Here is a 288358-nt window from a genome sequence, read left to right on the forward strand (position 1 = left end):
ACTCTAACCGCAATATGATAACTAGGTCATTAAAAAACAAACAGCACAAAACTTTTCACAATCACAGTACGTCATGAACTGTCACTGAAGGGAAACTGAACTAATACCATCTTTATTCTTCCAAACTCACTCTATTCATTTTCCTGAATAACTATTCCAAATCAGCTACCAGACCGTATTCTGCAGACCACACCCTAGGTAATGGACCCAATTGTCAAATTCTTTTCACAAAAATCATCAAATAATGATTAAATGGTAAAAGCTAATAAAAGTGACAGAAGACTGGATGTTAAAATTTTGCATATAGATAGTTACTATATTATTTTATGAATTAAGCAATACTATATACTTTAATATTTATTTATAGTTACATATATTATTTCTATATATGTGCATATGCTGAATTCCACAGCATTCTCATTCCTGTTACGTTCAGTGCTGAAATAAACTCTTCACAACCAAACTATTTCTCAATACCCCCTGTTACATTTGGCCAGAAGCACCTTTGATAAGACCTAGAAAATTTGCTACGATATATAATGGGTGTGAAGGTGAATTATACACCTAACTTTAAACTAAATTTACTAATTCAGTCACATAAAGACTGAAGACTGAGCAAGACGTAACCAATGAATTTGGATGTTGTTCTCAAATTTAACAATATGCTTTCAAATCATCAACTTTAAAAATAAACATTAAATATACATTACATATAAACTTTTTTTTTTTTTTTTATAAAGCTTCCTAACACATTCCTACTGCAGAAATTTCCCTAACCCTCAATTTACATGACTTCCAATCTTAAAAAAACAAAACAAAACAAAAACAAAACAAAAAAAAACACACCACAAACCAAGGAAATCTGTGGAAAGTTTTATAACAAATAAGTTGTTCCAGCTTGTTATTTTTCTTCAAGTCTTAATTGTGAAATTTCTTCTTCTTCCGATTCTTCTTCCCTGCTGCAAAAGCTGCTTTTTCACTCATGATCTCCTGATACTTCCTTTTATTATATCTGAACAAAATAGATAATTTACTTTTAAGCAAGGCAAATCAAGTTTCAGGAAAAGATAATATGGATACTTATGCATACATAAAGGGATATCAACACTTGGATTTCAGATAAATGCAGGTCACCTTATTTTAGAAATAAATTTGATTCGAGAATCAAGAATTCTGGTATAATCATTGTTTTTTTTCATTGTGTATATAATCACATTTTGGACAGTTTGCTAAAATGCTGCTACTGCTCCTGTTGGGTTGACTTGCCAATTTCAACAATGCTATGGATACATTTTACCCGTTTTTATGCTACTCTCTCAGCAAACTTAGCTAATCAACCTTACTCTACTCAAGATGGGAGAGTGAGATGACATTAAGATCACACAATACATACTGAATATGAGCTGCTAGCTCCTCTACAAGACTTTTATGTACCTATCACAATGGATCATTGCACACTTAGTGGTACTTTTAATTGCAAGACTAAAAACATTTATCTGCACTAATGCTAAAAGAGTTGGTTAAAGTCCTAATTAGTCATAAGTTAGCTGATCAAATTTCAAAGAAATTCATTTTTTAAAGTTGCTTCTAATAAATACCTTATGAATCAGGTCAAGCCAGAAAGCTAGTTAAGAGACAGCTATACTAACTTGCCTTCCCGACATTAACAATGAATTTACAAGCCTGACAATACTAACCTTATTAGCCTAAATCATGTACTATTTCCAAGAAAACATGTCATTATGAGGGAAAAAAAGTAATACATATTAACATCATGTAACGACTAATATAAAAATGGATCAATTAAGGGATCTCCTCCAAAAATCTGGAGGTTAGGCCAAAATTAAATCATCCATATTGTGCAGTTTTGATTCCTATGACAGGTGGCAGACTGACATACTTATCAAATAAAATCCCACCAACTTCCACATTATTATGGTCAACATTTTTCTATCACATGCCAAGAAAAACTAGTAAGTCTTCACACAAACAAACAACAACAAAAAAATGTTGATGCATAGGCATAAAGCACTCAGTTTTTGGTACAAGCCTGTGTGGACACCTATTTTAGAAGTGAACCAGAACAAGCCTGAATGTTTTCTTTTCAACACTAACAGTACTTTAAGAGTAACTGCCAATAGCAATGACCCCTGAGCTGGGTAAAGCACTTTTACAAAGATAAAAAAAAATATGCTATCACATTACAATTATCTCCTGTCCCTTAGATCTTCTCAATGACAATTGATGAATTGCTAAAACAGACTAAAAAGGTTTCTTTGAAATTAACAAACAACAACATATAAACTGAATGGAAACAACAGCAGAGCTATATAGTTAAAAATACACTTCTCTACACGTGGTATTAGAAATACAGAACTATTTTAAAATACCTTCTAAACTCAGAATCTGCAAGCAGCTCTTCAACAATTGTTTTCTTCCTTTGTTTCTTAGGAATTCGACTATGATAGAAGTCTATGGGAGAATCAACCACAGTTCCAACCTAAAAAATAAAAATTATAAATATTCTTACTGTAATGGCAAGATATTATTTTTTAATCCTTAACGACAATTCTAAAGGCAGCTACAGAGAAGATCGGAATGGTATTTATTATATAGAAGTGCAAAATGTCAAAAAAGTAAGCAATATTTTGTACGCAAAGTCATTTTTTGCTTCATGCTTAGCGGACACAGGAGGGTCTCAGCTTTAGGACAGTATGATTTTCAACATCAGACTGCTGTATCAATATTTAAGAAATCCAGTTAACTTTCAAACATCTTCCTGAGGAGGGAAAGGAAATTCTTATGAGTGCTAGTTTGTTAGATGGGTTCCACAGCAGCTCTAATAAAAGCTTCATCCTGTAAGGCATCACATTTCTTCCAATTGGCGTGTTGGCCAGTTCTAAAATATTTGTATGTCCATAAACTTCAAAACACACAATGAAATCCAGTAAAATCCACCCTTTAGAATGAAATGGAAATGTAAAAAATTTCCTCAAGCATGCTAACTATTCAGAGACATAAGTAGATGGAACTGAGACCATTTCCACAGTTTCTCCAATAATTATTTTCTTTAAGCAAAATGTTTTACAGGCGAGAGCTTTGAAAGCAGCAGGAATTCTAGCTGTTCACAAAGCTAGTTGTATCCATTCAAACTATATTAGCTAGTAAGGAAATAAATGCTATTTATTATCTACACGCTAATCATAAAGGCTAGTACTTTAAAAGCAGTGGAAACCTAGTCACTGAGGGTTCAGAATAACAATTAAGTCAGGTGTTCATTCAGTCCTATGAAATCAGCTGTAATAAAAAAAAACAGCTGTAATAAAAAAACAGCATATACAATTGCTTATTAAAAATAAAATAAAAATATACCACTGCTTAACTATTTAATATAGTTAAGAATTAACTATTTAATATAGTTAAGCAATTGTGAACTGCATCAAATTACTCAAAATACTTTGTAATTTAGCTATGAAGTTAAATCAACAAAAACAGAGGGCACCTATAAAATAGGTAGAGAGTAACTGTTCAGAACACCTGAGAGTAGCACAATGCCTTCTTTTGTTTCTTCCTTACCTGGAAGTACTTGGGTAGACCATCTCTATCATTCTTTTTATAAAAATGCTTAGGGTCCAATGAAGCTCTCATCTTCAAAACTTTAAGATCGTTTTTAAGTTCACTTGTAATTTCTGGGGCTTTCATACCAAACCAGCCATCACCTGTTGTCTTCTCTCGCTCTGCCTAGGACGCAGTACAAGAATAATAAAGTTCATTCAGCTACCAGGACAGGATACAGCTATGAACTTCCCCCTCCTCCCTCCAAAAGATGGATAAAGCATTTAGAACGTAACTTTGTACCTTTAAAAAGTGTATTTTATGACTCTTTCGGTAAGATCATCAGCACTGTATTAATCCCAGATTTGTATCCCATGAGTACACATTAGATTTCCCTCCACTGTACTGGTTACTTACTAAAAGGATTGCTTGTCACAAGATGGCTCAAAGATAATAAACTGTAGTTTAACACTCCACTTTCTGTGAGCCATGTAAGTGCACACGGTCCCAGTGTGGGGTTTTCTGCTAAAGATGCTGTGTTGTCATTTGAAGCATTAATAGCTCTTCACTTACTCTTCGCTGTTTCTTTAGCTGGTGAAGTGATTCCCTGAAGGGCGGGACACATTCCTTTTTTTCAAAATCTGGAGTTATTATACTCTTCTGCAAGAGCTGCAAGATATTATTTTTAAATATCAGTCAGTCATATCAGCAATACAAACATACTGTTTACCTGTATTTACAGAACTTACCAAAGGAATGATACAGAATCTAAGCAAGCATTATAACAAAGCATTTGAGTTGCAAACACTTTATTTGATGTGCAACAAAAACAGCAGTAGCCTTTGAAACAGAGGAAGCAGAACCCTGGCCAGCAAGTTGGCTAACTCTGGAAGACAGAAGATAGTGAGTGCTCCATAATGAAGTGGGCTATCATGGATGAGCCTAAGAAAACAGTCCCAACAAAAATAATGGATTTCCTTTATTTCTAAGGGTGTTTTGATATAAAACTACTTATCTCATACTAGGAATGGTACAGTCCTGTACTTACTGAAATTCATTCTTGCTATATACTACGTATCTTTTTAGCAGACTTTAAGCTCATGTGCTGTTAGGCAAACCTGCATGCACTATCAACCTTTTTATTTTACATGACAATGCTGGTACTCATGCTGCTTTTCTATGTCAGAAGTGTCACATGTGCTTGAATTCTTATGATTAAAACCAAGTGTAAACATACACTTTGGCCAAAATGAGCGGAGGTTCTCAGCAAACCAGAAAACAGGATACTTCTTTAAAAACAAGTAAACCAACCTTATCGAAGTTAACAACTTTGTGTTACTGTAGTCATGGGTAACTGCATAATTGTAAACACATTACCTGGTCCTTCTTTTTCTCCATCGGTTGTTTAATTATGCTTGAACTAGGCTTTTGTTTTTTTCCATCAAAGCTTATATATAAACCTCCGAGCTTTTTAATGTTCAAGCCAGGGTCTATGCTGCTGGAAAGATGCAAACTGAAAGAGAAATAGTTAATGTTCAATATATTGTAATAAGTCACCTTCTGTCCTCTGAATAGGAAAGGCAGAAAACAATTTTTTTCTTCTTCCAACTTACGTTCAGTACTGCAGTTAAGTCTCAGTATCTAGAAGAAATACCTAATTAAGAGGTGACAGAAGATAAAGGGGAAAAATCAGGCCACTACACACAGTGAGGGTTTTTAAAGAGCAATACCTACAGATTCACTTCCACGTATCTTTCACATTAACTCTAATGTTGTATTCCTATCTTAGATATTTCTATACTCTGTAGAAATGAATTATCAATTTGATTAACCTTGTAAAAGAACTTATAATCAGTTTCCTTCTTCTATACATTGAGAAGCTCGCTAGCTAAAGAGGAAAAAAAAAAAAGGCCAAACACATAGGTGGTAAAAATATTTTCAACTTTTAGTGAAAAGTATGAAGATGTTAGAATTCATCAGAGGAATGTTGGAATGGTAAGTCACTGTCTGTATAATAATGCTAGGAATAATGTTATTTAACAATTCAAAGCTAGGATGTTTCACCTTTTCTTTCTTCATTATTACATTCAGGCAGCCAAAGAAATGCATCCATAAACCAAGTATGATGGCTGACTCAAGAGGAGCTCTTAAATAACAAGAACGCATAACACCTATTATTTTTATTTAATCAATCGATTATGTATTGATTATATCAATACATAACATTATATTTTATATACTATATATTATATATAGTATAATATTTTATAAAATATTTATAATATTTTACATATTATGGAAAATATGCCAACATCTAAACTGGTATCTGGTATTTATTGTAGCTTGAATGTTTATATATGTTATGAACTAATAATCTGTAACACCTTTGCACAGAATACCTGTCTTTTGTAAGACTTCTGGCCCACCTGAAGGTTTCTTAGAAGAGTAAGCCTTAAATTTATCAGACCTAAACAGAGTATTATGCTTTAAACACACGAAGCATGTAAAGGGGCTTTAGCAGGGAGTTGGACTAAATGAGTTTAAGAGGTTCCATCCAGCCTAAATTATTCTGTAATTTTAGGCTGGGCTGGTTTTGCTTGAGGTGTTACAATGTCACAATCTATATCTTCCCTGAGCCATCCTGTGAAAACAAGAACTGAAAACATAAAAGCTTATGCACATGTTTAGGATTAAAAAGCTTGACCTAATTAAATAACATGCAAGTGATTTATTAGACTTCCATTATTTATACCCCCCTCAATTTAAATAAATAAAAACCTTTGCTCTGAAACAGCAATTAAGTCAGTCTGACCAGTTTAAGCCAGTTTCACATTTTTATTTTTTTTTATGCTAAACACATACAAGGCTTCAAGATACCTAAATATTTCTGACACTTCTGTTCTGCTCCATGCAAACCTGAAAAAATAACCGAATTATAACTCTGATCATCTGAGCAATCCATTTCCACATCTATGACAACACTACTCCCTCATTTATTCTATGTCACTGAGCACATAATGCATGTTATGTGAATATGCTTAAATATAATGCAGATTTTCTTAGTTACTCCCAGAAAGATACTTACACATCAATTTTATTTTTCAATAAATCATCATCTTCATCTTTCTCATCTTCATCTATCAGTTCTTCTTCAGCCTCTTCTAGATCTGAGGATTCTTCAACTTTTTCATTTCCTTCATGTTTACTTTCAACATCACTAGCTTGGTCTACCTGATCTAGATAATACTTTTGGTTGGAACCCATGCCAGGCTCAGTATCAATCACAAAAAGCCCTTCAACATGCAGTGAATTCTTTTTTAAAGGTTTGGTCATGGAAGGAGTCCTTTCATCTGCCTCCATGTAACTCTTATTCTCTTCCACTGTATCTGTGTCTTCCACATCACTATTTTCAGATTCATTGCTTTCATCTTTGCTCAGAAACAATGTAAGGGAATTATTTCCACTGCTTGATCTTTCACTGCTGTGGGATACAGAATCAGCATATTCTCCTGTTTGGTCTTCACCACTGTCCACACAGATTTCAACCATTCTACTTCTACCAGCAACACTGTCAGTTATTGGTGCAACAGGTGCATCCTCTCGTGGGCTGCTCACTGCACTAGATTGTTCATCCTTTCTTAATTCACTTGCGTGGGCAAAAGACCTCTCTACCACTGCCTCAGCATCTATTCTTTTGTATTCTGGAACTTTTTTACTTTCATTTGATGTTATTTGCCCTTTGGATTCTAACAATTGTTTGGGACTCATGCAATCAGTTGAACAAAGATCCATATTCTTTAATTTCACTCCCCTCATGAGTATTTTACTGTGCTCTTCCTGAATTTTGTCACATTCTTCTTCTGAATCATCTACCCCAAGAATTTGTGTATCTTTTATTGCTTTTTTTCTGGGCGATTCAGTATTACTACTTTGTTTCATTTTTTTAAGACTACTGGGTGTTTTATCATTCAAAAAGTCTTGTTTCACATCTTCATTTACGGTTGCATTAGCAGATTTGGAAGAACATTTGCTTGTAGATAAACTGGATTCTTTATTATGTGCGGTGACAGAGGAAGCATCTTTGTTGTCAGAGACTAATTGTGGAGCAGGTCTAGAATCAGAAATTATTAATGGATCAGATTTAACTGTGTCCTCAATTAAATTATCATCTTCTGAAACAATTATGTTTACTTCCTCATTATTTTCTGCTTGTGCTTTCATTTGCATGCTCCTAGTAAGTCGTTTGGTAGTAATGGGCTGTTCCATATGAAAACAGCAAGACTCTGCATCAGAAATATCTTCACTCTGGGCTTCACAGACTGGATCTGGTTGTAACTTCTTTCTGCTTTGCCTTTTTCTTGTAGTCCTGGTAACGTTAGGCATCTGGACACCAGAAACAACACCGGAACAAGATTCAGCTTCAGAGACATCATCTTCATCCAGAGTCCTGCTTAACTCATTTAGAAAAGCAGCCTTGTCCTGTCTTTTTTTTGCAGGAGAATCTGGTTGATAAGGAACTACAATTTGTCGTCTTCTTGTTACTCTTATAATCAAAGGTGTCTGAAGACCAGACACAGCAGAGCAGTTTGATTCTGCTTCTGACACTTCCCCATCAACCTGGGGTTCGGCACCTGATTGTGCTGAATGAACAGTTTTGTTCTCATTTCTAGTATTTTTTATCTCTAAGCTATCACTGGCATCTGATTTTGCTTCTGGGTGTTCCACCTGTTCAAGCTGAGATTCTTTAATTACCTCAGGCTTACAAATTGCTCTACTCCTTCTGGGCATCTTTGTAGATACAGAAGTACCAATTTCAGCAGATGTCATCTAGAAAGAAAATGAAAAATCTTTTATTAATGGATAAGATAATCTCATAAAAAAGTATGCTATGCAAACCACTAACAATCTTTTTTTTACACAAATCTAGTCATGATGATAATGTGTTAAAACTCTCCAAGTAACTATCTATGTCAAAGGAGCATTAATAAACCATTCCTTTCTTATCCATTTGTTTACTGTCTTTTGGTCAAGACAAAGCAAAGCAAACCACTGCATTAAGAAATATAAAGATACCTTCTGTCTCATTCCACATAATTCCGGCAAGCTGTCATAGGAAATAAATCCAGAAGTGACATTCTGAAACACATGCAGATTTGCTCAACTACAAATTAGACCTAAAAGGTTTTTGAATCTATTTTTAACAGCTTTAGGAACAGACTGGTCTCACGGCAACTGCAACACCAGGCACAATCTGCTTCTTCAATTATGGTTGTAAGTTACCCTTGAAAACAAGTCAAAATCGTAGAAAAAACTCGTTCTGTAGTGGAAAAAGCATTGTGCAGCAGCAGGATCTTCCCGAAGCATAGCATAACGTCGGACCACCATAAAACATGCTATCTGAGCGGTCAATATTGACAGCACCGTGCCCGCGTCTCGTGAAAAAGCTACAGACAGGCGCTCAGCTCACAGCAAGGGAAGGGGGGCAGAGGGAAGATGGCTGCCGCAGCACCGCGCCTCACGCCGCAGCCCGCCCGCCGCAGCCCGGGGCCGCCGCTCGCCCTCCCTCCCTCCCTCCCGGCCCAGCCCCCACCCTCACCTCCGCCGCCCCGGCGGGCCGGGGCCCGGGGGTGCTGCCGGTGCCTCCAGCCGCCGCCGCCGGCGCCTGCCCCCGCCGCCTCGCCGCCTGCCTGGTGGCCACCATCTTGGCCGCGCCGTGCCCAGCCCCTTCCGGAGCGGCCGGCAGCGGCAGGGAGCTCGGCCCCCTGCGGGACAGCGCCGCTGAAGCAGCCAAACGCCAGAAAGTGGCGGAGCAGCCGCAGGGCCGGGTCCGCTTGGCACGAAAAGGCACCGGAAAGGAACCCGGGGGCTCCTGTGTTCACCTTCAGCTCTGGTTAAGGAGTGGTGCAAGAATAGGGTCTAGGCAAGCGTAAAGAAGGAGAGGAAACCACAACGTTAGTTAACGGATCTTCACTAATGACAACGGTGGTGGTGGTTTTTTGTTCCCCCCCCCGTATCCAGTATATTAAATTTGTGAACGTGGCATCTTCAGATGATCAAAGCACGCAGCAGGGAGTGCCCCTTCTGTTACATAAAGGCTGAGGTGTGCCATTTTACAGGGAAATCCTCAAGCATAAAAACACAGTTAAGACCATTTCATGACAAAGTCTCTGTAAAATACTATTATCAACATAAAGAGAAGCTATACATAACATAAAAGCCTACAATTTTTAATTCAATTTTGCCAATTTCCCACCTTGATACACAAATAATGAAAACCTGATAAATTGTTATAGCGCCTCTACAAAAATAATATTGCGTCTTCAAAGGTACTTTTCTACAGCAAAATACCTGTTAACAGCTTATAGTCAGGAAAAAAATAATTTTTCCATTAGGGCAACCTGTACATTATTTTAGCACAATTCTAATTTTATGGAATTTCAATGTACAAAACTGAACACACATGCAAGTCTAATACCATACAGAATGTCAACAGTCAAATTACAGTGGTTAATCAGCAGCAGCACTCGTCTCAGAGCTAGTACAGAAATTTAAAATGCAACTCCTTTTCAAAATCTGATACACAGTAACCCGACATAAAAAAAAATACATTTTGATTAGGAGAAAAAAATAATCATTTTATTGGTACATTACTAGTTCTAGTTCTCTCCCTCTTATTTATCAAAACAATTGAAGTAATTCATGAGAATTTCCTAGAGTTTGCCACATACAGATAAGATGATTAAGGACTCAAAGGTATCTTTATTAAAATTTGTATTTTAACTTAGTGGAATGGTTTATAGTAAGCTAATATTTCTAGACAGTGCCTAAAAGCATTCAAATTCTACTAGCTGCCTGCACAACAGAATTTAAAAGACGTTGGTGAAGATTTATTTCCTTACAGTCTGAAGCTCAAAATATGTACAAATAAGTTACCAACTAACAGTATAAAGCCCTACTCCTACCTGAAATCAAAAGGAAAAGGAGTATTTGATTTTAGACACTTAGAGCCCATGCTGAAATACAGTTTGAGCTTCTGCAATATAGTCTGATTAAAATGCTAAGCAAATTAAAAGGCGTTTTCAATAGAAAGACTATTTTTAAACCAGAAGCCTTGCCTTAGCTGCAGCAATCTCCCCAAGATACCAAAGCCAGTGCATTAAGCTACCGCCAAACAGAAATATACCTAAGTTTAACTAACCCTTGCTAGCATCATTTCTGAATGGCACTCAAGCAAGGAAGTTTCCTAGGCAACCCCAAAATAATAATCCATTTTACATGATCATGCAGCAAACATGTTCTCACTTGACTGATTCCAATTGCGTAGTTTCCAAGTATCAAAAAAACAAACAGATAACACCAAACAGCTGAGGGCACGCCAGGTACAATTTGAATTCTGATTAACAGATTTCTCATCATTTGTTTCCAGTTCTTATTTTAAACACTCACACAATAAAACATTTTCTATTTCAAACTGTAAAGATGTCATCACTTGTGCAAACACTAAAACAATATTGAGGCACAAAGAAGCCAGAAGGAATTCAAGTAATAGAAAGTAATTTGGAAGATGCGTCTTTTCTAAATCAGAGGTCTCTTACACAGTATTAAAAATAAACCAATTTTCCCATCCACACAAATTAAATAGCTGATTTACCTGTACATACACATGAAGTAACAAGATAGTTTATTTTTTTCAGAATATTTTTTAATGAAATATGACAATTTTCTATAAAAACTAGTCCTTGAATGCTTTAAATCTAGGTACCTACCATATCAATAACTATTATTTAATAGAAATTAAATTTTAAAAATATATCTGTTTCTCTATACTACCTAATGGTAGCTAAAATATGATAACTTTTACAGTGAACTGGTCATACAAAGAAATATTTTGAACTGTTTCTTATAGATCATTTCAATTAAAAACAATAAACCCAAAATATTTCATATTTTTAATGAACTGGTTAATAGGTTAAGAAAGAAAAATAGTGTTAGAACACTGCAGACACTCCTGCTAACATCACACTGAATAATTACAACTTTTGGTCTTTGTTATAAATGCTGTAAAAATCTCTCTAGGAAAAAACAATGTTCCCCCATCCCCAAGAAATTAAAACAGTAGGCCATTTCAAAGAAGAAAAAAAAGGATGAGAGTGTTTTAAGAGGCAATTCTTTTAGCTTGCATGATATAGCCTTTGGACTTGATAATTCCTCTGCTTTTAACAATGACTGAATATCGGAGAATCCATAAAGGAATCCATTCGTGTGCTTTGACGTTCTGGATGCTTTCCTGAAGAACTTCTCGGAAGCTTGCTTCACAAAGTAATTCTGAAGTTAAAAAGGGATATTCATGCTTTAAACAATGTCATGTAAACAGCTGCAAAAAGCAACACTTAGTAAGAGAAGCTTTTGCCTACAGTCAAAAATCTTAAGCATTGCTAGATACTCCACAGATCCACTCTTCCAGAATGCATGCAAGGTAAAAGCTGTTGAACATTACAGAAGAAATCTTCATGACAAGTTTTTTTGTTGTTGTTGTTTTTTCAACACTGAGTATTTCCCACAGAACTAATAAACTGAGATTTCTACAATATCAAATGGAGTTGATCAGCAGAGCTATTAGCAGGAAAAAGGCAAAAATTAAAACTGAGAAGCTAGCCAGACAAATGAGAAGAGAACAAAGCGTAAGTCTGAAATGAGCAAAGTACTGAGTTACTTCCGCAGTCACAGGAAGCTCAACATTTATAGCATCTCCCATAACTGGGCTCATAATAAGCAAAAGCCAAGAAAGCATTAAGAAAAATAGGCTTAAATGCCACAAAGCAGAAAAGGAAGGCAAATACAATTTCTCCTAGTTTCCTCTGGAAAGTCAGTCAAGGCAACAATCTTTGTAGAGGAGTGCTCCCAAAAGATAGTCTCAATGCTCTTCAGCTGACCAAGACAGAAAAATAACGCTTAGCAAACAATGCATATGGGAATGACTCCTTGCTTTGTTTTCAATTTAACTCCTCTTCTTCATTTCATGACTCTTGATAGGCAATATTTATGAAATTGCAGGCTTTGTTTTGGACATAGAATCTACCAAATATAATAGCAATTCATCTTATAGGCTGCTACATATTCAAGCACTGATGCAATTAATTAGCTATGACAATGATAATGTAAAACATGGTACTTAATAAACAGCATTTCATACAGTTTTTTCTTTGTTGGGGGGGGGATGTTAAAAAAGGAGAAGGAAAGAAAAGTATGGTCATCATGAATAGCCGGTCATAAGGAAGAGTACAGAGAAGAAATAAACTAAGTATTGTTTAAGACCTCTGGCTTACAGCTCCAGCAAGATATTTAAGGCATCATTACAGTGAGGATGATAAGTTTTGAGAGAAACAAATGCAATATCCCAGAATATTCTAGTGAGCTGATAACTCGGAGTTCAAGAGTCTATAGGAAGTCTAACAGCCCTTCAATCATTTCATAGATGAATCACTGCACTAAACAACTAAAGAATTTACACCAACTCTCTTTGTAATAACAAGTCATCACTACTTTGAGAGACTCCTGCTTGAAGTTTATAATTTAATGTCTACCATTACCCCCCCAAAAAAATCAACTGACCATTGACATTTTTATACAAGTTTTTTGACAGAAGAATTCCAGGCAAGTGAACTTTCACTTGTCATTTACTGTTCTTCATCAATACAACTGTCATTTTGTTCTTTGACTTATAGAAATAATCTATTTTTGAAAAATACATAGCAAAAATTCCTCAGTTCTTTGTTCTTCTATTTACTTCATTTTCTCTGATTAAAACTATCTCAAAATACTATACCAGGCTGGGAGACTGCCTCCGAACCCCTTCCCTTCCTGGAAGGGAAAGCAAGAACTTAACAGAAATATTTTATGAAGGTGAAACTTCTAAAAGTTCAGAACTCAAATGTAATGAAATTTAGAGTTCAGAGAAAGATTGTTCCTGATTCTGTACTGAATAAACGCATTTAGAAGTCTTCTGTTATCATGAAGTGTCTGAGCACTTCAGAAGTTTTCTGTTAACTTGTTCAGACAAGCCTTACCTTTTGGGTCATTGTGAGTTAGCAGCTGTATGTCAAACTGCTTTGCAAATGCTGTGAGATCAGGTGGCATCACACAACAGGAAGCTAGGTTCACCTGATTACTACTTGGTTTCACCTGAAAGTAACAGAATACTTTTATAAGGAAAAACATTATTTTAGTTGTTTGCCCCATGCCCTCTGTTACAACAGAAATACCGCTTTTAACAATTGCCTTTGACCATTGTTCTGAGGTCTGGACAAGGATAACTAATTCTGCATGTTGCTGAACAGGCAACTCCTACACATGCGATTTGCTGCAGCATAGGATCCAAAACAAGAATAAGATCTAACTTCAGGTACTGTCACCATGAGGCATGTACTAACCCATTTCGGCTTCATGCCTGCTGTGCTCCCTAAACAGCTGTGGGTTTCCACCCTCTCTTTGTAGTAAAAACATTATAGGGGTATTAGTTTGAAAAAGATCCCAAATAAAAATCCAGTTCTGTTAAGGATATGGAATTTGCCATCTTCCATGTACTCAAGTCAGTGCCTAGAACTGCTCAAGTTAAAAGGGACTCTCTTCCGTTGAGCATCTGTTCGTCACGAACTACCTTCATGATCACCATGCAGGTGCCCATGAATTCATTCAATTGTCCTCCTCTCAACACATGCAATGCAGTGAAGAGTACAAGACAAGATTCTCAGCAGGACCTCTTATACAGATGCAGTACTTATCACAAAAGAAATGTCATAAAATGAGCATCCAAAGAACTGATAAGGAAACAGTAAATCTACAAGCTTACATGAGCATGGCCAGGTACTAGGACAGACCTCCACTGCTCAAATGTGACAAGGCAATTAGTCACCCTGAACAACAAAATATTGTGCCGCTTGATTCAGAGTCTCTCTTCTTTCCATTTAAGCAGCATTTTTCTCAGGGGGAAATCCTTACTTTCATAACACAGCTTGAAGTGAAAACTACTATGTTCTCACTGGAATAAATCCAAAGGTTTAAGGGTACTTTTTATATTCCTTTTTAAGTATAAGAGCATTCAAAACTAAAACCTTCACTTCTTCAAAGAACCAGTACTGAACAGCCCCATGGTTTCCAGTCTTTGCAGGCCTGTTTGCAGGAACACTGACCAACATCTTGACGGTACTGAAAGTATCTGGGACCATTTTTTATTATTTTTTAATAAAACCATTTACAATTGTGACAGCCAACTAAACAGTAGTTAATCTGTCTTAGAAATGCTACAAATAGGAAGCTTGTTCTCACCTGTGCCCACACATACAGCTGCTCTAATAATGTTTTATCAAGGTCAGAGGTACCTATGGCAACAATCTTTTTGTTTTGAACTAGAGTTTCAAGTTCTTGCCAATAAGGTTGCAAATACTCCAAGGAGAGGCTAGTTCCATCTTCAATAGGAGGCGGGGCAATAATGACTGAATCTAACTGAGCAACTCCAAGGGCTGAACATGCTGAATAAACAGAAAAAAAGATGCATTTTTTTTGTGAAATAAGAACATAAGCGGCATGACATCTTAAATACAGAAAACAAACAAACAAAAAAACCGACCCATCTGCTTTGCTCTGCTAGTTTCCAATTCACCATTTGAGAATTCCAAATGTATCACTAACCAAGGATAGTAATACAAATTTTTTAGCCAAGAATCAAACAGAGATGAAGGACATCTGAAATATCACAGTTAGCGGTGAAATTCATACTGTTTTTAGATGCCCCTTTTAAAAATTTATTATATCACTATTATAAGAAAACCACATGCTACTTGCTGTTTAACAAGTTCTGTGCAAAAGAGTAAGAACTTGCTCCTTCTTGGAGCAAGGAATCAGATGAATGTTTGGATCCAGGACTACAGAGGTCCATGTCTAATAAGCTTACTAACTGAAATAGTGTGCAAGTTTTACTTTACCACTTATGTCTCTCTTTATAGAGAAACAATGTATACTTGTGACACACACTGAGTACACCTCTTAGATTGAAAATATCCTAATTTTATTTCTAAATACCAACGGGAGTTCAAGTTTCACACTTACCCATGTCAACTGCATCTCTGACTGATGATGAGTTTGATCCAACGATGAAAAGTTTTGCTATTTTCAAAGAAACTGAAATCAGTATCTAAAGAAACCAGCTATTATTAAATATATGGTGTATCTAGCAAAAGCAAAGAGCTATTTGTGAATTCTTGGGCAACGGGTTTTAAGAATATACACCACTTCAAAACTGAAAAAAAACTTCTGAAAGGTGACTGCCCAATAATGACACTGTTCTCTTAAATTTGGTAGTTGTTGCACAGTCTCAGAATAAGAAACCATATGGTCTAATAAGCTGTAAAGTTAGGACTTAAACATCAAGACACTAAACACTAACCATAACCTGGACAAAAAAAAAACAAACATAGTAGTATAAACAGACTTCTTCACAACTTAGTGAGACTCAAAATGTACTAGCGTAAGTTTGGATTGCCTCCTTCATCATATTCAACCTGGAAAAATTATGCAAATAAATCTGCTTCCAATGCTACTTCTTAATTACTTAATTCTAAGTAATTTGCTTCAGAAAAGTCAAAGATTTACAAAATACATTTAAAATATCTTGAGGGGATGGAAGTTAAACTAGGAAAATTTAAGCTGCTTGATAATTGAGATGCTTTAAAACCTGAAACACGTTCAGGTCTTTCGCAGCCAACTGATTCAAATATGACAGTGTGTACTGATGCCATGTGACTTTGCAGTAACAAAACAGGAGGGAAAAAATATATATATGAACATCCTGTTGTAAACAGCACATGAAACCTCTTTGTGCAACCAGATTTTTTAATTGCCTTCTTACCTGATACTTTCAACTCATCCCTTTCATCAGGATTCATTTTTTCTACAGCTTGAGCTACAGTACATTCCAGAACTTCCAGTATTTCCTTTAGTAAGCAGATGAGACAACTCATCAATAGGTGACAATAAGTTTCTGAGGAATATTTTTAATTAAAGCTAACAAACAAACAAAAAAACACCTTACAGCACAATTAGAAACAAAAGTAGTATAAAAATGCAATTACACAGAAAGAAAGCAACCCATTGCTTTTTCACCTCTGTGAGAACAACAGAGGAAAATAAAGCTATATGACAATTATGGACATATTATGCTCCTAACAGAAAAAATATGACTGTCTGTTGAGAATTATTGGAATAACCTTTTGCAGTATTCTGCTTTTCTGATGCAGTATTCTGCTTTTCTGATGCAAAATTCAAAATTCACCATGCCAATTCAAACTACCTCACTTAAAAAAAAAAAAAAAAAAAAAAAAAAAAGCCTCAGGACTGGCTGAAAAAAGCATTATCCAAATTAGTATTTTGTGGTGTTGGGTGGGAACAACTTTGTGTAACAGTATTTCGTACTTTCAGGGAAATCTAGCATGAAAGTGCTGTTTAAAAATTTTATACAATAATTTTGAAATTAAGAAATATTCAAAGATTTCACCCTTTGTGGTCACTTCAGACCAGACCGTGTATCAGCTGGTACAAGGTAACTTTAAGGCTTTATCTCCATGAGATTCTGTATGATAACAACACAAGCATGCACACCCCACCCCTATAACCAAGAACTCTGGTAGTATTTCCTGCCCTACAAAAAAAGTCCTCAAGTGAATCGTGAAGTAATTCCATACAGTCAACATTCTAAACAGAAGTTAACACTTTTTGAATTATTGGAAGCTGATACAATTCATAAAAGAATTCATATATATGCAGTTAACATGTTTTGAGAGAAAACCCAGCTTACACTAAACAATTAACTTTAAATGGATCACTATATCCCATTGATACAAACATTTATATTTATGTTCACTTCTTGAGCAATCATTAGATCTTCCACAAGTCATTCAGCAATAACTGCCTCACCACACTCCAGTGTGGAATGTAGCAAAGTGCATTTTCATGTGTCATCATTACACAAGAACTGGTAACAAAACAAGCAAACAAAAAAACGGTCTGGAAAGTTTTGTGCTGTTTTTAAAAGAAAAATGCTAATATTTTACAGAGCAAATACATCTACTGGGAACTTCTTACTGCTTTGCTGAATTTCAGAAGCAATAGTGAAAACGGAACAGACAAATGCACCAGAAACTTCATTTTCATGTCAGCTAGCAATGACAGTGGTTTTAAGCATTACGTTAAAGTCTCCAGTTCTTAAAGGGAAGATTGCCACTTCTGCATCTTTGGGAATATTTCTATATTTCTGAAACATCCAAGATGACACTTCAGAGTTCCCTGCCAAACTGGACAATCTTTATCTATCTAGTTTATCATCTCCATGGTTTAGATGCATGCTTGTAAACACTCAGGGGAGAACTATCATACTTCTAAGGTATATGTTTTTTTTTGGTGTGTTATAGATCATCTCAACAATTAACTTGAAATCTTACCAACCAGGACTTTTTTTTTTTCAAATAAGAATCTTTTCTCATCAACAGAATTCTTTACTTTGGTATTTCTTAACTTCTTGAGAATTATTAAATGATAAAATAAAAATAAAAAAAAAACAAAACAACAAAAACACACAGATTTGAGAAATACTATTTTAAGGTATCTGAATCTGCAGATAATTTTATAGAAATTTAATAGATTTGTTTATATTTTAAAAGGTGTAACCATAAACATATTTCTGTTTTCACATGTAACACGCATAATACCTCTCCTACCTGATTCAGATCTTGTCCTATCTTTGAGCTCCATTCAGTCAGCGTTTTCTGAATGCAGTCCCGCACCTAAGAAAATATATTTTTTCTTATTGAAGTGTAGTTTTGTTTTAGCTGCAGAGAAATACAATGACTCATAGGCATATAGGACAGACAGACAGCCCGTGAACTCATGACACCATTCCTCTAACCACAGAAGATTCTTCCTTCATAGCTTCCATCTGAAACTTGTTCAAACTAGTTTACTTCAGAAAATTCCTCTCTTCTTTCACAGCATGTTACCAGTAATACAAGTACTGTACTTCATTTATTTTCCAATGCTGTCCTAAAAAAAATGAACAACTGTTAAGAACTAGAGGGTTTTTTTTGTTTTCTTTTGATTGTTTTTGAAACATAAAGATTCGTAAGTTGCAAAGTAGTCAGATAACAGCATACATGCTGTAACATCCTTGGAAAAAGAGACTTTAGAGTCAATCACTAATTACTCATTATATTTATTGTTTCTCTTCCCGAGATGCATCTGACCCTTCTCCTTTACCACCTACCTATTCCATTGCACCGAATCTTTAGGGGGATCCTTCAGTTCCTACCCTGCACTTGCATTTTTCCTGATTTCACAGATGCAAAATAGACCTGACAAGGATTCTATCCGTGGATCTTCTTGAACATAGCAAGGCATAACTATTAGGTCTCCATATTAACTGACTGCATATTGCACCAGTGCTTCAGCTGCTCCAGTGCTCCAACTGCCTTCTGATACCTCTCAGGACAGGCCATACTGCAGGCTCAGGAAACCTAATAGAGAGCCTGGGATCTGCCATGGAGAGAAGCACTTCTTAAGTTCCCAAGTCACATTGTAACATTGTACTTTATATTTACGTGGATAGCTCCTTTTTGTGCCATTAAATAGCAATTTCTTGTGACGCTGAACATTAATTCAGAGAGCCAATAATAACGTGCACAAACTGACTGAAGGCAATGCCCCACCACCAAACAAAAAACTGGGTATCATGAAGTTTAAGACATAATACTGTGACAACACTTTGTGAACACAAATGCGGTACGCCCTGTCCTTGTCACTTAAAACGCTAGGAAAAAAAAAAAACTGACTCGAAAGGCAAGAAAGAACTGGCTTGCCCCCCCCCCCCAACAGATACCCATGAAACCCAAAATAAGCTATCTTTTCCATTCTGAGGAAAAGTTAAAAGGTGCTGAAGAGGTATCATTTACTACTGCTTTGCAACACTCACACCTTGTATTTGTACTGCAGTTAGTACGAACAAACCTCTGTCTCCAAGGCACACCACCACCACCTCTCGACACATGTGGAAAGCACAGCATACGACTCCAAATACAGTTACATCCCCAAACTCCTAGCCCTAGGGTTTGTATTTTGAAAAATGTTGGCTTACATTCTTACACTAAGAACTATAGACACTACACTGAATAGAAGCGATAAAAGCTGATTTATTTCTAATAAATAATGCTAACTATTTGCTTTTGGAGTACCAGCAACTCTGGGAAGTTGGCAGCCTTATGTTTGAATGCAGATTTCTCTGTAAACAAATGGAGAGAAATACCTTAACCGATTAGTTATGCACATTGGCCACTCTTTATTTAATAGCCTTCCAAAAGTTACTGGAAAGGCACTTTGTAGCAGGCAGCCTTATTTTGCTATAAAATCTAATCCTGTTTCACATAGATCACAGAACACTGTAGTAACTAGGACAAATTAAAAAGCTATTACCACATGACAATTAAAAGTATGATGAATTCTCCTATCTTATTACATCATCCTCTCCGACAGTCACCTTTCTTACTGCTTGCTCTCAATTAACATGCCCTCAACCAGCTCCTGAGGCACAGCCAGCGTCGCTACCAGGCTTTACCCAGCTGCAAGGAAAGCTCTGGTGTCTGCGCAGCGACCGCTCCCTCAGCACCGTGCTACGACCAGACAACAAGCAGCGGTTTCGAGGCCTGTGGCCGCAGGGCCTCCATCCATTGACACAGAATTATTGCAAAGGTTGACGCGTACTGTTTAAGATAACGGTTTTAAAGCAGTAGTTAAAGCGATCTTTCCGGGCTTTTTTTTGAAACAGAGGACCACTGTAGTCTTTAGAGAAGACAGCAATGACCGAATCTCCCCAAGATGCGTCACCACCAGCAAATTATTAAGACTAACTCCAAGTTGCAAAGGAGCATTCCGGTTTCATCTTTGCAGCGGCGGTTTCCAGCTGCTGACACATCCACCGCCCCGCTGCCATCGCAGGCGGCCCTTCCTCCCGGCAGCTCCCGGTCCTTCCCGCCCCGAGGCCACCAGGCGGCCCCGCACGGCCGCGCCTGTCCGAGGGGCGGCGGGGGCAGCCCGAGCCGGGCCCAGCACCGCTCGGCTCCGCTCCCGCGGGGCGCCAGCGGGCAGCGGGCAGCCGGCAGCCCCAGCCCCGGCATCGGCACCGCCTGAGGGCTCCGGGCGCTCCCCCAGGCCCCGCCGCAGCCCCCCCCCCCGCGGGGAAGCCCCGGGGCCGGCAGCGCCGCGCTCACCTCCTCGCTGGGGGTGGCCGGGCACTTCTTGCGGCCGCAGCCCCAGCTGAGCAGGTTGCCGGTCTGCAGGTTGAGGGTGGCCGCCCGCTCCAGCAGGGCGCGGGCGCTGTCCGTCCCCATGGCGAAGCCCCGCGGCACCTGCCGGGGCGGGCAGCGCAGCGCAGCGCCGTGACTCAGCACCCGGGGACGCTCGGCGGCCGGCCCCGGTCACACGGCGGGGCGGACAATGGGCGGCGGGGCGGGCACAGCCCGGGGAGCGGCGGGCGGACCGGGCACGGCTCGCCCCGCCGCCGCCACCCCCTGCGCCTGCGCGCCGCCAGGCCCCGGCCCCGGCCCTCAGCGGGCAGCGCCCCCTGGGCGCCGGGCGGGACGCGGCCTCCCGCGGGCCCACGGGGGAGCGGAGGCCCCGGGAGGCCCCGGCCCGGCCCGGGCAGGCCCCAGTGCTGCGGGAGGGCGGCCGCGGGCGGTCCCCGAGCGCGGCCCCTTCCCGGCAGCCGCGTGGGCTGCGCCGTGGAGTCACTGGGTGTCTTCTGGGCTGACGGACCCAGCGCTAAGGTCCTGCGCTGCAGGTTCAGAAGGGGGCTCTGTCAGTGGGGCTCCAGGGAGCACGAGGCCGCGGGTTGCGCTGTTGCCAGCACTGGAGCTGAACGGCCCGTTACAGTGTGCCTGCTGCAGGCGGTGTGCCGCACCCAGCCGGGGGACCGTTTGCAGGACCTGTTGGTCTGAAGAACTGTCTGAGAGCTTTCTGACGGAAGGTTGGCTTAAATGGCTTTTGTGTTTGTGTTCTGGTTGCTTTTCTGTATTTACCTTGATTACTTTCACATATCGGAGACAGTTTTCCTCAGTATATGAACGCAGGCCATTTGGAAGACAAATATACTGAAGGAACGCCTGCTTCTTTGGACAGGCAGTAATTCTGTTTTCCTAACATAAAAATCCAGAAGGTCTAACCAGATCCCAGCACTAACCATCCAAACACATAACTGCCTTGAAAAGGAGCATGCACCTCCAGCCTGTCTTCACACCGGTAGTGAATTCTGCCTCACTGGGTGTTCCTGCGTGCCAGTGGGGGCCTCATGCTTTGTGCATCTGAAATTTATTCTCCAATATTTTGTTTAAGAAGCTTTGATGGTTATAGTCCTATGGAAGCAGATAAAATTTGGGGTTAGCAAAGGGCTTCCAAAGAGCGTATGGTATAAACCTTTCTGTATAATGGAAACTTAGAGCCATGAAAAAGCAATGTTTCTGTATAGCAGGTAGAATCCGCTAATGTTTAATTCCTTTAGCTCTCACAAATGGGTAACGGAATAAATAGTAGCTGGAGGAAAAAATAATACCAGCCTCTGTACTGCTTTATGCTATGCGCTTAATTCTGCCAGTGATGGGAGCACATCACAGAAGGGACCCAGCCCGGGTCTGCCGTCTGTCAAACCACACAGAAACGCGAGGTACGCTGGCAGAAAAAAACACAGGAGGGTGTTTTCTGGCTCTCGATCAGTTGTGGGTTTTGGTGGTCATCTCATTTCTCTACCTCTGACCAGCACGCACCGTGAAACACGACTGATCTCCTGCAGCTCCTCGGTGCCTCTCAAGGAAAATAACCCCCCTTTCGAGTCAAACGCCGCCGAGCCGTGGCTCTGAACCTGCCTTTCCCCGTCTGTGCATGCTGCAGGGCGCCCTGCTGCCGGCGCCCCGCGCTGCTGCTGCCGCCCGCGGCTCGCCCGGACCGGGCCGGGGCGGGGCGGGGCGGGGCGGGGCGGGGCGGGGGGAACCGGGGGGGGCCGGGCGGTGCCGGAGCCCCGCCGCGGGGGCCGGGCGCCGGCTGAGCGGGGCGGTGCGGGGCCGGGAGGGGGTCGCGGCGGCGGGAGGCGGCGGCCGCAGGATGGGCGGCAGGGCCGGCTTCTTCGAGGTGGGTGCGGGCGGCCGGGGGGCAGCGGGGCGAGGGGCGGCCCGGGCGGGGCGGGGCGGGGGTCCCCGAGCGGTGCCCCGGGGCTGCGGGCTCCTTGCGGTCTGCGGGGCGGCGCGGCTCGGCTCGGCTCGGCTCGGCCGGGCGAGGAATGTTCTGGGCACCTGGTGGCCCGGCTTGGGGCACGACCGAGCCTGGCCCGGCCCCGTGGGGCTCAGAGGAGCGCAGCCTCGAGGGGCTGGGGCCCCCGGCTCCCCGTGCACGCTGCCAGTGCGGAGTGACATGCACCTGGGCGGGCGGGGATCCGCTTACATAAACAGCCGCACCAACTCCGCTGGCATCGTGTTGGCTAATGCAACGCTTCTTGAAGAGTTACCCAGAGAGGTTGGTGCCAGCCTACCGGTGGCAATCTGAAACGTTCCCGCAGGTTTACGGTTCATTGTCTCCAGCACAAGACTCACCTAACGTTGAATGCGTTCCCCCCCCCCCCCCCCCCGTGCAAAATACAAAAGAGCTGTTACTACAACATTAACAGAGTCTAAAAAAAATCAAACTGCTTTTGTAGTTACTTACCTTGACCTAAAAGTTCAGATGTTGCTTTTCAAAGCTATGAAAGCTTTTTGGATGTCACTAATGCTTCCGCAAATTAAGCTGCCTCTAGCCCTAGTGGGTGTGTGGTAGGCACCTGCAGTGCCTTTTCCCCTGCAATACTCACTTCCCTGGTTATCTATTTATTTTTTAGGAAAAATAACCATGCTTTTCACTGCCTCCTGCATTTCTATTGCTGTCCCTAGGTCCTGTGATATCCAAATGCAGGATCAGGCACACGTGTAATACCCCTCTAAACACCTCCAGTCATTGTCAGGTTGGCAGGTTTGCTCTTCTGCTCCAGTTGTACTGAACTTCTTTATAGCACTCACTACTAGGAGACCTATGGACATAATTACTACCTAATTGTACAGATGGAGAAGCATGAAACAGTGAAATGATGTGTGCTCTACCTCACGAGGCAGAACAATAGCAGCAGATCCAGATCTTTTGTGTCTTTAATTGATATCCTGTGTCTAAGCAACACTAATCCAAATTCAGAATGTCTCATGAATTTATTTACAAGTCAGCCTCATATGTCTTAGTCCTTTTCTCTGTACAGCAGATAATGTGTGGAAACAGATTTGCCCAGGCACAGCCAGTGTGTGTCTGAGCAGACTCAGGGTGTGGGATGTGGACAAAGACAGCTTAGGTAGTACTAAGCAGTGCTGCTGCATATTGCTTTCAGCACTGTTCTCCCCACTGACTTGCTTTCTGTTATAAATTCAAGACAGCTCAGTTAGGAAAGTTAGGAAAGGAGAGAGAGTAAATGTCCCACCATTCCCAAGACTTCCTAAAGGGAAAAAAATCTCTATTGATATTAAAAACATTAATGTTCCCTGCTTTGGGTTAGTCTGCAGTTCTGTGCTTTTGCCTGTACATGTCAGAGCCATTTACCCTTTATTGCTTTTCTGTGGTACCTCTTTGTAAGAATCACAAAGCACTTTGCAAACACCAAACTGTTGCTGTCTAATTTTTTTTCTAATATGACTATTACAAGTTTAGTGGAAGTGTATTGGTGGAATGCTTCTTTCTCTGTTGTATATTTTATTTTATTTTATTTTATTTTATTTTATTTTATTTTATTTTATTTTATTTTATTTTATTTTATTTTTTGCGCATTTTATCATGCCTAGTACCTAACTGCACCTTGAATATTGTGTTCAGTTTTGGGCCCCTCACTACAACAAGGATATCATGCTGGAGCATGTCCAGAGAAATGTGTAGATACAGAACTTAGTAGCATTGTTTAGTGGTGGACTTGTCAGTACAAGGTTAAAGGTTGGACTAGGTAATCTTATAAGTCTTTTCCAACCTGACTGATTCTGTGATTCTGCAATCAATTTCATACTGAGTATGTAGGAAGGTCCTCTTCCCTAACCATGAATAAAATGTGAATGGACCAACAAAAAGATGGGTGAGAACACCAGTCTGACTGTGAGTGCTCAGACACCGGCTGTTAATTCTTTTCCTTGAATGAGAGTCTTCCTCATTTCTGCTAAGGACAGAAATACTTCAAAAACAGGCAACATTGTATTAGAGTGACTTCTAAGTAGCCAGTAAAGGCAGGTGCAGGTTTGGAATCACCTTTAACTACTTATTTTGAATAGGTTGTGTTCAAACTTAAGTACCAACAATTATGAGCCTAACTGATGAAGCCAAAGTGTGCTGGACCTAATGGATCAATACCCAAAAATCCAGAGCGGCTGAGTGATTTTCCCCTACCTAACATATGTAGTCAGGTCCCTGAACTCCTAGACCCATGTCTAGGTGACTGTCTGTACATTTCTTGTTCTGCAATAAGGCTAGAATGGGTTTTATTTACTTTGGGCACCGGCATGTTTCTAATTTCACCTTGCAGCTGTTTTATCACTAATAGCTCAGGAGAAGCCTGGCAAGAACAGCTACTGTTTAAAGACATGTGCATACCTGAAAGTACTGCACCTGATAATTTGAGATTCACCTCCCAGAATTTAGAGGTCTGTGGTAGAGACTGGTATCGAGATAACTGATAGTCTCTAGGAGTGCTCATTTCTCTAAATGTATTAGAAAACAACTCTTCTGACCTAGTTTAGATGTGTTTCAAAGCTGATGACGAAGCTTATCCTAAAAGTGCCAGCTTTTCTCCTTTCTCTACAAAGGGTGTTTATATGACATGCTCAGAGGTAAATGTCTGTAGTGCAGAGCTCTGAAGTTAGGCTAATGAATTCTACCCTTTTTTCTACTTGATAGGTTTAAGTCTTCAAAAGCATTTCATATAAAGAAAACAGCATGTCCCTGTGTCTTCCTAGAGGAAATATGCTTGAGCAAATACACTCACATTGTACAAAATTAGCACCATAAGAGCTTCAGTTGTAATTTTGCTTCCTTAACTGGTTTGGCTGAGGAGTGCCTTTTGTAAGCTTTGCTAACCCAAAATATTTTGGACTCTGTTCCCTGAGGATAGATTGAGCTGACATATGCAGTACAGTCTAAAAGCTATAATGTAGTGCCCCCCTGCTTGCTGGCATTTAAAGTTTCTCCCCCTTCTGACTGTGATGAAAACCTTCTGAATGCAAGGGGGGATGGCTGCTGCCTCACTGGCATTGCTGAGATGTCACAGCTCCTGTTACAAAGGTTTCTCCCACTCAGAGCTATGCTGTCTAAAGCCTCATCAAGTAGAAACACTGAGAACAAGTGCCAAAAGCAGGACTGCAGAGGATTTTAAGATTCTGTATCCTCCAAGAGCAGCCTGAGCAAGACAAGGCCATACATGAGATGTTTGAACGGTCATTTAAAGGGAGACTGCCAAAAACTGCCCAGCGATTTGAAAATGTCTGTTCTGTTTTCACAAGTAACACATAAAATTATCACAGAACTGAGAAGATGGGGAAAAACATTCTCCCTTTCTCTTCCCACATCGCCTCTCCATACACTTAACAACACTTTGTACAGTCATTTGTGCCGCTTCACTTAAAAGACAGGCAATTTGTCCTTTTTCTCTGTGGAGCTCAAGAGAGAAACTCTCTTTTTTGTACAGGGAAATGTGACAATAAAACATTACTTGGCAGGGAGTACCTGGAGCCACTTAGGATTTGAAGGCTACATTTGAAATCAAAAGACTTGTTTTAGAGAAAATAATGGACTTCTTAGGAGCATATTTTAAAAAGTAAACACAGCTATTGTGAGTTGATCCATCAGTATAAGGGCTACAGGCTTCCCGCAGCTTCTGGTCTTCTTGCCTTGTTAAAAGACAGCAGACCCAACCTTAATACCCCTAGGCAAAAATAAATAAATAATTGAAAGGAAAAAATCTCTCTTCAGTCTCTTCAATTCCATGTTGAAAGCACACCCTGGATGTACATTTTGACATCCATACACCAAATTATCCATGAAGAGTAGTAATGGACCTGTAGATACTGAAGTCCAACACTGCAAATCACAGTGCTGATTTGCACAGAGCATTTATAAACCTCTCCTACCTGAATATTCTCATTGCAGAAAATAATCACTATAAACTAGAGCCCTGAGCTCTAGTCTCCTTTGTACATTGAAAAGGCTGTGAGGTGCCACTGAAAAACATGGATGTCTTCTTAGGATTGCGTCAAAGCTGGCTTAGGTTCACAGATGGAAGCACTCCAATCTGCTTAATAGTGACAGTGATACTTGGTGAATGATGGGAGTCTTCAGCATGACTGGGAAATTGGCAGCTGTGCTAGCCAATGTAAGTAAATACCCACTGAGTCAGAATTAACTGGTGCTACTTTCCCATCCTGTGTATCCTCATGGAAGATGTCATGCTAGCAAAAGCTGGAAAGCTTTCATAGGCTTTCAGGAGCCAGAATTCACTGTGATAACCTCTAACGCACAAACCTCTAACAGGTGGAAGAAATAAAAATATACTGAGTTTCAGTATAGTCCAGATGATGGTTCTCAGGCATACACAGGAGCAGAACTTAAGAGGCTGATGAGTAAACACCTGGTGTATGTCTTGTGAACCTCTAAATGTTAGACATCAGAATTTTACAAAAGTGAAATTTAATTGTATGAAACTTTGTGAGTATGGGTATCACTATCTCCTTTTTTAATACTTGGTGAAATCATGTAATAAGATTCTAGTCTCATGAAATGTGAGCTATTCACTTCGGAGAGGTAAGGTTTCACGTAGCTGAACTAATTACAGAAAAAAAAGTATAGCCCTCCACAGGTAAGATGATGAAATTTGGTTTTGTGGTTAAACATTTGCCTTGATTCTCCTCAGAAACCTTCTCACACAGCATGTAGTTGTGGGACTCCTCACCTCAAGACACTGTGCATGCTAAAAATTTACACAGGTTTAAAAGGCATGTGGAAGAAGTAATTGAAGAAAAATCCACAAAAAAAAAGCTAATAAACACAAAGGCACCACTTCTGCTGCAGGAAAATCTCAATCTGTATGTCTTCTCTCCTCCCCCCATTCACTGCATTCTTGCCCTGTTTTGTTCCTGTGAGTCACCTGCTGTTGGCTCTATCAGTAAGAAAGGTACCATTCTGGATGGATCCTTAGACTCAGCCTCTGCAATGGTTTGTACACTCCAATGCAAGGCAAGTTTCAGACTGAAAGTCAGTTGTAGCAGCAGCACAAACACAGTTTTTCAGTGTAACTACAGTTACAGCAATTTCCCTTTGGCTTAACTTTATTGATACTAGAACATTATTCCTGATATGCCCTAGTGGGAGACCACACTAAGACATGCTTGCTTCTTTCAGGAACAACACAGTATTCAAGAAAAGTTTAAGGGAATAGAGAAAATTACTAATTCAGTTGGAAAACTTAAATGTTTAGAAAGATGTAATTAGAACTATAGCAACTACTGATTTTTCTAATGGTTAAATTACAGGAACCTGACTTACATAAGCAGTCCAGTAGCTCAGGGAGAATTAATTCATTCTGCATTGCTCTTTCTTGGGCTGGTTGGTTCCAAGACTATAAAATAAGCTTTTTTTTTTTTTTTTTTTTTTTTTTTTTCCTGAGTAATTTAAAAAGAAATCGATACAATATATGCTTATGTCAGTGTTCAAAAAATCTCACTAAGCTAGAGTTTACTGAATCTGCTGAGTACAAATGGCTGCAAATAAAACTTCCAAGATGCACAGACACGATGTTTCTGTATTTCCATTACAGTTATCACATCATTTTTTGAACATTTCTCGATGCTTGAGCATCTGAAACAGCCTTAAACTGGGTGGATTTGATCTACTGTATTTTTGTAATCCTATTAAAGGCACCCTATCTAAAAAAATTAAACACTGCTCAACCATTTTTCCCCTGTGAATAAATTTTCCACCCTTCTGAATAGATGTTTAACTGTTGCAATTAATTTTTCTGCATTTATCATAAATTGATTATTCTTTGCTCCTGACCTGTTCTAAACAATAATTAAGAATTTTTCTGTCTTTAAAGACGTTATCAGTCTTTGCTCGTTATGCATGAGAACAAGTTTGTCTCCTAAACATTGAGGGTATGTATTTGTAGTTACTTCTAGAAGAGTTTTAACTTTGAGCTATCATGCACAAATCTGCCTATTGCTTACATTCTATTCAAAGATGTTTTTGAGAAGCTGTAATTTAAAATGCCTATCAAAAAATCACCAAATAAGTGGACTGCAAGTCATACTGCACTAGTGCAAACTGACTGTCAGTGTCCTGTTGTGCTAAATGCTTTGGAAACACTCAGAAATTAAAATGCTCTGAGCCAAACAATTTATGTTTAAAAGGGATGATACCCATCAGTAAGTGTTCCAAGAACAGATTGCTGGGTATCTAAAGACTGTTGCCAACCAATACATTAACTGACTTGGTGCTGTGCCTGAGGACTGGAAACACTGTGTTCAGTGCTATGTGGGTTCATGCGATTGGCCATTATGTTCAGAAAAGATAACATTTCTTAGCTTGGATCAGTCTTTCCTGGTTCTTATGCAGGGAACTGCTAACCACACTGGGGACGTTCTGTCACAGATCAGAGGCATGATAATTAGAGGAAACAATCACCTTGCTTTCACTCTGTCATTGCACAAATTTCTATGAACTGGAGTGGAATCTACAGCAGTGTTCTTGTGTGCCTCTTTCTGAAAAGGGAAAGCATGTGTTATGTTTGCTTAGATCTTGAATGTAACTGATAGTAACTAAAATGTTTGAAGTTCAGGAATGAGTGTTCAAAAATATAGAATCATTGAATAATTTAGGTTGCAAGGGACTTCTGAAAGTCTTGTAGCTACTGCTCAAAGCAGATGCACCTACATCAGACAGCACATGAGCTTGTCCAGTCCAGGTTCAAATACCTCCAAGGATGGAGATTCCACATCCCCTCTAAGCAGTCTCTTCCAATGTTTGTCATTTCCTCGTATTTGATGGGAATTTCCCATATTGCAGCTGGTGACCTTGCCACTCACCGCTGTTGTGCACCTTCAAAAGTCTGAATCCATCATCTCTGTAGGTTTTTGAAGAAAAGGGCTAGTACAGGAAGGTATGCCAGTTTGGCACTTGAAAGCGACATGCTGGAACAGAACCAAACAGCAATACAGAAGATGGTGGATGATTTGATTATTTTCCACACTGATTCCAGTGGTTCACATAAATACCTATGTTTTAATACAGCTACTCCCAAGAAAACCACAGAGCAAAAGCAAATGTTCTGTAATTTACTGTCTGGCCTTGTGCATAACAAGACTAACCCAATTAGAAGAGGATAGGTGGCAGAACAGATATCCAAATTACTCTGTAATTGACATGGAGAGGATTTTTTAATGCAGACACTAAAGACCATAAGATTAAAACTTCCAGGGCGGGGTGGAGTGGGTGGATTCTGATCCAATATATATATGCTGGGAGTGGGTATGGAATGGGAAGGAGGCTTCTAAACTGGTTGCTGCTGCAGTCTATAGGGCTGCCCAGCGTTGTTCTTGGATACAAGAGCTTTGAAATACACCAAAGGTTTCAATAACCCCTGTAACAACTCAGCATCAGAAATGACAAAAAAATATTTACCGTCCCCACAGTACATGTTCTGTGGGCTGCAAGAGTCAGAATGCTGTAGTTCAGCATCCCAGAGAAAAGGAATCCACTTCATTTGCTTTCCCACAGTGATCTCTCAGACAGACAGTAAAACTTGTACTTTATATTATTTCAAAAGGAGATAGGTAGAAATATGTAATAACAATAATCTGGCACACATGCATTATGCATTGCAAAGGAGGAAAAGTGCTTACCTCCCTTGATGCCCCTTGGCAGCTTACAGTGCACAGGTAGAAAATACTACTGCATTAGTGTCCCTTGTAGGGATCTGATAGGATACTTCTGGCTGGAGCTGAAGTGCTTCATTGCTACGCCAACAGATAAAGAATAGTTTGGGACAAGTAAAAGAAGGAAATAAGATACTCTAACTAAGTCATCTCTTCAAAAATATCCTATTAGAAAGATACTGGACTGTGACTCCTATTTTTAGTAGGGAATCATATTTAAAGTCTACTGTTAATCTATCCCCTTGGTCAGTTAATACCAATCATAATTAACATTAGACATTTATTATTATAAAAAAAAAAAAAAAGAGTAATGATAGTCCCAGTCATTTGTGACTGTGACAGATAAGCTTTGAACTTTCAGTCTTAGCTGTACCTTAATGTTCCATTACAAAGTGTTTGATGAGAACAATTTAAAACACAAGAACTATATGGTAAGTTTTGCTAGTCTGCTGCGACTGGGCTTTGAAACATCTGGGGACTTTGCTGCTTGGCTGTTAATTAAAATCAAAACCTTTTGCCAAAATGTCATTTGATCGTGAAAATAACCCACTTTGTCCTATTCAGAGCTGCAATTAAACCACCACTTGGAAAATAAAATGCTAATACATAGTTTCTAATATGGGTGATCAGAGAGGCAAGAGTAACATTGAATATTTCTATAACAACCTCTCAAGGATTTATGAAGTCCACATCTTTAGCTGTATTTGTTCATTATGTTTTCTGATGTTTTTTACTCTCTTTATAATTAACACACATTCTGGGAACATTGTATAGTAATCTTTATGCGGTATGTACTCAAAATACTTGCTTACATGCATGTATATACACATTTACTTTTTTTTTTTTTTCTCAAATTGCCTTTCTAGGTTTATAAATCAGAACAGTTCTGAAGATAAACTTTTCCTTAGTGATTACCATGAAACTTGTCTGTCCCTTATTTGTTCCTTTTATTCTAGCAAAACAAAACACCCCAGAATGCCTATTTTGATCAGTCAATTAGCTGCTTCTACTTCTGAATTTATCAAGGAAGACAATTTATTTGGCAAAAGTGCTATTTTTTCACCAGTTGAGTGCTTTGAGAACCCATCAATGATTAAAGCTCTCTCTTGAACACATCAGAGCTGTTTTTAACACAGTCCATAGGTCAGAGGAAAAAGGTGTCTCATTCTGAATAATGACTGCAAAATTGAGAATCAACCAAGAGTTTAGAGATTATGTAGGCAATAATAATCATAATTTTGTATCCTTTCAGGTGGAAATCCTTGACTGGAAGACAAAGGAACAACTATGCTTCCTGGATAAGGTAAAACACAAAAATCTGTTCAAAATGCTAGGTGACTATTTTAAAATTACTAATGTTTTTTAAAGTAAATGTAGTGTTTGTGGAAAGTATTTTAATAGCCCTTTTTTGGCCACTGGAGAGGCAACAGCTATGTGTACTTCATACTCACTACAGAGCACTTCAGCCCTTTTCACAAAGGAGCTCTTGGGCAAATAGCACAACTTCACTCACTTCTCTATATGGTGTCAGTTGTACCTTACTCACTCATAAGCCATCAAACTGTCAATGCTGCTGTAGTAACTCTTAATCATTGCCACTGTAACTGCCTCTGAAACAGATGCCACAAATTAGGTCCTCCCATTTTCCTGTAAGAAATACTTGCAATCATCCATACCAATCCTAGCTATATATAAGAAAGTTATGTTGTTTGTTGTTTGAGTCACATTTCTACATGAATAGCCTTACACCTAATAGCTGTCTTTCAAAATGTGCATATCTTACATATATATCTATATATATTAATTATTTTTTGTCTAGGTGGAACCAAATGCTACAATTAGGGAGATAAGATTGATGTTCCATAAATTATGTGAGTATAACTTTTGCAAGAGTTTGTATCACATCAGAATATACAGAATATAAATAAGAGAAAATTATGAACTTGAAGCATATGATGCACACACACATAATGCTAAGTAACTTGCACATGAATGTGATCACCGTGAGATTTCAATACCATTTTTATACTATCCTGATACATCTTTGTATTTTTCCTGCTGCATAATTTCTCACAGGTATTCATGTTAAATGAATATTCCTAAAAATATTCAAAAAATCATACTCTGTTATGTTGCATTTATTTTAACAGTGGGTAATCTAAAACAAATACTGCATATCACAAAATTCTGTACGGTCTTACAGATCCTCGGTGGTATCCAGCAAGACAGTCAATAAAACTTGATCCAAGTAAGTACCTATGAGAACTGGAGTAATAAAGCTCTGAGCAGGGGCCTTGCATAACAGGTGTACTTTGCATGGGTATTAGCTCTTAAAAATTTGTTTCCAGCTATGCTACTTAGCACCATGAAGACTGAATTGAATCGAGAACAAATTAAATTATTTGAAAGTATTGAAAAGAGTTCCATCCATCTGTTTGGCGCTTGGTAATTAATTCAGGAGTCTGCACATTGTTCCGATGCACTTTCTAACTACTGAGCACCTTTGCTTTAAAGACAGGCAGCACAGAATCTAGACTCTTAACTTCCCTTAGCTGCAGTGAAATGATTCCCATAGTGATGCTCAGCTGGGAGTACTAAAAAGAACTGAGTTACAGCTATCAATTCACATAATCCTCTGCTCTCAGGCAGGAATTATGGTTCCTTTGAGGTAAGCTAATGTAAAACACATTGCTGCGGATGTAGGATTTGCTGACAAAGCTGATGCCAGCTGATTGATTTGATTAGCATAGTTGCAGGCATCACTGTTAGAAGCCTCTTAGTACGTGGCCTGGATGCACAAAAGAAAGTCCAATTGCCAAACTGTGCTAATTCATCTTAGCATTCAGTATAAAATGTAGCGCTTTGTTCTTTTGCTTCTAGTAAGGAAAATTTGATTTATATATTCCCTTAGAATTATGCTGGTGAAGATTAATTCATTGTGTAGAATCTGTCCATGAAGAACAGGCGTATGAGTACTTTGTTTCCTTCTTCAAAGATCTACATTGTTAGATTCCTCCATGAGTTTCTGTTGTGAGACTTACCGTGAGAAAATGCTGACCTTATGGGGATACCCTGAAATCCAGGCATTAAAAACTGGATCACCAGCTCAGTTCCTGTGGAATCACCTCCTAGCTTTGGAAAAAAAGGAGGCAATGAAGACCTCTGTAGGAGGGCCTTGCAGTCCTAGCTTATTACAGCTTCCTTGTGTCTGGTGATGAGCAGTGAGAAGCGGGGAAGAGAAAGATGGAGGTGCAGCTGACTTTGAGGTCAGGGAATTGTATTAACAGACAGTGACCCATCAGCAAATTCTTCTGTAGCAGTGATAAACCAAGTCTACTGGACTAGGCAGATAGGATCAGAAATTCTCCTGACTAGAGAGATCCTGAATAGAGGATCTAGGCTTACATGTGATTGTAGGGATAAATCAAAATTAAGGATAAGCATTCTTTTTTGTTTTGTTTTGTTTTTATTTAGATTCCAGTAAGCCCATGTCAGGTCAAAGAATCTCACAGATGAATAAAAGCACAATATAAAGCTAGTATGCTGGCAAAATTGACTTGAATTTCATTGAGATGTAATTACCTCTTTCCTTCTCAGAAGGAAAGTCCCTGAGGGATGAGGAAATCCTGCAGCACCTCCCTGTTGGCACAACTGCTACCTTATACTTTAAAGATTTAGGGCCACAGATAGGATGGACTACGGTGAGCTATGTGTCAAATCTGAGCCATTTTAATGGCTATTTCTCCATAATTAATCCTTACATCACTTTTTGTCTCTCTACAATATTTCTGCATGATGTCTGCTCTGATAGTGGATGCAGGCAATGAATCCTCATCGCTTCAGTTCATTTAACCAGGGAAAGCAGCAACAAAATATTCTGAATGTCTAGTTCCCTGGGAGAGCAGCAGTGGGAAACTTGCTAGAGGGTAGTTTGGTTGTACTGAACTAAGGTGCAAGTTCTCAAATGGATTTAGATGTCTACTGCAAAATCACTAGGAACTAGGTATCTAAATGCTTTTGGGGATCTGCTTTAGAGGGCCTGTGTAACTCTCTTGACAAAATCAGGATTATACTCAGAGTTTGTCTGCAAAGAGGCATGTGAGCAACTTACCTGTCAGTAACTGAACTGACTTCAGCAGGAAAATGCATGAAAGTAAAATGAGTTAGCTGTCTGCATGTGGCTGTGTCCCAGGATGCTAACACCAGGCTAATGACAGATGATCATTTCTGCAGTGTTAGGAGCCATCCACAAAGACTTCACATTTACTCTCTTAGCTCAAAGGCAAGCCCCATCACAACTCACTCAGCAAGTGAGTGCTGTTTATACAGTGAGGTGACCAATAACCCTAGAAAGTTCTTCAGAAACCCCAAGATGCACATATTTTCCACTAGTTACACTGAACCAGCACAGCACAAAGGAAAAGGTACCCAGTAATTTACCACACATTTACCATCTCCTTGCTATGAAACATTACTAAAAATCTTGTGTTAATGACATAGCAAGGATTCACAGGAAGCAAAAAAAATAATAAAATCTGCAAGACTGAATCTTCAGATCATCACTTTAAATGCTATGCTGATAAGTCAGCTATTACACAAGCCATAAACCAGTAAGACAAGCAAAACTTCTAATGGCAATGTAGACTCCAAGACCTACATGCATTATTATATACTAAAATATCACAGTAAAATAACACCAGACTTCTTCAATTCCATAATCTGTCCTTTACCTTCTGCTTTCCCTGCCCTTCAGACCAGTTCATTCAAATGTAAGCCAAGAAGTGCTTCAGTTTTATCAAATAAAAATGACAGTCAAGTCCTACCTTTGCCACAGAAAATACTGATTGTGTTACAGAAGTTGAAATGAAAACGTCTTTTCTCATAGTTAAAATAACTTTAGACACATTTAAAAAGTGACGTGTTCTGTTTTCTTTGACAGAATTACAATCAATTTCCCTTCTTTCTCCATAAATGAAGTATTGATCTGCCTTCCTCACTTTAAAAATGCAACCGTTAATGCTTGGTCCAAAGCTAACCTCAATGTAAAGTGATCCTCATGAGAAATACACTCCTGCCTGAAATGAAGTTAGGTTAGAAAATAGCTTCTTCAGTTTCCTCTTCTCCTCTGTCCCCAGTGAAAGATTATTTGAGTATAGAATTAATTGATTGTTTTCCAGAATATCTGCTGCACTAACTGTTCATATAGATAGGGTCACCTGTGAACACTTGCAAACTGTATTTCCAGTTTAAATAAAATTCATTCATTAGAAAGAAAGCTCATTTATTTCGAGATAAATTCTTCAACAACTTTAATTTTAACCCAAAATAAACAAATAGTTTTTAAGGGCAAGAGGAGGGTGAGAGCTGCATAAATGTAACATGCATGCACAGTTATCATGATCTCTGGGCTGCTGTGATTAGCTTTTCATACCCAAACTGTGTCAGCTGCACTGGCAATGGCTGTTTGTATGCAACTGAGGCAAATACATTGCAGAACATTTATGTGCATGTCTACTGATTTCATAGCCTAAGCCCAAACCTGCTATTCCCTCCCTGCATCTCTAAATGCCATTCTGGGTCAGTGGAGGTGTTTATCCCACTGCATTACTTATCACAAAGAAACCAAAGCAGAACCATCATCTGATTCAGCTGTCTAATTATTTTCTCTCTTTTTGCAGGTATTTTTGATAGAATATACAGGTCCATTGTTCATCTATTTTCTGTTTTATTTCCGCATGCCTTTTGTGTATGGACTGGATGAGAGGTTTACATCAAGCCCACATCCAGTAGTTAAGTAAGTCCGTTTGCAGGCTTGAGCTGTATTACTTGTTAGCATTGTAGTCTTACTCCAAATGTCTTGCCACATTTGTTTTTTTAAGCACTCTTAAATGCTTTTGTCTTGCTGTTTCTAGCTTGGCATGTATCTGCCATTCTTTCCACTACATCAAAAGGTTGATTGAAACAATATTTGTTCATCGGTTCTCCCATGGGACTATGCCACTGAGGAATATTGTGAAGGTAAATTGTGACAGAATCTATCCATAGCCCCCCTACAAATCCAACCTAGCCAACCTATTCTCTGCCTCTGCAGCACAGATCTTTTGGCGTGGCGTTTGTAGTAATGTGCAGCAAATCTTACCCATGAATCTGTAGTTCTTTCAAAAGATTTCTTAATGTCACTATTGTATTACCCATTTGTTGCCATACAGTTATTCACATTACAGTTTTCTCATTGCTCTCTTAAAATTTTAGGCTTTCAGCCCTCCCTTCCTTTCCACTCAGCTACCTCCCTGGGTGTGAAGGTTTACTAAAATTAACTTTTAAGGTAGCACAGATAGGTGCAGTGTTGGGAGGTGTTTTTTTGTTTTGTTTTGTTTTGTTTTTTTTTTTAAAAAAAGAAACTTTTTGTAACAATCACTTTACTTCTCCCCACCTCATATTGTCTTTGCTGATAAGCAACTGTTAATTTACCTTTTATTGTTCCAATGCAAAGTAAACTTGTTTATTCTATATTTTCTTCTCATCCAGGAGCACCCCCTATCCTTATCGGTGCTGCTGTGGCATAGGGCAGCCATTAAAATGCAGATCCCTTATTTCCTAGTTGTCTGCAAAGCTGCACGGTTTTGTATGGGCTGTGGTTATTTAAAAATGTTAGCAACAGAGTACACAGTGATATTCAAAAATGCTCTTTGTACTCAGGAAAACAAGAGATCATCATCTACAGCTAGAAAAACATATCATATAGTATGACCATTTGGGTAGTTAACATTTTGCATTTAGACAGTCCCTTGGAATTTGCATTATGGCAGTGAATATTGCAGGCAGTTGAAGCTTTACCTTGTGGCTAACTCCTTACAGCTTTGCAGTGGCTCTGGTAGTTCTGGTGATGGCTTCATGCTTTCTAAATGGAATGAGGGTCTGTAGTTGAGCAGTGGCCCTTGGAAAGAACCTTCCCTGTCACTGTTTTCTGAAGCAGAAGAATGCAGGGATTGTTAAAAGGCTAGCAGATCTCTTAAAGACTTGTTCTTCACACAATAGTAGCTAATGCATGCTAAACAACAGTTATATGGGCAACTTTACTTTGAAAAAGAATCTGTACAGTATGATAAATCTTCATTTTTCACTGTGGTCCTTGCCAACTTTTAGTTCCTTTCAGACCAAACAAAATGTAATTGCTAAAACTGTCACTTGTACCAGTCATTCTGATCACTTTTCTACCTTTGCAGGTTGGTGGTACTTGCTTTCATCTGTAAAGTTGCTCTCAGTTTTCCCTGCTTAGCAGTGCTTGGGTTTGACTTGCTTTTATAATTTCATTGACTTTGATGGTGTTACTCCAGAACTGTGCCAATCAGAAAAGTATCACGTCCTCTTCCCTTTTTTCTCTCACACACAGATGGTAGACAAAGCTTCTTAATTTAAGTGTTGATCACATACAAAGCAAATATAGATGCTTATTTCCCAAGCACAACGGCATGTTTCAGTTAGCAAGAGATACTTAAGTTTTACTATGCAGAGGCCTGAAACAGGAACTGATGAGATTTGTGATTTTCATCCTTTGTTCACCAAATGGAAATGGGAATAAATGATGCAGTAAAATGCAGTAAGGGTTCACCAAAAGCAGTTCATGCTAGATTAACATAATATACTTATTTCTCAGATACATGGCTCAGTATGAGTAAACCAGGGATTAATAAAAAAAAAAAAAAACAACAACTGTGTGGTGGTAAAGGAACTAACTAAGGGAAAGATTGATGTTGTATCAGAAAAGGATCTCTCATACCTTTATTAATAGGGAGATTACCAGTGGAATTCCTCAAAGATTGGTCATATGACAGGTCTTACACAGCATTTTCATGGGTAAAAAAACCAGGATATTATTGCTTTCTATGATCACATCTGGAGAAAATAAAACAAACAACTAGAGCTAAAGAAATATCATTTAAACTAGAAGATAATATAATGAAACAGAAAGGAACATGCTGGATATGAGTAAACGTAGGCAGAACTTTAAGAAATAGTTTTGTTTACCATAGGAATGATGATAACTTGGAGTAGAGAAAACAAAAATGCTAACCAGAAATATTTAAACTTAGAGATCTCATAAATAAACTATTCCTGCAATATCTCAACTTGATCATCCACAAAACCTCTTTATAATATTGTAAAGCTTTGTTATTTATCTGGAATATGAAGATTCACAGAAACAATTCCCTTCATTCAAGTGAGTTCATTAAGCCTGCATACATTCTGTTGCTTCTATCTGAACCTCACGAGGCTTTTGCATGAGCAGTAAGGGCTTCTAGTGACAGCGTGCCATTTGTAGTATTACTGCTAAGTATCTTAGCAGTGGCAGACTCCACTCATCTTAAAGCTCCTTTTCTTATAACTGAGGTATAACTTATAACTGTTGTGGTCAATCATGTTCTTTGGATGAATAATCAGTTTAATTACACCAAGTATTATTGGGAGCTGAGCCATAATTATTTGTTTATTTAACTTTACTAAAATCCATTCCCATATGACCCATCCTGTACCAACTTGCATAGTTATAGCATGGTTGTTCATAAGGTGCCATTCCAAGACTACAGCAAACCATTTCTACCTAGGTTTGCACAGCAGTTAGTACATTGTGGGTGATGGCAGAAGAAATCAACGTTAGGGAGGAAGCAGTAGTTTATCAGTGACTAGGTTCATTTATCTATCTAGTCATTTATCACTGACTAGATTGTTCCTCACTGGAGTTGTTCCTCCAGCTCTGCTGCTTTTCCTGGATAAAAGGGAGGTTGTCACAGGGAAGATACTTAATCTCTTTGCCCTTCTTGTCCTACCTGATCTATAATGATTAGTTAATAATTTGCTCTGTCTCATCAGTTACCTTGCAATACCTAATCTCAGAGCAAGGAACTATTACGTGCTTGTACTACAGCATACCCAAAAGGGTCTTCCTTCATTTTGTCTTAGATCTCTGGGCAGTTCAATGATTGCACTATCTTTGATAAAGGAGGAAATCTGAACTGATGGGAGACAGGTGTATGAGTGGTCAAGAATGCTTAAGGTCTGTCTGTAAGAGAATGGCACATAGAGTTGAGACCATAGAGGAAAAAGAGGAATAGGCCAAGAAAGGGCTTCCCAGCAGACATGTAAGGAAGGAGAAGATAACCTGTCACCAAGATACTGAAGGATAAAAACACAATAGGCAGAAATGGAAAAAACAATCTCTTTTTTTTTTTTTTTTTTTTAATGAAACTCTTGAAATTAGTCAGGAATGAATCAGTACAGTGCAAGCTTCATTATCAGAGTTTAGAGAATGGAAACTAGATCACAGAAACCCAAGAACAGCACCAAAATGGACAAAATAAAGATATTATGGTGAAAGGGACACAGGGAAAGGTCAGGTGTGATGTTTTAAAGGAGGAAGAGTTAAGGCATACGAAGTAAAGAAAACCAATGGATGAAGAAAAAGAATGTCGATAAATTGTACAAATAAAAATTGTACAAATAAATACAAAGAAATAAGCAAGAAAGAGAGCACAGTGCCTAAATCAGGTTTTATGAAGTCTCAGGGGTTAGCAAAACAAGTCTGTCTTTAACATACAGACTGTGTGGCGCATCATCTTTGGCCGAATGGCTTGTCAGACAAGAGAAACCTGTTTCCAACAGTAGGACTGTAGTTTCTAAAACTGTTTATAAATTTAACAGCTCTGAGATATTTGAAAGGAAATCTTACTCTATGAGCACTACTTCCTTTCTGTTATTTTCTGTTGTCTGCTCCTGCCTTACCATACCCAGTGTTGTCACTTTTTGTTGTATTATCAGCAACTTGGAGGATCAGCCCAATTAATTGTTATCAGTGGTCCTTGCAGTGAATACTGACCCAGAGGATTGTACTGAAACAAAGTAAAAATAACTGTTTTTCAGAACTGCTTGTATTACTGGGGATTTGCAGCTTGGCTTGCTTATTACATCAATCATCCTCTTTACACTCCTCCTTGTAAGTAGCATAAAAGCCCTCAACATGATTTAAGTCCTTTATTGGCTGTGTATTAGTGCTAACCATATGTAAACATTTTGTTTTGTAGCTTATGGGAAAAAACAGATTAATTTTGCTGTGATCATGTTTCTGGTAGGTCTGTTGCTCCTTTTATAAAATGCTAAAATGTCCTGGTTTATTTTTTATGTTGTGTAAGTGGGAGAATGAGTAGGATAAGCAGATACTTAAAACTAGAATACTTGGGACATACTACTAAAGCTGCATGCAGAACAGATACATGTCAGTTTTTAATGTGATCTTGTACAGAAGGGAAGATTTTGATTAAGTATCTATTCTAAGACTAGGATATTGATCTGCTAAAATGATCTCTCACAGTCTAAAAGAATCCTGGAACTATTGGTTTGTGACACTGTGTAAAAGCCAATGAGTTTGTTTTTGGGAACTGTTCATTGAGTGTAAGAATCACAACAGGTCATAAAATTTAGTGAACTGGCCAACTAAGACAGCACACTGCTTATTTCCAAGGGAAGGCGTTCATTTTGATACAACTGTTAGCAGCAAATGGAAGTGAGGGGAGGAGGTGTTGCTCCTTACAAGCATTTTCAGGAACATTTTTTACAGCTTTCCTTATGAAGCAAAATTCTTAAGACAGTGTCTGTTCATTCTCACTGTTCCTAGGAACATTTCCATACGTGCAGACATAACATTAGTGTAGCCAACAAAGATGTACCCATTTTTCCTATGTATGTTTAACTCACTTAAAACACCAGCTGTTCACTTGCTTTAAGAAACTGAAGGTCAGTTACTGGAGGTTCTCAAAGCAGCTTCCTGGTACGAAATTTCTGTGAGTTAGTAACCTATTCCCATTTTACAGAGAGACTACATAACTGTACAAGAGCTGACAATAAAACTCAGGAGGTCTGACGACCAGTCATTTGCTTTAATGGTTATGCTTTGCAGACACTGAAGACTGTCCGTAATCATATAAATGGCTTGTTTCAATACACTTTCTGCATAATTGATTGGGGAAGCATTATTTAAAGCCAGTGGAGGAAGCTGGGTCAATTACATTTCATTATTTGTATCAACTATACTCTAGAAAAGAAAACTTACAGCTCAACTCATATCCTCCTTGGGATTTTGATAACTTTTGAGAAATCAAAACTGTCCAAATCAAGTTTTCTGGTATTTTTATCAGAAAATAGCTAAAAGATAAAGTGTCTCCTGGATTTACTTTTATCCACTTTAGTTATTGCGTTTAGATCTTATGGGGACTGTATAAGAAGTAAATTTGATCTTTTGAACAGAGTCCACATTTATTGGCAAATCTCATAAATACTGTAACAGAGCATAATATGGTCTCATGTTTGAACAAGAAGATTCCATCCACCCGTCAGAAAGCAATCTTGGTTATTTACAATTGACTCCCTTTTTTAAAATCTTGTTTACAATAACTTCTTTAACTTTTTTTTTAAATACCCTGAGAAATAACAAAGGTAAGAAGAGTAAGTGGAAGAGAAGCACATTTTAACTGTCATACCTTTTCTTGCAGCTGTGTGAAGCTGGAAATTTTTCCATTCATGTTGCACTTAGTGACCTCCGGAGAGATGGTAAAAATTACAATATTATTTTTCACTTTAGTCCAGCCATTGAGTACTTCCACAGTTATGCTGCCTCGTGAAATGACTGGTTCTGGAGGGTATCAATTACACGGGTAGTGCAGAAGGAAACACGGGTAGTGCAGAAGTGCTGGTATAAGCAACATGTTGGTGAGCAAGCGGAAGTAATTTCACTGACTTTATATGAAGAGGAGCACAAGATCTCTGTGCAGACCAAAGCTCCTTGTGCATGAGCCAAACATCTTAACAGCTATCAACTGTGACTATTAAAATCCAGCTCTGTGACAGAGAACACCTTTAACTTCTAACATCTAAAACGTACCTAAGTCACAACAGGTGCGACTGCGATCGAAGGGTTATGTAGATGTCTTGCTAATGTCCAGAAAATTTCCTCACAGTTATCCTGTTCCTTCTTGTGGGTCCAGAGGACATCCTGTTTTTCCATATCTTGCTTGTCCCTATGACAGCGATGAGACACAGGAGTTGGCAGATCTGGGTTGTCTTTATAGGAAATGTTATATCTAGGAGTATGAATATTTTGTGATTTGTTTTCTAATCTATAGGATCCAAAACCCGTAAGATCCCATATCCAACAAAGAATCCTTTCACATGGCTGTTTTTCTTTGTGTCTTGCCCTAACTATACCTACGAGGTATGTATTTTCAAATGAGCTGTTAAGATTTTAGTTTTGCTGGATAAGTTCTCATTTCTTTTGGCATGTTAAAACATGGAAGAAAACTCTGAAACAGTTCAGCCCAATACATTTTCCCTCCTCTTGTAAAACCCAAGAAACCACACAGCAGACAGGAACTTATCTGTTCTTCCTGTCCACCCTTGAGGCAGTACTTACATGCCAAATGGACCTGGGCCTGTGCTTCAGCGTAGCTGCTAGACAAGATATAAATGCATTTTGAAGCACTGGAAACTTTGCAGACAGGAACAGGAAGATCGACACTGAGGGTGTGTGGCAGTGAGGGGATGGGGCATCTAATGGATTTAAAATGTAAGAGAGCCCAGGAACAAATATCACAATGTACAGGAAGATAGTGCACAGATAAATAGAGGATACTGTAGTAGATAAAATGGAGAAGTAGTGTGTATGAAGCAATGCTTGCCAGGTCTTCATCCCCATTTTCCTAAGTTATACGGTCGTTTGTGTTGGTGCTGTCTGGTTTAGAAGCTTCAACCAGTTTATTGCTTCATATTCCTTAATCAGGAGCCAAACTCCCAACTCAATTCAAAACTTGTTAGAAACAGTAAAACTGAGTGTAAAATTCACTTTTGTGCAGAAAGACTGTGTCAGGTTTTGACTTACATGAAGATGAAGTGTGATTGTGTCATTAGCAGATGTTAATGAGAACAGCATTAAGTCTCAGGCTGTAGAAAATTACTGTGCCTACCATTGATGGACAAGTGACAAACACAAATTAGGCAGAGAAAAAGGAAGCTAGCTGTAATGCTTAAAATTGTCATATTAAGTATGGAAGCAAACATAAAGGTTTTGTTTGTAATAACAGGGCACCGTTCACCTTTTTGGCTAAAGGTTATTCACATTAGAAAATGATCTGGCTGACCTTGGCTTTTTTATTTACCTATACTAGGACAAGGTTGGTTTTGATCAATAGAGACATAAGTGCAAATGCTGTCATCAGAAATGTTTTAAATTTCCTTGGCCAAAACAGGTGGGGACATGGATCAGTTTCACTGTCATGACTCAGTGTGTTCCAGGTGAGTAAAGTTTTGGAACTTCCCTCTGATACATCGTCAGTGACAAGAACGTGTTCTTTCCCTAGTTATGAAGCATAACTTTTTCTTTTTCTTCCTTCCAGTGGGTCTGTTCACCTTGCTTTGCTTCATTCAGATGACAATCTGGGCAAAAGATAAACACTACACCTACCTACGAGAATTCAAGGATTATCCAAGTCTTAGAATGCCAATTATTCCTTTTTTGTTGTAAAAAAAAAAAAAAAAAAGGGAAAAAAAAAGGTTGACTTCAGTATTGCATGGAACTTCAAGAAGAAAAAGGTGATGGATCTTTTTATTCATAAACCTCCTGCCAAAAAATAATTAATTTAAATAATTCTGTCATATGTTAAATCTCCACTGCTGAGGGAAATTGTGTACATTTGAAAACGATACTTCCTTACATTCAAGAATTCCTCAATTCAGAAGCACCTTCAAAAAGTAAGGCTTCATTGCACATTTGGTAGCCAAAAGCTCCTATAGTTCACTACAACCCAACTGACTTAGATTTTCCTGTACTAGTCTATTTAGACTGATGCCTCTGAGATACTGTGAAGCCTGTGCTGAAAAGTAGCTCCAAATTTAGCAGTGGCACTCTACAAGACTGTGACATGAGTACATTGGAACGAGGACATACCAGCCAACTACTAGAGAGCTCAGCTCAGACAGCATGGCCAGCTGGCCTGAAGACAGTTGCATGTTCTGCCTTCTTTGACTTGAAAAAGAGAGTGTGCTGCCTGGGGGCACGTGCTTTGTGACAAGCAACATTACCAAAGAATATGAATGGTTCCTGGAATAAAGAAATAGGCAATATCTCAAATACCTGTTTGGGTCTAACATATAATTTGCCAAATGATTCTACAGTAAGATGAATTTGTAGATGTAACATCTCGTGTTGATTTCTGGGGGGGAAGCTTGTTTTCTGTTTGTTTTGGTTTTAGTATTCTTCATTAGTAAATTGCATACTAGTAAATAAGATTCATAAGATCTGATCTATGCTGTATCTGTGATATTTGGCCTGTTTTCATATAACAAGTCCTTACATTACTAAAGGACCTTTTACCTTGTATTATTTGTCAGTATTCTCTGAATAATTTTTAATGTACTTTGTAAATACAAAAAGTGGCTGCTAGTCCTCAGAATACTAGCTCCCTTCCTATTTTCAGAGCCAGGGATAAAAAAAAACAGCTACATTTTGAACTTCCTGTGTTTTCTTTTTCACAAGATGTTCAGTGGGACTTAGTTGGGTTTTGTGCAAATCTAGTAAAAAAAAAAAAAAGGACTATTGCAGTCTAGCTGAATGACATTTTGAAGAAGCTGTTTCAGAATATGAAGAGAATGCATAGATACTGTTTTGTTTTATGATTAATTTATTTATAATGGATGTATAGAAAGATTTTGCAGCTATTTGTAAGGGCAAAATATGCAATAAATTCTAGCCTTTACATTAAATTCAGTTGAAATAATTATGGCAAAAGAGAAAGACTAGTTTCATAATATTTTGTAAAGCACAAAGCAAGAGTGTACTTTCATTAAATAAGATAAATTGAAGAAAAAAAAACTAAAAAAGCAAAAATACATGACCCAGATTTTATTTCTGTATAACACATCTTGGAGATTTCTTGGAAATGAAATGATTTCTTAGATAACTGAAGCAATATGAATTTGTTTTCAGTACTGTTATTTTCCATTAGTTTAAATGTGAACCAGAGAAAAGAGCTAAATGTCAAATGATTTCCCACTGAGTGCAGTGTGGAGTACAAGCTGGCTGAAATTCTCCTGAGCACGGACAAAACACATACCCTACTCACACTACACACCCACTTGAGGTCCAGGTCACAAGAAAGAAAAATTTGACCTTGTTTGGTAACAAAGATATTTTTCCAAGACTCCATGATAAAACTAAACTTTGGGCCAATTTGCACATACTCTGTTTTCTTTAAACCCCAATTTGATATTCTGCTTCTATTTCTGAAGTTGAAGATGAGTGAGTATGAAATAATTTTCATTAAGATGTTTTCTTTTAAGCAAATTTCTTGCCTGGGTCTGAGATCTTAATGAATTCTTCTCAGTTTTGCTGAGACAACTGTCTATTTCCATTGCCAAGAATGAAAAATGAGTTAAATGAGAAAACCTACCAGCCTGAGAAACTGTTTTTAATGCTCTTTACATGTCAACAAGGAGGAATGCGAATTCTCTTCTTGTATCTTAAATGAACTTTACATTAGAAGAAGATTTTGTTGTAGAATCAAGTACAAGCCTTTACTTCAATGCTTTCAGCACTGCTGTGTGCAGTGTTCCTGGTAGAGCAGCAGAAGTTTGCTTTTGCTAGGGAGTTGTGAGCACAGTTCTCGGAAAGGTACGAAAAATCAGTGTAATACTGAGCCTAGGAGTCTTGTTTTACTTTTTACTGCTCTGGTATGGCACACTAAGTGCTAGTGACTGTAGGAATAGTCTATGCAGCTGCTTGCTGATGCAAAGCAGGGGACACCTTTGCTTCTCGACTGGCTCCAGCTGCACGGGGATGCAAAGGAATTTCCTCATCCTCCATCTGCTGCTTAGCAAAGTTCACAAAAACCTGTGTGAGGAAAGCAGAAAATGTCACCACCTCATCAACTGAGGTGAGTTAGTGGAATGTCTCTGTACATTGGCATCTCTGCAGGGAAGATACAGAACAGGGAATCCAGAGATGTATTGAACTGAGACACTGGATTCCGGTATATTGCTCTAGTATAATAACCATGATGAGACATGAAAACATTTAACTAGATACCACATCTCTCTATCAGCATCTCTGACACAACATAGTCCAAATCTCTTACTTAAAATGAAATGGAAAGAAGTATTAGATCATTCCTAGCTCAGCAAGCCTCATTCTGACTGGCTGACCTTGGAGGATTCCTTCCTTGAAGGAATGGGTTGTGGGAACTCTAGTGTCTGGGAAATGCTCTCTCATCAGCATTCAACTGGCACCTATTTACACAGCGAATTAGTTTCAGATTTCATACCTGATCCACCTTCCTTGATGAGGAGTCTGGGAATTTTGCCTGAGAAGGAGATGTGAGAGAATTCTCTACTCTAAGAAGTTTGGTCCTTCTGTTGTTTGGAAACATCCTCATTGCATTGCATAATAGTTACTCACCTGATCTAAAGTTGTTTGAGAGACAGAATATTCTTCAATATGCAAGTTTTCCTTATTGGAGATTATTAATCGAAAAATCTTAGCTAGAGAGGATGAGCAAATCTGATACTGCAGCATGTTGTAGTGTTTCTCTCTCTGTAAACTCCCTGGGAAGTTTATGCGTATGAACTGCTCAGCACGACTAGGATCTGGAGGCAGCCCTGCCTTTGAAGCTTTGATTTTCAGAGTGACAATGTAGCCGTCTCCAAACCTGGGAAGCACATATGGGTTTGGGAATTAGATGAGGAGATCATTTCATTATTCAAGGGAAAAAATCCTTTTCAGCAGCTATGAAAGCAGTAACAATATCTGAAAGATTATGCCTAAAATCTAGCTTTATAGGAAGCTCTGTGTTTGGCATGCAGAAGTGGCCTGTAGCATAATGGAGTTGAAAACGAGGTCTACCTAAATTGTCTAGAATACCACAGAGTTGCACCCAGAAATTGGTCTGTTCAAACAGCTCTTCAGATTGGTTTGATGTATTAACAACAGTTCATATCACATGTACTAAGTTTTCCCATGAAAAAGCACCATAATGTATTCAACTTACTTGTATTTTAGCTGCTGAATTGTGCCCAGGCACTTGAAGGTACCATTTACCATGATGGCTAGACGAGTACAGAGAGCTTCGCATTCTTCCATACTTTCAGAACAGAAAAAAGATATTTGAGCTAAAAGCCAGCAGATGAACGTCAGCTTCTCAGGCATTCTGAATCCCAGCTCTGTACCTGTGTGAAGTTAGAACCACAGCTCGTCCATCTCTGAGCACGCTGACAATAGAGTCCCACAGGAGGCGCCGGGACTGAGGGTCCATTCCAGTAGTTGGTTCATCCTGGAAGCGAAATGTTAAGACAGCCAGTTTAAGAAAAGCAGATTAAAAAAAAAAAAAAGTCATTTAGAAGTAAACCATTGGAATCAATCTGTTGCACGTTTGGGATTTAGCATATAGCTGATATAGCTGCTTCCCTACTGAAATATGTGCCTTGAGAAAGAAAAAATGCCTTGAGAAATATGTAAGTGAACAAATACTAAGGTACTTCTTAGCACAAAGCAGTAAGGAAACAAATACAATAAATCATGCATAAGAGTACAGTGCTGTCTGTGTAGCGCACAGCTACATGGAAAGGAACACAGTGAATGTTCTGACAAAGGCATTCCATAGTCTAGAGTCTTAGCTATAAAAAATGTAAGCCTAATGATACCGCATTACCAAAACATTTAGGCCCTAAAATAAATGGAAAGAGAGTGATGTAGTAGCAGCTGCACCAAACTGTGTCAAGCTTTAAAAGTACAGACTGGCTGTAAAAGTACTTTTTTGCAGAAAAAGGACATTTTGCAACCCAAGAAGCTAGTGAAGCCACCCTGATTTACACCAGCTGAAAATAAATACATGAATAAAATATATTGTGAGAAAACATTTTATCTGGCTGCTTACTATGTTCAGGCAGAATACATGTAAAGGCATATTAAATAGGTGAAGGAACTATTTTTAAGCTATTAACTTCTCAGAAGTTATTAATGTTTCTTTATAGCCTATGGATTTAGGTGGTACAGTATAATCTAAATAACGAATTTTTGTAGCAATTGCATTTAAAATTACCCTTGAGATATGCAATTATCTGATAATTTATGTTAGTTGATGAGGACTCCATTTCAGCATTTGTATAGTTTATTCAAAAAATTTATAAGTTCATTCCAAAAATACTAAATGTTGCAAAAGGGCAACTACCTTCCTCTGTTCTGCTGGAAAGCAGCAATGTATGTGCCATCAGATCCTTTTTTACATGACTGGTTATACCCTGACAAGAAAAGGCAGACTGAAACCAAACATGGATTTAAATTCAGATTTGTCTAGGTTATAGATTTTATTTCAAGCCATTCTTTACTAAAGACCTTTCTTTCATAACTTAGGTTCCATCTGAAACAGTATCTTGCAATGCATCCCAGTCTACCCCCGAAATGAGAGAACTCAAGTTTACATGGAAGTAGATGTAAGTTGAGGCAGAAAGGAGCTTGCAAGAACAATCATTAACATCCTTATAGCTCTTTAGCATGTAGTTTTATGAAATGTCATATTGAGCTATCACAGAGCTATGCTACCATGACACTTACTAGTAAGATGAGTGGTGGGCAGCCTATGAGTGCAATGGCAGTGGAGAGCTTGCGCTTGTTGCCACCACTGTAGGTACCAGCCAGCTGGTCTGCGTACATGGGAAGCCCCAGCTTCTGGATGCCCCATTCAGCAACCTATGAGAAAGAACATCTTTTTTCACACAGCAGTTAATACACAATGGACTGGATTGCTGACACATCCCTCTTCTGGCAAACCCCTGGGTTTTGGCACATTTGTTTTAGTACTGGAGCAGTGGAGTCAAAAAAATAAAAATAAATTATTACGATGAGGGGAATTCTAATTCCTTGAAGCAAAGCCATAACCCAGCCTTAGCTGCAGTCTTCCTATTTGTGCAAGAATGTACATTATTTTCTTCTGCAATCTTCATGTTCTTTTTTATTCTCATACATAAACAAATTCAAATAAAATAACAAAACAGTAACCATACCAGTTCTGAGTCACAGCAGTTGCATCCTTAGCCTTCCAGAGTTAGCTCCACAGTTTTGCAAGTATCATTAATGCCTATGAACCTGGATTTGACTGTGCATTCTTGTACTGAACTCCAAATGACAAGAACCACTCCCAGGACTTCAACACAGAGAAAAGCAAGCCCACCTTGGAAACTTTGGACCTTGGCGTGAGGTGAATCATTACACTCACTCACTGTAAGTATATACAAGTAAAAAGTGAGATGCTTTACCCTCTTGATTTCCTCTGCTGGAACCCCTCGCAGGCGTGCATATAAATACAAATGTTCTCGTCCTGTGAGCAGGTCATCAAGGGCATCAAACTGAGGACAGTATCCCATGTTTTGATGGACACTAGAAATGTCAGTCAATATACTGGAGAAACAAAGAAAAAAGTCTTATACCTGTAACAGTAGATTTAAGACAGAGATGGACAGTTTGAATAAAATCTTTCTTTCCTAGGGCAACTTTTCTAAGAGGAAAATGAATTTACCCCAGTACAAGAATCTATTAAAATGTTTGTACAGTGTAGCAAAGAATATATTCTCATCTAAACCAGCTAAACTCTGGTTAATAGCCAAATCCACTTCCTGGATTTCCAAATTCAGGAAATTTCATCTCAGCTTGTGGTCACTGGGAACAGACATGCAAGATATGAAGCTAACAATGTTTGCTGGTAGTAGCAATGGGAAAAGATGAGAGAAGTACAGAATCACAGAATGACTGAGGTTGGAACGAACCTCTGGACATCGTCTTTGTCCACCCATCCTGCTCAAGCAAGGTCAAATGCAGCAGGTTGCCCAGAATCATGTCCTGGCAACAAAACAGCTATTTGTTCAAATCACATCAAAGAGTCGAACCCCAACGACACCTAAGGAACCAAGACGCACAACCTGGAACTAAGCTGACGTAATATTGAATCATGATGTAGTGACGACTTGTTATGGCATTATGCCAGCCCTGTTTAAACAAAGCAGCTAAAAACAGACAGAGGAAAGTTCCAAAGCTCATATCAAAATGTTCTCTTGGATATATTATGTTTGGAAGCTCTCGCCATTAGATCTGATTGCCTAGTTGCATTGCTAGCATTAGTATAACTTACCCCCAAATTTTACAACGCAGTGTTAAAGGTGCTAGTATGGTCTCTCTCAGTCCCATAAAACTGGAAGGGAGCTACTGGGTCATTGAGACTAGGAGTCTATCATGGTAAATGAACTGTCACAGTTTTGTTTGTTCTTTTAAGGGACTTACCTATTGCCAGCCACTACAGCATCTCCAGATGTCACGTCAGTATCTCCAGTCAGCATTTTGAATGTTGTTGTTTTTCCAGCACCATTGACTCCCAAAAGACCAAAGCACTGAATTATAAAATGTATCACATTTTTTAGTATTTCCAACTTGTAAATCAACAAGGGCATGCAATTTGAACTGATCTGAGTTCAAATGAATGAGTAATCTAGTGCTGTTGAACAACTTACCTCTCCAGGACGGATGCCAACACAGAGCCTGTCCACTGCTGGCTTGTGCCTACCTGCATAAATCTAAATTGACAAGAAAAAAATTTCAGGACTTCTGCAGCAAAGAAAATTTCCTGTTTTGTTTGTTTGTTTGTTTGTTTTTGTTTGTTTGTTTGTTTTTTAGTTTAATGCTGTTGGAATGAGGCAACTTTAGAACCAAGACAAAAGTAAAAGATAAATAAAATTTTGGAAAGAAAGAGTAAGCATTCTACCAACTCAGACATTTATTTACATTAAATACAGTTGTAATAACCCCTAAAAATTCCAAGTTTCCTTCATGCACCCTTTTACCTCATATCTTTAGTGCTAAGCAGCAGACCTGATGCTTTGCCGGGACAAAGTATCTCTGACATCAAATGAAGTGGAACAATACAGCAAGATCTGGAGAATGATACTCCAGTTCTCTATTCTTGAGATCCTAATAATGTGTGCAGCCTTTTTATTTTTGTAGCTCAGGCTTGCTTGTATTCTGATAGCACCAATTATATGCCTTCACTGTCTTGAAAGAAGATAAATTAGCAATAACTATAGCCCTAAATGTGAAAGGAACTAAATGGTGAACTTGAGACTGAAATTCACCTATGGAAAAACAGCAATGCAGAAGAAAAGACTCGTAGTAGGAATGGACAGTCAATATATAAATCAAGTTGGATGATGTGAGGCAAAATATGTCAAGAAAAGGAGTGTGTATGAAAGTGTGTGTGTTGGGGGAGAGAGGGAGTTCAATGTCCTTGCTGGATTTTCTGGTTTGTTTTCTAATAAAATAGCCAAATAACATATAAATCCCTGACTTCTAAAATGTTCATTATTTTCTAAGGCACAAGCTTGATTTTGAAAACAATACCATCTGAATCCACTGCTGAAATACTGGGTTCATATATTTCATTCTTCTCAAATTATACCTTGGTCAGTTCTTGTAATTCTAAGATATCTGGTTTTTTTCTTCCATTCATAATTCTTTTTCTTTCTTCTGCAACATCCTCATCTTCGTCAATAACAGGTGATTTGGTAGTCTCAGCAAACCTGGAAAAAAACAGATGATTGAATACAGAAACAAGGAGTTGCCCTGAGTGCGGTTACAATAGCAGTGTGAAACAACAGTTACTCAGTTGCCAAAACTGTGACTGGTGGAAGCAGTAAACTTGTGACATTGGTTGGAGCATTCCTGTGGTTGGGAGAATCCCTGACCTTTGAAAGTTAAGCTCTAAATACTGAAAAGGGATTAAATTGCTTGCTCAAACGAGCATGATGCTGCCAGTCACTGATATGACAACCTGCCTATAAGCGACAGCTTTCACTATTTGGCAGCTCTTCATTATCTACTGAGAGTCCTTCTACCTATCTTTTGACTGACTTCCCTGTAAGACAGTATTTTTCAGAATTACCAACTAGTAGTCTTGTTGGCATTCTCCAACAGCAATGCACAACCCACTCACACCTGGAAGGCAGCTGCTTTCATTGAAACAGAGAAGGGAAGCTTGAATAGTGCACCCAGGCTGTGACTGTCCTATGCAATGGACTAGAATTCCAGTCTTGGGATGTCAGGCTAGTACTTCGTGCCATTACTTAGGAAACTACAAGCTTTCCAAGTCATTTTATCATCTCACCATTAGTGTCTTAATCTACAAAATTTACACTGAAGTCCTAGTTCAAGAAAACTAATTTCTTCAATAAGCTACATAAATATATTCTTAAATCCCATGAAAACAATGCAGATGAAGGGACTATCAACAAGTTAAGATGAAATCAGAAAAGTAAACAGAATAAAGCTATAAAAGCTACTATAAATTCAGAGGAAAAAAAAAAGAAAAAGAGAACATACAGAACAATAAAGACACTTGCCCTGTTAATGAAGGAATATTAATACAACCTTTCAGACATACCATCTTGAGGAGAATAAACGGTGCTGCATAAGGAGATTCAGAATGAAGAATGCAACTCCTTCAACAGCCATGGCAACCAGGTTCTTTCCAACAAAGTCCCACTGAAAAGGATTGGAAACATGCTCCTCACCTATGGAGGGAGAGAGCACCAGAGAGCAAGATTAAATACGGCTGAAGAAAAGAGTGCACGTCAGAACAAAAGGCGTAAGCATAATGGTTTAGAATGAAAATCTTTATTTGATCATTACCAGGCAATGTCTGCCCTTTTCCAGTGTATTATAAATACAGATTCTTAAGAAACTACACTCCAGCTCAGCTGCTGCATGGGAGCAAAAATGAATATAAGCTCTCTGAATATGCTCTTATTTGGATTTCATAGCATGAAATTTGCATGGATTATATGAAAGACATTTCCTGTGGGGGGGGAAAAAAAAAAAAGTTTTGCTTTATCACTATGCTTTTAACAAGAAGTTTGATAACAAAAACTGCCACATCCCAAGAATATGCCTTTGAAGAATAGCCACTTTAACCATTAACATGAGGGACACCAACATATTCAAATGAAATTAAATTTCGAATTTCAAATTTTCAAATGAAATTACATATCCTAGTGGTGATAATCTAGGGACTTCAGGACAAGTGATAAAAAGACACCACAGTCTGGCACTTAAATAGTTTAATTTCCAATACAGACCACTGGTCAGGCCCTAAAGTTCTGGCAGCTGTGATTCCTTCAGGGAGGCTGAGCTTTCATACTCATCTACCTGATCATGTGAAAGGGGAGGATTTTAGAAACAGACTCTAGTTTTCCAAAACAACCCTTTGAAACATCTCACCCAAGGTCAGACCAGGTAAAACTGATACACCTTGTTGGTAATTGGCTCTCACTTACCAAACCTGGCATAAACTTCACTCACAGCTTGGTTTACGGCCAAGTCAATGAGTCCACGGCCCAGGCAAAAGTGTGGGAAGACAATCAGCACATTTTTCAATGTTTTATTAAATTTTAGCAAAGTCTATAAGGAACAGAAAGAACATCATAAGCAGTTGAAACAAGACTTAAAACATAGCAAAATGAATGAAAAGTTATTTTTCATTTCGGAGAAACTGGACGTTCTCTGTTTATCTGCAGCATGGCAGATAAACTGCACCATCAAGGTGCTTGTGAAAAATTGTCACTGAGAAGATAAATTAATCTTTGTAATGAAATATTTGTCTATGTAGCAGAGGCAACACGTTGTTCTGGTGTCAGCTATTGCAAACAAGAACTGTGAGCAAGAAGTAAGAGTGGTACTTTTTCTATCATAATAGCTTTATTTATACCTGGAATATTTCCATAATCAGGGCTATTGTAATTTTGAAAAATACGAGTGTCTGGGCATAACTACACAGCAGACTTTGGTGAAAGGTGGAGATACCCACCGCAGTGTAAATACCTGCATCGATCTAGCTGCACCACCACTGAATCCAGAGAAGGACAATTATCTCTCTGGAGACACAATGTCTGCAATGGAGACATATTGTCAAAAGTAACAATACTGGCCTGCTGTCCCACAGATATTAAGTATTGTAAAGTTGGCCATTTAAACCATGATTCCAATTGAATCAAGATCTGTTTTTTCCTTCCCACCAAACAACAATGCTTTTATCAGCACAGGGTGTCTTAAAAAGTACTATTGGTAATGATAGGTTATTGGATTGCAGTCAGCTCAACGTCATTCCTCATGTATGTGGATAGTTGGTAGCCCAAGATACCAACAGCCCTGAGGTTTGCTTCTGTTTATTCTGCTCACCTGTCCCTGCAGTAACACAGCAAGTTCTCCAGTCACTTATTTACTGCCAGAATAATGGCAAGATAGAGAAAGACAGTTAGAGATGGCTATGCTTGGACATCCTTTTAACAGCTTTTTAAAACCAGGTCACAACAAAAACATTACTTACTGGGTTATTTTCAAATAGCTCCAGGATGAATGTAATGGCACTGCTGTTGATCCCCACAAAGAGATTAATACAAGACAATGCAACATAAGCAGTGCTAGGCACACTGAAGAAAGAAGAAGCAGGGTACATCATGGGAATTACTGCCCATCTGCATGCAAAAGATAGAAATATTACAATATAAATTAAAGGTAGTCTGTCCAGAAAACATCTGTGGCCTCTTAGATTTAATTTGTGATATACACAGGACGATACAAAAAAATTTATTTCTTTTTTTTAACTCCAGAGAGATTTTTTTAGACTGTTTTCTCTAAATTAACTCCCACTACAAAGCTAGTAGGAATATTATTTTATATATAAAGACATATGATAACTAATTAAATGAGAGGAAGTAAATTCCAGTCACTCATATAAAAGGCTATTTTGCCAACACAAATGTTCATTTGAAGAAAAAAAATATTTGTTGGACTCAATTCTCTTTGTCCTTGGGTAAAACGCTAAATAATATTTTAGTATTGGCTGTCAATGAGGCAAATAAATGACCATTAAAATCCTACACAATGTGCATATCGTAAGGGAATGAGACGATGTATTAGATTGACATGTCAAGGTAAATTAGACGATGTATTAGATTTATGTGTAGTGGGAGGGCTGCAGGGGTGGTCTCTGTGAGGAGTCCAGCAGCTGCCCCACGTTAGAGAAGAGCCAGTTCCAGCCAGCTCCAAAAAGGGACCCAGCACTGGCCAAAGCCAAGTCAAGGAGTGACACTGGTTGTGCCTCTGTGAGAGTGTATTTAAGAAAAATCTTCTGTGCACTAGCAGGTGGGAGTGAGGAGTGATAAAATTTCAACATTAAATGGTGAAAATTTCTGTGAAGTAGTGACAAAAAACTTTATAGCATGTGGCTGGGCAAAGAGTGTAAGTAACCTGAATTAGGAACAGAATACAGTTCTAACCTGCATTGTACCAACTTAGTTTTATTCTTTGAAGCTAGATTTCACTAAGCACCAAGCTCAACAATGTGCAATCACGCTTCACATGCAGGAATAATCTTGAACACTCACCCATACAGAAGCAGCAAAGCAACAAGCACAGGGAGGTTAGTTGGAGAAGTGTATGCTTTCTTCTTGAATCCAGCAAATATTACCACAACCAGTCCAGCACTCACTGCATAATTCACCTGCCACATCACAGGGTAAAGATCAGTGTGTAAGACCAGAAAAGGGCTGCAAACCTATCTAGATCTTAAACATTATTCCCAAAGGATTTTGTACTGAGGAACACTGGAATTGTTGGACTGGAATTGATCTGGAATAGTTACTCAAGTTTTTGACTCAATGGACTTCTGGCAGCATTTGACATTTTTCTGAGGTGTCTTTTATCAGACTGTTCATTAAAATTATACCATATTGTTGTTTCTTATGTTATGGTTTGGAACTGATTGTTTCATGGTCCTGCTGGCAGGTTGCCCACAGAAAGAGGCAGTGAGTATACAAGGAAATGCAGTTTTTGGTGATATAAAGGTTATATATAGGAGGGAAAAAGCTAGTTATTTGAGCCACATTACTGGAAGGAGGCCAGAGTGAACAATGCTTGGCCACTGCTCTGCTCAGTTTCTCTGTTCAGCATTAATACTGCAGGTCCACTGCAATGCACAGTGCTCCCCATGCAGAGTGAAAGGTGGCATTTCACAGAACTGCTAACCCCAGTTAATACCTTTGCACCATGCTGTCAAAGGCCATGGCCAAGCAGAATTCCTGGCAGTGAAGCTGATGGGAGGCTGCTGTGACCAGCAGGGTGCAGGAACTCAGAGATCTGATTCTTTTCCCTCATTTAATATATTAATGTTTTGCTTTACTTTCTCATGAAAAAGCACCTTCTGAAACACCCAACGTTTGGGGGTTTTAATTTTATTTTTAATTTTATTTTTTGATTTTTTTTTTCTCATCCGTATTCATGCTTTTCTTATCAAACAAGCCCTTGAGCCAGCATAACCACAAAAGAAGATCCTTGCTGTGCTTCAGCAAGGCAAATAATTTATTTCTTCACGACAGAGTGGTCTGAAGAGTAATGAGAGGATAGTTGAGCCTTGTCTAAGCAAGCCTGGACCTGTGCTCTAAATACTTTTGGCATAACACAGTGAACATGATTCAGTGGCCTAAACAAATATATTCACATCATTTTAGACACCCTGGAGATTTTTTTCTGGCCTCCAGCTATTGTTCCAGCAGCCCATGAATCTCCCATTTAGCTATTTTGAATATCTTGACATTCATTAAGTTTCTTGTTAAGGGCAGGGTCACAGATGGTTGTAACTAGCTTCAGGCAACAGTGCTCTCCCCTGCTATGGCACGTTTTACTTGATAAAACATTCAGTTTTAAGGACTGGAAATCCTCAGATTACAACCCTTCCATTAGTTCAGTACCGTGCACCTGACAATTTCTACATCTGACATTAGTTAGGAGAGGTCAGATCCTTAGCACATACTCTGAGAAAGAACTTCATGAAATGAGTACTTTGCAGTGCTCAGAATCACCTTCACTCAATTCACTGATCAGTCTCCAGTTAATGCAAACCCAGAAATAATTGCTGGCTATGAAATCAGACCAGAAGTTACTCACTATGTCCCACATGAAGTTAGTTAGCCAGTAGATAGCAGGGCTCACCCCACTGACAAACTGGAGGTGTTTGGCTTTCGTCACACGTTCTTGAATCAGGTATAAAACAAAACTGGCTGGGATAAAGGACATGGCAAAAATCACACAGATGGCAACAAGAGCATCCACTGAAGTGGTCAGCCTGCAACAAAGCACAAGAAAAGACTGAGCAAGGGAATGGATGCAACATAGCACTATGTTAGCATTTGGGAAAGCTGGTAGAAATGTTAAGATCTAAAAGTATCAAGGTTATTTTGTAAGTAGAAGACTTTTCCAATTTCAAAATGTGCTAGTGTATCTTGCTATATCACACTGGACAGCAGCTAACAAATGTGGCTGTTGATGGCACCATTCTTTTTTTTTAATATATATTATTTCCTTCATTCTCTGGAACATTTCAGCTCCTATCTCAGTTTGACATCCTTTTCTGGATGGTGTTGCAAAGTAGACATTAAGGCACACCAGCAGAAATGGTCTGGGAGCTGGGAGAAAAGGTACTCAAAAAGGCGAGTTGCAAAGTGAGATGAAGCACAGATCTCTGTGCTAAGGCAAAAGCTTCCAGTTTCACTGACTTCTAAACTTAGTAGAAGACATGAGTGGGAAGCCATGTCTCCTTATGAGTGTCTTTTTCAAGAAGTTATGGCTTTGAAGTTCAGGAATACATCAACCCTACTACATGCCATTGAAAATCTACCTGTATGTTGTCCTTGACACCAAGACAGAGGTTTTCAACTATTGCCTACTTGTAGTTACTTAAGAACATTTTCTGATGCCTTTTTTGATTATGATCTCTGTGTCACTTCACAAGTAGATCTATTGGCTTTGGAGCATGAACACAGACTTCACAATTTGACCTTTATCCTTTGGAATCAACAGAAACATGTAACCATGTATAACCAATGGTCATGGCTACTATATAGGAACAGGAATGAATACTTACAGGATTATGAGACAGAAAAAAATGGATTGTGCATCTAAGTCTTGATTAGACTAAGACTTCAAGGAAAGGCCTCCATGTTCTATCATCTGAACTATTTCATATATTTATTTTATATATATATATTTATATATTATATTATATATATATAAAAATTTATATATATATATATATATTTTTTATATATATATATATATATTTATATTTTCATATCCCACTGGACTTGGTAAACTGCCAGAAGAGTGTAGGTAAAAATCAGTGGCAAAACACAGGAAGACTTACACAGTGACTTCAGAGAGTTGCTCCTTAGTGAGGTTCAGAGGATGGTTTACAACAGTGATCCCATACTCCTCGGGAGCTTGCCCAGTCCGCAGGTTAGCTCTAAGGATTGCATTATTGGCTACATTTAGGAAACTAACCATAGCATGCCAGCCTTTATTGTTAAACCACACCTAAAAGAGTCAGAAAACACAGATTCGTTTAAGAAGTGTTCACTAATAACCCTGAGCTGCAGTAGTAAACTTGTCTGCCTTTTATCCACTTTGGTGGGCATTGTCAACAGGAAAGAATCCAGCATCAAGAATTTGTAAGCACAGTCCAGCAGGAGGAGCTCACATACTGTGCTTTTAAAGGGTTGGGTAACCATTGTAAAGGGATTTTGAAGACATTTTAAAATTTAGCAGAATATGTCTTACTCAAAAGTATTTAGGGCAGCAAGAAGTACTAAGAACACGAGTAAAAAAAAAAAGTCTCACATTAAAAAAAACTTTGCATTAACAATGTACCAGTGTTATTTATAATATAGTATTTCATCTCTTTTTGCATCTGAGAATGTCACTAGTAATATTCTCACTATTTGAACTCTATCTCAAAACACACTCAAGGTAAATTTTCAGACAATTTCCAGCAAATACCTTAATATTATCTTCAGTTTCCATGTACTTAAGGAAATTAGAAAATTCTTTAGCAGCAGCCAGTGAAGTTTGTCCCTTAAATAAAAAAGAAAAGTATAAAGATCAGCTGCCTGGGAGAATTCCAGTGCTGCAGGTTTTCAGCTTTGTAACAGTTCTTCAGTAAAGAGATGAAAAAATCTTGCTTACTCCTGTCACATTCATCATTCGGCACAAATCACTGAAAAAATCGACAACTTCATCTCCAGAAACATGAAGGACAGGGAGCTTTCCTCCTATAGAAATTCCTCCATATCTAACAAAGAGAATAGTATTATCAGCCACTTGTATCACAGACCCTCTCTACAGCAATGTAAATACTAAAAACTCCCTTAATATAAGTTAAAATTACATACACGGTATAATTTATCTATAACAATCTCCACTCTAACAAGTTGTATCAGGTCTTTATATTAATTTATGAGGGGTTCATGCCAGGATCCTGAGAAAATTATTATTTATATAGAATACTTGGAGAAAACAGCCATTTCTACAGTTCAAAATCTTTAGATCATGGTAATTGACATAGAACTGTTTGGACAACATGGAGGACAGAGGACATCATGGACCTCAGTTAAAATTTCAGCCACCCTGAGTGGAGCTGGTGGAGCAGGTATTCAGCAGTGTTGGTGCCAGCCAATAGGCCATAATAATAAATAGTATTGAATGACATGAACCAAAGTCTAATCCCATAGAAAGTAATGTTTGCACACGACCAAGGAGATATTCCCTGAAGGAAGCCAGTCATCTAGCTGCTACTCTTGAAATTAATTCCTCTGTTGGTGAAAAACCCAAGTATTTTCTTCAAGCTACTATGTCATCTTCCTAAACTTAGTATCTCTGAGTGTAGACATCACATTTGGGTTAGATGTCCCCATGCAAGCATGAAGCAAATAGTGGAATCTGCTTTATAATTACCTGCATGTGTTCAGAGTGGGGAGGAGGAGTTGCAGTTGCTATCCCCATGTATATGGTAGATCGATGTCTAGTTTACATCTTCCCCAGGTGTTCTTTTTGGAGGGATCATATTTTTTTCTGCTGCTCTTTGAAAGAGCTGCATCAGAGCACTAAACAGAGCACAGTGTAGCGCTGCATTTAACTTTCCATCACTCAGATCCTGTTAGTCAAACTCATGTAGGTAATAAAATTGTTATAGTTCCATTGTATGTCTCTTGCCTTCACCCTTGTGGAGGTAGTCCAAACAAATATAATCCCTTTGTCTTTATAAAACTCTTGCTGACCCACAACCTATTTCACACTGCAGTCATCTCTTTGTTCTATGCTATCTGCCACAATTCCTCTTGTCCATTCAGAGAAACGTGAGGCCCTGTGGTTAAACAGAAATTCATTGTTCCTTTATTTACCAGCACAATCTGTGAATTGGTTTCTTACCTTTGCTCATTGACCCAGTATTTGCTCTTCAAGCTGAAAAAGACAAAGAGAATCCTGTCTCTTAATGCACTGAACCAAAGTCAACAGTACTGTCAGACTTAGATGGAAATGAAAGGTGAATTCCTTTGCTTTGCAGATTTTAGTTTTCACAGGTAGCTTTTTATTTTTTTATTTTTTATTTTCTGATATGATTCATCTCCAGCTTGTACAGAGATAAGGAAGCTCACGCATACTGGCTCTATCCTAAATCCATAACAAACTGATTTTAAAATAGGCATCTGAAGCAATTCTGATGTCCTAAGAGGAATCAGTTAAATGTAAAATGTAGCCAGAAAATAGCTGATATAATGGGAATATCAAAAACTGTGCTGGGAATGGAAAAGGTAGCAAGGCCCAAATCAGAAATAATAGGCTATGGACACTGCACAGCTAATGAACATGCATGACACTCAGACAAGCCCAGGAGCTAACAGTAGGATAGATGCATCTATGCAACATTGTCCTTTGGCCCTTTAGTGTTTCTGGGAAGCAAGTTATAATTAACTCAGGCGGGTGGTCATGTTGGTGTGGCTACAGTTTCTCAGTGACACACACTAGTATCTTTGCAGTTCACTAGTGTTTTCACCATTGACACTGTTACTGCTAACACAGCATGCCATTGACATTGAAACTTAGCTCTACCAATAAAGGAGAACCCGACTATACAAATAGGTAGAATGAAAACAATTTAACTCCCTCAAAATGAATATCTCCTATGCTTAAATCAGGAATATGGACATGATGCTCAAGTCTACCCAATACTGTGACAAATCAGGTGTTATGCTGTTAAATGAGAATTTCATGGACAGGTATGAAATGTCATGTGAAAAATAGAGTGGTTCGTGCCTACCTTCCTTTTATCAAAACGGGATATGTTTTCACCAGAAAATCTGAGATATTTCTGTGGGTCAGATCTTGAAGAATTTCTGTGCTGTGCTGCACTCTCTGTGAAGAAAGGAAAACCCAATCAGTCACAGTAAACTTTAGAGTCTCTACACCTATTGTTTGTCAGTAAAACAACAGTAAAAGTGGCTTCAGTTCAGGGCGATTGCTCAGGTTAATAGTATCACTGAAACCAGAGTGGGTTGTTCATTTTCTAGCCCAAACATCTTTACTGAGATTTCAGAAGAAATAATGAAATCACAGAAATTTGCAATGTCTGCACGAAACAGTTGCGGTTCGCTCTGAAACTTGGCCTGAGTTATTTGCAAAGGCCAAGGTTGCTCAAGGCTTTTTCTTCACTAAAAACATAAAAGAAGGAGACCTTTCAAATAAATTGAAGGCCTAGTGAAGATAAGGTGTTCACTTTGTTCCATGATGTAGCAAGTTGAAATAAAAATTATGTGTACAAATATGCTCACCTTTACTAGCACATTAGATACACTGAACAAAAATTATTCGTTTTTTTTTTGGTAATGAAAATGAAATCATCAAAAATCTCAAACATGTTGAATTCATCCTAGGGTGGAATATGCTTATAAAGGTTTCAGAGTGCAAAGCTTGCAACCTGAAAATGAGCTACTGTATAGAAAACAAGACTAATGAACTTTCCAGAAGTTCCTACATTTGTCCACAGAGAGGTAATACTGGATGACACAGAGTGTCTGTCTTTATTCTAGATAATTAACAGGAAGATCACATCCTCCTAGTGCCTTCATTAAATGAGGTATTCATCTTTAAACATACTTCTCAGTTATTTATATACTGTTGCTTCCCTGAAGACTGAAATATAAACTGTATCTTTATGACAAGTTAAACAAAATAATCATATCTTGCAAAATAATTTGGATAATATGATATTATAACAAATAAATCTCCCTTAGAGGACTAGAATCACCACAAACAACAAAAACTAATTTTGCATCCTACTTGGATTGGAAGTTTTAGATCAAATTTTCCTCACAAATATACTAGTATGCAATTAGGAAAATTCAACTTTGGGTGTCCTTTGGACAGGGCTTACATGTAAATCAGAAATAACTTTGGATGCTGTGAATAAGATTATTTTATAACCTTATAATATAACTCTACCTTGTTGTTTTGTGAATAGTGATAGCAAAACAAAAGCAAACAATTAGTATTTTTAAGAGTCCATATCATGGATTTGGATTCAGAAATCAATTAACTTTGTACCCTTAGCGTAAAAACTGTATTTTACTAAGTCATTTTTGCTAATGTGTGCAAGCCTGGCAAACAGGAACACTGAAGCTGAGCAGTGTGCATGACGAGGCAGTAAATCAGTGAGCTACTACTCTGAGAGTTGCTGCAGTTCTGTTTTCTGTAGATTGTTAGAAAAGCATGTAAAAATGCAAATAATATCAGGCTACAATTTTCTCTTCCTCTTCAAGTGAGTAAACACATTTTATAAAGTACACAACTAAGATTATTCATTAATCAGAACAGGTGTGAACGTAGATCTCATCTTCTCTCTTCATAGCACCAATTGTTATTAAATTACTCATCTTCATGCACATGCAGACAAACATCCATTTTTTCTAGCTTAGTACTTTCTTTCTAGAAAGATCAGCCAAAAGCAATGTATACACTAATCCCTTTTCCAGCTCTCATCATGAAACTTTTTCTACAAAGATCCACAGCACAGGGACACTACCTGTGGTGGTGGGAGGCCTCCTGCTCCTGGGGGGCATTCTGGCAGCATGGTGAGTTTCTTGTGAGTACTGCACTTGCAGGAAGGTGAAGGATTCTCAGAGCTCCACTTTTGGCTTAGCAGTAGGCTACTTAGATTAGGATGCACAGCAGGGGTATTCCAGGCCGTTGCCATATTATTGCATGAGTAGTTCCTGTGTAGAGGAAGAGTGTTTTAGCTGTGCAGAGATACAGTTTATAAGAGCTCACAAATCCAGAAAATCACAGGGCTTTCACCAGACACCCTCCTCTCACCTCTTATCCTGTGACTTCTGAATAACAACAACACTTTGGGGTACTTGAAAAACGTAAGAAAGTAATCCAAAATAGTTACGCGAGTATAATCTACCCCCAAACCTCTCCCATATTTACTGTCTTCAGATTACAGATAGGGAACTGAAGGAACAAATGAACTGTGTTTGACTCATTAGCACAGGTAAAAAACATAGTGAGGATACACCTTTGCAAGAAGACTATCCTTCTCCTTGCTTCTTACTTATAGTATCTTCTCATTTATTTATTTATTTGAAGTTTTCTCCTGGTTTCTGCTGCACCAGGTAGAGTGGAGAAAGGAGAAGAGCAAGGGAAAAACAGCCAGAAGATTCAAGCTGCTGGTTCTCTCATGGCCGAGAGAAAGGTGAGAGAAAAGGAATGGCAAAGCACAGCATGACAGGGATAAATGACTCCAAAGCAGGACTCATAGGCAGAGGAAGTGGACAACAGATGTTAAATTAAGAGCTCTAACAATGTTATCCTTACTTCAGAGTGAGAATAATTTTCAATCATAGAGACTGCCCTGTTGCTACTTCCCATCCAAGCAACTGATGAAGTTATTGCTTCCAAACACACCAGTGGGAACAGGAGGAACCTGAGGGGACTCACATGAGGAAAGTGCCAGGGAAGCTGTGAAGATTTGGGTCTGATTACACTGCCTTACTCACACATTTCCTGGTAGCTTAATTCCTAATACAAGGCTACATGAGCTGTCTACCAGCCATTCACATCTATCACTGTGACTGATTCTTAATCCAGGAGATTTTTTAGCTGTATGTTATTTTTGACCCAATATGAGATATTCTTGCCAACAACCAATCTGAAGCATTGGCTCTAGTAACAAGTGAAACCAATTCATTCTTTTTCCACTACTCAGGTTCTAGCAGTAATATTCTAGTAGAATCTGGTTCAACAGACATTAGCAGGCAACTTACAGAAGGGGCTGATTCTTCAAACAGCGATTTCCAAATCCGGGTTTATTCAAGAAAGCATCAGTAAGGGAGACCATCTGCTCGCTGCCTGGACGCTCATTGCTAAGGGAATAGGATAAGATTTTCTCTATTAAAAAAATCAAATTATTGTACTAGAATACACATAAGCAACTGCTGAAGGACACCCATATGGCAGAACTAGCCGCCACCTCTCTATGCTGATAATTAAATTATTTTGTTAAGGAAAGGCATGAAAAAAAATCAAACAAATTAAAACCAATAGAACCTTCCAAGATGGTTAACAGGTTAAAGCAATGGCCCTTTTCTCCTAATATTAAATTATGACTTCTCACATGCTCTTATGGCAATATTCTTCAAACAGGCTTGAATATGTATTTCTACCCTCTCAGCCTTGTCACACACAGTAATTAGAAGATGAAAAATGTTCATCTATTCAAATGCTCTACGTTTTACATTTGCTGAGGCTAAAGAAACAATGTAGTTAATAGTAATGAAGTGTCTACAATTAATAGCCTAATAACACTAGACTACTGAATATTGCTATTGCTGTTTTAGAAGTATGAATATTAGATGTTGCTTTACACATTACTATGTGTAAAATACATTAAAATGTTGTGCAAATTTTCAATATAAAACTCAGAGGAAAGACTTTAAAATTATTACTGCCATCAGTTTTGTTGCTTTGTGCTAGCTGAAGTCTCATCTAAGAGTTACATATTGGAGGAAATTTCTAAATTTCCTCTGTATTGCACATATTTGGACTTGGTGCGAAAGTTCAGCTGTGTAATGGATGCAAGTGAGGGTGAAGCAAGTGCCCTGAAGAGCACAGAGGAATTGTGCAGTGATCTGAAGAGAACAGAACTGAAGCTTCTATGAAGAATGAAAGGAGACAAAGTGCTAGTAGACTGAAAAAAAATAGATCCAGCCAAAGGATGAAGCATGGGGAGATACTAAGCAGCAGCATTAACAAAACCTAAGTGTCTCTGCTTTTGTTTTGTTTCCATAACTTTACAATTACTGTACCATCTATAAATAAACCTTCCACAGGTCAACAGATAGGTTGAATCTTGTTCTGTAAGATTATGAATAAAGGCATGCAATGGCATACCAGATACTTACTTACTGTACTGTAACTCCTGTTAGGATATGTAACTTTTTAGGTGCTGAGGTCATGAATTCAGGCAGGAAAAAGAAGAGTACCAAAGACAACAATGTATTTGAAGACTACTGGTTAGACATACTACTAGCTGTATTCCCCCACATGCACCAATTTCATGCTATTTGATGTATGCTGATTCTAGTGGAATTACTACTTTTTTATACTACACAGACTGAGGATAGCCCAGTAAGTCCCAGTATCCCAATAAGCCCCATGATCCTAAATGCTAGGGAGAAAAGTGTGTCTATATGACAGATTTATTTATTCCTCTTACCTGAAGAAAGTAAACTGTTGTCCATAGATCCAAGGGTGTAAGGTTAAGGCAGGATATTCTCCAAATGGAGGAATAATGACTGTAAGCATTAAAGACAGCAACACAAAACTAGCAGGGAGAACAATCTGCAGGGGACATGAAAACACCACACTAAGACATATGCTGCAGAGTGACACTGTACGCAGCTTATACGTAAATGAAGGAGGGACAGCAGGAGCAGAGATCTGGTTTAGCTCCCAACCACCAACTATTCCTGCTTACTTCTAATGCTTTCAGTTAAGACTGGTTGTCACAGAACTGTACTGTGTTAAAAAGAAAATGCTGGGCTAGTAGTGATGGAATCCTGAATTTGGTGAGAATGACAGATTACAGGCAGAAAGATAGAGACAGAACAGCTGGAACCATAGATTAGAAAAGCAAGGGACCTGTTACCTATTTGCAGCACCTCTGTTGCTTTGCATGGAGACATTACCAGGAAAGACAGTGTTGAGAACATTATGGGAAAGAGTCAAGGACACCAACAGTGAGTCAATACCTGGGCTAGGAAGTCCTTGTGGCTGCGGGAGGCATGGTGGAACCGTTTGATGAACAGTGCTTTCATCTGCTGATGTACAAGCTGAAAACCTTTATACTGCCGGGACCCTTTGCCTTCATTTTGATCTCCTGCTATGCCTACTGGCATTTGAGAAGCGTCATTGGTTTCCAGAGGGGTTTTTTCAGCTGTTTTATTCTCAGTAGAAATTTTGCCACAAGTAGAACCATTTTCTTGATTGTCTCCTAGGTTAAAAATTGCAATTAATACTAGGAATTACCCTGATGAAAAGGGGCAGAGAAGACACTTTATTCTCCATACATGAAGACAGCACAAATGTTTTACTGAGCTCAAGATTTGATCAAAAGTATATATCACATCACCAGATTACTTTAATTATAATTGTTACAGTGTGGCTGTATCCAGTAGCATCACATAGATTATACACTTACTCAGCAGGATGAACTAGATATTAATGTGGATAGTTTATGGACTTCTAGGCAACACAATGCTACCTATAAAAACCACTGACATCTAGGGGATGGACACTACATCTTTATTTACACAGTTATGGACCTGATCCAAGCAAAATAAAAGTATTTCTGCTGACTTCATCTGGTTTCTCAGATATCATGTCAGGCCCTAAAATCAGGTATTTACTGACTAAACGTATTTTGATGAGAATTCCATACATAGACTGAAAGTTCTGAGGCTCTTCTTTACTTGGCATTCGGAATATAAAACAGTTCCAAGAAAAGTTTATCAAATACTGATTCATGGATTTATACCTGCTTTTTGCGTTTCAGGGCTAGCTTCTGCTGTGACCTTTAGGAAAACCTGTCAGAGACAAGCACATCTGGTAAAGAATAGAACATTAACCTGACCTCAGAAACACTATATACTATCCTTTAATGCAACAGGAAAATAACTTCAATACCTTTTCAGTACTCTTGCTTACTTCACAGTCTGAGGTCTCTTATGAAATATCTCAGAAAATAAAGAAATGATCCAACTTAGACACAGAGAGAGATTTCTGGCTAATGAGTCATGCTCCACAAGGCTAACACACAGTCAGATTTGGGGCCTTTCTCTATGCCCATTCCAATGATTTTCTGAGTGTGCCACACCAAACATGACTGGGTTTCGAGGGAGATGTAGGAATTAGTAAGGTTACATGCTTAAGAGCAGGAACAGTCTCAGAAAACATTTTGGGGACTGATGGTAGGACCAGCAAATATTTTGTCTGTTACCTCTTCAAGTGGAGTGTCTGAAACTCCAAAACTGCTAAGTCCCAGGTCATCCAATGTTTCCTCCAGTTCTCTGAAGAGACTGGCATAAGATCGCTGTTTAAAGTGCTTACTGGGCAACAGGTAAACAAGTTCTTGACCAATGCTTTCAATTAATTTTGCTTCTGGGACATGATGATGAATTACTTCTGCTAGCTCATTCAGATCTCCTGTGAAAAGTCAAAACAGTGTTCCAAGAATGAATATTTCACCACGCTAAGCATGATTTCAAAAGCTGTTGTTTGTACTATATGAAAGGGGACTGTTCTATTATGCAACTTAAAGATATCTCAGTTAACCTGTAATAGACTGGGCCATGTTACTAATTATGGTTCTGGAATAAGGTAGCAGGAAACTATTCAGGACTGTTAATAAAGCACAACAAAATCTTCTGGAATATCTACTTAATTTCTTCTTTGACATAGAAAGCCAAAATAACTTTTTCTGAGAAATCCAGTTTCCTTTGCTCTAGATGTGCTTCAGTTTTCATTACCAAATTGCACATTTTGGTGCAGAGTTGTTGAAAATTCACAGTAGACTTCCAAAGCACACTGAGACCACACATATATCAAACAGGGGCAATGGTATACAGAAGTGTGAAGAAACTTTATTCATTTTAAAATCCAATGCAGTTAGACAACTGCTGGAAAAGCAGACCTCAGCAGCAGTGAGCTGTAAGGTGAGACTGCAGTACAACAGGAGACATAGGCTTGTGCTGGAATGCTGAACCATTCCACTTCTTACCATCCAGTTCCTGCACTTGAGTTCCTTCTTTGTCCCTGTGTGCACAGCTGGAACAGGAGCAGGAGCACTGAGATCCACAGCTACAAAATGACTGGCATGGAGAAGCAACAGATAAAAGATGAAAGTGCTTCAGATACATGCAAAACAGTGTATAAAGGCTATCAGCCTTTGAACACTTTGAGTCAGTGAAAAATACATCATATCTGAAGGGCATCTGGAACATGTTGCACTGAAGGTCATCTGAGGACTGGATTAAGTAAAATAGACAACACAAATTCTCCTGCACAAACCATATTTGTCAGTTCTATATTACATGCAAATGCCTGGGGAAATGTGATCAGCAGTGGCCGTAAGTATACGGATCACGTTGGTACTAAGGCTGAAAGTGCTTCCTACAGTAGAAACAATCCAGAACCGTACTTGTCAAGCTGTGGAATGCTGCTTTAGCTGTGGATTAGACTCAACTGACATTTGAGCTAGGTACTAGAGAGCACCATGTTTACAACTATACTGCAAAGGAGGCATCAGAAAGATTGGTATACGCACAAAGGCAACTTGACAGGTAAAGGTTTTGATAGACATAACTGAGGAAAGTGAATTACAGACCACTGAAGACTTCATGTCAAGTTACTATTTTCACTTGTCCTGCTGAATATATATTTATAAAATCAGAGATTTTTACAGAGATCCTCATGTAGCCATGTAATTTCATGAAATGTTATCAAATTCATTGTTTTCTCCATTTTGAAGTCAGTTTTGTACAAAGCCTCAAGCAATGCTTGATTGCTTTCTACCTTGGTGCAGTGCACGCATATGTATTTTTCATATTTCACGAGGAGGGAAGCATACACTTACTGCATTCCTTGCAATTCTGGTGTTTTTCATCTTGCGAACAAGAGTGAGATAGAAGCCAGATCCAAAGCAGTTCTTAAGGAATACAGGGGAGCCTGAGCAGAAGAGTTTTCCTTGGGATATGATAGCTATCCTGTCTCCAAGAATGTCTGCCTCATCCATGTGATGGGTTGAGAGGATGATGGTTCTGCCTAGAAGGAACAAGTAAGAACATTTAAGGGATGACCTCTCTTAGGAACTCAAAACAGTGCATAGTTTTTGGCAATTAATGCAGGATTTTCTCTGCACCAGGGCCAGCACTCAGTTTGCTGCATCCATAATTGTCTGCTCAGAGAATCTTGTTTGCATATATTCCCAGCATGCAAACTTTCCAGTGCCTAAAGGGGGCCTACAGGAAAGCTGGGGAGGGACTCTTTATCAGGGAGTGTAGTGATAGGACAAGGGGGAATGGCTTGAAACCAAAAAAAGGGTAGATTTAGATTAGATCTCAGAAAGAAATTTTTTACTACGAGGGTGGTGAAGCACTGGAACAGGTTTCCCAGAGAAGCTGTGGATGCCCCATCCCTGGAAGTGTTTTAGGCCAGGTTGGATGGGGCTTTGAGCAAGCTGGTCTGGTGGGAGGCATCTCTGCCCATGGCAGGGGGGTTGGAATCAGAAGGTCTTTAAGGTCCCTTCCAAACCAAACCATTCTCTGATAAAACAGTTTACACAGCAGGCACATGCTGTATCTATTGCAGGCTTAAAAACAAACAACAACAGTTTACTCCTTCAAACCTTTTACCTGAGCGATACTTCAGCAGAAGATCCCAGATAGAGCGCCTGGAATATGGATCAACTCCAGAAGTGGGCTCATCCAAAACTACCACTTTTGCTTCACCAACAAAAGCAATGGCAACAGAGAGTTTTCTTTGCATTCCACCTACCAGAGGATGGAGACACCCAGGAGTCTGAGATGAATCATGCATGTGGTAGGGATGTAATTAACACAGTTTTTCAGGGTGGAGAGAGACAAACTGATACAAGTAAAACAAAACCCATCCTCAAACAAAGGAAGTTCTGCAAAGTTAGATCCATAGTCACATTTTTCTTGTGAAGTTCAAACCAACTCATTAATTATTATATATATACATATATATAATTTATTTATTTATTTTAGAATTTTTCAGTTCTGTGTTACATTTTCTGGTTCTGGCCGAAAGAAAAAGCATGAAGATCTGAGATTTTTCATATTCTTGTGTGAAACTGGCCAACTTCTACAGCTGCACTCAAGACAAAAGTGTAAGAACTCCTGACTCTGTATTCAATTCAGCTTTTGAACCTGAAACTGAAATATATCAAAATACACTGCATGCATTTTTTAACCTTTAGAATTAAAGAAGTTGCCCCTACCAAATAATGCAGTATTCTAGAGTACTGATAAACAAGGGACCAGCATGGTGGTATAATATGTCATTTGTCTTAAAATTATATAGACATTTTTGTTGTTGTTATGTTGATGGATATAATTGTATATATTCATTTAAAAACAGCAACTTTTAAGCATATTTGAATTTGTCACATTTATAAGAAGCACAAGCTTCAGGGACAGATTTTGCCAGCTTTTTGTGCAGTCCCATTAAGCAATCTCTTTAAGAGTAAAGACCTCCCTAGTGCACAGTGATTTGGCAAAATACAGCCTCAAACAATGGAACTAAAACAATACTTGAGTTCTTCACCCACAGATGAAGAAAAGGCAGCAGAAAAAATAAACACTCAGAACGATCTTGTGGGCACCTGACAATTTCTGAGCCTCTTCATTCCTTTTATGGGTGAGGCCCATGTCTTCTAGCATCATTTCCAGCTCTTGTTCAGCTTCATCCCTGGATCTCCCTTTCAGTTGGGAATAAAACAATATGTGTTCTGCTACAGTAAGGCTGTGAAATCAGACAGAAAGGCATCAAGGCAATTTAAATGAATTAGCACAATTTTTCCAAACAACAATAAATTTGCATCTTGCTGAAGGAAGAGGGGCTACTTTACCCTAAACTTGGATCACAGATATTGTTTGGTATCAACACACTTCACTCAGCTGTCACAGGATCTTCCTTTGCCTTTTCAAATCAGAAACTGCTACCAAAGGAACAGGCATAGCAGACCTGTTTACGGGAATAAAACAGGTACTGATGTGGGCAACAGCATCGAGGAAGAAAGACTACTGTTGGTATGACTACCAACTGATGGCAGTAAATCTGGATATCATCTGAGAAGGTAGTCAACTGTCAAGTGGTAGGGCGCAACGGGCATAAAGATATCCTGCTACTGCAGTGTCAGATCAGATTTTTCTGCTTCAGGGGAAAAAAAAAAAAAAAAAAAAAAGTGCCTACATTATAGTGCATGAAATCCCAGGCTGAACTCCTGCCAACCCATACTGCAACATAAAATGCCAATACAAAGAACACCGCCATCTTCCTTGGAGACTTGTTTGTTCCCAGACAAATGATGCCAGAGAAATCTACTGAGGACATACAACAACTATATCATAGGAGTATTAAGAGTTGGAGAAGTACCTCTGTGATACAGAGGTACACCGAGAACAGAGCAAGAGAAACAACACAGGCTTTGGGGATGTGACAAGAATGCACACTTGTTCTTAAAGCTAGTATGGACCAATACTTACTGATTGAATAGGATGTTGTACTGAGGGCACATGCCTAATTGTTGCCGAATGGAGTCCATGTGAGTTTGAATATCCAGGCCACCAATTAGCACAGTTCCAGAGGTGGGTGGGAAGAGGCCTGTCAGTATTGACCTATGAAGATAAAATGAGGGAATGCCCACTCACTCATCTTTCTGTGCCAGATTAGGAACGTATTTTACATGATTCCACTAGATGGAGCATGATGACTTCTTACTATGGCCTTGATGAAACAATCTTAATGAAAAGCATATGTACACATATTCTTATCCACTGCAGTGAGAATCTTGTGGCTCAGCTAATGTTTAAAACTTCTGATAAACCTGCCTGTATGGTTTTGGCCTGCAAACAGAAAACTGTTTCTGTCAGCTACACTGTTTCAGAGTAGTTTGTTAAGTGTACACTACTCCTGTGTCTAAAATTAAGCTCAGTGGGACAAATAGTGCTTTAATGTCTCTAGCCATGCTGACTGGCTCATATCTTAACCTTTATTTTCTGGAAAATGGAAGGGGGACAGAATATTGGGTTGCAAATGGATAGGGTAATGGATTTCTCAGTTCTGAAAATTTCAAAGCAGTAGAAATTTTCGTTTTTATCAGCGGAATTGTAGAATCATCAAGTTTGGAAAAGACCTCTAAGATCATCTTGTCCAACTGTCAAGCATTTAATAAATACATTTACACAACATTTCAGCAGATTAGAATCATTTTGTTTGGGGTCAAACATTTTTCATGGAACAATTAAAATTTTCAAAGGCAATTTAAAGTGCTTTTGAAATAGAAGTCTTTTTGAATTAAAAACCTCAACTGTTCTGCTGGGGAACATTGTAATGAAACACTTCAGTTCTTTCAACATTTGGTGAACTCTTCACAGACTCATCGTTTTGTTCACCAATTAATTTTATTATGATAAATAAAGTCCTGTATAAAGAAGATTAAACATACTTAAGTCCACCTTCCTGTGACTTTAGGGTTCTATAACTAAAGGAACATTTTAATCTGGGTATAGATCTTTAATATACATAACCATTTTGTCTAAAGAGCGTCTGAATTTGCATCCTTTGCACACAGGCCAAAAGCATGTCTGACAAAGCCACTTAGACAGAGAAACCAGGAATATGCAGACTGTAGTTGTTTTCAAATCTTATCTCTTTCAGCCAGATGTTTCTTACTCCTCAGCTTTTGGGAGCTGGCCATAGGAAATTAATGTTGGGGTGTTGGAGGAGAGAACTGCTTCTTCCTTTCTATACTTCCACTAGTGTGTGTCACCATTGCCTCACTCTCAAAGCTTTAGCCAGACCAGCGTATCTTCTCTTTGCCTAGGGGTAGCATTTCCCTGTCTGGAACAGGCTTGATGTTGTGTCAATCTAGCCACAAGGGTGGCAGAGAAACAAGGGAACAGTGAAATGAGAAGGCTGCTCCTCAGGACTCAATAGAACACTGCTCTGGATTTGCTTCTTTAAAATACAGACTTACATGGTGGTTGTCTTTCCTGCTCCATTGTGGCCCAGAAATGCCGTGATCTGGCCCTCATAAAAAGTAATATTCATCCCATCTACTGCTGGCTTGGGCCTGTTCGCAAAAATCTTCACCAGGTTCTGAACACATACTCCTGGAATCAGTCCTGTTGGCTCAGGTTCACAGAAGGTATTTACTTGAAAGGCAAGAAATTAAGAATGAGAAAAGAATATAGGAATATGTGTTGATCCCAACTTTGATGATGATGACAAATCAGAAAGTGCATATACCCAGTAAAACATGCCAGGGCCAGATTCTCCATTCACACCAGTAGTTAACTGAAGCAAGGTTCTTAACTGCAGTGCAATTTGTCTAGATTCACCCAGCTATGAATGGCAGAAGAAAGAGAGCCCAGAGTTGTAATGGTCTGTGGAGATGTATCTCACTAGATTAGGTGGAGCTGAACAGGCTTTCTGTTTTCACTGTGTAGCTTGAAGATTATTTGGCACTGTTGTCTGTAGATACTTAGATAGGCTGAGATTACATTAAACAAGCAGCATGTTGCCTTTCCAGCCAGGCTGAAATCTGCCATTCAAATCATCTGCCCAGCTGTGCATTCTTTTACCATGATGCTTTAAAAAAAACAACATTTGCCTTTAATCCTGGTAGGTGAAATTTACCCCCTTGCTGAGGCCAGCTCAAAATTTAGGCATTACCTAACAGGAACACTACATGGGCTGGCTTTCTCTCAGGATTAAAAATGCATTATTGTAAATAGCACCATCAGGAATTTTTATTGCATCAGCTTCTAGACAAAACAAACTTCCTTTGAAGTAAATTAAGCCCTTGGGCAATGTGAATTATGGGAGTTGAGAAATTTAAACTAAAGACCCTGTCCACTTTTGTTTACACAGAATACTTAAGGCTTTGTAGGGAGGCCTGTTTTGCAATTGCAGTTCACTTAAATCGTTCAGTACCCATCAGGCCTGTGTGGAGAGCAGCCAATGCCATCTGGGTGAAACCAGCCCCACCTCCATCAGTGACTTTTAAGACTGTCATTACACACAATGCTTGGGAAAAAGTCCCAAATATGTTGTACATGAGAGAGCTGCGTATACTATGGAGCAGCTGAAATAACTCATCTAGATGGGGGAGCTTTATTTGAAATAAAATGATGCTCATAACAAATCTTTTTTTTTTTTTTTTTTAAAGGAATCTAGACTTTTGCCTTATTGGGGCAAATACAAACTTCCCCGTATTCTCAGAAGTTGAGATGAAGGCTAGATAGTTCTGCATATACAGGCAATTGAGGTACCATCCCATTTTTTATACGTATCATTAGCTCAGTTCGTATTTGCCTGCAAGGCTCATTGACAATTTCTGAGGTAAATGCTCTGATGATCTCCCCCAGTATCTGCCTAGCATCACCTGACATGCACTGGTGGGGGGGTGAGCTCCCTTTATTGGGGTGGGCCATTTCTCTATTCCGATATTATTCCCACAATGAAATTTTGGACCATTGGGGTTTTCCTCAGAGGTGGCAGCATTTATAGTGGATGTGAATGAGGCCTTTGGTGAAAGCTCTGCTTAAAGCATACCAAGCAGTTAGGCTTTATGCTGTGTCTGCCCTGCTCTGTGAACCGGTACTAATGTTGGACTGCACTGAAGTTAAGCCATTAGAACCATTTCCTATCCCACCACTCTTACAAGAAGCACCACCGCTAACACGAAGCCATTTTAGAAAGTATCGTTCGAGTATACCAGCTCTACTCTTGACTTCTCTGCCCACTTCCCAGTTTCTGCATGGCTGGCTGAAAAGGAAGGAAGGCTTCTTTGTGCAGTGACAGGCAAAGCCCTTCTTCTCTGGGCACATAACAGCTGGAACTGAGTACAGCACCACAAAGATAAGGTAGTACTAAAAGAAGATTGGCTGAAGTAACCTTTGCCCTCTGCCTGTCTTGTTTCTTTTGAAGTCCTGCCCTGTTTCTATTCACCCTGAATGCATGCTTTCAGTGCCTATGTGAGGCACTCTGATGACCCCACTTTTATCTCCAGCTTCTCAAGAGAGATGTCTATAGCAGTTACTTTTGCTACAGAATCCACATCATTCCTCTGAGCATCACATGCAGAAAAGTCCTCTGGCTTCCCACAAAAGAGAACACTGGCACTTGAAAACAAGACAGGTCATTCAGGAATTCTTAGGTGGTGGCTAATGTCAGCATCAGAAGCGGCTACAGACAGACACATAGCACATCAGATAAATCCCTTTGAAACAAACCTATCCCCACAGATGCAAAACACAATGAAGACAGGCAAAGAAAGGGGGGCAGAAGGGAACAGCATTCTTCTTAGCATAAGTATTTATATTAAAGTCATGGCTCTGTTTAATCCTAGGAAGTCAATGTATGTCTCTCAGAGGTTTCCCCTCAGCAAGTACACTAACTTGTTACAGAGACAGCCTGCATTTCCACCATAAAGAACAAAACAAAACAAAACAAAAACAAACAACCCCCACACACACCAAATTACAGAGCTCTCCTGAAAGGCATGTCTTTTATGGGTATTGTCTAAAATATTCTGAGTGATCTTGAATGTAGACAAATCAGTAGGAGGGTAGCTGGGAGAATCAGTGTCTCTCCTAAACTTAGCTCTGGCAGTCGCACGCCAACCTCTTTAATAACTGCAATCATTCCTATGTTTACTTTGTTATGAAGTACTGTAAGTACGGTATCTGAGAAATACTCAGATTGCTCTCTCTCCTTACTATTCATTTCATCTTTGTCCTGGACATCTGTCTTAGGCATCCCCTGCTCGTCGGGTTCTTTTTCTCGTTTGTGTTTACATTGTTTGTTTTTACCATCCTTCTCCCCCTGGTTGTCACTCTTTCCTTCTGGCTTTTCAGGTTCTTCAGATTTCTTTGTTCTGCTTTCATTTTTTTCCCCTTCCATGGCCTTCTGATCCACACAGCATTCTGACTGTGGACTGTTTTCTATATAAAACAAAAGTAACCAACATTTAGTCAAACAAAATTTATTTTCCTCTTATCTTCAGAGGTGAATTGAGGAAAAGGATGTAGTCCTAAGCCTCGAGCTCTGCAAGAGCATTAATCAAAGTGCTTTACTCAGGTTAAGAACACAGCACTTGAGGTCATCTATATTAAAATCTGCTTCACCATATCAGAAACAGATATTTACAGAAGAAGACTGACAATTTTGCAATTATAGACTCAAGAGTAGAAGGTCCTTACTAACACAATGTATATGTTCTATATATTTATATTTTGTCCATGAAGCTCCAGACTAAATTCTTCACCACACTAAGAGAAAAGTTATACAAGTGTTTCACAGACTTACAGGGACTGAGAAGAAGAAAACCCAATGAGAAGATTAAATGAAAAGCAAGCTGCTACTTAGGTTAAGAGGCTAGTTCCAGTCCAGAGTGAATGAGTTGGTGTTAACACAAGAATTTCTGGCTTTCCAACTTGTTCTCAGACTTTATTGACACAGAAGAAGAGTCATACAAAATCACTAGGAGTAGCAAGAACCATGGTGTAAAGAAGAGGGATCCTGAAGAAACTATATACATAACAGATTCATGCTGGTAGCCTAGAATGTCACTACCATTATCAAATTGCCTGGGACTTAATTTTGTTGTGGAATTTCACCATAATTTTCTGCTATGAGAAATTCTAGAACACAGAGCTGCATAAAGTTACCAGGGGCACAAATAGCTACATAAGCAACAAATTTATCTAGTCACCTAAAATGGCAAAATGAGGGATAAAAAAGTACACCAATAAAACTAAATTTTAAAAGTACCTGCATGATTTACCAGTTTAGTTTTATTTTTCAGTCTTGCATTTTCATTATCTGACATTTTCTTATCCCATTTCCTTCCGAACACATTAGTGAGCTATGACTAATGAAGAAAATGCTTAGTATTGCCCTTGAAGGAAAAGATAGGAGTTGAGAGAAGTTCTACAGCTGTTTATGTAAGCTGAGGCACACTAAAGAGTCTTAGTTCTTTAAAGAGGTAAGAATCACACGCCTCAGGAATTCATCACACAGAGTTGACCTTTCTAAGTGTCCCTGCTTGAGAAAACCCAAGGTGATGTTTTGTGAAAGAGAAGATGAAATAGTACAGAACAAATTCTTAGTAATGCTCTGAGGCTAGCTGAGATAATCATGGAATAATTTAGATCAGAAGAGACTTCCAAATGTCTACAGTTCAACCATAAAAGTAAGGCCGAATTATAGCAGGTTGACTTTTTCAAAGAATAGAGATTTCACAACCTCTCTGGGCAACCTGTTCCAGTATCTTTACCTTCATAGTAAAGATTTTTTTTTTTCTTATGTTGAATCAGAATTCCAGTTTTCCAGCTTATATCTATTGCCTCTCATCCTCCCACTGGGTACTTCTGAGAAGTTTGACACTCTCTTAGCCTTCTCTCTTAAGGCTGAGCAGATCCAGCTCTCTCAGCATCTCATTTGTCATATGCTCCAGTTCTTCATCAACTTGGTGACTCTTTGCTGAGCTCCCTCCATTAACTCAATGTCTCATTTTCATTGGGAATGCCCAAACTGGACAACATCGTACTCCAGATACAGTCTCACAAGAGCTGACTAGAATGGAAGGATCACTACACCTGAATGTCTGGCTACACTCTTGCTAATATAGTTCGGGATGCAGTTGGTCTTCTTGGCTACATGAGCACACTTGATCATGATCATGACAGCTCATGATCAACATGCTGTCCACCAGGCCTTTCCTACAAAGCTGCCTACCAGGCAGGTGGTGGACTGTCTGTACTGTCACATGGGGTTACTCCATCCCAGATACAGTATTATGCATATATAAAAGTATTATTTACTTTTTTTGAACTCTGTACGATTTCTGTAAAGTCATTTCTATAGCCTGTCATGGCCCACCTGAACAGTTGTCTTGCACCCCACTGTTCCCTCCAATCTGTTATCTTCCACAAACTTGCTCGGGGTGCACTCTATTCCATCACTCAAATTCTCAAAGAAATTATACAGTATTGACCCCAATGTTAGTACCAAGGATGTCACTAATAACTGGTTCCTATTAAGGCTTTGTGCTATTGATCACATTCCAAACAGTCTAGTCAGTTTTCAACCCCTTTGTTGTTCACTCAGGCAACCTGTATCTCACTAATTTGGCTATCAGAATACTACAGAATGCTGTAAGGCCTTGCTAAAGACAAGTTAGATGGCATCCAACACTCTCCTCTTGTCCAGTGATCCAGTCATCTCATTACAGAAGAAAATCAAATTGGTTAGGCATGATTTGCTCTCAGTACATTCATGCTTGTTATTTCTTATCACCTTGTCCTTCATGTACTTGGCTTCCAAGAAGGATCTACCTTATAACCCAACCAGGTACCCAGGCTAGCCTCAACAGACCTCAGCTACAGAAAGGACTGAAAATTTGTGCCTTTTTTTCTCAACAGTGAACTATTAGATCAGCTCAGATATCTGATATAAATTCACTCACAAAATAAACTCTTGGTTTCACTTAAGCAAAATGTTTTATCTAAGCAACACGAAAAATACTATTAAAAGCTAGCAATAAGCTAGCAAAAAGCAGAAGCCATTGGCTTTTCTGTTGATGACCTACCTGAGCAACTGAATGTTTTGGCATTTTCACACCTAAAAAATCATGTGTCCCCCTTGTACTGGAAATACATTAAAGAACACAGAACTTAGGAGCCATTAAGATAACCAGAAAATTGATTTTGTTTTTACTAAATTTAGGTTAAACTAAGTAACTAGAATATGTCAAAATTCTATAAGCAAGTGTGCTCCAAATCTGAGATACTCAAAGGAGCTCTGGTGCCCAAATTCCAAAGAAAGTCACTGAGATGTAGTGACTGACATCTTATCTGTGCCTTCAGGAATTCCTCATTCATCTATAAACATATTCCAAGTCCTCCTTTGGCTCTTTCCTCCTCCTTCCTACACACATTTCAATTGGCTGGGTAGCAATTGCAAAGCAAAAGCAGATTAACAGGCTCCATAATATTTAGACATGCCTCTAACATTCTGAATACTCTCACAGCTAGCCTAAAGGAAAACCTGCTCATTCTTTCAGAATGCACCATAAGACAAAGCCTCTTCAAAGAAAACAATGTTATAGCTTCCTCTTTCCTGATCAAAAGATGTGAGCAGTGGATGTATTATTCAGCATGTTCACAGAAAGGATTAACTCCCTTCTGGTCTAAAAGCATCATCCTGAAATGAGACTGCCTTGTCAGCAGTCTGAGCTGATGAAGGGTAAGGGTGGTAATAAACAGACTGAAGAAATGATTTCTTTATCTGTCATTTTGATTGGTTTTGCTGTTACTTGTAAAACTAAGTCAGGTTTCAAAACACTACCTTCAGCAAGCCTCTACTCCAGACATTAATCATCATTATGCATTAATTCCAATTTAAATACAATCACCCACATGATGTGCCTAACTACACTACTATCAATACACAGACAAAATTATGCAAAAGCAAGATTTCTGCACTTACTCAAGTCAGTCCAAAGGTGTCATCAATTTTGATCTTGCTTACAAACCCAAAGGAAACAGTTAAATTAGTCTGAATTAGAAAAGAATTAGGTTCAGAAAGGGGAAAGGCCTTTAGAAAAGGGGATCCTCAGTGTAAATAAGAACAACACTGTATCTCATTTTGACTCATTTTATGAATGCCGTGTTGTGCAATAAGAACTCCTTGAATGTCTCAAAAGGTGTTAGAGAGTGGGAGTTTGATGGTGCTTGTTAACCCATGATTTAAAGGCTCTAAGATGGAACAGTGACTCACTTCTAGCAACTCTAATAATAGCAGGCCACTCCAAGTTCAAAGGCACCTGCTGAGATTCCCAGTATATGTCTGTCCCTAATCTTTGCAGCAGCTCATGTAATGAAAATGTTACGCAGTCACCTCTAAGCAGATCAGTGGTTTTGAAGTTATTTCTAAATATCAAAGTTTTGAAAGAACTCACCATCAATAGTTGCTGTTTTTTCAGCTTTTGGGTTTCTAGAGCCAAACCAGTAAGATTCCTGCAAAGGGAAATACCAAGGCTGTGGTAGCCCATAGTCCCCTAGAAGAAAAATAAGAAGGTGTACATGTACTTTATAACCACATTCCTCAGTGGGCACAAATTAATCTAGACACAGTCTGAACTGTAATTACAAACACTTGCAGTTGCCTTAGTAGTCATATTGTTACATATCAGAGGTCAAACTGCCCACCAACCACCTATCAGAACAAATTTTGTTTGCAATTATTATTATTATTAGCCCAGAAGTAAAATATTCAGAAAATATAATCTGATTTACCTTAAATTTTCTTAAGTAGAATGTGGTTTAATTACAGAGTGAAGCTACTCTCTACCTGGGGACAATGAAACCAACCAACAAACCAGCAGCTGCCAAGGAACATCCTGATTGCTTAAGATGGGATCCCAGCCTCACTCAATAATTTTCTTTAAATGACTACTTGACAGTTGAGGCATTGGGCCTGAACTCTCAACTTGCAATGAGAAAAGAGACTCTAGCTGTTCTTTTAGCACATAGCCTTCCACGAAAAATGAGACCAGGAAAAAAGCAGATCTTTTCTTAAACAGAAATGGGCCTTTTTTGGTCACAGGCTAACTCTGTTTTGAAAAAAGAAAGTATGATAACATTATCCATTCTTGTTGGACCAGACTTGAGTCAGTGACAGTCCATACTGTTTTCTTGGTTTATACTGATTTGCAAGTGGATAGTGCATAGTGATAAGCAATGGAAATTTGTGATGCTCACTGATAGATGGTCAGTTTTTCTGCATTGAAAAACACTTTGTGAAAGTGTCTGCTTATTTTTGACTTAACAAAAATATCCTTTATGTCAGGCAACCACTTGTACTCCCATTATGCACAAAAACGCCCTGTCTGAATTCATAAACAGTTTGCCTTGCACTTGTTACAGACTGGATTATATCCCTTTGAAGCTGGTAGCTAAAACAACTGCTTCTCATTCAGGATGAATGCAAAAAGCCAAGTGAACTCCATTATGGAGCAGAATGCTTAAATAGCCAAAAGAGCAGTGTGCCAATGGGTGGTTTCTTGCAGAGAAAACTTGAGCAGGAGCTGAACCATATGATTCAAGGGATTATCCAAGGAACTCAAATAGTAAGTTCAAATACTACAGCATTGATTTGCTAGGCCTACATATGTTTAAGAGAGAAATGCTATGAGAAATTTCAGCGAAACAGAGAAGTAGAAAGCCAAGGAGACACTCAGAACAAACGGTGAGTGGAATTGAACATGCTGAATAGAATCTCTGAGAAATATTACTTTTGTGTAAAGTGCTGGCTAAAAAAAAAATAGACTTGGAAACATGAGCAAAGAAACTCTCTCCTGTTGTTTAATTCTTGCATTGTTTGTGGAAATAATACATTGTCTACCCTTGTTTAAATAAACAGGGATGCAGCACAGGCATGTCCAAAAAGTGACTTTTATGAAAGTTACTGCATATCAGCTTTGAAAGTAAATAAGATAATTTCTGTTAAACTTCTTTGGGAGGACACATTTCTTAAAAACCAAAATGGTATTAATTTGGTGTAGCATAGCTCACTTTGAAAGGGACACAAACAAAGCAGAATTAAGGTCATTTAACAATTATGGAAGCAAAATATCCTCAAATACATATGAAACAATTAAAAAAAATACATATATTGTTTTGGACTATCAGTAAGTGCTGTGTACAGACAAGTACAGGACCAGAAAGTATACCACCTTTCTTTTTCTTTCCTTCATTGCCATTATTGTCAGAACTAAAATTGGAGAAAGGAAAAAAAAGGAAAAAAGTGGAAGTCCTTAATAAACCCATGGTGCCATAATGGGTAAGACTCACAGTCATGTCACATACTCTGGTTTTGACAGAGAAATAATCAGAGACTGACTAGACTAATGTAACTTACAACAATTACCACTACTTCATATGAATAAGAAATTGACATACCTGGAAAAACATTATCAAGGTACCAAGAAAGTATTCCATACAGAAAAGCATCAAAAAGCATCATTTTAATGGAAAACAGAAAACTATATTCATCTCCTTCCAAAGGACTGGTTCTGATGTTACCCCACTGTAGGCCAAGGCCTTGTTCTTCATAGCGCGACAAGTATTCTGTACCAAAACCAAAAGCTACTTGAGAAAGCAAACTCTGGAATAAAGAAAAAATATCATGAACTCAGACAGAGAGACATTTTCTAAAGCAAGCAAAAAACAAAAACAAACAAACAAAAAAACCCACACAAATACCTTTGGGGACTGGACTTCAAAACTCAATAATGCCTAAAAAATAATCAGGAAAAGTGCTTTCACTTTTATATCAGACTGGAATGTCTAATGCTCTGAATGGTGACAATTCCAAGCAATTACATTCCAAGCCAAAACAGACTGAATTCAACCTTGGCCCCACTTTATTTAGCAACAAAAAATCCTTCAAATACTTTATTTTTTTCTATAAATGTCTCTGTTCAGAAAATACTATATATTCATCTAGAGGTTTGCAGTGTACACTTTGCCTGTATTGGAGAAACAAAATATCTGAGTGTATGGGGCAGGGACAGTGTGTGAGTAACAAGACAAAGTATACCAGATGCTCGGGATAAGGAAATCTGCAACCATCCCCTTCCCTGCCATGTCTGCTACTGTTTTTTCACACAACAAACTAATAAACCAACACAGCACCCAAAAGCTGTCTTCAACGTTGCTCTGCAAAGACACATAAAGAAAGGGCATGGTGCTGTTTAACAGGACACATAGTTCAGCCAGGAATGACAGACAAGAAGGATCCTGACAGCAACTTCCAGTGAGGCATTATCACAGTGTGCTAAGTAAAAAATGTTTGGTTTTCAGCAATCGTTCATTGTTCAATTACTCATCCTAAAAATGTTAATTTTAATTCAGACCCCTCTCCACATGCACAACTCCCCTGTAACTCTTGTAATTAGCTGTTTGTCAGGCCAACCTTTGAACAACAAATGTAAGACCAAACATACTAGGAGCAGAGAAACGCATTCATGGCTTCTGGCTAGCAAAGTCTGACATTGGTCCCCTCTCCTTCACTTCAGGGTGAGAAGAGAGTTATCTTTATGCTAAACTGTGTACAATTTCCAAAAAGCAATCTTTTTTCCTTCTCAAATCATAACCTGTCATGGGCCAACTCTACTCATTTCCTTATAAAGGCTTATCCACTTGCAATCTCTAAGTGTTTCAGAGGTGTGTCTCTCTGAATCAAAAAAGCGAAGGCAAGGAGGTGTGCAGTTCTTTGTTACTCACACATGGATAGCAAGAAGGGCTTCTTCAATATGAACCCCAAAATACCATATAATGAGTGAAAGGCTTACTGCTAAGGTCTTCAGATTAACAGTCATGCGGTCTTGCCAGACAAAGCAGACAATGTGAGGCAGGTACAAGGTGAAGTACAGGACTCCACTGCAGGCAGCTGCCAGATTTGCTTTGGAGAAGAAGGTGCTGAACAAGAAGCACTGCATTATAGTAGCTGTAGTGAAGGTCAGTAGGAATAGGAAGAAGAGAAGTGGACTGCTATAATGTAGGACTTGGCCGCACTGTAGGCAAAAGAAAAACAGATGAATTAGAAGTACTGTCACATTTTGAACTAGCAGAAAAGGTCAGAATTGCCATTGACACGTAACCTCTGATAAGCAATAAGCCAGTCTTTCTTACCCAATACATCTATCTTGCCCAAGAGTAATGTTTCACTACTTGAAGTCATTACAAAAACAAATCCTTTATTTAACTTTATCCCTGCTTTTGAATTATGACTACAGGTCAGTACCACAGGCTGCAACGTTCATATTTGTATTTGATAGCTGAGCTAAGTTCATAACTGATTGAAAACACATTATGTCCTTGTCTTTATATGCAAATGTGTCTAAGCAAGATGTGCCTGCATGGAAATTCACACATTTTAAATAAAACTATCTGAACTGTCATAAGAATTTTTCATTGTATCTTCTCCTCAGTCCACTTGCTCATATGTAAGAAAGATGATGTAAGGAAGCCTGACAAAATGCATCTTAAAAAAATGTAACAGGAAAATTACAAAGTACTTCTTTCCACCCCTAAATGATATTCAAATTCCAGAAGGCTATCATAGCTGAGGAATCCAACTGCAGTTTCTCTGAACTAATTGTGTACTAAAGAACCCTCTGGACGAACTTCTGACTTTTCTTCCTTTAGAGCTTTTGTAGATTGAACATGCCCTCTCAAAAAGAGCATGGACTGCTGCTGATTTTTTATTCTAAAAAAAAGCTGAGACCTATTTATTAGTCTCAACATTGTTTCAAGCCTTACAAAAGGTTCAGAATAACTCTACAAGGCTATAAATTAGTCTCAACATTGTTGTACTATACCAGTGGGCCTGTGAGACTGATTTCTTTATCAACAGGGATACAGTCTCTTACAAGAATGTATTTATAAATTTGCATCCCACTGACATAGTGAAATTCAGGAAGGGAAGTGAATTATAGGTATAAACACATTCCTCTCTGGTATTAACTACATCCTGATTTTTAATTAAACCAGCATAGCAAATGAAGGAAGGTTTCTCTATCTACCCAAGCTATAATGAAACTGCAAAGAACTAAAACATCAGGGCTGGCTGATTAGATAGAGTGGATTCAATTATAACTACACATTTATACCAACAACAGCTTCCCACATTAGAAAAGATGGAAGGGCATTCTTGCCCATCAAAATGTTACAGATTTATGCAACTGAATAGAGCAGCCAGGAGACACTTTCTCAGGGGAAAGAGGTAGGAGGTGGGCCTCAAAGACAAGAACCAAATTGCTCTAAAATATGACAAAAATAACAGCAATTCTGAGCCACAGAAGCAAAAGATACTTTTGTGTTTTCAGTCAGGGAGGGAAATGTTGAGGCTGTTCTGTCTCTTTTTGCATTGCAATAGTGTCATAAATTCTAAGTAGGCAAGCACTGAGTATTATAAATGAATCCCACATGGTGAATTTAAGATTAAGACTCCTCATATTATGACCCCTTCTATTTAAAGCAATGATTAATATTTATTGGGACCTTTGTCTGTAGGAAATACAATACATGGAATAATTGGCTTGACGGATTGTTCTGTGGGAGCTCTCACAATAAATCTTACTGGTGAATTTATCTTTCGGTCTCTGCTAAGTGCTCATGCTGTCATGAGGTCTGCTTACAAGAATGTGTCTGCTATGTGTTGTGATCAGAACAAGCCACCAGCTGTTCCCTACGAATAGCTCCTATACCTACCCAAACTGGTGTCACCAACGCCAACACAACAGGGAGTTTGGGAGTTTCTACTGTCTTTCCTGCAGTCATTCTTACCATAATTAGTGCTGTGAGGAGGAATGTGCTCACAGCCATCATGATGAAGCTGTCTAGGAACCAAGTGCACCAAATTACCCCATTGGTGATGCCCCTGTTCTTCATTGCCTCCTTCAGACGCATTTCCTTTTCCAGCACTATACTTTTCACAGTCATGGAAACGGAATATATCCAAGCTAGCACCATGAAGATGGGAAAGGAGCGGTTTAGGGTGATCATAAAGCTACCAAAGCAAGAAGAGATGATGAATGATATTTAGGTAAAGCCGAGAAATATTAAGATAAAAAGCAAAAATGAAAAGGAACAGGAGTGGGGAAGAATGCATACATTAAACATGGGACTGGAAATTCTCAGTCTAAATTTTAATAATATGTTACTAGTGAACTTCACAAGCAACCTAAGTACTAATGAATAAATTGTTGCTTCACTTCCATGAGATAGATAAATGTCATTTCATGTTTTACAAAGAGGTCCTAAGAGATGCTAAAAGGTACACAACATGCAGTGGGGCACAAAAATACGTCTCTCTTCACAGTGAATTGCCACAATGTTTTTACTATGGTGTACAAAAACAAAAACAAAACAAACAAACAAAAAAAACCTTTAAGACATATGCTTATACTAATGATTTAGGGGTGTTGCTGTCTTTTTATGCTCCCAGGTGTCACAATTTCAATGAAATTACCTTGAAGCCCAAGTGGACTTGATTGGCCTTAAAGGTCAAGAGCTTAGAGTTACTAAAAACTAAAAGGAGCAAAAATCATTCAGGTTTCCAAAACTGAGCTCTACAGAACTACATTTTTGCCATATATTATCATAGCTACTTCATGGTCTGAACAAATTGGAAAATTGTCATTTTTTTCCACCAACAATTCCCACAGAGCAACTTGACCTCCTGAAATAAAGCCATGTTTTTGTGGAATGGCCTTGGGCACAATAGGTTTTCCCTGTTGGTGGACCCATGCAACCCAGCACTAGACCATGCACACTGCAGCATACATGCTCAACATGAGGATGTATTTGCTTCACTTAAGTAGGCTCTCTGCAGAGAGTGTCACTGGATATCAGCCCCAAAATATGTATGGCTGCTGCAAGCTTCAGAGAACTTTTACATATGTGAGGTTTCTGCCCTACACAGTGGGGAGGACATAAACAGAAGGATTGCTAGGGCAACTTTTTGTCAGGCTAACAAGTAATGACAGGTTAAATCATGCGTCTGCAGTCTGCATTTATCTGAAGTACTAGCATTTCCCTGCACAGAACATACAGACAGAACTGTTTAATGATTTCTATAACCTGTTTTTTTTTTGTTTTTTTTTTAAGTGAAATTTATACCAAGACAGTTGCAACAGCACAGATTGCAGCATTGGAACAGGCACACTGTGAATGCAGAAGTGGCAGCACTTCATAAAATGTGGAGCACATGTGCTTGTTGAGGCAGTGCTAATGAAGGTCATAGCAACCACAGATGCTCCAAGGCCCACGTAGTCATGAAATCTCCACGGCCAGGAGGTGCTCTTTCTCTCTTCTCCCTTCCCATGCCTCCCCTGCCTTCCCTCTTTCTTTCATTACAGAGCAAAAAAATTCTTTCTCCTTTAGCTTTTTTATTCTGTTCTTCACCAAGGAAAGAAATTATTGGAATCCTTCACTGGAGTTATATGAGATTTAAGACAAAACCAGTCAGTCTCAACAAAAATCCATGGATGGGAATTAGGGAAAAAGAAGGTTAGGTAAGATCAGATAATTGCTGAAAACTGTAGCACTTTCAAGGAAAGGAGAAGGACTGATGTTAACAGAAACCAATGCCATACAACCAGCTTTACTGTAGGTACCTGTGATTTAGTTATAAACAGGTAAATACTTACGGATGTGGTTAGGATTCTGGAAAGAAAGTTTCAAGAGCCTAAAGTGTCTTGAGATTCTGCAAGGCCTGTAGAAAGCTGAATATCTTCAAGGAACAAAAACTACTGCTGTGGGTATTGTTATATCTAGATATGAATAAGTCTAGGGTTAGGGTTTGGTAATATACTTGAAGAGATTGGGTTGTTGGATTCTTCAGAACATACAATGACAGAAAGAGAGGCACCAATTCCACCGGGACAAGCAGTGTTTGTTCAATTTTTCTTGAAGAAACAGTACTTTTGATATAAATAAAGGTAGGTTTTAGAGATATAATTAGGGGAAATAGCCTTACAATACTTTTGTGGGTTCCACATGGCTAACTGAAGGAGGCAGTCTCGGTTATAACACAGGTTAGTGCTCTATGTTCAGTTTTCCTACCGGTACTGGTCATATATTAGAGCATGAAGCTCAGTGCTAGAGTTAGATAAAAACAAGTATTAATCAGAATTTAAAAAATTAACTACTCTTACTCACACATCATCCACAAAACATGGATATGGCATTTGCTGCAGATAAATTCCTATTGGCACTTCAGTGTTGGTCTGGGTCTTTATAATCCCATGCTCAATCATGTCTTGGAGATATGCAAAGCCTCCCCATATGTAACGTAAATCATCCACGGGATCGGCTCTTGGACCAGGATCCCAGTACCTAAAAAGAAAATTCACGTGGAAATCATTTGGGTAAACAGTGACTTTAAGAAAAAAAAAAAAAAAATTAACTACTGAAATTGTATGGGCACTGTCTGGAGTTGCCCCTTCCTGATAGATTTTGGTCTATCAGACCAATAGTCTGCTTGACTTGCTTGAGAAAGTTCATGACCTGGAAGGTTCTTCTGTTTCCTTTATTTTTTTTCTACATTTATGCAGAATAGCAGTTTTGGCCAAAAACATGTATAAAGTAATTGTGTATCAGAGTTACTGTTCTAGAATAGAAATATCTGTATTTGTAATACAGTATCCTTGGAGACTGAACTGGAACAGTGGGGTTGCAACCATCAGACACTATTATATTCACTATTATATTCCTTTATATATACAACCCTGAGAAATCATTTCTGTTAACCCTTTAAGAAGTGAGTCCACGTGAAGGGGAAGTTGAGGAGAAACAGCAGAGAAATTCTGCTGGCCAGGTAGAGGAGAGCTGGGTCACAACCTATGTGGGACCTCCTTGTTCACCTCTCCCAGTAATAGAGCCAACTGAAAACTTGGGGCAGGTTACTGAACAGAGCCTGAGCAGAGCCATTTCCTCTGCCACGTATCCATGCATCTACCCACTGCCTGGCCTAATTGTCACAGGAGCCAGACCCAGTACAGAGCGATACCACTGGTGCTTGCTATCTGGAGATGGATTCTGCTCTGCATTACATCTCAAATACTGCTAAATGCAATTGGGTTTCATGCATGTATCCAGGGCAGGTTCTAGTGTCCCTTTATGTCTCCTATTCAAAACATGGCAGGCAAGAACTGAGAAGGAACCATCACCTACCTGTCTTTGATTTTGTTTGTTTTCTCCACTGCATCTATGTCCATCCGGATCTTGTATTTCACATGTGGTGGAAGACTGCTTGCTATAGGCTCTATATCTGGAAAAACCACACCAGCCCAGAATTTGTTTTCCTCTAGCAGGTGAAGGGCTTGATGAGTCAGCTGGGTTTCATCATGATAACCTTCAAATTTATCCAACATCAAGCACTACAGATAATCACAAAGAGAACAATTGCACTAGAGTAAGTTAGCAAAAGATATGCATTAAAGAAAACATCGGTGGCTGACAACAAAAGAGGAAGATAGGCTCATCTGAAGTAGTTGCCATTTCACTGCAAGGGTGTACAAAAAAATCAGAAAAATAATTAGATTTAGCATCAAAATGGAATCTCTTAATCTCAAACTGGCAATAAACCTGTGTGAAGAAAGATTGTAAACTACAAATTCTATCATTGTTTATCTGTAAAATTGCAAGCTTAGGTTTGTATCTTCATCTTCTTCCCTTCGGAATCAGCAAGACATTACCAGAGAGTAGTACTTAACTCCCTAATGGACTGAGAAGATATATATTCAATTGTCTTCCTTCATAAAATGCCATGACGCTAGCTTATTTGATCTTAAATATTTGATCTAATCTTCTTGATCACCTCTTGCAGGTCAATAACCAAAAATTATTGTACACCAAAGGACTCATAAAGGCAACTTGTTATTTTACAGACGTCCTAAAGACTCCTTTGTTTAACTCTTCCCTGTGATAAAACACATTTTGTTGTTTAGAAGTTGAAGTATCACTGTTTAATGGTATCTATAGTGGAAATACATATTTCAACTGGCAAAAGAACAAAACAATGCTTAAGCTGACAAAATTGTTTTGTAGCTTTGTGACACAGCATCCCATTTTGTAAATGTTGGTTCTTCTAGTTTGCTTTATAGGATTGAACTGCATAGAATTTCCTATCAGAAAGCAAAATAAGGCAGAAAAAAAACTTTCTGGTTTGTATTGCAGAGCAAAATTCAAATTAGACTGGTGTCTATAGTTTTTGTTGGTGGTGGTGTTTTGTTTTTATATGTTTATGCCACATATTAAACTGAATTCTGGTACTCAGTTTTGTTAGTCCTGCCATGTGACTTCGTCTTCGTACTGTCATTACTGTGTCTTTGCAGTGTCTGATGGACTATTAGCTATTTCTTTGTGATGAAGTGGCCTGGAATTTTGTTCAAGAAACTTTTACCACCTGCAAGTGATCTTGTCTAGATTTTCACTGCAGAATACAGTGTCTCAACGATGCTGAGGAACAGTATAGGCTTTACCCAGGTGTTCAATAAAGGAAGTAGCATGGATTCAAAAGAGGAAACACAAGTGCTTATGGTTTTCCTTGAGAGCAGAAGGAAATTAAAGCCTGTATAAGAACACAGGCTAACACACCAATGGTGCAATAATTGAGCCTGTTTGGAAGTGGAAAGAGATTTTATATTGTAGTCTACTAGCCAAACATTAGAATTCTTTAGCTTAACATTAATTGAATTCAAAACAAATGCTGTATACTCTACCTAGGCTTTTTTTTCTCAGTGAATTGCAACACAACTTGTGCCTTCAGAAATATTACTATGTCAAAATTAAGTCATCTTCCACTTACTGAAATTTATTTCACATCTTATCCCAGTAATTATTTAGTAATTAAAAATGGCCCCAAGAAGATCAGAAAACCAAAACTAAAATACCAAGAAGAGGGTTGGAATATGAAAATAGAAGTAAAAGAGGTGTTTAGGTTTAGCTGCTCCGTGGCCTAAGGTAACCAAAGGGAGTAACAGGAATTCTTGGTGTGGTGAGGATAAGCAGCTACTTCATAACTTGTGGGATTCTCAGCTGCACCACAGAAATCTGGAGTTTCCAAAGACAGCTGCTGGCAGCACACCTCCTTCATTGTATACTATGGTGAGGAGTAGGGTATCCTTGAAAAGGAGCTGTTTGTTCCCATTGTGCTTGGCACAGTGTGAGAACATTCTCAAATGGTAGCAACTCAGTGTAAACAACAGACTTAAAATAATTAACTTATTACGAAGAACTTTAGGACCCTAAGATCTATTACCAGGTATAACAACTGCCCTGATACTGGCCACGTTCTACCACTGATCTGCAGCAAAGCAATGTCACCCAGCTTGAGTAAGAAATAATTCTGCTAACATCATCAGAAATAGCAGAGCTTTGTGCATAAGTCTTATTGCTCCCTGTTGTAATAGCTATAAGAAGGCAGATAAACCTTTAGTTTCTGCCTTCTTGCAGAGGACAGATAGTTTTTTAATCTGAACTGGACCAAAATCAGGAGAGCTAGGCTTGCTCCTGTTACCTACAATTAGTACCAATTTTCTCTGTAAACTTTAGGCTCAGCATATTCAACCATTAAATAACTACTCTTCTTCCAGAGATGCTGTGCAATATAATTAATCTCTGTAAAGACTCTGAACCTCAGGTGGGAAGTACTAAATACAGAGTCCACAGGTAGTAATATTACTTATAAATGCAACAGGTTTTTAAACTCTCAGAGTTAATCTGCAGCACTGCAGAACCCGCTAGTTTTGTCCGGGCTTGTAAATTTACAAAGAGGAGGCAGCATTTCATTTATCTAACTCAGCAGGAATGCAGACCATATCAGGTCCAGTTCCCAACACATCTTTACCTGCAGTCAAAAAGATGTAAGATGAAAAATAATTCCTTGTGTCACTTACCTGGCTCTGGGAATAAATGGATGTAGTGGTTTGTCTGGCCCTCTAAAAATATAATCTTTTTTTTGCACTGGATTTATTAATCTGTGTCTGATGAACTTATCAGTAAGTTAGATCATTCATCCCAGAATAATCTCATAAAAAGTATCTTCCAAAGTACTTTTTGAATGCCTTTATATTTTCATCTACGTTTTTAGCATTTCCTATTTACATACTTAAACTTCATGTCACTTTCTGCATCATGACTTTCAAAAATCTTCAGAGAGCCCCAGTAAAAACATAGCACTCCTAGAAAATGAGCGCACAGATTCCAGGAAAGAGAGAGACATCTTGTCAGAAGAGGCTACAGAACAAGTAGAAGTTTTCTATTGGTTTTGATGTATTTTTGATCAGGTGTTCAAAATCCTGACATTGAAATTTCCAAAAAAATATTAGCTTCTCTGATGATGGTCATTTTGAAATTAGTGGTCTGTCAGTTATCAAATACAAAAAATATATATATTTTTTTCTTCAAGGAAAAATTCACTTCCTGCTTCTTAGTATCAAAATGTGTTCAGACATTCAATCAACATTTTGAATGTGAGAGGTAGCAGGAAGAGGGTAGTGAAGCACTGGAGCAGGTTGCCCAGAGAGGCTGTGGATGCCCCATCCCTGGAGGTGTGCGAGACCAGGTTGGATGAGGCCCTGGGCAACCTGATCTAGTGGGAGATGTCCCTGCCCATGGTAGGGGGGTTGGAACGAGATGATATTTAAGGCCCCTTCTGACCTGAGCCATTCTATGATATGATATGATTTAGGAATTGTCAAATGTAAGCTTTTTCAGAATAAAAAATATATGTGTTCTTGTTCTACCGTATTATTTTAAAACATTTTGTTAGCATTGAAATGAAATTTGAAACAAATGAAGAAGCCTTATACTTTCAACTTTCTCGTCTATTGCCACAGACCCCACATACTGCCTACTGTGCTTCAGGATATTCTCAGCAGTGGAAGGGCTGACCTTACCTCCAGATACTGACTGAGCAAACGCAGAGCTTGGTCTACAACACTGAAGATGTTCCGCCAGTCAAAGTCCACCATTCCCTTCTCCCTGGTCCCTGGAGACCCATTGTGGAGAAAGTTGATAATGTGTTCAGCAGTTAAGCCTTCAGCACCCATCTGTCTGTTCAAGAAGTCCCTCACTGTAGGGTGCTTCAGAGAGTCCTGTGGAAATACATCAGAACAGCTTCACTACAATTATTCTCTTCACATGCTGTGTTTCACCAGAAAGTTTTCCATTTCCACAGCTCTTTCTGAGCTACAAAGTAGTACAAAAGGGTATGTTAAGGAAGGAATTTTATAGATGGGTAATTGCACAGCTGAACAGGTGAGAATTGAAGACTAAATGAAAAGAAATTTATCCTTGACTATTGCATATTTTTTCCACATGAGCAAGAGGATAAATGTAATAAATGTCAAATTTAAAAGAAATAAGTATGGCAAAATAAATGTTTTCTCCAGTATGAACTTCTATAAAAACTCCAACCACAAACAATACTTGCATCCAGAGTCAGATCTAAGGGAAGAGGAACTAAGTAATTTCCTAAGTCGATAAATTGCTGGCTTCAGAAAAAACATGGTTCTACTGCCTTCTTTGTCTATGTAGAACCCTAGAAAATCAAGTTGGTTCTTCTGCTGTTCTTCCAGGACATTTTGCAGAGGCCAAGTGGTGATTGCTGTCTTTATTAAGAAATCATTAGCAGACTGAAGAGAGTGTCCAGATCTGAGGTTCTGTCACAAACTCTTTGAAATGCATATAAGACTATCCTTCAAAACAAGCTCAATAACCAGTCCAACAACTTTAAAAGCTACAAATTCCTTGCCGCAAAGGCTGTGCTTCCAGCCAGACCTTCAAAAATAATTAGCTTCTTAATTAAAGTATAGGATGGTGAAAGGCCACTCTTACTGAGGCTCTCTGCTAGGTTATAACATACACGGATCATATTCATTTGCAGGCTGTTTTGAAAGAAGTACCACAACTGTGGTCCTACTTCTTCCCAAGCTTTGGTCAACAGTCTGAGGCGTTCAAGTTCCTCAAAAGTGGAGTTTGCCTGAGGAACAAAACAACAGGAAAGAATGTTTAGAATGCTAGGGAGACAAACACACAGAATTTATAATCCAAGCATTCAGTGACAGTGAAACTTATAACTTATGAATGTTGTAATTTTTACCTTCAGTACTTAATAAACTTGCTTAAATGCCAGAAATATTAATATTCCTCAAAAAAGAAACTTTTAAAATCCAACTGGAATCAAAGTCATTTTGGATACAATTCTTTTGTTTGTGTAACGAGAAAAACGAGAGCCCAAATTAGCCCCTGTTAACTACAATTCGTTTAACTACTCAGGTTTTAGGTAGAATGATTTCCTCCTCTCTTCTTTCCCTTGATTATCTCCCTCCACTGACTGTAGATGAAGCCTGCCCTAAAGAATGCCTGAAGTTGGGTGAAATGAATCTAAGAAGTTAAATCAAGTTCACATATGACCTGGGTTTTACCTACCTCATCACTGTCCATTCACTTACTCTCAACATCTAGTCTCAAGACAGTTCAACAGAGTTCACTTCCAGAAAGGAAGATGAAACTGCAATTCAACACTGAGAAAGTGTTTTCAGGCCAAGAAGTTTTCACAGAACCCGAAGCAACTTTTTGCCATTTTGTCTCTTTTCTGGCTTTCTTTTCTTTGCACCACATATGCAACAGTTTTGAGATAGCAGAAGTATGACATCTTATACACTAATATCAATCCAGCATCCTAATTCATGAAGTCAAAAATATTTATTCTTTCAATGTATATATTACTAAACCACTATGTTGCTATTGCTTGTAATCTCTCAGTGTCAGGTCTCCATGAGTCTATCCTAACCTCATAGCAGCACCATTAAAATCCTTCCTGGCACAGAGCTGCTAATGTTCCTACATCTGTAAAATACATATGAACATTACTATTTTTGCTAGTGTAAACATGGGAACATGCCAACAAAAATGCTACTTCAGCTAGAAAAAGCTTGCAGTGTGGACCAAGGCAGGATGAATTAGTGAAGATCTGTCTTCTGTTTCTGTAAATGAAGACTAACTATCCCTCCTCTGATGATCACCAGAGCAGGACTTCCAATGAGAAAATCTGATTAGTTTGACATAGGTGGGTTGCTGGTCTTCAAAGGATGTTTCTTAGAATGCATTTGTTTACTTTTTTTTTTTTCAGAAATACACATATTTATATTTCAGAATTTCTTACGTTTTTTAGGATTTGCCGTACAGACGGTGAATCAGGAGCAAAGAGAATTTTTCCCATCAGCAGGGGCTTCACAGCACTCCAGGCTATTTTGGTTAAAGGGTTTGATTCCAAGTTTTGGATCAATGCATTACAAAAGGGTGCTAAAGACAGAAAGACAGACAAATCCTTAAGCAACCCTCCTTAAATCTTACCACACATAACATCCTGCAGGACTTTTTACTAATGACATGGACCGTTTAAAGCATTTTCAATCTGAATGGGTTAAGCACATTTTGCAACGTAGAAGTATGTCTGAAAAGATGGAAAAGACTGTAGTAGATTTTATAGTTCAAAACTCTCTGGAGGAGTTGAGAACTTGATCCTACAATAACTTAGAACTAAGCATTTTCATGTAAGCATTTCTATCTTACCATGGATTAGTTACTTGTAAAGTATTCTACTATTTTGTTCCCCAGATAGAGGAAGGGGAGTACTGGGTCTTCTCCAGGTCTCATGGAGGTTCAGACATATGTAGAGCCAAGTACAACACAAAAAGTGAAATCTACAATCCCCTTCACAGGCAAAGCACTCATCTGTACTTTGCAAGCACACAATTATATCCATCATGGCAGAAGGGACACACAAATCTAATATCAGCTACGATACGAACGTTAGCATAACGAAATTGCTGGTGGCCTCAATACAGAGATAAACTAAACAGCGAATAAAAAGGACATAATATGGATATAAAATAATGAATGGTAGAAAAGAAGAACATTTCTATTACAATAGCAAGGAGGTAAGTGAAGAAATCAAAGCAAAAATATTTTAAAGTTATAAATGGCATTACTTTGTACGTAAGATTTAATTAACGTGTAGAACATTATTGAAACAAAATATATGTACTTTTACGCAGGAAAAGAAAACCAGCCACCATCCATCACATTAAGTGTTATTTAAAAGGAGAGTTTTAAATATTGCTACACTCCAGGCCAACAATCAAGAGACTTCCAAATAAATTTGCCTTGGAGAAAAGTAAATCAAGAATGATGCACCATAGAGTTTCCTGAACTTTTTTCCAGAAGTATTTAGTTCTTCCTGATATCAGTAGCATATATTAGAAAATAATGATGATGATGTTTATGCCTTCATAGTGAAAGTTAATGTGTGTTTCTGTCAGTTCTCAATTCCTGGTCTTCTTTGCTTTCAGTTAAAAAGTACATTTGAGCAAAACTATTTCGCCTGTCCCTAATTTCCCAAATTAACTACTTTAAAGTGTTATTTTATAAAAGCCATAGTGGTATTCTAACATAAGCTTCACTTGTCTACACTCTCTGTCATAGTTTGATGGAAAAACTTACTGGTTGTATTATCATAGAGATAACTGGATTTCTTTGTAGAGTCAATCCCCAGGAAAGCTTTGTAGTTGTTATCTTCATACCAGTTGAAGGAAAGCACTCTGGATCCACCTCCTTCTGGGTAGCCACAGAAAAGATCAGACATGGAGCTCACCCAGTGGCCTAAGGATTCAGTTCTTCCATCTTGTACAAATGGTCGTAAAGCCTTGAAAAGGTCCTGAACACTTGACTTCTTGGCTAGCTGCAGTAAAACAAGACTTTGTTAATTGCAGCCCTCAAAAGAAGAAAGTCTATGGAGAGGTCACCAGTAGTGCACAGACTAGTACAGTCTAGATGCAGTTAGAACCTCATCCTTTCATCTCCTCTATGCTGGTCACAGGCACGATTTTCAGTTCTTGTTCTCCCACGTTTGTTCTGAAGAAATCAAATGCTTCATAATTGCCAGTGCTTATGCCCACACTTATTTTGTAATGAGAGAATAATGAATTTCTAAGGAAAGAGTTCTTCCCAAACAATTCTATTTCCTTTCTGATAAAGCAGATAATAGGAAATAAAAAGAACAAAATGGACAAAGAACTACAAACTATTCAGAAAAGTGATGCCATCTGTTAGAAGACCACTTACCTTTTGTGCTGCTTGGGAGACATTAGACAGCACCCTCCCCCAAGACCTCAGATCAACACCTGGTGAGTTTCTGTCCAACACAGTGGGAAGCTGTGAATACATCAGAAAACACAGATGAGTTTTGGACAGTTTCTACATGACAACAGCTTATATAGTGAGAAGAAAATCCAACCAGCATCTCTTCAGTTCAAATGCTTTGAATTATTTGTAACACTGTCTTGTGAGATTTCTGGGACCATAAACCCATAGTGTAGACTCTCGTAACTGCCTGAGTAAGTTGTCTGACTAATATGAGGCTGAAACTGTCACAGGCCATTGAAAGTATAGCCTGGGATGTTTTGCTTATCTAAGCCTACAATACCGAAAGGTACAAAAATAAAGGAGCAATGCAGGAACTGGGATTTATGAGAAGTTGTTTCTCAGAGGTTGTTGTTTCCAGTGAGATGCAGAGACTCTTATTAACTTCTCAATTGAACAAGTGTTGTGATTCAGAAGCCTCTGCTTGCCATGGAGGTAAAATACCTGGTAGTACTTGTGAGATCTCCTGATTTTGGAGACTGGTCCTTAAGGTCTGTTAGATCTGCCAGAAACCAGATCTGCTTCTCCAGGCTCCTGCAGACTGACCAAATGGCCTTTCTGCCAGAAGTTAATACTTTATTTATTGCTAGCTTTTTAAGAAACAGGTGACACCATGGCATGCTGCTACTTACTACTTGCATCATTGCATCCCTCTTTGTGAACTCTCTGAAGAATCATGCGTGCACTTGGTGTTGGCACTCTGAGGTTTTTACAGGCATTTATTTCTCAAGTATTAAAAAAAAAAAAAAGCAAAAAAAAAAAAAAGCAGGATTTGTGAATAGACCATAATATTTATTAGATAAACTTCTGAAAAGATTTCCCCAAGACTGTGCAGCTATACACCCTGCTTATTCCCTGCCATTTCTTTCAGTCAGTTGGTGGTTAAAAAAGTAAAAGGCAGAGCTGCACTATGTAGGCACCTGGCAGGGAATCACAGCAGCAAGAGTTTTTATGGAACGCTTATGTTTGCATGTTCTGATCTGTCACTTGCAGTAGAGGCAGGAAGTATACACAAGTACTGCTTCAAAATATACTTTTCCCTTTTCACTTGAAGGGAACCAGTTTCTGCACAGATTATACAGCATTCTTGGAGCACTTGTCCTAACCTGGCCTTTTTGAAACTATGAGCAACAATATTGTAAACAACATGAAACAAAACAGAGAAAAGCCTGAGCTAAATATGGAATAAGAACCTCTTTCCTGTAGCTAGAGGAAAAGAAGGAAAAATAGGGGCAAACTTGCATGTGTTTTTTCTTAGGTATTATTTCTTGCAGGAGGCACTCTGTATGAACCAGGTCTTGAAATGTTCTAAAAGGACTGTGTTTGTACTCAAGTTAGTTCGCGTTCTCTAGGAGCACACAAAAGACAGGATCAACAGGGATTATATACAAACTATGCACACATTTGACCTAAATATCAGAGAATATAATTAGGAATGTGTATTGACCCTTAGCACAGAGGGGAACAAAAGCTTTCTCCAAAACGTTTATCCAACTATTTTCACATTCACTAGAATTAAAGATAGTGTTGTAAAACAAACAAACAAACAAAAACAAAAGAAAAAACAACAAATGAACACTGAAGAGTTTCCTTCAGAAAACAGAAAGCCCAGTTCTGGAATCCCCAGTCAGCTGCCAATCCTAAAATGAGGCCTACTCACAAAAGGAGCTCTGAAAAAATAAATTCTGGTATGTAGTTGGTTACAACTGTAGCCTGAGGACCATGAAGTACAGAGGGATTGACAGTGTAAGAGGGTAGAAAATAACCTGGGATCTTGAAGACATGAGGTATCATTTTGCAAGGAATCATGAAAACCCTCCCTCTTCAGCTAGGTACATATTAAAACCCCTGGGAATCAGGCTGTGGATCCAACTGTGTGTTTCCAACACACAGACCTCCAATACTGAGGGGAAGTCTTGGCAGACGGACCTTGTAGGAAAAGACCAGATCATAAACCTACATCTTTGACAATTCTGGTGTTTAGTTTCAGGTTTATGTTCCTATTTCTCACAAGTCTATTTTTGTTTAAACACAGACAACTGCTTCATCAAATCTCTTCTTTCTATTTTATTTGATATGGGAGCAAAATCATGATATTAGCAGCTTAATCCTGAAGCTGGACAGTGTAGCATGCATATTCACAGGATGTCCTTCAGTGCTGAAAACTTACCTGAGAAGTACTGTAGGACTCTCTTCTACTTCCAGCAAGCACCAGTTATAAGAAAATATCTGTGTATATTTTTAGAAATGGAAAACAATCAGAAGCTTTCAGAAACTCACCACAGATTCTTATCAGGACTGGCAAAATCACACAGGCTCAATAAATGTCTGCCAATGCTAAAATAATCAAACAGTAATTTGGCTGGTGTGTCAATTAAAGCTTCTGGCATCCTGTGTTCCCAGTTCTAAGTAACTCAAAGCTGAATTAAAACCATGTTAAATGAGCTGTGATGTTTTGTGCTGTGGCAGGAAAGTCTGATCAATGCTTTCTAACTTCATCAACTCCCCATATATGCTGCCTGTTGTATACAGTAAACTGTCAATGTGATGACCTCACGACATTTATTTACAAGGTGACAAACAGCAAATTAAATTCAGTGTTGCAAAACGCAAAGTCACAAACGTGGGGAAAAAACATCATCATCATACACAGTGATGGGCTATTATATGGAAAGAGACTTTGGAGTCTTTACAGTTAGTTCTCTGAAAGCAACAGCTCTGTGTTCAGAAGACAAATGGAATATTAGAAAACACCAGGAAAATAACAGAGAGCAAAAACAAAAAATACCATTATGCCATTATATATATATATAATATATATATATTATTATATATAATTTTTTACATATATATATATATTATATATATACATGACACATGGAAATACTGAACTCTGGTTGCAGTAGCAGTTAATTTATGGCAAGGACACAGTAGAAATATGAGCAGCACAAAGAAGAACAATGAAAATGAACAGAAGGAAGAGCTTCTGTAGAAAGAGTAATGAAAACCAGTACAACTTGTTTCAACAAACAAACACAAAGGCACATATGGGTATCCCAATTCAAGTTGCATCATGGCTTTGACTTCAGAGTAAAATGCCGTCATGCTGGATGGAGCAAATACAAGTTGGGTTGTATGGGAGGATTTCAGATCTCTCAGCAAGGTCCAGATAGGTCTTCCTGAGCTCTGTTCTGTTACACAGACTAGGAAGGCCAGATTCCACAAACTTTTTAAAATTTTATTTGAATCTTTTAGTTCTCTTGTAAGTGAATTTCATCTGTTACCTCCCAAAGCATGCTCCAAACTGTCCAGTGGTCCTGCTGATGTTACGTTAATAATTATATATCCATAACTTCACATTTTTGGGGGCAAATAAACAAAGACCTCTCAAAACACTGGTGATGCATTAGAAAGAAAATTCCTGAAGTACAATGAAATAACAGCCAAAAGTGACCACATAAGGCAAGATGATTGTGTTAATACTTACCAGCTGAAATAGCTTAAAGAAATCAACATTTGCATACAAGGCATCTTCCACTCTCTGTAGGCTTTCCTGGGAGAGGGCACACATGGCCTTGTGGACCGAAGGGAGACCTCTTCTGCTGCTGAAGATAATAAAGCGGTCCAGGAGCATCTGACTGCAAGCAATGTCCTTCAGAGTCAAGTTGGGTACACCATAGGCAAACTGCAACCAAAAATAATGTATTATTATTATTATTATTATTGAACCTTCAGACTATGCAGGAACAACTCAGATTTATCAACAACAGACATCTTGATATCAACATCTGCTAATATTTCCTGAATGGCAGGAAGATGTGGTCAGCTGAAACACGAACTCTTCAGTCACCTTCACTTGATGTTATGCTAGATCACCTCACCTTCAGACAGGTTTTTCTTCACACTAGTGATTCTTCTTTCCATTGCAGAAGTTCTTATGAGTCTTCTTTGCTTTCTCTCTGTCATCTAAGCATGCCTGAGGCCGTGCCATGCAACCCATCCTTATGGTTAAGCTTTAACTTGTTTGAAAGTATTTCCCCAAGACCAATCAAATGTGCCACATCACTATAACTTTTGTTTATCCTGGTTATAGTTTTGCTGTCAGCTGTTCTAACTGGAAAAAGATGACTCCAATTGCCTTTGCTCAAGCTTGATTTCCCTCACTATTTTATTTCAGTCATGATTCTTTCACTTCAGTGCTTCCCCAGAGCCATTATTCATAGTCGCTGTGCACAGGCATACAGCCAGGCTCAGTAAAGCCATTTTACATTAAACCACACCCAACCTACTTATTTCAGCTTCTAATCTAAATATGGAACAGAAAATAAAGAAGTTATCTTTAGTGTTTAACCAGAGAGAGCAAATTAGTTTATAGTTGAAACCAGTGTAAATACAGAATAACTCCACAGAAATTGATGTATTTACCTAGGACTTGTATTGTCGTAATGGAATACTTTTGGAAGTCTACAATTCAGTTCTACTTGCCTTACAATGGACAGAATACATGACAATAAAATAAAAAGTAGCACTGAAAATTGCTCAGAGGCTGTTCCCATCCTCTGTACATCTGTTTGCTGGTACAAACTGCATAGAAAAAAGTTCACAATACCATAATGACTCTAAACGTATGCCATGTTTGAGACAAACACAGACATTCAGACAAATGAGGACTGTGCATTGACACTATATTGTTAGGCTAGATGCTTTTTAAAAACTGCAAAGAAAAAGAAACTGACAAAATATGCATAAAATATAACTTTCTTTAGAAAAATTATTTGCTGAGTATTCCAGTCCTCAAGACATTTGGTTCAAAACAAACATACCAAGCCTACACCAGGTACACATTTATTTCCTAAGTCAATTAACAAGGCCATCTAAGTGATTCCGAACATTATCAAAATTTTGTATCTGCCAGTCTCCTATAATTAGCAGCTGAGACTTGCTTCATGGTGCCTGTAAAGAGAAGTATTTAAAAACATAGATGAATGAGATTAAAATAAAATTAATTTAGTTGCTGTGGAGAGTGGATTCAGGCTTGAGAAGTTAGTCATTAAGTGCTTCAGATGTCAGAACCTACCAGCAAAACTGCAAGTGTGACTGTGGAAAATCAGGTGAAGAGAGGTCTAGAACAAGAGTGTATTTTGTTTATCATGACTGTTCTGAATTTCAGCTTGTGGAGCTGATTTTTACAAAAAACACAGCTGAATTACACCCAAATTGTGTATAGGAACAACGATGCAAAAAAAGGGATACGAATTTCTAGTAAAAGTATCTGACAGGTACAGTCCCTATCATCACTACAGGTATACCCACATATTGACACAATCTATATTGTATTTGCACTAGGGAGTCTGAGAACAAGTAGAGTAACAAATCCTGAAAGAGTTCTAACATATAACACAACTTAAAAAAAAACAGGACATACCTGAAAATTAAGCACACAGCAGTAATTAAACTAATCAACCCCTCAGTTTTCTCATCCTTTACATCATTGCTTGATCTTTTAGATGTAGTCTAAACCATCAGTCCAGGCAGCATGGAAAGCACAGGCTTTCTCTTTGCAAGGGGCTGTTCTGCCATAAGTGGCACAATAAGCACTTAAATCTATTCAGTAACAGTGACAGTTTACTTACTAGATTATGAATTTTCAAAAATTAGATGACAAATTAACAGTGTGGCCTTAGCTAGTGCCTTTTCACCGTACAATTTCACCTATGGGTGAAATATCTGCCAGTACAGATATTACTGAGAACATGAGATTTGCTTTACAGCAAAGTTAAAACACACTGAGAGTGACACAAAGACAGGACATGTATGTTACATTGCTAACACAAGTTAGACAGTGTAAAGACAGAATGCAAGAGAGGACATGCAACCGATGGACAGAGTCTTGCAAACTAAGATTTGAATTTGACTGATCTGCTGTCAGTGAAAGAACTTGCTTATTTGCTCAGTCACTACAAAAAGAGCATTTTTCAGCTGCACATGCCTGACCTCACCATCCAGTGTGGGCTGTAATGCAACTGAGCTGCACAGGGAGGCAGCCTGGGAGCCTTGCTTTAACTTGTGAAATGAGAAAATTGTGACATTAACATCTTTGAGGAGGATTAAACAGAAAAAAAGGACAGGTTATTTACAAACTGTAACTGCATTTCAGGAATTTCCATGAACAGATGGGATTAGCAGAACAACAAACCTCCGCCCTTCCAATTTTTCCGGTAGGGTGGGCTGTTGCCAATCTTTCTTGAACTTCTTATTGTGTTTTAACATCAGTCTCTTATCCTTATCTTAGAATGACTCAGAAGAAGCAGGTCCTCAGAGGAAAACTTCAATACTTTTTTTTTTTTTTTTTTTTTTTTTAAATCGACGTGTCACTGTTTGGCTAAAGAAATGAAGTCCAAATTATTTTTTCAGCCAGTTGCCTGTTTGATCAAGTTTAGCTTTTAGGTCTGTGTGTCATTTCCTGCACTCCCAGGCAGCTCAGACCTAGATCTGCAGCCAGCTGTTGGCAACAGTCAGGTTCTTGTAAACAAGCTGCTTCTTTCAGGTCAATCAGCTCTATTCCATTACAGTCCAGGAGAGAGGACACGCAGCAATATACAGGCAAACAGAGGGTAGAGCAGCAAGAACTGGAGGTAAGCTGTCATGTTTGAGGCTACAGACAAACACAGATCTGTGTTCCAGTCATAGCTCTGCAATTTCTTGCTCAACTAACTAAAAGCAATTACTTGGGCTGGTCATATCAATAAGGTCTATAGGAATTTTGTGACTTAGCCCGCACAGCAGAGCAAGAGTTCAATTCCCATTGAAAATAATTCTCTTATGTTTTTGAGAACTATGAAATCAGTTTTTCTACTTCAGTTGCTCTTGGAGGAAGCATTCATAGCACTTTCTTTCCTCATATCTGTAAACCAGCTCCTGTGAGAAGACCTCGTACCCCTGCAATTACTGCTAACAAGAAAACTTCACAGAGGACAGCAAAAGTGGTATTTAATGCCAGGCCTCCTTCAGCTTCCTCTCAAGATGATTTTCAAATCTTTTAACTCCCAGTATCAAAAGAACTACATCTCTTTCTACACCTGCACAGAGAATACATTAGAAAGACACCATGTACCAGCAGGTCTCAATCAGAGTTTCAGTGATGGTGTTGAAAACACCACCAGTCCTGTATACACTAGCAGCCAAAAAGTTTTCAACAGTCGCTGAATGAAGGCCACTGGGGAGCTAATGCAGCCTAACACAGCAGCACACAGTTCTCTGTATGCAGCAGACTTCTGACAAAGAAGAGGAAAGGGAGAAAAAGGGAAAAAGCAAGCCCAAAAGGATCTCTATAGAATTCTTCTTGTCATGAGCAGCAAGAAAACAATTTTTTTTTGGCATTTCAACTGATACTGAGGTATGAAGACAAGTAGGATGTATCAATTGCTGTCATCTTGTCGTATTGCTTCATAACAAAGTGAGGAGAGGGAAGAGCTTCCCCTGGTACTTATCAAGAATAGAACAGATATGTAACCTGGCAATTTAGTCACTCCAGCTGGAACCTGTGGTGCACAAAAGGAATTGAATGCAAATTTATTAATCTCTTCCCTCTTTCTGGCCATGCACAGTTCTAGCATTTGTGTTTTATGTGGTGGTGAAAAAGAGGAATTGCAACTTTTAGTGTCAATTACTCATTTGCTTCTACCCACACACTAACCCAACGTAAAAATTGTTCCAGAGTTCTGATTCAGCAACATTCATTCATTAATACAGCATTCCTCTCAGCTCGCAGACACCAGTACATGCAGATGCACAGATTGCCTGGACTTGGCCAAACGCAGTCTCCCGCTTAGCTGCTTCAGGAGTGATTTGACCTGCAGCTTTCACTGTGAATTTTCAGAGCAGGTCTGCTGTTCAGTTGGAATCTGAAAATGTGGGGCTGCTTACCCACTCCCACCTATTCATGTGAGACAGTGCTATAAGGCCAACGTTACTTTGCTGACGTTGGGGCAAAGAATTAAAATGTTAAATCAAGAACTGAAAATAGTTCTCTGCTGCTATTCAACAGGGTTGCTGTTCCAAAAAAGATGCACAGCTGCATTATGATTTTGAGCCAAGTCTTTAATCATGAGGACAGATGCATTGCCTGGCAGTATAATTTCTTGATGTTTGTTTTGTAGTTCAGTTGCAACAACAGCGTCAAAAAAACATCTCTATTTAATACATATTCAAAACATTATTATTAATTATTATTATTATTTTAAGACAAAACAAACACCTCTTCTTCCAGATTCAAAAACATAAAGGTGGATATAATGCACGTAACCTGTAAGGCAACAGAAATTCTGGGCACAAGGTCCCCACTGAAGCTACTTTGCATATACAACTCAAGGGATTGTGTTCCACACAGGTAAACGCTTGGCAGTTTTTTCACTCTACCCACCTGTTCAGGGCGTACTTGAGCATTAATAAGCTGGAAAACAACAACATCTGGGAGACCAGCATCTTCCAGCAAGAATGAAGTGAGAGTCTCCCCATCTTTCAAAATATCTAGAATTCGTATTCCTCTTCCTGGATGAAGAAAGGAGTATGGGAATCAGTGAAATTCTAGACCAAGGAAGGTAAGGAACATCTCAAACACTGGCTTAAACCAGCAAAAACTATGTGCTTTGACTCATGTGCTTAGTAGTGACTAATGGGGTCCAAAACTATTTTTGAAATTCAACGTGATTTTAATCTTTTGCTGGGGAATGATTATGAGAAAATGACGGCTGTTCTGACTCTGTATATCTGATCTCTCAAAGATCCTTCTGAGTAGGACTTGAGCAATGAGAATATTCAAAACATCCCTGATGGCATTTGAAAGTGTCTGCATTTTTTTTTTTTCCTGAGGTAATGATTTATTTTAAATGTTTGGATTGAAGTATGCTACTGTTGTTAGAACGAGGGTCCCTTCTGCTGTATCTTGTGTGAATAACTTTGGCCAACCCTTTACACTTACACTAATTTATTGCTTGCTGTTGATAACCTTTAGCTATTTAACCTGATTCTATAGTTTTTGCATTTAGTGTATCAGTATGAATTTTGCCTCAGCATGGTCCACGTGAAAGCTTGGAAAGTGAAATGACTCCTGTCTGTTAAATACTACGGCCTTAATTAAAGGTAGTTCACCAAGCACTCCCAGACTTATGCAAAGAATGTTTGAAAAGCAGTAGCTCTTGCAGCCTTTAGAACAGGAATTTGAAACTGATAGGAGCAACATATATCACATTGACACGGGGAATGCAGCTTTGGACATCTCCACATAAACATGCACTAATTTGCAGCTGACTGTTTCTGTTCATGCAAGTTATGCAGAATCTCATTAGAGTCCAACAACTAACTTTTACAATCTCACTCTGCATTAAGCTAACTCTGCCCTGGGCTGCAGGTGCTGAGCAGAACTTCTGCAATTGCTCCTCCATGTATTTATTTCAGCAGCAGACACTGAAACAATTATAGGTGCCTGTTGTATTTTCACTGTGCTTGTATTTTCACTGATGCCCTTCCTGGAACCCAGGCACAGTGGAGGAGGAAGCACGTTACAAGAACACATATTGTCAAATGCAAGGGGGGAGTGGGACAAGGAAGGAGGACTCAAGAGGTGAATCTGGTTTAAGAAATCGGGAGGAGGAGCAGCTTTAATTCTAGCATTTGGTAGTTTTTCATTGCTCAGCTTTGCAGCCCTAGTATTCTGTTAAGGTTGTTTCTTACAGGCAATAGTAGTAAGTTACACAAACACAGACCTTATATACATGTAGTTAATTCAACAGTACCCTTTTCTGTATAGATAAAAGTGGTAATTCACATTTCATTACTTTAGCTGACTTTAGCAGGACTGATTTTGTAACTTTGCTTTATGCAAACAGGAGATTCCAAAACTCTTTTATTTTTTAATAAAACATATTACAAAATAACAGATTCTGAAATAGCATTAGCATTATATTTCACAGGAGTTGGGAGCAATGTGTTCTATTTCCCAGCTGGTAAGTAAAGTTGATACAGGATGCAAACCATGGGGTGTTGTCCCTGAGCAATATACTACAAACCCACTGCACTTTATGCTTTTCCTCTCCCCTATACAGGAGTGTTTGTTTTCTACAGCTGTGTAAAAAACACATCTCAGATTATACTCAGATTTTTGTTGTTTGCATTTTGATCTTCCCACTGTTATTTATAGTGAAACACCCTTTCTTACTTCTACTTAGAAACCTCTGATGGGATAGTGGAGCATGTGTATCTGATGGTTTACACACATCTTATTAAAATATATGCTAGGTGGCAATATTTTATTTTAATAAGAATATTATTCCTGTGGCAAAGGATTTGAGAATGGGACAGATCAATTCTGAAAGCCATTGCATTTTTGTGCCATTAGTTTTAGGAGTATCTTTTCAAATTATCTATTTAAAGCCCAAATATTAAATTAAGAAAATGATTATTGGTCCATTTCCTATATTTTCCAAGGATAGCATTTTGAGTTTGGCACATGACTTTGCATAAAAATTAATGGAGTTTATAAGCAAACAGAATTGCAAATTATATAAGTTTGCAATACCTAATCTCTCTAAACACGTAATCAAAACAAGAACAAAGTGTTTCTTTCCTCACTGTTCCAAACCTATTTCAGCTAATACTTGAAATAAAAATCTCTCTAAGCTCTTCGCTGGGTTATGCCCTTCATATTTATTCAGGCATGTTCCCAGCTTTTCATTCCTCTGCATCTTTCAGTGATGCTTTCTTAGTGCAATTGCCTCTACTGTAGTAACAATTAATGAAATCTCTTCATCCACATGTTTCACTTTGGGTGGTGATGTCTCTTTGTTTCTGTGGCTTGAGTTTTGTCTACTGTTATTTAAGGAACCTGTTTGCAGAATGAAACTGAATGCCTCTCTCATCTCTCAAATGAAAGGTGTCTGTTGCACCTTCTGTTAATTAATTTTAGTTTACCCTCTCTAACAATAAGCAGAGTAACAGCCAGGTGTGAAATACGTTATGTTGTTAATCTCTGCATCGTTAACTAATAGTCAGTTTTCAGAAGGAAAAATTCAATAGTCTAAAGGATATAGAGAAAACAATTACCTGCGATTCTTTCAGGATTAGTTCTCATTGTTTCCATAAACTGAGTCATAATGATCAGTTCTTCCCAGACTCTGCCAAGGTCACGGATTTCAGGGGCTTCCAGTAAGAGCTCTTGAGCATCTTTATATACTCTTGCAAGGCTGAAAGAAGTAGTGAATCAATAATAACTTAAGACTGATGACTCTTAAGAACCTTTCACATAAAGAAAAAAAAGAAAAAGAAAAAAGCAAGATTGACTTTCTCTGTGCTATGGATGAGGAAAAAAGTTATTTTGTCCTTAGCCTTGAAACTCAAAGTCCAGTTTTGTGGTGGTAACAAAGTAGTTTCAGGTGGTGTGGGATTCAGATTTTGGAGTCCACAGAAGGTTTCAGAGGGCTACTGGTGTGGCAGAAGGTTGGTCTCTAATAAGCCATGATGATCTTGCTGTGGGGAAAGGACCTTCCCCAAACAACACCTATGTCACAGTTGTACTGAAAACCTGCTCCAGTTATGGCCCAGGATCTGCTTTGGCATTTGGTTGGGGCATTCAGAGCACAAGCAGCCCTGATCAGCTGGATAAATGACATGGAAACGTACAGAATCCTCCCCCCTCTCCCATCTCAGTCCCCTCCAATGTAACAGTGATTTTTAAGTACTTTCAGAAAATATTTCTATTAGGGGTTGAAAACAACAGTGCCTGACTTCACCACAGGCAGCTGTTCACCCACAGTTCTTGGGTTTGGACACACATTTCAAATAAGTATTCAGTCAGGTCCTGTGTTTATAAACAAATATGAAGAACAGATCTTATTAGCAGCATGGGAGGCCAAGCACATCTAGGAATTGAAATATCATAGGCTTTTCCTTCTGCAGTAAAACTGAGATAGAATTTGAATAAATACCTGTTAAGAAGCACAGTATTTCTTTAATGGTTATGTTTTTCCATACATGGAAAGGTAAATCTCTGCCCACATGACTTATTTTAGTTTACAGGAAACAGCAAACAGGAAGGACAAAATTCTTTCAGAAAACACAATGTATTTGCTTCCTCTGTAGTGCACTGAATTTACTCTGACTCACAAAGGGACAGTTCGTTCTGTAATCAGCAACCTAGAAAAGCCAGAGTGTACACAAAATGGAACCCTTCAGCTTCACTGCATGACTGTACCCACAAAGAAGCCCAGGTGACTATTCTAAACCCTGTTCACTAGGAACAAAGTTGAAATGCTAAATTAACTCCAAGCTATGGATTTAAATCTTCTTAAATCTTCTTTTAAATCTTCTTAAATCCTCACCTTTCCCTTTTTGCTTACATCACAGATCTATTCTATAAACTCTCTCCAGTATACTGAGGGACCAATCTGAGCAGGCTGAAGATGCTTCACCCTTTCTCCTTATAACACTCAGCAGGTGACAACACGTTCAACAGGTGCCCAGGGCAAGCTAACAGCAGTTGCCTAGCGGGTCTGTACTACTGCAACCCTGTCTTGCACACAGAGCTCTGCTTACATGGAGTTGTTGTAGTTGGACACAACACCTGGACTCTCTCCAGGGGTTGGGCTGCGGAAACAAGGGTTGTTCATGTTACAGAAGATGCCATGTAACCACGGCAGTGTTCCTGCAGATGGCATGGCCTTGTTTGGGAAGTGACCTGGAGTTGGGAAACAAAAGAATATGAATGATTAGGTGCCTTTTCTAATGCAGCTTGTGTGAAACTGAATAGCATTCTGAGCTTTTTTACTAAACAATGAGTAGTTTGTATAGGATTTTTGAAAGTAATTAGCACTGGACTAATTCTGTTTCCAATGAGACAAGTGGCAGAGCAGATTTTTTTTTTTTTTTCCTCAACAGAAATGGAATACTAGAATTCTGAATACTTTCAAAAATTCTACTTTCTGATTTTTTTTTTCTTTTTCAGGCAACATTCATAAACAGTCCAAGCTAAATAAGCAAAACCTGGTATCTCTAGAGTCAAGTAATTATCTAGCCTGAACACTAAGCAACTAGGATGATTATCATGCTACAGTATGTACAAACAGTAATAAATACAGAAAGAATCAGTATTACAAGAGGAGCAATAATCAGCATTACAGCCTTTCAGTATAACTCTGGTTTAAGGTCTCTGGTTTGCATAAAGACAGTCAGTTGGTTACTACCTACTAAGAAAAGAAGCCTACTGTGTAAAATTCATATTTGCTTCACTAAGGTGTACACTTCCACTGGAAAACTCTTAAGTGTTCACACATTATATCTTCTAAAGGAACTGATAAAAACAATATGACTATTTTCTACTGGAATTTAGTTCTGACCTAGCCTATTTATTTATTTATTTATATTCAGTAGTGAGACAATTCATCAACAACAGAATTACAGAAATCTACAATTTGACAGAGCCTTGAGACATCAAGTAAGTCCAACCACAAAATAGCTCACAGGAAAACTAGAGGTTTTTTCCCCCTTGTTGGTAAGTTTTATAATATATGGCTACAAATAACTAAACTACTCACAGCAAAGTCTGTCCTTTTGCCATTAGAAAATACTTGGCATCCAAGACCAGTATCTCTGTCTGAGACCTTCTAGGCATTATCTAACACAGGTCAGAGCATTAAACTTGTCAAATGTTCTTACATTCATGTTGGCGATATAATGGATTAGCCTTCCTCAGCCACACAAGGGCAAGAAATAATGACAGAGGCCACACAAGCTCCACCAGAAGACGAAGCTGGAAAAACAAAAAGCAAAAATCCATTCAAACCAAATGTTAAAGATAAATTAAGTTCTTACACAAAGTGGATGACACTGTAACAATACAGAAAAACAGGATTAGATGCAATAGAGAAACAGAGGGATTTTATCCACACTTTTGCAACGCTGGACTCATTAGCAGGCTAAAGTGTAACATACGTACCTGAAGGTAAAGCCTTTATCATAAACCTACATTCTTTTATATTTACTTTTGCCTCTTTTTGTCACCACTCATTTCAACATCATTAATTTTCTAATACAGGTAAAAATGTATACATTAAGATCAAACCTCTTACTGAATAACATGCAAGGCTCCATCCAAGGCTGCTTTATTGCCCAGGTCTTTTAATACACTTAGTACAGACATCAGCTGCTAGCTGTGACAGAAAATTAAGGGCACTACTTTACCACAGAGAAACATCCTGCCTGTTTTTTCAGTCTTTCCTCCACTCTCATGTTTCAGTTTTACTGCCTCTGTGTGTTTTGGCAGAGGTTTGAAACTACAGTTCTTTGATCTTGTGACACAGGCTTTGGGCTCTGAGGACCAGCTTTTTTTTTTTTTTTTTTTTTTTTTTTTTTTTTTTTGTGTGTGCGCGCCCAGCCACGTGGCGCTTTTTTCCTCCTCCCTACAAGAGCCAGGACAGACTCTTTCCACTGCCTGGGTTGTACTACATGCACAGGAAAGCTCTCCCTGCCTCCTTTCTTTTACTCCTGCCTCCCACATCAGGCACCAAACATGTAACAGTAATGTGTACAGCAGCAGAGCCAAAGACACTGCGCGCCACATGTGAATGTAATTTTTTCCCCCCTTTTTCTTCAGATTGAGCCATGCAGGGTAAAAGATACTCCACAGAATAATTAAGAACAGGTTTTTGGAGCTGCCCTACTTTTTCCACTGTCATTCTGTTTACTGGCTTTAATTAAACACAGTTTAAGATTATGGCAAAAGGATACAAAGCTTTTCAACAGGCAACTGTTTCCTATTTCACACTTTGTTACAAGGTTGGTTTGTTAAAATAAATAAATAAATAAATAAATAAATAAATAAATCACCTAAGAAGTTATGCACGTCTCATTTTTAAAGCCAGACAAAATCTTGCTAGAAGCAAAGGGCAGATGACAACATTTTTGGAGTAGGAAACCTCCCACTGTACAGTTCTTCTCCTCCATAGCTGAGCATACAGTGTTACAGGTCCTTCTCAGCAGCTGGTGTGTCTACACTAACACCCACCGCCAACAATTTAATAAGATGTTTGGGGTAAGCATTATGTGTAAATGAACTCTAAGGGGTAAGAACTGGGGAAGACTCTTGAGTTGTCATTTTTGCTGCAGTTAACCTGGGTTATTGCTCAGGTGTTGGCTCTTCCTCCATTCCCAGGAAATAAAAAATCCTCAGGTTGAATTCAGCATTACTTTCTCTCTTATCTAACTAGTTTGGATGGGATTGAAGGCTAAAGTACAAGTGAAGCTTTCATTCAGTGTGTTGTACAATGAGGACTGACCAAATGCTGTTAGCCCTCTGTATTTTCCTGCAGGCCTTTTCCTGAGAATATACCGGTATCTCAGAACATACTAGGAAGGATCAGAGAGCAGCCCATAAAACCACAGAACCATAAGATAAAGAGCCAAAAATTCCAGCAATGCACACAGAGGAATGTAATATCCACATGGACTTGTAATGGACCAAGATCAGTGATAAGACCATATAAATCTGACAAGTCTACATTGGCTGTGGATCATCTGTTAACTGTAAGGAAGCCTTTCCTCTTGTGAATTAGAGTAAATAATGAACTTATGTAAAAGATTGGATATGCCTCCATTTGTGGTACAGCACGATAGTTACCAAAAACCAAGCTGATTTTCCCCAAACATTTTATATCTGCTTTTGACATTAGGGATTTTTGTTTTGGTTACCTTGTTTCTCTGTGTGAACAAATAAGCAGGTAGATTTATGTACTTAAAAATAACATTATTTTTACTGGCTCAGTTTTAAAATTTGTTTTACCCTTCAGAGTAGAGAAAATATTTCTCTGATGTGGATTAAATCACTGTGCTTAAAAGCTAGGAATGATCACCACAAAAAGGCATTCTTTGGCAACACCAGGAAACCCCGAGGCTAGCACTTTTGAAACTTCTAAAAGAAAAATATTAAAAAGAAAAAAAAAGGAATTCCTAAAACCCAAGCAAGAACTTTGGGTGAAATATCTGGAAATACTTGCTTAAATCAACAGTATTTCATACACTGAAAATACTGAAGACATGGATCTATTTGCTAAAAAGTTTTTTAAAAAGGCTTTCAATTCTCTCAGTATACATATTATACATTCCAAGATGGACTTACTTACGTTTCCTTCCTTCCTTCTTTCCTTCCTCTCTCTCTCTCTCTCTCTCTCTCTCCTTCCTTTCTTTTTATTCCCTGAACTTGAGAACCAAACTATTACAGCTCCTTGGTAATCAGTAAATGCAGGCTAGCTTTGTAATTGGGTCCTTATATGTGGTGTAATTTAGGTGTGGATCAGTTAATTTCATACTGTATTAAATCACGACTTGACAATGTTGCATGCATCAGCTCTTGCTGGCAATGCAAACTGTGGGATAAAGTCTGCAGAGAAGCTACGAAACAATGGACATTCAATTTGTCTATGGAAAAATCACGTAATTCTTTGATCTTGGAATTTTTAGCTTGAGTCATTCATAATAACTAAGATCTCCAGGAGTTATGGAAGAGGACAAGACAGCTGGTGCATTTTTACACAATATACCTTTTGTTATTTTCTATTAGCCAAAACCAAGCAAACACATTAGCATGGACACAAAAGTGGGCTCTGTCTCAGCTCCGTCAGCAAAATAACTGGAAACGTTGGAGATACCTTCCATCTGGTTTTGACCAAATTCTAGTCAAAGCAACTCTGGTTCCAAGCAACTCTGGATACATTTATTACAACTTTCAAACAATGATAGCACAGAAAAAATCACGACAGCATAGGCAAGCATTTCAACTTATCCTGATTCTGTTTGATCCTGTTGATGTCTGTTATCAAGACAAAATCATCTGCATGACTGTTACAGCTTCACAGCCACCTGACTGTAGTTCCTTATTATTTTTAGTTTGAAATGGTTGGTCTTTCTCTATATGAGCTCAAAGGGAACTTTCCATGAAAAACAGCTTGACAGAAGCAGTCTCAGTACATCATATAACCATGACCCTGTCTTAGGGTTTTGACCAAGAAAAAAAAAAAGAAGAAAAAAAAGGTGAAATACGGTAAAAACTAATAGATAAATCTGCTCTAATCCATGACTAAGTGTCACAAGATCTAGAAGGATTGAAAGGATTTAAAATACTTCTCTGACTTCCACCTTTTTTATCATGATATTCAAGCACATAAAGAAAAAAAAATTAATTGAGCTTCAGGCCCCTAATTGGATTCACTTCTAAAAGCAGTTGGGTGTAAGAAGTAAATCTAAAATTAGGAATCAAATTTCCCTAAGCCCACATTTTCCTGACAACAGATCTTCTTCTATGAATGTAACAAAATATTACTGCCCACACCTCTTTTCCTTGTATGCTGTAGTATTTGTAAAATAAACAAAGAAAACAATGCAACACTGTCTGCAAGAAACATCTTTGCAAACTGCACAAGACAATATCCCAGTCTCATTTGATTCTGTCAGGAATTTGTGATTTTTATATGCTGATAAAAATGGCTATCGGGGGAGGTCCCAGTTGACTGGCGGCTAGCAAACGTGACGCCCATCTACAAGAAGAGCCAGAGGGCTGACCCGGGAAACTACAGGCCTGTCAGTTTAACCCCAGTGCCAGGGAAGCTCATGGAGCAGATCCTCTTGAGAGTCATCACGCAGCATTTGCAGGGCAAGCAGGCGATCAGGCCCAGTCAGCATGGGTTTATGAAAGGCAGGTCCTGCTTGATGAACCTGATCTACGTCTATGACAAAGTGACACGCTGGGTGGACGAGGGAAAGGCTGTGGATGTGGTCTACCTTGACTTCAGCAAGGCTTTTGACACCGTCTCCCACAGCATTCTCCTCAAGAACCTGGCTGCTCTTGGCTTGGACTGGCGCACGCTTCGTTGGGTTAGAAACTGGCTGGATAGCCGGGCCCAAAGAGTCGTGGTGAATGGAGCCAAGTCCAGTTGGAGGCCAGTCACTAGTGGCGTTCCCCAGGGCTCGGTGCTGGGGCCGGTCCTCTTTAATATCTTCATCGATGATCTGGACGAGGGCATCGAGTGCACCCTCAGTAAGTTCGCAGATGACACCAAGTTAGGTGCGTGTGTCGATCTGCTTGAGGGTAGGAAGGCTTTGCAGGAGGATCTGGATAGGCGGCACCGATGGGCTGAGGTCAACTGCATGAAGTTCAACAAGGTCAAGTGCTGGGTCCTGCACCTGGGGCGCAATAACCCCAAGCAGAGCTACAGGCTGGGAGATGAGTGGTTGGAGAGCTGCCAGGCAGAGAAGGACCTGGGAGTGATGGTGGATAGTCGGCTGAATATGAGCCAGCAGTGTGCTCAGGTGGCCAAGAAGGCCAACGGCATCCTGGCTTGTATCAGGAACAGTGTGACCAGCAGGGCTAGGGAGGTGATCGTCCCCCTGTACTCAGCTCTGGTGAGGCCGCACCTCGAGTACTGTGTTCAGTTTTGGGCCCCTCGCTACAAGAAGGACATCGAGGTGCTTGAGCGGGTCCAGAGAAGGGCGACGAAGCTGGTGAGGGGCCTGGAGAACAAGTCCTACGAGGAGCAGCTGAGGGAGCTGGGCTTGTTCAGCCTGGAGAAAAGGAGGCTCAGGGGTGACCTTATTGCTCTTTACAGATACCTTAAAGGAGGCTGTAGCGATGTGGGGGTTGGCCTGTTCTCCCACGTGCCTGGTGACAGGACGAGGGGGAATGGGCTAAAGTTGCGCCAGGGGAGTTTCAGGTTAGATGTTAGGAAAAACTTCTTTACCGAAAGGGTTGTTAGACATTGGAACGGGCTGCCCAGGGAAGTGGTGGAGTCACCATCCCTGGAGGTCTTTAAAAGATGTTTAGATGTAGAGCTTAGTGATATGGTTTAGTGGAGGACTTAGTGTTAGGTCAGAGGTTGGACTCGATGATCTTGAGGTCTCTTCCAACCTAGAAATTCTGTGATTCTGTGATAAATGTATCACCAGTCATTTCATCCAGGGGACTGCATGGTCCAAAGCTGAAATCCAAAGACTAATATTTTACCTTTTGTCTTTTCCGAAGAATCCAGTTCTTCCAGAGTAGAAGTCTGATTTGCCTAAGGAAGTTCATTCTTCTGCACCAACTGTTCTAGCAAACCTGTGGCAAAGGATACATTGACATTTCTCAGCTGACAGTTTAAACAGATCTGAGATCAACAAAACTGTTTTCTGTTCTTATTTTAAGATTATGTTATTGTGGAGATTGGTTCCTGTCATTGTCTGCACCATATAATTTTGCACTTGATATACTATCACACATGAAAAAATGTGGCTTTCCTTTGTTTTGAGGCTGTTTCCTGTCACACATTTTATCAGCAAAAAGAAAGAGAGAGGAAAAGCATTTCTTTCAAGTGAAAAAATGTCACTAACATTGAATCCAGCTATTAAATTGGACTTTCAAGTAATGAAATGATGCAACAATTAACCGCTTTATCAGATTAAATCAGTGTTTTTAAAATATATTTTTTTTGTTTTACAAGAAAACATGGATTTCCAATTACTTTACATAAAAAATACTTACAGGCAGAATTAGTCTTTCCATTTAGACACTATAAATGTATACTGATAAGCACACTGGGTTTTGGAAAGGCAAATTAATTTTGTTCCCATTTAAAACAAAATAAAAAAGAAAAAAACAAAACCAAAAAAATGGGATCTCAGATTTACAGGTTTTTAAATTCAGCGCCTTGTAGGACACTTTACAGGGGATACAACAGAATTTAAGCCACTGTATGCTCTGCTTACTAGATTCATGCCTCATTTTAACCAACTTGAATTTTTACCCTCAAAAAGAAAAAGAGAATTGGACACATAAGTCTAAACAGATACCTTCCACATACAGGGACCTATTCAAAAATAAAGGAAACATTTTAATTTGTTCCTGTATACACTTCCTACTTTATAGCTGCCTTATGGATAAGAGAATAGTTTCTTCATGATTGATTAGTAACTGAGAGTCAGTGGAAAGGAGATGTAAGTTAAATATTGGAAAGCACTTTCTGACTATGAGAATGATGAGGTAGATCTGTTTGTTGGATATTACCCAAATCTCTAACAAGAATTGCACAGGCAAAACTGGTCACAGATTAGGTGATTTGTTGAGTCTCTCTTGCCACTGTTCATCTAGAATTTTGTTTGTAGATAATCTATTAAGTGGAGGAAATCTTGTTTTAAGAGGCAAAACTTGGATAGCATGTAAGAATATGTTGTCCTAACTTGTCAACACAGCATTAGTTGACACAAAAATAAGTTAATAACTCTTTGACCATTTCAGAAAATCTTCTCAGGTGCACATTTTAAGATCTGAAAACAAATTCAGACCTCAACAGGACACAGGAAGACAGCATTGGTTAGAGGGGCTGACACCTGCTGGAAAAATGTTCCTAAAAGACATGCAGATCTCTTCTGACACATTGAACACGGAAGAGACGGGGACAGAGTATTTGAGACCAAGCTTAGCTAGAATTGTCTATGCTGCTTACTGGGGACCAAATAACAAGACATCAATTCTGCAGAAAAAAATCAATGCAAAGCTGATGATGACAAAACCTGCATCATTTCCCATATTTTGTAGGTTAAGAGTTTCATGTAATTTTCAGTGTTAGTCCATCAACTGTAGTAACTCAAGTTCTAGAACAACACAGGAAATGAGACCAGGTAAAAAAAGCTATTGCTGTTGTAAAGTGTAAATGGATTAACATTTGATGGTTTGAAGACATACACTTTTGGATTGCAACAGCTTCCCAGCTTGACAGGATAAAATCTAAAGGGAACAAAATAAACCCATTGCTTTGAGTGACTCTGACCAATTCCACGCTACTGCGTTGAAAAGTAGTCCTTATGGTACAGAGAGCATTAAGATCCTAAACAGACATAATGACATGCAGCAGACAACAATTTTATTTTGGGAGATCCAGCTTCACACTGATGCGATTTGGGGCCTGTTTTGACCACCTAACAGAGGGAACAAAATTGAAGTCTTACTTTGAGACCAAACACCTGAATACAGAAGAGTGAGAAAGAAAATCTGTATCAAGTTTCAGATTGACCATTTGATTCCTATGTATACATGGGTGATAGAAAAGGCTAGAATTTAGACAGTATCATTCACTTTTTTCCCCTCTTTTCCTCAGTAATTCAAAAGAAGCACATCTAGTTCTTCAGATGTTTACCCAATCGAGCGCACTTCTGAGCAATTAACTGTTGGAAGGGTTTAGATCCCAGGAAAATAAAATAAAATAAAATTGGCTGACCTTCAAGGCAAGACAAGATTTTGGCAGTTTCACTACTGACAGCAGGTTCTGCAGCTGAACAGGCTGATGGCTCCCTTGGAAAGCCAAGTTTATATATATATTTAGTTGCAGGCAGCTCCAGTAGCAATCAGCTTGCTGTTGCCATTAGTGTGGCATGCCTGCAACTCCTTAAGGGTTTCCACTGACGTTCTCTTCACAGAGCTGCTGACTACGGGCAGTCAGATGGCTTTCTGACACCCTTGCATAACCCAGGACTCTCTAACCTGTTGGTGTTCTGAAGAATGAATCCTACAGCTGGAAAAATGGGAAAAGGCCAATTCTGTTCTAGCTCCTTTCATCTTCCTCTAAACCCCAGGTGGGCACTCTGCAATCTTTCTGCAACAGCTGTGAAAGGAAATTCAAGCCTTCATACCAAGGCCATAAAATATGTACTCTGCCAGTGTTCTGGCCTCTCCTCTTCTTCCTCTTGGCTCATTACTGAACTATCCAATATGTTGTTTCTATCTCACTGAGAGATTCCCTAGTAGTACAGAGTCTGTCAGCTCATGTTCCCACATTGCTCACAATGTATGACATACCTGCACCATCCTGTAACTTTTACTATTGTTGTTAGCAAGTAAAAATTGCAGTGCAAGGTCATGAATGGGGTTAGGATTGCCAGATAACATTCTGTTAGCATTCGCCCTAGAAAATTTAGCTACTTTTCTGACACTTGGCATTTAAGTAGTAAAGAAGACAGAACTAATAACCTTGGGAAGAAAAAGGGACATAAGTAAGGTTATCCAGATTGTCCTTCTACATTAAACCTTGCTAGTTAGGGCTGTTGAGAGCCATCGGGAGAGAGATTCCTTATAAGAGAAGTAACTCCTTAATGATAGACAACCTAATTAACATGTACAAATTGCAAAGGAATCAGTGAAAGAAAGAAAACAGTGATTACTAGACTGATTGCCAAGGTTAAGATTCTGCTAAATAAATCAGAATATAAAAACATTTTTATTTTTAGCCTAAACCAAGATATTTAAATTATAGCATTAATACTTGAGGTGCAGACAACATATAAAACATGAAGAAAGATTCCATTTTGCTCTGCGGACATATTTTAGAAACATTTCTAATTTTACCGCATATTTACATTTCTCCAGGCTGCCTTGTTTATTAAACCTTAATTGGGAGCTAGTGGAAAGAAGCTTGCTTTCCTAAATGGAACACTTTCACAATTATGACTGTTGTCTTTGTCTTAAGTCTGTTAAGAGTAATTGTCTTAACCTTATACAGCTTAGAAACCTAAATTAGACAGGTAAACATGGAACAGAAGTGTAGGAAAAAAGAACTAAAATAGTGCAATCAGGAGACAGTGGAGAGATAAACCTCAGATTCTGTAGCAGGACAGAATAAATAAGTAGTAACTCATTTTCAGTCCCGAAATATCCTTCCCTATCTAGGCATTACTCGACAGATTAACATAGAACTGTATCGTCAAGATTCAAACTCTATGAATTTAAGTAGAGCAAAACAGTGCAATTTAACTACAGAGAAGGTCCATGCTAAAAATAGTACCTAGCAAAAATGCGTCGAGAACTCCACATGGGCTCTGGAGGTACGTGAACTTCTGAAGTGATTAGTCATGCTGTAGATCTACCTTTGTTCTTAAAGGCAGAAGCATCCAGATCGCAAGATCAGCCAGGGTTTGAGGCAACTGCGATTAGGAACAGCACAGGCACTACAAGAAATTCAGTTACCAAAAAAGTTAAGCTTATTAACACAGATATTAACCCCCCTCCTAAAAGCAGAAAACTACAACAAAAAACAAAACAAACACGCCACATTAAGAACTGTTCATTCAGCTTTCCAAAAGAAGCTAATGCCAATCAAGTTTGTTAATATTTAGAATGGCGTGCATTTGCTGCCCAAAGATAACAAGCTCAAAGGATGTGACTTATATCCATGGCATACATAAATCTCTGGATTGTTAATTTTCCTTTTGCAGGAACTGATTTCCACTTCCGGGGGCTGAGTGTAAGGGTCAACAAAAATAACTTGGTTCCATCAGCAGCATACTGCTGAAGCGTGGGAAGACTATTACGAATTCCCAAACCATAGGAAAATAAAAAATGGCACTTCTTCTGTGCTTTCTTCCTTTTTTGCTAGCTGTTAGTATGATAACATAGAAAAATGATTTGCTGCATACATTCAGAAAAAAAATTATATGTATTGTTGACAGAAGACAAGTGAAACAATTAGTTACATCCATCATTACTACTAGTTTTACTACACAATGTAACAAAGCTAAATACTGATTTTAAATCAGTAGAAATAAGTTAACTTTTATATTTAAAAAACTAATTTCTCAAAGTTCAATCCTATCTTACTACCTTCAGGACAACATCAGAAAGAAACAAGCAAACAAGCAAGGCATAAAAATATCTTTAAACAATAAAGTCATAAAAAGGGGCTTTTTCTTCATTCTTTTTCTAGCTTTTGCCTTTCAACAGGGAAATATAGCAACAGCTTTTAAAACCTTGACATTCTAGTGTTACAGCTGGAACTACAAAAAGCCATTAGAAATTAAGTTAAGCATTTATTTCTCAGCTGATAGTAAATGAAGACAGTAATAGACTGAATCAGATGCCTCTGTATTTTACTTCATGTTAGGTAACAGGGAGGCCTAAAAATGAGTTAAACAAATCCACATCATGTGGAGTAGGTTTCATATTTTGACTGGCTGCCAACAATGAACAATAGCTCTTCCCTGACTTAATCCTGGAGGTTCAGTAAAACATTCCTTTTTTTTCCAGACTGTAAATAGCAGTTAGCAAAGGGTACTCTTACCCTGTTTGTACTGTACCTATTATACCTTATTAATAAAAGCTATCAACAAATTCTCTTAACTGTGTATTTCTTCAGGTATTGTATTTATATTTTATCAATTTAATCAATACCTTCACTATGTTCCTGCTTCTGCTGAGGACCCTGAGCTCCAGGGGTACTGACATATCAGACTACTTCATTACCAGGTTAAGAACAATGCAGTGTGTTAATTAATTCTTAGACTGTTTAATCTAAGCACTGCCCTTAGTAACTTTATAAGCAGAGTTCTTCAACTGTATGTCTGCTGCTATGGTCTTAGAGAAGACACAAGCCTTTCCCACTACTTCAACACTTAGTTCATAGGAATTTCAACACTTTCTCTAAGCTCCATTTGTTTTATGAAGGTGGCACAAGTATTTTTCTCTATAGGAGACAATGTTCTAGAGACTGGGAATTTCTTCTGGGCTGTGCAGACAAATCAAACCTGCAGTAACCGGAGAAAAATATTTTTTTTACCCAGTTCATTTTCACACATGACTATGACAAAATGAATGTTTTTGCTGTTCCTGCCACACTTCCCTTGTGAAAAGCATGGGGAGTTTGTTCTTCTAGTGTCTGCGTGTGCAAAAATTTTTGCATCCAGTTATCCTAAACTCCTGTGGAAAACCCAAGTGGAAGGTTTTTCATGTTTTTCCTGCTGGGCTTCAGAAGCCTCTATGAATCAGATAAGGCATGACCTGAAGGACAAAAATTGGGGTCAAATGGTATTTCTTGGAAATGGCAGCTAGTGAAAGAATTAAAGAAAAGAGACAAAAAGAGAACTGAGTTGTGCCACTTGAAAAGACCACAAAGAAATCAGTGCACAGAAACTAGTGAAAACTGTACAATTCATAATGTTACTGACAGAATGATTTGAGGGGTGCACTGGCAAGAAATCAGAGAGTAAGAAAAACCCCAGGAAAACATTTTTTTGAAAGGTGCATGCTCCTAGAAATCAAAGGCAAACAGAATCAGACAGATTCCTCCACGTTTCAAAACAGGCAAATGTGGCACCTTAAACAAATCCTGTGACACGTAGACTCAGTGGAGGGCTAATGACCCCTATCTACACAGGACGTGCAGTGATCAAACAATTGCAAAGCATACCAAAGTACAAACTCAGAAGGAATGTTTTCCAGTCTAGCATAACCTGGTTTACTTCACTTAGAAACTCTTCTGCCAACCAGGAACACAAGGGCTTTTTCCTAGCATTCGCCTTTCTCTAACATTTTACATTTTGGGAGCTTTAGGATGCCTTTTTCTTCTATCTGTGAGTGAAAATACTTTTCAAGATCCCACACATCTGTATCTGAAGCCAAACTCTCCTTCCTCTACAAAGAAGAAGGGGCATGCAGATAGAAACTTCTTCTGAAGCCTCCTGCTATATAACTTATTTACATGTTGACATGCTTATATAAAATAGCATTATTTCTAAATATCACAGAACCAGCCTTAAAGCTTTGCTAGTGGAAAGCCAAAATGATTTGTCCCATTTTGCCAGCACAGTAAGTCTGTGTACATTAACAAGCATGATGACCATATAGAAGTAAATCTGTAGAGTGAAAGAGTGAGTGCTGAGGGCTCAGCACCCAGACGCGGTGTCTCAGTTGCTTCAGGTATCTCCAGTCTGGCCCCACAGACCACACATTAGCAACTGAAGCACATCAGGTACCCTGCTGAAGCACGTCTCAGTTTAATCTCATCCAAAACCAGTCAGGCTTGTGTGCTGAGATCACAGAGAATATGTAAAGGAGTCACTTAAAAAGTACAAACGTGATCTGAACTAGATTACCAATGTTAGCATACACACACTGACAGCATTCACACAGCATTTTGTGCTGGCTTTCAGATGACCTCAATTAGGCCTTTACTACACTACAGGAGCTAAAGAATTCATGGATTTGCAAGCAAAACAAGGACTTAAAGAGAAGCAATAAAATACTGGAAAACTTACCACAAAAGCTTACCTCATGCATGAGCACTGCTGTGCTATGGGAAAGTGAAAGATTTCTGAAGGAAACGTTCGGCTAGGCTGCAGAGAAACACGTATCTTAGATGCAGAATAACACTGCTCAGTGGTAAGAAGATTGTTTTAATCCTGTGCTTGATGCAGAACGGCTCAATCTGCAACTTTAAGAACTCCTGAATAAAAAACCTCCCTTATATTCGGTTTGAACAGGACAGGCACACCACGGTATATGTACCAAGAAGCTGATACTCCTTTAAGATTTTCCCTCAGATCCGAACAAACCGTGCATTTGAAAAGATGGTGTCAGAAGGGTAGTTCTGGTAGCATTAGGGGCCCTGCTAAACAAACAGCTGTCATGACTAATTAGGTCAGGTTATTATGGAAGTCAGTACTCTGACAAACCTTTAAGAGGGATGAGGCAGTGCATTACAACTTCAGAAAACCTAATTACCAAGCAAATCTGACACAGAAAGGTTTCCTCCCAAGAGGGCGAGCCGCAGGGGGCTCGCACATTGCGTGACCCGGAGTCCTGTCACCTGAGGGAGGTGGATGGGATTGCAGCAATTCGGCTGCGGTGAAGCAACTCCAAACGCAAGACCTGGAGAAATTTGCACCAGAATAGAAACAAACAATAGGGCCCATTCGTAACATTTCCAATCAAAAAGAAAACCAGCGGCTTTCCCGTCAGCCTTACGGCCCTGCTACCCCCGCAGCCGTGCTGGGGGCCCGCCCCGCCACGTCCCCCTCGCCTCCGGCCCGCTGAGGCGTTTCGCCCCGCGGGGGGGGAAGGCCTCGCTGCGCCACCGCCAGAAGGGCTTGAAACCGATATACAGCGGCTAACGAAAAATTTAGAAATACTTTTAAAAAGAGATCGCAGCCTCCGGTCCCCCAATTACTGCTCGTCGGCGCTCGGCGCCTCACCTCCCGCAAATGCCTGCTTGTCAGAAATTGCTGCACACAAAACACGCCTACGGGGTTACCAAGCACATGTAGCAGTTAGCCCCAGTACTTCGAGACACGCATTTTGAAAGGGATAAACCTTTCAAATAACCGTAAAAATAACCTGCTATAGTATTATAACATCTGCATCTTGCAATGCTGCCCTCACAGTGCTCAGACCAGCCTTTGGGGAGCTGCCTGCCTCAGGAAGTGTCCAAAGAGCTGAAGCACATTAAAAACAGCAGTAGCGTTTCACCCTAGCCCAACATACATGGATGGCACGTGATGAAAACCAGGATGGTGACTTGGCCAGTAGCAGCTAACATTGCACCTTGGTTGAGAAACACATCCGTTTGTTCTCACAGACCAGCACACAGATTGATTCTCCATCTCAGCAGCCTGTGTGGGGGGAGTGCTGGAGGCCCTCCATTCACCTGACAGCCACTAACTAAAAGCATCAAAATTTTTATTAGAACTTAATCCATTACCATATTCAGTACTGGACATATGCTAAAGTATCTAAAAATATAGTGAGACCATAGATTTAACTGAAGTTTAAAAATGAATTTCCATCATGCAGTCCTTATCCATACAGATAATATCATCTTTTCACAACTGTGCTATAATGTTCTGCTACTGTGCCTCTAGATTTCATTAATGCTATTTCTGCTCACATAGCAATTTTTTTCCCCTCCTCTACTCTCAAACTGGGAGAAACTCCCTTCCATGTCAAGAAGACATACTATTCCTCTGATTTTATTATACAGCTTGAAATGTCAGTCTGGCCAGAAGCAGTTGTCTGGCTGGTGCCCTCAGGCTTCACAAAGCAGCACCCTAAGAATGTGGCTAAAGCCATGACCAGAATTGACTAGTGGTAGCATGGCCTCTGACAAGTATGTGGGCTGTGCCTCTGTGCTAAGATGATAAACTCACAATACAGAGCTTCGACTTCCTTGTCATCTTTTGTTCTGGAAACTAAAATCAGATTATGTCCACTGAATGCAATGTGGGATTTATTTGGGTATTTTGGGAGGAAGGACTAAAGGAATGGAGTAGAAAAGTTCTGTTTTACAGTGTTAAACATACTGAAAATTGTTTCTTTGCTCTTCCTAGTCCGTTCAGTCGTTATTGTTAGGAAGTACTATGCTAACTGTGCTCTACAGCATTTTAGAAAGGGTCAAATTAACTGTAATCTGATTAAGAAAAGTGTAACCATCCCCTAAAGACAGATGCAGAAAAGTATTATTATACTATTGCAAAGGCCAAATGTCCATATTTTAATAAGTTAGAAGATATCCATATATAGAAGCCACAGAGTCACTGAAATGTTAACAAGTTAATATATTTTAAAGCAAATATAACAGTGTACACATAAAAACCATTTAATATAAAGTGAAAACCATTAGATGCACCTACTACTGCAGACTTTTGGTTATTTTCAGCTCTTTCACTGACACTTGGAAACAGTGCTCTTCATTTCAGTTACACCAAGTTAGATGGCAAAACTGATCTACAGCAAGCAAATTGCTGCCTTTTCATTCCACTGGGAAAGACAGCACCACTGCAACTGAGTCTCTCTAGAAGGGCTCCCATATGAAACTGACTGTGAACATTTGTCCCACTCACTAACACATACAAGAAATTAGACGTGTTTTGGCTGCTGCTTCTGAATAGCAAAGCTCAGTAAGTGCATCTTTGCTGTACAAAGTGACACACAGAAAACTGTCAACAGATAACCATATCTGCCTAAATATACACATATGATACATAATGACGGGCCATGCTGGCCAGTAAGTAAGTCTCTTCAGGAGCAAAGCTTTAATTGCACAGATTATAAAACTGAACAAATGCTTCTACAGAGCAAATTACAAGCTTTGGTTTATGCTTAGACAGTGAACAAACCCTTCCATTTTTATTAACATCTATTATGAAAAATGGGTCACCTCATTGCTACATGTGATAGTCAGTTCTCTATGATTAAGTACTTCATTCCATACAATGAAATGAAGCTCTGTGTCTTATCCAATGAACCCATTAGCTGTATTCTGGATTGGGATGCAATAAATCCTTATGAAAATCCACTGAATTACAAAAAATTTCGACTTACTTCCTTCACGATTCCCCACCCCTCCCCTCCATTTTTAAAAAGCTGCATATATAAAAATAACTTCAATATGGCACAGAAGTGGGATTCTCAAGGGAAAGCATAGGGTAAATGGACAAATGGAAGTATCCCCTGGCAAGGTCAACGAACTGCATACAGTCCATGAGGAACTTGCACCCTATACAAAATGAGCTTCCCTGTGTTCCAACTCTTGGATCCTTTTTGGTCTCAGTCTCTGATAAGTAGGCTTCAGATCTGTAGGGTGAGCATCCTCTGAGCTAGTTTTTTGTTCACCTGTGTTTTGTCCAGGATCACCTGATAAAGGCACAGAGCTCCTAGCTAGTTTCACAGTATTATCCTGGTGAAGCACCGAGCTAGCACTGGTTGATGCACAAGCTTTTGCGGTAGAACTCTCTTCATTTTGTTTTGATTTGTTAGAGGGTGGTTTATAAAATGTCCCTGGGGGTGGCTGCAATGTTCTTGATGCTCTGAAGGTAGCAACAGGCTTGGCATCAGGACCACTCCCTTCTGCTGCTGTCCTTCCTGACCTTACAGAAAGAGAGTATGGCTTAACATGAAGACTGGCATTAGCAGAATTGTTACCCATGCTGCATGATGAAGATAAGGCACCTGCAGTTCCACTCTCAAGTGCTCGGTTCTCCTGGGGCACATTAGTCACAATCATCGCTGTCCTTGCTGTGATATCATATTGTTTATATTGCTTGTCCCAAGTTTTTCGCAGCATCTGGGTGTCACAACAAGAAAGTCTGCAACAGGTACTAACAGCAGAGAGTGCCTTTACCTCTGAAACTTCTTCAATAGTAGGGCTCTTGCCGAGATTCTCCGGACTTACTGCTCCTGCATTTTTTGTATTTCTTTCATTCAAAACACATGGAGGAAGTATCCTGTCTACAGGTAAGCTCACAGGTCGAATAGCTAGTTTTGTCCTTGGAACCCGCAATGGAACTTTGTTAATTTGACGATTAGGTTTTGCAGGAAGTAAGTTAATTTTACAGCCATCTTCACCTGGAGAAACAAATGAATCATTGTCTTTTTCTGAAGCTGGACTCACAGCATCACCTGAAAACACATAAATAGATGCTCGTCAAGTCAGCAAGACTTTAACAAACAGAATACAATCTTCATTAATGGCTCCCTCACAGCTGGTATTGTAATAGGATAACAGCTTTTAGGTATAACTTTCCACATAGCTATAAGCAACCTGCTAAAACCAAATGTTAGTATTTCAATAACAGTAAAACAGACATTGTACAGATGTGACTAAGGAGAAAGCAGACAGAGACTACATTACTTTTTTTTTTTTTTTTTTTGCTAGTGCTCTCCCATTTCCTGGATAATTTTCCATTTTTAAGATTTTAACAGTTTTCAGAATGTTGTACTCTATGTACAGAATATCACCAAACTGGTAACAACAACTCAAAATCGTTGTAATTACGAGATCATGTATAGTTACATGTAAATAAAGTGTAGGAAATCATGCCTACGTTAAAATAAACCACTGTAGTAGCGCATGCAAACAGGAGAACAAAAATCTTATATAAGATTTATAGGTAGGATAGGCAAACCTGTCTCTTTTGGAGCAGAAATAATGTCCAAAACGCTTGCAGCTGTTGATTCTGTCAGAGAGCTACTCTTTCCAGAGCCTTCTTGTTTACCACCAAAAGGTAATGAAGCACGTTCTGGGAGACAACAATGATCAAAACGTTTATCACTGGATATTGCTTCATAGCATCATAGTAGATTGCAGAAATCCACGGCCACAATGTTTTTTACCATTTTTTTTTTTCCTAAAGAAGTCACCATTGTGTTGTCTTAACAAATACTTTAAATTGATTTTATAACCACATTTATTTCTGATAGCCTTTAGAAAGATTTAATTCTGTTCCTCTTACAAAGAAAAACACTATATCAAGCACTAACAAGCAAGCTTTTAGGCAAGACTAGCTTGTTTGAATTGAAGAGCTACATGCACCATAATCTAATTCATCTATGCATCCACTTAAATGCATTTTATTCACCCATCCAAGAATAAAATTCCACTAACCAGTTGCAGACATATCTACTTGTTCTTTTGTATTCTTGCTGTTGTTTGATTCCAAGAACAACACAGCTGCTTCTGAAGCTCTGTTTTCACTTGGAGCTATCAGAATACCCTGTTAATGTAAGTCAGAGTGAAAGTAAATGAGAACAAGAGAAAAGACTCCAAAAAAAAAAAAAAAAAAGTAGCTTATAGAAATGTGTTTCAGAATGCTGTAGCATTTAACACAAGGTAAGATGGCACAGGTGGCACTGCATCAGCACAAGAGAATTCACTCACTTCCTTTACAGCAACAAATGACTTCCTCTGCTGCTGTGGCTCCCTCTCTCCTCCTGATAATGCAACTCTGACTGTAATGGCAGCTTCTTCAGACTGAGATGTGCTCAGAAGTGGTTGCAATGAAACATCAAATATCTTTTCATAGTATGTTATGAGTAACTCCACTATCCGTGCCTGATATGGGTAATCCACAAGTGACGACAAGGACACTGTAGCATCCGTTTGACGTGGCCTGATCAGAGTTGGGCCAAATATTATGCCAAGATTGCTGGCTGACATTTTATTTTCATCAGACTGTTCTGTAACCCTGCATAAGGAGAGAGGAAAAGAACAACCAAGAGTAAGAGGGGGTTTCACTACTTCAGAATTATTTTAGGTATTAATTCTAAGTTATGTCTAAAGAGGTTAAAAGACAAAAATACCAAAGGTGGGTTTGGGTGGCAGGCAGAATCAAAGATGACAGCACTTAACAGCAACTTGGACTAAGCCCTTTCAGTGTGTTTTTTATGTCTAATTTAGTGCTATTTGTGACCATCTGGAATTTTGAATAAATGAGGCAGGAGGGTAGGCAAGGGTATGTGCAAACAGATGGAGAAATACAGGTTAGAATCTAGTAACGTGACAACTCAAAGACCTCAACCCAACATCACTACACATATGGCATGCTTAGGCAAACTATAAAGTCTCTATGCTACTTCTGAAGCACTTAGTGAGAGTAATTGATGAATACAAATACAAATCTGTCTTTTTCCATGGGATCTCTTAAAAGGTCAGAATGTGCCTGATTTCATTAAATTCTCTTCTGGCATAAGGTTATGTAATGTAGGACCTAATAATATAACTGCAGCACAATCTAAACAACATGTAACTATTTCTGTGAATAAACAGTGACAAATGACAACAAATCCTGCAACTTCTTCCTCTACTGTCATCCAGAAGGGTAGTCGTTTCCTAGTATACACCATCTAGCATGCAGCTCCATTTTCAATAGCAATTTACATTTAAAGTATTTTCTCACCTGTGAAGGTGTCCAATAAGGTACTGAAGAGTGTTATAGTTTGGTACAGGCAGCTGTTTCAGAAGGTCTTTAATTTTAATGATGATCCTATTCAGTTCAATACAGATTGACTGCCTTTTCTTTGATTTGGGACTAGCTTGTTTAGCATCCAGTTCCTCATTAACACTCTGGCTTTCCTTTGCAAGTCCAATGAACTCATTGTAAAGCCGAAACAAAATCAAGGGTTCTGGAAGCTGAATAAATAAGAACATTTCAGAAACTTCTCATGCCTGAATTTTACCTTGTTTCCTTCCTGTTTTTCTTCAGTTTTGTCTGGTCTAGTGTATTTTCTTAGATGATGTTTTATCTTTGTTTATTAGCTCAAACAACAAGTTCTCAAAAACAAACCTCAATAACAGTAAAAGACTCCCTCCTAAACTTTTTTTTCCATAAATTATTTGCTAGCACTTTACTGCAAGAGCTTTGGCATTGAGCATTTATTCTTATATATAGGTATTTCCATAACATGATTGCTCAGAGAGAAGCTGTTATACTGCAGATGCATGAAACAAACATTTGTGATAACGAAACACAGCATTCCTTCCTCCATCTTTTGATAGTATACTACATGTGGTATCCAGTTTAGTCCATATTCTATTTTTTATTGGATTTTAGGGCATAGAGCATTTTAAATCACGATTCAAATATTCTCTTGGTGTAACAGTAGTGTATTACAAAGTGAATGTTAAGAAAAAAAATCACAGAAAAAGACAAAAAACTCAAACCTAACCTGGCTACTTGTCTAGCTCCAGTTTAGATAAAAGCAAAAAGCAGAAAAACTAGTTAAAATAATTAGTGTAAGTAACTTTTTTTTAGGATTTAACTCAGGATTCTGTCTAAAAATGTCTGCAGGTTTCTAGAAGTATTTCAACATTTAAAATGGACAGGTCTACTTAAAAAAAACCAACACAGATCATTTACAAAAGTAATTAGACCAGAAGAAAAACAAGTTAGCTATTTTTAGTTATAAGCCGTATTCAAAACACAGCACAGTGCCTCAAACTATCACACTATGATGTATATAGGACAGGACCACGAAGCTAAGGAATGCTTATCTCAGTGTTAACTTTGTTTTTGAGTGACTCAGTAATCACACTGGGCAACATCCCAGCCTCATCTTTTTCAGTTACATACTGAAGTCCTGTTGCAAAATCAATCCTAAAGCTTTAAATCTCCATTTTGTAAGGAAAAGATGGACAATCCTTTCATGATGAGCACATCATTATGACAATTATGAGTGCTTGATCGAATCATTGTTAGCATATATTAACAGCAGTATTTTAGCATGTCTGCATATTGAGGCAAGAATATGAGAAGATGGCAGTGCTTTAAAGTACAGGTATAACAGCCGAAACACTGTAACCAAAGGTTTTTAAAAGTTTAGCTTCACTACAAATGGATAAATAAAAGCTAGGTCTGTGTATGATACTGGTAGTTGAGACACTGTATCACATGAATTCTAGATTGGAGACACCGTATCACATGGAATCTAGATTGCAATACAAGCTGTCAGCCATCTCACATCTTTCCCTGCCCTTATCACAGCCTCCTTATGAAAATTAAAAAAGCTTACTGCAAATATACAAGGCATTCAAGTCACCTACATATGCTGCAGGATTGCTGAATTTTTTTTTTGTCTTGTACGATGAAATACACTATCCTACTTTGTTTTTTCTATTTGACCTCTCAAGTGCATACCTGGCGGAGATACAACTTGAGAACATTGCTGATATCATGTGCATAGAGTTCTGAAAGCTCAACCAAATCCTTTCCGTTTTCAAAAGCTTGACAAAGCTTTTCAACTCTTGATTTGGCTCCATTCACACGATAGATGCCCTGAAAAAAAAAAAAAGAGTAGCACAACTCTATTGTAATTCGAAATGCAAGTGCAAGTTTAAAATACAGACAAAACCCAGCAGTATAACATTTTCTTGAGAGCCTTTTTTTTTTTTTATTTAAAAAAAAAGTGCGTTCACACGTAAGTTTTATAAACAAACTTAGGCATACCTTGACATTCAGTGCTCTGCTTTCAATTTCTGATGTGCACTTTTTGATGATGAAAGGAATGCCATCAGGAACATTTTTAGCAGCTTGGGCAAATTCCACTCCAAACAAGTGAAGCCTTCCATGAAGTTTTTTGTGCCCACATTGAATAGCTAAAGTCTCTAAACACTTTTTATGGCATGCAAGTGAACACTAAAAGAGGGAAAAAGAAGTACATGGTTTGACACGTTCTAACACTACAATAAATCTCTGATGTTTGTCACCCTATATATGAACAAAAAGGAAAATTCATTAGGTTCTGTGAGCCACAAAGTCCATACTTTTTGGATAGAAAAATATGAGCTCCCTAAACTCCCAACTTCACACGAATCCCAAGCAGCAATTTAAACTACTTTTCAACTTACCTCCTCACATTCAGCTCCATGGAACACCACTAAGCTGTCACATTCTCTGCATTTAGATGGAGCTCTCAGCTTCCGCAGTTTGTGTGTCTGTGCTGCTTTAGACATACTAGTGTTTCTGAAAGGTCCTGGAGAGTTTGCGGTTTCGGATGTCAGATCATTTAAACCTGGAGAGATTTTTTTTGTTTCAGTCATTGTAATATCAACTATTGGGATAGGCTTTTTTTTTTTTTTTTTTTTTTTTAAAGTACAGTGCTGTAGAACATGGAGTTCTGTAGCAGAAGCTATCAAAGTAACCAAACCCATTTCAATGACAAGGAAGCAAAGCATTGTTACAGTTTATTTAACAGATTAACCATCAAATATTAATACATGGAAGTAGAATCAAATAGTTTTGCATAAAGTATTTCAGTTCTCTTCTATCAATGGCACATGAAAACACTAGGATATTTAATTCCAGCTAACCCGCAGATCAGGCAAGTTTCTTTCTATTTACTTTAAAGTCCTGTACCGGGATATGAAAGATTACACTATAGTTCGGTCTAATCTTTCAAAAGTACTTCATAAGCATACGCTGCATATGCTAAGAATTAATACACACTCACAGCAGAACTCATAAAACAATGACTCCTCCCCAGTCACTAATTCTCAGTCTCCTATGATATCAAAATACTTTCTAGAGGATTCTACAACACAATAACTGGCGCTTTTCATGACTTTTTTTTTCCAAATTATCAACAGTTCTGTGAAACAAAAATTAAGATTTTAATCTGTAGAACATAAGAAAGTAATACATACAGTTAGAAAGCCCAGAAAGCTTCTTGAATGCTCAAATAGTGATTAGATACTATTCCAAGTGAAAGTTTGCATTAATTGGTATGTTGCCATGCTTTAAATCTAAATCTAAAGTAGTATTAACAACACGCTCGTTCATAGAAGGCAGAGTATATATTTAGGAAATAAGGACTAACTAAAGGATTTCCTAAATGCTCTAATGAACAGTGCCACAAATATAGCTGAACTAGTTTGCAGGTACTGCAGATATCCCTTAGAATTATTTCTGATAATCCAGTTATTCAGGCTTCAGTAACTGTGGCAATTTCATCTTTGTACAGTAAAAAATTCACATGAACGTTAGAAATGGTCCGTTCAGCACCACTTCATTAAAACGACTTGAACGTTATCTTTCAACATCAAGTGGAAAATACACTGTACTGAAAAACTACACTGTTGGTAACCACAGCACTGTACTTTTCTTGAGAGCATTAAAGAGAAAAAGACAAATTCCACAACAAAAAACATCTTTGGGGGAATTTTCAGGTGTGGAAACAACATTACCACAGTCTGAAGGAGATGGTGGTTCTCTTTCATCAAGATCATCTGCAGAAGACATAGTACCAGTAGAAGGTGTTCGTGGAAGTCTTCTTTTAAAATCCCCTGGAAGATGACCAAAAAAAAAAAAAAAAATCAGGAAGCTGAAAGCATCACTTCTGCCCTAAACTAATAAAGTTGTCTTCATTAATTTAAAACAGTCCAAAGAAAGGATTTAAAATTAGTACAGTAGTGAGTGTAATTATACCTGGGCTAGCAGATGGAGAATCCATAGATCGTGACTCACTGCTTCCTCCTGCACTTTCAGAATCACTGCACATTCCTCCACTCTGGTTTCCAACTGACCAAGATCTGAATGGTGGTGGCCCTCGTATTGCTTTTAGAAAGATAATCCAAAAGTTCCAAATGTAAAGGACGAAGTGACAGTCTCTTTATTGAAAAAAAGTAACTATGATTCTGAATAGGCAAATATTGCAAAAGTTATATGAACGTGCAGTGCAGTGGAAAAAACAGCATATATTTCTGTAAAAGCTTTGGGATGAAAGAAGTTAATTTTGAAAACTTGACACTTGTACTTTTGCAGAGAAGCAGAAATCAATGCAGTATTCACAAAAACACTTTTTAAGTTGCTAATGTCAATAGAAATAATTCAATATACTAAGCTTAACAGAACTTACTGTTTGAGTTACACCTTACCCTTCTTACTAGAAGAATCTAAGCTACACATACACGTACTTTTCCATTTCTCCTTATGCTTGAATGCATAATTGTTTTCAGGCTTCACACTTTAAAATGCATTTTTTCCTTTCATTGCTAATTTTCTATCAGTGAGACATCAAGCACCTATTTTTTTCCTGATATTTTTATTTAGGGACTGAACTGCAGCCAAAATACAAAGCTGAAATATAGTAACTACCTTGGATATCTGTGCTGCTGGATGATCTCTTTTCTCCAATCCTTTGCGAACGATGGTAAATTGGACTTCCCACATCATCTAACATCTGGGATGGAAAATCTCCTGAACACTGCGATAAGTTACCATGTGATGTATGGACACTGTTGGTTGATTGCTTATTAAAAACCCTTTGGAAAGAAGAAAGTAATTTGAATAGTGGATAAAAACAGAATTGAACAAAAGACAAAATTGTTCCCCTCCTCCCGCCCCCCCAATGCCAGAGGGCTAAAAATGCTTTATTTAATGAACACTGTTGTTCATTAATGTTCATGAACATGTATTTTTTACTTGTAATTACTAAAGCCCAAATTAAAAAAGGCCATTTATTTCTAATTAATGAAGTGCAATTTCTTTTTTTTTTTTTTTTTTTCCTTTCATGTAAATCAGCTTTTCCACATCTCTGCAAGGTTTTATGACTTCTCTGGTAGATTTTGAAAATAACAGCAAATCTGTTTAGCTGAAGACCAGAAAAATTTAGTGGCTATTGCATCTACTCTCAATCCTTTCATATGAAAGATTCTCTGCTCAGCCATTACCCCTATTCATCTATAAACATATAGATGTTAAAATGTTACTAGATACTGCTGCACAACCAATACTCACTTAAAAAAAACAAACAAACAAAAAAAAAAAACCAGAAAATAGGTTGAAGCTACCAGCGATATTAAGTCCACTGTGAAATATTTGTTCTCAAGTTGAGGATAAAAAACAGTTAGCAGTCTAATGTAAAAGGCTGAAGCACTCTGTGGACAAAATGGCCTATTGGCCAAGTTTAGCTGTCAGGAAGTTGTTGCTTAATCAGTTTTACCCTGTGCAGCTGAAGGAAATAACAGACTTAAGAAACACTAAAACATGCATTTGTCCAAGCTACTATCCCTTAAATAAATGCAGACCTGAACAATACAAATGATCACTTCGAGTGCATGAAGAATCACAAGGCCATGTCAAAGAAAACAAGAGGGAAGTAGGGAGGAGAAAAAACAAGCTCCTATTAATCTTAAGCATTAAAGAGCTAGGAGACCATAAATAGAGTTTGAGATTTCATGCTCATCAGTTTCTTGGGGAGCTGCATGGTTAAATCCCGTAAGTCAAAGTTTATGAGCATGTCTAAATCAAGTCTTAAAAGGCAGGAAATTGACAGACAAGAACTAAGAATCTCAGCTTTAACTTTGAATTTCCTGGCTTTTGTTGGTACAAGTCTGACCCAAGCATTAGGTTTTTGTATTTAGTTCTCTTTTGAAAGACGATGACGACACTTTCCTGTACAACTGTGAAACATACAGACTGGAATGAGTATTCTGGTACTTTAGTGCCAAGATGACTATTTTATAACAAGTTAAAGGTGGAAAAAGCATTTGGCATACTGACACAAGATCTTTTTGTCTTGCTGTCTTTACTTCCACATTAGCAATACCTTCAATAGATTAACATTAAAAGCTGCTATTTCATACTGCTTGGAAAAAATAATTAGCTATATAACAAAGGGTCGTGTGGACTTGAACTTTTTTGTCACACAGCAAGAGACAGAAATCAAACAAAACTTCCTGCCTGAAGTTTTCCAAACCTAAACCATATACAAGAATGTACAGTAGCAAGGCCTGCACAAGGAGAAAAGTACCTTCCCAGGCATTCTAAAACAAATTATCAGATATTACTGCCACACCACACTGGTAAACCTTAGAGTTCAAAATTTATTTTTCATATTAACTTCTATCTACATTAAAGTAGTAACAAGTGAATTCTTAACATAGCAGTTGTCACTGTTCTAGCAAGCATTGTCATGTTTGAATGTGAAAATTACACATAATCAACCACCAAATTACGTGCCAAAGAAATAAAGAATGGTAAAATAAAACATGAAAATTCATTCAATGCTATTTTACTCCTCCGGAAGTTCTTACTGGTAAACACGTATGCCTTGCATTTAATTCTGAAACAAGCAAATGCCACAAGTAGTTTGGGACTCACCCATCAACCTGGGAACTATGGGTTTCAAAAGAACCTGATTCAATAGGAACGCCTTCCTTTGGCAAACTTTTCACAAACTCTGAATACTGCTGACCAGGGTCATAAAGTTTGGCACTCTCACAGAGGGACTGGCAGTTAACTGGAAGAGATACAACCTGAGCATGCTGCAGCTGGAACAGGTTAACTGTTGCCTGTTAGAAGGAGAAAAATTTGTACGTGATTTACTAGGTATTTCAATTCACTATGCTCAACCCAAATTAGCATCATGACAGACAGTGATTTAAATAATAATACTAGAAAATGCTAGGAACTAGTAACACATGTAGGGATGGGTTTTGTGCAAGATTCCTGGAAGTCTACTGCAAATACTTCATATGAGGCAGTATTCCTCTTTTGCTCTCTGGGTTATCAAATACTTAAAGTACCAAAGGAAACTCCAGTGTTTTCCCACTTTGGGTTAAACAAGCAATGTTTATACAGCAAGGTTTGTTGCTACCAAAATGACAACTTTCATCCTCTGGGAATGTTAGCCAATGCTACAATGAAGTAGTTGAAATTCCAAACCCAAATCAGCTCTGTATCACCTTGAGACATTAAAAAGGACAAAATGCCTTGTCCCAACAAAACAGACTAACAGAACACTAAGTAAAATAAAGCTTCTAAAATACTTTATCCAAGTCAGAGACAAGGGAAGGGGACACTTAATGGCTTCTGCTTCAGGTAGGGGGCTGCAGGAATAACTGCTACTGCTTTGCCCTGGTTTCAGCTAGGATAGAGTTAGTTTTCCTCCTAGTAGCTGGTATTATGCTGTGCTTTGGATTTAGGATGAGAATAATGCTGATAACACACTGATGTTTTAGTTGTTGCAGAGCATTACTTATACTAAAACAAGGACTTCTCAGCTTCTCATACTGCCCTGGCAGTAAAGAGCTACAGGTGCTCAAGGAGCTGGGACAGCTGAGTCGAACTGGCCAGAGGGACATTCCATACCACATAGCATCATGCTAAAGAATTTATATGGGGTGGTTGGCTGGGGTGGGTGGGACCACTGCTTGGGGATGGGATAGGCGTCAGAGGGCAGTGAACAATTGTATAGCGTGTCACTTGCTTTGTATGTTCTAATATCATCATCATCATCTCCCTTCTTTTTCTTTCCTATTAAGCTGTCTTTATCTCAACCAACAAGCTTTTACCTTTCCCTCTGCCCCTGATTCTCTGTCCCATCCCACTGTGGATGGGGAGTGAGTGAATGGCTGTGTGGTGCTTAGCAGCCTGCTCGTTTAAACCACAACACATCTCCAACTTTTTCAAAATGGAAAAGATTTTTTGCCTTCACACCTTCCTTCTTCTTTGGCCTTTAACAAGCTGGTACCTGACCAGCTTGCACTAATGAGGCAGCATGCAGCCAGGTAAGGAATTCAAGCCTGCTCGTTCCATTATTTGTAAATGAGAAACACTTTCATCTTCCTTAACTGTCCATCAGAATTTCTAACTTACTTCATCAGCTAGCTAAAAGCTTGGGGCTTTTGATTTTCACAAGCAGATTTCAATTGCCAGTGGAATTTATCTTGCTAGTGTGTTAGTTGAAGATGAAGGTTAAAATGTCAACTAGTTGTTAAGAATTACTTTTCCTCAAACTGTTGATTTCAGAATAATTTGCAATCTAGAGAAACTTGCACTGACAGGTTTAGGCCTTCTACTAAGCTTACTGTGGTTTTATGTCCCCTCCCCTCCAATGACACAGCACTATCTGACTTCATCTCATCTAAATAAAAAAATGCATCTATTAGCAAAATGCAACACAGGTTTTGTACAAACAATATATATAGATATAACATTTTGACAATCTTTTGCTTATTTACACTCATTACATTTGTATATTAAATTAGTCACAGTAGATATTGCAGTAATCAGGAAAGTTTTTAAGGCTATCAGACTCCATGGTGCAGTGCATTAACAAACACTTGAGCCAAATGTCTTTGCTAATGCACAAATGAAAATAGCGGGAATGTGAGCTGTACTCAAAGTAACGAGATAGTACTACTAGAAAGATTTAACATGAATTCTGTAGTCAAGGTTCTTGCAGTGCAACAGCTCATCAAAAACATCTAAAAATTCAAGACGGGTATACCCGCATATTTTTTTTTTAATATTTAAAAATACCTCTTAATACAAAGAGGAACAACAAACATTGAAAGTTTTCCTTTTTCTACTGGCTTGCCCTCTGTCCTTTGAAAACTTCCTATTTTAAGCAGTTGATACTATCAACGCAGCTTTCTCTCAGTCTTAAGAACCTTTATATAGCTCTATTTAACAATTAGGCCAAGCTACTTTATTACCTAAGCTATCTTAAAAAGCATACTTACAGCTTTAAGAGTAAGATCACACTGGAAAATAAGCTCCCGAAGCTGCATTAAGACATCACTTTTAAAGCTTTCCAAATCATTTCTTTTTTCTTCAATCTCTGCTATGCTTGCTTTATAGTGTTCATTGGCCTCTTCAGCCTATGGAAAAACACATGTATAAAGGGTTGATGGACAACAAACCTTGATACTAACAGGTGAGAAAGATACATACACATGACAAATTGTAACAGAAGATTCTCCTTTAGGATAGAAGCCTGAAAGCACAGCAAGATTAAAATGAAGAATTATGAACAGAACATTCACACAAATGCTCTCTCAATGGGAAAAAACAAGCAAAACCAGCTAAGACTTATCTTTAAAAGTAAGAAAAAAACCTTACTTTTTGAAGAGCCTCCTCCTCTAGCCTTCGTTTTTTTTCCAGTTGCTTGCTGAAATCTTTTACAAAGCTTCCACTTGAGCTAAGATGTTCCTCCTCAGCACGAGCGGTGCAGGATTTCGCCTTTTCATACTCATCTTGACGCTGTGTATATAGCGACTTGGCTTTTCTTAGAGCAGCTTCCAGCTCTTGCTGCAGAATGCAAAGAATAATTATTTCTTTTGCATTTTTTTTTTTTTTTAATTTTCTGTTTGTTTAATGTGATGTTCAAAGAAAATGTTATGCCCAGGTCGGTACTCCTCAGTTCAGACTACAAAAGTCATAGATGGATAACCTCTTACAAATAGGAATATGCCATGAAATCAACAGTTACATTCTACATCCATTAAGTCCTACGGGTTCTATATGTGAATTAAGATGTGTAACATTAGATAGCACAGTTTGAAAATATCGACCTTTTGAAGAATTTGAGATTGAACACTGTTAGATATGAAAAATACCAACCATTTTTTTCTGTTCTCGCTGCCAAAGTTCCTTGATATCTTTCCTTTGTCTATCCAACTCATTTTTTCTTCCCAGAAGGGGCTAGATAGGAAATATTAGAGAAATATGTCAAGACTTACAGATTGCAAGTTTGTACTTTCAAATAAGCCATGATGTTGCAAAACCTTTTACAAACCCAAACAGTATTTGTCAGTTTCTGTAAGCTTACCTGCACAAATTTGTTAGACTGGAGAGCAGCAGCTGTTTGTTGCCAGAGCTGATTGTTCTCAATATCATTTTGAAAAGCATTAAGAAATATTGATTGGAATGGCATATAATCCTAAAATTATACAAAAGAACAAAACATAAGTGTTCTAGGTAAGGTAGAGCCAATGTTCTAAGTGTCAGTATAATCAAACTCAATTTTCAATTCTGTTTAATACAATATTAATGTGTGTGTGGAAGTCAGTTAGGGATGAATACTGAAAGTGGGATTTCTCAGCTATCTTTCATTTTTACTCAAAAAACTTGGGAAGGCAGGTCTGCAAGTCCAAATTACACAACATACAAGATGTTAGAAAGGAAAAAAAAAAACAACACTGAATACCATAAGGCTACTCTGTATTTTCAACAAAAAATTATTTATCCAAATTTCCATAGAGGATGGGAAGAGATAAAATGTAACAGATCTTTTATAGTGAGTTGCAGTATAAATCAATTCTGTATCAACTTAAAAATATATTCTTCATTGTCCACAAAGTTTCATTTTTTCTCAAGTCATCTAATGCATATTTAAGACTTAAAAAGAGCTCTTAAGTCATACTCACCTGGGGTCCGACAACAGCTTTAGCAGTTTCAGCCATTTTTGCTAGGTTTTTAGCACATTCCACTTCTGTTAAGAAAATAAATCACATAATTAACTGTTTGTGATAATTATACCACCTCCCAAATGCTTTTTACATTCTTCCTCTAACAGATAGGCTACAGAGGGGACCACCTTCACTTCGTTACAAACCTTTAATTATAGGAAATGGGTGTTAGTCTGTCCACTTCAGTGGAACGGCTACTAATTTAGAAATCACATTATTGACAGTCTGCAGCACAGGGGCCTGACAACAGATTTAATTCTATCATGACAATGCTGATTAAATGCCAGAAAAAAAAACACTCACCCAAGCTAAGCTTTTTTTCTACCCACGCGACTACATCCTTGGTATATTTTGACCATGCTTTAGCATAGGACAGAGCTGATTCAATTCCACTGTCATTCCTTAGAAGCATGTTATCAACCTCCTCTGCTCGAAGATGTCCTGAAAATAAAGCATCAAACACGAAGAAGTGAATTTTAGACACGACCACACACTGAGAGCAAAGCCAGTATTAGCCAACTGTGAATACTTAAGCAGCTCTCATCTTGAGGTGTTCTTTAATGCTAGTTGACTCTAAACAGGACTGACAGAGGTTTTAGAACAAATTAACAGGTCATAGTATTTTATGTGGACTAGTCATACGGCCAGCATAGTTTTCTTAAAGAAATCAACCCCCAAAAAAACCTAATCAATGACATACAGAAGTGCTTTGGGTCTTGTTTTTTCCTTCTCCCGAAAAGCAACCCCGGGTGGTTACTCATAGAAGTGCAAAACCTCTGCAAAAGCAAATTATTTACACTGAAATTTTACTGGCAAAAAGTGACCAAACAACTTATTTAGAAGATGAGAACATATATAAAGAATTGTATTTAATAAATATTGAAGGAATGACCTACCTTGAATATCATCCCTTTCATGCAGTGAACCCCCAGACTCCACAGACAGATTTTCAAAAGACTGGTGTATAGGAAAGAGATCAAGTTAGGGAAGATAAGTTCTCACTAGCGCTGATAGTCCAAAAAATTAAACTTCAAAACTTTAAACTTTTAAACTTAAAGTTCAAAAACTCCCTTTTTTTTTCCCCCTCCGCAAAGGAAAGACCTATGCTGTAACTCCCTCTCATCTAATATAGGATCTAAGCTCCCATAGCCGTCAACTGAGACATAACAAATAGCAGGGAATCATATATCTTTAATCCAACAATCCTGAAAGGATGCGATGAAAAAAAAAAAAAACAAACATTGCTTAACATTCAGGGGGTCTAGAGGGGAAGACATATGAGGAGCAGCTGAGGTCCCTTGGTTTGTCCAGCCCCTATCAGAGCAGGCTGAGGGGAGGCCTAATGGCGGCCTGCAGCTCCCTCACCAGGGAAGCGGAGGGGCAGGCGCTGGGCTCTGCTTTCTGGGGACAGCAACAAGACCCGAGGGGACAGCATGGAGCTGGGACAGGGGAGGGTCAGGCTGGGGGTTAGGGAAACGTTCTTCATTGAGGGGGTGGTCAGACACTGGGACAGGCTCCCCAGGGAAGTGGTAAGAGCACCAAGCCTGCTGGAGTCCAAGAAGCAGCTGGACAACGCTCTCAGCCATATGGCTCGATTTTTGGGTGGTTCTGTGTTTGAGCCAGGAGTTGGACTTGATGCTCCTTGTGGGTCCCTTCCAACTCAGGATATTCTATGATTTGCTACCCATCTTTTAGGAAGGATTTCATCCACACCTGATGTGTGGATGAAATATCCATACATGTAACAGACACCACTGTACAAGCCCTAAGAATCCTGGATTTCTTCCATAGGAGAATAAAGCCATGATTTCACCTAAATTACTTGCAGGTGTGCAGTGTAGGCGCAACAGCTGACTGCTAACACTTTCTAACGAAGCACCGATACGCAGCACTACCTGACAGAATTTAATCCAACAATAAGTAAACGGAATTTAGCTTAGCATAAGATTTCATCCCTTTGTCCTCATGCTGCATCTCTTTTAATTGTTGAAGTCCTACAAATACATTTATAGGACTGTGCTGCAAACCAGGCCAATTAAAATTACTCTAGACAACTCAGAAGCAGAGAGCAGGCAAACACAAGGAAATAGCTGCAAAATAGCCTTAAGCTTCACAATAAGAACTTGTTTCCATTTTAGATTTTGGTGTTGTTTTATCATCAGACAAAGCTAAAATGGAGCATGGCAGCAATGATGCAAGTAGGGGTTTTTGCATTTATTTTTTTTTTAAATGTAAATGAGAACTGATCATAAATCAGAAAAATCCCTGATCACTGTTCACTTCACAGCAAAAAACTTAGCTTTTAAAGTGGGATACAAATGTTAGGTTAGAATAAACAAGAAATAGAAAAAAAAATAAAAAAAACAACCACATCTTATACTAATTCAGTAAGTACTTACAGGTTCTGGTCCTAAAAAATTACTTCCCATTCTATAAAACCTAAATCATTTTAGCCCTGAGAATGGTTCAGTCTTCTCCAGTAACTCAGGCACACAGCCTGGTTAGGGCAGCTATTTAATGCTCAGTTGTCCATCCAAATTCACCCCACTACGAATATGCAATACCACGTTGTAAAGGCAAGCACATCGACTGCCATTGATGCTCTGCTACTTCTCTTTATATACTACTTTGTCAGAACTCAACCTACTACCAAAAAGACAGTGAGTGACTCATCCCAGCAAGCCTGCCCCCCCCATAAACCCAAACTTGCTGACTTGTACATAGATTTTATTTTAAACTGAACTTCAACCAAGCCTGTATTTCCATTGCCCAAGAATTCTCAATCTGTCAGAGGCAAAACTCCGCAAACTGCACACTGACATTTTATTCAACTCTTACTGTGCTTTCAGACCTACACAGTGTCCAATAGCATTCAAATAGCTTGTTCAGCAATGAAAGGTCACACATACCCATCTCGCTTCTCCCAATGTATTCTAAAGCTCTTGTGTTTTTAATTAAGAAATATCTTTGTTTCTACCTTGTACTTCTGGTTGTACTACAAGGACTAAAATGAGAATAATTACACTTGCTAAGAGGGGGTATACATATCACTTAACTTCAGCCTTCAAGCCGAATGCCTGAACTGAAGAATGTAAGCACCCCTGTAGTCTAGAGAAGCAAGACCAACCCCCTCAACTCTGAAGCCTTGGAGCAATCCTGAATAGCTTAGCAAAGAAGGCCCTTAACTTAAGAGGCAATTAAAAGCTTTCTCTTAAATTAACCTTCAAACTGTTTATATGTTAATTTCTATGAAAATGCTATGCTCTAATCTTTTTAAGATAGAGCTAGCTGCTATGTTTAACCAGTGAACGTACAGATCTGAAGGAATGAAAAGTCAATACAGCTACTTAAATATTTTGCACTTAGCTCCTCCTAACACATCTACTAGTTGGCCTCCAAATTACTTTCTAAATTGCAAAACAAAGTGAAATGCATCATCTGTTAAAAATGTGTCTGAATGCAATGCATATTTTATTTAACAGATTTATGTAACAGATTTCCAACAAATTGAACCATATTATTCTACCTGCTCCAAAATTTAAATTTATTCTTTTCCACATTAGAGAAAACAAATGACACTACAAAAAGGGGACTTCAAATACAAGCTGGTGACTTCTGGAGCAGCTAGACTAGAATTTCTTCTTCATTTCACTAAACTGTATTTTTTCCTCGGCTACCACCTACCCCACACTTAGAAGCATAATGTAAAAATATATTCCCAAGAAATGAAGCCATAACAGGATTAAAAGCAAACAGATTCATCACCTTCCGTTTGCTGGTTAATTGACTATCTGAAACAGCACTTGTTCAAATAATTTCATCTACGTTACTTGAGATGCTGGCTTCTATGCTATTTCATATTTTTCTCATCAACCTAACCCTCTTTTTGCTGGAACCAGTCTTCTGAGTAGCTTCCTTCCTTTCCATGTCCTTTGGGAAGACTAGCTTTGTAGCAGCTACAGATTTAGAAGAATGTCTATGAGTGTCCATCTTATTCTCATGTGTTAACAAGCAGTGTAAATTTCAGAATCACAGAATCTCTAGGTTGGAAGAGACCTCAAGATCATCGAGTCCAACCTCTGACCTAACGCTAACAGTCCCCACTAAACCATATCCCTAAGCTCTACGTCTAAACGTCTTTTAAAGGCTTCCAGGGATGGTGACTCCACCACTTCCCTGGGCAGCCTGTTCCAATGCCTAACAACCCTTTCGGTAAAGAAGTTCTTCCTAACATCTAACCTAAAACTCCCCTGGCGCAACTTAAGCCCATTCCCCCTCGTCCTGTCACCAGGCACGTGGGAGAACAGGCCAACCCCCATCTTGCTACAGCCTCCTTTAAGGTATCTGTAAAGAGCGATAAGGTCACCCCCGAGCCTCCTTTTCTCCAGGCTGAACAAGCCCAGCTCCCTCAGCCGCTCCTCGTAGGACTTGTTCTCCAGGCCCCTCACCAGCTTCGTCGCCCTTCTCTAGACCTGCTCAAGCACCTCGATGTCCTTCTTGTAGTGAGGGGCCCAAAACTGAACACAGTACTCGAGGTGCGGCACACCTCATAATTTAAAAAGATTAATTAATTTATTTAAATAATAAATTAAAATTTATTAAATAATTTATTACATAAATATTAAATAACTTAAATTTATTTAAATAATAAATTAAATTTAAATAATTTAATTTATCTAATTTAAAAAGATTATTTCTCAACCATAACTGTACAGCATTGCTATGATCAAGCCTGTATGAAGGAATGCTATGTTTTAAGTACATATCAATAAAACCTAAAAAAACCAAACTTTTTTAAACCTTGTTACAACTTTGCTTGGCATACACATTTTCATTACATTAATCTGAATTGATTTACCTGCAAGTCTGATTTGACATAAACAAAAATTCAGAGCTGCACATGGTACTGAGCATTTTTTAAATCTCACCTTCAGAGTGTTTAAAAGGAGTTTTAAACTGCTACCCCAGTTGAATCATCACTGTCATTGAGAACAGAGAACATGTATGAGTACTTGAAACCCTAAATACTTTTTTTTTCCATGGGTTTAATCTTATTTTAACACTCAGAAGACTTCAAGCAGCCTGGACCCATGATGCACAGAGTTTCAGTGGAAATTAAAATTTCCTTTAAAAAATATGATTTCACACTCTGAGAACGTTTAGCCTACCTGACTTCTCCGAGATACAGGAAGTCCCAGTGACGAGCCATTGTCTACATCTCCCATAAGGAAGTCTGAAACACTACCAGAAAAACAAAGAGCCATGTTACTTCATTAATTCTCCTACGTGATTTCAGATCACTGAACAAAAATTCAGATCATCTCTCTAATACTCTTTAAAAGTTCTGCAGAAAGATTTTCGGAAGTAGTTTTGAATTCCCTGCAATTTCTATACCATGTCCTACCATTTCTATACCATCTATTTCCATCATGGCTTCCCTCGTTAAGAAAAACACAAACATCAAAACAAAGCAGAAAAAGCATTCTGAATACGGTCAATTTAAATTAATTTATCAGCCAGTATTTGGTTGTAAGAAAACAGAAGGCTTTTTATGTTGTTGTTGTTGTTCAAATCTTACTTTGATTCAGCTGCACTGAGCTCTTTACAACTCTTAGATTCCAACTTACACGTTTCCAAAGGTAAATGCCAATGTTTCAATGGAAGCAAATATTTCACTGAAGAGTTCTCTCTTGTTTTCTTCATTAACTTCTTTGAAGTTCACCGCTTATGAAAAAGATGAAAACCAAAGGGTGAGAGGTGGGGTCAAGAAAGTTCACTGTGCCTGAAGACAAGTTAATACAGTTTCCTATAGAACAGGCAGTATTATACTTCTTAACAATTTCAAAAACACATTAAAAAATTCTAAGGACTTGAAAGGAAAGAAATGACTGCCTTCCAGATGCTTCCCACAATGTAAACAGATTACCCTTACTTCCTATATCTTCCCACTTAAGCAGCAGCTTTGTGCAGGAATACGATGGTAATGTTGGTGGAATAGGTGAATAGTAAGCGTCAAATCAAATCACAGCAGTGACACTGTCAAAAAAGAGCTCACAAAAACAGAAACAAAGTATTTGAACAATTGCTTCTCCCTTTCTGGTTAGATACTTCAGAATATGAGCAGCAGTTTGAGTGTCTCCCCTCTATCTGCATGCAATCCCGTGTTCACCCAGAACATGGGGTTTCTGTTTTGAAAAACAGAAAGCTACCAAAAAGTAGCATCAAATGCAAAATGCTTCAGTTTTTAGCTTCATAGTCTGACAAAACCCCTGCAGCCTGTTAAAAGTGTGGAAGAAGCAAGGCATAGCTATCATTGTTTCGAAATAGGAAAGGAACATTTTTGGACAAACCAGATGATTTGAACTGGTAACCAAGAAGATTAGTTAGGCAGGCAACACTAACCCTTTAACAGGCTTCCATGACAAACTGGAATAAACTGGAATAACATGGAGACAAATTGATTCATTCAAAATGAATCAAAAATGATTCATTCAGAGTTTCTATTAATGCAACTGCCAGACAAGGGAGAGGACAGAGAAAGGAGAAGACAAAAACCACAGCGTTTTTTTTATCTAGTTTCCAACCCAACTCCTAAATCATTGGTGACTGGATTTTTTTTTTTTTTTGTACAAAAGTCAAACATACCCCTTTGAGCCAAAGATGAGCCCTTTCGATGGAAGTCAGTTTTACACGGGGAGCCGTGACAATCCCACATTAGTATTTTTAAATGCTTGATTTTATTTAAGCAATGCAATATACTTCATCAACTACATGCCTAAATTACTATAAATTATATACTGTTTCAGAAATACTGCAGTGACACATACCGTTATTCACCCCTTTTCATCACTTCTATTGTGATTTTATTAATTCCTTTTTGCAAGATCTGTGACTATTAACCCTCCTTACATCTTAAGTAGTAATATGGAAATAATCAACTGCGATGACTTCTAAAAGTAGCAAAAATTAAATCACTTTATACCATTATCCATTCTATGCACATTTTCTTAAATTAATGTAACAGACTTTAATCTTTAAAAGCATTCAAGCTTCCTGCCAGGTGCCTAAACCCTAATGGGTAACAAACAAAGAAAGTACAGTAATCTGCTCCCCCCATAAAAACTTTTCCTTTCACAAAGGAAATCTAAACTAGTAAATTAACACAATTGAATTCATTCCTTTTTATACAGCACGCCAACAGGCCTGACCAACATTTCTATAACAAATATTTCTGGACAAAGCTATTACATAAAATATGTATTCTTCTTGTGGGCTATTTCCACAATTACTTGCAGACCTGGAAAAATGTGTTGTAATAAGCCTACAGCAATAAAAAAACACCACATATTACAAAAATGTTAACAGTCTTTGTAGCCACAGTTCCCTGCTAAATTAAGGTTTCTCCCACCTCTTAATTCTTCTGGTACATTACATTAAAAGAACTCTGGCAGCTTTGTTTGAAATGAGACTCAAAACACCACAGTTTTTAACAACTTTCTAAATACCAGAGGATTTTTTTTTTATATATGTATTTTTAAAATTCAGGTTAGTGGAAAGTCTCAGCTTTCCTGAGATAACACTGACTATAAATCTAAACTTTGCATTCCAAATCAGTAAGCAACAATGGTTATTATGAGATCAATTGATTAACAGCCACTAATGACTGGAAAAATCATTTGAGTGCCAGCATGACAAGCAAACTGTTTCAAAGTTAAAAGGAACCTACAAAAGCTGACTGTATGTTCAAAGCACTTACCACTGAAATATTCAGATATCCATTAGCTGTAGTCTTCAGAGAAAGAGCTGTTCTTTCACTTTGCTAACAAGACAATACAGAAAATCTCTCCCTAAAGAAATGCCGTCTGTTTTGCTTTGCCTTTCTTTTCCAGGAAGAGTTTTATTAAGCTTTACGTACTACATACCAGGGAAATCATTTCTTTGCAGGTTCTCTAACAAACTAAACAAATCTCAAAAATTTTCAGTTACTACTTCTCCTCCACAGGAAAAAAATATATATATATATACATATATAGATAGATAGATTAAAAAAAAAAAAAAAAAAAAAAAAAAAAAAAAAAGGTTAGCCCAATCTCCAATTCAGCTAGATACAAACAGCTTTCTTCTAGCTTATAACCGCTGGAATGCTGATGTACTTAACATCAACTTTAAACCATGCACGCTCTTTCCCCAGGACATCCTGACTGCACACAATAGCTACTGACAACAATGAACTATAGTAATATTTCCATGTCTGGAAGTGACAGCTATCTATCTATAGTTGTACACGTTTCAAAGTGAGAATGCAATGTAGCAGTGCTTTTAAGTTAGACTTCAGATTGCACATGACAGGCTTTTAAAAAAATTATACGGTAGCAATACATTAAGATCTAGAAGCTTGTACCTGAACTGCAAATCTGGCTTGCAAGAAAATGTATCTTTACTTCCAATGCTAGCAGAACCATCTTCAAACTGAAGTGGGCTCAGTATCCTCATGAAAATGCTGCTAAACACTGCAGAGTTTCTATTTCTGGGTCACGCTCTCTAAAGCTTTCTGAACCAAGCATAGAAGAGGCTGGGGAACCAGCAATTGCTGTGGAACTTCAGGAAGCTGCAATTCCAAGAGCTGGACTGAGGATACTTGAGCAAAGTTTGAGACTCTGCAGAAGAGGCTGTCAAGCGTCAAGACTGCAGTGCGACCAAGGTCTTCAAAAGATGAGGCTGAGACAGCTCACAGTAGCTACACAGCACACAAGCTCCTGCGTTGCTCTCTCATCCCCTGCCAGTCCGGTGAGGCCAGAACAGCCCAGGAACCCAGGGGATATGCTGGAAACCGCAGCAGTTTGCTCGCTTCCTCCTTCCCCCTCCCAGAGACATGTGCAGGACTGGATGCAGCAAAGCTGCCTTGCCAGCTACGTGCAGAGCCCAGGCAAGTATGAAGTAGAGGCTGCAGGTTTTTCTCTTTGCTGATTGATTTTCTCACACCTGATAGGCTGAGACAGCAACACCACCACCCACTTCCTCAGACAGAATACAACTTCAACACATGCCTCACCAGCTGACTTTTAAGCAGCAAGCCAGAACCAACTGTCTGATTCATTGGACCCGAGTATCCCTGCAACCCATTTTCTTTCCTTAAACTCCCAACAATGCTTTCAAGAACCTTTCAGAATTGTTTCAAAACCAAAAAACACCACTTAAACAAGAAAACAGACAAAACTAGAATACAGATGCCCCCCTCAGATGAAAAGTATTTAATGCTTCTTGTTATTTCCTGTCATCACACCCCAGTTCCACTTTGAGTTCTCTGTGCCATCAAATTTCACCCACCTGTACCTACTACTAGGTTTGACAACCTTCCCATTAGCTTACTTCTAGCACTTAGAAGTTTGAGGAACCATTTCCCACACGCTCCATAATAAGTTTTGCTTTGAATTTACACCACAGATACACCAAATTGAAATGATTTCACCCTGCTAGAGGTGTTTAACTTTGACACAGAGCTCTTATAAGAAACATATCTAAACCAGGAATTCCTAAGTGCAATTTTCAGCTTCACCAGGAATCCCTTTTCATTCTAAGGATTCAATCAAGTCAAGAAACACAATTTAGTGCGAAACAACATTGCAGCCTTAAATTTAGCATGTGATCATGGATCCCTACAAGTCCATGGGTCCGGATGGGATTCATCCCCGGGTGCTGAAAGAGCTGGCGGATGTCATCGCGGAACCTCTATCAATTATTTTTCAACGATCCTGGGAATTTGGAGAGGTCCCTGTAGACTGGAAGCTGGCAAATGTTGTGCCAATTTTCAAGAAGGGTCAGAAAGAAGACCCTAGCAATTACAGGCCTGTCAGTCTCACGTCAGTGCCTGGTAAAATCATGGAGAAGTTGGTTCTCGGACTCATTGAGGCGCACCTGGGGGACAAAGCAGTCATTGGTCCCAGCCAGCATGGGTTTGTGAAGGGTAGGTCCTGCCTAACTAACCTGATTTCCTTTTATGATAAGATCACCCGTATGGTGGACCAAGGGAAACCAGCTGATGTGATTTTTTTGGACTTCAGCAAGGCTTTTGACACGGTTTCCCATAGGATCCTACTGGACAAAATGTCCACCATACAGCTAAATAAAAACATCATACGATGGGTGAGCAATTGGCTAACGGGCAGGGCCCAAAGGGTTATGGTAAATGGAGCTGCGTCAGGCTGGCGGGCGGTCACCAGTGGGGTCCCTCAAGGCTCCATTTTAGGACCGGTACTTTTCAATATTTTTATAAATGATCTGGATGTAGGAATAGAGGGTATTTTGAGCAAGTTTGCTGATGACACCAAACTTGGAGGAGTTGTGGACTCAAATGAGGGTGTAAAGGCCTTGCAGAGGGATCTGGACAGGTTGGAGAGCTGGGCGATCACCAACCGCATGAAGTTCAATAAGAGCAAGTGCCGGGTCCTGCACCTGGGACGGGGAAACCCTGGCTGCACGTATAGACTGGGCGATGAGACGCTGGAGAGCAGCCTAGAAGAGAGGGATCTGGGGGTCGTGATAGACAGCAAGTTGAATATGAGCCAGCAGTGTGCCCTGGCAGCCAGGAGGGCCAATCGTATCCTGGGGTGCATCAAGAACGGCATCGCTAGTAGGTCAAGGGAGGTGATTGTCCCGCTCTACTCTGCGCTGGTGCGGCCTCACCTCGAGTACTGTGTGCAGTTCTGGGCACCACAGTATAAAAAGGACATGAAACTGTTGGAAAGTGTCCAGAGGAGGGCTACGAAGATGGTGAAAGGCCTTGAGGGGAAGACGTACGAGGAACGGCTGAGGTCACTGGGCCTGTTCAGCCTGGAGAAGAGGAGGCTGAGGGGAGACCTCATCGCAGTCTACAACTTCCTCGTAAGGGGTTGTCAAGAGGCAGGAGACCTTTTCTCCATTAACACTAGTGACAGGACCCGCGGGAACGGGGTTAAGCTGAGGCAGGGGAAATTTAGGCTGGACGTCAGGAGGGGGTTCTTCACAGAGAGGGTGGTTGCACACTGGAACAGGCTCCCCAGGGAAGTGGTCACTGCACCGAGCCTGTCTGAATTTAAGAAGAGATTGGACTGTGAACTTAGGCACATGGTCTGAACTTTTGGGTAGACCCGTGCGGTGTCGAGAGTTGGACTTGATGATCCTTAAGGGTCCCTTCCAACTCAGGATATTCTATGATTCTATGATTCTATGATCATGAGAACCATGCACTTTGTGCTGTCTGTGGCTGACAACAATTTAAGGACACCGAATAGGAAAATAACTACAAGTGTGACGGTGTGCCAGACTGGGAAGTGACTTCCATAAATAGGAGTTTGAATCAGTTCCAAGTGAGAAGCTTCAGTAAGTCTCAATTCTTCCAGATCGAGTGAGGTGTCATTTAAAAGACACTCTTCACAAAGCACACAGGCAAGTATGCATGAGGAGTACAGTCCAAGCATAGAGGCACAGTGAACCACGTCATGTCCAAGTTGTATCAGCTGAACATTCCTTGGGCCTGACAAGATTCATCACAGAGTACGGAGGAAATTAGTGGCTGTTACAGCTGGACCTATCTCAACAATTTACCAAAGGTCTTGAGATTCTGAGGATGTCCCTGCTGACCCAGGAAACTACAGACCTGTTAGTTCTACCTCAGTCACTGGAAAATTTATGGAGAAGATTATTCTGTGTGCTACTGAAATGCATTTAAATCACTAAGCTGTTATCAGGCATAGTCAACATGGGTTAAGGAGGGCAAATCCTGCCTTCTTAATTTGATATCATTCTAGAACAAGGTCACCTGCTTGGTGGATGAAGGGAAGGCAGGTGATGTGGTCTTTCTGGACTTCAGTAAGGCCTTTGGTACTGTCCCTCACAGCATCCTTCTGGATGAATTGTTCAACTGTGAGATGAACAGGAGGGCATGTCCTATGAGGGAAGGCAGAGTACACTTTGTTGTCTGGTCTGAAGAGGAGTAGTCAGAGGTGTGACCTCATTTCTCTCTACAGCTCCTGAGGCAGGGGAGCCCAAAGGGAGGTGCTGGCCTCTTGGCCTCTGCTCCCTGGGAACTGATGACAGGACATGAGGGACAGCACAAAGTTGTGCCACAGGAGGTTCAGGTTGAGCACAAGGAATAATTTCTTTACCGTAAGGGTGGTTGAACACTGGAACAGGCTTCTTAGAAAGGTGGTTGATGTGGCACACCTGTCAGTGTCAAGAGCCATTTGGACAGTGCCCTCAATAGTACGCTTTAACTTTGGTTAGCCTTGTATTGGTCAGGCAGCTGGACTTGATGACTTTTGTGGGTTCCTTCCAACTGAACTATTCTATTCAATTAAAGGTGTAACTTGAGAGAACAAGGCTGTTTTTTGTTTTTTTTTTTTTCCCCTCCACATTTCCCTGCAGCCTCAGTGTAGAATGGTGGAGTCTGACATGATCTGTTCTGCCAAACATCACTCTGTAACAAGATCAAAGTAACATGCTACATAGTTAGTTTCTCCTTCAACCTGTCCAAAAGAGAAAGTATTAGATATTAAAAACATATCACAAGCCAGATTTCCAACTCTTCCCCCAATCACTGTCTATAAAGTTACTCTAACTGATTTCATTAAGAACAAAGGCAATTTGTTAAAATAACCATACATCCCTGTCTAAAGTTCCAAATACAACCTAGGACTGAAAACCTGGCATTCTGCAGATTTACAGAGATCTTTCAAGAACCTAAAACAGTTAAGTTAATAGACGTTAAGCTTCTATTTCTGAAAAGGAAAAAAAATAATCACGTGTAAATCCCAAGTTGCTGCTGTTTCATCGCCTCCTATATAAACAACATTAGAAATTTTCTGTGGCAGGTTAAGCTTCCCAGTCATAAATTTGACTACAGAGTGCTTCCACGTCTTTTTATAGTTCTGTCTTCCAGTGACGAGAAGCAGATGATTCAGATGAACTTATTCCATAAAGTCACATTAACACAGCCTGGGAAGACAGAGGAAAAAGGATACTATTTCTATCCTACTGAGTCCTCTCATTCTTGTAGCTTCCTGTTTATCCAGAAGTTACATTACTTGTAGTGAAATAACCACAGATGAAAACCTGTGAATCCTTGTATTACTGACAGGCCACTGTAAGCAAACTCAAGGTCTGATATGACCACTATTCACTGCAACATGTGATATTTTTACTTGAACTTCCTCACTTCCAGCAGCAGTTTACTTCAGTTTGAACAAACACTGAGTAACACAATGCTCACACAAAAACCAGCTGTGAGAACCAAACAGGTGCTGAGGAGAGGGACAAGTTGCCCTCGCGTTTAGTACAGATGATGCTGTGGGGGGACACAGGCCTTTTCCATACAACCAAGGTTCTGCTGTTCTCTGAGAAGACTGAAGGAACAATCTGAACAAGCTGAAGTCCTGTAACTTCCCATTTCTATCTCCAGACATAACGAATACTCTAAGTGACTGAGCAACCAGTAGTAAGTGATACTAAAGTCTTCACGTACATGTTTTTTGTATCAAAGGCTACAAATATGGAGGGAGGACTGATGGAGACCACGGTCTTTAGCTTCATCTCAGGCTCCATTTCCTTGGGAATTAACTTGGGAACTGCACAGTGCCAGGTCACACAGCACAGGCTCAGAAGAATGATGATTCACCACAGAGCGAGCTCGTGTTTGCTTTAGCCAAAGAAGAGTCAGACAATTTATGCCAGCTTCTCAATTCTAGGCCGGCAGAATATATGCTGCTTATAAGACAGATGAGTAACTCCATGAGAAACTATTCAGAATGCTATTAAGAGTAATTCCACACCAGTCTTTTACTGTATCAGATAATTTATTTATTTATATGTTCTAAATAGAAGAACACACTTGTATCAGATCAGCACTGTGCACCATACAATCACTGTAGCAAGAGTCTTCAAGCTAGATTTTCAGTACTATCAAACTATTGCCTATAAGAAAATTATTAAAAAATTAATGCAACCTGGTGTGTGTCAAAACTTGTACTCAATTCCAGCTCAAGTCCAAAGTCCAACTGTAACAAAATCACCCACTAATATGCTTTTTTCTTTGAGGTTTCTCATCACACAAGATCATATCTAGTGAGCTGTGGCTGAACACACACTTTTCAGACATACCTCAGTCTTACAACAACCCACCTGAATACATTTGCCAGAAAACTGGATGACGTGACTCTACTGCTTTTGCTTCAAGTGGCATTCTTAGAATAAAAAATATTTACTTCAAAATTCAGTACTTATACAACATGCAGTAGTTTTCCTAACAGTAGTTTCTCTTTCCATTTAGAAAATTATGCAATCCTCTACAACTATAGTTCCTGATAACATATTAACAGTAAATGAACTTAACTAGCTAACACTGAGGCTTTTATTTGAAGTACAAACATACTAAATCTTGTTACCATGAGAAAAAGTCAAAAAGTATTTTTAAGTATCTGTATCACCAAAAAGCAGCTTAATACAAGTTACTTCTTCTGCTCATTATCCAGAGAAATGAATGAATCCTAAAGTAACTATTCAAAAAACAGCTACTCATCAAACCAGGCAGAAATAGATGCCTGTAAGAGAATGTATGAAACACCAATACACCTGACCAGGGTTCAGTGCTATTGAAACTCTATGATCGAACACTGTGAAAAGATGAGAGAATAACTGCATGGTATCGGATTCAGAAAATTTCAAATACTCTGAAGGAACTGATTAGAATTTGAAACATCCAGAACACAACCCCCCCAAAAATTATGTATTTCAACAAAGTATTTAATGCTTCTCTTCAGAAGGGAATGGGAGAAAAACATGTACGCCTATCTCTGGTTAACTGGTTCTGTAACAGAACTACAAAAAATGACCAAGGATGAAGAACGGACATTAAAACAAATACAAAAAAAAATGACGAAAAAGTGCACTTGCTATAAAGAAGACCAACATATTTATGGGATCTATCAACATTGTTACCTCACAAGAGGATGAAAATAATTGCTCTACCCAGCAATGGTACTCTCAAATGGCATAGAAATTAGTCAGTTTGGGTCACTGCATATCAATAGCAATCTTGATAAAGCACGTAGTCCAGAAAGGATCGATATCATTGCAAACATTTTTGGAAATGGGATTTAGCAAAGGTTGACATAATTTGATTTGCTTGCATATCTTGAGTCAGTTCTCCTCAAGGTTGCTCTAACTAAAGAAGGAGCAGCTCAACATTGCCCTGTGTCCAACAGACAAAGTAATCTTACCATAACACTACAGCATGGGAACAGCTTGTCTAAGGTGGCTGTAGAGTTACACTCACTAAACATTTCACCTGTTCTCATTGATACATACCTGATTACAATTTCACACATGTACTTCAGTCTTCCAGAGAGCAGCCATGCAAACAACAATTCAAGGATACCCTCTATTTTTCTACGGTTACATACAATGCTCTAAAGCAAGCTCAGAGGTTGTAGAGTTACAATCCTGCAATCATATCAAATACCAGGGAGACCTACAGCACATTCTACATGCAGCCAGAATAAAAAACAAAATGGGCTGCTAGTAGCTGCCATACTCCAGGATCAAACAAACAGCTAAAACTACCTATTAATATAAAGAAGCTAGGAAAAGCCTGGCAGAATCTGAGGTACAGGAATCAGGCAGCTAAACATGTTAGTATTTTCACTGAAATTCCTACTTCACTGAGTTGGCAGTATATATTCAGACATACTAACATTAATGAGGAAATGAGGAAAAAAACTACAACAAGGAGAAAAACTAAACTAGACATCTCTGATCAAAGACGTTCCACGTGATTATAACATAAGAGGTGCAGATTTAACCCTACTGAAAGCATTCTCCATGCTACGTTGAATAAACTGCTTGTTCCACAGGAATATACTGGATTTATAGAACAGGGAGAGCTGTAGTCAAAGGCTACACAGAAAAGAAACAGCTATGATTTACTGTGCTCGAACAGTTGTATGCTACACCACTGGTATTTGTCTGACACACAGAAAACTGCAACAGTAAAGGCCAACAACAGAAAGTATTAACATATATCCCTGCAATCCTTTGTTGTTACCTTGACCATGCTTATGATCTGTTTTAAGGAATTTATTTAAGAAGAGTTAGGCCATTCAGATTTGGATTGCTCATTTAAGTATTTCTTCACTTGATATAAATCTAACACCATCCCTATAAATTCACAGAACTCAGCAAAGATTTTTGGCAAATCTCTGTGGATAAACCTGATGCTTATCATTCTGAGATATTATTCTGAGATAAAGGTAAAGAACAGATCAAGATCAAAGGTTTGTGCTTTTAGAATGCAATGTGGTTTTGCAGCTAGCTTCCTTTCAACAGAATTTTATTACAATAGGAGAACAAACTATTTAATATTATGTTTCACTTAGAGAAGGTATATTAAACGTGTTAATATTTTGCTATTAAAAAACTTGTTTCTTCTGTATACAAAGAATCCCACCTAAAACACTAAGCCATAGTCAAGCAAGTCACTCATTAAATTTCTCCCTGAATTTAAAAAGCAGTATTCCTTACCTTTTACTTTTGCAATAACTGTTCCGGCAGCACTAAGAATATCAACTGAGTTTAGGGTCTGATGTTTATTTATCACTGCTTTTAAAACACGCAGCAACTCTCCCAAGTGTTCGTGTACTACCTGATGCAGGCCATCTCGATTTTCTGGAAAAAAAAAAAAAAGTAGACAAGAAATTATATTAGAACAGTGTCTTAACACCCAAAAATTACATTGAAAACTACTTTGATGATATTTGGCTGCACTGAAGTAGGCCATAGCAAGTAGTTTCAAGCAAGCTGGGCATGCTTGAAACAAGGAAACTTTTAGAAAACAGGTTATACTTGCATTTGCCAAAAATTATATGTAAATGACATGCAACATTGCAAGTGAAATTGTTTTCAAAAAAAAAAAAGTCAAGCAGGAATAATAAAAAATTAAAACCCGTGTTACGGATTATACACCAATACCCTCAGGTTTCTGAATTAAGCCAACTTCTTAAGCAATTTGATCAATCACCATTTTGATAATTACATGTATTCAAAAAACATACATATAAAAAAACTCAATCATACAAAAAACACAAGTTCCATGTCACTTCTGTATAGTCATAGAATTACACAACACAACAAGTTCCTGGCAAATGTTGGTTAGCTTTTAACAAACATCAGTTACATCTTAAGCATCTTTAGTACATAGGCCTAGATCCAACAAGGGTCTGTCTTTGGGCATGTCAAACCAGATAAAGAAGTTGAAAACCAAAATATTTTTTGTAGAATTTTCTAAGCTGAAAAATTCTCAAAAAAACATACATGAGACAACATACACTCCTTTCTACAGCATATTTCTCCTGCTTTGTGCCTCTGCCTTCAGTCACCAACCCCCTCCCCCCCACACACACATTTTTATTTTTTTTTTAATAGTTCCTGTTGTATACATTGCACAGGTTGAACCATGAGCTCTTCCGTTCTGTTACAGAAAAGGTGCTGGTGCACAGGAAAAAGTTTCACATGCACGAGAGTGCTGCGTTGCAAGTTGTGGTAAAGAGCTTTCAAACTCAGGAAAGTCTAGCTTATGAAAAAGAAAAAGAGGATCTAGTACAAGCTGACTCACTTCCCCACAGAGTAGAAAGGAATGGCATTTCTGTGCTGTCTGTGGGCACGATAACAAACAGGTCAATAGAGACAATTTAGTACAGTGCAAATTGATCCAGTATTACTCAGAGCAAATTTGAGCCATTTTATTCTGACTACAAGACATTACATTCAGGCCAGAAGTACCTGATTTTTCTAAAGAATCAGCAAAGTACAACATGATACGTCAGTACAATATATCATTACTGTTGTGTGTAGGTGGGGAAGTCTACAAATCAACAATACTGCATTTTATTGCGTACAAAAGTAAACTTGTACAATCCCCAATAGCAGGCCTTCTAAGGATCACTATGCTTCAGGCTTTACATCCCTAGATGTCCAACATCAGGAGATTTTTTCAACTCCGTTTGGCTTTTACATGGTCAAAGGAAAAAGCTTGACTCAGGAAGTGGACTAAGGCAAAACATTATCTACCCTTCACTGGCACTTTGCATGTTTTTTCCTGCTGGAGGGGGGTAGGAAGCTCTGTATCCTTGACAGGATATGCAGAAGGCTAGAAAAACCCATCTCACACAGCCATAAATTAAGGAAGCTGTATGCAATTTACTGAAGAGAAACATAGCTGTATCTTCATCTTCATTTACATTTATACATCCAGTGATTTTGAACTGACAAGACAACAGCAGAAAGTGCGAAGATACTGGTACAAAATATGGCAAGAATTCAGTACATCCACATTAATGGTGGAAGTAATTCATGACAAATACACTTTGATCTAAAGGCTCCAGGTTTGAAATTTAATATGAAAAGTTATCTAGGCTTGAAACAACAGTACTGGGAGTTGGGACACTGGAAAAAAGGTGACTTACAGGGGTCTGAAAGAAGCCTACAGAAAGGTATGAAAACAGTGGATAGAATCAAATGCTTACCATCTCTTTCAGTTAAGAGCAACACACCTCAGAAGATTAGACAAAGCAAGCAGGAGCTAGAGTCAAAACAAGAAATGGTGATGCTTCGTGCAAGAGACCTGTATAATTCCTCGCCAAAACACAGCATTGACAGAAGCTCACATGGGAACAAGGACAACTAGCAATGGTCTGCACTAGTGCACTACCTGACCAGAACTGCATCTCTCATGAGATGCAAGATGAAGGCACCCAATCTTCTGATGGACACACGTCATCAGGTTATGATTAAGTGATGTGGAATACCCATGCACATACACTATAGCCAGGTCCTTTATAGCCAGGTCCTTTGGTGACATGGTGGGCAGACTTGTGGTCCCATAACGAGTATGGGAGGGCAAACAAGGCAGGAAAGCAGGCAAGCCAGTCTATAGACTGCTCCCAGATCTTCAGGAAGGATGGCATTACAGACATATGACAAACTGAACAAGTTCCTCTGCAGAGTTCAGTATGATCTGCAAATACAGGCTTGTTATTACAGGATAAAACAGCCTCTTAAGGTTCCTTACAGGTTGAGTAAAGGCAAAAAAAAAAAAAAAAAAAAAGAAAAAAAGTCATACAGGAGGCTAATTAAAGTATATCTGATACCAAGATGCTGTTTCTGAGTATTAACATTTAATACCTTCCCAGACCAGCAGAGCTGGGGAAAACAAGCAAAAAAGGGGAGAGAGGGAAAGGAGGTAGATAGAGAAAAATCTCAAAGGACACAAGCCTCCTCAAGTCTGAAACAGAAGCGGTAAACTTCAAAGGAAAACACATGTTGAAAACAACTGCTGAGTTGAATTAGAAGTTTATCATACCATCCCAGAGAAACACTATCACTAAAATGCATTCAAGCATGAAGTTCATTATTTACTCTCAAAAGCAAAAATCTGGCTACACCCAACTGAGATTCCATCACAGTATTATTTGTTTACAGAGTAACAAACATTGTTTCTGTGCCTGCAAAGACAAAAGGACCGTGACACAAGGAGTGATCAGGGAGGGGGCAGAAGCCATCAGGAACTACAGCGACCCCACACTCAGCATGTGAAATTCAAACACGTGCTAATAGAGTGATTTCCTGGTCGTGACAGGTTTATAAACCTCAGGTAGTAAAAGAATCTAAATATGCCAGATTAATAAAAATAGTATCAATACTGAAGAGTTCCCAGAGACCAAAACAACGGTAGAGCAAACACTGTTTACAGTGAAAAGACGCATGAGGAAATGTAGCAGCAATTGCTCCTGCAGCAACCCAATCTGACTTCAGTAGTCACAAAACTCAGAATTTACTTTCAGTTTTTCTTCTGTCCTTTCTTGCCTCATGGTACAAGTTCATTTATCTATACGAAGGCAAGCAGGAAATTCCTCCAGCAATGGATACTATGTCAAGTTTAAGATATATATAGGTTGTTCTCAAGCTTGATAACATGAATTCAAATACTATGAAAAACTAGTTAGTACTCTGGACCAGAGCAATGCAACGGTGTTGGTGGAAGAGAGGACACACAAGTCCAGCTGCTTGCCTCACTGATGAGTCTGTTGGACGTCTTGCTTTAAGAATCAACCAGCCCTCTCTGGCCAAAAAGAGAGCTCCTGAAAGTGAACAAAAATGGCTTGGGAGAGCTTAGTAGTTGGTCTGCAAATCTTCTGTCACTGGGGTTTAACCCATCATTTACTTCAGCTGAAAACAAACTGATCCCAAACGTAAAGGTGACCACAAGAAGTGTGCTCTGTAGGAGAAGCAAAGAAAGAAGGATAGGACATAAAAAGCTTGTTTTCGAAGTTGACAAGCCTACATTAAGATATTAGTTGACAGCCTCAACTCACCTGCAGAAAAATCTAATACACAAGGACAATACAGCAAAGCAGCTAGCCTAGCTAACACCAACAGGCTTTCCACCTGAGGAGCACGCTGTTCTGGCATAAGCATCCCACTCCTCGATGGAGTGGTTGTAAATGTGATTGAAACAGCTACCCTTAGTGTAAAAAACACGTAACCTATTTTAATTGTAGATATTTCTCAAAGGGAAGCCCTCGTTTAATAAACATTAGCTAGCAGTAATGGCCTTACCGCTATGGATTCTATTCATCCAAAACAAAAGAAGATTTGCTCATCAAGCTTGCCAGCGCCAGTCACCCTCCCTGCCAAGTCAGGGCTGATCACAATACATGCAGTTGGGAAAAGCACTGCTGTGTCAGTTGGCTGGCATTCTTTTGTCTGATCAGATTTACTGTTGGTCCAAACATTTCTGAAGCTGTTTATTTCAACTAATGTTTGCCAGGAAAAGTTTCAATGTGGACTAACATACAGCTTTTCCACTGCACTGCCATCACCCACCCTACACTGCTGTTCAGACCCCTGCAAGAGACGCATGCCCCATCCTGGTCACAGCTTCTCCACCTAGAACATCAACACTTTCTAGCAACAGCAAACATCCTCCACCACCCAACTTCCAGAAGTCATGAGATGAAAGAAGCCAGTTAACACAACTATTGTTATGCCATAGCTAAAAAAAACTTGTTTAAAACTGAAGCTGGTCACAGTCATTTGTTTGAAACTGAAATTGGTCACAGGCCATCTAGATAAAACAGCCGAGAAGTAACACATCTGTGAAAAATTCTTGAAGGCAGGTTACACACGAGACATTGAAAACAAATAGTCTAGTGAACACCACATAACGATGTCCCGCTTTCCACACGAAGCTTATTAGAAACAGGAAAATTGAATTATTTTACTACATGCATTTAACAGCTTTCAGGAACATTATGCACAATGAAAGATATCAGTGTGGAATAACACGCCATGCATTCTTCCTAGAGCCACACAGACAGACTTTTAACTGTGAGGGAAACACATATACACTCATCTCACGTGTCATGAAAGTTTTATTGTAAAACAAGCTAACCTGTGGTTTTTCACAGTTTATCTCCCTTCACAAGTATGATTTAATGTTTTGTCTTTGATAGGGATCTAACATGAAACTACTACCTAGATCTACAGGAGTTGTTACTAGTTTAAGAAGATGACAATGCAACCAGATGAGAACACAAACTCCTCTCTTATCTTGGAAGAATTCAGAGGGAATATGTTTGAGTACCCAACATTTCTTCTGCAAGGCCAACACCTTGGCTAAAAGACTGCCATCTCTTATTTACTGAAAATCTCATTTTTAGCATCGTGGTAAACTACATTCTGTTTCTGTTATGTTACTAAGATTAAATGGTATCGCCACTTATGTCATTGAGATTTAATAATAAAAAAAAAAGAGAACAGCTTTAGAATGAAGCTAAGAAGGAAAAGACAACATTAAGCTAGAGTTGTGTTACTGTCATGTTCAACAGTGCCCACACTGTGTACTAGGAAACTGCCAGCAGTCAGTTCTGAACCCCATCCAAATGGCTATGAGACTCCCAGTGAGCACCACAGAGTAAGCAAAACAGTCATACTGCAGTGAACTGTATGGAAATCACTTAATTCATACATCCACAGCTCTGGGAGACAGCCTCAGATTAGTCTGTTGTTTTATTCCTGCCTTTCCTCCTCCCTCTCTTTAGCCCCATTAACATGCCTGGCAGTACGCCTTACTCGTCTGATCTGACAAGAGGTCACTATTAGTCAAAAACATCAAGATCTAAATCAAAACATACAGTCAAAGTATCTTTTACATGGTGGTCTGTACAGCTGACCTTTGTTAGTGCTTTTTATTCTAGTCTCTTGGAAACTTGCAACAAAATATATGTATCAGCTAGAAATGATTTTATTTAATTGTACAAACATAAAATGAACAAAACTTATTTACTGTAATGGCTGTGTAGGTATTTTATTTCTTGGTGGCCATGATTCAGGAGGGATGAGAATAGCAGCTTTAGCTATCATTTGTTCCTTTATTTGGCTGTATAAACATGCCACAAATATACAGAACAAAGCATTTTAAGTAACTGAAAAACAAAAATTCAGAAGTTCAAAGAATTTATCCTAGAATGCTGTAGTGTTAAAATATCCAGAAAGGCTGCAAGCTGCCAGTGGCACTAGGAAAGTCATCGTGCTTCAGCCTCATTTTACAGCACAGAATTAGAAGCTACCTACCTATCCCTTCAACATCAAGAAACAGGCCAGGGGCCGGTAACGAGCAACCTATCTTTAGGTTTTTCTAGTACCAGAAAATGCTACTGCCACACAGCACAGAGTGCTGACTAGTCATAAAGCAGCCTGAGGTTGTTCAAAATGGCAAGGGGTTAATCATTAGACACCACCTGAATGAACCTGGAGCTTGATGCTAAATCAGCTGCCTGTCTTCTCACAGCTGACACAGACTGCTGGTGCAGCTGGCACAACACCACAAAATGAGCCCAGACTTTGTATTATGTGCTTTGGCAAGTGCAATAAATACAATCATGCACCCAGATCAGTTTGGGTATTATTCATCTGCTCCACTAATTTTATACCAAGTGAGGTATTGTTGTTCTTCAGCAGCTGGCCTGAACTTCAGGAAATCTTATTTTTTCTGTTATTTAAGAAAGTCACAATTTCTACAGTAGCAACACCTCCCCTCTGAGCTATGTAAACCAAAGCGAATGGTTTAGAGACAGGCAGGAGAGGTGGCAATCAAATGGAGTCATTTTACACAGAATGAAACCCAGGACTTCCAGTCTATAGCTCCGAATCCATCAAAAAGTCAATATCTACAAGAATAAGCTATATTATTAAAGCAAATCAAGTGTTGCTAACTGTATTTTAATTATTATTATTTTTTTTTTGTCAGGACAATTGTAAAGGGACTATTTATTCTCCTTGACTTTGAGCCTTGAACACCTCTGCTTTCAAGATCCATCTTTGACTACAGTTAGTTTATTAAGTTTTATTGGGAAATGAAACTACTATTCCTATTTGCACGCATTGAAATTAGATCCTGTATATTTTAAAAAATCTTCATTTCTTTGAAATTTGTACTTTCACATACATGCTGCTACAAAACAAAAGCTGTAATTGCTGTAGCGCAGTCTCATGTTTAAGTCATACTCAGTGTATTAAATGGTTCTGACAAAAACTAAGCCATGATGGTTTCTGCTCTGATAGAAACCTGCAGGTCTAAAGCCAAAAGCCACACACAACTTATCATCTGTGTAAAACAGCTAGCAGTGTTCTTCATAGAAAAGCACATTAAAACAGCATTAGTGTCCATTACATCCTTAGCATTGCTTTCAGCCATTTTCCTTTGCTCTGCATGCATAAGCACCTGGAAAAATAAGAACACCCAACACACTTTTCCAGCACATAACAAGGCATCTATCCTCATCAACTTTTCATTATTTACCTGGTTCACAAAAGTCACAGACAAAAGCCTACCTCTTACCACAAAACAACCACTAAGATTTTTAGAGTATTTCCTCTGTAATTGGTCACTTAAAAAAAAAAACAAAAAAAAAACAAAAAAAAAACAACAACCAAAACACACAACACACCACCACCACCACAAACAACTATTGGAAACCCAACACGTGAAATAACTTGTTCTAGAATTTCAGATGAGAAAATGTGACCTGTTTATGAATTTTCCCAAGAGGGATGAACATTAGTTTTTGCAGAAATAGCTGATAAAACACTCAGAAATTAACAGATGTTTTTAAGAAGCTACTGTAAAAGCCTCTGAGGAAGATTTATGCCAAATGAAATGTATATACCTTTCAGTTATGATTTCTGAGCTCTAACTCTGCAACTTGGAAGAATGGAAAGAAAAAAAAAAGCCTGCCTATCATTTCTTCTCAAATTACTCAACGTATTGAGAAGCTGTCTACTTTTGAATATCCCAAGGAATAAATTGCCTTACAGCAGTTTTAAATCTAGATTTATTTTTTTTCCTTTTTACTAGAAGTTTTCAAAAATAACAAGCCAACCAGTCCTACCTTTTTTGTTAATCAGTATCATGGCAATGTTGTTATCATAGCATCATTAAGAGATACTACACCAAATTCATACTCCTTGGGAACACGGGCTTCAGAATTCACTGCAAACAGTACTTCAATCACTTTATATTGCAGCAAATGTGACCACTTATGGAAAATAAACAGTTAAACAATTAATTCAATAAAGAAAATCTAAGAACATTTGACATTTCATTAGGAATTAAGGTATAAGAAATTGTAGCCCCAATCCCTACATTTGACATAAAAGCATCAAAATTTAGGACTTCTTTTTAGAAGAATAATGTACATATCCAATTCTATGAGGCTCCATGGATATTTTATGCAAATAGCTTATTGAGTACAGTACATTAAATGTAGTTCATTTATTGTATTATAAAAACGATTTGCACATAAAATATTTCACATTTAGCAAGTTAGTTCCCTCAACTACTATATTTGATCCTAAAATTAGGTTACAAATTTAGGTGTAAATGAAAGAATACCTGGTATTTGCAGTTTAAATATTTTAAAGGCAGATCTTCCTTGACTTTTTGAGAAAATCAGCACAAAAGTGCAATTTTTTTTTTTTTCAGAAAAATTGCTCTTGGATAAAAACATGAGACTATCTTCTGTTAGTAAAGAGTTCCAAGCAAGATTTCCAGCACGAAAACCTTTTGTTGAGTACCACACTACTATCCACCTACCTCTTTTGAAATCTGTCATTCAACCAAAACACATCCCTCTATCCAGTCACGTTCTACTTGAACGAATCACAGCTGCTGGGACTTATCGATTTGCTGTAAGAAAGCAGCTGTTCTTTGTGGAAATCCTCTTTTCAACTGCTCTTACAGAAAAGAAATATACATATTTATCCCACTCCTCACAGAACACAAGAGAAAGAAATGCCAGAATGGAAGACGACAGGAAGAGCACCCTACACCTACCACTTGTTACAGCTGAGGCAATGCAGGTTCCACCCACAGCAGGCCTTGTGCTGAGTGATGTTGGCCAGCAGGACCTCTTAGGGCATGTCTGCATTGCCTCAGACATCTCCTACCTCCATTCCAGTCCCCAGCCTGAGCACAGGCAGCATATGGTTTTATAGCAGTGGGAACTGGGGTGACAGACAAAACAAGCAGACATACCAATTATTTGGTAGGTAGCTAAGACCCTACAGGGTTAGCTCTGTAAATGGCTTCCCACCTCAGGTCAGGAGGTGGGGGCTCAGGTTCTTACTTTACACCTTCCAGTCAAAACACCTCAAATCATTACCAGACAGCAGATGGGTTTAGGTCTCAATGTTAGCAAGCCACTGATGACTCCCTGAAAGTTGAGGTACACTTCACTTCACAGGAAGTTTAGGGACCTCTATAGCCTATTCTCTGATTAAGATAAGTGTCATTAAATACTCAATAAGGGAATTTAAGATAAAAAGCCTTTGAATAAGTCCCATAGAAGGAACAATATGACAATGATGCCCAAGTACCTCTTAGGCACTAAGATGCCATTGTCAGGGACACCCCAAACCCAAGACTTCTGCAACACCTGTTTCCCCCCTCCCATTAGTCACAAAAAGAAAACCACTGCCAGTAAGGAGTTATGTGGTGCATGGAAAAGCTGGTATCATACAGTATTTGTCTGAAGCTTTAAGCATGGAAAGGACTGGGTGCCAATTGATGCCCTTATTTTTCCCAGGTAGCAAAACTGAAGGGGGAGGAAATGGTGGCACAGGCACATCCTAGGAAGAGGCAGAGCAACACGAGATACTATTGGCCCCAAATGACCATACCTTACCAATGCAGGACATAAGTGACAATCACTACAAAAACATCTTACCAGGTTATTTCACTTCTGTTCCAAAACGATTGCCTGCAGCCACTTGCTCGAGGACAGGGAAGATTGCCACTCTTTATAGCAAATATTAGTCTCATCAGCGCAGGCAGAACTAGCAAATAACTTTTTTTTCAGTATAATTTTATTTATTTATTTAATTTATTATTTATTTATTTATTAAATTTATTTACTATATATTTATTATTATTTATTTATTTATTTATTTTATTTATTTTTGCTTTTTTTCCAGTATTATTTTTTTTTTAGGGGTAGTGGTGTAGCCTAATTTGATTCCAAATTTCTTTTTAAGTCTAAATTGGTATAATGACAGACCCATTAGAATTAAGGATGTACAATTAAATTAGAAATTATTAGAAGCTGAAGAAATTAAAGTTGCAAAAACTAAGATGTTCTAGCAAAAATATCTTTTAGAAAAGTCTCAATAAATGGTGTACACACGTAAAATACATTAGAATAATCAAAATCTTGTAATTCTGCCTACACTGAAAACAGTTAAATGTTTTCATTATGTTTGGTGTGCCAACTGATATCAACAGAACAGTTGTTACTTCACATCCATTTCACATTTAAATTCACAGATCAACTCTGCGTTTGTGTGTGGGAGGAAGCCTTTCAAAAAACCTACCACAATGCAGCTTTTCATTAATCTATTTCAATACTCTGTACGCCACATTCCTCCAACTTTTGTATTCTACTAGCCTTGAGATTCCAGTCAACTAACCTAGATGTGCTCAGCCATGCAGTTTAATCTTCAGAATACGTTAATCTTTTATTAACAAAATATTTAAAGACCAAAAAATAGGAATGAAAACTGCTGGAATTTCCTTATTTACCTGTTTCTGACAAATGAGAGTGGCATAACTGTAGGGCCATTTTAGCCACTATTAATATTTCCTCCAATCTCTCCCCTCCCACCCCCCCGAATATGCCAGCAGTTTAAGAATAAAACTAGGTGAGGGTAATGTGTCAACACTTACAGTACACCATTTTGAAGTCAGAATTGTAAATTGTCAAGTGGATGCAAGACTGCATTCTTAATGAATACAATTACAGTAAGTTGGACCAGTTGTATTTCACCAGTCATACCCATCAAGATTACGGACTACTGGCTATACTTCTAGTAGTATGTTACTAATTTCTAATTCAATGACATTTCACTACAGCCTAGCACAATAGTCCCAGTTTATCAAAGATGCTCATAAAATAAAAAGTAGAAAACAGTTATGCCTCATCAAGCAACTATGTTCCTTGTGTACTGCTTTGAATTGAGTATTACTCCACCCCCAGACTTTCAGAACACAAATTTCTGGAGGAAAATAAAACAAACACCACATCCCCTGAAAACACCACAAGTCAGAAAAGAAAAAAATATTCCCCGAAAGTTGATCACACTGTACCAAACACAAAGGACAATATGGACTTGTTTTAATTCATTCACAAGAAAATAAATTTAGTCTTTGGTAAACCATATCAAGAGATTATCAAATAATACTTAACCTTTAACTCATTTCACTTTTAGACTAAATACAATTTGTTCTACATGGCTGCTCCTTCCACTTCTAGCCTAAGTCACTGACTGAGTGCAGAAGCTATTTCATTGCTGCCAGCCCACCTAGCTTTCCAAAGACCACACAAAGCCAGGATTATGAGATTATATAGTGTTAAACAAGAGGTGAATTTACTTTGTTCATTTCTTTTAAAGGATCTTTTAAACGCAGTTATGGACTGATATAGGGTGTGATAGCATTCTACTTTTATTTGGATTAAGAAGAGAAAACAAAAAAAACAACTAACATTTTAAGTTATATTCAAATAACTGCAGTAGTCACCAATCGCATCCATTAACTGGGAAACTGGTGAACATAAAGGATTAACTGTTTGAAGTTCTAGCACTGAAGTCGTGCTGAAACAATCACCCGACAATAGAGTACAGCCTGGCTATATGACTTCCACAGGTGACAGCAAAATGATGAGCCATTTGAATGCTCAAAAGGAAATACTTTCAAAATCTTCCCATTTCCTAGAACCAGGAACTGCCAATTCCCACTGCAACACAATGCTTTGGTACCAGCTAATTCACACCAAAACATCTTTTATTTTATTTTTTTTTAATTTTTTTTTTGTGAAGAAAAGACACAAACACTTTGGTTGTAGTAGTAACCAATGTCATACTAGTACTTGCACACACCCAAAGACAACAACAACCCACAGCATAGCTCACTAAATATTTTTAGCTGAGCAGTATTTCTTCACAAATAACTTAGAATAGAAAGGTAAAATAAAGATAGACCACAGGATGCTTGCTTTATGGTCCTGAATTTACACAGCTGTTATAAAAAACAAAACAGTTACAAGCAAAAAAAACAAAAAAAACAAAAAACAAAACAGTAACAAGCAAAAGGAAGTGCTGGCAAGCAAAAGTTACAGAAGGAGAAAATTGTAACAAGAACAGGCAGAACTTGGTCAACTACATACTTAGTAGCCCCATGCATTTCATTTTTCATCCAGAGGCATGCAGCATTTGAGGTTGCCCAACAAGCTTCTCTCATTATTAAGAGATTTACTTACACGTTCCAGACCTATTGCTTTCTTTCCAAGTAAGATCTCAGCCTGTTTCTCATGTCTAGTCATCAGCTGAAGCCAGCTACTGCTAAAAGGAATTCTCCGTTCCTTGCTGCATTTGTTAGCGTGTTCTTACACAAGGGTTTAAAGATGAATAACAGAGCATTTAAATATGACCACTCTGCAAGCTTAATCCGACTGTTAGTTTCCCCTTCTTCCACTGACATAAGCTATTTATCACAGTCACTTTCTCTGTTTCACATTTTCACAAACTGTCTTAATTCAACCAGCACAATGCCAATTTCAGTCACTTATGCTACCATACTTCCAGGTAAACAATTCACATCTTACCAAATGAAGCACAAAACATGTGGGATCATCCATTGAGCAGCTGCCTCCTTCAGCAGCCCTTAGCTGGCAGAGGTTAACCTACTTGTGTGACCATGGACCACTGTCCATTTTGTTTACCTTCACTGTTTTGTTTCTTGCACCTCTGCTTTAGTGATTCCAGTAAATATTTTTTCTACTTCTTGACAGCATTCAAGAATTTCTGGATGGACTTTTTGTTTCATGAATGCAGTAACATCAAGAATAAAGTGTCTTATACTACCTTACTTAATCAGTGGGGAAAAAAAATCTTCAGGGAAAACAAACAAACAAACAACAAAACACAACAAAGAGATGAAAGAATTTAAACATCCTAAAGAATCTGTTCATATCATTGTCAACACTAAAACAGCAATAGGAATTTGTGAATATTTTGCAGTCTTTTACGGTAATGTTACAGGAATCCCATGTCCACAGCTATTTCAATAACATCAGATCTTAAAAACGGAGTGAAGACAACGGTGTAGTCCAAAAGTAGCACATCAGCTGAGATGTTAACTTTGTTCACAACACAGAGCCCTAAACTGAGCACACCTTCATGAACTGGGAAAATCTCAATATAATGCTCACAAAAGAGCATCCTTGCAAAATCCTGTATAACAATACTCAAATTTGACACCAAACCATCAAGATATAAAAGCCCTTTGTTGAAAAGGGATGGGCATGGGGTAAGAGAGAACATACTTGTGCTTAAACTCCATCCGATAAATATATTTCCTACAAATTATTCATCTACAATCCTGCAACTTATTTTAAGCAAAACCAAGCACATCTCAGCTGAAACTTCCTCACCAGGCGTTCAACGTCTTGCAGATTCTTGAAACTAGATGATAATTAAGACAATTACTAGAGATATTATTTCCTTTATTCTTTCTAAAATATACACTTTATTCTTTCCAAAATAAGAGCCTCTCTTTCCCTTCAGCTTTCAGTGTACGTGGCCATATGAGCAGTATCACTGTCACTATCTCATCGCTTAGTACTTAAATTTTTAAAATATATAAATAGTAATATAATAGAAACCCAGGTAATATACAGCACAGAGAATCAAAAAGACTGTATGTTACTTTGTGAGTTACAAGAAAATGAGTCCATGAAGTCCTCACATTCATTCTCTATCCATTTGCTGTTCTAGACCAAATCAACCAGAACCATTCCAAATGCTGCTTCACGTGTAAAAGCACTGCAAATAAGAACCAGAGGACTGATTTCTGGGGTTCCCCAGAATTATGGGTTCCTTTAAAAGCTTTTCAATGGTTCATGCCTTAGATACATGATCACTGTCATTTGAAATTTAAACAATAAAGCTTTCATTGCCACTTCAAACTTAACTAGGTTTGCTCGACTATCTCAAACAGCTTAATCACAATGCAGAGCACAGCTCCAAAGAGGTTAAGTTTGATCAACCAATCTTCACCTTACTAAGCTGACAGAGTCTGTGAAGTAAAGATAACTAAAATTGGAAAACATGAATTTCTAGAGATTTTTAAAAATTAGCCCAAGAACGTGCTTTGAAACAGCAAGGAAAATGGTAAAAAGGAAGAATCCCTCGTTGAGCTAAATCACAGCCTCTACAATAAAACTACTTCAGTCCTATGCTTTCCACTTACACTCTTCTATAATGGATGTCATTAAGATGAAAGTTTAACCTGAACATAACGATTTGCTACAGCATCATATAAGTTACTTCAATTGAATGAGTCCCCATAAAATCCCTATTTTCCTTAAAAAAGGCAAGCAGCTCCCTATGAAGATCAAGGTCCCAGCTGCATATCAAACCTATTACCCTGCCATACAGTCCTAACTCCAATCCAATAATAAGACATTAAATCAAACATAACCCAATCACCGCAACTGCCAGATTACATGAACATTTACTCGGAATTAAGAAACAACTCGGCTTCAGTTCTGTGACCTAGCAATATAAATAGGAAGCACACTTCCAATGAAACAGAGGGAAGGTATGATTTAGTCCATGAAAACTACACGAAGTCACAATCATTAAAGGGCCAGACAATCCCAACTTGTTTCTACGCTGTTAGGTACACAGTAACCATTTGTAGTGATGTTCTTGTTTTGCATTGCAATTTATCAAAGTTCATGCATCAGAGAAATGATAGAATACATTTGTGGATATGCTATAATGTATTTTAGCAATAGGAGGTTGTTTTTTTTAAAAAAAAAAAAAAAAACTAAACAAAACAAAAAAAACCACAAGTACTCCTACATTCATGGAAACTGCCATCAAGAACACAAGACTTCAGTGGAAATGAATCAAATCTCATCCTTCAGGTGGTGGTGCAGAGTTCTTGGAGACACCAGCTTGTGTGTCCAAGTATTCCCTTTTCTCGATGAAGCTGCCAAGTATATCAGAAAATATTCCGTTTTTAAGAGGCCTAACTTTAAATGTAAAGTCAAATAAGAGAAAATCTGACTTGATTTTGTCCCTCACTATTCACATTTTGTCTTGTTAATCTTACAATATGTTTCATTAGTCTAGTTGCTGCTGCAGAAAGGAAAGGCTCTAATTAATAAAATCTAAGGTTCCTTAAATGAGATGTCCTGAGATTCTTTTGCATGTTGAAATGCATACGGACTGGAGGTTTCACTTGTATTACATTTGTTGGACTTCCGAAGCAACATAAAAATGGAAAACGCTCGTGCTTTCATAACAAAAAGAAAGTTTTCCTCAAGACAGATATGCTAATTATTTAAGTCAACAAAAATATCCGGAGTACCCATAAAGGTTGATTTTACATTTTAAACACTCACAGGCAGCCAAGACACACACACCCCTCCTGGCTGCTGCTCCTGGACACTATAGCAACAAGTGAGCATTTGTTCTGCAGGAATGCTGAGTATGTGGCTGGGGGAGGGGGATGGTATCAACCGCAGACTTGTCTACCAGTCCACTGAGTTACTGTTTAACTTAAATCTTCTCCAAACCCTGAAATTGAGGAAACAGCATTTATTATCCAACATTAGCAACCTGCATTTATTTAGTAACTTACACTCTGACTATGAAAAACACGGCTTTGTTGAAATGAACTTCAAGAGGTGTTTTTCCTCCCATCATTCAGAGAATTGGAAAGAGCAGACTTGTTACATGACTGCAGATAATTAAGCAGTGTTCTAACAGTACAAACCTGAAAAGAAAAGGAATTGCCCAACTCCTCCGGTTCTCCTTAGGTCACAACCACTGAAAGTCCAAGACTCCCTAATAAAAGCCTGAAAGATGTAGACTGGTGAAAAACAAGCAGCTTGGGCAAAACAGCTTTTGGAATGACCTGAAGTGAAGAAGCAAGACAGGTGGGAAGTTCTCTCCCCTGGTTCAAGCGTAGCACCCCCTGGGAAAAACGGTCTAGCCATTGATGTCTCCCATCAGGTTTGAAGGTAAACTTAAGCAGCGTACGCTTGTCGTGGGCTTGCCTTCATATAGGTTTCACTAGCGTTTATGGACTGAGCCAAACTTGCTTTCTTTGCAGAAGTTGTCAGGTTTGAGAAACCTAGCACTGGACAGGACAGGACTCACAGCCAGGGATCTCAATGCTCTGCTCATCAAAGAGACGATAAAAACACAACAGCGTGAACGGAAAGGAAGCATAGGAAAACGACCACGAGGTCTTCAGTGTGCTGCAGTCAGGGAATTCTTCTAAAACGTTTACAGGCCTGGTTATTTTTTCCCTCCAAGTTTTACCATAAAAAGTATCAAAAGCTGTGAAAAATGAGTAAATCACTACTATTGGCTTTGAGCTCTTAGTAATAATTTCTAACTTGTTAAAACAAAAAGTTTAAGGAACTATATTTACTTTGCTTTTATCTCTGTTTACATCCTTTAGCTTGAAAGGCATTCACATTTATCAAAGACCAGTTTCAATTCAGATTGGCAGCACTAATATTTAGAAGTGGCTACCAGGATATGTGTACAGGGGTATGCTAAGAAATTTCCAGGTCAGAAAGACTACTAGAACCACTGCTGGTTTTGCGTACATATAAACAGCAAGTTTCAGAAGGTGAGTTTAAGAAATGACTGTCCAATTCAAATATGCCTAAAGCTCAAATAACTGATTAATTTGCCATCTACAAAGGGCATTTCCTGCTTGAAGTCCTTTCCTCACTACCTTTCGTATATCTCTGCCAAGCATAACATTCAACAGAGATGATAAAAAAAAAAAAAAGCTGGGAGAGGGTTTAGCAGTGTATGCTGTAATGTCAGGGTTGAGTGCTCCAACCATCAAAGTCTCATTCCATTTTTAACCTCTGCCCACTTGTTCTTTTGCCAGCCGGCTTCTCCCTCTTTAGCTTGTACTCTGTACAACCTTACAGCCAGTCAGTTCATAGAGCTGATCTGGCTGAAAATTATTATCTTTTTTCCTAGGACTTGTAATCCATCAGATCTGCTCACAGAAGCACTACGCGATCACCAGATAACTACTGCCAGTGCCAGAAAGAAGTAGTGAGATCACAGTAACTCACACTTAAATTTAAAAAGAAATACATTATTAGCATGTTTTAAAACAGAGTACTAAACATAACAACCTTTATAATAATATGAGTGATCAACAATATCTGGTAGATATTCAACACTTACAGAATTGTACTATCATTTCAGCTGTTAATGGGGAAGAAAAACCTGGAATTTCTGCTGGATCACTTTCAGAAATTCACTTTCAGCTTTGCCCAGCTGCCTCACACCTGCCCCAATCTGTTCAAATCTTGGCTTCTCTGCTACTGCTGTTCACAAGATCACTTCTGCCAGTTAAAGGGAACAACAATATCCAAAATAGCAAACTGCTAGAATTCAGCTCTTAACACCTTATTTGGTTCAGCAGGAGTCTGAACAAAGTTATTGTAAGCTAATACATTTAAAACACACCATTAGTCCCTTGAGAACCAAGGGTGAGCAGAGCTATGAAATCAAAGAAATGAAAAAAGGCATATTTTAACAGTAAGTTACAAAATATACAAAATTATAACACAGATATTACATGTATATATCACTTCAACAGATACTGGAAGTGATTGACCTGAAGTTCCACGTCAGTCTGTATGTTAGCTTTCTGAAGCAGCGTGATTTCTGTAACAGGATTTATGTTCCAGATGGTTTATTTTCCCCCCCTTTTTTTTTTTGTGCTACATGGAATAAAAGAAACAATGTACTATGCTTTACATGAATTCCCCTATCTTTTCCAGAGGATTCTCAAAGGTCACAATCACTTCACAAACAGATTGTTTACATATTTGATAATCACTATGTTCTCACGGTCCCTGCAAGTTAGCTGCTCTGTCAGCATTTTACTTTTCCCTTTCCCAAAAAGCTTTTAATTTAGGACATAAAACACTATCAAGAAGAAAAACAGCATCATCTTCCCCCCAAAACTAAAGAAAACAATACATCACTCAAAAGAAATAATTCTTTCAGGCAGTGCTACAACGAAAGGTAAACACTATTAGAAGCTTGCTTAGAGCAGTTTGCCCACCTATCAAGCCATACTACTACCATACTACAAGCTACATTTTTAGTGTAATTAGAGAGGTAATACATCCAGTTTAAGGTGTATCAAAGGCAGCAGCTTTCACTGAGAAGCTACAAAACTGGAATAAAGAACAAACAGCAAAATTACACTCAGTGTTATAAATTACCATAATTTCAATCTGCAATCTTCACTGCCAAAGCTAATGAACTTCAGATTTCTCTAGCAAAACAGGACAACTTTCCAAAATACTGCCTCACAACTTTGCTGTAAAGAACTTGAATGTTTTACACTACAAGCAGATAAAGAAATAAAAAGCTAAAAATACAATAGTGCCTTAATCATACTAAGAACATAAGTGGTATGAGAAGAAGCACACAGTCAAACCTGGAAGGAGTGAAGAGGAATTGTTCATCTTTAACCCTCAGGCACTATATTTAGTAGACAACTTCTGGCTTTTAGTGTAGCGTGCAATTAATACCAATCTCCACAGTGGTTCTGAAGTCACTGGGGACTATAAGTTCCTTATTTTGAGAAACTATTTAACTTGACATGCCTTTACAGACGTCCTGTCTACTGGACTGAATATCTATCTTTCAAGAATAAGGGCCTGATAGGTTTCAAGTTCGGTAGCATTCCTGATCCTTTTGAAAGTACTGCTGCTACTACAAGGAGGATGCAAGCATTCCTGACCAGGCCATCCAGCTTCACCAGTATTTTCACTTCTGCTTTGGATAAAAGAAGGGAAAAAAAAACACCTTATCAAACTCTAAGAAACCAGACAATGAAATCTGATCCTCAAAGTGAAACTTGTGATGAAAGGCAAGAGCTTTACCTTGCTATTCCTTGCCGTTGTTTTCTAATCTAGAAAAAAGGTACATTACCATTTTAGAATAAGCTCCAATTTGCATTAGCTGAAGACAGGAAGAACTTGAGGAAAAAAGCATTTGCTCTTGAAAAGTATGCAGAGCTGCCCACATGAAGCACACAATATCATACTTTGAAGATTACTTCAAAGTTTGTGATAAAGAAAGCAGTAACACCTAAATATATTTTGAAGTAGAGTGAAGCAGATTATATATTCAACTATAAAGTATAATTACACCAACACTTTCAGACCACATGCAAAGTTTACCCTTACAGCTATTCATAATACAACACTATTTCCCACAGTCCCAAGGGCAGACCTTACAGTACGAAGCATACACTACATTCTTTAAAAAATAAATAGCAGATGTCACAAAACTAGTAGTTAACTATCTTCAGACCAGGGAAACAGGAATGTTTCCCGTCCCTGACTTCATACAAGTAAAAGATACTATTTACTGCTTAAAAATGAAACGCTAAGTAAAATATTCTAATTAGGAACTCAGACTGTGCCCTAAATATTCTTTTGTGTGTTCCTTTTAAATCTAAGTAAATGACAGTCATTTGAGTAGAGACCACAGTGACATCATTTGCTTAAGGCAGCAGTGGAATTTATTATGGGCAGTAACAGACTATAATGGCAGCAGCTTTACACAGATACCTTTTCTTAGGCAGATTCTCAACTTTGCATATCTATGCAATAAGCAAAACTAATTTTGAATCAATAAATTCTCTAACAGAAGTCTATAAGAGGTAGGTCCTCTGTTTCACCCCCAAAAGTGGCATACATGCTTTCTACAAAGTTTCTGTGAAGTATAGGTATCCTTATATTTTGAAGAGGTTGGACAGTATGAAATAATTACCCCATATTTCCTCTCTGCCAAAAGAATATATTCTGCATGCAAAAGTCACTCAGCCTTACAAAACTAAACAGCATTTACCTGCAGACACATTAAACCCATCCTTTGGCACAAGAATTAACCTTCTTTCAAGTCACAAGATGTAGTTTAGGTATATTCCACACACTTCAAATTCTGAAGTATTTTCAGTCCTGTGGTCAGGTTGCCAGGCCCTCAGCAGGTCTGTGGGAGCCAAACAACTGTTCAGTTTCTGCAGCTCTCTCAGCTATGGCAAATTACTTCTCTTGCGTAACACTACCTCTGAAGGTCCAAGATAGCTCCAGCCTTTAGACTGTACTTGAAAGAGGGGTGTCAATTGGAGCTAGCAGTCATTTTCTTACCCTCAACCTATAGAGGAAAAGCCACTGTTTGAACTCAAAACACAAACACAAAACCCATCAGCTTTCAAGCCATTACATCTTCACAGCTTGTGTTTAACATGTACATTAAAACTGGGACAAGAAGTAAACCTGGGGTACTGAATGCAAGATGCCATCAATAAAATTGAACACCAGATGAACAGTCTTTGGAGTAGCACAGATTGTAGGTGACAAAAATAGTGTTGAGTCTTCTAGGTATTATTTCAGCACATACAGTCGGGTTTGGCCTTCCAGGCAGCGATCCCTGAAGAATGGTTTTCCTTTTTTTCCTTATCAGAAATGAAAGAGAACTGACTTATTTTGAGTCTCCTCAATACACTTCAATTATCTTTGACCTCAGAAAGTACTAATGCTACAAAATTACCAGGCCTTTCAGTTCGAGCACAAATACACAATGACAACGAAGTTATCCTTACTAATATCAGCCATATGACACAATCTCACTCATCCGGACACCTAACTTAAGAACAGACTAACAGATTGATCAATTAACTGTTTGTGCAGTTCAACCACCGCAGACACAGCCTGTCATCAGCTAGAATTAAATACAGTTTTTCTTGCAGAACAGTACTGGACTCATTGACCTACGTTCAAAAAACACATGCAGCTCTTCTTTAATGAAGACCTTGATAAACGCCTTGGTCCTGTGCCTCAAGATGGACTGCTAATAATAGATTATTATGACCAGCAAGTACAATGCCTAAAGTCAGACAGGGAATTGAACTGAAGTGCAGGGAACACATGGTATTCCACTCACCACCAGAGGCAACTGCAGCTCCCTCACGTCCAAGCAGCGAACAAACTTCCAGCTGGCAATTCTATTCAGAGGGTGGGTTGGTTGTTTTGGGGAAGGGGGATGGTTTGTTTACTTTTTGTGTGTTGCTGAGAAGGAAGTTTCCTACCTGGTGCCAACAGGGAGACTCCCCATTTCGTAGATTTCAGTTTACATAGCAATCATCATAACTTATCTACATTTAAAAGTAATAGCCAGGTTTCGTTCAGTATTATGACAATGAAGCTGCTGTAAGTAATTAAGTGATATTAGTATAAGTAATGCAAGGAGAAATAGCACCAAAGTTTAAAAAAAACAATGGTTGAGAAATTTCAGTTATACATGTGTAACACTTCCCACTCAGTATGAAGTTGTTGAGGTCTTTCATTTATTAACTCGCATTGGTACCATTCAAAACAGTACAACTCTGTATCTAGAGACACTTAGGATCTAGTCAAGACACGAACAGGTATTATAGACCAAAATAGCTTAAATTTTTCACTCCAGATATCATCATTACATCAGGAGAACATTAAACGAGCTGTTGGCAAGTAACTGCAGATGCTGGCAGCGTGCAGCTAAGGTGAGCAGGGCACACACTGCCCTGCCCCGCCGGCGCAGCATAGGGCCAGCGCCTCCAGGCACCAGCCCATGGCTGATGCAGACCTGAGCCATGGAGCAGCCTGGAGCCAGCTGAGCCCCGTGGCCAGAGCGAAGTTCCTATGCACTGCAAAGGAATTTGTAGACAAGTCTGCCAAAGCAGTGACGCTATGGGTAGCAGTAGAGGCGGAAGCTAACTGGGGAACAGCAAAGTCAAAAGACCTGCACCATGCTCCAGGAACGCCTGCCAGACAAACACCAGAGCTTGTGGTTGCAACCCCAGCCCTGCTGCACCACTTACATCTGTTGCTTCTGAGCTGCTTGAAGGTGCACACAGTATATGCACATCAGGGTAAGATATCTGTTGTAGTTAGAAGAAGAACTTTTCGTTCTGACTTCATGAACTTCAGAGCAAAGCTTTACTATTCAACACAAAAATACATCAAGTCATTACATTAATGCTGTCCAGAAAGGAAAAAAATAATTTCCTGTCCCTGCAATTGATTCCACCTTGAAATAAATCGCGTAAGTAATTCCAGAATGGTGGTATAAGCTGCAAGCCTTACAAACCAGAATTGTGTAAGGAATGTGTTCAGCCACCTTACTAGGTTTTTATCAATTTTTGGATAGAAAACTATAAACATTTCTGAAGATAGGATGGAAAAGTGCCATCCAAACTATTCGGCTTCAGAAAGGCTGCCTCCAGCCAGCAGTAAGCAAGCCCAATATTACAGAACTCACTATATGATGAGATTCTGGGGACAGAGATACAAAAAACATTCCCAATTAAGGAAAAGAAACATCTCTCCTTTATAGATAACCCTTTAAATGAACAACATTGTTTTGCAAGTTAGTTCTGCAATCAAATATAAAACAAGAAGATGGCTCCCGTGTTCTATCTTAGCTTCTCCAATCTTCCAAGTCCAAAATTTTATATTGAATATTAATTAGCAAGCACTGCACAGCAGCTGGAATACATTGGTATTTCGATAGCCCTTTCCTAACAGGATGCCTGCTTCAGTGTCAGTAGGCACCAGACACCTGACCTCACAAATAGCTATGCTCATCCCGTGTGTTCAGCAGAAATACTGTTGACATGAAGCAATCACGAGTCTCAAGTTACTGCCCTGTTAGATTTTTTCACACTTTTTGGCACAGCTGCTTCAGCTGTCTAGTCTTCTTCTCCTCAAAGAAGGCTCAATGCAAGACCTGAAATAATATGGTAATCACCCTTTTCATTCCTGCTAAGGTTTATAATCATATCTATAAACAAAGTGGTAATCCTAAATACAAAGTTAGAGGTAATGAGCGTTGCACTGACCCAGTATACGAGATGAGCACTACCAATTTCACTGCCTTTGAACTAAGGAAGGCCCTTAAAACATTATTTTACTCTCCAGGAACAGCATTTTCTGAATATCTATGCAGTAGCCAAATCTGCTTATTGGCAAATTTGAACCAAAAAGAGAAAACAGACATTGAAAGCACTAAGGCATGGGGAACGGCAAAAAAAAAAAAAAAAGTGCAACAACGCTTCATATTTAAGACATTTATATAAAGCTGCTTTGGATGTCATTTAAGCTATTAACATGAGAACATTTCTGTAAAATGTAGATAAACAATTTCCTTCTGATGATCAGACATGGCCTAATATCTTTTCCCTAAAGGAATCTGAAGGCACAATACGAAACGCTCCACATAAGCAAGAAAAAAATTGCAGTTTCCACCTGCTGGCAGAAAATGGTAAACACTTATCATGTAGAGGAAGAAAGCATGAAGAGTTTCTTCCTACCTTAAAAACAAACTAACATATGAGCATCTCAAAAACACAATCAAAACAGAAAAGCAGAGAATCATACGAGCCTAGAAAACTGGAATGCTGCCAACATTAACGGAATTCTTTGAAATGACAAGAACATTCAAGTGGTTAAAAACTGATCAGTTGACAGTCTCACTAATTTTCAGTTGCAGCCTCAACAGCCTGCTCAAAACCTACTCCTCCTTGCCCTTTTAAATCTTACATGCTCAAAAGCACTACACGACTGATTATGAAACAGACTGCAGTGTTATGATGAGGAAACATAGAACCCAAAGTAACAACCACCAGTTCCCATAACCATCATGCATGGGGGGTGCAACAAAGGGGAGAAGTAAAGGGGAAGACAACCACAGCAAACACTAGATAAAACCATATCAGTATAGGTGTGGGAGTTTCTGAAAACCTAAGAATTTAGGAGAAAAAGCAACTGACATACCTTCTGAAAGAATGGCTTCCTTCAAATAAAGCAGCACATCTGCAAATTTTCTGACATCATTCACCAGTTGCATGATATATTCTGGATCCACAACAGGATTGTCATAACAATCAGAGTTGGAGCTAATGCTGCTCAGAGAGCTGCTCTTGGTGCTGCGCCCCATTCCCCAATTTCCTGAATTGGCGATGGTGAAGAAGTTGGAGGTAGACAGCCGGGCTAATCCCAAACCACGTTTGTTACTTCCGCCGTTCTGCCGCAACATCCCAGCAGCCGCTGTGCTTATAGAGCTCCCGCAGTTAACATTCAGTATTGGTTAATGTCCATTTGACAAGCCCAAGATGAAGCCCTTAAAAATTGGGGGAGGGGGAAGGAGGAGGAGGAGAAGGAAAAATGCTGATTAGTGCAGAAATACATGTGATGTAACATTTTTTTACTGACAAGATCCAAAAATTCTTTTAAGATGACACTACTTTACATTGCAATGTTTAACTGAAGCTTTATAAAGGTTGTTGACTGTTCAAAATTTTTTAATTTGTACAGCAAATAAAAATCAGTGGTGTGCAAAACTCATTTCTAAAGCTAAGCACGTCGCATGCTTATTTCACGAGAAACAGTCTGTTCCTTAGGTACTTATTTCAGAAACCTTAAGAATTAAGTGTTACACTTGCCCTTTCTTTACCATGAAATGTTACTACAACCGAAAACAATTGCAAAAACCTTTCTGATACAGACCACAAGCAACAACCCAGCTTGCATCAACCACCAAGCTGCATTCAGCATCCTGTCTCTTAAGATAATAGCCAGCCGTGATCTGATAGGGTGATTTTCTTTGCGTAGATCGTGCTGAACAAGAGACTTTGACTATCACCTTCTGAGAAACGAAAACATCCTGGAAGAATTTATACGGCCTTTAAACCTGCTATCTTTTAATATGAAAGCCAACCAAAGGAAAGACATTGCAAAGTGAAGCCATTTTACATTTTTTAGTACCACAGTTTATCTGCAAGTCTTGGTGCAGTTAGCTTGAAGGGTGTTATTCTGCTTTAGCACACCTTGAAGTTCCACCATAAAAATTCTCAGATTTAGGGGCTATTACATTGGTATAAGTAAAAAACCCATCCGCATTCATTTAGTTTTGGGAAAACAGAATGCTAACCACATCAGGTTACGCCATTCTTTCCCAAGCAGCAAACTCCAGGTGGTGGAGTCAGGTTCGGTTCCAGCAGGTCTCACAATGCCTGCTATTATTGTCTCAACACCAGGAGAAATTCTCAGCATTTACACTACAGGGTAAACGCTACAGGGTGAGGGAAAAAAATAAAAAATAAAAAATTGGAACATGTCAGATTAAAATGTTAACACTGGCTGCAGATACCAACCAGTTGGAAATTCAAATTCAACCACTTTTAGAGAAAAATAAGTCACTACTGTTTGAGTTGGCTGGTTGAAATGGGATGCCGTACATATTTCTGGTTTAGGTTAGTCTAACTAAAGGAACAGCGCCTTTAATATTTTGAACGCTCCCCCCATGTGCTTCAACAGGCATTATTCTAATGCACCGCAATTATTTTCCCATTATTTCTACTTTATTTCTCCTTGCAATTTCGGAATATCAAGGGAAAGGCAGCGAAAGCAGTTGTTTTTGTGATTACCCTGGCACTGCTTCCAGGGACTGCGCACAGGGGGCAGGGGCCAGGGGAGAGAACTTCAGGTTTTAACCCAGGCCAGCTGCTCGGCTTTCTGTTCGGTGCTTACGGGCTGTACCTGGAGGAGCACACATCTGTAAGTAACGCCGATAATTAAGCAATTCTAAACAGCTCAGCCAGACCCAAGTGCGGTTTACATTAAACACCAAGCGTGACGTTTGAGCAACTTTCTTCTGTTCCCACATGAAATTCTCAGGGGTACAAAGCCACTTCGCAATTACAAGAAGGAAAAAAAAAAAAAAAAAAAAAAAAAAAAAGCCGCCCAGCCCTCCCTCCTTTAAGGAGCCCGCTATCTCCCCATCTGCATCGGGACAGGTTTCCCTATCACCCGCACCAGCCCCGGCCCTTTCAAGTCGGGCCAGCTCCGGAGGCAGCTCGGAGCCGCGCGCTGGGCTGGGGCTAGGGGCAGCGAGCCCGGGGCAGGAAAACCCGGCGGGGCCGGGGCCGGGTGCCCGCGGGGAAGGGGAAACGAGCAGGGAGCCGGCCCCGAGACGCGCCCTCCCCGCGCGGCTGGCACGGGACGGGAAAACGAAGCACGCGGAGGGCGAAGCCGCCCCGCCAGCCCCGCCGCTCCCCGCCCCGTTCCGTTCCGTTCCGTCCCGTCCCGTCCCGGCTGGAGCCCAGCGCCAGGGCCAGAGCCGCCCCCTGTGCCTCCCTCCCTCCGCCCGCCCCCCGCGGCCCTTACCCTTACCGGAGAGCGGCGGCCGAGGCAGGCAGGCAGCAGCCGGGCCGCCGCGGGCCCTTCGCGCCGCCGCCCCGCTGCCCACGGAGCACGGCCCCCGCCCCGCCCCGCTGCCGCCGCCGCGGGCCACGCCCCCTCACGCCTGCCCCACGCCATTGGCCGGCTGAGCCCCGAGGGGGCGGGGCCTGAGGAGGCCACGCCGCGCCCTTCCCGCCCCTCGCTCCCGCAGGGTCGCGCTGTGCGCGCCCCGTGCTGCCCCCGTGCATGCGGACTGCGGCCAGGTGGAGTCGCGGTCCCGATTCCAGCAGAATCTCTGAAGCCCAGAACTGAGCAACCGAACTGAAGCGGCTTGGGACGTTACTCCCCTCTTGCGCTAATTTCAAGCATTGTTCGGTAACCGCTTTACCTCCCCGCCGCTAAATGAAAGGCGGTGTAAATTTAGAAATTAAGTAAGCGGTCATAAATTCTTCAAGTCTTCCAAGTGTGGAGAAAAACAAACACAGAAAACAATGCCCCGAGCTTCAAAAAGATTTTGATGATTCAGGTAATTGATCCGGCAGATGTCAAAATCGGGCCAGGACAAACAATTGTAAACTAATTTAATGTGAAAGCAAGGAGCTAGCGTGGGGAATGTGCGTTAAACAGTACAATCGGCGATCACATAATCAGGAAAAGTATTAAAGGTTTATTTTGGGAAAAGTCATTGAAACTGTTAGATAATTGTACAATAGCAATAAAAAGATAAACAAGAAATTCCACCTATACTTATCAATAGATAGGCTACAAAGCAATGGATACCATTCGGTTTCCCAAACCTTTCAGAAAAGCATAGAGCAGCTACAGCAGACCCTCTGTCTTTGTTACACTTGAAAAGATAAGGCGTTTTATTTTACTATAATTATATCATTTCCAGGCACATTTTAGAAAATGCAAGGAAGAAAAAGCTCTGCTGGTCTGAGCACGTATCCTGCTCTAGTCTCTAGTCCTTTTGCTGTTTCTGAAGCAGACATACAGTTCTTCATGCCTTGCCACTCTGCGCATTAGTCTTTTCTCTTATTTTGGTCCCCCCATAGACTAACATGCGTCTATATTAGAATTCATCAATTTATTTGGTGAACCATTTTTTGGCAGAAAAAAATCTGAAGTGAAACTGAAAGTGATGGAAGTTAGAAATCCTAAGATTAAATGCTTTTATGCTTCTGAAATATTTTATTGCCGGTACATCATTTAAAACATGAGAGTTCTACACTGTGGGAGAAGAAATGATTTGACCCCACATCTGCCATGTTACGTGAATGTTAAGTGAAGTTTAGGGTTTTCTTCACCAAACTACTTTTCCATTTCAGTTGTTCAGAGCTTTTTTTCCTCCCCATTTTCAGTTTGGCTGCATTCCCCCTGAATCAAAACTAGCATTAAACAGCCCCAGTTATGTCACAAACTGTACAGTGTTGATTGTCTCCTAAAGTGCCTTAGAAAACACAACAAGAAAGAAACACAGAAGTAACAGATACACCTTCAAGAAAATATGGCTTGCATAAAAGCCCAGGTCTACATCCTAGCTTGCAATTCTTGTTGCAACAGGTAAACTAGAAGGAGGATTAAAGTCTGACAGCTGCTATGTTTTTGTCATCTCTTGTTACTCTACAGGGCCAATGTCCTTTCTAGCCAAAAATTAACATACAGCATCACTAATTCAGGCTTCAAGGAAACAACAGAAGTTGAACACATGAAAGTTATTTAAAGTCACCTCTTTTTTCTGCACATCATCCAATATAATAGTTTACTTGGAATGAACAAGAACAATGAACAATCAGGTATTAGGCAAATAGTGAACAGGAGGGCAATAAAGATAGCATAGTACCTCAACAATGTATTCTCCAAGAAGGGACACCAAAACCGAATTTATTTTCATCAAAAATGCTGAATTTTCCTCTGAGCAGGCACTGAAGTCTAACTCATTAAGAGCCACCTGAGCATTTTTTTTAAACAGATTTTTCCTTGTATAGTGCATGTGTACACAGTGAAATAGCACATCTCTTTTATGAGAAAATGATCTATGGAGTAAGCTCCATGTGCCTGTTTCTCCCTTCTTGGCATTGAATAGTACTTTGTTCACAAAAAAAGAAAGAAAAAAAAAAGTCAGTTTGAAATCAAGGAAAAGCCTGCCTGATGAAAGCTAGCAAGAAACTAGAAAGAAGATGTGTTTCCATGTGGCACCATAAATGTAACTGAAACTGTGAAATTGGTATTTGTTAATAAATTTGTTCCAAAATACTGGCTCTGTTCTTCAATTTATCTGCTGAAGAGCCAAATATTCTAGATTAGCTGGAAGACATAATTAGTATATAAGTTAATATGAGCATTAAGTGTTCAATACAGAGCTGGATATTTGTTAGTATTGTAACCCCCTTTCTACCACACACTAAGCAACACTGAAAATAAGATTAACCAAATGACTTACAGAGCTACGTTAGAAGAAGATTCCACATTCTGTTTACATTCCAGCGAAGAGAGAATTCTGCTCTGAAGAAGCATTTCCATAAACCATTTCCTTCCAAGAATCATTTCTTACATACAAGCTCCTGCAAAAGACCAATATCATTTGTGTATCAGAAAACAGTTCAGGACTCAGCTACTGTTAAAGGAAATAATGTGACATTTTTGGTGAAATAAGGTCTTATCCATAGCTACGTTATAAGCTTTAACAGTCAAAGAAGAACAGCTAGAATACAAAACTGAAAAATCTTTGTACAAAATCACCCTACCTGACGAGAAAACTCAGAAAATTGTTCTTCCACCATTACACCTACTGCTGGCTTGGAAAAGTGTTTTTTCCTCTCATGAGATCTCCCCTTCAACTGTAATAAACACCGCCTACCTGAGAACCCCTGAGATACCCAGATCCACATGCACTTCCTCGAGTGAAGCATATTTCAAGCAGTGCACCAAATGCCCTCAGGGAAACTATGTGGGTGAAACTTAGGCAGCCACTGTGCACTGGAATGAACTCGCAGGGCCAACTGATGGGGAACAGAAACCCCCATTACCTGCAGACACAGGCCTCGCACCAAGGCATTGTGCCGTCCCTCCCTGCTCAGTCCTGATCTTCAAGGCAGACCACAAAACACTTCAAAAGACGAGTACAGGAAGTGAAAGTCACAGCTCTAGCAAGTATTAAAAAACATATATTCAGTATAAGGGCTGATTATAATTCCCCTCCAAGATAATCAGGACATAATCACTCAATCACCTCACCCCCTGTGAATAGTCTTCTTCTCCACTAAGCTCTCCTTTTTCACAATTACTGGCTTTTCTCTCTCAGATAACCTAGTTGATATATATATGGTTTAATGTAGAGCAGTTCTTCTCAGCTTTATATAGTTTTGACCTTCCACTGCCTCCATGTCAAACCCAATGCCCCCAAACTGGTGGGCTTTTCTTTTCACTTATATCAGTTGGTCTAATTTCAAACTCTTTCCCTAGTCTTTCCTCTTTTTGTACAACATCCTGCCCTGCTCAGGATGATCTGCATACTGTCATAAGCTATTCCTCAAAAATGATGCAAGGCTGGAAGTGTGATGGGGGAGTTGCAGCTGGACACAGGACAGCTCAATTTGCTAATCCTTCAGGGGAAAAAGATCATTGCTGGCATGGGCAGCACCCCATTTCCTAACTTTTAACAAGCCATGTCTTAAAAACTTCCACCTTAACTAGCAATTGTCAAGGATAGTGGGTGGTGAGGAATGAGAGGAAAGACTGCATGAAGGAAACAACTTCCAGAACCTTCCTGGCTTGCCAAACGCACTATTAACCAACTCTAATTATGGCACAGCGACCTATTGCTCGCAGAGCCAGGAGGCCTGAAGCTAACCACCCTGCTCCCTTAGCCCCACCTGCTGTACTGGTACCAGCTGGATTTAAGGGAGACAAAGCCCAGCAATTAAGGGGTAGGAGAGAACAGGGGTTTGGCTGGGAACTGCTTGTAGGTGGTATCTTGCTAAAGGCTCTTAGTCAGGCTGTTGGCTTGATATGCTCTGGGTTGCAGGGTTATTGCCTCCTGGCTGAGAAAGAGGCAGCACAGCAAGCAGGAGGCGGTGCAGCAAGCTGCTGGGTTTGTCTTGTGGGGGAGCTTCTGCTGGCCTCGTGTTTTGAATTCAGAGTTTGAAATAAATTAAGAGATATAGAGGCTGTGTTAGGTGGCTTCTGATGCTGCTCAGGATGCTAGGTCTGGCAGGGTGTGTGGGAGCTCCTGGCATCCCTGCCTGGCACCCCCGGGCTGTTTTTCACTGCTCCGGAGCATGCTAAAATCACCCTGAAACCACCAACCATCACTACTCTCAACAGCAAAATGAGAATTCCTTTGTACACTCCTGAAAGTTCTTGGTAGCATAAATGTTTGATAAATCATATGAAAATAACAGAAAAGCATATATGGATAGAAATATTTTTTTCCCCTCCATTTGCATAACTCCTTACACAACAGAAAGTGATTTCAAATGTGGCAAACAAAACCCCAAATCCTTTATGGTTTCATAACTGTTGCTAGAGGAAAAAGGAGATGTAAGAAAAATGCTGTACAACAAGGCTTAAAGCAAGCTTTCAGAGATAAATTAAAAGTACTTATTTGCAAGAGAGAATGGTATATTGCGTGTTAGGAAACCAGGTAAGGTCCTTAAATAACAATCAAATGCATGATATGATTAAGAGGTTAATACTTCCAGAGCTATATTAAACCAAAACTATTCCTAGCAGCTTGCAGTTATGCAGGCAAAAAAAAAGTCTTACACTACTGCATTTAGTGACCTTGTAACAATGTATGTTAATATAAGTATGATTGTAAGAATACAGATGAACTTTGTTTAATGAGAAGTGTTGAAGAATAAAGTTGGTGGATGTTGGCTAGTAGGGACAATTGACCTATTTGTGGCAAACTTGAAGTAGGGTGACTGTGTGTGCCATTGTACCACTGCCTGAAACCGTGGCTGGGGGACAGCTTGGATATGGGGGTGGAGGCAGCAGGGAGGGCGAAGAACAGTGTTCTGCTGTGCATGACTAAAGCCCAGCATCTGATACTTCAGAAAAGGACTGGAGAATATAGGTTATTATCATCATTACAGAACAAGGTATATTTTACCCTTACCATGGCTCATAAATAGTGAATCTCTATGCTAGAGTAGATCTATCCGATAATTTAGTTTTATAACTAGAGGCAACATCTGACTGTAGTATTAATAACACTACAAAAAATAATCCAGCTATAATGTATAGCTGATGTAAAGATTTCACTGAATTCCATATCCTGCTTGCGTTTTACTAAAGGAAGTATTTTTTCATATAAGGAGCTCATTCAGCATTTTTCATTCTGGAATTTATAGCTTGAATGTCTTAGGCAAGTTCTTTCTGATGTCTTCTTACCAAGTCAAGTAATAGTCTGCTTTGTGATGCATTAGTTTTAATCACTTGCATTAATTTAGGTCTTTAAATGTTATCCTACTTCATTGAACACTGATGAGTACACGTGCTAGAGGCTATGGTATTGTTTAATGAAGTTGTTAAAGTGATCACAGTGTGTTCATAGGTTTTTGAAAGTACAATGCTATTGCCCATTTCTCTTGCCTCGGGATGTTAATCTGAATTTGCTAAAACCAATTGCATTTCTGTAGTATATAAGTAGGGTCCAGATTACTAACAAAGGTGAGGCTCAGGAGAGAGCTCTGCTCTTAGTCCCGCTGAGCGCTTCACCTAAGTTGTCAATAGTATTCCTCATCTAAAAAGTCTGTTTGCTTCTGTTAATGATAATTATGAATGTCTCAATTGTGAATATGAACTTCAGACAAAGCTTTGGGGAGAGGATTTGCTACTCTAACGTTTCTGTTTTACATTATCATCATTCTATCCTGGGGCCAGGTACTGAGGTTTTCCACCTATCAGTAAGTCCTTCCTCTAATCCAAAGTATTGCATCTTCACTTAAGTAATACAATTATGAATAGAGGGTAAGAAAAGACATTACATGCAGTTGCAAGACTGGTCCATGTGAACAGATCTGCTACAAATAAATGCAAGTTGAAAAGATGTAGGTATGTGTGATCTAAGGGTAAGCAAGTTAATAAGCATCTCTTAAATATCCTTGAGTGTTCTAATTCCTGGTACAGTAAAAATAGTGAACTCCAGTCCATTTTTGATGAAATTGTTGTAAATGTTTGTGGACCTCAGCTGTGAACTTCCCTGCAGGCTACATGCAGCACCTAAATTTCTGAAGGTGTTTTTCTGTTGACCTTAGTGGCTCTTTTCTCAAGGCACAGGTTGTTCAGTTGTTGTTTAATGAGGCTCCTAATTCTTCTTGGGCACAATACAGGGAGTGTAAGTACCAGTACATAATTCTTTGCAGGCCACAGGCTGGGACACTGAGTGTTACAGCCCATCACTCTCTCGCTGGACTTGGCCCAAAAGTTGCTAACCCAACATCAGCGGTGGTTTGGCTGTTGTGTTTTGTTTCCTGTTGTTGCTTTAAATAGTAACTATGAATCTCAATTGCTGTAAGACAGCATATGCTGTTGTAATATAGGATTTGAATAACATCTGTGAGCCACGCTTTGGCCTTTGTTTAAATGACATGTTATTTACTATTATTTAACATTCTACTGTGTGATGAAAAACAGGTTTTCTGCTCTTTGAGAAACTCCTTACTGAACCATATGCACAAAATCGGGACCATTATTTTATACATACATATTAGAGAATACATCTCTATCTAATAGAGCAGTATATATTTTAAAGCACCATACTGATCACAGAAGGCTTATGTGATAAGGTAGTATGACGGATCTATTACCGTCATCTTGCCTAGATAAAAGAATCCAGCATGATATTTATTGGTTAAAGGTCAACAAAGGAAATATGTAAAACTCCAGTACTTTTGATTATCTATACGGCATAAGAATACAGAGTACAATTAGCTACACTGAAAACCACTGCATTTTAACACTTTTATTCTGATAGAAGCCATAACTGGCTGCCATTTATTGCATAGCTATTAAGAAACAGCTTGGTTTAATCAAATATTATCTTATAAATCTGCATCCCTAATGAGATATACTGAGTTATGTATTATTCAGATTAAAAGAAAATTGCAATACTGAATGAAAATAACCAAAACTCCAGTTGTTTATGTCCAAGTCATTACTGGCTCATTGGCACATTAACTTTATGGAGTTGTGCTTGCTAACAGCATCAGTGAGAAATCTACATTGACAGCTTGCAAATCCAGTAAACAGAAATGCCACTGAGGTCACCTGAGCTGTAGCAGAACACACTGACCAGAGAGCCCCCCCTCAGCTTTCCATTGTGAATTAACTTGTCTTGCTAGGAATGCATGAGGAGAGTCACCGCAAGTACCCCAGCTTGCCCCATGGCTCAGGAAGGTGGTGGTCCCCATGTATGATGGGGTGGCTCCGTCAGGAGCCTTTACCATGTCAGGCCTACTTGACAAGGGCTGCTGTTGAACGTGGAGTTTCAGTGGCAGGTTCTATCAGCCCCTTCTTGAGGTGACCATAAAACCTGAGGAATACTGGAGAACCTAAACTAGCTTCCAAGTGGCAGAGTTTCCCCCTCTCAAAAACGAACACGTTTTTCAAGGAACTGAGAGAAGCTGCTTGGTTAAAAGGAGCTATTTGAAAACCAGGAACCTATTTCCATGAAGAATACAAGAGGTATCTTGGGAACCACAAGAGAACTCTCGGGGCAGAGGTGAGGGCTGAGGTTTGTACTACTACACTCATCTTGGTATGGTAGCCCAGTACCTTAGCACCTCCCCTCAGGACTGTAGATGGAGACCTTTTGCTCTGGTGGACACTGCTGGTAGCTGCTCTGGAAGAGACATCTGAGTAGGTCCAAGCCTATGGAGAAGAAAATTCCGTTCTAGAGCCAGAGGTCTTTACTGAGGGCAGGCCACAAACCAAGGCTGGTTTCTTCCTTGCCACCCTGATACCATTTTGTGGAGTACTTTTGGAGACCATCCTCCCCAGCCACCAAATCAAGGTTTAGCCATGAAGCAGCATATAGTCAAGAAAACAACGCTGGCAATCTTCTCTAGGGTAGGAATGTGACTGCAGTGCTGATGGAGGATTTACCACTTAATTTCAATAACTTCTTCCAACCAGAAAAAAGCTCTGAGACAGGCTTGACTGCCAAACATTACAGGCTTTGAAGTCTGTTGGCAGGTAAAAGCTGTATGTCAGTGACTTACAAAAACATCAAAAGGTATGTCAGGGAATGCTGCTGCAAGGGCTGGAAGCCAGAAATCCATGAGAAAATCCTCAAAGATAATATGAAAAGACTTCAAAGGTGGAAGATACGTGGAAAATTGATAACTGTGTTTAAAATCAGACAGAGAACCAAAATCTTCAGACTTGAAGAGAAGTTGGAAAGGAAATAAAAGGAAGAAATATGTACTGACTCTTTATGGTCTTGTGTGCTGTGTAAGCAACAGCTATCTTGTCTTCAGACATATATAATACACTCAGAATATAAATATATATACAGTTAGTGTCTCGAAAGGAGACTAATAATTGATGTCAATATTTTTCCCTTACACTTAAAAAGCTGGTGTACTGTATTTTTAAATAATGTAGCTTACCACACTGTAGGAAGTAATAGTGAAAGGCACCATTGTTATAGAGCAGGTTCTTCACATAACTTGCCAAAATCCAAGTGTGGCACCTCAAAGACTCAGTGCAGGAAACTTACTGGGGTACGGGTTAGTCTCACTAGTATGTCTTTATATCATCTCTGGTACCTTGTCTCTCAAATAAGGAGTTCTCAAGAATAAAAATGTAACGTGAGCGTAAAATGCATGTGGAAATAACTCTGGAGAGAGGTAATGCTTCCAAAGAAGAACATAAGAATGAGCAGGCTGGGTAAGATCCTGTTGCTCGTAACGCCCATGAATGGATGCCTAAGGAAGATGTGCACTGGACAGGAATGTATAACACCTTCCCTGAGCTTTCAGCCATTTGCAGCTAAGAGGCTTCCTGGCATTATTTCTGTATATTCAGTATTTTTCAGTGAATTCCTCTTCTGTTAACTTGTGCAGTTCTCTCTTGAAACCATGTAAACTTTTAGCAACTCCAGAATTCTGTAGCAGGGAGTTCCACAGCTTCAAAAACTAGGCTTGTGCTATTTTATTTATTTATTTTGTGCTGGTGTTTTTGTTTGTTTGTTTGTTTGTTTTTGTTTTGTTTTGACATTTGAGAATCATGGCTTTGTACTGAAATTCAGCCTGAGTTTCTGAATCTGGTTTCTGCCACAAAACCTGATCTGTGAGGACAGAGTCTATCAGAACAAGCTGCAGGAATTGGGATCTCCATCAGTGCCATTGTGCAACGAGTGAAACAAATCAGTAAGGAGAAGGAAATAACGACACATGACCCTGCACATCAAAATGACCTTTTGAGGATGTTCCCCAAATGCATTATAGCACATCTTGTATGCTCTGTGTGGCTTAGCGTGGTGCCAGAATACACAGGGCTTTAGTTAAAATTCCATTGATAACTTTTTCTTCCTTTTGTGAAGTTCTGTTTTCAATTTTCAGTGTGTAACAGTGTTACCAAATATGGGAGAATCTGCTACTGCTCTGGACTTGTGTGACTGCCTGCGCACTGGGGATGCAAAGCAGATTCCTCCCCCTCCCAGTGGGAACTACTGATTCCCTGCAGCCTCCAGCAGGGACAGAGAAACTTACAGGTAGGTGGTACATTAAATCAGAATTTTCCTATATATATATTTATATATAATATATATTATATATATATATATATATATATATATATATATATATATATATATATAAAAGACTACTGTTGAATATATCATACATGGCAGGAAAGGGTTAAGCTGTTCAGATCACCTGCTTCAGGTAGAACATAAAACCCTTTTTTTTTTTTTTCTCTTCAAGAAGAAAATAAACAATTCTCTTATCCCTAGGGTGGCAGCAAGCCCTAACAAGGAAAAGCAGGACACATTCCTTCCTTCCTTCCTTCCTTTATAAGTAGTCAGTGGATTGCTCCCAACACATTCCAGATCTGGTAGGATAGCTTAATTGTCTTCACCTGGAGGCCACTGCTTGACAGTTAATATAACACCAGTCAAGTAAGGCACCACGATCTTTCTGATGAAAGTGGGTTATGCACCCAGTCCCATGGTCATAGCCAGTTTAATGTGTTCCTTTCCATCTGAAGATTTACAAGTTTCCTGGATGGAATTGTGACTACAAAAATTTGAGTCTAGAGGAGTCATACACAATTCCTCACTAAAGGCTTAGAACAGATGTGTGGAAGAAGAAGAATTGTTTATTGTAATAATTTGTGGTTATGAGTGCAAGTTTTAATTGCTTCCTTTACAATGAAAGACCTGTATGGAGAAGGGAATGCTGCTGCTTTGCTTTCACTTGTGATGAAAGAGGAAAATTTCAGTTACAATTCCTGATCAGGCGTGCAATATTATTCTATAAGGCAATGGAATCTTTCAAAGCTGTTCAGGCAGTTTAAGACAAAGTAATTCTTGTCCCAGAATATTATCAACTAGTAGTCTGGATGTTTCTGTAGCTACTGATATAATTTGCACAGAATAACAAGAGGAGTCCCATGATCAACACAAGACAGGTCAGTAACATACCAGCAAGTTTATACTTTTTCCCAAACAATCAACTAAGCAATCAAACTAGGAAAATAAAATTTTTAGAGTATACAAACTCGGAGAAGTAATTTGTCACTGTTATGTACTTGTCCCGTTCCTACCACCATTTCTGAGGCATTTTATAAGCTAACACCCCACTCGTGTTGCCTGATTTTGTTCTGAGCAGAGGTAAATGTTCTTATTGTTACAGGTAAAGTCTTAAGAATATAACTGAAAACAGTTGTTGCCTAGAAAATGTTTTGACAGTTTTGGTGAGGCAGCAGAAGTTCCCCTACAACATGCTAGCAAAGCATTGGCTAGATAGCCAAAATAAGTTTCAATATAGAGCAGCAATGGCTCTTTTTTCATATGTCCATAGCAGAAATGAAAATACAGTAAAAGAGACCAGAAGGCATCTAAGACTTGAAAATTGTGGTAAACATGATTCTGAAAAGAGTAAAAATGTGCGCTACTGTAACTGGGATGATAAGTAATAGAGTGAGAACATTAACAGTACTATTTTTACTCATGTGTACTGGTTGATAAATCTCATAGAATAATGTAGAAATTATTATACAAATAATAGAGTAACGTAGAAAAATCTAGTAGAATAATGGCTTAATTTAAGACTTTTGTCAACAAAATTAAAGAATTGCATACTTGTAAGACAAGTACAGAGGGGAATGAAAAAAAGAATGGCATCTGTTTCACCAGTGCCTTCCTGACTTACCCCCAAGTGTTAATCTAAATTAGACTGAAAATTTACATAAATCAGAGCTTTGAATTCCTATTAATAAAGAAACAGGTATTACTTTCTGAAAACTGCATATAGTTATCATATGTTGTGTAAATTCTATATCAACAAGTCTGTACTTTGAGCCATGTTCAGAGATGCTGGTAGTCTCGTCAGTTCATGTAATTAATTTCAAAATGAATCTGAAATAACAGAGGGGCCTTCAATAACTGCAGGGCTCCTGGTAGAGTGAAATTAATGGTATCACTTTGTTAACCTCAGAAGGTTAAGGTCTGTGACCAAAACCAAAAAGCATTTGACAATCTCAGTCACTTTAGTTTTATTTTACAGATCGCTCCCTGAATATTTACATCAACTATTTCAGTTATGTAGGAATTATTCGGAACACTTTTCTTTGTGTATATAAAAAAAAAAATCAGTATACCACAGAAATGGAATATCATACCTGTTTCTCAGGTAGTCTTACAAGTATACATCTTTGCTAGTCCCCAAAGTACTAAAACACTACCCAAAGTATACCAACAGTGACTTACAGTGGTTGAGCTATAATGACAGCAGAAGGAATATGCTGTTCAAATACACCATTGATAAATGCAAGGAAAATGAAGAGATCTGTAGACTACTAGCTTAGTAGTTACACTATTCATATTATTTCTGCACTGCTTTACAAAAACCATAAAATCGAAGTTATGATGGCAAAGAAGTCTACTGTGTTTCAACAGCAATAAGCCCTTAGCATGCAGATGTTCGCTTTCACTGTTGTTGGTCCACAGAGCTACCTCTAATATGTGCATGAGATCTGGGGATGAAGAGGAAATGAATACAGACCAAGAAAATAACTAACCCAGCTTTAGGATATAAATTACCTGTCAAGATTACAGCAAATGCAGATATTGCCCTCCATTAAGTGTATAATGTTTGCGTGTGTTGCTCTCTCCTCCAGTTGATGAAGTGACCGCCGAGTGATCTGCAGAGCCAGCCTGCTGGCGCCATCCCGTGGCACGCTCCTGGCTGCACGACTCCGGGCTGCGGTGCTCCGCCGGGGACTCCTCAGCAGCGAGCGGCCACAGGCTCTAACAGCGGTGGACAGAGGATAGCTTAGAGCTCACGTTTCATGCCTGTCTCTTGACAACAAGACAACGTGTCTCAGGCTATGATGCTGAGTACTGTAGCCAAGGTCCAGATTATCCACAGTGAAGTGCTTTGAAGGGGGGGGAGCTTTCCCCACAATCCTAAAATCGGTTTAAATACACTCCTCAAACAAGGCCAGTATGATTAACAGAAAGAATACAGCAATATGGTATGTGTTTGAAGAAGGAAAAAAACAAAACAAAACACAGATTGCATGGGTTGAAAATCTTCATCCCCAAGTTCTGCAACAAACGAGAATACGAAGGCTGTTGGATCAGTTCCGTGGGAAATATTTCAAATGAGTATAAAGCCAGGGTGGCACTACGGGAGATCAGGGAATACAGTAACTGTATTACGTGTCTCACAGGGCCCTGAATTTGGCCCAAGGTGTGTGCAGTAACAGTGAAGTGGTGAATAACCAGCTGTTAAAGTAGCAAGAGTGTATTGGACATTTTTCCCCCAGAAAAAAATGGATTTTCTAGACAAAAGCAGTGTTATATACACCATCCAAGTGAATGTTAAAAAACACATTATGTGATGCTCGGAATTTTTTTATCAAGCTTGTAAAGCTGGTAATTTTTATAATGGATTATAATATAGGCAGGAAATTGGTTAAATAAAAATGATAATAAGGTACTGAATTATTTTTGAATGGTGAATCCAGCCTAGAAGAAAGCTATGAGATTTTTGCAATATTTGTATTTTAGCCCTTAATTGACTAGAAAGACTCTTCAAAGAAACACAGAGGCACGCAGCATGGTGTCATGTATAGCACTGAGCTCTCCAGTGTTAGTTTTGAACAAACTGTCCTTCAGGAAATGTTATTGAGGCTTCCACAAGCTGTCGGCCCAGCTTTACCTGTGGTGGATGAGGTGTTTCCCAAAGACTGGTTGGACACGTTAATTTATTAGAGCTGCTAGGAAGATTCTGAATGCAACCTTCAAAAGTTAAGAATGTAGTTAAGTAAGATATCTATACCAGAAAGGGAATTGAGTTAATAGTCACAAGCATAAAAGAATTTTCTGTTTTTATGGCAGAGGTTGACTAAAAGTTTTGTGCTACATCTGAGTTCTCACTTGCATTACTACTACCTCAAGAAAGCAAACAAACAAAACCTACAATCAAAGCAAGTCTTTGAAGAGCTAGTTTGACTTCCCAAACCCAAGAATTCACTACCATGTATCCAATCTTCGAGTTCTTTTTCAGAACTCAATTTTTATTAATTAGCATCTGGGAAGAATTCCTGAGCTACTGTGTTTAGGTTGGGTGTTAGTCAAAATATTTCATACTCTTGGAGGAAGCTCTGTAGATTTAAAGCAAACTTTAGAGCATTTTAACCCTTATTCTCACACTCGTTCAACTTCTATTTCCTACGAGTTCTCTTGCAAATTCTGAGAGTACAAGTGACAGTATCCCTAAAATGCTAATGCTGTGGTCATTGTGGGATTGCACTTTGCATTCAAAAGGAAGATGACAAATCTAGAACATTTGCAGAAGAACCTTCAAGTTCAGATTATTATCCAAAAGTTTGAGAAGATGAATTAAATTTTATGGAACAAGTGAAGTACTGCTTCTGTAACCACAACTGAATAAACTTGGCATCTATGGCTTGCTACTGTGATTGGGAGGTCCTATTATCCACCTCTGGAATTTCTAGGGAATGACTGTTAAATTTAAACTATGTTTGTAGGAACCCTCCCCTCTTTTCTGTTTCCTCTTTCCCTAGACCTTTATTGCTTGTTTTAGCCTTTCTTGCCCTTCTGAGATTTCATTTATTAACTTGTTTCCCTTTAACCAAGGCAGAAGTCACACTGCTCCACTTTCTATAAAATCCTACTTTATTTGGGTATTCAATCTTTTCCAGATACTGTCTTCCCAGCAGGAGCGTGAGAACAGACAGTGGTTGTGCTACACTGCTACCAAAGCCTTATTTCTGTTACTAACAGAAGCTTCTGATTTTCCTTAATGAGAAGGAAAAAATAAAGATGTATGTTTCTGAAGAAGTAAAGGTCCACCAGTAAGTAGAGCTATTGCTTTAATGTACAGTGGCACAGATGAGGCCATTGAACATCCATCTGAGAAACAGCAATTTAAATGGTGTCTGAAGTAACCTCTGCAAAACGTGCTTACAAGGGATCTTCAGAACTTGTGTCTTGATCTTTTGCCTGCTTTTAACATTTTCATTCATCTTTCTCTTCCCACGACTGTAGGGCTTTTTGTATTGAAAGGTATTTCAATACAACCAGACAACATAACTGTTCTGCTTCTGATTTACTCAGGCAGTCACATGAGTCAAGCCTGATTTACAGTTTCAGATCTGGAAAATCTAATACGCTTAAAGATTAGGGAGGGGACAGGTGTTCCCCAAGGACAAATGTATGGCACAACTAAGTTCAGGAAAAGAACTAAGAGGATTAAGTTTTTTCTTTTTGCTTAGTTAATGTTGGCAACTAATAAAGGTTTGGTCCATACATAGTATTGCTTGTTTTTGCTGCCTGTTTATGCTATTCCCAACAAGTTACTGTGAGATCAAATAGGGTGTGTAGGGTAGTGCATTAACAAATCTGGGATAATAACATACAAACTTGCCTTTACTTGTGGTAAAAGCTCACTCTCATCTTCAGATAAGAGGGCAGTGACATTTGACTTGCAATGATGTAATTTGGATGATGGTTTACTTAATAGTTAAACTGTGTATTTTCTATTTATATATTCGGCATTCAGATGGACTGTGTGGGTTCAGTCTTGCTGAGCTGGAGCAAAGAATCCTGCCCTACCCTATAAACTCTGCCCTAGCTGGCAGGCAGGTAGGATGAGCTTTCAGCTGTGGCTTAGGGTGTAGCTCTACGTAGGAAGGAACAGAGAATTTTCTCACGTTGGTTAAACATACAACTTTATGCCTTAAGGCAGAAGAGTAATATGATTTTTTTTCCTTCTGCTGGAATAGGATAAAACTTCACTTTTTTTTTTTTTTTTGTATGAAAGATTTTTTACTGTACCAATAAAGTTAAAAAAAGGGCATTTGTATACATACACCTGTGTATATTTACATACCTACAGAGACTTTCACCATTTTTTTCTAAAACATGTAAAGCACTGGCCTATATAGTATGAGGGCAGAAGTCCTGAAGGGTAATGCATTTTGACAGTTTTCTACATTATATTCCCTGAGGAATTCAGTTCCAAATTTTAATTTCCTGTGGACATGAGCTATACTAGAAAGCTGTGTAAGCATGCTGAACAAGTGAAAACGTGTTTAACTGCAAGCATCGTCTTGGGCACTAGTAATCTAAATGACTTATCCTAGTCATCTGTCATTAAATATAATGCCAGTATCATCACAGAACTACTGCTAGTACCAATATATAATATAAATAAGTAATAAACACTATTAGTAGCAGATGTTGGTAGCCATATGTAATAGTAGTAACATGTAGTAGTCATGTCCCTTTTTTAAAGAACACCAGCACTCTTTCTACGTGTCTTCACGGAGAGGAGCTTTATATTTAACAGTTTACTATTTTCTTCACATTCCTTATGGATCCACTTTCTGTATCTACTGTTTTTGATCCCGTACTTATTTAAGAAAAGCATAATTGTTTCACATTTCTGATTTTTCCTCACTACATTACACATTTTATTACCTGTTCCACAATATATTAAGAACATATTTCTTCCTGCCTGTCCCATTCAACTAAGAGGGTTTCCATGTTAATAACTTTATTTCCCTGGCCTTTTTCATTCCTCTCTTTCTATACCATCTTTGCTGAAGTCAATCCGGATGGTCCTAAAGGTACCTTCCAGTCCCATTTTTCACAATTTTATGGTCTTTAACCAACACTGAAGTCTCTCTTGGTCTCCTCAATCAAATTCAAAAATCCATCATTTTTGTACTTTCTGTACAGTTCCATTGAATTCTCTATTTTCCTGTCACTTGACAAATCATTGGTTATTCATATTTGCCATGTTATTGCTGCTTCATTTGGTGAACAGACAGTTATTTAGTATTCATTTGTAATATTGAATTCACTTGTAATCAGTATCTAACTCTAGACATTAATGAACACCATCCAAATACTATGCAAAATTTAAAAATGTTATTAAATGCTAAGTACTTTAAGAATTACTATGTTTATAGCAAGCTCCACTTAACTGCAACTACGTGGTAGCACAGAATGCTTCTGTAAATGTATCTCTGATATCTCATGCTGTCCTTAAAATGAGAAAATGCAAATTTCTGTCAAGGGTTTCACCTACGCTCATAGACTCACAGGATATCCTGGGTCCTGGAAGGGACCCACATCTCCTCCACCATAAATTGCTAGCTCAGGTACCACAGGTTCCTAGGTCTAGACAGTTCCATATCATAGCTCATCAGATTTAAGTACCTTTTTTCAACCTTTTTCCTCTCCAGTCTGTCAATTCTAAATCCCTCTCTTTCTGTTTACCTCACTAGCTCAGTGTCACTCTTCTGTTTTGCAACACACATCCAGTGTGGTCTTGCTCAACCGTTTGATTCCTTCCCAATACCAGAATCATTGGTCAGCCCCTCTAATCTCCTTGCTCAACTGGTCTCCTTCTTCCACTGGCTTCCTGACCAAGATGTCTCAGTTGCCTGTCCTACATACTCTCTCGCTAAGACACTCCAGTTTCTACAGCTCTTCTTCACCAATTTCTTGTCAAGTCCTTTATTATTTTTTCTGGTCTCAATTTTGCCTCATCTTGATTGCATTCATTTCATCCCTTACTTGGTCTTCTTCCAGCATTCAGATCAATGGGATTATTCTTAAAGGCAAAAACTGAGGCCCCACTCAAACCACAGATCAAACTCATGGTATAATCAGCATATATTTCACGGAGGTGGAGGCTTGATTTTTGAGTGGCTGGTAGCATATCCACATTGCTTCACCCACACTGGAGTTTCAAGCTGTGTAACTAAACATACAACAATTCCATCTGGTTGGTATTAGCTGTATTGATGAGCTTGTCATTGGAATACTCCACTCACCACACACACACATACACTGATACTTAATTAAATGTAGCTTAGCTTCAGAGGTGTTTTCCTTCTGTTAAAAATTAAGCAAGAAATTAATACTGTGGCATGTTACTTCAGTAGAACTGACAAAACCTTATCATTTAACAGTGGTGCCTGCACAAATAGAGTGGATCATTAATTTCCCTGCAACCCATGCCAAATTCTAAAACTATAAGCTAAGAATGGATGGATACATGTAAGAGAGAACACACGTTTGACAGAAGACAACATGACAATCCCTGGAACTGTCCATCTTGCTCTGCTAGTTACTAAGTTTTCAAATATTGCCGTACTCGACATCAAACAAGTGAATAATCTTACTGAATTTATATAGGCTTAGAAATCAAGCAAGTACAGACCTACAGAATGGAGACCAGCACTATACAAAATACTTTCAAACTTAACTTATGTATACTGTACAGTTTGCGTCTTACAGCTTTCTTCAACTTACATAAATTAATCTAATTCATCTGACACCTTTCACAACACTTGTAAATTGCTCTCCTTAATATTAATGTTACATTGGATCAACAATAAACAGCATGATTTTCATTTAATTATTAGATATGCTGCTCTCAGAATGTAGTTGGTTGTTGTACGCCAAGTGCCAACAGCAAATAATACAGGTTCTTCCTGTTCTGAGAGAAACCAAATCAGAGCATCTTATTTGTTAACCCAGACTACATTAAAAAAAAAAAAAAAAAAGAAAAGTATTCACACAATTATTAGTGGGATAAAATACTCTGTACAAGTTTCTTCTGTTCCTGTCTTAGAGACGCTTCCTGAAATTCAACAGACTAAAATCAGTATAGACAGAGGACACAATTTGAGAGTCTGAACTGTTTAGCAATGTTTTACTACTATTTATTACACAGACATTTCACTTATTGTGAAATTGAAGCACAATACATTATGTTTTGCCCACTCAAGTATTAGTGGGGTTACACTGCAAAACTTGTCAAAAGCTCTTATATTTTAACCTGGATCAACTCCCTGACTCTCTTCTGTCTCACGGTACTAATTTTCTGAGTTATTTCATAAGCTGGTCTAACAAACCAGCATAACTGAGAATGTGTCATCCTGTGTAGAAAAAAGCAGACAGCTTGGCTGGGAAGTGTTTACATGGATAGTGCTGCTTGACACTTCAGACACAGGACCATAGCCTAACACTTGCTGTTATGAGGTCTCCTTATTTCCTTTACTGGGTTTTATGCTTTAATAGTAAATATGCTTTTTTCTTCCTACAGACTTCAGTCTTCCATAGTGCTATTTTAAGTGTAAATAGCTTTCTTTCTCTGAATGTTCTTACACACCCAATGAGAAGTTAAACCATACCATGGACCATATCAAAAGCATAGTTATCAAATCGATCTTCCTTCTTCAGAGAAACTGTATGTGCCATCATTAATACAGATTACAGTCCTGGTACTGTTTGCTTTGCTTTCTTCCAAGCTACCTGTCCACCTCTAGCTTTTATATTTGAAATACATTTTAATTAATGTTGTTACTTTCTACCTTGGAAAACTCTCACAGTTGCCTTCCACCAAGAATGCCAAGAACAGAAAGTGGCTGCAATGTGTTAGTATTGAAATGCAGATCTCAAACTGCAGAACAAAGAAGGAACTTCTGTCACAAAAGCATTTGATCAGTGTGAGTGATTTTATCAAGAATATCCTTATGCATGAGTGTAGCTCTAAATCGATGAAATAATGGATAAATAAAAACCTCATGTTTTACCCTACGTGCACAGTTACATTAGGAATAACTAACAAAGCTAGTACACAAAGCAGCAAAAAGCAACACTGAAAAGTGGAGAGAGAACGTAGAGGAAACAGTAGAGGACTCGACGCACGGTACAAGTTTCTTAAAAAAGATATGTATATGTAAAATTATTTAAAGACAAGTTAGAAGAAAAAATATGTAACAGGACATGGTATTGGGCAGCCTTAAAAAGTGAAATAAGGACGCTGAAGAAGATAAACATAGCAGAACACAAGTCACACAGACAAGCAAACAGCAAAGGTCAGCATGGCCCAAATAGATGGACGTTGAATGTAAATAAAGTTGGACTATATTAGATTGCTAGTTCTGTGGCAAGCTGCAACCAACCTCTGGTTATGGAGAGAAGAGGATTTGTAAAGAAAAGGGTCACAATCCCACCTTGCTTTTGACCTCAGCACACATAGAGATGAAAAGTAGCTGCAAAACTGTAAGACTCAGTAAACCAAAAAATTTGTAGACTTTCATTTTCATAATGATATGAATATAAGAAATTTGATTTGATGAGGAAACGACCTCATTTTAGGTTCTTACACTTACCTCCTGCCAAAGTATCCAAGGCTTAAGAAAATACGACAGGATCTCCAACTCTGAGCAACATACACAGCAAAATCTTGATATGCAATAAGCTTAATAATGTTTTTTGATTCTGCTGTATATTTTCCTTAGGATCAGAAAACAAAATAGTTTATGATTTTTCCCTCGAAACACAAATGATGCTTTAAAACAGAGAGATTACCAATTTGAGGTTACATGACAAATTAGTGCCATAAAACGAGATTAGACGGCCCTGCCTCCGGTGCTGCAGAAAATGTGAACAACTTGATGTTTTGAGGATCCAGTTTTGGCTCCAAAAAATAAACTTGCCCCCATATGCCTGATGATACCAAGGATGCGGAGAGAGAATGAGAAAGAAAAGTGTATGTGGTGATTCACTATGCAGAAACAGAGATGGCCCTGAAACTCCGCAGGGCAAAACTCCCCCAAGGCAGCTCTCGGGAAGCTTCACTTGGGCGCGGCCGGAACCCGGGAAGCCCCTGAGGAGGCCCGGCCCCGGCGGCGGGGCGAGGCGGGGCGGGGCGGCGGCCGGGGAGCCTCCCCCTCGCCTTTCCCCCGCTGCCCGCGGCCCGGCGCTGCGGCGGGGCCCGAGGCCGGAGCCGCCCGGAGTCGCCCCCATTGCACAACCCGCCCGCGGCCCGCCCCTCGTCCCGGCATTCCCAGCGCCCGCTCGGCTCGGCTCGGCTCGGCTCGGCGGGGCTCCGCGCCTGCTCTCGCGCCATGGCCGCCTACAGCAAGTACCTCACCGTGCGCCATTCCGCCATCGCCGGCGCCACCACGGCCGCCGCCTGCGCCCTGCTCTGCCTGCTCAACAAGCGGCGGGCGGCCGCGCAGCACGGGTGAGCGGGGCGGGACGGGACGGGGCGGCCCCGGGGGACGGGGACGGAGCCGGAGCCGGAGCCGGAGCCGGGGCCGGAGCCGGGGTCGGCCTCGGCCTGGAGGCCCGAGCGGGCAAGCGGTGGGGCCGAGCTGTCGCTCAGGCGCGGCCGTGCGGCGGTGGGGCAGGCTGACAGCCCGCACCCGCAGCTTGTGGCCGCTTCTCGTAGCGCCGAGGGGGTTGCACAGGGGCTGTGTGCCCCTGCCAGCCCTCCGCCAGGCACCACAGCGTGCTCAGGGATGTGCTCCCGGCTCCATCCTTTGGTGGTTTCGGTGTCTTTGGGGATGTAGCTCGCTGATCGCATGCAGAAGGCCTGCTGTGTGCCAGGGGTACAGTTAGATGCTGTGTGGTTGCTAGAACCTAATCCCAGTGCTAAATCTTGATGGTGAAATGGGCTTACCCAACAGACTTAAGTAATAACATACCTGCAGTTAAGCAACAGTCTAGTGTTATTTTGCCTAACTCCTTTCGTATACACGATATCTTTAGAGCTTTGTGAAGTTAGGTAACTTTGTCATATAACATACATGAGTGATTGGTAGCGTAGCCCTCTACAGAATTTGCTACGTTTTGTCGCTTCCATGAGAATAGAAGTGAGGTCCCAAGCAGAGCTACACTTTTATCAAATTCATAGGGAGGGATGGTGTTTCTCAAGTATCTCTACTGATGTTAGTGAAATAACACTGTAAAAAGGTGAAAAGCTATATATATAGAAGGGCTTGAAAGTGGTGAGCTAGGAGTATTATTGGTACTATAATGCAAGATTTTCACGCTTAATGTATGGTAACGATGTTTGTAAGAAAGACAAGGTCAAACAGGTATTCTGGGAGAATCTACTTCAGATTCTTCAGATGAGGAGTGTGCTTTTAAAGAGAACCTCCTGACTGTCCACACTTACCTTGCTCTCCCTTTGTTGAGGAGCACACACTAGATTACAGTCAGTTTGGAGCACATCTTCAAATGTAGATGGAGGCCCAGTGTAGTTTGGAAGTACATTTAGTATATTCCAAGTGCTAGTATTGAGTTGGTAGAGTAGACTAGAACTTGTCCAAAGTCATCTCCCTACCTTTGAAATCTGTGATGTGGGTTATGTCCACCTTTAGTCTCATTAGTTCATGTATTGTTCATTTTCTAATGCTTTGTTGCTAACGTAAGTTATAGTATACTTTTGGAAAGGACTGTCATTGTACCTTCAAGATTGTGCCAAATCTTTTTATGTTCCAGCACACTTGTGCTGGTATATGATACTGACATAAAATAATAAGCAGTAGACCTTCATGCAAGGTTTACTTGGGTTGTCCCCATGACGTGTTTTTGTTGCAGGTCTCCTGATGTTGATCTGCAGGATTTGACAGGAGCAGTGCCGCTATTAGTTTGAGGGTGGTGTGTATGCTGAACCTTGAGCATTAGCCTTACGCTGAAGATCGTATTTAGAATGCATTCTTACTGGATGGATTATCTAATTTTGCTAGGTAGAGTGTTAAAATCTGAGGTGTTCGTATGTATTGGCCATATCAAGCGCTGCTCCAGGATTAGTGACAGCTGGAAAGTGGAGAAGATTGATAAATTACATTCAGCAGTTGAATGGAGTTGAGATGGTCTGACCTGATCTGTCCTGTTTCTTCTATCTGTATTTCAGTCATCCAGATAATTAATCCTTTATCTTTACGGCTGTAATCTTCCTCTTAAGAGGAAGCTATTCTTTTTCCTCAAATCTAGTAGAAAATGTAGTTGCTAAAATAAGTACCATGTGTATCAACTAGATTGTTCCACCTGTGTGTATGTGTTGGTTTGTGCTTTTGAATGCTTCTACAGCGTAGTTCTTAGTTCTGCTACTGTCTTGTGGCTGTAGATTCCATGCTCTACGTCCACCATTCAGCTCTTTCAAAAAGAGCTCTGCTGCTGCATGAATGTTGTTTTTGAAGATGTTTTTTTTGCCATTGGTTGTCATTCTTTTCTTCGTGTTTCCTTGTGTGGCAAATCTTGCCAGGAGCCTTGCAGAATGCTACCTATCAAGACTAGGCGGTAAGTAAGCTACCTTGCCTACACCACTCACCTAGACAAAAGCATCCACTTATTACCATTGCCTCGTCCTCATTTAGTCTCATTAGTTCATGTATCATTCATTTCCTAATGCTTTGTTGCTAACTTAAATTATACCATGCTTTTGGGAAGGACTGTCACTGTGCCAAATCTTTATGTATTCCAGCATACTTGTGCTGGTATATGGTATGGCATATAATAGCAAGTGGTAAACCATCAGGCAGTAATGATAAAAAAAAAAAAATAAAAAAAATCTCCAGGGCCTAGTGTGCCCTCTAATTTGTGTTATATTTTTTCCTCAGAGTCTTTGAGAGAGAGAGAGAAGTTAAGAGAGTATGGCTGGCCCAAATTTATTTACTACTTCAAAAGGGGAAGGATTTTGTCTGGCAATCTACATAGCCTGGATAAGAACTGTATTGTAGCTGCAGCGTGAGGTTGGCTCAGAAAAGCGTGAGAGTAGTAGCAACCTATGGGATAGTTCAGTTTTACGTGTGTGAATTCGTTCACCTTAGTATGTAATGCCAGAAAATGTTGTCTTGTTTAGAGTGAGATGAACTTCAGCTTCTTGAATTCGGAAAGGTGAAGTTGTGACTGTGAGCCTCTTAAAGGCAAAGGTAAATGTTGCAGACTTGAAATTTGAAGATGTTGCAGACGAGTGTTTTGCTGTTCACTTTCAAGTGAATCATGTAAGCGTTCTAGGTACAACTGTAAACTTTACCTGCAAAACTTCTTTGTTCCTAGTGTAGCTTAAATATATATACCTTAAGTATGTGTAAGTATAAATACTTAAAATCAGAATAAGATACACTATTATGTCATGCTTTCCCAGAATAACTTCTTTTTTCATGTCTGCTGGCATGCTGACAATAGTTCAGTATCACTGCTGACCAACATTAAGAAGTAATATAAATATAGAATGCAAATGAAAAAAACACCATATTTTAGCAAATCAAGTATCTGTTAAATCTGTAACATAACAAGAACAGACTTATCTTATGCAGACTTCGTTTTGTGTGTTAATTGTGATATGGAATAGTCAACTGTAGAAATTAGAGGAGGAGAAAGAGACAACTTCCACCTACATTTCTGCTGTCAGACAATAGGGGCAAGGTCCAGTACAACTCATATCAAGTAGTAAGGTATAAATAATTAAGCCTTATGTTATGCTAACCTACCTTAGTAGGTCAAAGATCACTTAATTAGTGTTAGTTAGATTAGCCACAGCTGTTCTTCTGTAGTACCTATTACATTGCTCATCAGTTTTGCAGGACTGAGAGGTGGCATCCCTTGTAGTTTATGATATATTTTAACCACAACTTTCTAAAATCCTCCAAGATGGCATGATGTAGAACTGTTTGCTTGTAGTGAATAAGTTGCTAGTATTCCACGTTACTTCCTCAAGTTAAGTGTAGAAATAAATTACATCTGCACTGTTTCTCCATTTGAGTTGCTGTCCTCAAAAAGTCTGGCTCCTTGGAAAAGCTTTCATATCCTGGGAGAGAGGAAGTTATGTGTAAATGCAATTATGGCTTTGGTTGTAGTATTTGCAGTCTTCTTAGAGTTATAAGAAGTTCTCTTTTGAGAAACTGTTATTCTGGGTATATAATGCAGGAATAGGGAAAACTAATTGTGGCATTAGTCAATCCTGATCTTTCTGTAAGCACAAGTGGCTGCAGCACTCATCTGTGTCTGACAATTGAAAAAATCTTGCTTCTGTTTATGGGAAATTACTTGTAAAATCGGTTTTAAAGACTAGTGGTACTATTTTTTTCACTACTGAGTATCAAAGAAAGATTTAAAGAGTAAAAGAACAAAGGAAAACCAGTGGAAGTCAGATCAGGTCTGTACTTTGTCCTCTGTAAGATTAAAAAAAAAAAAAAAAAGTTTAACGCCCAAGACCTTGCTACTGAGCAAGGTCTGAGAAGATTGGGTTTTGGAATGTGTTTTTAAGTAATAGAAGTACTGAAATAAGACAGAATGAAGTTAATATTTTATCTTTCATCCCCTATGAGCTTTGTCTTAAATGCTAGACATTCTTGCCTAGAACAAGAAGCAGAATATTTGCCTAAGGTTTGATTGCTTCAAAAATAAAATTTTAGTGGGTGCTACATAAAAAGCTGGGCATTGTCTGTGAGTCCCTCCAGAAAGAATTGTTCCTGATTTCTGTGTAGTTTAAAATACAGTACTTATAAAAAATGGAGTATGTACTTAGATTAAGTATTTAACACTTACAGGTTTCTGCTGAAAGAGGGACTAAAAGGAGTATTAGGAGGTAGTTAAGGCAAAGAGTTTGGAACTGTAAGATTAGCAAATGAGAATATAGGAGGAATTTATAATAAACGGCAAGGTGCCGAAACAAAACATTTTAAAAATCTGTTCTTAGACACACTGGCCTTCCCTATCACCTAATATATCCATTACAATCCAAGGTGATGCCAGAGTATGGATATTTAGTTTTCTTTAAATTCAACTTCTGAAATCCAGGTGTTTTCTGTCCCTCCTGTGTGGGGAAAAAAATGCAGAAGGGAAGAAGAGCGTTTGCTTGGGTCTGCCTAAAGCAATGGGAGAGGCTCATTTGTGTTGAGAGGAATAAGCAGAGCTGCTGAGGCAGTGTGCATCGGACAGGGCTGTACACAGGTCATCTCAGGAGGTGCGTTGCCCATGTGCCCACCTCTCGTTGGGCTTCCCGGCCTTGGGCCACTGGCAGTGGAAGCAGGCGTGCTGCTGGTGTCACCCGTGGCGCTGCCTCTCAGGTGCTCGGTACAAGCACAGCCAGAAGTGACAAAAACTTGTACAGATGCTTGGAAATGTAAATACAGAAGTTAAAACCTAACAAGTGGCAGTAGTAACTTAAAGCAAGTCACGCTTTTTTTTTTTTTTTTTTTTTCTTAATTTTGTATTTGTATGTGTGAGTTATTCTCTTTTGTTAGCGTGCCTTGTTTCTTTGGATTCGGAGAGCCTGGCTTGAGTGCTTAGCACAAAGGGGCCTGTTCGGTTTGGAGTCCCCAGGGCTGTTTGACAAAAAGGGGGAGGTTATGTTACAGCAGATGAATACACCGCTTACACGCATGTAAAAGCTGTGAAGAGAATCTGTGCTTTTTTGCGAGAAGGTTTAAGAAAGTGTCAAGAAAAACTGCAGCTACATGAAGGTAGGCCTATCCAGAATGGGAACGGGACTGGTCAGTCCACTACTTTATACGTGTGCACAAAACCAGACGTAAAAAATAAAACACCACGCATGCTGAAACATAGAGATAGATGCTTTTTCTGGTAATCCTAAAATCTAATCTTGTAGGGAAAAAACAACTGCCTGGGGGCTCAGGAAACCTGTGTTTACCTGGAGGCTGAGGAGACAGGAGAAACCAGATGACTCGGGTCTACTCCTAGCATTCAAACTGCCTTTGTTTGGAGCCTGGGTAGTTAATTAGTGGTTTCTCTTTTACTAAATTGCATAAAATGACTGCTCTCTATGCCAAATCTAGTGTTAAGAGTGTGTAATAGTGTGAAGCAGATTTCTTCTTCACTTTGCAGGAAGTAGGAAATGAATTACAAGTCTTTTTCCACTGTTGTACATGAGCGAGCGCTACAGCCAAAGCACAAGCTTATGGAAAAACTAATAGCTTTTGCCTTTTTCCTTCATGTTACTCTGTTATTGAGATACAGGCTTCTACTGAAACTGACATTTTCCTCTAGAACAGTGCTGCTTGTCTGCCCTCTGAAATCTGTATAGAAACTTCCCGTGCAGCGAGGAGTCAGCGCTGGGCTTGCAGTTACATAGCTGTCTGTGACCTTCTCAGTCCTCATCCTGCTTGCCTGAATGCATTCTCTCACATTATTTTTGGTTATGCTGCAACCTAGAGCCAAGAAAATTTTCTCTTGGTTTCTGTGTGTGCTCATGGTGTCCTGTGTAAGTGGGCGTGCTTTCAGAGTGTGCCCGTGCTTCTGAGCAAGGTCGATGCCCTTGACCCAAGGTAACTGCGCTGCTGCTGCCTCTCGCGCCGTGTGCAGCGTGACCCTGTCTGCCAGGGACTGTGCCGGGAGGTGCGTGCTCCGCGGTTCTCAACACGTGTTACTCCTTCACGCTGTAACAGTGCATGCAGTCTTCAGTTGTTTGAGTTTTGTTCAGCCTTTACAACGTCAGAGTGGTATTCCAACTATGAAATGGACTGAAAACTGCACCTAGAATCATGCATGGTCTGCAAAAGACAAACACAAGAGCTGCTTACAGGTAACAGCCATCTGAAAAGCTCCATTCACCCCTGTAACAGACACTCTTCTTCGTCCTGCATTGAGCAGAAGCTTGGTAGCTGACTCCACACAAGGCAGGTAGCATGACCTGAACTTTGTGCTTTTTTCCCCAGTTACACACAGCATACCACTTCCAACCCCAAACTTCCTTTTCACCCATCGTTAAACTGGAAGACTTGCTTATCTCATCTGCAATACCACGTGGTTGTGCCTAGCTCGGTGTACGTTGCTTCCGCAGAACTTAAATGAACTTTATTCTGGAAACAGATGGGTAATCCTAGAAGCTGTAATTCTTTAACTTTCCTGTTTGCTAATAAATGCCACAGAGCTATTAGTACTCCTGAGACCTTTCAGTAACTAGATAGTGTCTGGAAGACTTTTCCCAGTGCTTCTCAAATCACTTTCTTCTGCAGTAGTGTTGAGAGTGATCCTTTTTAAGTAACAACCATTGCAGCCTGTTTCTTTAGGAAGAATAGTTTTACTGATAAGGAAATACAGAGGCAAGCACAAGACCAAGTGACCAACACTGACTTGCAAGTTGAAATTGCACAGTATTATCATCTTCAGGTTTTGTGCTTTGCTGCTTCCTTTAAAGTGGGATCAGGTGCCAAATGCCTGCTCACAGTCCTGAAACCATATCAGTTTCTATAAAATACCTTGCATTTTTTTTACCTCATCATGTTTCTTGATGCTGGGGAAAGGTGTTTTGTTGTTATTACCTGCTATTTATTAGGTAAGTACTTAACTATGTGCTTATTTTAGTGAGTTGTTATTTATTCAGTAACCACACGTATATAAATGACAAGTTTGGCATAGCTGTTAGCCCGGTACTGCTGATAGCTTCCTTGGCTTGCTATATGTACGTTTGCTGTAAAAGCTCTGTGCAGTTAAATAACAGGTAGCAGGCTACATAGGGGATGTTGCTTTCCCTGAAATTTTTTCGTGTGATACATGTCTCGTTGTACTTCTGGCCTTCTCTTTTTTTTTTTTTTTTTTTTTTTAAGATGTAGAAACATAGAATGAATTGCAGAATAATTCGGAGTAGAAGAGACCTCAGTGTGTCACTTAATCCAAGTGTGTACTCAAAGCAAGATCTACATTGGAAGTTTGTCTGCTTGTCATCCACTTGCTACTTAGTGAAGCCAGTTATTTCATTACTGTGCTGGTAGGCCTTTTTTTTCTTAACTCTCCAGCAGTACCCTTAGTTTCAGTTCATGTGAAACTCTTCCAGGTGGGAAAGTGGAAGAGCAAGCAGCCATTGGAGATGAGTTTTAAGGAATAATTCTGCTACAGAAGTCTTTATTCCTCTTGTATGCTGACAGAAAAAAAGCTAGGCTTTACTTTTCTACGAGGTTTGTTATTTTGGAGGAATAAATTAGTAGGGCATTTTAATATACAAACTTCTGTGTAGTCTTGACTAATTTTACTGTATTAATTTGTGTTTGAATCATGCTTTCAAAATATTCTATCTGTAAACTGCCATGATTCAATTTAAAATCACATTGTTTTTAAGCTGCAAAGTTAGGCATACATAAGTTCAAAAACTTAATAATTTACTTTGCTGGATGTCCTTGCTTTATGGCATATGCCATAGTGTTTTGGCTTTATTTTTGTTGCTGTAGGTGCTCTTAAGTATTTATTCTTGTACCCTTATTCTGTCACTTTTTTTTTTTTTTGTCAACTAAAACAAGGTCTTGTGTTCTCCTGCTCTCTGTAATTTAACTGTTGAATTCTGCTTTATAAAATCTAATGTCCCAGGGGAACTGTTCTCTGGAGTTTTTTTTTTTTATAAAGTGTGTAGGGAGTCTTTCTGTTGTAGGGGGGAAGGTGGAAAATGAATGGTGACAGGTCACTGCACGGTTTAGACCTCAAGGTAAAGAGGAACTGAAGTGTGTTCCTTACGGGACATCTGTCGCGTCACTGCTGAATCCAGCATTACTTCCATCCATGCTGTCTGGAAGTTGCTTTTACTTGGTATTTCTCATTACACAGCCAGTCAGCCTCAGGATGTACGCTCTCAGGAAGGTTTCATGTCAGTATCGTGTGGTGGAGTGAGAGCAGCTATGCTGCAGCTTGGAAATAGAGCTCTTCTGCAGTTCGATACTACTCCTACAATTCAGGCAGCTACTAGTTGAATAATTATACGGTAAACTGTACTAACCCGAGCTGTACCCATATCTGGTATCCTGCCACATCACGAAGCATCAGCACCACTTGGGCTTTGAGGCCCACCTCTGACAGGTCCATTAGTTCAAATGAAAAGCACCATTTAACTCAGACTGGAGGGTGGCGTGTGTGGATAGGGTCATCTCTCAGATGAACCTGGCAGTAAAAAGCAGCATAATGTTTCTATTCCAATCGGCCCTTACTACTCAAACATGACTCCTGCCCTGGAGAAGTCACTTGCAGCAGAGGATTTGGACAGCATGTAGCAGTTACCCTCCTTTAACGCTAAGGTTTGTGATGCTCCAGCACCAAGTCAGTGAGAGGGCTGGAGTAATACAGCTGCATCAATTCAAATGACAGAGATCTCTGCTGCAACAAGATATTCTTGTTGCATTCTTGCTGACTAATTTGGTCTTTAAATTCAATGGGAATGGAACCACAATTCTCTCACACAAACTTGTACAATAGTATAATGGGGTCTGGAGTAGCGCCAGTTCTCAGTCTCACTGAAGAAGTGAGACTTTGGGAAGAAAAGTTCTGCAGTTTATTCCACGCAGAGCTATGGCAGAGTCCTTTGTTGAAAGCCAAGTAGTTTTACTCTGTAAAGTAACAATGGACTAGTTTTGTTAATATTGAGAACAACTTTATGGAGCTGCGTAGCCAGTTACATCTAGACAATCCACAGATCAGACATAAGATTGTCTTCTGTCTTGTTTTGAGCTTACATGATCTTTTAAAAAGGAAAAGCATTGTTAAAGCTCTATTTTCATCAGGTTTTCAATTTACAAATACTTAGCATTTACAAATATAAAGTTTAAGATAAAAATTAATTAAATGTAAGTTCACAAATATAAGATCACTATTTCTAGACAATTCTTTTCCTTTAATGAACAACCAGTTTCAGATGAGTTCAGTCACTTCAGCTACCGAATTTTTCTCTACAGCTACTATAGGAAAAAGTGTTTTAATAAATACATCAAAGGTTTTCATCTGCCACAACAGTTCTGGGCCCCATGTTCCTGATATTACTGTTTTGATGTATTCACTCCTGATCCTTTTAAAGGAGCAATAGTTGTATATTGAATGTTGTGACTTCAAACATTGGCTAGCCCTGAAGCAATGAAGGTGGGATTTATGTGTTACTGCAAGTCATGAATCATCCAGAAAAATACCCACTTAGTTTGATCCTAAGAGTACTAAGAGTAACTCCATAGAGTACTGCTTTTCTCCTTGTCCCAAACCAGATGTGATTGGACGCCTAATCGGATCCATACTTAGGGCATTTTTAAAAATAGGTTATTGTTCTGTACCTTGAAAAATTAACAGATGTGTTGAGCAGGAAAGAAGTTTCTAGTACCAGCAGTCATCTCTCCTGTCTGCCATCTACTGTCTGTCTTGTTCTTTGCTCTGTGTTTTGCACAAGTAGTCTTACAAGATTTTTATCTTCTCCTCTCAGGTGTATGTCTCACCATTACCTTTAATTAAGTTCTTGTTAAACTGGCATCTCTTCCTTCTCACTTTTCTGGTCTCTTCTTTTCTCATATTCTGCTGCCTTGCCTCTTCCTTCCTTGTAATTAAGTTACTTTTCTTCGTTGGTCAATAGCATTCAGATCTGTAGTCTAATCATGGCAAATTAAACTAGCCATAGTTTCATCCTAGGTACTTTGGTCATGGTGCTTTGAAGCACCAGTGCGAGGTGCTGGTGCTGGCAGAGGTGTGGGGTAACGGGTCACAGGGCAGCCTGCAGTTGTTTCGATGTTGTAGGCAGAAGTACAGCGCCTTACTTGGTTTCTGCTGCCCTCTCACTTCCTAGGTGCTGTCTTGCAACTGTATGAATATTGCAGTTTTGAGGTCAGCCTAATGATAATGTTTTGTACGATATGGTAGCTTACAACATAATATGGGTAGCTCTCACTTTTAAACTCCATAATGCATAAACTCTCCCTGTGGCTTCATGTGCTTATTGGATACTTGAATGGTCAGAAAGGAAGGCGAACTGGAACTGTATTACACACCAGCCTGCGTTGTTATAAAAGGGGAAAAAAGAATACCATTGTATTTTTGGATGATTGTTTAGTACGAGTTGATAAATGTTTTTCCTCTAATTGCTCTAGAAGACACAGGGAAAGAAAAAAGGGCAGAAAGAAAACCAGCTCCCCTTCCATTGCGCATCTTTACGGAACCTTGGTTTCACAGGATCTAACTTCTTTCCCCCCTGCAGCACAGGCTTATGAAAAAATAATCTTCACATGTAATAAAATGAGTTATTTGAAAGTAAAGTACCATGCAAAACAAATCTGTTTGGCTTGTGTAGATAGTGTGAAACATTGAAGTTGGATTGCTGAATCTGCATTCATGTAATTTCATTTGTAGTCACTGGAACCTCATAGCCATATGAACAAAGTGTGTTACAGGCATAAAAACACTGGGCATTCAGGCTACAAAAGACAAGGTGAAGCCAAACTTGGAGATGAAAGAGGTAGGTTTCCTGCATGAAACCAAGTGGCAGAAGGGGTAGCATTTCATGGAAACAGTATAGAAGTAGCATGTAAGTCTGACACAAAGGGTAGTTGTACTGTGAAGACACTGTGCTGCTTTGGAATAAATAGATAGGGATAAAATTGCAAGCTTTTGTTTTTGTCTCCTGCATGTAGAGATCAAGGCTATGAACTTTGTACTAATAAAAAGTAAAATACTTTATTTTTCTTCTACAGTAAAAGAAGTGGAAAACAATCACTGCAGAACAATGAGGTAACTATTCCTTCATGTGATGTTATTGTAGTAATTTTAAATGCTATTGTTTTTTTTGACTTTCAGTCCCAACAGTTTTATTTTGGACACTATGATGGATATGATGCAAATGTGGCTTGCATGATACCTTCAGACTTGCATTGGTGAAACAAGTAGAGGAATTAAATTTATGCAAATTTCAGCCATATGTGATTAGAGCTTGATGTGTACCATGTGCTTTTTCATCTCTTCGTGCTTTATGAATGTTTAAGGACTAGTTTTGTAAGTTTGTCTACATGCTTAGCAACAAATAGCTGCCTGTAGATTTGGTAGCATCTGTAATTGCTTTCTATTTAAGACGGGAAAAAAAAAGTATGCAACGTGATGTAGTCTGACCATTTCTAAGAAGTAATTCTCATAGGAGGTTTGGCATTTTCATGATTTGTGTGTGCTCATTTATTTTCAAAGGGGTGTATCCCTTTTAGTCAAGTTTTTTTTTTTTTTTCCCAATGCTAAAATACAACAGTTAACACAAAGGGCAGAGCCCATGATTAGAAGTATAGAGTCCTGTCATGGTATGAATTGATAACTGTTCCAAATACTTCAGTCTTTGCTGAAAACTGGAGAAGAGGCTTGCACTGGATATTTACTAACATGCATGCAAGTATCATCATGTTAGCTTCTCGCCAGACCTTTACTGCAGTATCTGCCATAAAGAATTGATTCACAGACCAATAGCTATTTTACAAATTTTAATTATCTGTCTGTTATTCCTAACTATCTTGGATGTAATTGTACTCAATGAGGTATTAAGAGTGTAAGGAAATACCTGTGGGAAAGAAAATACTGGAATTAATTTAAGTTCAACGCCAAGGTAGAAACAGGGAAGACGTGATTAAAGAGGAAGGAGAATAAGTTCAGCTCAAACGTCAGGTACGTTTAGCCAGGTATCCCTAGAAACGTTGCACATCAGATACCACGTTTGTCTTTTCTGTTCCAAATAAAGCAGTGATTTTGTAGTGGGATGCTTCTTACAACCTAGACAGCAGTCTTTGTTCGTTGGACTGGCTTGAATTTGTGCATAAAAATTCTTAAAATATTTTTATCACTTACCGTAAAGCATCCTATCAGAACAGAAGTTTTATCTGTAGTTTCTATTCATACATGTTTGTTTGAAAGGGACAGAGCTCTGGCTGTCATCTTCCTATGGAAAACAGGCTTAGGCTTATTCCCAGAGCATTCAGAGTAAATTGGTGCTTGCTGGGGCTCAGAGCTTACAGTTGTTGCATCTGAGAACAGCAAATAAAAAGATTAGCCTGGACCCTCTGTGTAAGCTTCTGGGGTTTAATAATACTTGGGAATTGGAGGGGAGTCGGAAAAGAGAAAAGATGAGTGCTTGATAGCATTGTCCAAATTGACTAATGGTGAAACAGAAGCTTTTCTTTCTACTTTCCTTGTCTTCACTATGTTTCTCTAGGTTTTTCTTTCGGATTCCATGTTACAGTGTTACTATGGATACTGAAAATTTCTGTTTCACACGCATCTTGGGTAGCAAAGACAGCAGTATTAAATTAATAAGACAGGGCTTGTTTTAAGTACACACATATGCCCTTTTGGTCTGTTTTCAGGACTGAATCCTTATGTCACAACTGTAGAAGAAAAAGAAAAGATCTGGACCATTACTTTATTAAAATACTCAGTTGGGACAGGAGATAGGGCTATATGATTTAAAAAAAAAAAAAAAAAAGTAACTGACACATGAAAAAGAGGTACTTGAGTGTGGGAGGGGGTGGTTAAGTCTAGTAGATTTATTTCTCAAAAGCAGTGTAGTGCACTCCCAGAGAAGTAAAGGAATAACAAATGCTTGGTCCACTTGAAGCATGTTACTGCTATATAGTCAAGGATTTTAAACTGTTGATGGTCTAGAGAAAAGATGGAATACATCTTTAAAAATACTGGCAGATGATGTATTCCAGAGACACGCAAATTTAAGAGAGAGCAAATCGCATTGTAACCTATAATTGGATGTTTTAATGCTGTGGCCTGCATTGTTTGTGTATTACTTTTAATGTAAAATTGAAATACAATTTAGCATCATGGCAGCTACATGTATTTCCTATTGCAATTTGTTCTGGTGGCTTAGTTCTTAGCATTTCTGGTAGCTGTTAAGGCATACAAACCTAATTTGTAAGTTTCATTTAACTTGTGTCTTAAATCGGCAGGAAAACTTGCAAATGCTGTAGAAAGAAAGTAGCTGTAAATAATGAGGATAGGGAAAGTATTGCATAATTTAAACTTACTTTACTTGTTTTACTTGTTCTATGTGGAACAGAAAGAGGGAAAGAAGGAGCGAGCAATGGTGGACAGAGTGTTTATTGCAAGAATATGTCGAATTCTGAAAATAATGGTCCCTAGACCACTTTGTAAAGAGGTAAGCATTGCCTACAGTTACAAATAAAAATGAGTAGTTTTGGAGTCACGTTTTCTCTTGCAATTGCACTAGATTTTAAGTGAAAACATATCTTGCTTGGATAGGACCAAGCTGTAATACATATTTTAAAATAGCAACATAACACATACATACAAAAATCCACATTCATGTTTGGTTGTTAGATAACTAAAAAGTTGCATGTTAGATCACTAAAGGTGCAAAAAATTGCAAGGTAAGCCATTGGCTGTCAGCGAGTAACTATTGCCTGCAGCATATGTTCTAAAAGAGCATCCAGGTTTTGCTTGATTCAATGCAAGGTGGTTCACTTCTCCCTGTAAGTGCTTCACATCTCTAAATAGTGTGCTGTTCGTCCATAACTTTGCTTTTGTAACTTACGTGTAGGCCATCTTACCATGAAGTCAAATTGTCCCTGCAAAGAAAGTCTGTTAACAGCATTTCAGGAAAGCTATGCAAACTAGAATTTAGCACGATAAGATTGTTTGCCTCAGGATCTTAGTCATGGTTTCCAGATCACTTAAGTTTGCTTTAAAAAAAAAATAAAATTGCAACGTGGATGAAAAGGGAGAGCTCTGACAGCTCACATACGAAAAGGAAGCACAAAGAAAGTGGAAGCAGGGATGGACTACTGAGAAAGAGCGTAGAGATATTGGGCATGCCAGGTTGGGGTTTGGAAAGCTAAAGTTCATGAGGAATTAAAACTAGCAAAGAGATTTGATGGACAGCTAAGAAAAAATGTGGTGACTCTTATCCACTGTTTAACTTTTAAGTTTCTATTTTTGTACTAGACAGGTTATTTGCTGCTTATTGCTGTGATGCTGGTAGTCCGCACGTATTGTGATATTTGGATGATTCAAAATGGAACAGTCATTGAAAGGTATCTATAAACTTCGTTAAAATATTCCTTCTGATGTATGACAGGGAGTGTAGACTGGTTCAGACATTTTATTCCTTCCTTATTGCTTTAATAAGCAGTTGGAAACACATATAGTCATGATTTTAAGGGGAGAGAATTCTACTTTGGAAAAGGAAAAATAAATAATTTTTGAAAGTGCCTAATAGCAGAATAATTTATTTTATTTTTTAAGCCAAATTTACCTCTTAGTAAATGATTTTTCAGTCTTTTCGTCACTTTGTGTACACTGACTAGAGGGTACTTTGGAATAGTGGTATAGTAAATTTCCAGTGAGGTCAATGTACGGGTCATTATAGATCTGAAACAGAATTTTGGGCTTTTTGAACTACATAGTTTTAAAGTTCAAAATGACATAGTATTACAGGAGAGACTTGTAGAGTTTTGTAGAATGGATATTGATTCTTTTCCGTGATGCTCTTCTGTGTGCCTGTCCCTGCCTTCTTCCCTCTACCATTTTGCTTCTTACTTTTTTGTTTTTGCTTTTTTAGAAGAAAAAATATCTCTAAATTTATTTTTTTCAAGTGTTAGTGTGTTAATTTTAGCTTGAAAATTTTCAAGAAAATGAACATGCAGTTGCATTTCTTTGGGAATGCTTTGCAGATAAGGCTAAAAAAAATCCTTTTTTTCTTTTAATTAGTCACAGGTAGTTGTTGTTTAGCTGTGTGTATCTCCTGTCCACTTAAAGGGATTTGACAACTGGTTATTATGCAACAATTGGTACGCTCTATTCTCTGTTCTCAGTTTTGCTCCTTATTACCCTATTTTCCTTTTTTTTGCCTTTTTCTTCTCTTTCATATTTTTACTGGGTTTTTGTCATACTTCTTCAATTTCATACATTTATCAAACTTGCAAAAAATGAGTGCTACTGCAGCACCCCAGCCTGACCAGGTCAAAGAAGGAAAGGAACTGGTGGTATTCTGTGACCTGGTATTGCTGAGCCCTTAATGGGAGCAGTTACTGCAGGAACAGAAGGCCGATAGTTGCTTGCATTGGGTCAGTTATCACTTAACTTACGGAAGTTTGTCATACTTGATCCTCCTAGATGTCTTCACCATGTTTTTTTTTTCCTCTGCTATGTGGTCCACTGAGAATTTGTTCACCTAAGAACTAGTTTGTTTCTTTTGTAAATAATGCTTAGCTTATGGTTGTTTGCAGTGCTATCATTGGTCGCAGCAGAAAAGATTTCAAGAAATACTTGTTCAACTTCATTGCCGCAATGCCTGCTGTAAGTGTTTTTTCTTGTCATTCTTTTAGGAGAAAATATTTTAAATGTTAAGAATTTGAGGACAAGACCTAAAATGAGTGTCTCAGAATCCATGGGAAATTGTTGTTTTACATGAGGATCTGTATTAAACAGATTGCTGAAACATCATCCAATCCACAGAATGCTATTATGCAGAAAAAGTTATGTCAGAAAATGCAATGTAGTTCTAGGGTGCTTTTGATACCGTTGAATTGATTTCTTTAGTGATTTCTTTAGTCTTCAAATTTTAAATTTCTTACAGCTTTTTCTAATTTTTTTCCTCACTATCTTTCCTTCAGCATGTCAACATCTGACCCCTGCCACATAAAAGTAATTGTTACTACTGAATAGATAAAATATATTGTAAAGCAGGTACATTAAAATTAATCGACTGTTTTACAGTCGTGATTGTTAAATGATCAAGATATGTTTATTATATCTTTATCCAAGCTAAAGATATGTTAACTGAATGTTGGTTTATATTAGATCTTTTGATGTGGTGAATCCCACTGAGAACTGGAGTTGTCAAAAATGTAGGTACAAATCAGTGGTCCTGCAGACACTGTATGGTTGGTGTTAACAGTATTGTTGACTCTAAGGGGACAATTTACCTGCTTCATAGTGTTTGCATAATCTATGCTGCAAACTGATTGAGCTAACTTAGGCAGGAAGATTTAAATACTGAAATACTATCTCTTTGTAGATTTCCTTAGTGAATAACTTCTTGAAATATGGTCTAAATGAATTGAAACTCTGCTTCCGAGTAAGACTCACCAGATACCTCTATGAGGAATATCTAAAGTAAGTAGCACCTTGTTCTTAAACCATTAGATATTAACTAAATTGATCAGAATCAAAACAAATCATTTTAAGCCTATAGTAAGAAAGTAGCATGGTGCTTAGTAGCTGTATTGTTTAGAAGAGTCTTTTGATCACTATTAAGGATAAGTGGTTTGTCTAGGTTTTATATGGCATGAGGTACAAACACAGCAGAGTCTGCGTTTTGTCAATGGGACACAAAAAGTACACACCATACTGCTCCTATTAGTAGGTGAAAGTAACCAAGGGACTTCGGGAGTTTATTTAGCGGTAATAATCCTGCAAACTGGATTGGATGCATGAACTGCATGTAGTAGCTTATATTCTTCAGCACTGAGTTTCGGTTGTCAAGTATGCTGATGAAGGGTTCATGAAGATTTTTCTAACTCTAAATGCAACACCAGTGCATACAGCAGTCTGGAGCTGAGCTTCGACCAAGACAACAACTGGGAGCCTAAACAGTTCTGTAGGATTTAATGTGGATCTCTTCACACAGAAGCATGAGCGATGTTGACTCCATACAGTCATAAAATGTCTGCACTGCTTTCCCCCTTATTGTGTAAGAGGTTTCCAAATATTTGAGACCCCAAGATACTGATTTTTTTCCCCCTACCTCTTAACTAACCATTGTTTTGTTTCAGAGCTTATACATACTACAAAATGGGAAATCTGGACAACAGAATAGCTAATCCAGATCAACTCCTTACCCAGGATGTGGAAAAATTCTGTAACAGTGTCGTGGACCTGTACTCAAACCTTAGTAAGGTAAGTCTTTTCAGAGAGAACTTTGAGTAATAGGTGTGGATGCTTGGAACCTTATTTGCCTGGGGTATAGTGCTGAAAAAAGGACTGTTTAAAGTAATATATTGTAATTTTTCTTTCTCTCCGCAGTTTCTGTGATCTCTGCTAAAGCGTTATTGTTGATCGTAATAATTTTTCATAAATTTTCTTTTAAGGAACTTAATGCGTTCTTTTGCAGTTAAACAGGGATGAGTATACTTTCTCAACTAGTTAGATTTCTGAAGAAAAACAATTGCTCCTTTTTCATTAAGTGCAAATATTATTTTGGCCAGGGAGGTATGGCTGAACAAGCATTTCCCAGTGTTTCACATGTAAACCTTTGTTTTTTTTGAGATAACAAAATAAAAAAAAAAAGTCTAAAAATGTCAGCAGTATTGTTTCATGCTTTGTTGTTTGTACAAGTATAAAGTAAAATACAAGTTAATGTTTTCAGAAACTTTTGGCTCCAAAATCTGTAGATCAAGTGCTCTAGATTTGACAGAGAATACTTTGCTTTCAAATTGTAATATTGTTTCTATCAGGTACATGACCAACTATATGGCATTATTTTTCCACTATATTTCTCACAATCATTTGTGTTAAGAGGAGGATGTAGTCCAACTTTATGTAGGTGGGTAGCAAAGAAGAAGTTATTACAGACTTAAAATAGCAAACTACTTTGTTTATATAGTATGTATTTTGTCTGATGCCCCCATTCCTGGAAGTGTCCAAGGCCAAATTGGATGGGGCTTTGGGCAACCTGATGTAGTGGAAGGTCTCTTTCCCCCCTGCTGGGGGGAATTGGAACTAGATAATCTTCAAGGTCTCTTCCAACCCAAGCCATTCTGTGATGTTCAATTCTTGAATGAATGTTGTCAGGAAAATATGTTGAAAGTCCTTTTGTTTTAACTGTGTGTGATGGGTTAACTGCAGTACTGTGCTGTTAGTGCAGAGTGATAGCTGTTCTTGGGGAGGTAATAGTTTCTGCACCACTTTATATTCATATTACATTGGTGTTCTAATGCTTTTTTTTCTGTGCATCTGTTACAGCCCTTCTTGGATATAGTTTTGTATATCTTCAAGCTCACGAGTGCAATAGGAGCTCAGGTAACTTGAGAGTTTTCAGCATTTTAAGTTTTCCCTTTGTTTGTACCTGTTTCCCTTTGGTTTCCCATTGTATCTGTTTGGAGTCTGAGGAGAACATTAGATGTTAATTATAGATTGAGCTATTTGAAAGGATGTACTAAAATACTAATTTATGTTTAGTGTTTTGAATGCTTTAGTGCTTTCTATCTTGAGGCACGCAAGGTAAAAACAACTTGTGGGCAGTCAACTATCATAAAACCCAAGAAAGCTCTTCAATTTCTTCTAGCAGCTACTTGGGAATCCCTTTAGTACAGTACTCTTCCTGACTGCTTATATCTTGCATGAGTTTAATTAAAGGGAGAAAATAAGTTTCCTGTTTCTTTGCAACCTCTGTAAAGGGGAGCTGTTCTTTGCATCGAGCTTAATATGCTTGCTGATGGAACATATGAGGCAGCGTTAGGATAGCAATTAGAGACCTTGTGCTGTTAAAAATGTTTCTTAAATGGCAGACTACGCAATGTTTAGTTTGCTAGGAATCTTTTCCAACATGAGAAGAGTTGTAAGAATCATGCTCTTGGGCAGGAGCTCTGTTTCTTGTTTCCTTGCTTGCTCCATTCATATATATCTTACATATTCCATGTATAAAAATTTCCATAAAATCCTGTTATTTACTACTGTAATCTGTTAAATTGAGTTTTTATGTTGTACCTAAGTAATTTTAAGTAGGGGAAAGATGAGGATATTTTTTAAATTGCATGTGATCCACAAAACTTAATTGTAAAATCAAAACACCAGTTTCTGTTAAGACTGCAGTCTACAGACTTGCAGCCAACATCATTAAGCTCTCAGCTAGCATTTCTACAACTGCAACCATTTCTTTTAAATAGATAAGAAAAATAATTTTAATGTGTGTATGGGGGGAGGAATACATTTGTTATCTTTGGATTCTAGTCTGCATTTTTGCCAGCCAGCATACTTTGTTTCATTTGGTAAATGTAGAGAATGCCAAAGAGCAATAGTTGTTTTTTCCCTGGTATTACAAGGTTACTGAAGTTCTTTAGCTTGAATTAAAACAACTATTTTAAGTAATAATAGAAATCTAATGTTACTGAATCCTGTATCACTAGGAGGTCATCTTTCCTTTTAATGAGTCAAATCATTACAAAAATTGTTTACCTTAGATTTCTGATAATGCATTTTTTCAAGGCTTCAACAAGTAGCAGCTCTTGGGCACGTGATGTAGATTTCGTAGTAGTGGATTGCAGTAAGGCTTAGCTGAATCTAGGTAACTTTTACAGTCTTACAAGACTTTGCATTGCTTTCCATAATAGGTAGTTTCACAGACAGTTTACATTAAATGCAGTTTATGTATTTGGCTTTATTCCATGCCACTCTCAGTAATGTTCAAGCGTGTTATGGCTTAAGAGACTTATTTTGCTGTTTGGGAGCCCTTGTGTTCTGAATCGTAGGTTCCAGAAGAGATCCCTACCAGGACTGCTCACGAGAAGCAGGAAATGTTTTAGAGATGTATAAATCAAAGAAATGAAGAGGGGATTGAAAGAGCAACTACTGTGGCAACGTAGTAAAAACAACAAGAAGTGGGTAGAAATGAAGGAGTGGAAATAAGAAAGGACCAGGAAATTATTAGTAAAATCAGTAGGGAAAGTAGGAGGTGGAGGTTGCACTGGGTGATGATAAAAACTTGAGTAGAAGACTGGGATGAGGAGGGTATTTGGGGACAGGGAATTAGGAGGAAGAAAGCATTACCTACAGCACAAAAGAGAAGGAGCGAGTTGGGAATTGTAAGAGGTTGGTAATGCAGACACATGGAAGGAAAGTATCAAGGAACTAAAGCTTTCTGTGCATTTTGGGTACAGATGTTGCACTTGAAAGCATTAGATGGTAAGTTTTTTATTCTTTTCATATTTACAGGGTCCAGCTAGCATGATGGCATACTTGATTGTTTCAGGGTTTTTCCTTACACGTTTAAGGAGACCAATTGGCAAGATGACTATCATTGAACAAAAATATGAAGGGGAGTACAGATACGTCAACTCACGGCTTATTACAAACAGGTATAAACTTACTTGGTTACCAAGATATGCCACAGAATTACTTGGTCAGTTATTATTGTTAGAATATGGTCTGAAAGTCTGACACAATCAGTTCTGAGCGAAAGTGTTTACATCTTTATGCAGATTATTATTAAATAATTCCTATTTTCATTATATTTCTAATTTGAAAGAAAAACTAGCTGTAGTACAATAAACTTATGTTTTATTGTGAGAAGATACAAGTTTCAAGTTTCATTCTTGTTTCAAGTGAAAAACAGCTGTTTGTGTTTTGTAGTTGACTCTGGCTGCCGTTAAAAAAAGTTTCATTCTTTGTGTCTTTCTTTAAAGTGAAGAAATTGCTTTCTATAATGGAAACCTGAGAGAAAAACAGACCATTCACAGAACTTTCCGTAAACTGGTAAGACTTTATCTTTCAAAACATTATAAGCAAAACTGCATAATTTTATCATGGTGAGTCATAAAGTTTAATTTACCATTTTTCATTGACTTTCTCTCAATTCTTTCTCTGTTTGTATATCATCAGGATTTGTGAAAGGATAAAGGCTAGAGAAAGGTTTATCTAACTCAGTCTCAGTTGAGTTTATTGAAACAGCTGATTACATACTTGCAATCTTAAAATCACTTCAATTATTGCCAGCTTTGCTTTAATAAGTTTCTGTGTACAAGTTGGTACTGTGATTTCAACTACAATAATTATTATGCTATAAATGTACTGCATAAGTAGTCTTTAAGGTTCATGTCAGAAGAAAGGTGATACTATGTAATACAGAAATGGATCTTGGAAATCTGTAGTATATGAGTTCTTGAAAAGTTGTCATATACTAATTTCTGTAAGAGTTTGTTGAATAACAAACAACTGTATTAAAAGACTTGCATTTCTTATTCTATTCAGAATAACTGTTGAATACCAAAAATGTAGTGGGATGAAAGTGGAGAACGTAAAGGAAAAGTTGAAAATTGGAAATGTCCAAAGTGTGTGTGTCAGCAATAATAGTTATTCAAACTCTACTCATAAGTCTCCTGATTAAGTCTTACTTTCCAATTCAATTGTAGCTTTATTTTTTAACACTGATTTTTGTCTGTTCAGCACATTAAAAATTAAAACATTCCTATCTTGCTGTTCTGTGTGTGTAGGTCTGCCTTGCCTTTGATTCCTCTTCTCATGCATTTAGAGTATGTGTTCCGGACTGAAGGACCCTCTTGTTTATTTGTTCTTCTACCATCTTTTTCCTTAATTGTTTCTGTGTTTTGTTTTGCCATATTTCCATACTTTGCCCACTTTTCCTTTTCTTTCTGTTCTTGCTGCACAACTTTTATGCTTTCTTTCTCATTCTGTTGTATGTGTTTAATTTAGAACTCGATTTTAAGCCCTTCCCTTGGTCATGGTGTGTATATTAAATGGAGGTGGCTTGGTATTTGTGCTGCTACAGTCATCAAACTTAAAAATAGATTTGTAGGCTATAAGCAGAATGTAGTTTTCTGACAGAATGGTCTTTCTCTTGCTGCTTAATTCTTTTCCACCGACCACAGTTAATGTTTTCTCACTGCTTTGTTTCAGGTGTAGATCATCTTGATCTACAACATAGATCTTTGCCAGCAGGGACATATGTAGAGCTTGTCACAGTTAGGCCATAGGCATTGTTGGGGTATTCATGACTTACTGGGAAATAGCTATACTTGGAATCAAATTTCTATAAAATAAGGAAGGAAAAAAAAAAAAGTAAAACAAGTACTGACACTTTTGTTTCTGTTACTTGCCAGGTGGAACATTTACATAACTTCATCCTGTTCCGGTTCTCTATGGGTTTCATTGATACTATCATTGCCAAATGTAAGTGTTTGTCCAGTTCTGATGGACTGTAATAAATAATTAGGTGGTAAATTTTTCACAGGAGAATTCTTATTTTAATTGAAGCTTTTAATGTTTAATATTTATCCTTAAACTGCAGACCTTGCCACTGTGGTTGGTTACCTGGTTGTTAGTCGTCCATTTTTGAACCTGGCTGATCCTCGTCATCAGAACAGTACCCATGCAGAACTTCTGGAGGTAAGCAGAACAGAATTAAAAAAGTTTCTCGAATGCATACTTCATTAGTTCACCTACAGAGACTTTATTTTACTCTAGGATTACTACCAAAGTGGAAGAATGTTACTGAGAATGTCTCAAGCTTTGGGCAGAATAGTCCTAGCAGGTCGTGAAATGACGAGATTGGCTGGGTAAGCATAATAGTAGTTGCATGAAATTATCTTTGTTAAAGTTATGTTTTGGCTGTTTCTCACCTCTTTTTAAGAAACTGGTAACTGTAGAATTAAAATAGAATGAGCTATGTGCTTTATTCAGAACAGTAAGTCTAGAAATTAAAAACATTTTATACAAAAACATTATATTTGAAGATATGCTAATTATCTCCACTAATAATTTTGTATCTGGAGAGCAGCAGCATACAGTTTGAATGGTTAGTTGAAAAGACATTGGCAAGTACATGTAAATCAAATGTGTGTTACTTATTTTGCAAAAATATTTGGGGGCTTTTAGTTAAGAAAAATCATTCACTAAAGTATAAAATGCTTGGCTGAAATGGGAAAAGGTGCTTCCAAATATTGCTAGTGTTGGAGAACCTCAGTGCAACTCTAAAATGTAAACTCTTCTTTTTCTGTGGGTTGGAGAACTTTGTCACTTTGGCATCCTAGTAGAGTATTCATTAGAGCTTACTTCCAAAACTTCTAAGGATTATTGTTTATTTTCATTAGTTTCACAGCTCGAATTACGGAATTAATGCAGGTTCTGAAGGACTTGAACAGTGGCAAATACCAGCGTACTATGGTATCGCAAGAAAAAGGTAAATGGGATGTATACTATGCAATGCTTGTGCCTCTTTGTGGTGCTGCAGTTTCTCATACTTTTTTTCTTAATTTAAGATGCAGATAAAAAGCCAACTTTGCCTTTGATACCTGGATCTGGAGAAATTATCAACACTGATAACCTTATCAAGTATGTTTACAAAGTTCCCATGACTTCAGTATTTTTAACATTGTCTGGATTCTTAGTCTTTTCTTCTACCAAGGTTAATAGAGCTCTTAATACACTTTTTTTTTCATCCTGAAAAACGTAGTAGTACTACTAAAACCAAAGTGTAAAGTAAGGCAAATCAAGAGATTGAATAGCCTCAATCTGGTCAATGTGCAAAGCAGATAGTGGAGCAGAGGGGAAAGGGGGCAGGGCAGGTAGGAGAAGAAAAGAAGTGATAGACCTATTTAAAAAAAGACAAGCCAGCAGACAAGACTTTCATTCCGTGTCCTAGAACTAATGGAATATACTACCAGGTTTAAAATCAAGTGCATCCATAAATGTAGATTTATTTCCATAGGATACTTTGGAGGCCAAAGATATAGAAGGATAGAAAAAACAAATACATGAAGGAAAAAAAAACTTTCAAGAGGTTTGTTAAACACTCTTGAAAAATGCTATCTTAATTTCCTTAGCTATTGATAGTAGGAAAGTGGGACAGTGTACTGAATGAAATACTGCTAGTCTTGCCCTAATCCTGAAATCTTTGAGTAAGCATGCGGTGCTAGCTGCTTTTAGGCAGCTGCTCTTATTTTGATATATTTTATCTTTTTTAACACCCCAATACAAATAGGTTTGATCACGTTCCATTGGTTACACCTAATGGAGATGTTTTGATTCAAGACCTGAATTTTGAGGTAAGCTTTTAAATACAGAAACATATATCACACTCCATATAATGCTTTAAAGTGAAAATGATAATTTCAAAGGTGGTCTGAGTTAAAAAGAAAACAAACAAAACAAACAAACAAAAAATTTAAAGAGCTGTATTTATAAGGCGTGCTTAACATTTAAACAAAATTCAGCAAGCTATTTTAAAAACTAAAAAGCTAGTTTAACAAAAATGCTTGTTAGAAGCGTGTTTTCTTCCAGCTGCAGTTGATGCTAAAGTTGGGGGGGGGAAAAATTAGTGTTGGAAATCACACATTAATGTGTGTAACTACTGTGTACAGCAGTACTTTCTAACTACTGTTTTAATGTGTTGGCTTTGCATTTTTAGGTTCGATCTGGTGCAAATGTTCTGATTTGTGGGCCAAATGGGTGTGGGAAGAGCTCACTGTTTCGTGTTCTTGGTGAGGTAAGGAAGCCTTCAGATAAACAGGGAAAAGTCTAAAGCAGTGTTGTGATTGAGCTTTTTTTTCTCAAGTTTAAACCTTTTTTCTTGCAGTTGTGGCCTTTGTTTGGTGGACGTTTAACAAAACCTGTAAGGGGAAAGTTGTTCTATGTTCCTCAGGTGAGGTGAAGTGCTTTAATTGACAATAAAATTCTTTCTTCCTTCTTTGACTGTGTGTATAAATATTTGACATATCTTATTGTTTGTGACTTTGTCACAGAGACCATATATGACTCTTGGAACTCTCAGAGACCAAGTTATATATCCAGATACTTTAGAAGATCAACGTAAGAAAGGGATTTCTGACCAGGTAATGATGAGCAGTTCATTTACTCATCTTAAGTGAGACAAATTGCTATGCTTCAGATTTAAAAAAAATAAAATAAAAAAATACTGAAGTCACTATTAAAAACACCGCATGTAGTATATTTCTAATGCTTGTTGTGGTTGATTGTACATCTGCATAGCAGTGTAACACTTCATAACCTTTTTTCAGTCACTTTTTTTTTTTTCTAAACAAGTTCACTTAAGCTTTGTTATTACTGCTCTATAAAGGTGCTGAAGGAGTACTTGGATAACGTCCAGCTTGGTCAGATCTTGGAACGTGAAGGAGGCTGGGATAGTGTTCAGGACTGGATGGATGTACTCAGCGGGGGAGAAAAACAGAGAATGGCTGTATGTCACAAAAGCATAAACACTTAACAAATATGGTATATAAATTGCAAATGCAGTCTGAATTTTAAGAGTTCTTTAACAAATAATAGTAATTTATTGAAAGAAGAACACCAAAATATGGAGTACCTGAATATTGAGAAAACTAGCTAAAGTAAGGCTTACTTGTGCTCCAGATTTAATAGGAAACATTGAACTTCTACGACTCCTTACATTTTGTTTAAATAAACAAAAGTTTTTATTTTATTTTACAAAAAAGGATAATAAGGATAATACACAGTACTCAAATTTTCAAGCTTCAGTAAGTGCCAAATTAAAGGAAATTCTGTTGCATTGTAACAGGCAAATTTTGGACACAGATTTTTAGTTTAACTTGTCACATTTTAATACTGGTTGTGGTCCTGTATCTATTGTAGTTTTGGTTTGCATTGCAGATGGCAAGGTTATTTTATCATAAGCCCCAGTTTGCAATTCTGGATGAATGCACAAGTGCTGTTAGTGTTGACGTAGAAGGCTACATTTACAGCCATTGCCGAAAGGTGAGCTCTTTCTTTTTATGTCACAGTAAATAAAAACTTGCAGTAGTCTGAAAGTTTGTATTTATGAATTTAATCTCTTCAGCTGTTAACAAGCTGAAAAAAATACAACTTAACACGTTAGAAAAATTAAATTAATGGTTTTGTGTGTGCTTTCTTCTTCATTTAGGTTGGCATCACTCTCTTCACTGTCTCCCACAGAAAGTCACTCTGGAAACACCATGATGTATGTAGTCTTTTCTTTTGCTAAAGATGTCTGTAGTTGGTTAAGGTTTTGTTGTTTGACTTCTTCTACTAAATTAAGGGTGTTCATATTTTGCTTCTTAATAGATCACATTCTGTTTTAATAAAAAGATAATTCTTTCATAATCTAGTTGCGGTATTTGAAATATTCTTACAATTTGTGAAAGGTGAAATAACCAAAAATATGTAAGTGTCGGTAAAAGTAGCTTGAAAAATATAATAGACTCATACAGTCTTAGACTTCTTAGCCTGAAAACAAACAAAACCAACAAACTTCAACCAGAATCCAGTAAAGAGCATGGAGATTTTGCTTTCAAAAGATAGCCAATATACCTATGCATAAGTCCATCTCTAATACATGGACATGTTTTCTTCCAAATTAAGGTATTACTGTTATCACTTTTTACATAAAATGACTGAGGAGGAATACTGAATTAACACACAGGGATGAGTAAACTACTTTATAAATGCATAAGTTAATTATATTTTTGAGCTGAATAATTTTAAGGGGTTGATAATGTATTTTTTATTTCAGTTTTACTTGCACATGGATGGCAGAGGGAATTACGAGTTCAAGAAGATAACTGAAGACACAGTTGAATTTGGATCTTAAAATTCATAAACTGAACTGCTACAGAGACTGATGATTACTGGAAACACATAGAATGGCAGACATTGTACAAATAAACTACTTAGCTTGTTTTTAAACAAGTTAACTAGGGTAACCTAAAACAAGCTGTTAAGCGTTTACTATTATGTAGGATATTGCTAATTGTGTATATGTTGGTTTAATTATTAATATGTACTAAGAATGTCTTTATTCTTGTGGTTTAAAAACCTGCCTAAATTAAATTGGGCTTAAATCAGTGTAACCTGATTCATCCTGGGATGCAAACCATTTGAAATCAGCTGATTTGACTTTTGTAGACCTTCTTACCCTTCAGTGAAAAGCCCTGTTAAAATTAGGGTTGCTACCTCTCTCGTTCCTGCAAAGCAGTCCTGGATTTTTTGCTCTCTTCTATGCATATTTCTGAGTTCTCACATTGTGCAGGACATAATCCCATCTTCAGATCTGTGCCCTGTTTGGCTGATGAAAGAGCTTTTTCCTTGACCAAGCCTTGTGATGTAGCCAATATGCCCTTGCTGATAAAGAATGGAACTAAAAGGTGAAACTAACTCCTTCTGCTAAGAAAATTAAGCTTGTTCTGTGCTGGGTTTGGGATTCCTTTCACATTTGTCTGCCCATAGTTCTTTGCTGCTCACCAATCCCATTCTCTTCCAATTTATCAAGGCTCCTTTTCTTCTTCCCCACTGCCTTACCTTTTCTGTCATGGCAATGAAGAGTTGGGAGGAAAGGACTGACCAAAAAAGAAAGGGAAAAGATAAGTGATGTAACAAAAAAACTTTGTGCCAGTTTCAGCTCTGAGGAAGCAAATAGCTCCCACAAGTAAAGTGTGGCACCAATCATCCTCTTGAAGTCGGTAGGAGTTAGAATGGACTCAAATCTTCATTGCTCTGAAAAATAACATTAACCTGAAAATGGCAGGCAGATGTCTGTCCTGTCTGGGTTCAGTCCTGTGATACAGCAGCTACTTTTCCTGAGTCCCTCCTTTTATCCCTCTTCAAAAAATCAGATCTCCTAATGGTTTTAGCTGCTCTTCAGATCTGAATTTGAAAGTAAGTGATAAGGGTACTTCTTAATTACTTTTCCAGTCTGTGAAGCCTAAAACAATGTTTTGTCCTTCAAATTTTTCTCTATTTCTGTTGTGAGGTTTCTTGATTTGATAAATATTACTCAGCATTGATTCTTGCTGTTGTCCACAAATTGCTTGTCCCTGCTGGTTTTCTTATTCCAGCTGCCAAATCCCCTTGAAGAAACCAAACTCTTTAAACAGTTTACAGTAAACTTATTTCCTCTCCCTCTGTACAAATGATTACTGTGGTGGCCATGTGAGTTTTACAAAAATAAATGCAGCAAGGTGATTTTTGTCATCAAGGAATAGGAAGGTATAACTCGAACTAAATCACTGTTTAGGCTTTAAAACAAACAAGAAAACTGTTGTACAGTGAAGGTCTAGTAGTTCTTTATTGTTCCACATAAGATTTAATATATGAATGCACTACATGAAGGCATGCATAAAATATGCAATAAGTCTGCTCTGTGTATCTTTTATCACAGGTTTAGATTTAAAAAGGTATCTTTTTATAAAAATGATATGAACTTGGATGTACTGCTGTCTGTTAACTTTACCCAGTTTCACTGTTTCATGTTAAGTTTGCTACCTGTTAGTATTTTTCCTTTTATCATAGTTCTTGGCCATATCCATCACTGCTAATAATCTGTCATAGTACTCAAATGCAAACAGCTAACCTAGTTTAAGAATCTGGTGATCACAGTAGACTCATTTTACAATGCATCAATGAAAATCAAAGTGTAGCATATTCAGGAGCATAAGATGCCAGAATAAATTTTTGTGCTTGGTCCACAAGACAACAAATACATAATCGCATTTTACTAATTTTTTTTTCTGTATGCTCAGGTTCTCATATCAGCCTAATTTATAATGTAGCAGGTAGCAGCATGCAGTATGTGAGGTTGTAATCTTCTGTTTTTAATTGTAACTGTGAAAATACGGATGCCAGATATTTTTGTGAAAGTTGTCAGCACAAATGCAACTTCTTTTCTTGGAAGAGGTCTTTTAGTAGCTTTTTAGAAAGAAAGAAAAAAACGAAAACACTTTAAAATGAGAAAGTTGTTATTGTCCCTGTGACTAGGGCAGTGGAGTAATGGATTTGAGATGCTGTAACATATTTCTAACACAAGCAAAACCACACACGACATACTTTTATATAGAACCCCAGCAACCAGTGTTGTCTTTACAGGTCAACTGGTTAATAACAGAATTTTGTGTAAACTCAGATTTAACTAAAAAAAACAAAGTCCAGTTCCCTAACCAAGGAGGAATAGGCTTGCCTTTGTAGATGACATGAAATTCATTGACGTGGAGGATGCTGCTGTCTCCTTAGGGCCAGGACTTTTTCCCAGTATATTTAGAAAGACTAAAAAATCCATGCTTGATTGTAAGAGGCTTATAAAGAAAGTACAAGAAATGACTTAGAATGGTACTTCTAAAAGGCCTTAAAGTATTTTGAGGTAGACTTGGTCTAATGAATGATTATAAAAACATAATGAAAATGATCAGGTCCCTGCTATGTTTCAGAATTGCACTGTGATACTGTGTTTTATCTCTTAGGTGTCTTTAATAGCACAAGTTGGAAGTTTGTAAATTGGAATTCTGATTGATCTCAGTAAGGCAGAGTACTGATAAATATTTTCAGTTTCAAACTGTTGGCGATTTGAAGACGGTACCAGTAGTATTTAGATGGCTGCATTTCAACAGCGGTGGGAAACATTCCTGTATGTAAATACTGTAAAGTGCTTTGGAGGGGGAAACGGCGCTCTATCAATGTAAGACATTAAGTGCCTCTGAAATAATAAATCTACAGACAAAATACATCTAAGCTTTTTACGTTTATTCATGTGATTAGGAATTGTATATCCATATGGTTGAGTGCATGTTAAACAAACGCTGAATTCCTTAATAAGTCAATTGACTTGTGTTCAACTTACAAAGTCAGTAGCACTGCCTGAAATTTCCCTTGGAATCAGCCAGATAATGCCATCCAGCTGTAGGCTTAAGAAAAACATGAACTCAGTACTTGAAGATCTGTTCTTAGATCAATCAGGTTACAGCTGCATTAATCTGTTTTAAATCTGCATTGATTCTGATCTCTCTTCTCTTTTTCTCCACTGTCCACTTCTTTTCCTCTCAAGGCTACTGATACTGTAAGGGTGCAGGCCTCAATAAGATTAACAGCAGTACTTACGTGGTAATTATTTTGAGTGCTTCCTAATCCTTGTACTTTGGGGAAAAATAGGTTAATCACTTCTGTCAGGATACTTGAAACTCACTTGTCGAAGAGTGAAACCAAGATATACTTAGATGAACTGATACTAAGTGTCTTATCCTGTAATCAGTGCTTTCTAATGTTAATACCATTTTTTCCTTCTCTAACTGAGATTACTTTTGCAACAAGTGCGTTGTGTAGCATTCTTAAAGGGTAGGGCTGCCTTTGGAAGGAAGTTTCTCAACTAGGGATTCAGTCTAAAAATCATTCTACTTGTCTGATGAGCTGGATGGAAAAAAAAAAAAGACCTTTTATGTCATAAATGTGGCATTCAGTACTCGAACATTTAGGGCAGTGTGGTCTTTTATGTGTACAGTTCTGGACTCTGCTACCCAGTTTGTTTCCAAACCCTTGCTTTGTATGCTTGAACACTAATTCGTCCTTATGTAGAGGAAAAACAGTTTATGTAATGGTACAACTGAAATCATGGAGCAACATGTTCAAACTCATTTTTGATAATCTGCAATCTCCTGAGGTTGTTCTGTACCCTTGGTCCAGTGTATCTGAACAGTTTGTGATGTCCAGGCTACTGTCCCTTCTTAGCAAAAATTGAGCTTTCTTGAGAAAGACTGCTTGGTTGGGAGTTGATGGTACACATAAAGCGCAAGACTGGAATGATCTGCAAGGTGTACAGACCATTGTCAGCCTTGTCATCTTCCATTCCCAGAGCAAAGCGTGCATCACTGCATAATTTTTTTTCCTTTTTTTTTGTAAGAAAAATCCAGCTGCCTTCTGACCCTTGTAGTTAATCTGGGAAAAGTTGGCAGTGTGAACTCCATCCAGGCCAGTACTCATGTTTGTTGTAGGGATGCTCCTTGCCCAAATGAGGCATGCACAGTGGAGGAGACGCACCTGGCTAGACAGCCCATGTATAAAATTACTTCAGCACCATTTGAGGGTAACTTGTACAATAAAGAGAAGTCTGGAGGCATTGCCACTTCTCTAGCTGTGCTGTATACAAGAGAAGACTGACTAGTGAGAAACGAAGTAGCAGTGTGGTTCTCTTCATGGAGTGCCACCATGACACTTACTTGACAGACTTTTTTTTAATGAAATAATAACTGGAATTGACAAAAGAGTCGTTACACCTTAGCAAAATTGGGGATTGTGTTTCTTAAATGTATGTAGAAGTGTAGTGTCCCATAGCTTAGCACTGGAGAGAGAGAATTCAGTGACTTTTATTTTTTATTTTCCCCCAAATAGAATTCAGCCTTCTGCAGACCCAACAGATAGCAGTGCATTGTCTAATCTCAGTCTCCTTCAAGCTGTCAACATGGAATTCGCATGTCAGGATTCTCATCTGTGTCCCCTAGTCCAGAGTGAGTGAGTATACGAAGTAGAAGACTTTAAAATAGAGTGCTGCAGGAAGTATATTTGCTCTTGTGTGTGCAAGCTTGCTTTTTAATTTTTTGAGGATATCCTTTAACAGTTGTTATGGGTCAGTCTGCCTGCTCTGTCCTTAGATTAGCTTCTTACTAATTAATAGGCATCTTATTCCTTGACTTCAGTGGAGAACAGATTTTTACCCTTGCCCCTCTTTCCTGCTACAGTCAGATTTTATTATAATTAATAATTATACAATTATATATTGCCTTAAACTTCCCTTGAATGTTTAGAATTCTTGTACAGTAAAGGCTTCTACAACACAAGTTTGTGTATTGTGATGAAACTCATCTTGTCTTGTGCATTCAAACACAAGATGAAATGAGTTTTGTATTGAAACAGAAATACAGCCAAGCTAGCTTACTATTGAAGGAATTTATCTTCTATGTTAAAACCTTAGAAAAATGTTTCTTCATTATTGCACTGTCATCTTTGAACTGGTGCATCATTTTTTTGCCCTGCATGCAAAACCAGAGCCAGATTATAAACAGTCTGGAACTCCACAGACTACCCTAAGGGAATAGTTTAAAATACATGATGGACTCAAAGTTTACATAAAAAATAATATGCTCTATGTCTGCTGAAATTCTGTAGGGTTTGACTTTGGAAACTAAAGACATTTTGTCAGTAATTCTGTGATGAATGCAACAGCATAGGAATGATCAAGTGGCATTTCAGAATACGAAAGAAGGGGAACTCTGACACTCTGTGCATATGGAATATATCTTTTCACAAACCAGACCTAACAATGACAAACTCTTTCACTCTGGTGAGGAACCTCACCCATAGTGACCTTTGTCAAGTCTGTACTGTAAAGATTTAATACCATCTTTTAGGGGTAAGAGGAGCTATTGTGCCATAGTGCCCAGCCCCACTCCCCACTCTGCTTTTCCACAAACCACCACCCCTGTTCGCCATCCATCCCATTCTGGGAAACACGGCATTCACTCATGATGCCACACCAAAATAGAACTGGAAAAATGAGGTCAGTGCTGTCTGGACAAAACTAAGGCTGCTGAGAATGGTTTACATGGGCAGAAATAAGGAACTCCACCTACATGACAGAGCAAATTTTCTGCATGAAAAAAACTTGGGTTTGGCACATTTTTTTTTTTTTTTAACCTTGATTATAGAAAGTTTGAAAACACTGCTCTGGAAAAGCCACACCACATACGTTCTTCCACATAACCAAAGAGATGTTCTTCCGTGTAACCAAATATGCCCTTTATTTTCTTAGATGGAGTGGTTTATTGCAATCAGCTGCTAAGAAACATTTGACTGTTTTCAAAGTTTGTGAATCATGACAATGTAAGTAGTGTGAAGATGCTCCCCAAAATAAACCAGCCTTTTATTTATTTTTTTTTTTGATGGTGTGGCAGCTGTAGGAATGCGTTGACACAAAAGCCACAGAGCTCAGGAGAGCTGTGTCAGAAGCTGCTAACATGCCATACTTAGTACAACGCTGAAAGATAACTGTCTATAGAAGGGCCAGTGAGCTGAAGTGCTTTGGAGAAACAATGGTTAAAGAAAGTGTGTGCTAGAGGCTTTTTAAAACCCCAGTGCAATCTTATACATTGCAACAGGACTTTTCTGGAAAGCCATGAGCTATTAGCAAATTTTTTTCCATGCATAATAAGGAATTAAGGGCCAAGGTCACATCTGCACGCTGGTATTCTGTTCTTTTTTAACCCACAGACGCTAGGTAGATAATAAAAAGTTAAAGCAGATTTTCTGTGACAGAATAGTTGTATTTATAGTTGTCCAAAGTAAAGAATTTTGGAAAGGCTGCTTGAAGTTAACGCTTTATTCTTCACAAAAATCTCTTAATGATTAAGATACATTCTGCAAACTTCCCTGCCCCTCCTTTGAGGTGCTGGGCTGTGCAGTGCCAGTGGGATGCTGCTGGTGAGGACCAACTTGCATTGGTGAGTCAGATGGACGGGGTATTTCCTGTGTACACCCTATAAGTTTTTCTCCCCAGCATTGTATATAAGGTAGTGATCTATTCAGAGAAACAGCACTGATGAGCAGCCTGTCACCTGGGGCCTGATCCTCTGGCAACTTCTTGTGCCTGTCTTGCCTCTAGGGTAGAAGGTCATTCCCTGAGAAGTTTTTTGGGGCTTGCTTTTTTTGAGACAAGCTCAGTAGAACTCAAAGCATGTGAAGCCCAAAATAGCCCCTGTTACAAATGCAGTTGCATTCCAGCTGGTCTCTTCCTATTTGTACCTTTTTTTTTTTTTTTTTTTTTGAACTTGTCATTGGACAGAGAGCATGTTATAGTTCCAAACATACTTGTACTTCAATTTATATAGCTTTTGCTGCACAATTTTTGTCGCGTGCAGTATTAACACATTTTCCAATGCTCCTTGGAAGACCTTAGCTGCTTCTCAGAGGTTCTCAGTCCATTCCTCCAAGAGTTAAAAGGACAACAAAGCATACTGCTTGAGGCATACCGAGGAAAGAAAGTCTTTTAAGTCTGACGTTCTCTGTGAAAATCTCTTGATACTGAGCTACTGCAGAGTTTTCTGAGACTAGAGGAGAAGGAAATATGGTTTTGTGCAGATTTTAGCACCATCAAGCACAGGGTAAATAAGTACTTGCTGCTACCTGAAGGATTGTTGACTATGGCTGTGTTTCTAATGGCACTTGAAAACTGGACAAGGTAAGGTATGTTATAACTGAAAATCCTTGGAGAAGCTGTCAGAGTGAAATGCAGACTCAGTGGAAGATTCAGGAACCATTCAGGGAGAGAGCTGCTCCCACATTTCTCATTGGGTCTCTTCTAACTATTCTAATGACCTGTTGCTCTTTGTTAACAGGAAAAAGAAGATCTAACAAATTTCATGTGCCCTTTTCCTACAAATTCTGGTGAAATCTATTAAAATAGTGGCGGTAAGGGATGGAGTATATCAGCACACTAGCCATTTAGGAAAATTTGCACTGATAACATACTGATTATGCCCTTTTTGGCCACTTGAGGTCATCTTTCCTAAGTCATCTGAAAGAGCAAACATTCTATTGCAGGATTAATGTAGAGATGTCTCATGGAGTATAAATTGCTTACACAGTGCTACTATTCTCATATAGCTGTACGAAGAGTAAAGGAGGAGTAGATGAGTTTGTGGTTCTACTCCTCTGGTGACAGCTGAAGCTGACCTATGATGGAATGGTTGCAAGCTTGATGCTTAATGGAAGCAAGAGAACACATGAATAGAGTGGAAAGATGGAAAATAAGACCATCAGTTCTGTGGAGATATGTATTTGATGTGAATGGATAGTGAAGTAAGAAGGCAGCAGAGGGAAAACCTTTTATGTTAATCAAGAATGTACTCTTTTAATTAAACTAAAAAAAAACAAAAAAAACAAAAAAAAAAAAACCACCTTTTTTTCCCTGAAATAAGGACTACTTATTGGAGTAGGTTTTAGTAGGTCATTTATTACACTAGATTTTTAATTGAGTTATATGATTACTGAAGAGCCAATTAAAAAAATAATGAATGAGATCTCATTGGGAGAACGTCTTTATTCAGAGGAAGGAGATTTTTAATTAAACCACTCTTTTGATGAAATAGTTTTGTGAATATACTACTACTTAGCTATTTAAATATGACCTGAAGTAATATGGTAAAAAATATGAAAATAAAAATAGAAGAAAAGGCATTGTAGAGGCTTACTGAGATCTGTAACTGTGAATGTTCTTTGAGTTCAGATTAATAACTTCATTGCTAGTTAATAAGTCAATAAAAATGTGACTATGCAATGGCAACTAGATGCACTGAGACACTCAGAACAGTGCTAGCAAATGCTCTGGAAGTTAGTGATATAATTATGGTGATCAAGGGAAGCTGTAGAGAGTAAAAAAATGCTGCCATGCTATCAGTATATTCCTAGTTGATAATTAAGTGATATATGCTTATTCTGGTTCTTTTATTTTTGTTTAAATTGGATCCTAAGGAGTTGTTTGCAGAAATGGTAAGTGCGTCTTTGGGGAAGAACAGGTCATGGAAATGAGCAGGAGATGGATGGGAGGAATTGATTTTCAAAAATGGAGCTGGGGTATAGAAAGGTTGTGAACATCTCATAGGAACAAATCACTGAAGTATGTCACTAATAGGGCACGCATTTTTACAAGAAAAACAGGCATAATCCCTGTAACTGGATTTGCAAATAGTACCTGGCTATTAAAGCCCTGGAGGCAGTCAATATGGTTGTGTCTTTATTCCCAGGTAATGGCAGGTTTTACTGGATGAAATCACCCCTGAAGCAAATCTTCTTGTGAAATTGCCTAATTCAGTTGCAGTTAGAGGCTGGGGAACTGCAGGAAAAGGCGTTCCTTCTGGGTCCTTGTGGAGATACTGACAGGCTGGATGGGCTGGGATAGAGCCCTTGCCAGAAGAAACAGAACAATCTGGGTGGTGGGAACGTTTCCCACCACAGGGTGGAAGGAAGAGGAGATTTGCAGCACATCTTTCCTGTTTGTTATACCCTGAGCTTTATAAGTGTCCTGCTGTAAAGCACTGGAGGACACACAGCAACAAATAAGCAAAGGGCAGCTCTCTGTGACTCTCTGTTCAGGGTGTGGGTGAACAGCATGAGAGGGTGTATGGCACGGTGAGTAACACTGCACCAAATGGTTTTGGAAAGATTTTCAGTTGGCCAATTCCTGTTTCTGTCCTGTCTAGCAGATTGTCCTTTGTGTTTGAGAAGGGAGGAGGAAAACAGAAAAAATAAGATCAATAACAAACCACCACACCAGGACTTTTCTCTCAGTAATGAAGCCAGGTGATAGAAAGCACAGTTACAGGTATGTGGCTAAATACTGAGGAACTGCAGTTACTGAATTGACTCTGAAGTCCTCTCAAAAGCCCACATGTTCCTGTGTATTATAAAGTTAGAATATTGTGTAGCAATTACTACTAACCTGGAAAACAATTAGCATTGCAAACCTGAACCAAGAAGGACATATTTCATAGCAGTTCATTCTCGCTACCTCTGTGTAGAACGTTTGTCCTGAGTTGCCACATGGACAATGATCCAAGTTAAGCTTATAATCGCATTCTTATCATTACATGCCTCTCAGCAGCAGCCTTCTCACAATGAAAAGCTGAATCCACTAGAAACAGATTAGCTAAGCTGTCTGCTGCTATTTGTCATGTGTTTATGAAGTCTTGTAAAGTTCATTTTAAGCGATAGCAGTAATTTTATCATCTGTAATGTTAGGAATAGCAGAAAACTAGCATCACAACATCAGCCTTCATTCACTCGTGTGAAGAATTTGGTTTTAAAGCAGTATGATGGTAGTGGCTTGTTACAGTATGCAGTGTCACACATTCATTTGTACAGGAAGGGTGCACAAGTATACACTGTGGATGCCTTTTTCTGCAATAGATGTCAAGGAGCAAATCAGAAGATGGGAATTAGGATTGTCAGTAGGAACACTGGCTTACAGAACCCTGCTTACAGGATAAGCCAGGGAAGGTAGGTAAGTAGGAAAACCTTCCCTTTCTCCCGTTGATTCCCTGGATTGCTGGCTATCTTCAATTTGTACAGTGCTAAAGCTGGCCACATGTGTGCTGTAGATGGGATCTAGTATTTCTCCCTAGTGACAATACCTTTATTCAACAACTTTTTTTTCACCCTGATACTGTGAGAAAGTTGAATCTCTGCATAAAGCAGTTCACCTGGGCTGTATATGCTGATCCAAGGAATAATACTTGCAGATTTTTTTGGGGGAAAAAAAATCACCGAAGCCCAATTCTTAACTGTTTCCACAAACAGCAATAAAACTTTTGAAATTGGATCTGTAGGACCCGTGACTCTGGTTACTTAGCATTGTTGAGGCAATAAAGTACTGTAGCTAGGGAGCAGAAGCACCACAGGTTTCCAAAACTTGTGTAGCAGGGGTCATTCTTAATGCCATTTAAGGCACTGTTTGTGTATCTATGGGCATTCTTTCTTTCTTTCAATAACAACAATCTTCATATTCAGAACAAAAGAAAAATCACCGAAGTAATGAAGCATGATCTGTAATTTTTATATGTAGATGACAATAATCAAATGCATGATACAGCTTAGTGAATGTTATGCAGTATTCTACGGGCCTTAATTTTCTTATGAACTTTCCCCTTTTCTGAGCTTTGCACTGAATGAAACCACTGAAATAGAGCAGCAGAGGCAAGGGGAGAAATGGTGACAACTTTGGAATGCTTTTAAATTTACTCCCACACACTCTTCATAATTTTCATTACTGGTACAAGATTCTTCCTCCTTACAAGGTTTGTGCATCAGCAGAAAATGCATCAAGCAGTTATTGCACAATATTAAGTAAACAGTTTTTTCCCACCCTGTGAAAAACAGAAATCAAGGACAAAGAAAATGACCATAAATCACACTGGCATACTCACAGGACTCTTCATACAAAGAAGTATCTCTCGTATAGTAAGGATGACAAATATCAAATACAATTCTGTAAAAATTGATAGGTTGGGATACTCATTGGTTATTATCATAAACACAATGGATATTCTCTTTAAAGGCACATATTAAGTTTTGAGATACACAGCCAATTAGTGTAAACTCTAAGATGCATTTTTTCCCATTCCTTTTTTTTTTTTTTTTTTCTGTTTATTTCCTGTTTTGGTTAGCATTTACCATTGCTTTTTTTTTTTTTTTTTTTTTTTTTTTTTTTTATTTACCATGCTAATTTACCATTAGCAGCAGCAAGAGGAGCAGTATCAAATTGCAGCAGTTCTTATCTCTGGTCCATGCCCCATACTGCCTTGTATAAACACAAATACTGCAACTGCTATAGGCAACGGTGTGGGAATCCCTAAACAGACATCCAAATGGGTGTCCAATATACTTTCCATTAGAATGAGAAATTGATACTGAATAATCACTCAAAGAAGCAACTTGGAAAAAAAGCAAGAACAAGAGCAAACCAAGAACAACTTGGGACTCTTCAAAACCTTTTATCAGTTCATTAAGTATATCTTCTATTTTTATGCTTACAGATATGCGACCTCATGGTATATTTCACCTAGTCCTGTTTAGACTTCCAACGACTTTTCTAAACTGCTGTCACAAGCATGTTTCCTGAATATATTTTTGACTTTAGTTCTTGAATGAATATTGTATTTCATTAAAAAAAAAGGCAAAAGAAAATCCTGTTTTCCCAGTCACCTTTATTTCACTAGAAAAGTATAAATTAGTATCATAAATATATATATCACCAGTACAAAAATTAGATTGACATTCATAAAATAAATATTAAAATAGTCATAGCAAAAGGTACCTCCAAAACCTATCACCAACATGATTTCAATGTATACTGTACCACAGAACCTACTGATTCACCATTTAATACAAAATAAAATTAAAACCGCAGTAAATACTGCTACCTACTCAGTGTTTGCCCGAGGTGAGTTGTTATTGCCTCAAACTGCAGAATATTTATCCTAACACTTGCTTGGAACCGTACGACTACCCTGTATGTACAAGTATAGGTGTAGTGTAATCCAGGTATGCTTTCAATATGGTTAGCAGCTATTTACTTCAAGAGTGTTCATTAAAGTCACCAATAGTTTCAGTTTGTTTACCACTGATTGCATATATGCAAAGATAAATAGACTAAGCCAATTTTAACCAAGAAGTGCAGAAATAGCATCTTTGTCCCATCTGAACTAACAGACCATTTCACCAGTTAATAATGTAAGAAAGTCAGATAAATACAGGTTTTTGTTTCACAGAAACAGAAAATTATTCCTTTTAGTTAGTAAAGGAAACGTATTTTTCAAAAGTAGTGTTTTTTTCCCATCACAAGTACCGTAAGTTGTCTGGCTCAGTAAGGCTTATACTTTAGAATACCTAGCCAAATCAAAGACTCATTAGATTCTAGCTGAGAATCCTGTTTCAAACAGGACAATACAAGGTGCTTGGGAAGAGTATACGTGCAGGGTAATCATACTGTAACAGATCAGAATACTCTTCCAGCCTCTGGCCACTAGGGCTTCTTGGTATCCGGGGATTTTTCATCTGTCTAATGGATCTTCAAATCCACGTAAGGTTTTGGCTTCAAAACTCCTGTACCAGAGAGGCAAAGGGATTCACACAATTCACTTTTCTTTTTTTGCTTTGGAACTGCCATGAGTATCCACAGTAGTTTTTCCTCAGATACCATTAAGCGGTTCTTTTTCTCTTGCAGCTTTTGCTTTTTTGCGTTTACACAGGATCACTGATAGAACAATGGCAAGAGTGATGACTGCAATTGCTATCACTGCTATGATGATAAAGACTTCTGCTCCATATTCTGTAGGATAGGGAAAAAAATCCAAGGTTCAGTTATCAGAGACATCATGTCACAATACAAATTCTTAGAACCCACTCGACTGAACTCAAAAACTGCCTTCTGTATTTAGCAGCATCACAGAATTAGAATGATCACCTCAGCGTGAACCAAATTCATTTTAAAATGGAATTGTTGAACTGATATAAAACTTCATTTCACATGGTCCACAATAGGTTTTAAACTAGATAGTATACTAAAATACCATGTTACCACTTCAAGACTAGGCCGAGTACCCCCCCAAACCCCTGCATTAATTCTGTGAAACAAAGTCCAAGTGGAATTTTTTTTCTAGGCTAGAAGCTAGAAAACACCAATAGAAGAGATTTCTATTCAAATTTACTAGAATTCAAAACTATTGTGATAAATGAAAGTATGTATCTAGGTAAGAAAGTTAATTAGAGAGACTGCCAGTTCTGGGAGAGGTTTCCTACTTTTTTTCCCCTACAGATGAGATAGTCTCATCTGATACAGTAATGTGATACTATTTAATAAGTAATCATGGCTTCATACTGAAGAAAGTTGTTTTCCAAATTGTTTGTTTGGAATTAAACTGGCTAATTTACTGAACACTCTCTAACTTAATTACCAGCAAAGAAGTCAGTCAGTTGGCTGACATGGCAGTGTAACAGTGAAGAAAGTCTTAGTCTCGTCATCTGCTTTTGAGATAGTAACTAAAGTATAGTTCAAACTGCAAGTCAACAGAAATGCCTGTTATGCAGGTTTCCAGCAGTCCTATTCTGGATTGCTAATCAATCACTTATTATGGGACCCAGTACTGGAAGGATCTGAGGTAAACAGTGGAACAACGTCACAAAGATGAAGGCCAGTGATGAGATCTGAAATGTCAGTGGCCAGCCATCAACTCAAAAAATTTAAAAATAAATCAGAGCAGTTTAGCAAAACCCTGAAACCAACTCTATCCAGCTGAAGATGCCGGACTCTTTTTTCCTTAATGATGTTCTTCCCATGAGTTTCCACATTTGTCTGTGTCCCCTTGCTTATAGAGCAAATAGTTTATTCTACAACTTAGGCATCACACTTTAAAGAAGTATGAAATATATTCAAAATCAAAGCACTTTTTTCTTGCAATGCTAAAGACAGCATGGCAATTCACGAGATACATACCGTCTAAGATAGTTCTTCCTACACTGGTACAAAACACCATGCTTTCTTGACCAGTACGGTTTTCTCTGCGAGAGGGAATGGTTGCCTCTATGTAGAAGCAGTAGTTGTTTGTGTTGTCAACGCTTATTTCAAAAGTATTGCTTTTTGTTGTTGCCTCTTTCTGTAAAGCAAAAAAAAAAAAAATCAGGAAGATATTCTCTGCAAAAATGCTAGTTCTTAAGGTGGTACAGAAATTATGCAGCATTATATAGCTACAGAATATGTAAAAACTAGAGCTAGATCTTACCTTTCCAGAACTCTGATCTTTCCAGTAATAAAGTTTGTATTCCAGGTCATGTTTGAAAATATCTCGAATACTTTGAAAGCTTCCATTAGGAAACATATACGGTGTAAGTGGATCTTGGAACACAATATTCAGTTTGGAATCCTTCTGTGTGTAATTCTGGATTTCTGGTTTTCCAAGAATAGCTAAAAAAGCATTTTTAGAATTAAAACACTAGCATTATCTTCCCCTCCCCCACCCCCAACATCAGCTGTTCTATGGTTTTATTGTTTTCTATATAATATGCTCTCTTTCTTTTCCTCCCTCTAATTCCTTCCCTCCTCAAATTAATTACAACTTTACTGAGCTAAGGCAGTACAGGATTATTAACAAATATCTGTATCTAGTACACAATGGTAATAAAATGTTCAATTTACTGCAGTGAGAAACAAGTAGTAAATAAAATCTTAGACACTGCCCTGCAACAGGGAAATCTTTACACCTGTATGTTTTCTTCTAAAATATCATAGAATCATAGAATATCCCGAGTTAGAAAGGACCCATAAGGATCATCAAGTCCAACTCCTGGCACCACACAGATATCAGTAGGGATACTAAAAGAATCTATAGGAAAAATCTTCAGGCCAAATACAAACCTGAAGTCAGTGGAAATCATTTTGAAATAAAGTTTATGATAAGATTTAATTGGCAATCCTACTTACTCTGATTATAAGGTGTGAATTTTTCAGAGCTTGCAAAAGGTGGTTCTTCAAAGTTATCCATCCCTGCAGATTGTACAGACAATATATGTGCTGTGTAGGTCTCTTTCACATTCCTGAGTGCATCAGTAACATCACACTCTGTTTCCGTGGTCAGTATGCATTTTTTTTGTGTGTCAGATGTCTGTCTGAAAAGAGTAAGAAGTGTCAACTCTTCCCAAGCAGGCTTTTACAAGCTATTTTATATATATTATATATATATATATATATATATATATATATATTTACAAGCATATTTATATGTTAAAAACATTTTTCCCCTCAGACTGTATAGTTTCCCTCAGTCAGTGGAACAACCTTTCAGATATAGGCTGAAAAATAGAAGAAAAAACAAACCAAACCACTGTTCTGTACAGGTATATTTCACAACTCAAAGCAGAATCAAGTAAGTAAAATATGAGCAATAGTAATTACAGTAAGATGTCATTGGATACACATATGAATTAACAATATGAGCTTATATGAATTGAACTGAAACCATAAGCAGTTCTGATTTTGTTTTTTCTTCTGTTGACTTATGAAAAAAAAATAAAATACGTGTAAATCAGTTAGAAAGCGTTCTCCCTGGTGACTGATGCATCTGAAAACTATTGCCTTAAGAAACATTAGTTGTACTAGGAAGTTGTCATGTAAATTAATTGTTTACAACGTCTGCTCATATGTCACTTGTGTTTGCATCTATGCAGGTAGAAATGTCACTGAGAAACTGACACTAGCAGCAATTTTAATTGCAGAATTGCATAATAGAAACAAAAAATATTGACAAAAAACATGACCTATTAATTCTCTTGTTTTTTAAAGGGCTGAGGGTAGGTCCATTTTCTTGAGAAATACTGAATAAACTGGTAAAATAAGTGTTAATGGCTCACTTTGCATCCTCACAAGAAGGAGAAGAAAAACAGATTTGATATTACTGCTTCAGTTCTTTTCCTTGTTTTTGTTGGTGAATTAAGGAAAAGAAAAATGGTGTAAACTTAACAGAAAGAGAAGGAATGATTAACTGGAAATTAACAAATGAGTTTTCCTCCAAGTAGGTCAAACTTTTTGTAAGAGTTGCCAGAAGTCCCTTCCCACTTCACTAGATTTCTTATGCCACAGATCTGTTCGTTTTAGTATCCCTGCTTTGAAATAGGACAGGATAGATTTGATCTTGGTGATCAATCAAATGTACTTTCGTAGGAGTACGTGGAAGAGAAAGAAAGCATTTAAGTGCACTTCATCCATGGGAACACCTTGTCTAAAGAAGTGCCTCTGTATCAGAACTACACTTGATTCTACACTGAATCTTGGGCAGACTTCAGTATTTCACAAGCAAAAACATTTGGAAATAAACTCCAGATTCACAAAACATTTCAAAGTGCACAGTGCTAGATAAGGCTCTGTGTCCTTTTGATGTCTTTCACGCTGCTAAGGTAGGTTGTGCCATTTTGCTAAGTATGTGCTTTAAAGTCTATTCCTTTTATCGCTTCCTTAGATTAAAGAATAAAAGAGCACATGAGACCACTGCACTGGTATTTCATCCATTAGTCATGAGAGCTCTCATTTCTAGGCAACTTTTATACACAGAAGAAACTACAGTATCATATTTTCATTAATATGTGGGAGAGTTGATGATGTGTTTTCCCTTCAGGGCATGTTTAATGCCCTATGAATTCTATGTCTATGAATTAATATGGGAGCTAAGAACCATAGAGATTTATTACTGAACTTCACAGAAGTTTTTGTGCAGTGTTAAAAGAGGTGTTAGACACTTCACATAAGCTGATTGTTTTTTATGTCCACAGTATTTTATAGCTTCTATAAAACATGATGACAGAGGAAGTCTTCATAGAGCTAGACAAACAAAGGGGATTTTTAGTATTACCCAGCAAGATTAATTACACATTTATAGTGATTCACTGATTAGAATAAAATTCAGACTCATATTTATCAGACACCTCCCAAGACTGAAGAACAAAGACTTGGTCCAGACACCTTGAAAGACATAAAAAGGTGAAATTCTCTCTAATACATGGTATGTCACATTGAGTGTCAACTTCTGAGTATCCTGCCCTACATCTCCAGGGCAGCTGGCCCACATCAAACCTCAGAACTGAAATACTGATCTAAAGCTCAACTTATCATTTCCGAAGTGGGCAACACCAGAAACCTGAATCAGATATTGTTATAGTTGGATATAAAGGAGTATTAACAGTTGGGTTGGCAGTTTTTCTAGACCCCTTGCCCGAGCTCTTTTCCTGTTACATTCAGTCTCAGAAATAATCAAACGCTCTGTCTGCGTCTTCTCCAGTTGCCATTAAAGTACGTGCCATGGTGTTATTTACTTACCCATGTATTTCTACTGTATAGAAGTAGCCTGACGGTTTTGGTTGCCACTGTAGTATAGTTTTAAAGTTGATTGAAGACCAAGTTACATTAACTGCTGTTGGTAGTTCTAAGTTACCTTTAAAAACAGAAAAGAGCATCATCAGTTGCATTGTAGTTAATTCCTGTCTTCCTGCATTCACGGCCTTGTTAAATGAGGCAGTTGCTGTTAATTGCTAGTAAGAGAGGTTATTTTGGGCAAAAAGTATCGGTCCTGCCCTTTGGGCTCATGCTTGTCTCCGTGAAGGAATGTGTCCTGACAGAGGTGAGAAATATGAGAAGAAAATTATTTTCTTTCCTGGTTCCTCTAACTCCCGGGTTGCTGAGGTAACTTATTCGGAGTCTTGTCTCAGGCTGCCTTTACTTTTTGATCCAAGACCCCTCAAGAACTTACAAAATCTCGGACGCTCGTGGCGGAGTCCAAGCACCAAGCAAATACAGTGTAGTTCAAAATCACCCCGGCTGTATCATCTGCAGAAAGCACGAGCCCCGCTCCCCCTCTGCTTTACCTGGGGAAGCCAAATCCTTTACTGACTCGGAGAAGCCCAGCCCTTATCCTCGGGGAAGGCGGACAAAGCCCTCCCGAGGCAGCGGCCCGGAGGCCCCGAGCCGCGGGGAGCCCCCCGCCCCAGCGCCCCCCGGTCCCCAAAGGGTTCCCCTCAGCAGAAGCCGCCCCAAGCTCCGCAGCCGGAGCCGCTCTCCCCTGGCCGCCCCGCCAGAGGCTCCGAGCCGCGCCGATGCCCCCCGCCCGCTGATACCCACCGGCGGCGGCCAGGCGCCACAGCAGGGCGCCGAGCAGCAGAGCTCGGGATCCGGCGTGGGCTCGCAGCATCTTCGTGGGGCGGATCGGCGGTGAGCCCAGCGGCGCCGGGCTCGGGCTTATAACTGCGGGAGGGAGGCGGGGACAGCGGGGCCGGGGCAGGGGGACGGCAGCGGCGGGGCGCGGGGCAGCGGAGGCGGAGCGGGGAGCCCCTTGCTCCCCGGCGGCCCCGCTGCCGGGCCGGGCGCTGCTGGGGCCGGGGGCACGTTGCGGAGGCCGGGGCCGGGGGCCAGCCCTCGCCTCGCCTCGCCGCACCGGAGGGCACCGGAGGGCCGCGCTGTGGCACTGCTCCGCGGTTCGCTCTCCCTGTCCGCACGCCTGAGCGAAGCCTTTCGGGGCTCACCTGTCCGCACAGGCGCCAGGCTAAATTTCGGGGTCTCTCCCTCCCTCACAAACCGGGGACCTGTTGACCCTTCCCCTACAGGCTCTGTTGGAAGGCCCTAGAGGGAGCTGCGGTTACGCTTGGAAAGCGTGGGTAGGAGAAGGCTAATGGGGAAGCTTCGCATTTATTTGTCTTTCATGCTTGGTGCACACTTAGATACAAGCAAGTGGTTGCGTCCCATCACGTAAAACACGTATGGACCAAAATACAAACTTCACAGCCTCCATCGTATGGCGTGTCTCAAGGTGTGCCTAAAGCCAGTTGTTTTTTTTTAATTATCAGTATACCTTCATGAAAATTCGGCTGTACACCTGACTCTCCCTTGGTTTCTGTTACCAAATTTCAGCACGGTCTCCGTGCGGCTGTATGCCAGCGTGATGTCAGCCCGCAGGCGTGCATGCCTTCAGCTCTGCAGCACCTGATCTCGTGTGACTAGATTTTCAAGATCGTGATCTTACTAAATCATAGTTGATTTCCAAAGGTCTACACAAAGAGAGATGGCACTCATTTGCTTAAAGAAAAGAGATTTTATATAAAACCGTAAATCACCTTTGAGCTCTAATTCCAGTTAAAGTTCCTGGCAGTTTAGTCACAAAAGATGGAAAGCGGGTTAGTTGTGTTACAGAGATGGCCTCAATATCCTCTCCTCACTGCCATCTCCTCTGTTGTGACCTCCCATACCTGAGATAGGCAAAGAACCTTCCAGACTGTCCGGAATAACCACCTCGACCAGTGTTACCTTGTCCCATATTCTGGCAAAGTATCCATCCCCTGCTGAGTAGTGCGAGGCTTTTAGAGGCTATTGGGCGCTGCAGGACGAGGGGAGCAGGCTGCCTGTTCAGCAGGGCTCTGAGCAACAGGGCCTGAATGGGAGGGCCTGCATGGATCTGGCAGGGGAGGTTGCGTGTGAGGCTGGAGGAAGCAGTGAAAATTCGCGAGGGGAGGAAGTTGGAGGGAAAATTTGATAGCTGTGGGAGGAAGGCAGCATGCTCCAGGGACAGTGGCTGTATGAAGTCAGCAGGGGAAGGGGATGACAGAGAAGGGAGAAGCACAGAGGCGAGGAAAGCCGCTGCTGCCACCTCTGGTTTCTTCCTCCTCTTCCATCAAGTCTCCATGCAGATTTGACCAAAGGATAAGAGTCACTGTGCTGCCCAGCTCCAGGCACCGAGCCGTGGGAGGTGAGGGGAGCTCGGTGCTGCCTGACAAGGGGTGATGCCTCTGAGCTGGGAGCCTGCTCAGCAGCTGGTGACTTAGTGGTGACACCCTGGGTCACATTTCCTGTCTGCTTTAATGGTATTTCAACAGCCTGTTTAAGACAGAAAAATTCCCCTTATTTTAAAGATGTGCTGCTGCGTGCATTACGCTGACTTAGACATCTAACAATTTCTCTAGAAATTTAGAATTTGGCTTCCATAGTGGAATGCCAAAATGTAAGCATCTAGTGTGTATATGTCTATAGCTGATTTAGTCATCCTCTGCTCATTTTAGAGTCAGCAGAGAAAAATTTCTCTCGTAAAGTGAAGTCCATATTTTCCTAGTACGGGCATATAAAGCAAATCAGATCAATCCACTTAAATATTGAAATAAACGGGAGATTTCTGTTGTTAGAGCCCACAATCTTGACTTTACTGAAAGTGTGGGAAACATGCAAGAGCACAAGCTTGGCTGCACGCCTTAGGCTAAGGAGATGACCTTAGCCTCTAAGGTCCCTCTGATGAGCTTAGTGGAATCAAGGTTATTCACCATTGGGAAAATTTGTTGGATTAGGAGCAGACTACAGATTTTCATTCTTTGATATGTACACCATGGAAACAAACCACATATTGATTATGGGAAAGGTGAGGAGAAAAGGGGAAGTAAATCTGTGAAACTCCTGGTTTCTGGAGAGAGATGCATGTATTTATTTTTGTTGTATGATCTACTAGATCTTTAAACTGGTTAGCATAGAGATAGCTAAGAAATACTTTATTGCTTAGCAAAGCAATTTCAACATCATACATTTTGTGAGCTATCATATATAATTATTGACATTGAAGTAGAACGCCTCAGATAACATCAGTAAAAGATCAGTTTCACTACGCTGATAGTTTTGCAACATTTTAGGTAAGATTTTGTAATACTTAATAAAGTTTTGAAATTTTGTAATTCTATAGAACATTCATCATTCCATGCCAACATGAAACTCAGCAATCTTGTCATGCCCAGTAGTGAAAAATTTACTTATGTAAGATTTGAAATCCCTGGGAGCTTTTTCAAAAGTGAAATTTCTCATGATATTTGCTCCATTCAGTTGGCTTTTTAGATCTATCGTTAATTTGTCTCAGCAATGCATATTACTGGCTAATAAATTTACATAAATGATTAAATATATTTATTTAGATAAAACAGAAGTTCAGGGAGCGCTCACTGACTTTGGTACCTTCTTCTATAAATACCTGAACATTTATATTGCAGAGCTGCTCAATCAAGTACAGCACTGGAAAGGCATACACAGACTTACAAATATTGCTGCCTTTTAAACATTGTGATTTTAAACATTGTGACTATAATTAATGTATTTGGTAAGTGGAAATACTTGCCAGTTACAATGTTTGCTTTTATGCTAGTAAATAGGCTGTGAAATTCAATAACATACACTGTATGTACCTGGCATAGTTCTTTGTTGTTCTTTCAAGTTTTTTCAGTTCCAACCAAGTTTCTAAAAGGAAAAGACCATTCAAAGATCTTGAAACGTGAGCAAGTTTATATCAAAACTGCTTTTTCCTGTGCATGTAAATTCCTCAAAATGATCAATTAACTTAGCTTATTTAAATGTTGTGAGTTGTATTCCAACCATTTTATACACTGGAAGGAACCTTTATTTACCCAGCTTTCCTGTGGACATGCTGAAAACCCGTGGTGAAGTCAGGAGTGTACAATGTCTTAGTTTTATACTGATTTTTGCCATTTGTGCCACAATCACAGGCTTGTGTTTCCTTTTTTGTTAGTTTGTTTTTATTAAGCAAAGAAAAAAAATATATCTGTGGAATGTCTTTAGTGAAGATAAAGGAAAAATACAGAAATTTGATATCAGGATTTAGATACTTCATATATGTCTAAAGGCTGAGTAACTGATTTGTGTGAAGGACCTGCACCAGGGTACCGCGGGTGGCCGTGAGCTCAGGCGTGGGAGCTGGTGGGGTCGGGCACTGGTCAGCAGTTGCTGGGGTCGCTGAGCTGCTCTGCAGCTCTCCGACTGCTGCTGGCCTGCTTACATAGCTGCTGAGCAGCTTGATGGATGAGGTGTGGTGAAGGAGCTAAGCTGGTAGCAACAATACAGGTATTTCACAAAGTGGGATACCATGTACGATAGGAATTAGTGGTTGATATTAGAATCCCTGAAGCAAATCTTTTAGGGCTTCTCATACTGTACTTTCAAATTTTGTTTCATTACCACGTTTATTGTACACACATTGTCTCACTTACACTGATACATGAAAACCAGAAAACCAGCAGAAGAACAAAGCTTGTGGGAGCTTTTGGGTCTGCACTGGCTCTGGGATCTGGTGGCATGGAACTGTGCCTGCTGGAGAGCCCTGCTGGGGGGAGGCTGTGAGCTGTGTGCATGCTGGAAAATCCTGTGGACATGTCTTTGGTGTTAACTCCAACAAGCTGGCTGCTTTCCTGTTTCCTGCTCATGGAATAGTATCGGATGCACTTATCTTTTTCAGAAATTGTTTTGCAGCATTATTTCCTGAAGAGGAATCTGAGCTACAGACTTGTGTACATTTAATTTTTGTTGTCTTCAGGGATGCTTTGCAGTAAAAGAGATTGTGTAAATGAAAAATTAAACTACTGCTTGCTGAGTTTGATGCATGGAAGTCTTCTCAGCATCTGTTTTTAGGTGCATCTGAGTGACTATGGCAATGCCACAGGTGTGTGGTCAGGAGCAGTAAGGTGCTGGTGTGACGCTGCACACAGCTGTGTTTGTTTATGGCACTCCTGCCAGAGGGCGAGCAATTCCAAGTACTATTTAATGTCACTGAAACACAACAGAAACTGTGGAGATAGAGAAAAGCACTGAATTGTATCAATTCCTTCTGTGCCTGGATGTTTTTGGTTAGCTTAACCAAACTGTTAGGGGGTTGCACTACTGTTCAGCACTGCAGTGCTGTCTGTCTTCCCTTTGCCTCTGTGTTCCACCACAATCATGAAGAACACTTAGAATAATTCCCTTACCCCAGAATATCTTAATTACGTTAATTATTCCTGCAGTTCTTTTGCATCTCTCTTGTAAGATTTTATTTTCCAAATTATGATGGATGACACAGGTGCAACTCTCAGACCTTATTTACATATGTTTTCTTTTCATGCCTGAGCTCATGAGAAAGGGAGACTCATTGGCAAAGCCGGTACGCCTAATCCCACCTAGCTTGCTTTTGCAAATTTCCTCACCGGTGACAACAACAGAGGTACCTCTACTACATTTCAGTATATGCGAGGTCAGATTAAGGTTTGACATTCTTTCACCTAAGCTAGTATACATTCCTCATGCATGGGTCAAAAAAAAAAATCATTTTTTTCTCCCTGCAATTTATTTTGGGTCTGGTTTTAAAACTAAGTGGCCAAACTGGAAAAAAAAAAAAAAAAAAAAAAAAAAGAGAGAAAAAAAAGGGAGCAACTTCAGTATTAAGTGACAAGCTTCCTGTTTAACAGAAGGCATGTCCACTAATTGTAGCATCTATTTTCATGTTAAATCCAGTCTCAGCTCATGACTTTTTAATGAAGTAACTGGAATAAATTAATTTTACTAAGCAGTTATTTATAGCTGCTAGTGGAAATCATTTCCTTTCCCACCCAATCGTTAAAAAAAAAATCAGACTTTTTATATTAAATGTAGCATATGCAACTTCTCCATGAAGAAAATGGAAGTTAAGTTCTGTGCTCTAAAAATATTGCTGTGAACACGCCTTCAAGGTCAGGCAAGCTTCAGTTTGAACAAGTGTGGTTCCCGGTTTGTCATTACATGCATTCTTAAGAACTGTGGGAGATGAAAAGGTAAACTGAACCTTGTTTGATTTGGCTGTTATAATGTTTAATGCTATTGTATTGCTCTCTTTTCGAGTTACTTGATAGGAACAAAACACATCTGTACAGAAAGTACCCTGCAAAATTAAAGTGATAGTTTCTTTAATATGTATCATATGTATCTCTGTTCTTTGACATTACAGTACTCTGTTGATACTTTCTTTACTGCTGATTTGGGGGTGAATAGATTACAGATAATTAGAGAATAGATCAGTTTAGCTATTATAGGAGACTAATTCTGGATTTGATAATCTGACAGAATTAGCCTGCTGCATCAGTGTAACTCCCACTGGTAGTTTGTCCTTGCTACAGTTCAGGAGATTTCCTTCTGAAATGATTTCTCCACTTCCCAAGTCTGCTTTTCTGTATCACACCCAAGGAGAGTCAATGAGATTATCAAACATAGATTTGACTTTTTAAAATGTATCCCAAGTTCCTGTTTAGCTCAGCAGTATATAGACAACTTTTTCAGTATCATAGATTTGAATTACATTCTGTGCACTAGTGATGACATTAGGTAGATATACTTTTCTTCCCCAGGTATCAGACTGTAGATTGCTGTGTCCTGTCAGCCATCTTTCGATACACTTTCACATATTTTCTATATACTTTCTATACTTTCAACAAAATACAGCGTTTGTCTCCTTCCTATAAAACATCAGTTAAGTTTGTGTGGTACTATAGGTTACTACGAGACCTAGCGCTGATTGCTTCCTTGGTTGAAGGTAGTCGTTGAAGTTTTGAAAGCTTTCTGCACGATGGGAAATGGCTGTTTTGTAACGATTGTCACAGTACAATCTTTGTTTTGCACTTTCTAAGTTTTATTGCAATTAGCTAATTTAGTATATTTTTGTTATCACTGGAATTTAATATCCTGATGTTTTTTGTTTCCTCAGAAAACAAATCATGCCAGTGGTAGTTAGAAATGTGCTTATAATATTACCCTATGTGATAAAAAAGGGTTTTGCTTAGAGATTTTGAAAATAAATAATGGCATTTTTTTCAGAAAAATACTGAAGTATTCTTATTATTATCTTCATATTCACCTTATCTTATTCATCTTCTTATCTTTTTCCTTAATAAAATCCTAATGGAAAGAACAATACCCAAATACTAGGCATATATATTTAATGTGACATAATTGCTTACAATTTACTGAATAAATAATATTATTGTAAAGAAACTTTACTTTAAAATGATACAAAACCAATGTAGATTAGGCATACTATTTAGTGAAATCAATGCATTTGGCCCTCAGAGTCAGATTGGAAACCTTCTTAAAAAAAGGAACAAAAAAAAAAGTGTTTAAAAACTTACATGACTAATGGTGCACCATTGGTTTGAGCTCAGAAGTCTTCAAGAGTGAAGTCTACCTTCCAGATCTTCTGAAAGATATGGAAAGAAGTGAAAAAAAAAAAAAAAAAAAAAAAAAAAAAAAAAAAAAAAGGAAAGAAAGAATGAAAGAAGGATTTGAGTTCTCTGGTATCCATTGGTATTGTCATAATACTGGCAGAGACCATGTCACCTATTAGATTTTCTCTGCTCCTTTGGGCAATTTGTCAGCTCAAATCACAGAGTCAGTGTACGGATCTTAAAATTTAAGCTCTGTTAACAAGCTATGCCGAGCCGGGGGGGACATCACCATTACTAACCAGTTTCTTAGCTGTTCAATACAAAGGGTAAGAACCATTATACATGTACATCTGATCTAGGGACAAAGTCTGAAGTGGTTTTCTTGAATATCAATACACTGCATTGGTCTTTACAGACATACTCATTGTCTGTGTCTGAAAGTCATAACCAATTTTAACTCGGGCAGCTCTAGACAGGATGATTACAGCAAAAGCTGGTAAGAACTCAGGCAACACATTCCTCTGTGTGGAGCAATCCTCCTGCAGTGGCCAGCATCCAAATGCATTCTTTCACCATATCAGAGAGCTAATAAATAGTACACTTCACTGACCTGTGTGGGTTGATTCAGGAGTTAGTAAAGAAGGGGGTGAAGTGAAACTTCCAGTAACCCGTGTTTAGTTAGAAAATCTTTGCGGTTTTCAGCGAAGTGTTGAATGTTGAACCCCGAAAGTCTCAAGAAATTTTAAACAACTGTATCATTATATTATTTTAATGCAATAGGAGGCAAGTTATGATCTCTTGTAGAGCCTTAATTCTGGCATTCCAAAGTGTTACCTTCAAAACATAGCAGTTTGATTAGCTGTATTTGGAGCTTTGTGAGTGTATTTGAATGGAATGTAAAGCACATCATAAAGAAAATCATTCTTAAACTGAATGTTTGCCTTGGAAAAAAAGGAAAAACTGAAAATGAATAGTATTAGTCTGAAAGTTCAAATGATTTTGGTCATAAAAGAAGTGTGATTTCAAATGATTCTCTGAACAGCTAGAGACAGCATACCTATTTTAAGATTAAAAACCTTATTTTATTTGGAGCTCAATTATAATTGTTCTTTCTCTGTGATATTTAACTTCTAAATAACATTAGATCAATTTTTATTTCCTGGTATCATTCTGCATAATCTAAACCCTGCTGGGCCATACTGACTCCTGCTGATACCAGCAGGAACATCTTGGACTATATGCCTCCCCTCCAGCTCCTAATTTGGTCTGTCTTGGTTGTAACTGATTGATAAACCAATTGTCAGTGTAGGAGGAAAAGTACCTTTCATATAAAGAGAAAATACTCCTTGGCTTTCTAAGACACCTGGACAGCCAAAAAATGAAAACAACCCTGTAAGCTTCCAGTTATGAGCTTAGGCTGTTCAGAGCTTTGGTGATGTAGTATTTCTGCTGGTAGCAAGTCCAAAGCTTAGTGCAAATTTTGAAGTGCAGTTGCCTGGGTCTTTTCATACATTGCCTACCCAAAGTGTTTTGTAAACTGAAAACAAACTTGCATTTAGACTCCTCCTTTCCTCCAAAGGACAGTCCTGTCCTCTAGGCTTGTGCTTTTCCCCAGTCCTTCATGGGCTGCAATACACTTGATAGAGTCCTTCTAGGTCCCTAGAAAAATAACTTTTTTTTTTTTTTTTTAAATACCTTTTGGAGAACTAGCTGTATGTTTTTCCCTGATCTCAGCAGTCTCCCAGCCTCTGCTTGTATTGCAGGCTCCTGCTGTCTATGCCTCTCACTCATTCTTTTTCTCCCTTTCTTAATAGCAGAACACAACATACAGGACACAGTAGACTACAAATAAAACAGAGAGCATCTATCGCACCATTATAACAGATAGCAATTCTGCAACAAAGATTCCTTCAGAAGAAAAATCCTTAACATATCTCAAATGCTACATGTCCTGAGTTTTGTGGTTAATCATTAGTTTACAGGCAATTTGAGACAAAAACTTGTCAGTTCATAAATAGGTCAGTACCACAATCAAATGCTGTGAATCATCACCTAAGAAGTCCCAAAGATTTGGCAAAATCCTTTTAGACTTTTCCAGGTTTACAAAGCAGGGTCTTAGGAATTTACTACCAGCACAAACATGTCTGAAACTCCCACTTAAAATGTTGGGGACAAAGTTTTGAAGAAAAACTCTTTCTTATCTAAAGACTGTGATCAGGTGAGTGTTAGCTGTGGAATCCTTGTAAACTGCTGTCCCTCAGGGACACCTTAAGAAACATAATGCTTAAGAATTTGAGAAAAAAGGTTGCTGAGTTCATGGGCCCATGAAACTAACATGGAATTTGGTACTTATATAATCAAGTCTGATTCATTAAAAATAGCAGCACTTCAACTGTTCAAACAGAGGGTTGAAAACAGGACATCTTATAAAATTTCCTCTTCTAACTTCTCAGTTTCTCAGAGTTAGAACTTCTTTGAGACTAATGTTCAAATGATATGCAGAGCAAGTATATTTTTCCCCTGCAATTCAGCTCAATTATTATTATTTTTTTTTTTCCCTTTGGCTTTTGGCGAGAGAGCCTAAGAAAGAAGTAAAGAGAACCAAGTTGTATCTGATAATAGAGAAGCATACTTACAGTCCTGTAGATACACAGATACCTGCTCCTGAATTCCATACGTGTACATCCAGCAGTTAATCTGCTTGGAGGTTGTTCCATTCCTTAGTGCAAGTCCTAATTTAGTGCAAAACCTGACTGTCCAACTTGCATAGTCTCCTTTGTGCTTATAAATCTTAGGGTGTACGCGATCAACTTGATAACAACTCCATGCACTCTATGCAACTCCAGCACATTTGCTTTTGCTAGATATGATAAGATTTGGAAGGATATAGCTTTGCCTTTCCTGATGAATAATCTGTAGCATTTGTGCTGATAATTTCCTTGATCAAATACAGTATTGTAGTATTGTAGTATTGTAGTATTGTGCAGCATGTATAAGACATTGAAGGCAGATAATGGTGTGCTAATAATTAGCAGTCCCAATAAAATTTTGGGACTGTTGCTTTCCTTGATAGCATTTCCTTTTTTTTTTTTTTTTTTTTTATTTTTTATATATATACATATATATTGATCAGCCCTGATAAATTTTCCTGAAATGCTTTAGTAAAAAGAGGCATAAAATTTTATAGCACCTAATTCTAATCTTACTTATGACTTTCCTTTGTTCTTAATCTGGTTGGAATTTTAAGAGTCTCCAGGTTTTACAATTAAAACGTAAAAACTGGCTAGGCAAAGAAAATCTCGGACTGCATTTTTTAAATACTTCACAGGATCCTTTCTTGCCTCTCTTCTCCTGTTCTGAGGCATGCTTGGCATAGGCATCCTTGATACACAACAGAGGCTTGAGCTGAGTTTCTATCACCTTGGAATTTTAAAATCTCAGGAAGAATTCTGCAGTCCTTTGAACTTGAGGTGTTACTTTTGCAAACACTTAGTACTGCCAGGCAGAGACAGGCATTAAATGGGAGGTGGAATTCCAGTAAGAGAGGCCGGAATTGGCTGGATTTCAGCTTCCAAACTCTTTTGACACAGCCTTAAACCCCCACTGCACAATTCTGCGTACATTCAGTCTTGATATCTTGTGTCCAATCCAAAACCGTGTCCCCAAAATCTAAGATTGTCTCCAGCCCCTCTGTTCTTCTGTCTTAAATGTTTCTGAATACTTTATAGGTTCTTGTCTGAAATCATTCAGTTCAGTGAATTCATTACTCTGCTTGAAAAGGCTTCCTGCATTAAAAGGGGAGTCATGTAGTGGTGCGCAACTCACTAACAGTTTTGAATCTAAAACTTGAGGTTTTGATTAAGCATGCACCAAGGATTTCCTCTTTCATTGCTTGTTCTAATTCCTATGTATGATAAAGATATTGATACTTACATCTAGAAAAGAAAGGAGGTAGCCCTAAGAACTGGAGCACAGACACTTTCTGAATATAAATAGGGGCTGCTTTGCGCATGAATCGACTAAGGCTTTAATGATTCAATCTAACCAGGAATCTGACACACATAATACCAGACTCATGCAGCCTTTTATGAGCTACTTGAAAGAGAGGATGGAGGCAGACACTTTTTTGGTCTTAGCCTTGATGGCATAGAAGAAATTAGAAGTCTAAAGAAACTAACAGAGATACACGGAAACACATTTTCTTTCTGCCAAGGAAGAAACAGGCAAATTTTGTTCCACCTCTCTGGTTATTTGCCAGTGATCAGTGGTGTAGACTCCCATTCGAGAGTGGCAGGCAGGAGAGCAGCTTTTGTTAGCCTCTTCTGCCATCGCTCTTTTCTGTCACTTGTAGCTGACATTCATATTTTGTCCTGATTTAACCCTGAAAGGAGCTTCAGTTATATAAAAAGGAATGTTGCAAATATAAGTGCTGTTAAATTAAACTGACATGGTACTTAACATCTATAAGAGCTTTACATTTTGTTTTGATCACTTGGCAAATATGGCCTGTGTTTGACACATTTCCATAGTTTTTGCTCAGTAACTAATTCCCCTTTTAGTTGTGTTTTTAATGGCCTCCTACTCAGCTGGGTTTTGTAATTCCATTCAGTACTGTTTCTTCAACAATCACTGGTTCTCTCTCTCAGTATAGGAGTGGAAAGTAGCTGACACTGTGAAGTACAATGAAGAAAATTTAGTTAATAAAAATTAAAACATTTTGTTAATATAAAATAACTTTTAAAATGTTCCTGTAATGGATAGAATTAATGGTAGATTATTTTTGTATCCTTAGGTTCATATATCCTTCAGAACAGTAGTTCCAAATGAAAATGTTAATGATAATTTGCTTTTAGATGCAAGGGGAATTAATATAAGAAAAAACATGCCTCATAAACTTTCCCCCCCCCCCCCCCCATATAGAATACTTGAGTTAAATAAGTGAACTGTCCTACAAAAGCAAAGCTGGAACATCAGACAACCATACAGAAAGTTTTTGGTCAGGAAAGTTTCACAAGTCTAACTATATTAGCAATAAATAAATAAATAAAAATCCAATGTAAATTTATCTTCACAGTAAAAATATTAATCTGTCTTGAGACTTCATTTTCTCTTCATGACATTTCATGACATTTTTAAAATGCAAAACACACATTTGAGTTGAATAAATCCAGAGACTCAGCTCCAGCTCTATAACTGGAGTTACTGTTCTTGGAAGTGTTACAAAAAGTATAATGTCTTTTTTGTCTTTTTCTTTCAAGTGTCTTAGATTTGAAGATGAGTGACCGGGTCTATGACTAAGTTGTCTTCAATACTGCTTTCAGAAGAAAGACAGCAAATAATAGTAATCTCAATTACTTCTGTCCTAATTCAAATTCAGAGATTTTCCTTCTACACTGCTAGCTAAACTAACTTTGTTATCCCAGTTTCTGTTTTCAATTTTTAAGATAGATCTGATGTGTGGAAACCTTTTCTTTAGTGTTGGTATAATATCATGTAAGCAATACCTGATGTGCAACTTGAATGAACACCAGCATTCCTATACATCATTAACCTCTGGGTGCAAAAATCTGCACTACTGAAGCTGATCAGAAGTCACCTTTTGGTCCTAAAGGAGCGTAATTTGTCTCCAGGTCTGAATGACTTTTTCAGAAGAGTTTTCAATTACAAGCCACATTTATAATTTGAAGGTATGTGGCTTATAACAAGTCTGAACCTGAGGAACTTGGAACTGAGTTTTAAATCACCTACTTAAATACCAACCTTAAATCACCTACCTTAAATACCAAATAATTTGCATTTATTTGTAAACTTTATATAGCTGTGCAAATCTATTAAAAGGACATATATACTAATTTTGTTTGCACTGCTTATATGAGAACTTAAGCTTTATGAAGTTAATTTGATAATGAAAAGCAAATCAGGTTCAAGGTATATGAGATTTGGATATATATGCGAGACCTACATCTGTCAGCCATAGTACGTTCTTCATCAGTGGGCTTAAAACTATGATTCATAGAGGAACTTTGTTTTCTCCATAAGACCTGACCCTCTCTGCAAAGGAAACAATCATCAGCTAATGGTATCTTCCTCCAACCAGCTAAGTTCATTTGGACACTATCTGTCGTGTCCTAATGCTATGCTGGGTCATAATTTAAACTGCTATATGTTTAAAAATGCCTATTACCATTCAGTCTCATAATCTCCATGTTTTCAGAAACCTTAGTGCTGAAACACTGAGACAAAACAAACAAGAAACACAAAGTTCACAACATATGCAAACTGTTTATTAATACAAGTTTTAAATATGAAATATACTAAGTTGATTCTGTAGTGTCATACACCCACTTGTTAATGCGTAGATGGCTATACAAGATTCGAGGTTCTGGTTTTATTAGGGCTGCTGTAAATTAGTAAAAAAGTTAATCTAAGTAATTCAGTTAGGACTACTTTATTTTTGCTCTTGAATGAGAAGGAACAGAAGCAGGCCATGAAGTCACTGAAATTTTATTGGATTTATTGTATTTGTAAAAATCACTTATTTGCTGCATTGTTTTATTCCTTCCTTATTTTACTTCTCCTTACAACTACTAGCCACATCCTTGTTCTCTTTTCCTAAACAAGGCGATTTTTAAAAGATAAACAATGAAAAAACCCCGTGAATTGCATCATGATTTATATGAGTATTCCCAGACAGAAAAATATACTGATGTAATTTGATGGTATCCATTTACAGGAATATCTCCACCAGGGACATAATCCACATGTGAAATCAATGTTGTTTAGCTGAAAACTGTCAAGACTTGAATTTCACATTCTTCTTATTGCAGGATGGATAGAACTGTATGTTAAACTAAGAGACTCCTGCACAGACCTTTTCTGATTTAATTAATGCGAACTAAGAAAATACTGTTAGAGATATGGTTCATCTCTGGAGGTGTCAGAGTCATTGTCCCTGGGGGTGTTAAGGAAAGGCTGGACATGGTGCTTAGGGGCACAGTTTAGCAGGTGATATTGCTGGTAGGGGGTGGTTGGACCAGATGATCTTGCCGGTCTTTTCCAATCGTAATGATTCTATGACTATAATCTCACTGTATGGATCTCACTGCTTTTGGTCTTAAGCTCTTCTCCAGACTTAATTTCTATGAGCAGTGTCATTGGCACAGTGCCTTCAAAACCTGGCAGCTGAGGCCATGCCTGAATACTTCTGTATATTCCATACAGGAAAAGCAGCTGTCCTTCCAGAAGGTTTTTTTTTTTTTTTTTTCTCTTTTACTTATTTATTTTTATTTTTTTTCTAAAAATCATTGGTATTGAGACAAATTTTGTTTTAAAATCACTGGGCCAAATTATTCATTTTTAAGGGTTTGAAAATATTTATGTGATACTGCTTCAAAAACCAGCCAGGTTATCCTGCTGTTATTAATGTATAGGTTTGAAGAAAATACTGTTAATATCAAGGAGTATACAGCTAAAACCATCACTGGGAATTTCCACTAGGAAATTTGCCCCCTGTCTTTATAAAAATAAAAACTAAACCGAGACACATGCAACTAATTTAAGAGTCTAATCAGACCAAATGCTGAGTTTTTATACATTATTAACTTTTTTTAATAATGTGGTATGACTAGAGAAGGGCCTCATCTTCCCACTATAGCAGACTTGTAGGAAAGTAGACTACTGTTAAAATGAACATAATGTTGTCCCTTGCTGTTGAGCATTTTGCTTCTTGGATTTTCTGGGGATCTTTTGAAGGAATGGCATTCAAACTGAATGAAGAGTTAAGGGGTTGGCACAGTTGCAGATGGACTAAGAGACCTGATCCAGCAGTTGCTGAATTTGTTCATTCTCAGGAGTGTGATTTTCTGACTTCTCTGTCTACAGGCTTGCTTTTTTTAAGAATGCAAGTGGAAGTGAGGATTGCCCAGACAGGCAAGACAGAGGCAAGTCAAAAAAGAGGTCAAGGCTGAGGTCACCAAAGGCAGGCTGCTGTCTTCCATCAACAGGGAGGCAAGCATCTGGGCTCCTCTAGCTGAAGATGAGGTCTGTTTTCTGCAGACTGGTGAGAAAGATTGTCTCAGCTGTAAACGCACAGATTCCTTATATTGACAGCCAGTTTACCTGAACTTTGGTCAGGGATTATACCTTTTTTCTTTTTCTTTTTCTTTTCCCACTGCATTACTTAAAAACACTCACATCCAAAGCATAATAATGCTTATACCATTCTCTTTCTCTGTATTTCCTACAACCTTTCAGTCAGCCTTTGCCTGAGATAGCTTTAATTTTCTTCCACATACAGTTCCTTAGTGCAAATCTTTTTTTAAAGAACCAATTCAAGTAAATCTTCAATGTTTCTTCTAAATCTTTGTTTACAAAAGCTTATGTAAGTCTACAGAACTCCATTAATGATTGTCAGTTAATGATGATAAAATACATGATAGGTATCACTCTGAAGCTCTAATTGTCAAACTAAATTTTACTTAACAGAAGTCATAACCACCTGGAAGAGTAGTAAGTCTCATTTACTTTGCCAATTAACACCCTAAGAACCAGCATGCTTCTCTTCTGTAGTTTTGCAGTTGTTCATAAAGGGAGGAAAGGCCTTTCCAAGAAGTCCAAGTCTCTACCAGAAATTTATTCTCCTTTTCTCTCCAGCATGTCTCCTTTGTCTTGAAGTAACAAGAATGAAGGTTTGTTGAAATTTCATTTGTATATGCTTAGATTTTGAGGGATCTTGTTAACTGGAATTTTGTAGCTGTTGGGACTTGTCTGTATGTGGTTCCTATTATATTTCTTGGCTGAATATTTATGTTCGGTATTTATGGTATGTTACTTTAAAAAAAAAAAGATATTTTGAAGTTTCTAGTAGATGCAAGTATTCAGCCCTAGGTGAATTTTCTAAACTGAAGTAAGATGTTGAAAAAGTTTAATGTATAAAAAAGCTGTAAAGAAGACTTCATTACTTAGTTAAAAGCTGAAGCATCACTTCTATGTTCTTGTTTTCCAGCATAGTCTGAAAAGGATTATTTTTATCTTCTGTATTTACTAACTTCATGTATTAAAAGGCAGCATAATCTACCAATTAAATTTCTGGAGGAAGAATCTGGGATGACAACTTCTAGCTCTTCCAAGACTGCATATTTATCTTTGGGGACATAATTTTTCTGAGATTTGTTTTTATTTTTCATAAGCTGTTGATACTTGTTATTTTACTTATCTCACCCAGTTCTTGTGGAAGTTGATTAAAACTTGTGTAGTGTTCTAGGCCCGGCTGATGGGAGGAGATGTTATTGGGGGTGCTATAGAATGGAGAGTGCTAATATGTAACCTGACTGTTGGTCTCTGCAATCCAACACAATGACTTTATGCAGAAAATTCATTCAGCATCTAGTGAATTCTTTAATGTTTTAGAGTCTTTAATCATTAAAGAAATATTGCTGAAGGGCTTCATAAAAATTTTCTGCTCTACTTCAGAGCCTGTCTTGAGTTCAGAAGGAGGAAATAGTGAAACTGGTGATAAAGAATCTCTCCCCCAATAAATAGATTTCTCTAATTCATGTTACAAAAGACGCATATTCCACTGTCACCCCAATATAACTGCCTGACACCATTTACCTGAAGACTGCAATGCAGAATGTATCTTGATCTGAGTATGCACTGGCACCTCCATTAGGTTCCTACACCTTCTGGGATGAAACGAACAGCTTGCACAGTAAGTGTAAGTGGATCTGGAGGCATCTGTAGCATTTTCAACTTCTTACCATCATCTACATAACAATATAAAACATGCTGACCACTTCTAAACATTTTATAGCTGTCAAACAGAAAGAAGTGAAGCTCTCCGTAAGAGAGCAGCTATTGGAAATTGTTAGAATGGGGAAGGAAAGGAAGAGTACACAAGGTGTGCGAAACAGGGAGATGTTGAAATCAGTGGGATGTTACCTCATTAAAAAGAGTGATGGCTCCCTAGAGTGCTTTTTATCTGGTGTGATGCTAGAATGTCTTGCAGGTGTCTTCATATCAGCAGAGTCCCCTGTATGGTTTAATCTGAAATCTGTAATAGTGATAAAGCTTACAGGAAGCCTTTGTGATCTTGCAAGCATTTTCTACCTCTTTATTAGACAAAGGGGCGATAATGTCATTTTTTACAGTGCTTAGAAGGATAATGGATTCTTCCAATCCACAAATACTTTAAACAAACAAACAAAAAAGCTTAAAGTATGTTTCTATGAATAACCAGTCTTAGGAATATAGTCTTATGAAGATGTATACAACAAAAGGTGTCTTTCTGCTGTGAAAATGGTGCCTATAAAACGGTGGGAGTACCAGTCTCAGTACCCTTACTTACCTTTACAAGCAATGTATTATTTGTTGGCTTTTCTCTCACAGTAGTCAGGAGATGGCTTCTGCTGTGGGCAGGGGTGACTGAGCCAAACACGAGTACTTACAGGAGTGCTTCTTGAAATTCATGCTGAATTATGGAGCAAAACTCCAAATTATTTCCTCTTTTTTGTTAGGTAACTTTATACAGTGAGATAGACCTTATGATTCTTGGTATGCGATTATGATTCCTAAGCAGTGCTGCAAGCAGATTAAGACACTAAAAGCATACAGTAAGTTAGAAAATGAAATAATAATAGTTGAAATTTCCTAGTAGCCTAGGAGATGTTTAACAGCACAAGTGGCTTTCTCCAGAAAAAACGTAGTGAAGTGCACTTCAGTATGTGTATGAACAGCTGCATAAAGCCACTAAAGGGCTTAGAATTATGCCTTAGGTTGGGGAGAAGGTGGCAAACAAGAAACTAAGGAAATGAGTGGAGTTTACACAGCAGCTACCTTAAATTTATAAATGGATTTATATAATCTGTATGTAACTTAAAAGCTTGCCAAACAAGGATGTATGATTACATCAGTATTTAATATTCCTAACAGCCCACTATAAAAACAGAAGCAGAACAGTAGGCATGCAAAACACAAAAATATAAGCTCAAGATACACAACTATTTTTATTGATGTGATAAAGAAAGCAGATAAGGGCACTAATTAAAATTTAAATGCTGTGGGTTTAGCAGTGGTTTTTTTTTCTTTTTTATTTTTTGTTTTGTTTTGTTTGTTTGTTTTTGGTCAGGGGAATTTCACTTACTACTATTAACCATCAAGTAATTTTTAGTGTTGTCAACACTTGAAATTTGTTTCTTCTGTTTGTACAGAAATGTTTCCATTTTCACTTATGGTATTCCTCAGACTTTGTTTATCCAAACCATATCAAAAAAATTGGTATTGCCAAGATACCTGCCATGGGAGCTTAAAAGATCCATAACTCCTATTTGGTTTCCTATCTTAACAAGTTGCTGATAATGATTGTACTGCATTCTTGGCTGCTTCCTTAAAAAACCACCAGGATGTGGGGCAAAAGTTTACTGTTTTTGTCAATATGTTCAGATCAGCAGACTGTAGTCAGGCCAGGATGAATTAATCCTTTGCCAAGAAATCTAGTCAGAATAGGAAAGTATTCTGAGAAGTCTTAATCCATCTTTTCCTAAGAATAGTCAAATTCCACTAATGAGGCTTCCCAGGGAAGGGGAACAAGTGATGTTTACAGCCAGAGGCTGCTCTTCCCAGCAAAGCAGCAGCTGGGAACAATACCAGCTCTTGCACTAAGGCGAAGTTTTGTTGTTTTGAACAACAGAAGCAGGTCCTTTGAAACAACAAAGGACCTGCTTCTGTAAAGAAGTGGTGCTACTCTACTTCCCTCCCACTGGAAGGTGAAGTCTTTTATCTACTTGAAGTAGGAATTCTTGCCAGATGTGCAATGGGAACTTCAGAGTTTCTTTTTTAAATAACTTAGAAGTTAGGTATCAACATGTGCCAGACGTTTAAAGGCTACAGTCCTCCCCAGTATTTAAGTTATTATATAGTAGTATATTAGTTACAAACAGTACTACTTAAAGAAGCAATCTATCTTTATCTGAGATTGTAAATGCTACCAGATTGACAAGCGTCTGAAACAATATTTATATAACACTTTGTCTTTAATATACGAAGGGTATTCCTGGGAAAAGCTGGGTCTCTGAGGTACCCTGGAGACCAGGGTAGATCTTGCTGCTCTGACTTGCAAGATTTTGAGCTATCAATCTACAGTCACTGGCATGGATTAACAAACCACACCTTGGCCAAACAAAGGAGGAAAAAAGTTCTTTCAAGTCTGATGAGAGATAATGGCATTGTGGGGAAAGGACCTCCCATGCTAGCTTGTTAGGTCAGCAACTGTCTGAAGAGTTTGCAGGAGCTGCTGTTGCTAGTGCTTCACAGAGGAGAAACTTGATATAAATGTAGTTATTGCAAACGAAGATAAATAAGGGTGTGAGTACATTTCAACTAGAAACTATATTCTTGATGTTAGGATGTTATCCTAGCAGTTAGGATGAGAAAATAAGAGTCCTATGAGCCTGATAAAGCATGGTAATGGGTTAGTAAAAAAGTGTGTACGTGGGTGAGTGGACAGAAGCTGTTCTCCTTGCCTATCCCAAACAGGCTTCAAAAAGAAAAATTACTCAATCTTCTGTGAGGGCATGACTGAAAATACTCTGAAATCTCTGAAGGCAACATTGTTAAAAGGTACTGTAGCAGTTAAGACTTTATAATTCACGGCAAATGAAGTCAGTCAGTGAGACTCTATGGGAGCTGCAATTCACCTGCTCAGTCATTAGTAGAGCTTGGCACAGATCAGTTCTACTATTGCTCTGCTCTTATTTTGGAAAAGGGGAAGGAAGGATTCTGACCTTTGCAAAATCTCTTTTGCTTAAGAAATAACCAGAGTTTTATTTGATTGCTTATTTATAGGAGCACTGGACATGCTCAAGTATGACATATAGAGAAAATACTAGATGTCTAAATGGCAAGCTATGTTAACCTGTCCTAGAGGTGTAACATCGCAGAAAAAGATTTGCTTTGACACAGGCTAAAATCGCTATGCTTGTAAAATAAATAAATAAATATATTTTTTTGCTTGTACTTAACATTATACTTCTGTAAAACACTGATTTCTTTCAAAATCCATTATTTCTCAGTACAGAACTGCTGCATTAGAGCAACAATAATATATACAATTTTCAGTCACACCTAATTTCTTTCCCTTTCTGTCAGAAAGGAAGAGAGGCATTTTTGAACATAATTGCTACTAGCTATAGCATTTCATTAGGTAGTGTTTTTTTTTTTTTTTTTTTTTTTTTTTTTTTAAGGTGAAAAGATAGTATTTACCTAGATTATTTTTCTTTAGTTTATCTTATTTATTTATGCTAGTATTTCTCTAGACATTTCAAAATAATCCCACTACCATTTTAGGGATTCATTATTCTCACTGCCCTTATTACTTTGTTTTTCTTTAGTCATCGCATACACAGTCAGTGCTAAGTTTTGACCCTATGATGTCAGTCATGCTTCTCCTTGAAATCTATCATTGTTTCTGAAAGCCCTTTATTTGTCAATGCAGTGTAATGGGGGTGTTTGTGGTTGAGCTGTGGACCGAGGAACCTGAACTCCTTGTTCCTGGTAGGACGTGCTGTCAGCTCACATGCTTCAAAGGCAGACTGCAGATCAGTGACAAATTTTTCTTAGCTCCCAATCTGTACTGCTTTTTCACTTTTTTCTTTGTACAGAAAACCTATCTTGTATTCTTCCTTTAAGGGTACACTAGCACTGTCCCCACCTTCAATTTACAGTTAAGAGGTTAGGGCTCAGTCCTATCAGTATGGCTTTTACTGCTTCACTGCATTAAAACTCACAAATTTAGATCTCCCAGTCAATACTACATTTACAGGTATTTTGCTGACTTCAGTTAAATCTAAATGTTATCTAAGCTAGCTAGCACCTCAGTGATATCTGAAGCTCTAAATGTTGCATGTTAATAAGCCTAAAACCAAATGTTTTCATTTTAATACCACAAATATGTATTTGTAGTCCAAATATATGTATTGCAGCTAGTCATCCCAGGTGGGATTAAAGTGAGATCAAGACATTGCTCTTCATCTGGAATGAAGTTTTAAAATACCAAAGCAGAATGGTAGCAGGGCTAGTACCTCACTGCTGTAACGCTGAGGCCAATAGACTGATAGGAAATGTTCCACCTTAGTGAGATAAGAGAAACTTGTATTTACATAAGGTAATGCTTGTTAGGATTCATAAGCTCAGTGAGACACATTTGGGTGTGTGCTGTGATGATAAACACACCTTCCACCCAAGAGACTAAAAGCTTTTGGCACTAATGAAGAAAACGATTGAGATAGTAATGTCTGTTTATTGCTTAATGACCTGGTTTGCGTGTGCTGCATCCGCTCATAGATATTACCTTGCGCTTCAGCAAAGATTACAACAGGCCCTTACAGAAATATATCCGGGTGGGTGCACATACAGAGTTTCTCTCCAGTCTTGTTTCATGACTCACATAAGGATGTATTGTAAAGCACAGTGTGAGGACTCAGGAGCACCTTTTACCCCCAGTGCACTAGCAGTAACACCACTAAGCAGACTAGACCTGATTAAAGTCCCTGTGCCCCTCATCTTGGGGGCTAGGTGAGAAATAAGGGCTGGTTTCATGGCAGCAAATAGTCTATAAAATTCTATCAGAGGGTGTTGTGGACAATTGTTTGATACTCTACAGCTGTTTCACACCCTCAACACAAGTCTCCATGTAAACTGTACTGTCTAGCCCAACATGTCTGGCTGCGGTTTGCTGACTTAGATTCACTCTGTTTATTTCCTGACGGCTGGTTTGTTATACAGTTCTCTCTCCATCCCTTTCCATATTTCTTCAGAATTGTGTGTTTTGTTGCTTGTTTTGGCAGCGATCTCCATAGTTAGTGGTTTGACTTATGCTGTGTTGCTATTTCTTATCTTAAGTATTGCAATTGATACAGCTGGTCGTGTGTGTGCCCTTCCTTGGAACAATTTTCCATAGAGGGAGGGGGGGGAAAAAGATAAGGGCCTATTATGATTTCAAAAAACTTATCATCTGTTTTATTTTTTTATGTATCTTCTACTGTATTAGTAATTCAAATTAACCACAATAGATACTATTTAGTTAGTTTCATAGAGGTATGCAAATATGACTGGGGTTTCATGGATCGCAGACTTTTACAACTGTGGGAGGTTAAATACTTGTGATAAGTTTTTTTTTTATTATTATTATTATTATTAATTTATTTTTGGCTAATACAACTTTTAAATGAGTCATACAGCAAGGAAAAAATGGGTACCCATCTCACCTCTCTTTAAGGTACTTGAGAATGCCTGCCGCTTGGTAGATATACATAACAACAATGAATCAGATGGTTGTTGAATCATTAGAATTAAACAAAAGATGGTTAAAAGTGGTAGTCAGAATTTGTCCTGAAATAGAGTCCTGCAGTACCAATGCAAAACTTCAACAGGCCAGTAGTAACAAAACAGGGCTTAATGTAATTCTGCTGTTTAATTCCTAATTTACACTGTCAGTATTGTCTGCAGTACCTAGTGAGTTACCTTTTGTGTTTGAAGATCTTCCTGTCAAAAGATTATTCAGTAAGACTGTTCTGAAGTGTGATTAATAGGAACTTCTCTTTGAGATTCAGCTTAAAAGTACTGCTACTAACCTTATGCATGTACTAATGTATACTTCTGTTCTAATGCTCAGGTTAGTTTTTAACCTGAATAGTTCTTTTCCTCCTTTTGTTTTTCCTCTGTGCAGAGAACAGAACTTCAGAATCTTCACTTGTCACATTAAACAAACTAGGCTTTCTCCTCTTTTTCTGTCAGATAAGATCTCTAACTACTAGCCTCTTTTTGTGTGTGTAGAACCTTGAGTTTTCTTTTCATTATTGTGGGTGACCAGTATTTCTCCAATAATCCAGATGAAGACATCCACAAAGCCACTCATACTCCTCTGCTGGAAATAACTTTTTCCAATGCAACATAGTCACATATATCTTGTTCAGACTGGCAGCAGTCTGACGGTCATTCTGTGATTAGTTAATGTCCCAGGGCTTGTTCATCTTACAGCTTGTTTCCAATAGGGCTCTATTTTAGGACAGAAGATTCTGGGGGTTTGGTGGTGTGGGGTTAATTGGATCTTTGTTTTCTCTACCCTGCAACCTGCTCTAAAACCTTACAAAACATTGCTGGCTAGTACTTGTCAGTTTATCATTTCATGTAGATTGACTCGGTAGATTCCTCCCAAAAAAAGTGAGAGATGTGAGATATTTGTCTTGATATTTTTTTTAAGCTTGCTTATAATACATTACTTAAACTCAGATAATAGTTCAGTGAGTCAAAACCCAATGCTTCTGATCAGGTAACTGTAAGATAAAGAACATAAAACTAGTGATCACTTCCAATCTGATTTGCATATCTTTAATACCTGTTGAAATATGGTGGCTACTTTGAATGAAGAAAGGATATGTGTAGAACATTAAATGGAACAGAGAATATAAATAGAAATAGTGAATTCTTCTCAGTCATGAGGATAAGACGGCTTTCATGTGTCCTATCTTTCTACTTCTAACTTTAAATACTGAGATTAGGAGTTCCAGTTTCACCTCACCCCCTTTCCAGTCAGTGGAGATAGAATAGGTCTTGCTCTGAATGGCCCTCTGGAGTAGACTAACGTAAAATTAATGTTTACACAGGGAGATGACAAAGAGTAACCTTATAATTCAGGCTAAAGTTGAATGCTAATTAATCTAAATATACACACATGTTTGTTCAATCCACTTGCTAGCACTGCAATGTTGACTTTATTTGTAATCTAAGGCAGGGCAGACAAGTGGGAATGAGGTGTGATTTCTTTCCTTTGTGTGCAGTTCCCTGTCACCAGCTAGGCTTGTGAGGCGTGAGAAAAGAGCGTGATAGGAATTCAGAAATTTGGTCTTAAATTTTCAGTGTCAAAATTAAAATACATTTGTCCTGTATTAAATAGCTGACTCCTATCTGTACCCGAGAAAGAACTTATTCAGGTACAAAAGAAGGTGTTACCACTATGTCGCTAGGTCTTCCTAAGTTCCTGGAACTTTCTCATAGATGCAGGTGTTTAGGAGGAGTTACTATCCTTATCTTCTAGAGCTTCCATAGGCATTACCTGGAGAACAGACAATGTACACTGAAAAACATATGAAGCTAAAATAGGTTGGTTCTTCTGCAGTTTGCAATCTACCATCAATATGATGATTACATCATTGCTTCAGAATTGAGGGACAGAACAACTGCAAGAGGTTTCAGGAAGCTTGCAGGATGCAGGGGAAACAGCTCTTGCTTTGTGATGATGTGACGTGGGCTTGATTCTCTTGCAAAGGAACTTGTTTAACTGCGGAGTCTGTGCAATTAGGGCTGTCAGGAATACATGCCAGATGATGGTTTATTAACTAACACTGCCAACTGTCTTTAGTTTATTGTTATGAAAAGTACTGTGGAAGGTTTTATTGAAATTCTTGTGCAAACAGTGTAGGCAGGTTATTGCTGCAAGATGCAATTTGCTACGATGGTACTTATTATGATAGAAAACTGCACTGTAAACTGGAATAGTCATTGCCTATTGAAGACAAGAGAATATGAAGAGAAGGGGTAGAACTTCACTGACTCAGTCTTGGAATACAGTAAGAAAGGAGGGATAGTGCTGAAAGTGAGTCAAGTAGAAATGGGTCTATGAAAGTGCATAGCACATAGTGGTGCAAGTAGTGGAAGTGGTGTTTCTAATATTGCATGAAGTTAAGAAATAGCCATCATGGAAAGTCATGTGCAGCCACTGTCTAATGAGCACAGTGGGTGTCAGGTAGAGCAGACAAAAACAGAGGATTTAGCAGAAAACTCAACTCAGTTACTGATTCTGTGATCCTACAGTTAATACTATAAAATGTTATTTTAGTGAACAAATTTGGCAAATGAAAAGAGTTGTTTAAGTTTATTTACCAATTTCAATATTTTTTTCAAACCGTTCTACTGATAAGTGGGGGTTGGAGGACATAAAAGAGGTTAGTATGCCTGTAATGCCCAGAACATTTTCTTCTATTTAAGATGATCTAAAATCTTAGTATTTCTTTTTTATAGTGTTTTAAGATATGTAAGTGCATTCATAGAGCGAATTCATCTTGTTTCAAATGAAAATGTAAAGAGCAGTATTGTTGAAGTGAAATTTTTTTTTTTTTTTTTTTAAACAGAAAATGAATTCTATACCTCGTGTAAATGGTGTAACTGGTGCAACTTCATACATTAAAAGCATGGCAATAATGGCGTTGTCTCTGAGCATTGAGAACGCTTCCTCTGTGGGTAGCTTTCTAAGACCAAAATAAAAAGAATAATTTACTTTCCTGGAATGACCATTTCAGTAAATGATGTCACAGATTGCCGGGTCAGTGAAATTACATCTCTGAATAGAACTGTCAAAGCCTGACATGTGGTTTTCTAAACAGGAAAATTTGCATAACTTCCTTAGAAATATACAAAGATGTTTTCATTTAAATATCATTTTTCTACTATCAGTATTTTGTCATATAAAAACAATACAAGCAAAAATATTTTGGAATTGGGAATGTGTCAGTTTCAAAACAGATTTCATGTTGTTTTTTTGAATCCAATAATGAAGTCGTAGAAGTTTATTTTCCCATGTAATTATTGGTCTTGATACTCAGATGAACTAAATGCATGTTAAAGCCATTATCTTCAGCAACTATACAACTTTACAGAAGCTGAAAATTTAATCAAACATTAAGTTTAAAATGGCTCTAAAAATACAGAATTGCTCTGTAGTAATCCTTTGAAATTCTTGTTACTAAACCATTCACTTCTTGGCCATTTTTTCTTGTTGGCCCTTTCCAGACTCAACTGCTACTGTAATTAATGATTCTAATATACAAGGTAGGAATATAAGAAATGATACTACAAAATATTTACATCTGAAAGCACTAATCATTTTATTTAAAGAAAAAATAAACCAAAAAAAAACAAAAAAACAAAAAAAAACAATAATAAAAGGAGTCTACTTACCTGTGAACAAACGGGGATATTAATGGCAGCAGAAGGCCTTCCACTGTATGGGAGATAAATATTTCAGAGTAAGGCACACATGATGCAAGATGCCGTGCAGTAAGTTTCCATAGTATTTTGTTTAGTGGATGGTTTGGATCCAAGCCCAGGCTGACATACAATACACAGATGCTGTGCAGAGTTCCTATGGTATTTTCTTTAGTGGGTAGTTTGGGTAGAAACCCAAACTATGTCAGTAAAAAATAAATGCCAGACTGGCTTTTTTTTTTTTTTTTTTTTTTTTTTCTACCTGTGATTCGTGATGAGGTTTTCATCTGTGTAAAGCTTGGAAAGGCTCTCCTATGTACCCTGGTTCAGGCACTCACAGCTGTTAAACTACAAGAGGATGGTGTAAACACAATGGCAGCAAAAACAATTGACAGTATTAGGTTTTCTGTCCCTGTGTGTTTTGGGGGCTATGCAGCTGTTGGCATGTGGCATAGGCCTCTAAAAACATGCAGGAAAGCCATGTGAGGGTTTTCTTAGGAAGCATGCTCATGTGGGACCCTAGAGACGTGCGCTGTAACTCCTGTTCTCCTAATAATGTAATGTGACCCTTCTGTTAATAGGTTGCTCTGTATGTTACATAGACCTGCCTGAGCTAGCTTTAAATAGTAATTCTAAATAAAATCACAATATTTAGTGTTATAACAGATCCATGCTTCCCCTCATGTCTCACTTATGTTGTTAGTGGTGGCAGGAGGCAGAGGAGCAAACAAGCAGCACAGATGCATCAACAAATGGGGTGCTGTAGTGGGGAGTTGGGATGGGAAAAGAGGAGGCAATCCTGGTAAGGGGCTGGGCTGGGAAGAGCCCTGTACTGTGGTCTGGAGAGAAAAAGGTGAGGAAGGAAGGTGTTGGGAGGCAGTCACGCTGAGGTGGGAATCCCAGACCTGTATCAGTTCTCTGACAACTCCAAGAACACTCCAAAGACCACATTTACTTCAACGACATGGTTTAAGCTTAACTAATTCCTCACTGACTCATTCTTGGTATCTTCTTTGCTGCCAGCACCAAGTTGACTGTTGCCTTTCATTCTTCAGGCAATGTTTCTGAGGTGCTAGGATTATCTTGTTTATGATGCTGATGTTGCTATCACATCATTGCTGTGAGTACATCAATAAGCTAAGTTAATCATTTGCCAGACCACCATCTCTTTTGTTTGCTGTCTTTGTCTTGCTGGAAGGAACCTGGAAGACTGAACATAAGTCATTGTCAGTTGCAAGGATGTTCTTGTTGCACTGAGTAAACAGAGCCCTAAGATGTTTTTAAATGGAGAAGTTGGCACCAGCAACTCAAATCCAGGACTATTTCAGCCAATGTAAGGTCTGCTACGACCCAATTCCTTCACGTGTTAAGGCACATACATTTGTACATTCTCCTTTAGGAGAACAGTGTTTACAGCAAAACTGCCAGAATATTGTTTGTATGGAAAAATAGTAATAGTTTTCTACTAGCCTAGCTCTCATATTTGACCTACAGTATGTCAGACCATGTATGACCAACATACGTTTAAAATGTTGTGGTACTGCGCTAGAGGCACAATTAAGGCTAGTGATTACAAGAGAAGTAATTGTAGTCTTTCCTTTCCAGGTGAAGAATAAAAGGAAAAAAAAAGAACACAGCAATATGTTTTGCAATACTTTCAGTCTCTTTCCTGGCTAGACACATTAACTGATTTGACTCACAGAATCGGAAAAATGATTATCTTTTCCAATTGTTTCACTTCGATTCTTTTTCTAATTACTCAACGATCCCATTTATTTTTAGTCACTATCCAGTGTAGCTTTTCAAAATAATATAAAAAAAGTTGTTGTTGTTGTAATAACAGAAAATATTAGTGTAATTACACTTATAATAATTTTAAAAGTCTTCCTTAGTTCAATAATAGGTTAACTCAACCTGTTTACTTGTGAAGATGAAGAAGCAACTCCTGCTAGCCTAGAAGAAACTGTCTGCAGAAGAGCTGTTTCTCCTGTCTAGAGAGGCACTCATATTGCCAGCTAATGCTTGGAAATTGAAGCGTGACAACCCTGCAGCTTGATCAGAAATGAGATGCAAATTTTGAACAGTCACTGTAAAATATAATATTATATGTAAATATTATGATAGCTTATATAACACAGGATTATTCACAAGGCAAAATGTCTTTGAATATCTTTGAGGCAGACACTAATCCTCAGATACTTCTTTAAACTGCAAGTTCAAATCCTCTTGGACTGGTCTGGGCTGTTTCTGCTGCAGAACAGTAATGGGTAAAATGGATGGAGTTCTGCCCTACTCAGACTAGCTTTAGTGATACCTCCTAAATTAATCTCTGATTAAAGAAAAAATTTCTGGCCATGTATTCTTGCCTTTTGTCTATGCATCTAATGGAACAAGTGTTACTTGGGGAAAGGTACTATGCTCACATAACAAGGCTTCACAATTTATGGGCAAATCAGTCAAAATGTTGTAGAAAGTGTGGATTGTGCTGTTGAAAGTTTCATGATAAATACAGATATCCAAGAAATGTAATTTAGTAGTAGTAGTGTGTACTTTGCATTACTAAGCAAAAAAGGCTTAGTCCTGAGCTTAAAAAAAAATCAACAAATTAGTGAATTACAGAGTTGTAATGCCCTTACAGCATTCCAGCTGCCTGTTCTAGAAAACATGGTGTTAATATGGACTTCATTAATGCTTCTTCTTCCTTGTAGTTTGTCACTGTTCTTACATGTCTAAATACCAGGAATTAGACTGGACAACCTGCATCCCACCAACCAAGAAGGAAGGGTAAGTTATTGGAAATCTCAACTTCTCTCTTTGGACAGGAAGAAGAAAAGGCCTAGTTATGCTTTGCTGCCTTTCTTCCTTCTGTTCACTTTCGCTTGACACTTTAGAAAAAGTAGCAGACACTCCGTGCTTCTGTGCCTACTCATCGGTGGGTACAATGGGTTCCTTTTGCGTAACTGTTCCTGTAGAACGCTCCTTGACCTCTAATGGATTTAGTTTATACATGCAGATGAGCTCATTCTGGTTTATTTTTCAAGTGATTATAGAGTTTAGTTGCATTTGAAATTGTTTGCTGTATCAGGTTCACATACTGATGACTGATGTACATATTGACAGAAAGTGATGTTTTCCCTTGTGATTTCATTTTTAACAAAGTCAAGTTTCATATCCTTGGTTAAATTAATTCTTCGTTTAGCACCGCTGCTGAAAAACTTTACAGCGAATGTGTCATAACATACTGTTCACCACAAACCCTTTCAATGAATTAATTTCTGCTGAAGTAAATTATTCAGGCTTTAACTGTTATTCATGTCAGGATCTCTGCTAAGATGACGTGTACTTCATTAACTGTAATGAAGCAGAAACAGATCTAATTAATTTCTTCTTGTAGCCACAGTGCAATGAAGAAGTGAAAACAAAACTGTTGTTATGTTATTAGCAAGCTTCTTCTGTACTTGCTGATATTATTGAACAGCGGCACAAGGAAAGACTTAAACACATGAGTTTGAAAGGCTACAGAACTTTGTCTTCGTGGTAATATTACAATAGAAAGATTCACTAGTCATACTCTTTATATTTTTAGAAATGTTTTAATATGATTTATTATGCAGTTATGAAGTCTATGTTACAAGAGCTTGTTAAAGAAAAATAAAGTTTTATTAATTTTATTAAAATTAATTCTTAAAATATTTTTATTTATAAAAGGCTGGTACCATGAAAAATATGTAATCGTTTTTACTAAAGAGAAACTTAGTGCACTTCCTGACTCTTTCAAGTATGACTCTTTGGTTTTCTTCTTCTCTCTGAGAATCTTACTGCTTTTTCACAACCATCTAAAAGCAGAAGCTGGATACAGCTGTTTCGTGTTTTACCAGAAGCACTCTTCCCTAATTCCGGTGGCTTGCATCTGTGACAGCATAATGCCAGCAGTAGGATTACTAGAAGTAGCTGGCCTTCTAATTAGGTCTGTAACACACTTAATTATTGACACTAGCGTAAAGTGTAAAGCAAAGAATATCGTACTTTGCTCAAGAACTAACAAATCAAGAAAGAATACTGTAGAAGCCACTGAGCAGGAGATCTCTCAATCTGTACTTATAGAGATCCTTAAAAATTATTTACAGGTCAAAGCCATATGTGGGTTTTGGAAAATCCTTATTCGTTAACTTAAACTGAAATAGGCATTTGTATCCTTTGAGAGAATTTTGTGACGTTAGCTTATATGTTTAGGTATCCTCTTAACACTTCTGTGTGTTGCTGAAAGTTGTGTGGTATACCATGCTGTCTTTGAGATACTGTTCTACTTCCATACATGTTAAATTCATGCCAAAATATACAGTTTATTGTTCTGTTAGTCCATATACACCACAAAGACTTGATATTTTGAAAATTTTCTGGCAGCTAGATATGCTTGCTTAACAAATGTAAGCCCAACCAATCAACACTGTTTTAGCCCAAAGGAAATTGCAAAAGCGGGTGGGGGGGGAGGGGAAGAAAAAATAAAACCCCAACTGCCTGTTATATCACCTAATTTTAAGTGCCTAGTTTTACCTAAAATGCCTTGCCATGTGCAAATATACTTGTTCTATCACATTCTTAAGAAGTGGTGGCAAGTGACATATGGTAGTATTCAGGTAGGTACCAGGCAGAATTATACTTCTGTAGAGTTGGAAGAATGATAAGATTTAAGCTCAGTTTACTCCTCTTGGTACATTCCTGTGTCACTTTGTCCCCTATAATGACAATGTGCTGTTCTTTGTCAGAGGCCTTTAGAAAGGTTTTAAGCTCTGCTTTGAATAGACCTACAGAAAGACTAAGTTGTCATGACTGTACACCCAGAAATATGCATATGAACTGCAGAAAACTATGGAGTTAGGAGCTTGGGTCACTCTTAAAATGTAGCAGAGCAGGAGGAGGAAGTTGCTACTGAATTGGGATTTCCAAGACAGATTTATATAAAGTGATCACGAAACTTGCTGCCTCAGAACCCACCTCCTGTATTCCTGTGACTGAACTGGTAGCGCAAAGACACAAGACAGTGTCAGCAGAAGAGAAACCAAAATTTGTGTGTTAGCACTCAAATTCTAAGCTAAGTAAAATTTTTGATACGGGGATATAGAGGACACTAAGACTTGTTTTCAAACTGGAAAACAAACTAATCTCTCTATAGTCACAGGAAGAATTGGTTTTGGAGAACTGGAACACGTTAGCACATCTCAGGTCTTGAACAAAGTTAAAAATCATGGCGGTTTTAAAATGTATTGTGTTCACATGTGGGTTTCTAGGTGTATCTACTACTAATAACAAACTCAACTTTTAAATTGCAATACAGTTTGTTTCTCTTCTCTTTTCTTCAAAAGTGATTAAGATCTAGAAAAGCAGCCAGAGTTGTTTCACTGTAAAAATGGAATCAGGTAAACACATACTGATTTCAAAGCTTAGAAAGTGTAGTTGCATTCTTCTAACAAAATAAATTACTTCTGGTCTTGTACAATTACAAGCATCTCTCTTTACATCAGGTATGAATCCACAAAGATTTTACATGCTGTTTTCCTGTAATGCACCTCTCAGATGATCAGAAATGAAGGGCACTTCCCTCTCATTCTTCTCTGAGCTTGTCTTTCATTGCCAGGATTTCCATTTCTCATTTCTTCCTTGTATCATCACATCACAGGGTGAATGGCAGGAGGTTAACTACACAATGAAGGTCAGGAATTTATTACTAATACAGAAAATACTTTCTTCATTCTTCATGTTTCTGAATTTGGTAATGCAGTAGAATAGATCTTGAATGTAGTCACGTGTATAGCAGCTCAGAATGACTGGGGAACTGTTCCTATGTATTCTCCAGGTGACAAACAAATCTACTTTCAGTTATAGACTGCAGTGTTATCTGTTCAGTTAACCATGCCACATCCTGATGGTTATGGAAAGATATTATCTAGCAATCTGAGTATGCAAACTGGCATACCTTTCAGATGAAACTAATACACAAGATTTTCCCCTGAACATAGCATGTCTCCCAACTTCTTGTGGGACTTTCTGGCTACAGGACCAGAACTTTTCTGCAGTAAAATCACACTGCAGATATTTGGCATGCAGTACCAGCCATGCAGTTCTGCTCCTACCTCCCTTGTTACAAGTCACAGCCTTCTATCCATCACTGTCACACTGCCACTAGATCTGCTCCCCACAGCAGGCAAACCCCCCTTCTCCTTGCAGCAATCCCCCCAATGTGTAGTTTCCCACTTACTGTCTCCCTCCTGGCTGCCTGACCCTGTACCTTAGGAGCTTTTATAGTTAGTATGAGCATGTTCAGTTTCTCTCATGATGGGGTGCTCTTCTTTCCCAGTTAAACAGACAGCCTTTCTTTATCTCACCGCAGGACTTGTTTATCAGAATGTACGACATGCCTCTCAGAACACATGGTAACTTAGTGTACAGTGATGTTCTTGGGGGACACTGGGCTTTGCACTTGGCAACTAGACAAACTGGAGGAAAAAATAAATGTCTGTGGACCACGTAGTTTCTGAGAAACTTAGAGAAAGTAAGTAGTTGTACTGCTAGTCACACACCTTCCCGTCAGGTGAGATGTGAGCTCACAGTGTTCAGGTGTTCCTGCCCTGGAAGCACTGGTACCTTTTTTGGTGGTGGAAGTTCCTGAGTTGGGCAGAGAACCAAGTTCTGCATGTTCCTGTTTCTAGGATGGCTAGAATGGAAATAACAGAGCTTTCTTTGCAAAAAAATGTGGGATGGAGAATGTTTTGGGCCTATACATTGCACTGTAACTTCCTAAAATTTGGCGTTACTTTAAACTAGCAATGCCGCACCCCTGAGCGGAATAGTGCAAAACAATGACTAACACCTCTCCCGATAAACAAAGGGGCAGTAAATCAGTCAGCCTGAAAGGTTAGAAGCCACTGGCTGTTCTTACACAAACTTCCATGAAATAACATTATATCAGACTAACCTATTGAGCAACCTATTTGTTTCACTGCACCCAAGGAAATGAGGGAGCAGCTGGGAAGAAAATCATGTCTGAGACAGCAGAAGAACATTGGATCCTCTAACACAGAGACAAATATTGCTCTTAAGTTATGTCTTTTTTTGTAAACTACTGCTCCAATACTGGTGTGAGTTGGCAGAATAAGCTGAAAGTGGCACCGGGTCTTTTAGTAAACAAGTTTAGTTTAGATAAGATCCCTAGTAAGAAAATAAGCAAGTCATGGGGTGTGAAGACTGACCTACCGGGTCCTTTGTACTCATCTTCATTTTCATCTTAACCTCATCCAACCTTTTCTAATTTACTGCTTAAAATGTCAGGACTAAAATGCTTCACAGACATTTGCAGAGAGCAGGAAATAGCATAGCACTATAAAAAAACGTGCTGGCAATGACAGTGGCGAAGTGCTGAATTGTTGAAGCAGTCGCAGTTTTCTATATATGTATGTTCTCACATTCAAATGAAATGCTGTCACAAGAGCACTTGCTTTCCAAATTTCCAGTCAGGAACCGTCCCATTTACCTGCAGCTACTAGCATGTGGAAATTTAACAGCTTTTTCTCTGTAAACGATGAACACATGCACCTATATTCAAAATTAATCCTGACAACCTGATAGGTCTGTCCCTGATGGGGGTATTGCCCTTTCATTTTTCACATTGACATTCTCCAGGGAAACTAGACAATGTGCTCCATAGGAACTGCAGCAACTTCTGCCGGCAGGGACTAGGATAGAGAAGGTTATTGGGGTCTCTATTAAATGTGTTGTGTAAAATATGAGAGTTTCTTGCCATTGAATTTATACGCAGCCAAGTACTTTCACATAAGTTGTGTATGCATGTTATTAACCAGTGGCTTTGTGACTAACTAAAAAAAAAAAAAAAGTCAAAGTATGTGGACCTCAGTAGTAAATTTTAAAGTATGTGGAAGTACCAGGTTTTCTAGCAGTTAGACTTACTATGATCAGTTGCTATAATGATGTCAGCCTAGAAGCTGCTTTGTGAACAAGGCATTCTTATTAAGAAAGAAATTGAGCAGGTTTTTTGTTTGTTTGCTTGTTTTTTAATGCAAGCTATAGGGGAAATCAAAGGCTGTGGCAGGTAGGTACCCATGCAGCTCAGTAGTTGTTACCATGAAGAGATGAAGGCAATGTTTAACATCTCTCATGTTCTTCTGTACCAGGTGTGTATATTAGTAGAATGGTTGATGTTGAGATGTTGTTCTACATGTGCTATATAAACAGGAAATAAAACAGTATTTGCTCTGAAGAACTTACTGTCTGAGCAGACAAGCTAGAGAGAGCTTCAGCAGAGGGGGAAGAACAAAGTATGTGGGAGAGGAAGCAGTAAGGCAGCTCATGAATGCTAAGAAGCAGGGATAAAATGCTACTCAGAAAAGAGAAAAAGAGAGAGAATCAGGGAGAAGGAGAAATACTGAATGCTCCACTTAAACTATACTGAAGTCTAAAAACTGAAACCATCATCTTTCATCTCATTTTCCTATGTGTTGCAGTGGGAACAACATCTCCTTTCTGCACAGTCTCATCTATTCAGCTTTTTGCAGCTCAGGCATCTTATGTGAATGAAGCCACCACACTGAAGTCTTAGTGTTAGCTGATATACTTAGGTATTATAGTAAAGCAAATAATGTAGAAATTATATAGATAGTCTAGGAAGAGATGAACCTATGTATACAGATAAAATAGAAAAACAAATTCAGCTATCCATCAGTTATTCCCAATGAAATGTTACCATGATCTTTCAACCTATTTCATACTTTAGACCTGGACGAAGCAGAATTTCAGCAGAACTGAAAAATGTAACACATGGCAGCTTGTTGAAGCTAGAAATTCATGTTGTTTTTTGGCTAAATACTTATATGAGACTTAATGCAGATTCCATGCATAATTTAGATTGGATATTAGGAAGAACTTCTTTACCAAAAGGGCTGTTAGGCATTGGAATAGGCTGCCCAGGGAAGTGGTTGAGTCGAGTCACCACCCCTGGAGGTCTTTAAAAGACATTTACATGTAGAGCTTAGTAATATTGTTTAGTGGAGGACTGGTTAGTATTAGGTCAGAGGTTGGACTAGATGATCTTGGAGGTCTCTGTCAAGATGATTCTCTGATTTCCTTGATTGCATGCAGTAATGTAAGCAAGCTAGAAGTAAGATTTTGATTTTACTTTCACTGTCAGGTAACCTTGGGGCTTGAAGCTCCAAGCAAGGAGTGTAACAAAAATATCTTACAGCAGTATGGTTGATGTGATATACCTTAGAAGTACAAACTCTGTGAAAGTATTTTATTTTTTTTATCCTCAGTATTGTATCTGTACTTACTAATACAGATAAGATCTACAGCCCGTGCATCTTTGTTTCTTCAAACAGGGATCATTTGCCTGGAGTTTGAAGGCCCTCTTTACTGACATCATATGGCTTCTTCTGACTAGAACATGAAACAGGAAGCAGAATTTAGCTTTACCCTTAGGAACCTGTGACTGAGACGTCACTCTGTTTATTCTCTAAATCTTTATTACTTTAATTAAATGAAAAGGTAAAGATTCGAGAAGCTCTCACAAAGAAGCAGTCTAACCAATGTCACTGGTTGCTTATTGCGTAACATATCTGTTTAAAACCCCACATCACTTAATCCCCACCAGGCTTTTCTTCCTTGTACATCTGCAGGTTTTGGATTACTTAACTTTTTAGTTCATACAGTTCAGGCCAAAAAAATCTCAGAATAATTTGTGTGAGGCCAAAGCAGTGCGATACCTTATAAGGCATTTCATACCAGTTCCAACATGTCTCAGAAAGCATCTGTGCGTACAGAGAGTGCTTTCCACTACTCATCGTAGTACGTGAGTCAGGTCTGTGATGCCTAGGGAGAGGAGTTAAGAAATTGAAATGGATTTAAGGGGAATAAAAACTATCTTCTGAAAATTGAATTATTTCTCTGTCACTCTGAAGATCATTTAACTGGTATCTTGCATATTATTTCATTTGTAGCAAAAAATACCAAGCCCCATAAAATTCCAACTGGTTTAAACATTAGCAAAACCTGCTCAGGAAAATATATTTTTTTTTATTTTTTATTTAAAAAAAAAAAAAAAAGAAGTTTGCCTTAAACTGAGGTTTTTGTTTAAATAAACTGAAAACCATAAATGTTTAGATTTATAATGAAATTTGGTTTAGGCACCCAAAACTGCAATGTGACTGACCTTTAGATTTTCTGCTTTTAGCTTTCAGGAAAGCCATTGGTTAAATTTTATAGCTTATGGGTAGGTTAATTCTTCTTCCCCCTCACTTGTGCTGCTTGAGGGGGGGCCTGGACAATTACATGCATGAGAATCAAATAGGTTAATTTAAAATAATAAAACAAATAAAATATAAGCATCCTATGCCCTTCAGGTGTTTCTAACTCATCATTTCATTCAGCCTTTACTGTGGGGTCAGCTGCACAGTTCAGACCTTAATGAATACTTCCTCAAAATATGTGGAGAATTTGGGACTGGAATTTAGGTTTGGGCCCCTTTCAAATTCCCAGTTCTTCATAAAAGAGAGGAAGGAGTCATGCACCTCATGGTGAAAGGAAAATTTGGGGATTGAAATAAATCTCTGAAGTTGCTGTTAGTCTTTTCCCGGTGACTTCTTCAATGAGTTTTAGACCAGACCTCCTCTTTGAGTTTCCTTAAGGTTTTCTGGTAAAAGCCCAATATAACAGAAGCGTGATATCATCGATGGCATGCTGAGAATAATGAACAAAACATAGGGGTAGAAAAGACTCCTTCCTGCTGTTTTAAGAACTGTTCCCAGCAGAAACCTTGGGAAGCTGACATCACTCTCAGGCTGCTTTCTGAGGAGCTGAGTAACAATTGCCAACAGATTTTTGCAATAAAGAATACATGTGGCAAGTCCAAGAAGGCGGACTACAACATGGACCAAAACTTTGATTAGTAATTGTTACCAGCTCCTCCCGCACCAACCCCTAGCAGCTAAAGTTTTTTGTGGAAGCTGAGGGCAGCAATTCCAAATATTCTTTTCTGAGGAAACTATTCCATGTACCTGATTTTGTTTTTGTAAATTTTAACAAACGCTGTTTCATCCATACATGCGTCCAAGCTCTTGTTTTCCCCTTAAGAGAAATCTTCCTGTGAAGGGAGCTGATGAATGCTTTTTTGGAAAAAAAAAATAAAAATAAAAACTAGTAGGAGTGGGACTATTTATAGCTTTAGTGACTAAGCATGTAGACTGCAGGAAGGAGACTGAAAGCAGTGCACATCTGTAGGCCATCAGATCACACAAATCCTCACCACAAAAAAGAGCTGCTTTTACAATGATCATATGCTACTTCTTTTCAGAAAAGAACATTATGTTATTAGGATACTATTCTCATAGGAAGTTTTGTCTTTCTGGCAGCACAGAGTTTAGGGACATGAGCTTGAAAGAAGTTTTAGAACTGAAATGATTTGTCTATATTCTTAAAGTAGAGCACAAACCAATGTCAGGTTTATACCTTGCATAATGGCTCTAAAATCAATAGATGTCACAGCTCTTAACGTATGTCTATTAAAGATGACCCGTTAAATATATGAATAGTCTAAATAATGGATGGTTTTAGTTTCATGGCATTGGAAGAGGACATGGAATGTGAGATTCCTGTTCCTTTCCATTCATCTGACTACGTTTTTTTTTTTGTTGTTGTTGTTGTTTGTTTGTTTTTTTATAGCTTTTTAGTTGTAGTTGGATCTTCCAGGTCTTATTTTGAGTAGTCCAATGGTACAGATTCTGTAAGATATAGATTTTTTCTTTCATTTGTGAATGGGGCCTCATAAAAAGGTGATAAGTAGGGCGGCTCACCAATTTTCTACTAAGCAGATTTTCACTAGAAAACTGTAATTTGTTTAAACAAATATTTGGCAAAGAATACCTCTGTACTGAGTGGTTCCTTATACCACGCAGTACCTTCTTACAAAGACCTGTCTGCTGCCTTTCCAATTCACTCGACTTACTGCTACAGAGCTCCAGTTTTCAGGGGTTCACATCTGGAGACCAGCTGCTACATAATTTGTTTCAGGGTTGGAGATTGCTAGACTGCCAAGAAAGGTATTAATGGTCTGAAGTGCCAAGCAAGAACTTTCTCCTGAAGATGTGGTTCTAAGGCTTTCCATGTGACTAACAGACAAAATTTCTGTTTGTCATGCTTTCATGTGAGGATGAAAGACTACAGCCAATCTTGCAGTCTAGTTTGCTCCATCTTAAAAGCAGCATACACTCCCCAGTATTTCTTTTGAGTATCGTGTTTTTCTTTGTTTCACTGAAGTGGCATCAATGTCCATAAAGTGGTGATGTTTAGCCCTCTCAAAATTTGGAGGGAAAGACAGGTGTCTTTCCATTTAATTTCTTTTATTTATTTATTTTTTGAATGATTAATTGAGTAGATGATGTTCAAATCCTATCTATAATCAGGAAAATGTATTAGACAATTTATATTTGAGGGTAAAAGTTGTGCTTTTATTCTACTCCATACCCATAGTTCCATTTA

General features: G+C 38.5%; 7 protein-coding genes across 15 annotated transcripts; 2 read left to right on the top strand and 5 right to left on the bottom strand.

The window, feature by feature from the left end:
• Positions 1-860: 860 nt before the first annotated feature.
• On the bottom strand, positions 861-9622 carry DNTTIP2 (deoxynucleotidyltransferase terminal interacting protein 2). The gene is made up of 7 exons (XM_082766254.1): positions 9152-9622; positions 6641-8382; positions 4933-5068; positions 4129-4224; positions 3577-3741; positions 2391-2500; positions 861-1012 (listed from the first exon to the last, which is right to left on the bottom strand). Exons 1-7 carry the CDS (start codon positions 9254-9256, stop codon positions 919-921), a joined length of 2448 nt encoding a protein of 815 aa, XP_082622380.1. The 5' UTR covers positions 9257-9622; the 3' UTR covers positions 861-918.
• A 144-nt stretch (positions 9623-9766) lies between these two features.
• On the bottom strand, positions 9767-21145 carry GCLM (glutamate-cysteine ligase modifier subunit). The gene is made up of 7 exons (XM_082766261.1): positions 20862-21145; positions 18324-18389; positions 16460-16544; positions 15661-15717; positions 14881-15083; positions 13623-13737; positions 9767-11880 (listed from the first exon to the last, which is right to left on the bottom strand). Exons 1-7 carry the CDS (start codon positions 20979-20981, stop codon positions 11711-11713), a joined length of 816 nt encoding a protein of 271 aa, XP_082622387.1. The 5' UTR covers positions 20982-21145; the 3' UTR covers positions 9767-11710.
• Positions 21146-21149: 4 nt separating this feature from the next.
• LOC309880872 (very-long-chain enoyl-CoA reductase-like) lies at positions 21150-45403 on the top strand. 4 transcript variants are annotated; one of them, XM_082766259.1, is made up of 13 exons: positions 21150-21616; positions 31867-31917; positions 32434-32485; positions 32818-32862; positions 34212-34315; positions 36293-36408; positions 36527-36632; positions 40533-40605; positions 40694-40737; positions 42158-42215; positions 42788-42876; positions 43907-43952; positions 44054-45403. In XM_082766259.1, the coding sequence occupies exons 3-13, from the start codon at positions 32470-32472 to the stop codon at positions 44179-44181; spliced, it is 825 nt and encodes a 274-aa protein (XP_082622385.1). In that variant the 5' UTR covers positions 21150-21616; positions 31867-31917; positions 32434-32469; the 3' UTR covers positions 44182-45403. The 4 variants fall into 4 exon arrangements, 3 of the variants coding, with proteins under 3 accessions (XP_082622385.1, XP_082622384.1, XP_082622386.1); XR_014318036.1 differs by lacking the exon at positions 21150-21616 and adding an exon at positions 22692-22770 and having other exon boundaries at positions 43826-43952; positions 44054-44155; XM_082766258.1 differs by lacking the exon at positions 21150-21616 and adding an exon at positions 22692-22770 and having other exon boundaries at positions 44054-44186.
• Positions 45404-46401: 998 nt separating this feature from the next.
• Positions 46402-116826, bottom strand: ABCA4 (ATP binding cassette subfamily A member 4; the record flags this gene model as incomplete). Its single annotated transcript, XM_082766246.1, has 49 exons — positions 46402-46545; positions 47110-47359; positions 47699-47791; positions 47877-47980; positions 49261-49395; positions 49962-50103; positions 50980-51086; positions 51207-51269; positions 52148-52268; positions 53129-53258; positions 54021-54144; positions 55070-55217; positions 56130-56245; positions 57688-57865; positions 58943-59112; positions 59575-59649; positions 59761-59866; positions 61003-61035; positions 61892-61986; positions 63653-63842; positions 64896-64994; positions 66347-66471; positions 66882-67123; positions 67667-67715; positions 68129-68334; positions 68909-68999; positions 69764-69951; positions 70542-70679; positions 71534-71673; positions 72417-72548; positions 73910-74087; positions 76656-76880; positions 80900-80998; positions 82902-83106; positions 84296-84517; positions 86292-86514; positions 88668-88844; positions 89682-89887; positions 93410-93607; positions 94378-94494; positions 95680-95819; positions 97020-97257; positions 97641-97730; positions 101206-101403; positions 106141-106268; positions 108819-108958; positions 110307-110448; positions 111426-111519; positions 116761-116826. The coding sequence occupies 49 exons, from the start codon at positions 116824-116826 to the stop codon at positions 46423-46425; spliced, it is 6999 nt and encodes a 2332-aa protein (XP_082622372.1). The 3' UTR covers positions 46402-46422.
• Positions 116827-126561: 9735 nt separating this feature from the next.
• On the bottom strand, positions 126562-184016 carry ARHGAP29 (Rho GTPase activating protein 29). Of its 6 annotated transcripts, none has more exons than XM_082766407.1 (24): positions 183943-184016; positions 181546-181891; positions 157571-157714; positions 146647-146743; positions 146188-146260; positions 141916-141976; positions 141323-141460; positions 140978-141042; positions 140380-140490; positions 140172-140252; positions 139671-139859; positions 139292-139429; positions 136926-137116; positions 134919-135085; positions 134250-134378; positions 134012-134107; positions 132674-132837; positions 132273-132461; positions 131964-132101; positions 130227-130459; positions 129209-129515; positions 128936-129044; positions 128457-128570; positions 126562-127950 (listed from the first exon to the last, which is right to left on the bottom strand). In XM_082766407.1, the coding sequence occupies exons 2-24, from the start codon at positions 181805-181807 to the stop codon at positions 127049-127051; spliced, it is 4098 nt and encodes a 1365-aa protein (XP_082622533.1). In that variant the 5' UTR covers positions 181808-181891; positions 183943-184016; the 3' UTR covers positions 126562-127048. The 6 variants fall into 6 exon arrangements, with proteins under 6 accessions (XP_082622533.1, XP_082622534.1, XP_082622530.1 ...); XM_082766408.1 differs by having other exon boundaries at positions 126562-127896; positions 134009-134107; XM_082766404.1 differs by having other exon boundaries at positions 134009-134107.
• Positions 184017-204421: 20405 nt separating this feature from the next.
• ABCD3 (ATP binding cassette subfamily D member 3) lies at positions 204422-234438 on the top strand. The gene is made up of 23 exons (XM_082765857.1): positions 204422-204704; positions 215914-215950; positions 218262-218360; positions 219167-219255; positions 220450-220519; positions 221241-221338; positions 221998-222121; positions 223187-223243; positions 225155-225297; positions 225625-225694; positions 227059-227128; positions 227247-227344; positions 227423-227514; positions 228049-228137; positions 228217-228289; positions 228939-229002; positions 229365-229442; positions 229533-229598; positions 229699-229788; positions 230034-230153; positions 230585-230689; positions 230856-230912; positions 231465-234438. The coding sequence occupies exons 1-23, from the start codon at positions 204586-204588 to the stop codon at positions 231540-231542; spliced, it is 1986 nt and encodes a 661-aa protein (XP_082621983.1). The 5' UTR covers positions 204422-204585; the 3' UTR covers positions 231543-234438.
• Positions 234439-243455: 9017 nt separating this feature from the next.
• Positions 243456-250048, bottom strand: F3 (coagulation factor III, tissue factor). The gene is made up of 6 exons (XM_082765695.1): positions 249921-250048; positions 249123-249237; positions 246738-246922; positions 246040-246221; positions 245754-245913; positions 243456-244589 (listed from the first exon to the last, which is right to left on the bottom strand). The coding sequence occupies exons 1-6, from the start codon at positions 249988-249990 to the stop codon at positions 244450-244452; spliced, it is 852 nt and encodes a 283-aa protein (XP_082621821.1). The 5' UTR covers positions 249991-250048; the 3' UTR covers positions 243456-244449.
• Positions 250049-288358: the final 38310 nt, after the last annotated feature.

This window comes from Aythya marila, assembly GCF_965140915.1.
Source record: "Aythya marila genome assembly, chromosome: 8".
NCBI classification, from domain to species: domain Eukaryota; kingdom Metazoa; phylum Chordata; class Aves; order Anseriformes; family Anatidae; genus Aythya; species Aythya marila.

Excerpts from the sequence above, each read along its gene's own strand:
- DNTTIP2 (XM_082766254.1), bottom strand. The coding sequence starts at position 9,256 with ATGGTGGCCACCAGGCAGGCGGCGAGGCGGCGGGGGCAGGCGCCGGCG. Across the intron at positions 8,383-9,151 it reads GGCCCGCCGGGGCGGCGGAG|ATGACATCTGCTGAAATTGG; the intron begins GTGAGGGTGGGG and ends TTTTCTTTCTAG. Across the intron at positions 5,069-6,640 it reads TTGAAAAATAAAATTGATGT|TTTGCATCTTTCCAGCAGCA; the intron begins GTAAGTATCTTT and ends TTTCTCTTTCAG.
- GCLM (XM_082766261.1), bottom strand. The coding sequence starts at position 20,981 with ATGGGGACGGACAGCGCCCGCGCCCTGCTGGAGCGGGCGGCCACCCTC. Across the intron at positions 15,718-16,459 it reads GGATGAGTTGAAAGTATCAG|CAAAACTTTTCATCGTTGGA; the intron begins GTAAGAAGGCAA and ends CTTTGAAAATAG. Across the intron at positions 11,881-13,622 it reads AACTCACAATGACCCAAAAG|AATTACTTTGTGAAGCAAGC; the intron begins GTAAGGCTTGTC and ends TTTTAACTTCAG.
- LOC309880872 (XM_082766258.1), top strand. The coding sequence starts at position 22,744 with ATGGGCGGCAGGGCCGGCTTCTTCGAG. Across the intron at positions 32,486-32,817 it reads ATTGATGTTCCATAAATTAT|ATCCTCGGTGGTATCCAGCA; the intron begins GTGAGTATAACT and ends ACGGTCTTACAG. Across the intron at positions 36,633-40,532 it reads CACTGAGGAATATTGTGAAG|AACTGCTTGTATTACTGGGG; the intron begins GTAAATTGTGAC and ends ACTGTTTTTCAG.
- ARHGAP29 (XM_082766404.1), bottom strand. The coding sequence starts at position 181,807 with ATGTTGCGGCAGAACGGCGGAAGTAACAAACGTGGTTTGGGATTAGCC. Across the intron at positions 141,043-141,322 it reads AGAAAAAAAGCTTAGCTTGG|AAGTGGAATGTGCTAAAAAC; the intron begins GTGAGTGTTTTT and ends TTTTCTTAACAG. Across the intron at positions 139,860-140,171 it reads AGCGAGAACAGAAAAAAATG|CAAGAGCTGGAAGCTGCTCT; the intron begins GTTGGTATTTTT and ends TGCATTCTGCAG.
- ABCD3 (XM_082765857.1), top strand. The coding sequence starts at position 204,586 with ATGGCCGCCTACAGCAAGTACCTCACCGTGCGCCATTCCGCCATCGCC. Across the intron at positions 229,003-229,364 it reads TTCAAGACCTGAATTTTGAG|GTTCGATCTGGTGCAAATGT; the intron begins GTAAGCTTTTAA and ends TTGCATTTTTAG. Across the intron at positions 230,690-230,855 it reads TTTACAGCCATTGCCGAAAG|GTTGGCATCACTCTCTTCAC; the intron begins GTGAGCTCTTTC and ends TTCTTCATTTAG.
- F3 (XM_082765695.1), bottom strand. The coding sequence starts at position 249,990 with ATGCTGCGAGCCCACGCCGGATCCCGAGCTCTGCTGCTCGGCGCCCTG. Across the intron at positions 249,238-249,920 it reads GTGGCGCCTGGCCGCCGCCG|GTAACTTAGAACTACCAACA; the intron begins GTGGGTATCAGC and ends CTGTTTTTAAAG. Across the intron at positions 244,590-245,753 it reads AGGAAGAACTATCTTAGACG|AATATGGAGCAGAAGTCTTT; the intron begins GTATGTATCTCG and ends CCTATCCTACAG.